The sequence below is a fragment of the Aphelocoma coerulescens genome, chromosome 4 (genome assembly GCF_041296385.1).
Source record: "Aphelocoma coerulescens isolate FSJ_1873_10779 chromosome 4, UR_Acoe_1.0, whole genome shotgun sequence".
Lineage (NCBI taxonomy): Eukaryota > Metazoa > Chordata > Aves > Passeriformes > Corvidae > Aphelocoma > Aphelocoma coerulescens.
In genome coordinates, this window is record NC_091017.1 from 40,513,719 (window position 1) to 40,729,692 (window position 215,974).

The 215,974-nt window shown below is 37.1% G+C and overlaps 1 protein-coding gene and 1 long non-coding RNA gene across 6 annotated transcripts; one reads left to right on the forward strand and one right to left on the reverse strand.

Moving 5' to 3' along the window:
• Positions 1–1,860: 1,860 nt before the first annotated feature.
• LOC138109735 (uncharacterized) lies at positions 1,861–16,040 on the reverse strand. 2 transcript variants are annotated; one of them, XR_011150689.1, is made up of 7 exons: positions 15,807–16,040; positions 13,445–13,484; positions 11,332–11,509; positions 6,601–6,680; positions 5,798–5,899; positions 2,123–2,185; positions 1,861–2,032 (listed from the first exon to the last, which is right to left on the reverse strand). It is a non-coding gene; the product is annotated as an uncharacterized lncRNA (long non-coding RNA). The 2 variants fall into 2 exon arrangements; XR_011150690.1 differs by lacking the exon at positions 15,807–16,040 and adding an exon at positions 13,591–13,687.
• A 3,983-nt stretch (positions 16,041–20,023) lies between these two features.
• PALLD (palladin, cytoskeletal associated protein) lies at positions 20,024–209,387 on the forward strand. Of its 4 annotated transcripts, XM_069013686.1 has the most exons (23): positions 20,024–20,172; positions 23,062–24,108; positions 82,359–82,537; positions 84,843–84,909; positions 85,470–85,575; positions 86,538–86,612; positions 89,195–89,336; positions 90,894–90,917; positions 99,430–99,549; positions 100,319–100,631; positions 170,150–170,845; positions 184,396–184,531; positions 186,900–187,001; positions 187,563–187,613; positions 188,999–189,220; positions 194,113–194,262; positions 198,174–198,268; positions 203,258–203,390; positions 204,372–204,579; positions 205,326–205,491; positions 206,238–206,371; positions 206,485–206,535; positions 207,358–207,445. In XM_069013686.1, the coding sequence occupies exons 2-22, from the start codon at positions 23,063–23,065 to the stop codon at positions 206,496–206,498; spliced, it is 4,179 nt and encodes a 1,392-aa protein (XP_068869787.1). In that variant the 5' UTR covers positions 20,024–20,172; position 23,062; the 3' UTR covers positions 206,499–206,535; positions 207,358–207,445. The 4 variants fall into 4 exon arrangements, with proteins under 4 accessions (XP_068869787.1, XP_068869784.1, XP_068869786.1 ...); XM_069013683.1 differs by lacking the exon at positions 206,485–206,535 and having other exon boundaries at positions 207,358–209,387; XM_069013685.1 differs by lacking the exon at positions 206,485–206,535 and having other exon boundaries at positions 100,373–100,631; positions 207,358–209,387.
• The last annotated feature ends 6,587 nt before the right edge of the window (positions 209,388–215,974 follow it).

Here is a 215,974-nt window from a genome sequence, read left to right on the forward strand (position 1 = left end):
TCTGTCTGCATTACAATAAGGAAGGTAGTGAAAATTCTCTTTATGGTTAGTCTTTTAGTTCTTGATGCTTGTCTCTTAAATCTTACTGTATTTCAGTTTTCTCCTATGATTTTTTTCTGCTGTTATCTCCAGACATTCTTGTCATGTTCTGCATGTGTAGGAGAGAAATGTTAATTCAAATCACTGGAAAACAAAGGCTAAGCAAGATGATAATGGCAGAAAGTGTCACAGGTGGAGGGTGGTCTCACTCTAATAAAAGCAAGAGTAATGGAAGAGTTTGAGAGTCAGATGAGGCACCTGTGAAATTCATTGCCAGAAAATGCAGGGAATTTTTTTTCTTCTACAGTGATAATAAAATTCTTAATGAGCTAGGGTTAATCAGAAACTGTAGAAGTTTCTGTAGCTTACATATTTTCAACCTGTCTTCTGTTCATTTCTGTTATTTCAGGAGAGTTTGATAAACTTTCATGCAGATACTTTGTCTCTTAGTGAGAAGACACCATCATAGAATCATAAAGCAAATAGACTACTATACGCTGTTTTTGAAAGTAGAAGTTGTGGGTGTGGGGGTTCGCTACAGTCCTAGGACTGCTTTTCAAGCATTGTTGTCCCAGTGCCTTATGGCTCAGCATTAAGGTTTGACAGGGCAGGTGAGATTCACACAGGAACCCCCAACAACAGAGATGCTTGCCCATTCCCTTGGCTGCAGTAGGCTGACCCAGAAGGGAGCCCTTCCCCTGTTCCCTGAAAATAATGTGAGGTACAGCACAATCTCAGGGTCCTAGGCATGCCTCCTCCTGACTACTGTAAAAATTAACCCTGTCCTGACTGGAAGCAGGACAGTGATCTTGGATGAACACTAGAGCTGATTCAAAGAAATGAGGTTCAGAGTTGTCCTTAATGCACGTTTTGCTTATTATCCATAGAGAATAACTTACACCACTATCTTGGTCATCATCATAAAATTCTGTGTGGTGACGAGGACTGTAGTCAAAGCCTCCCTTTCCTAGGTTATCTAAACTTAGGTATGTGTGTGTATATATTTTCAGATTACAGGTAAACAAAAAGGCAGTATTAAACTCTGAAGTGTTTGTTTGAAAATACTGCTGAGAACTTTGCCCTTCCCAGAAAAAAGACCAACAAAACAACAACAAAAAAAACCAGAAAAAAACCCAAAACACCAAGGAAATGACATATTTTACTAAACTCAGTAATTTGTATTACACAGTTCTGGATCTTCCTGACTCCTTAAGATACAAGAGGTGAAAAATGGAGCAATTCTACATATGGTTGGAACATTATATTAATCAAACTTTGCTGTACTGGTATGAAGCCCTCTATATATTTCAGATTTTGTAAACTAAATTTGTGGGCCACTTTAAAAGCTTTTATAGTGGTTAATGAAGATACTACTTTATGATTTAATAGAAACCTTGGAAAACAGTTACAACAATTTGTTTGATTATAATTGCCAAAGTATTTGCTGAACATACTTCCCAAAGGAGCTGAAAGTTTCTAGTGCTGTCCTACTGAGAGGCTAATCTTGCCAGCTGTCAGAACTGCGATGTTTGTTCAATATATATCTGAGAGCTATAGTAACATGTATGCCACTGCCTGAAAAAAAAGTGCAACTGAAAGGTAAAGTACAATTACTCAGTTTTGTAACTATTAAAAAAATTAAAATTTATTAAAAACAAGTGTTTAGTTGACATTAGAGCTGTTAAAATGTCAATTTGTAAAGGTGAACTTCCTAAAGTAAACTTTGCATTATTTTGTATTATTGATTTGTTGTTTATTGTATTATTGGTTATTAACTAAAGCTTTATTCTGAAATTATATTTGATAACTCAGATCTAGTAACTTTCTAACTCAAAGACTGCTGATTTGTGTGGTAAGAGTATTATGTACTGCTGCTTTGGTTGGTTTTTGTTCTTTGGGTAACACACTTAGTTTCTCTTCGTAGTCTTCCAACTGTTTAAATGCCAGTAGAACATTCTCATTTGGATTATCACACAGTTCACTCTGACTTGTTCTGGTTAAAAAAAAAAAAAAAAGGCATTGTTCCATTTTAACTTGCTTTAAAAATGAAGTATATATTCTAAAAAGCACAAGTTTATCATACCAAATAGATTTAATAAGGAGTGAAAAATCCTTGAGTGTGTAGTAAGCATCTCCTTCATTTAACCTAAAGAAAGAAAAAAAATCAAATAGATATGCACTGGAACTATTTCATTGTTAATAAACCCTGTTTGTGTAGGTTGAGTAAGGATGCAGAGAGCATTTGGCATGACCTCAGATATTGACACACTGGTTCACTGCAGAACAGCTATAAGCTTAAACTAATAAGGCTGCAGAGGCTCATGTTTCTGTAGTTATACTGAACATGTAAGACTCATGAGTAGTATTAGAAAAGATAATTTATTAATGTTATCTTGAGAACATGGTTTCAACTGTTTGAATAACTAACCTGTTGCAAGCTAAACGGGAACACTACAGACAAATCTGTTGGCTAAATTGAGCAGGAGATTGTGTAAGCTTTCTATCAATGATGAAAACCCTATGTTTTGCCAGCAATGTGCACTCACAGCCCAGAAAGCCAATGAAATTCTGGGCTGCAGTGAAGAGAAGTGTGCCAGCAGGTCCAGGGAGCTGATTCTCCCCTTCAGCTCTGCTCTTGTGAGACCCCACCTACAGCAGAGCATCCAGCTCTAGTGTCCCCAACAGGAGAAGGAAATGGAACTGCTGGAGCAAATCCAGACAAGCGCCATAAAGTTAAGTGGAGTGGATCACCTCTCCTATGAAGACAGGCTGAGAACGTTGGGTCTGTTCAGCCTGGAGAAGAGAAAGTTGCATGGAGACCCCATAGCAACCTTCCAGTATTTGAAGGAGGCTACAGGAAAGCTAGAGTGGGACACTGTCAGGAAATAGTGATGGGACAAAGGGGAATGGCTTCAAACTGCAAGAGTAGGGAGAAATGCTTTACTGTGAGGGTGGTGAGGCACTGGAACAGGGTCTCCAGAGAAGTGGAGGATGCCCAGTCCCTGAAAGTCTTCAAGGCCAGGTTGGATGGGGCTTTGACCAACCTGGTCTAGTTGGACGTGTCCCTGCCCATGGCAGAGGGGTTGAAAAAAGATAAACTTTAAGGTCCCTTTCAAGCTGGGCCATTACAGAATTCTATAGTTTCAACTCCCCCGCTATGGACATGAACATCTTTCACTAGGCTAGGGATGAGGGGTGTCTCTCAGGGCTCTGCCTTGAGACCAGGACTCATCACTGCCTTTATCAATGACACCCAGGGACACTGAGCACATCGTCAGTGCAATTGCAGGGGATGGGAAGCTGAGCGGGGCAGGGATACTATGGAAGGACGGGGCCATCCAGAGGCACCTGGACAAGCCTGAGAAGTGGGATGATGAGAACCTCATGAAGTTCCACAAGGCCAGGTGCCAAGTGCTGCACCTGGGTCAGGGCAATCCCCGAGTCATGGATTGTTCCTGGTTGGAGACCTCCAACTCCCTCAGTTTAGCGCTGCCTCCCTGGCTGCTCCCACCACCTCCAGAACAAGCACTTGGTTGGCCCTTGGGGCTTTCCCGTGCCCTTCCCCACTTCCAGGAGGGCAGGCCAGAGGGGGAGCACACACAGCCTTTGCCTCTCCTCCACAGCCCCTGTGGGCAGCATGTCCAGCTACCATGAGCAGCCTCTGCTGGGGAATTGACACTTTAACGTGCCATAAATCGAATCTCTCCTGATGGGAGAGAATTCGCTGGAAGTCCTTGCAAGGAGTTTAAAAGATAAAGCAAGACATCTTCTGTAGTTTCAATGCTTCCAGATAGTAGTTTATTAAGTCTTATCAGAGGAACTGAGCCACTAGCGTGACCCAGGTACAGCATGGAAAGAGGAAAAGTAGGAGTGAGAGCGAGAAAGACTAATTATCAAGATTTACACAGCCTTTTAAAGACATTTTAACCAATAGTTACTAAAAATGTACGTTATTTTTACTTTCTTACCAATTATTCAGTAACACGACTAGGAACTGTGGAATTTTCTATCCAATCAATTCAAACTACTTTTACTGCATAATATGGAGTGGTAGAAAAAGGAGAAGAAGGTCTAGAGAACAACAACAATCCTCCATTTTGATATTTTTTACTCTTATCTATTTACTATAAAGAGAAGCCCAAAACCTCTAAATTTTCACCCTGTGACAATCTTACATAGTAGTCTATCACCTAATTCACGCCACTGTATTTTCTAGTTGTTGTCTGACTGTTGGTAATTTTTTCCAAGGTTTGAAGCTATACCAGTATTGTCCAGGGGGGTAAAAAAACCCTTAAAAACAGGCAGAGAAATATTCTTGGCACTCTGGGTTCCTACTGGGAATGTCTTTCCAGAACAAAGGAATCAACAGCTGTAGCAATAAGCTTGGCCAGTTTTTCCTGACTTTTAGCATTGTGTAATATAATAAAAGTATTTCTTGTGGTGATAAAACAAGGTCTGAAGGGAAGCCATATTTTCAATCTACTGTTCCAAAGAAAAAACCATGACAACAACTTCTTGGTCTTTGCTCTGACCTGGGTCACTGAACAATACATAGTTAAATATAAGCAGCCAAATGATAGGATTATATTCAGCCTGGATCATGCCAGTATTCCAACCCTACAGTTTTGTACCAATACAAGTATCAGTGCAACTACATTTACGCTTGCAGCTGATGAGCAGCAGAGGGAGGAAGAGCTGCAGTCTATCTTCCCCACTGCACACAATGCATTTGATAGTGAAGTACAAGTTATTGTGACATGTGAGCTGACGACAGTTCATTGCAGCTGCTGGGAATATTTCATTTTTATAATACCTCTACTTCAGTTCATTTATTTGTGTCCAACTCCTGGCCCCATGCAGGACACTCCAAGAATCACACCATGTGCCTGAGAGCATTGTCCAGATGCTTCTTGAACTCAGACTTGGTGCTGTGACCACTTCTCTGGGGACCCTGTTCCAGTGCTCAACCACCCTCTGGGTGAGGAACCTTTTCTTGATACCCAACTTAGACCTCCCCTGACTCAGCTTCATGCTGTTTCCTTAAGTCCTGTCACTGGTGACCACAGAGAAGAGATCAGTGCCTGCCCCTTCACAAGGGAGCTGTATGAGGCAATGAGGTCTCCCCTCATTCTCCTCCAGGCTGAACAGACCAAGGGACCTCAGCTGCTCCTCATATTGCTTCCCTTCAAGGTGCTTCACCATCTTCATTTTGCCCTCTTCTTGACTCTCTGTAACGCCTTAATGTCTTTTTTATATTGTGTCACCCAAAACTGCACACAATGCTCAAGGTGAGGCTGTCCAGTGCAGGACAATCCCCTCCCTTGCCCAGCTGGCAATGCTGTGCCTGACCCAGGACACGGTTGGCTCTCCTGGCTGCAAGGGCACAATGGCTCACATTCAACTTGCCTTTGACCAGGACCCCCAGATCCCTTTCCACAGTGCTGCTCTCCAGACTCTTACTAATCAGTCTGTGTGCACATTCAGGGTGTTTAGAGAGGTTTAAATCTCACAAATACCAGTGCCCCCTCTGTGCCTGATTGGCTGCCAAGGGCTTTCAGGTCCAGATAGGGCTTGGGGCTGCTGTTTGTGTGTCCCTGGGTTTGGGAATCCCTCTGTACATCTTGATATAATCCTCACGCCGAGATTTACCCCAGATTCAAGATTATCTTCGAACTTAATTTCTTGTGATGCCAACATCTTCATGTGCACACCTATAAATATAAATACATTAAGTAAAATTGACAGTGTATAGTATTACCTGCTGTGTATCTGAGTAGAAATTTTGAACCCTGGGATCTCTGTCTTCCTCTCTTCTCAAAACAGGAAATGGCCTTGTCCTTCAGAAGAAATCAAGCTACTCCTACAACAACAGAAAACATGGAGATCTGTTTGAATGTGCTCTGAATTCTGTCCATGCAAAGTACATCCCAGCATGAGAAAACTAACAGCTTATTTGGAGAAATGCCATACAAATTATTCAGACATCAGTGTAAAAAGAGTTAAGAAAAGTTTAAAAAAGCAGCAGCACAAACTGAATGGATAAAAGAACAAGATGTGCCAACAACATAAAACACATATACCAGAAAGTATCTGACATTCAGTTAAGGATTTCAGCACACAAGCTTTGTGCTTTTACCAAACATGGATACAATGCCCTTATTCTTTAGGGAGGTAGACATACAAAACACAAAGTAATTCAAAAGGAGTACAATTTTTGGAACTTCTGAGCAACTCAAAAAGCCATTAGGGGATGTGAAAGATATTTACATACAATTTTGCATCCTTGTAGGGTAAAAGAGACAAGACAAATTTCCCTCTTGAATAAGAACCTCTAATGAAAAATTAGATGGTTTGTCATCTCAAACCTTACCCCAAATAGCTGATTACCAGGGTATTGCATCTCAATTACAATGCAGTACTAGGTGGCATATAATAATCCCATGTGTGTATCTTTATTAATAATGTTTGTCAGTTTACAAGTTTTAAAAGATACAAAAGCCCGGTGGATAAGGTTGCCTTATAACTCCTCATTACTTCAACTAGCAAGGAAAGGAATTTTACCCCTCATTGACTGGAGAAGATTTAATTAGGCAATAGAGTAAGGAAGATCACAGTTGGTCTGGTAAGCAGTATATGCTTTTCTGAAAAGAAAAAGAAGCATAATTTAGAGAGAATATGATTGACATCATAATTTGGAAGTGAATGGGATTGCTGGAGACTAATCTAAATACAAACAAACTGCTGGAGGACACTGAAAAGAAATTGACTATAAAAGCTTACACACTTCACAGGGAAAGTGCTTCTTGAGCACCACTATCTGATATGCACTGAACCCTGCAGTGCTAGGCATTTAAGAACATTTGTAAAAGGCAGCAATGTCACTGAATGATAATATAAAAGCAAGTCTTGAATTGAAAGCTCTCGGTGCACAATATGGCTATATGCACACGTGATACAGTATTTCTATAGTTTTTATAAGGTTAATTAATTAGTATATCTAATAAATATTGTCCAATTAGAAGAGCAGTTGGTTAGGTAATTTCCCCCTGGGTTCTGCCCCATTGGAGCCCCCCCCACCCTGATCTTTTAGCCCTACATTTTATTATGTCTATGATGTATGGTGCAAAAAAAGTGTCCTTGCTAGACTAAAAAGCAAGACTAAACAGAATTCCAAGAAAGTAGCATAATATGTGAAAAAGTGCAACTACTATGCTAAAGTGACAAAGTGTTAGAAACTATACAGCTATATGTTAAAATCTATAAAGCTACAGATATATAAAAAGCAAAAATCTTTAGGCATCAGAAGTATAGGCAATTTAAAACAGTGGATCTCTGAACTTTACAGTTCTTGATTTTGCAATGTAAGCATGTCTCTATCGGGATTTTCAAATAATGTTGTTGCTTTCAGATTTTGAGAAAAACAATTCCAACTATATGCAGCAACAAATACATGTAGGAAAACTGGAAAAATGAAAAAATGTGATCATTATATAGACATAATCTGTGAATAATCCAGGCTGTCACATTCTCAAATCCGAAATATCTAAGGCATTTGCCAATCCTCTGACTACCTGTTGTCTCCAGTAAATCATGCTATTTACTCAGGAGAGAATGGATTCTTCCCATGCTTCAGTAGCTATTCTTAGATCTTTTGTTCTTCTGTCTTGGGGGAAAAAGAACAAACAAAAACCAACAGCCCTAATAATCGCCACATTCATTAATTTTGCTTTTAAGAAACATTCCCCTAATGGAAGAAAAGCTCAAAAATCAGTGATTCTCACAGATGTCCCAATGTGTACAGAAATCAGCATACGTTATAGATGTACTTGAAAATGAAAATGCATGCATATTCTCTCTGCAAAAGTACAGCATGCATTTTCCTATGGTCTCCCCCATCATTCCAGGCCTCCAGTCCTGTAAACCTTAGGCACCTGCTGATCTGGGTGAATAGTTACTGATGCCAGCCCACCCTTAATTCAGTCACTGCTTCAGGTGTAACTAGGTGTAGCTAGGGACCAGGTGCAACTTTCCCAGTTATTCTACACTAACTGATGATATGCTAGACTTTATCTGCTACGTCATCCAGCTTGGAAACAAAACGAAAAGCTGCAGGAAGTTAGTATGCAGAAAAAGGGAAATTACTGGCATGAAAAGGTCAAACCAAAGGCTCCTGCAATCAGTTTATAATTCCCTTTCATTCCTAGACAGTGTATCAGTGGGTTCATTGGAATTGCTCAAATTGAGCAGCTTCAACAGTCTCAAACTGAATGGCCTGTGGGTCTGCGCAACCACAAAACAGCAATGCATCACCTGCACCAGATCCTGCACCAGAGCCCCTGGCTGACACTGCTGAGGGAGATTACTAGGCAGAAGAGAGGCCATCACACCCAGTGGATGCATACCTCAATCACGGGCCTTTTTACACCCCCAGTGGATGCATACCTCAATCATGGGCCTTTTTACACCTTATTGTTCATCCTGTGAAGAATGCATGTTCATCATCATTGCTAGGAATTTAGTAGAAACAGAAATGAACTGAGATGTGCAAGCTTGATATAAGAAGTACACCCTCAAAAAGCACAATATGGGTCTATGGTGTACCTTAGCATGTTGAAGCATATTTTCCTCTTCTGTTACTCAGCTGGCCCAACATAATCTACAATATACCTACTATGAAAAATTACTTATTACAAATCTCAGCTGATGCCAAGCTGATGAACTGCTGTTATGCCTAGAAAACTCCTCAGATACAGAATATGCCTCTTTTCTTGATGTGATCTGACCTGCACACGAAACTCTTAGTATGAAAACACTACCATTACAGTAGGCAAAGTTTATTAGTACATTCTTCTCTAGTCTTCACAGAGTTAATTCCTGCCATCTCTCCAAAGAAACCACAAAAATATGTACACTTACCTTTATCTAGAGATTGTTCTTTCCACACTGGTGAAAACAGACATTCAAACCAGACATTTCTGCAGTCCATTTCACAGTTACTTTGGCATGTTTCCAGGAAAACTTTTACCTTATTTATTCCAGATCTAAAATTGTGTTTAATTTGGTTGTTAATGCAAAGGTTTTTCCATTGTTTGGACTTTTTTCCGTCTTTATCCTTTATCCTTTTCTGATCTCGTTCAATGATTTTTTCTGCATTGGAATTCTATTGATTAACCAAATTACATAGGAAGTATTTATGCAATTTTAGCTAAGAAATGCTAAATGTCTTCCATAAATTTCAACTTCATTGTTTATAAACCTGACTTATGTTTTCCATTTTCTCTCATATAAAATATTTACAAAACAAAATCACAGTCAGTGCATATAGCACCAGTAGTAACCCAGTGGTAATGAAAGATATCCATACACTGTGAAGAAAACTTGTCCAAGGATAAAGTGCTATTAAGGCTTGGAGAACTCTTTGATCTTTGTTCTGAGTAAAAAGACACATATGTACTTTACCATATATATGAGTGGGTTAATAAAAAAGTCACACAAAGCAGCAGTGATATTCAACTGATTACCTCATATATTCAGTCTAAAACCTTTTTTCTATTGTATTATTCAAACTTTTAAAAAAAAAATTATATTTTTTTCACTCCGTATCAGCTACTATAAAAAATATGACATTTAGAAGAAACCATTTTAAAAGAAGACTATTAATTGCTCATTTGCTAATTAAACTGAATAATAATAATAATAATGATACCTAAAGCACTGATTCCCTCGTATGCTTTTGCCACTCCCCTGTCCTGTCCCATTTTCTGAGTATTACCCAAGAAGCAAAATAATTGTTCTACCCATGTAAGTAGTGTGAATGACCCCACTTTTAGACCTCTATTCTCATAAGAAACACTCTGAAAAGATGTGAGGGCTGCAAGCTCAATAAAAGGCCAATGCTGATGCATATCATTATGCATCACTAAACAAACACCAGATTGAAGAGATTTATGATGAGGACTTGTTAACATTTTGAACTGTACTTTTGAGGAAATGTCTGTCTGCGTGTATTAAATAACAATCGTTCAGATGCCAGGGTACGAAGCAGAATGTAAAAACCAAACTGAACTTACACACAGAGATCATATGATGAAACAGTAGTCCATTGAACATGTATCTGTGCAATTCTAAAAGTTAAATTTCAGAGAGTCTTAGCAAACTATCACAAGGATTATGAAATCATGTCCAAGTATCTCTTTAATCCATGATGCAAGGTACGGGAATAATACTGAGGCTGTGCAATCAAACATTCAGAAATCAAATAATGATGAAATGAAAGGCTATGTCATGTAAACCCTATGCAGCCTCTACGAGATCTTAGCAGCGAGGCAGATACCCAGTCTGTACAAGTATGAGTCTGCACAAATGTACAGTCTGCTTTCAAAGCTGTTACATTCAGGAACTTGAAAGACTTGCAAAAGGACTGGAGTGTGGACATGAGAGGAATTAGCTTCTACTCAGCTTACAACTGACCAAAATTTAAGGTGTTTGGTTAAAAACATTTCCAAAGTTACCTATCCATGTAGAATGCTGGCAAAGTATCAAAACAATTATGTCTGCTCTAATAATAGTGAAATACTTAGAAGAAAAGCTCTATAATAAACATTTCCAAAAAAAAAATTAAAGGACCTTCCTCAAACTGTATGAAAGTTTGATACAGACAAAAGAGAGTTATCTTCCTTCCTGGATTTCTGATTGGTTTTTTTTTTTGTGAAACTCACTGACTGTCAATAACTGCTCAATTTCCTTTTCAAGAAAATGTATTAGAAAATTCTCTGCACTTTCATTTTTGCCTAGATCCTCAAAAGTTATTAATTATTCTTACAACTTTAAACTGTGAGATTTTCATTATCATTTCCATTTTGAAAACAAACTGTAGATGCCATCACTGTAACCTCTTAGTTTATACAGGATTATTAGAAGGGTTGTTTTATCTTCACATAGTACATTTTCTGTATATTTGTAAGAAAATAAAACCCTTATAAGCTTTATTAGTTAAATAACTTTAGCTATTATTTAAAGTTTTGCTAAATTATATTTACTAATGTACTTCATAAGGGTTTGAAGTCAATGGACAGAATAACCATAGTCTCTGATATCTCTTCTGTGCAATTCCCAAAACTGCAAACTCACTCTCACTCACACCAGTACAAGTGCACAGAAAAGTGAAGAGCATCAAAACTGGCTATGAAGAAAACCCTCAGGGCTGGAACCCCTTCCCTGCTTGTTGGAATATTACACCATCCATTCAATTTGTAGAACAAAGGTAAGAAGAGAGTCCTTGGTCAAACATACCTAAATGTTTTCAAAGGAGAGGTGGTAACTTCTATGGGCTTTTGAGGTAATTGACTCAGTGTTTAAAAACTCACAGACAGCATGTCCCAAGGCAAACCTTTAAATGCTGATGATTCCTGAGACTCATTTACGAGACTGGTTTCAATTTAGGATTTCAAATGCATACTCCAGGAAAATGCTAGGAAAAATAGAGATAAGAATGATGTATTGGCTTGTTTATATAGATATTAGGTAACAACTGATCATGAAACTGTGCAATATATTCGTATACAGTGACTACAAATATGTCAAAATAATACATTTTTTGTTTGTTAATTCCTCAATACTGTGTATTTACATATTGTAGCTGTATATGTGTTGATATTTTTCGATTATATATCTATAATAACTATATATTTAATGCACGTATTATATAGCAATTATTATTCCAATCCCATATAAAATATATCCAAAACGCCTTCTAGACCTGCTTATATCAACACAAACTTTCTAACTCTCTAGACTTTGGATCTGAGAGTGGCAACAAAGGGAATTAAACAGCTTGTTGTTGAGTTTGTTTTGGTTAAACCACCCTTTCTTCTCTCTTGTTATGTAAAGGAAAACCTAGATTGACTGGTTCTGTTGGATTCTAATCTTGCACACCAGATATGCCTCTATTTCTATCTGTACCACATGTGCAACAGCACAGTTAATGCTTTTACAAAAAGTTTTTCCGTAACAGATTTATTGCCTAAATTCTGTGGGTTATAGCCAGGTTTTACCATTGCCCAAATTTCAAAGCAAATACTGTATGTATTAGATTGCTCATATAGCATCTTACAATTTCAGAGCCTTTTGTGATAGCATTACAAAAACCTCCTCTTTCATCTGCCAGGTTCTTTGGATTTAGTCAGGTTTTGCTGGCAAAGCCAGAAATTGTATTCCAAACAGTCTGAAAGTGGTGTTTCCAGTAATCCATTTAGATGAGTCATTGTTTCAGTGGCTCTCTCAGCTGCCTCACTCATGCTTTTAACTCTCAAATGCATATTGCATCATCATTAAAGGGTGGTTGTCTTGGCTCTCTAGGCTGCTTCCTCCTAGATCTGCATACTTTCTCTGACTTGTTGAATATTTTGCATGATTACTTGTGACATTTCACCTTTTAAAGAGAATTCATTAGTTCACTGATCAATCAACCCGACTCCCTTTTCCAGACTAATACCACCAGGCTCATGTAAGGACCAGAAAATTGCTGTATAAAGTACCACGGAAACTCAAATGACATCTCACTGAACGACTACGAAATACGTGAATTTAAAATTAATTGTTCCTTCTTTGATACAGAAAAACCAATACAAGATGCACACCTGATGCTGGAGAACTTAAAGCATGGAAAAACATATCTTTCAATAACTGCATCCTTTGCCTCTTTATCTTGATTCTAACCAAGATATCAAATAGGACAGAAAAGAGGTGTGCACATCTTATCGTGCATCTTTCATGTTTGATGGCGAGTAGAAACCTATCATGCTTTGTTTGAAATACATTTTTAAACAATTTTTCATCACTGCCCTCTAAATGTACTCAATTTGCCTCAGCAATTTTTTTTCACCAGAAATGATCACTCTTTAGGAAAATGAAAAAGCTGGATCCTGTCTAAATAGAGAACATGTTTAACAGCTTGTTTAACTTTAAAAAAAAATCTGACTGTCAATTTTTCCAATCCATCAACACCAAAGTATCAGGATTGTACCCCAACAATGTTTAGTCATTGGCTCTGAAGCTGTAATGCCGAGACAGACAGATGGACTTAGAAGTACAAGATCAGTACTCTGTCAAAATTCCAATTCTTTCTTCTAATAGAACCAGTGGATTCAATTCCAAGGTCCAGTCTCTAGAAATTTACTCCAAAATGAAGAACTACAAGCGTTCTCAGTGCTGCCACACAAGTTTTCATTGCCACTGAAAAGCTCCTTCTCTCTCACAAGCTCAGAGGCCTACTCTATGTCACTCCTAAAAGCACCTATTTTTAAAAATAGTTTGTTTGCTACATGATTTCTCTCTAAAAGTAAATTATTAATTTATAATGGAATAGTACATTTCTGTTTAAAGGACATAGATGCTTTAAACATACCTATTTATTTGTAGATCAGAAGTATACAGAACTTTTCACCCTGGAAGAAAAAATAGATGGTTTTAGTTTTAAGGCATTAAACATTTGCTATGGTAGAACATGCCACTCCCAAACTCTACATGCAAGAGGTTGTATTTTCAACCAACATGAATCAGTCCTTTGTTGAATCTCTTTTCATTTCACAATGGAAGGAGAGAAAGGGAAAATTCTGTTATATTTTTACATGGTATAGGCTATCATAAAACAAAAAGTAAGTTGCTGTTGCTTGTCTGTGCGATATGCACCACGTCTGCAATATTTCTGCCACCACCTTTTTCAGCACCTGTCTGTTGGCCAATCAGAAAAAAGCAAAAGGCCTGAAGTCTCTCCAACTCCATGGGAACTCTTTCCAAAAATACCCCCAAGCTAAGTGTCTCCCTAATAGGAGCTACTGACTGACAAATCTCTCAGCAGTTCATTCTAAATAGCCAGCTGTGTTTTAACTTTTATTTTTAAATTTAGTTCTACTGAAGGTAACAGCGGAAGTAATCAGCTGTTCCATGTTCCTCCTTCAACATTCATTCCTCTTTCCAGAAGTATGGATGTCACATTCTTGCACATTTGTCTTTGTTAGTGCTATGACTTCTCGCAGCAATACACAGCTGTCTACCCCTATCTGGCATCAGACATGTTTTTAGGTGGCAGGCAGAGTCTTCCTACGAGCCACAGGAATACATTTGGCATTATATCTAAAGACAGCATGCAATAGCTGTTACAAAGGTAAAGCAATGTAAAGCTGTACTATGATAAAAGCAGCAAGAGAAATAAATATTTATTTTCCTACAGATCAGCATCTCACAGTTTGTTGAAAGAGGCACATTCCTTTTTCAAAGTTAATCCCCTTGTAAAGAAAGAAGCTTTTATCTGGTGTTGAACTTCAGTGCTGTCTGTGCCTGCTCAGATCAAACACATTTCACATGCTAAGAAGGAATCCAAATACATGACTGGCTGTGAATATAAACATGTAAAATATGCACCATAGGCTTGCAGCTAAAATTGATCTAATAGAGATCATTTTCCTCATGAAGAGGAAAGTCTTAATCTTAGCACATACAACATTAGAAGATGACATGGGATGCTATAAAGCATTTTTCTCACTGCCCAACTATGGGAATGTTATGCGTAAGTGCAAGTAGTTTTCATATAAAAGAAAAAATAAGCTCTGTTTGAAATATAATCTTCACAGAGGTACAGGTAATATCTAATGTGAACAGGACTGCAGCACTTAAGAGTTAAGCAGTTCCATACTCCACAGGGCGTAGAGGGATGAATAACTTTTCAGATACAGCACATGTAGTTATAACAAGTATAAGTAATTTAAAAATAAAAGAAATGGTAAAGCTGTATGAATACGACTAACATGTACAGCATACAGGACAAAATCAACTGAGAGAAGAGCAACACTTAAAGCATTTAATTTAAACAAAACTAGACAAAATCAGAGCTAAGGTCTTATATATGGACTTCTTAAGAAAACCTTAATTTGAAGAAAGAGGCTAGTTCGCACAGTCAAGACAAAAATTAGCTAACTAACACTAATGGGCTGCTTTTCTTCTTTCAAACAGTTAGCATGTTACTTTTGTGCCATATATTTTCCACTGCGGTGTTTTAACTAATTTTTTTTTTCTTTAGAAAATTATGTAAGACTACAATGAGCTGATGCAGCTTAGATTTCTTAAATTTATCATATAATTTGAAATCTTTACATCCTACACTATACAATCTCGATTATACTGCCATGTGCCACTGCCAAATTCTATCCTTGCTTTCTCTATCCTTATGAGATTGCATCAGTCCTGCCTTCTTTAACTTTCACTTGTTTCCCCCCTTGCTTCTTAATTCAACATGAAATTGATTTCTTAAGTTTTCCTACTTTATCAAAATCAGCTGTAACACGGGCTTGCTTAAATTCTTATTTGCCTACATTTCCAAATGCTAAAATGTAGAATGGCCTTTCTACTTAAACCACAGAAGACTGTCAGTTCAGAGTTTGTTGACACCTCATTTCTTTTTTTTTTGACATCAGTAGATAATATGCCTTAAATATTTTAATAGAATCGGGCAGTGGAAAGGTCTTCAGGCCACCTCAGAGCAGGGAGCCCCGCCGGTGCGGTGTGGCCGCAGCTCCATGGCACGGCTGCGGGTCCCGCCGGTGCGGTGTGGCCGCAGCTCCATGGCACGGCTGCGGGTCCCGCCGGTGCTCCATGGCGCACTGCACAGCAACACATCCCGCAGACCGAGCTCGGCCCGTAGGCACCCCGGGCGCCACAGCCGCCCAGGCCGGCGGGCTCCACGCTCCCTGCCCCTTCCCGCAGAGCCTCACCCTGCCTGCCCCGCCCGAGCAGCCGCTCTCGCCGGGTCTGGCCGGCAACTCTTCAGCACCGTCGCCATTCGCTGGCGCCCACTCGCTTCTCCAAAGCCGGGCCCGCTCCGCGTTTTCCCCTCAGTGCCTCACGCTGGGCCGCCATAGCGTGCGTGGGCCTGTGAGGGAGAGCCTGGACAGAGAGCGAGGCAAACCGAGAAAGCAGCGTGCCATGGTGACATGGCCCTCGAGGAGTCTGATGAACACACGGCCTGGCAAGAGCCAGGCTTAGGCAGCACCGCCCTCCTGCCCAGGGCACTGCCCGCTCTCAGGTAACACGGACAGAGACATCTCTACCCTTGGCACAGTGTTTATTGGCAAAGATCAAACAGCTTTGCCTTGTGTGTCTTTGTGATAAATCCTGTGAGAGTGCAATGTGCTTCTCAGCCCCAGATGCAAAAGTGTATTAATCACAGTGCACAGGGCTGCAAATTCCTGACAAAATTCCTGTGAAATTTTAAGGGATGTTGGGGGCACTCACTGGTCAAGTAGCTGTTTGTCCATGTGTTCCATTATTACCTGTCCAGTTAATAAAAATTAAAGTATATGACATCTTGGGAGAGAATGATATTACAAGTGCTCTAGTAGTGTTGAGCGAAGGGAAGCAGAATGACAGGTTTCTCAGTCTGAGGTAGTTTGCCTCATCAAGACCTTAGATAGACCACGGACCTTGGACTGAGAAGTTTTCATCTCGTTCCCAGTTTAAGAGATGGTATTAGTTCTCTGTGAGTTACTTAGCCTTCCTTTCTGTTTTATGGTTTCCTTTCCCACTCTCAGCTGTGGTAATTCTGGAAAGTCGTACTGTTTTCGTGTTTATTGATGTGTTGTTACTTGCAGCCCCTCAGTCTCTTTGTTGATGAACTATTCTATAAAAGAAGGCTGGGAGGTATTATTATTACTGTTTTGTTAATTTTAACAGTTTAATTTTAACAATTCCTGTGTTAGTTCTAAACCAATTACCGATACAACTGCTAGCAAAAGCTGAAGGTGTATGAGCCTTCCCATTGCACTCCTAAGAAAATCCTCAGAGAAACTTGGAAAAATTGTATTTGAGTACCATTGACATTCCTGGAATATTTCGCTACATTTGACACTTTCATACATATGTGACAGGTAGGTACTTCCAACGCACTCTATGAAAACATAGATTAGCTCTAGCTATGTAAAAAAATCTATTTACAATATATTTACAAGCAAAATTAAATGTTTTTGCAAACCAATGGAAAACAACAAAGCTATGTATGGCATCGAACTACAGCTTGATATTGACCCAGTCTGTTTAAGCACAGGCAACCAGATTATTTTTTGCTCTTTCAGAGGTGGAAAAAAATGTCTGTTAGTAACTCAAAATAACTGGAGGTTTCTGTGGCAACTGGTAAAGGAGGTTGTATCTATCTCTGCTGCTTAAAGTAGAAGCTGTTCTTAGAGATTTCTATTTGAAGTTTGCATACTGGTCTTTGACTTCAGGTCTTGGAAAGAAGAATGCCTATCTACTTGTAATTTATTTTGTTGCTATTTAGAGTAAGATACAAAATAACAGGGACCGTAACAGACGTGTTCTGCTTCCTCAGGTAAGTACATGAATCATTAGGGTAAAGAGCCGTGCTTATTACTGTATTTTGGTTTCATGCAATTAACGATGGAAATCTTTGGCATTATGTAACATCTTCATCAGATGAAATGGAAAACTTGCACAACCGGAATAGTTTTATGATTTTTGACATGAGATTTGGAATGTCTCGAGCTGACTAGTGTTAGAAACTATTGTTAAGGTTCCAGAAAAACTGCAGCTATGTTCCATCAAATCTATTGGTAGTGAAAACTATTATCTCCGTGGAGTTCTGTTCACCAACTGAATTTTCCATAATACTGCAGTAGGGATGGAGTGAGCATATTAGCCATATATTTCTTACCTTGTTTGATGTTATTATTAATTTTAAAATGTTATATGCAAATGCTAAATTATGACATCATTGCATATTAAAGTGTATTTATCTTGCAAAATGTGTAACTGTTCCAAAGTTTTAGTCCGTTTGCCATTTGTTTATAGTGATTTACTGCCTTTACTACTTTTATGAAGGAGAATACACATTATTTTTGCAATAAAAATGGAAGGTCTTGATTCCAAAATATTCAGTACAGATCAAAGGATATAACCATTCCTTAAATCTTAGAAGAACAAGGTTGGGAAAATTTATTCATGGCTTAATACAGCTGTATGAAACCTTGCTCTATTAAGTTTTCAAGTTACGAAGAGTATTTCATTAACAGTTGAAGCCAAGAGGAGTTAATTGAATACAAATCTTTCACTTTCTGGGCAAATGTTTCTATCATGCTGTACAAAACATATTGGGCGTACCTGATTTACACAAAACAATACTGTATCTGTATTCAAAAAGCTAAATTTCTTTAAAAATATCTCTCCAGATATCTCCAGATATATTTTCTTTCCTGAAGTGAAAATTTAAACACACAATTGCAAGAACCAGGATTTCATCCACCCACTCCCTGTAGAAAATGCTGAAGATAGCCCAAGGCAGCTTGTTGCTGTTTATACACAGGCTATTTTTGACTCTCATTCCAAGGTGGCAAAGTCTTAGGCACTTAGTGGAGATGCTGGGTGCCTGACAAAGGACCTTGATTCTACTCTGTGGGGTGACTGCTTAAAAATTATGCATACAGTGGTTAACTCTTGGGTAACCAGCTCTTTCTTTGTGCACTGTTTTCAGCTTGAAATTTTTAGAATGATGATTCTGTTCTTATTTCACATGCTGAAATCACTATAAAATGACCTGAAATAAAATCCTTTTAACAATTTCATTACAATGTGGTAAGGATCTCAAGATGCAAGGACGGGGTTTGTACACATTGTGAAGTATTCCCTGTCCAGCAGTGAATCTGTTCAGGCTGTGATTGGGGACAGTAATTGCCTGTATGAAGATGCCAAGATGGTCTATCAACCACTGAAATACAATGTGTGGTACTAGCACACTTAGTACATAAAGATGGTCTGGGTCCTGTAGGGAGCTCTGAGTGCAATTCCGTCACAACAATGCATCTACTGCACTTGCATTGTTGCCAAGGAACACATTTTAGTGAAAAATGCAAGGCAGTATCTAGAGGACCTTGAGCTAAGAACAAGTGCCAGTCTACAAAATGATTTCAAATCTGAGAGCATATGTAATGGATGCTGGCAGAAGGGACGGAGGTCTGTAACATCTCTTTGCAGCTATAATTTCTTCTATCCCCTCTGCAGCGTGTGACTCCCAGTAGGTTGCAATCTGGCAGAAACCACGTTACCCACACATGGCTTTTATTTCTGGAAACTATGTGATAAAGTCTGTAGATTAAACCAAAAGTCTTCATGTTTACTTCGTCCTTTCACTGAGTTTTAACAGAAATTATGTGCCTGAAAAGGTGCTTTTGACAGATTTTTTTTTTTCCTTGTGACTAAATTCTCACAGGTGTTTTAATGAGGTGAAAGTACTTCCTTAGCAGAGACAGTAAGGGAGAGTCGATTGTGTTACACATTATGCTCTACAACTCTATAGAAACCAAAAATGTATTTTGATTGTTTCAGTATTAATACATGTGTAGGGTTGTGGGGTATTTTTAAAGCATACACGTTTTCCAGGGATTTTTTATGTCTTTTCTGAGGGAGATATTTCTTTTCTGATTATAGTATTATTTCACTTGAGATGTGAAAATTCACATCTCAAGTTAATTTATTTTTACAGTGTAGTATATGGTTACAGATTAATAACTATCAATTATTACAAAAATTACTATTCCTACTCATAACTCCAAAAATGTTAAGGGTCTTTTCCAAACTAAATGATTCTAATTTTTTCTTTCCTACAAGATTTTAAGGTACCAAAGGAAGGTATTAATTTTAACCTATTCTTAGTAGAAAAAGGCAATTATTTCATTTATTATTGTGAAAATAATGTTGTTTAAAAAAATTAAAAATCTATTACCATAAAAAGATGTAGCAAGGGAATGGCTAAGTTCTCTGAATTTCTGAGTAGTAAGTGCACAGGACTTTGTGCCACTTCCAGGCCTAATGTTGCTTCTGCTGGAATTCCAGATAGTGGCAGTCTGCTGAAACATGAGTTCAGTTACCAAATATAGATGAGTGGGGTACGAATTACATAGTCACAGAAGACAGATGTAGCACACAGGCCACAGTCTTCTCGATGCTTACTAAGGACCAAGCAAGCTTTAGTGAAGAGCTGGAGCAACTTTAAGCCTACTTAGATAGAGAAGGAGAAAAACAACTTTACCTACTATTAATTATACTTGAACTCTTCATATTGGCCTGCTCATTGTAAGATCTGTTTTATATTTCTGCTAAACGTTAATTGTTGTATTTGCGGAGTAATTTTGCAGGATTTCAAAATTCAGAGAAAAATTATGTGCCTTTTGTGTTTTAAAAAATCTTACGAGGTACATTTCATCCTTCATGATTCTTTTGAACTGATAGGCTTTGGATCATGTTAAGTAATAATTTCTTACTTGGCAGGTTCTGCAAATTCAGGATGTTCATATTTTTCTTGAAATGTGTCCTTTAATTTTCTATGTTTTTCCACATTTTACTATATATCTCTTCAAAACTTTAATTTGATTAGTTACTCTATTTTTTCCTGAAATTATTGTAGTCCAGTACATTTCAAATTTAATATTTACCATATGATTCTTTAGAGCATCTATATTGGGTTTTGGATAAGTATTTAAACTGCATGATATAAAAATGTGGTTTTACTTGGGAGTAGTTTTTAGATATATATAGGACCCCATAAATAGTCTGTATGGAATAATGTTGAAAGTACAGGTAAACACTGATCTGCATGCAACATTTTATGTTTGTGTCTTTAAATGATACAGTATATGCCTTTGCAGGTTACCTAATGAGTAATGATGATGAAAACTGTTATAAATACATTGTAGTCTAACTTGGAGAAGCTAGAAATAGCATTCAAAATTTCTAATTATGATCTTATAAGCTACTTGATAGGGTTAGTGATACTTCACCTCCAGTTCCCTGTGGTTACAAGTTTCACTAAAAGAATAGTGGGTTTATATATTACAGTATGGCTGAAAAAAAAGCCTTTTTCCTTTCCCATTCAGCTCTCTAAAGCTAGACATATGAATTCATTTTCAGGCACCAGACCCTCCTCCCCAAGAAAGCTTATCAGCATTAGAAATTGCCAGTAAACCACCATGTTTCAACTCATCAACTTTATCTAAATATCCAGGTATAGATTGATTCATCTAAACTTAGATACCAGGCTTTGAAAATTACAATATATGTAGCCATTATATTTTTCTAATGACAAAGCTGAGTATTGGGAAGAAATATGTTAATTCATAATACATTAATTTTAATCATCATGTTAGGTGGCAAACAAGTAAAATTGTCCTGCTACCCATGAAACAGCCCATTGAACCATTAGAGCAGCTCGGTGTTGGAAGTTAGGGAAGTTTATCTGAGTATGTAATGTGTCACTTTGAGACGTGAACAAGCTAGGAACCAGTGTGTATAAGATTTAAATAAAGATATCATTTGAGGTACAGATATTTACAAGTTGTCTAAATAGCACCTCTGTTCATTTGAATACAACATTTTAAAAAATAACTAAGATTAAGGAGAAAGAAACTCTGCAGGTTTAACCCTTGTTTCCCTGGCATTCATCCAGTTTATGCCTTAACAGCTGAGCCTCTAGACCAGCTGTTTGCTGGGCTTCTCAGATTCTTTAAAGCTGCTATGTGGTAGTCAGTTATACTGTATATACTTTTTTAGATTTTGTTGACAAGAGATTGGCATGGTTGCTAAATTTGTTGCCCTGTAAACACAGATAACAGGAAAGGAAGATGTAATCCCAGCCAATAATGAGTTTATCACTTTATTCTATAAAAACATATCAAATCCTAAACACTTTGGGTTTCTTGTACTTCTCTTTTATGCATTGAGTTGTAATCTGTTGGCAAGACAAACAGGCATATCAAGAGATGCATATGCTAAGCCAAGAATTCCAATAATCTATCAGTCATTTAATGACTACATGCTGGGTAAGCCCTGGTTTAGTGACTAAAGGTAATTGGAGCCTGCACAAGCTGATGTAAAATACATCCGAGTGCATCGCATGACTGTCAAGCCATTTCTCCACTATCAGTAGGGAATTAAGGAAAAAAAAATTTAAATCTTATGTAAAATTGTTCTTATCATTAGAAGAAGAGAATTTTCCAGGGTAACTAAAACCACTGATGTTCAACTTAAATAAATGCTTTGCAGAAACAATAATTATGTTTCAGATCAATCAACCACAATCTAGTGACCAGCTAGACAAGTACATTTCAACAAGGAGATTTTCAGGCCAGTCCTTCCCTTGAGGAAAGTGTGGTTTCCCTGATGTCTTGTTTCTTGCTGACTTTAAAGAGAATGCTCATCCTAATTCTGAAGTCATGTTGAGAAACTGGAGAGGTATAGATGCTTCTCTGCTTTGTGAAACTGGTACAAAATATGCATTATACACTTCCATTGTGGAGGATGATATATAGGTTGTGAAATATATTTTTTCAGTGTTTTACTTTTAACATATGATAGCTTCATATTTCATTTTTCAGTGTTGAGGAAAGTGCTACTAAATTGGTAACAAGTTAAAAGTGTTAGCACAATAAGTAAAATAATATTAAACACATTATCAACATTAAACAGAAAGGATAACTTGGAATTTCTAATTCAAATATCCTTGTGTATATCTTCATAATGGTTTCAACTTGAACACTTCTCTCAGAATTTCATGGTTTAGTGTCTGGAAGGCAATGTTATGGGAAAGAGAAGAGTAAATATATTCCCGAAATATTCATAAGGCTAAAACCAGAAAAAAATGAAGTGTAACAGAATTGATGTAAAATAACAAATCAGATGTATAATAGCAGCATACATACATATTGATCCTGTAGAATCGAGATTGTGCTAGGCAATATACAGACAAAGGATGTCTTCATGCTTCTGAGGGAAGATTCAGGAGAAAAATGACTCCTAAGTGCTCTCATTTCCACCTAGACAATTGCAGTCCCGGCCCATTCTAATAGAAACCAAGGTTTATGGTATTTCATGCACCATTAGGTTCTGCTTATCATCCAGTTTTGTGTCTAGCTTATGGGAACTAGGATATAACTTTTTCCATTAAGAAATTGTTTTTGTGTCTTTCAGGATGCAAGACAGAAGCTGTGGCCAGGCATTGCCTCTTTCTTTAATGCTGAGGGAGGCTTACTCTCCAGAGAGAGACACCAGTAAGGGATATCCTGAAAATATGTCAGAAGCTTCATCTTACCATGACTTTTTCTGTGATTCCCTGTCAGACACACAGAATGGTGAATTTTCAAATGAACTTTCTGCCTTCCTTACCCAGGAGGAGATAAGTAAGAGCCTTGACATAGCTCGAGAAGCCATTGCCAATTCCATGGAGGAAGATGAGAACACAGCACCGGACTTAACTCATTATCTCAACACCTCCCTTTCTAGCCCTTCAGATAACCCTTCTTTCACGGACACCAACCTGCATGAACAAGATGCTTTACAGAGGCCTCAAGAAAGCAGTTGGACTTCACCTGCTGCAAGTCATGTTCTCCCAAGGAATCAGAAAGAGCAATCCACTGCACCTCAAACAGAAGATAGTTTTGTCACAGTTTCTAGGAGAGAAGCAAGCACCTCACCTTTTCTGCCTGCTAGTCCCAGCTTCGTCAGAAGCCTGAAATATTCAGAGAAAAGTGGTCCGTGTATGCCTAAGACAAGCCCAAACTCTGAACCAACATCCCAAGGAGAAGCTCCTTTCAGGAACAAGCTGTGTGACAAAGCTGCCACATTCATTGAGGAGTTATCATCTATATTTAGGCAGGCAGCGAAGACAAGAGGCCGTAGTCCTGATGGGGACTCTTCTTCTCCAGACAGTGGGTACCTGTCTCCTAATAAGAAACAACCAGCTTTAAGTACCTTGGTAAACCAGGAGTTTGACAAACCACATCAAGAGACTGAGCCTGACAAAAAATTACCTGGAATTCATCTGAATGGAGAACACTATTCTGGAAGGGGGAGCATCATGGAGAGCAAAATGGTCCTGTGCCGTCCCTTCATCAACATGGAAGAGCATGAATTTTCACCACCTCAATTCACTCAGAAGCTGCGGAGTCAGGAAGTTGCCGAAGGAAACAAAGTATTGCTGGAGTGCAGAGTTGCTGGCAACCCAGTCCCTGATGTCAGGTAAGGGCTAAGTCACCAGATATCAGCAGCTGATTGTGGAAGATACCTAAGGACAGGTATCACAGTGACCTGCTCAGAGGCAGTCACATAAGAGCAGTCAGTCATGCAGTTTTACAAAGCACAAAGAATAACACATTCTAATGTCTTTATTTCACTAGAATGTTTCATTCTTATTTGCCAGGGAAATGAAATTTTGCTTGATTTAAGAGCCACATGGCAAAGTAACAGAATCAGCTCTAGCAACATTCTGTGTGATTGTTACTTCATTAATCTAGGTAAAAGAAGTCACAGGTAAACTTGCCCATGAAGAGCATATCTCAAGAAGATGGTACAGCTTTTACAGCTGATTAATTAGAATGTCTCCAAGATCCATGTAAACTGTTTTTCTGAATCTTAACTTGTGCAGAGTCATAAAATAAGAAGGCAGATCTTAATGACTGAGTAAAATGAATGATGAGAAACACTGCTGACATAATAGTAGGTTATTTTAAAATCAAGCATACTTTTAAGTAATCACATCAGTATAAATTAATTTGTAACGTTTGTCTTATTTCCCTTTTGACACCCATAACTGTGCTATGTTAGCACTTTGTAGATACAGCCATTGCTGAATTGTGCCAAATATGGTTCATGCTAACTTCGCAGGCTCTTGCAAGGCTCCCTGACAGTCAAATTAATACACTTTTGTAGTCCATTCTCAAATTGGTTTTATTTAATAATTATTAATAATTATCCATCTGGAAACTTAAAGAGGACTATTAGTTACTAATAAAAATTACTTTTTCAAAGTTTCCACTAAAAACAAATTTCCCCCTTAGTCTCTATTTCATTATGGATCTTCAAGAGAGGAAAAATACGGCAGCTATACCTCAAAAACTACTCATTTTGGAAGTTGCTGCACTTCAGCCGGCTTGGCTGAAGAGGTCACTCACACACAGCACGGGCGGCACAGAGCCCTCGAGCGAGCGTTGCTGTGGAGCCAAGAGCGCAAAACGTAAGGGTCGCTCAGTGGTTAAGAGACAGCAAACACCTGAGTGATGTTTGGGTGAGACTCCAAAGTCTTTGAATCTTGGGGAAAGGAGGGGGTTCTTTCTTTTAAAAGATGAGAAAACATGCAGAAAAATCTGTGGTGGATTTTTATCTATAATACCATTACTGGGAACTTCTAAACAGTTTCATAGTATCATCTAGGCACATCACTGTCCTTTCTGGATATGGAAAGGAGTTTTATGGTGTATGCTATATATATCCAGTAAATAGTTAATTTGCTGCAGTGGAAAAAGACAAGCCTGTTTAAAACCACCCACATATTGCAGAGCAAGTGAAGAATGTCTGTGCTACTTTCAGAAATATTTTCTGTAAATGGGAGTTTTATATGGTTTAAAAATAAAGCAAAACACCGATGATACAATAATAGTTGACCATTCTCTTGTATTTTGGTTATGAAAATAATCCAGTTTTCTAAATCACGTTACTTAGACAATTGTTTCATTCAACTGGATTTCTGGTTTGTAATATGTATGGAAAACAATCTTCAGACCATAATCATATGAATTCAAAATATTTTCTGTTTTCTGAAGAAACTGGCCAGAAAAAAAAAAAAAAAAAAAGGTGTAAAAGATATTAAACTTTTTGTGAAGATTTCAGAATAGGTAGAAAGTAGAAATGGATAATAGGAACGTACTGTATTGTATGGTATTGCCAAAAGAAAGGCTATGGAACAAGCTGAACAGTTATCTGGTCTCAGAAGTGTAAGAGCGAGCCATTTGGCACATGCAAAACCTGGTGAGCAGGAGGTGCAGACAAGGGCATGAGCCAGGGCTGCCATAGTCTGTACATTTGCATATAGCAATAAAATCTGAAGAAGCCAAGCTTCAGCTCTTCTGATTTTTCCCAGAAAACCCAGTTTCAATAACATAGGCACTGCAAAGACTGTTTTTGGAACTCTGTGTGATAAGCATGATAAAAGTAGAAAGCAACTGGGATTTTTGTGGGGTTTTTTGGTTTGGTGGGGTGGTTTTTTTTTGTCTCAGCTGAGAAAAAAATAACTGGAAGCCATATTTCCTAAAGTCATAAGGAAGTAACAGTAGTTTAATGGTGACAAGAAACTCAGTAAGTTCTTATTTCACCCAGCACTCAAAAAGTTGTCCAGAATAATAATGAATACAGTTGATCTTTAGGCAGCATCAAGCACTGGCAGCCATGAGATCATACAATTGACACCAGAGCAAAAGGCCTTCAAAAGAATCTACATAGGCATTTCTGATCTTTTAGCATGTTACTGCTTTTCTCTGCCTCACATTTTATCCTGGATTCAAGTAATCTAACTGGCTTTCTTCCCTTTTCATAGCTTTTCTTCCCTTTTTTGTACCTAAAGTTTGATAGTCCTCAGCCTGTACGAAGTCGAGCTAGAATCCTTCTTTATCCTGCTACATTTCTTATGAGGATAAATATAACAATGTTGCAGAATCTTAGTATAATTAAAGAAACCATCAAATGTAGTGTAAGGACAAGATGTATATTTGGAGGTTGTTTGACTACAAAAGCCTCTTAGATTTTAAGTTCTTTAGATGTTCATAGCTGTACGCAGTTAAAAGTAAAACAGTAACTGTTATGGTTTGAGTGATGAAACTTGACCAAAGTAGCTTTGTACTACAAGTAGAAAATAAGTAAACTTTGACAGAAAAACTTACAACTAGAATCTTAGTGTTGAAATCCAAAAGAAAATAATCAGTTATGTTTCAAGAATCATTACTGGGTTTTTTCAAAGTTCAACTTATTAGTTCTACCAGCAGAAAATAAGATTTCTTACAATGAATATTTTGTCACTGGTCAGAAGAACTCTTACATTTCTGAGCAACCCAGATTCCAGCCTAAGATCTAGGAAGGCACAGAGTGATTTGAGGGTATCTGCCATCTAAAGAAGGCCTAAAACATGTACAATATAAGTTGAAACAGAGATTTTCTGTGTTATGGTCAAAACCATTTTATCAGCCAGTAGCTCTCCTTCAAAGGATATCAGCAATGCAGCATTTAAAATACTTATATTAGCCTTGAGCTAGCTAAAGCAGATCCCAGCTGGGGGTGACTTAGGCCTCTTCAGCATTTGCCCCACCACCTGAATATTTAATTGCTTCTGAGGTCTGCCAGGAGCTATAAGCCGTGATTAAAGTATTTTCTGAGGTCTGCCCCAAGCTGTAAGCTATGATTAAAGTATTTACATATATTCACCCAGCTTCTGTAGCACAAGAGGTATTGAAATTTTTTTTGAATTTTTTTTTTCCTTTTCCCACAGCAAATTGACACCAAAAAATCCAAATCAAAATTAAAAATAAGGCACTTTACACGTACTACATGACAAGAATGGGTTTTTATTGCTCTAAGAAAACTATTTGCTCTCATAATAATCCTTTTCTTCTCATTAGTGCTGTTTGTCTAGATTTCACTGTAACAAATACCCAAAATCCCCACCTAGAAACATTACTTGCATGTAACCCAGAACTGTTCTTAGAAAATACAGAAGCAAATGCAAAGTACAATAGTTAAATCATAAAAAAACCAAACTACGTTGACTTCTACAGCTTCAAAATCTTACCCAGTTTTACAGCCTTTAAAGACTTTGAAGACCAAAAGCATGCAATAAACTATGCCACCACCATAGTCTTCCCATCAGGCACAGTTGCAAAGAGAATTAAACATCAGATTAAATCACGCTTAGCACAAATCTACACAGCTGCATAAAAACCCAGGTGTACAGGACAACAGTCATTAAACTACCTACACAGCAGTTGGTAGTTTTAAGTCTTGGAAATGTAAGAGGTGTCACAGATGTAGTTTCTGCCTCTTTGCTGGACTTGATTTGAGGTAGGAGATTTGTGGTTTAGAGATAGCATTAGTTTTTGTTTCTTGAAGTCTCTTATGAGGTAAATTTTGTAGTTGTAGTGAAACACCAGTGCCTTAGTGGGAGATAGAGATGTTCTACTGATTCTATAATGGCAAGGCTTTAATACTACTTATTTTTATCAAATATGAATAGTTATTTACATATGTGTGGTAATGGGACATACTTGACCATTCTAGGTGTTCTTAGTTAAAAAAAAAACTGTTTCATGAGGGTGTGCCTTGCTTTCTTGTATAAACTCTTTAATAGTCATCTTCAAAATTGTTGTGTTACTTTTTTATTTGTAGAATCTTAACTATTTAAGTTAGATTTTAGAACCAGGTGGTGCAGGTCCTGCTTTTCAAATATTTTCATAAACTTATATAAATACTTCAAGATGGAAACTTTAGTGAAGATATTTTATTATGAACTTTTTAAAAGAATTTGCTAATTCTATTCTTGTTTGCTTGCCCAAGACCAAAATTTGCTTCTGAACAATGAGAAGCTTAATGTGTCTTAACAACAGAGTTTACTAGACTACAAGCATTATGTTAGCTAGAGTGATTGCAGAAATAATTTGTAAAAGATAAAAAAAATTAGGATGTATTCTGCCTGGGAGGAGAGGTCTCTTGTGACTTGAAAATCAGTAACAGCCACCTATTATTCTTATACAATAAAAAATCAAGTCTTGTATTGAGCTTTGAGGTGATTCTTACCTGATTCCCAAAATGCAATACTTTGTAGTAAGAATTGATCTAAAATACTTCCACAACTTATGCAATTCTTTCTGTTCCATAATTTCAATGTTGTTATAACTGTTTATTAATATTTAGAACAGTGCAACAAGAAATAGCGGTTTTCCTATTATGCAACCTTTTGTAAATAATAACTGTTTCCAGATTATCTTGCATTTATTTCCTAAGCGTGATAATTTATGAAGTCAGTTACCAAATTGCTCACAAATAGAAACATTTTTCTTATATTCTCCCCATAGTTTAGCTGGTTTTCTCTATTAAAATATTTTCCCAATAAACATACTTTTATACAGAATCTCCCATAGTCCTCTCTTAATCTTTTCAGAGTAGAATCCTGCTTATCTGTTTTCTTATTAGCCTTTTGCAAACAGAGGGTGCTTGTTAAGAATGGAAGAATATTGTTGTACATAAGGAGTTCCTTGGGTCAAAAACGTTCTATTTGTAGGTCTGGATGTTTTTCTGTATATGGAGAGAGCATTGATAATCATCTGAAAGTGTAAACAGCACGCTTATTGCTGAGATTAAATACAAAAATGTTGTTAGCCATTTTAATCTGGCAGTACACTCATTTAAGAAATCTACTCAGTAGTAATACGTTGTTATTTAGTATTTTATTTGCACTCAAATGAAGATAAAATATATATAGATATGAAAATTGTTTGTGAGCATCCTCAATATTTTTCTGCCACAACAATAATTTATCAATAATGTCTTCTTTACTTATGTTGGGCTTTTTTCTTCATTTACAAGTCAAAATATTTGCAGTTGATTTCATTATTCTTTTAGCCCTTTTTCCCTTCTCATTTATTTCCTTTTATACTCTTTGTTTATTGGACCATACCATGCCATTCTTGGGTCTTTTGTTTGTTTGCTTTTGCTGATTTTCAGGTAAGGCTTGCCCATCTCCAGGCATCCCTGCAGTTCCAGCTTTCTTTCAGAGCAGATCTGGAATGTAGTGTTGAAAGACACCTCAGTGGCTTGTGAAACTGCTCCTTAATTCTTGTTGTCATAGAACAGTGCTCTGGACTAGCGGGCTTTGTTGGGGAATCAAGGGGTTATACTCCAGCACAAATGGTAAAGCTATTGCAGTGGCTGCCTGTAGGGATTTGTGGCCTGCAGGTATTAGCGAGCATCTTTCAAATATTTCCTTTTCCATTCTCCATTCATTTTGTGGCAATAAGAGTCCACACCCTCAGGATTTTCTGCATATTGGGAAAATACACAGTGGAGTTAAGGCCTCTGTAGGTCATGTACCCACCTGCTTTAAAAAACAGTGTGGCCTACCTAAGCAATGCTAGTAGTGTGTTGATTTTCTTAACTTGTAAGTAACAGTTCTTTTGCCTTAGACCCACTTGGAAAAAAGATTTATCATTGTGCTCCTTACGAACAGCTTTTCGGAGACTCTTGTGATACCTGATTGTCTGGTTGCAGAGGGGGCAGAGCTTAGTGCCGTGTGGGTGTGGCCAGCTTGTTACTTTGTAGGAATGACTGGTTACCACCTTGCTCGATCTGTTCATGGGGGTGCGGTACCTAACCGAGTGTATATACCCATAGGCGCTGCTGGTGAAGAGGTTTTTCAAAGTAGGGAGAGGGATTAGGATCCTTTTGTTGGTGTACTGCATGATATTGGTTTAAGACAGGGTAACATCAAGGGCAGTGAGGGTCATTAGGGATGTGTATTCAGTGTCGTTCACCTGTTCTGGCCTTGGCTGATACCTCTGGGTGTTCATTAATAATCATACCCAGCCTGTAGGAGGAACAGAGGGGGAGGATTTTTCCCAGCCTTCCACCCCCTTCTCTTCCTTCAGGTCCGCTATAACAGCTTTTGAGAAATTTGGATTCTCTTTAGCTGTTACGAAAAGCATCTTTCACTAAATCGTTATCTCAACACATAGCCTCTGCTTTTGTCCCTTCCTCACCAGAAGGGGCAGGGGAAAGGGGAGTGGCTTAGTTGGAGTTTAATTTCCTCCTGGAGTTAAACCACAATAATGATAACCAAATGTTTCGTTTGGATGGGTGGGTTTTTTTCCTTGCTTGCCTGTCTAATACCATAGAGTACAGTATTTAAAACAGATACCTGGAAAGTGCAGCTCTTTCCTATGTGAAATGATCTTTACAACGTTCAGATTGTGATGACAGGATAATTTATATAGGTCTTATAAAATAAACAAATTGCTAGAAAACAGTCAGAGCAATCCACTGATGTTACAAAATGAATATTCAAAGATCTAAAAGAATATGTGGATGTGGTTGGGAAGGTGGCCTGTGGGGACACAAACTCTTTACTTTTTGGATTCTGTAAAAGTCCCAGGGAGGATCTGTGGATTCTGGACACTGGGGTTATTCTTAGTTTCATTTCTTTATTGTCTCTCTAGAATAGTTTAGACTACATGATGTATGCATTTCCTTGTCGTTGTTATACAGGCTCTGTGCATCACCAAGCGCTTTCTTTAGAGCTGTAATTTTTCATGAATGTGGAAATAGCTCTTGTAAATTTGGGAGTTTGAAAGTTTCATATTTTTGTTTTGGTTTTTGTGTGTGTTTTTTTTTCATCCTGAAAATTGGAAGAATAAAGCCTGTTAGGTGCATGAAGATGGGTGCTGTAAGAGGCAGTTGTAAAAACAAAGGGATACTTATTGGAACTAGAATTAAGAAGAGACTTCTAGCTCAGGTACTTGTTTTTTCTCTGTTTGTGAATACCAGTGTCTCTGGTTTGTTTTTTCTGATTGCATTACTGAAAGTTTAAAAATATCTCAGTTCACTTCTTTAGTCTTTTGTTCTTCTTTTTCTGCCTCTCAGGAAAAGAATGCAGATCTAAAGTTCCTTGCTAATGCTCCCAAAATAAATAACGTATGGACTAGTATTTATAAAAAGACCCAAAGATTAGATGAAAATGTTATCAAAATACTTGATGGCTAACATGAAAAGCTTAAAAGTAAATTAATAAAAATTATGCTGCTATCCACATAATGGAAAAAACATAAAGGACTTTTGCCTTGTATTTACACAGGAATTGAATGAGACTTGGATGAACTTTAAAATAATGTGGCACCACATGTCTTCAGAAAGCTCTTTCACTGCACGAGCTTTGTCCATGTTAAACATTTTTAGTTTAAAAACAAAGTTTAATTGAAGTAGTTTTAAAATACAGATTTCCCACAAAAGTGGTGTTGAAACAGTGCCAGAGGCAGAATTCCAAGAGGCTGCTTTTACTTCATGTTTCAGAATTTATTTGTATAAATCTTATAGGCTGTCTCTGGGCCTTTCCAGTATTGTGCAAAGCATCAACAGCCAAGAAGTCTGACAGCGAGGAAATACATCAGCAATCTGCTTGTCATGGACTAATTGAAAGTGATCTGTGAAAATTAAAACTAATGTAGAGGCTAAGTAGAACAGAGGTGGGAAAGAACCTATGTGATTTAGGACTATTTTACTTGTACAGTAAGAGTAGTGAGGCTTTTCACAGAGCAAAGTGTTTGGAGTCAGTAATTCTGGCATCATTACTTCTCAGTGTTCAACAGGTATGAAGTGATATTCCAAATCCCATTTAAAATATCATGCTTAATACACTTTGACATGTTTGCTCATTTGCCTAAAGGCAATACCACATCTTGGATTGTTTTAAGCTTCTTAAGGGCAATTATAGCAGTTTATTAATGTTACTTAAACAGGACATGTCTTTTTAAAACACAATACACTGCTTTATGAATATAAATAAATACAATTATAACTTTGAAACTTGATGCTTTAAAAATTCTTTCTAATAAAAAACTGTCATGTCTGAAATATGCTTTGTAAATGCATTCTTGGCAATGTGAAAGCTACCTTTGAAGATATGCATAATGAAATCGAACAAATAGGACTTCTCTGCAAACATTCCTAGGTGATGGCTGAAAATGGTAAACTTCAGTTTGGGCTGTTCGAGCTGGCAGGGCTTTGAGGGAGATAGGAAAGGCAATGGATTAGAAGCTTATAATAGACCAAACATAGAAGAAACATTGTTAAACAGCAGTGAATAATGACCTTGTTTTATTGGTTCTGGGACCCATCTGGAAAGTGTTTTTTCTAACAAGTGTTAAGAGTTTGATAGGGCCCTTTAAGTGGACTGGAACTTTGGTTCATTTACTGGTACATGGACTTGTCCTTCCAGCTCAGGCAATGGTAAAGAGGAAAATAAACAAGTCACAGAATCATGGAATATCCTGAGTTGGAAGGGACCCACAAGGACCATCCAAGTTTAAGTCCTCTCAGAGTATCCATATTCCCTTTCCTGAGCACAAAGATAAAAAAGAAAGCAGGAAAGTTAAGGAGTTAGCTGTGGAGGTTTTTATGCCTTGTAGTTTTGCTCACATTTTGAGGTGTGTGGTGGAGGAAGAGCATCAATTAGGTTTTATGTTGCCATGAGTTTTCACATTCCACATGCTTTAGAAAAAAAGTGAAGATTAAAACATATTTGGGGTTTTTATACTTTGGGATATTTTAAAACAATCTAGTTATGTAGTGAGGAGATAGAATTTCCTTTAAGATGGCAGAATGAACAAAATTTGGAAGCTTATCTTTGTACAGAGTAAGTCTTTACTAAGGTATTGTCCCTTTAGAGATTTAAGTGTTTTTTAGCTTTTGTCCTCAAGAAAAATTTTCACATGTACTAATCTAAGAAATTTACTTAATTTCTATTTCTATTTTGTGCCCCTGTAAGTTGCCTTATCTGAAGTGACTCACAAAAGGGGAACTGATCAGTAGGAATAGGGAAGAATTGCAAACCACTGAAATGGTGAGGGACTTGTTTAAGTATTGAAAACTTGAATCAATATCCATACGATATCTTTCTATAAATCAGGAAATTAGCATACTTCTTAAATAAGTAGGTAATACGGGTAGAAAAGAGGTGCTATTTTATTAAATAAATCAAGAGGAATAATTCAGCAAGATAATTTCACCTGTATTTACAAAGGTACATTCAAGTTGCAGAAGGGGCAAATGCCTGTACAGAAGTATCTTATCTGACCTACAGAATTACTGGATGTTCAAAGTGTTTATTATTGATCTGTCTCCAAGAACCTTATTGCCTGAAAGTAGTATGCTACCAGTTGGTGTGATACTACTCAGTATAAATGAGTACACAGCTTAAGATAGGGCGTAGTGTGAACTTGAATAGGTCTGACTTCCTGTGGGAAAGGGAAATAAGTTAAAATGCCTGGGGGTTGGAGGTAATTAGCAGGTAGAATAACTCCTAAAATACTGGGGTTCTTTTTCTTCAGCTACCTGCAGGTCAAAACAGAGAATAGGAGGTTTAGGATTAGATTCAGGATAGATTTTAGGAGACTAAAATTTTTATGCAACAAATCTGTTAAGAAGACATATCTTATACTTCTTTTACTCTAATGCTAGCATGCTGCTTCAAATCAAAGTGATTCATTGTTTCATCTTATTAATATTATGTACTTGCAATTCATGCATACATTGACATGATAAAAAAATTTTAGACTTTGCAGTTATGCAGTGCCTTTCATGTGAGCATTTCAGTGCTTTATAAACAGTTTGTATAATGTGAACAGCTTTTGTTTATGTCCTCTTATTTGATAAGGTTGTGCTTTTCAGGTGGCCAAGGGAAAAAGATTGGACAAATAGAATCCATCTCTTATTTACAGTACAGCTGACAGGCACCTATTGCTCACTATGAACTCTTTTAATATCTCAGAGAATGTGAGCACATTGCTCTTAGAGCAAGTTATTCAATCTAGACTGCTGGCTCCCCATTTTAAAGTGAGAGTAAGAGAATTTATACTACTCTTTGTGAAAACCAAATTTAATTCTGTTTTTCAGGCAAGGCCCGTGTTCAGGCAAGTTTTATAGTACATGTTATGAATCTCCCATGAACTTGAGTGAATTCACTTTTCCAACTGAAACACATTGCTTGATAAATCTATTTTTGACTCTGTTTTGTACAGTGCCTTGCCAATTCCCTTCACCCTCTGCCACCAATGAAACTAGCAGTTGCAGTAATCTCAGTAGACCTAAGCATGTTCCTTTTTTTTCTTTAAAAAAAATATATATTAATCTTATTAATCTTAACATTTGCAGCAGGGATTATTACAACCTGAAACCTGACTCAGTGTTGTAATAGGGTTTATACAGCTGCAAGAAGCATAGGGCAAACAAAAGCATAGTAGTCTAGAAACAGAAGTCATCACTTCAGTTAAAGTTCTGTTTGCACCCAGTTTACATGGTGTTCTATTAAGATTGCTTTTCCAGTCCACAAGAGTTTTGTAAAACAAGCTGAAGGCATTACCACTGTCCTGTAAATAGGTTGCCCTTTGCTGCCTTAAGAAGTGTAGGGCTAATGCCAAGGTATGTAGATTAGAACAATTTATTCATTTTACTGCAATTCAAAATGAAATGTCTGCTTTTAATATTTACTGAAATTTGCATAGTGGTGGCTGGCAACACTGTAGCTGCACTTTTGGCAGCTCTATGTGCTTACCCATGCAATAGCTCCATTAGATAAGGAACGTCAGAGATGAAATAAGCAACTTTTGATTCCTTAGAAAGGCTCTCCACACAGCTAATAAAGATTCTTGGAATGCAAATGTCTGACAGTGGGAGATATGAGAAACCACAGACCCTGTGCGTGGCTCTTCCCATATATGACTAAGGCATTCTGTGAATTGGCAGTGCAAGAAAACTACACTGCATGCAAATAAAATGAAAGAACTGAAGAAACAGCCACTACTTAGGAATGCTAGAGAGAGGCCTAAGGCACAGCCTTTACTGGAAATTTTTTTTGCTAGTACAATCTAGTTTTGACATCTCTTTTAGGACTCCCACTGCTATCATCAAAGATCTTACCTCCTGCTCATAAGTGATGAAACTGAGGTGCAGAGCTTACTGGGAGCAGCTTTAGAAGGACTACCACAATCTGACTGCCTTTTGTGCCAGTCACACACTTACATACTGTCTTTCAATAGAAATATCCTTTACTGATTTCTACTAACTAAACTGCAAGTAGAGCATTATAAAGAAAATACATAAATGTAAAACAGAACAGAGGTAGTTCCTAGTGTTTTATTGTATACTTTTTGTCTATATTACTAATGGAGTATTCTGCTTTAGAAATTGATTTTAGTAATTTACAAAAAAAAAAAAAAAGTATACTTTTTTTTGTGAAAGAGCATTTAATACTACTATCTGTGCCTATTCTTTTTTTGCTTTTCCTAAAACCTGTATTTCAAGTAACAGCAATTTCTTTTCTCAGAAGGGCAAGTATCACTGAGGAATGAAGTGCCTTCATAACCCTTTATGTCTGTCTACCAAGAGTCTTCATCTCTCCCTACTTTTTCCATTAGGTATTCAGAAAATTTTCTCTTTCATGGTATAAAATAGTTGCACTCATGCATAGGATCCAGAATCTAAATCTAGGGATATTTTTTCCTTGGATTAGGTCTGGTTTTCAAATACAATGTGGAGATCAAAGCAGGCTATGGAAACTTAGCTGCAGGTGTGTTGGTTAGAACAAGAAGGTTCCATTATGTGTTCCAAGGTATTTTACTAAGATGCTTCTTCTGCTCCCACTAGAATACAGTTAAGACTTTTAAGTAGTTGTACCTCTACTTCACCCTCTTGCTGTCTTTTTTTTCCCTTTTTAACTGCCTCAGCTGAGCTAGTACATTTAGTTACATCTAACGTAGGCTGTCCTCCATTTCCATAGAGTGATGCTGATTTTTCTTGTCTTCCCACAAATAGAACAAGTCCGCCCTCAATCTGAAGTTCTTGATATGTGAAATGTGTTAAGACTTTCATCAAAATGCTGTTCTGTTGTTTTTTAGAATAACTCTGTTTCTTTTAGTTGCTTAGTAAATTTTCAACCTTTGAATTCTCTCTTGACTGCTGTTTTGTGAGTAGTGCACAGGGTATAGTTTCACACCATTTTATTTTTGCCTTCCATATTATATTGGTTCTATTTTCTTGTTTGCTCATTTACTCCTAGTGAGCAACACAAATACAGTTTCTTAGTACCTTTCCCTGTACTTAAAATGGAAACCATCTAGTTAGTTATATAATCTCCCTCAAAATAGTTGGTCATATAGGAGGCATCTAATAATAGTCTTTGAACAGAAATGCTTTTTCCCTCACTGGTCATTAGAAAAACAGTGACTAAATCTAAACTGACTTTAAAAATCAGTAAAGATTAAAAGATCCATGTGGACATTAAGAATGGAAGCATCAAAAACTTTGAATATGTGAAATCAAATCTCAAAGATACTGGGACATGGGAGCTGGTGGGGTTTTTTTTAACGCTATTCCATTACCCATTCCATGTGTATTAGGTGTATCTCTTAGGTGAAAACATGGCATCGAACTTTTCATTAGAGTCTTGAAAAGTAATGATAATTCTTAACACCTGCTATCTGAACTAGAAGGGATCTCAGTGGTGAGTTAACACACATGTAATCTTTGCTGTAAAATAGTTATTTGCGCCTTTGTTTAGAGTGACAGTAGGCTATTTAAAATGTGGAGTTTCTTTTTTGGTTTCTTTGTTCTGCAGTGTATCAAGGGCTAACATAATCTTGTCAGGAGGAAGACACATGACTGTCAATCTGAGGAAAATTCACTTATTTTACCATAAATAACTTTGCTTTTCCTTTCCTTACTTTAATAAAAATAAAAACAACAACAACAAACACCCCAACAATGCCCCCTCACCTTCTCCCCCCCCCCCCCCCCCCCCCCAAAAAAGCCCAACAAAACCCAGCAACAATGAGCAAATTGCACGGTATATTGAAGATTACTGAAATAAACATGCTGGAAAGTTAAATAAAGGAGTAGTGCTTTACCTACATGGGCATATTTCTGATCCATTTTAAGATGTTATTTATTCAGTTTTAAGACTAGATGTTTCTGTGAAGACTTTAATTAGTCATTTTCCATGCTTATTGCACTGAATGTAGGTTTCATATTGTGCTTAGTATATCACCAGTATTACTTGAATTTTATGCCTGCAAAACAAAATGGATGAATAACTGCAAATTAGATTGTCATCTATTTGAAGTGCTATGACTGCCTATCAGGCAGTTTTAAGCACTACTGTGTTTTGTTTTTTTTTAAAGTATTAACACAGTATCAGATATTCAATCTGGCATATATCATCTTGACTCCCAAGAAAACCTTGTATTGTGGGCCAAAGGGAAAAGGAGGAGGAGGATTTCTGAGGCTTCTACAATACTGCAGGCAGCTGGTATTCTAAAATTAATCTTTCTTGCATAAGCTGAAGCAGGATAGCTTCAGCTATAAGATCAATTAAATCAGATGTTCTGATAGGTTTATTTAGTGAATCTTATAGAATAAAACTGAACTTTTTCTTGGCTTGCTGAAGAATGGAATGACAAAAGCTTTGAGATTGACCACTTTGGCTGGAGGGAGATTAATTTCTGACAGATGCAGTACTTCTACATAATAGCTCTGGGAAAGTTTTAAATTATTCCTGATATTGCTAGTTATTCACAGTTTGGCAGGGAGAGGAGGAGAGATCACTATTTTAGTACTGCCTGTAATGCAAGCTCTTGTACTAAAGAGTTCTCTTAAACCCAGGGTCCTGAATAAATAGAAAAGCACAGCATGTAGAAAAGGACTCCATTGCAAAGGGACTTGTTTCAGGCCGATGATAAGTCTGCATCATATTTTGAAATGGCTTGCAAATGTCCAGTTCTCATTTGGTAGTTAAGTAAAGCAAGAGGATGTTGCATGCTAGATTGGTTTTGAAACCCATCAGTGTTTAAAGAGAGCAAGCAAGAGACAGGAAGGCTCCTGAATGTTATTTCAGTATTCTAACAATCTTTCATACTTTAAAGCTTCAACAAAGCAAGCATGTTGCACAATCAGTTCCAATTTCAAAATACCCTTTATCATAAACACAGTGCAGTAAACAGAAAGCTAGGAGACTGATTTCAAGAGTCTGACAGATTAATGTACTTTCCACATATTTCTCAAGTCTTAAACTCTTGTAATGAAATATGGGCATCAGGGAGGGAGAACTGAGGGGCAGGGCAAGCTAGTGAGCAGAAAAGAGCTTTGCCTTCTATCTGATGTAACCAGGTTACAGAACTAAAGAAATCTGTAGAACAGCAGACCTCATGGTCCCTTAGTTACTGACTCTCCTCATAGATCACAAAAGTATGCCATGATGGAAGAAAGGCAAGTATCACTCAGCCATGTAAGCATAAGGCATAGTTGGTTGGATGGAGCTTGAAGTTTGCGACAAATATTATTACTATTATTATTACTACTACTTCTCATCTTGTGAGAGTGTTGCAGTTTTCACTGGACTTGAGTTTTACTGCATTTTTGTAGCTCTACTGTACCCTAACTGTAGCCACTTCTCATTTGGGACATAGAATTTCATGAAGTCACTCTGTTGTAGAGAATGACTATGACAAGGCTGTGGTGGTTGTAACCAGAGCATCATATCCCATTCCAGAGCTACCATTAGAGTTCAGAACTCCTGAGCCCTTTATTCTGCTCCATGTTAACAAATCTGCCTGTACTTGCTGAAGTCTGTTCCATACATACAAACAGACATTATTTATGAAAAGATGATAGTCTACCATGCTTTCACAATACACTCTGTCCCTCATGCAAACCTCTGTATCGGCTACTTGATGATCAAAAACCCTATTTCTTCCAGGAAGACAAATTAGAGATACTCTGTGTAATTTCAGTAAACCCAGCAAGTTCTGTAGAGATTCTCTTGTCTTGCTTTGAAAACAAAACTGCTTTTTGTTGTTGCTTTTCTGCAGGAATCAGGAAAGGAACTTGGTGTGAGAAAAACAAATAACAAGTGTTGCAAGTTTTTTAAATGTATCTGAATGTTTTTTCTTATTTGCATGTGGTTATATTATTTCTATAATTGCCTCTTATAGAGGCCTCATGCTAGAGTATGTCTATTTTGGATTTAGAGAAATAAAACTATCCTTTCACTTAATATTTGAATCCCTTTCACTTTTCTAATTTTATGTTTCATGAAACCTTATAGCCTGAGAACCCTTTGAGAGTAGTCATCATAGATCTAACAGAATACTTTTGATATTTATCACAGCATGAAGGCGAAATGAAGAAATGCTGAGATTTAATGATGTTTTTCTTCAGAGTAGCTACTTAAAAATACCAGTGGAAAAATGTTGATCTGTCTTAGGGCCAAATATTGGCTAGAAAGGAAGTACTTTGATTACATTGTAGTAGTATGAAATATTGCCTAAATAATGAAAGGCAAAAGGCTATGGCCTCTTACTATATAATCTCTTTGGCCATCAGCCAGAGCAGGAAATTTTCTCTGGGAGAGTGAAGGTATCGAGTAACTTGAAAAGTAATATATTTTTAAAGACACTAACTTCATTTCACACTGTTTTCTAGAATTAGATTGTCACCCTAAAGAACAGAGTTTGTGTTTGAAAAGTTGACTGCAGTTTAACTCTTTTTCTGTATTTATTTAAAATATGCTTTAATTGGATTGGGAAGAGGGAGAAAACTACAGAATACCATGGTTGTAGTAAGAACCTTTATTACTAGTGAATAGCAGTATACTGGGAAATATACTAGAGAACAGCACATATTATTCATTACTATAGTACAAATGTGTCACCATGAAGTCAAACACTAAAATACTGTATTTGCAGCATTTCATTTAACAGAACTGACTCTTGGCACAGTCAGTGTCAGCAATAAATCCTGTAAAGTGCAGTGATGGGTCCTGCAATAATATTCTGCTTCTCCTGTTTGTTGTACCAAGTGAGTTTGTTCACTTTTTTAAAAGTCTTTGTGGCAAGTGCATTGCATGAATGAATCTATACAGAACTAAGGCAGAAGAAGGAGAGGGGAATAAGGGGAAAGCTGTAGATGGTTGGAGGGATTTGAAATCAATCTTGAAAGGATTTTGGTTACTGATTGGACCTTTAAAAGAACTGTTATTTATTGTACAGAAAACTGCATGCTACTAAAATTTGAACAGTGAAATAGGGTTTTGCTTAAGACAATTGCAAATTGTTGACTACTATTCTACTTGTGGGGGCAAAGCTGCCACAATATGTTATTATGTACTAAAAAAGTTCTGTTTCAGAAAGTACACTTCAGTTTATAATGCTTTTGAAATGTCACTACCTGTATTACATTTGCCATATGAATTGTGATAGTGATTATTTCTTGTCTCAGTGAATAATTGAACAATCGCAATATTCATGTAACTTAAAAAAGCATGGGTAGGACCTGGTGGAGTGGGGAGAGTTAAGACTTAGACAGAAACATTCTGTTCCACCAAGGCAGCCTGATCCCATCTCTTGCTTGAGTAGGATGGCAACAGAAAGTGTCTTGGAAAGAATGTGAGATTCCTTCTTCTTTGTCAGTCTCATGCAGGAATTCTACCATGGATAGCATGGGAGAATCAACATCAGTCCTGTTAGTGCTGCATGCATTCTGGTTCATAATGCCAGATACTGTAATGACATCACATCATAAATTATTTCTTTGGGGGCATCCACGCCTCCCTTAATTGTTTCTATCCTTTGAAGACCTGCTGATTACAGCTGCGTTATCCCTTAACTTCAAAAGTCCCAACCAATTAAAAGGTTCTGGGAAGGATTTTGTGACTGCTAAGGGTGTGGGATTTTTAGCTTTTTTTCTTTTAAAGAGAGGAATGAGCAGAAAATTAGGTGTTTAGTTTGCCTGAATTAAAAGAAAATGGTGCCCAGTAATATATATCCTATCCTGCCAGTTCTTTAGGGCATATTTTGAAATTTGATACAGGGCAACCTTTGTGCTAGAGATGTGCCTTTTGCCACTCCTATGAAAATCCACTCAGAGCTGGCCAAGTTGCAACCTGCAGTTCTTTCTGCATTTATATGTAGTTCCATGATTGAGGAATTTTGCCCTAAAGCAAAGATTATATATTGTACTGGCTACGTTTATCGCAAAACCCAATCTAAGCAGCTTAAATCCTTTACAGGCTGGTGGATTTCTATGCTTTCCATTAGGCTAAAGAGACTGGGATAGTTTGAAGAGAAGCTTCAGCCAGGAGTGTAGGGTGCACTTAGGATCAGCACTGAATGACATAAGAGGCCACTGTCAGGAGCTGTGAACAAGCTGGGAGCTGACCAGACAAAAGCTCTTGAAGACCAGGGCAGGAGGGAAGGACAGAGTGCCTGGTTTAGAGTGGCTGGAATTGCAGTCCAGTAAGGATAAATGGAAGGAGATGGAAAACAAAGAAAACTAAATGAGAGGTCAGGGGGCTGTGCTAGGAAATGTGAAGTACATGGTTTAGGGCTGCCTGGGCAAAAAGATATAGACATATAAAGGATGGGACCAGGGCAGGGATGATGACAGCATTCAATTCTCACTTGCTGTTTAGTAAGTCAGAATTTCTCACAGTAGACTAAAACATTCTGATGCGATTCCATGCCTTTTTGTAATGTTGTATGATAGAACTTACCTTGTTGGCTTGTTCCAAGAAGCATAAAATGCTTTCAGTTATAAATAATTACTGAAGTTACAAAGTCAAGGACTCAAAATGTAGAAAACCAAGTTTCACTCAACCAGTACACTACATTGTGTAATTATATAATTGCATTTGCCCCCCCCCCATGATCTTATTTGGAAGATACAGTAGAGGGGGGGAATCAAGAAAGGAATTTTGTGGGATTCTTACCTTTTTTTTTTGTTACTGTAGCTGGAAAACTAGGTATTGAATGAATATACCTAGTTATTGAATGAATTCTGAAAATTATACGTTATTCCAGGTACTGAGGTCAGTGTTTTCAGCTGCAACTGAAACTAATAGAAATTCTGCTCTAAATACATAGAGCATTACATACTTTCTGAAAAAAACAGCTCCTAAATATTTCAAATTGAATTTTGCAATCCCATTTGCCAAGCAGTGATAACAGTTTTTATCTCAGTGTTAATTCTGAAAAGTTGCTTATGAATTGTTCATGTAGAGGGAAATAAAAGACAACAAATAGTAATAATTGTTTTAAAAGTAGGTAGACATTATATAGCAAAGAAGTCCAAATGTTGCTTGATGAAACCAAAGTTATGAAGGAGATGGAACAGGAATAGGCACGGATATATAAAGTTAAGGACAAATGGAGAGAGAACAGGTTCCTTTCAGTCTCTCAGATCTTTACTCTTGTCCTTCCTGTGCTATTAGCATATGTTGGAAAAACCTGGTAACAAACAGTCCCATCCTTTCTTCTCCCAAACACCATTATCTGCTTAGCTAATGCTCTCCAGAGTATGTGTTTGCTATTTGGCATTTCCTAACATCTGAGTGCTTAACCTCCTAGCAATGCTTTTTAATGTAGTCGGCTTGTATGCAATGCCTTTTCTTTCCAAATATAATACTGAAAGCTCAGAACCCTCTGTTATTACTCATGAGATGCACAAAATCAGCTTTTCAGATATACGGCTGCTCCAGCTGACTTTAAAAAAAAAAAATCATAAACTGTAAGATTATTTGAGAATGCTTATTTAACCTGTGATTTGAAAAGATTAAAATACACTACAAGTTCTATGTGCCCTTTGAAAAAACATCAGGTATCGTTCCTCCAAATCTGCTAATAAGAAAGGCCAACAATGATGACATGGAAATAAAAGTTTCTGCTAAATGTGTGGTTGCAAGGCATGAGTTTGACATCCTCCAAGCACATAAAAATGATCAGTTTTACCTGTGGGAAGTATTTTATCAACACATTTTATTCAAACAATACCCATTCTTATCAACCAGAACCAGGTTCAGTCTTGTTAATGGGATGAATTGGCAATGACTTCTGTGTACATAGCAACCAGCAAATATTGTTCCAGTGGTCTGGAGCAGCCGGTGAGAGGAGGGGCACTCTGGGGCAGCTTTACTCATGCCCACAGCACTGGGCTGCAATTCCTCCTCCTGACAACCCCCTCCCCATTTCACGGATATGAACAGTTTTGAGTATGATCTCATCTAAAAATTGCAAATACTTGGCACTTTTATGGCAGGAAAGTATTACAAAGTGCTGAGGCTTGCTTCATGAAGAATTTAGGCAGGAAGCATTTTTAATTTTCTGTTATTAAAGACCTACAAACAATTACCAGAAAACATAATTATGCTAACTTATTCCTAATTTGAGTAAAAGTTCATGTGTGCAGTATTTACTGTTTGCAAGTCCTCATTGTCCTTAGGGCCTCTCAGTGGAATTGCACTCAACTGCTTTTTATTGTTCATAAACAGGCAGTGACTGGAAAAAAATCTTTTCACTACTATTGTTTATAAGATTTTAACATCTGCCACCTAGTACCACCTCTTTCATTTTGTTCTGAAATTCCTCATTTTGTTGCTGAAATGCCCTTACTTCACTCTGGATCAAAGAATAAACTGTGAAATACTATATTACCTGCTTTTCCCTTTATCTTTTCTTAATATGGAATATACATCTTTATAAAGGATATACTTAATGTATCCAAAGAGATGAACTGTAAAAATATGTCAGAAAGTATTTGAAACATTTAACATGGGTGGTTTTTATAGGTGTCTATTATTTAATGGTGTTTTCTATATAAATACAGTTTCTATTATAGAGATTTCCATCTTCATTTTAGTTTAAACCCAGTATTTTGAGTTTTTTGAGTTTTTTGAGTAGAAGTTTTAATAGGTGTATATTACACCAGTGAATAGGATAAAGAATAATATCTTGTACTTTTTTTATATACGGTAGGGAATCTAGGTTTAAACTCCTTTAAGGCCAGTAGGGAAAATGATACCTTTACTTTTAGTTTAGTTTTTCTTTTAATATAGTTATTTTATGTTTTAAAGATAGTGTTTCTGACGTGACGAGAGAGGTGAAATTAGATTATATATGCCAATAGTAGAAACAAAGGTCCAAAAATATAAAAAAAAACAAGAGTAGTGTTTCTTCCTGCTTTTAAACTCAAATTTTAAGCAGAGGTATTTTGAATCTAAAGAACTACTTGAAGTTCAATTTTTTTTGCATTAAGTGTAGCTGTCTGACTTCGAATTCATGAAACAAAACATGCCACTTTTCATACATGGATCCAGAACAGTAGGATCATATTTACAAAAGCTGTATGCTGTGGACTACTTTCAATCAGTACTATTGAAATATATGTTATCAGATTTTTTTCCTTGAAGTCAGAAAGAACAGTTGTTTCAATGTGCAGTGTCCATACAAAGATTATTGTTTATGCAAATTTTTAATACAAAATAACTTCTTATGCCGTAAACTGATGCACTGTGTATAGAGTATGTTCTTGCTCTGATTCCTGTTGATTGTGCAGATTTCATAATGATTTCAGTAGGTCACTTAAAAGGATCTGTCAACTTCATTGAAGACCAGGAAGCTCAGTAATATAATGGTTTCTGCTCACAGTCCTTAAAGGTGAGATGCATAGTTAAATTTAAAATTGGTTGGGATCTAAAAGTCTAAAACTCCAATGTCCATGCTGTCCTGCTGACAAAGAATATTAAACAGATTTTTCAGTAGAAAATGTTTGCAAGCATAGGAATACACTGATTTTACTTGAATCTCTTGCTTTGAATACTTCCCTGAAGTTTTATCTTTACACTATATTTTCTGCCTCTGTTGGTTCTACTCCTGAATTTAAAGTGAATTTGTGTTTACCCTATCCAGAAAATGTTTTATTGCAGGGTTTTCCAGCAATATTATGTGCTCTATGTCAGAGAATTTCATCAATTGAAGCATTTTTGGATACTTTTAGAGAAAACAAAACTGGCAGAAAATTTAGGGTGTTTAAGTTCTAACATTTATGAATTCCATCATTAGACATTATTTCTCTATCATAAGTTTCCCCATGATGATCTTGCATTTGTGGAGAAAAATGAGTGAAATGAGTGTTTAAAGACTATAAAAATTAAGAATACATAGAAAATGAATCAGTAAGCTTCCTTGCAGGTAAGAGTAAAAGCACTGGTCACAAAGCATTTTGTTTTCATATTCTTTCCTGGAGTAACTCAGCCCTGTAAGGATGATGATGCTGCAGGTTACTTGTACCAGAATTGCATAAATATGGTCCCTGTAAGACAAATTTTGTTTGAAATACCTCACATTAGGAGACAAAATAGATTTAGTTTCTGTGGTGTCAAGAGAGCAACAGCTTCCTTTCATACAAAATGTGTGTCATCTTACAGCAGTAATTCTCCCCCTCTTCACTGTGGCAACACAAAAATGATGTCATTATATATTGCGTTTATACATGTTTGATCTTGACCTTTCCATAGAACACTTAGAGAAATTCAAGCCCTGAATTATATGGCTTCCTTTGGATCCAAACTGAATTGTGTTATTTTAATTAACATTTGTAGTCTCTGATTTCCACATCTTGATGACAGATTAGCATACCAGCAGAGTGATAAAATAAGATTAAAAGGTAGACAAACTTCTGTTTTTATTAAGCCTGAATGTTACAAAAGAAGAAAGGAATTTGATCATGGAATGTTCCTAGATTAAGAATCTTAATAACAAACTTCCAGGGTATTTCTTTTAAGCTATTATTGTTTACCTCTGTATTTGGATGTATTAGGAATTTAAGATTATTGACTTGTTGTGAACCATTTTAGTTTCATAGCTGCAGAAAGCTCAAGTGCTGCTGAAACTAAAAAAGGCAAGTATCATTGCATACCTAAATATTTCACCTAAAGACTTCTTTCTTTCCTTTTGTTGTTGTTTTTTTTAGTCAAAGCATTCTTATTTGCTTTTTTTTCTGAACTCCAAAGGCATAAATAGAGCTTGCTGGACTGCATCATTAAGAGTTGATTCAGCTTTTAAATGGGTAGTTATCTATTATAAATTAACATCTACCCTAGGCTCAGGAGAAACTAATAACAATTTCAGTCTTGGGAAAGATGTACAAAATGAAGATTCTGTAGTAATCTGTTAGGTCTTTGGCTTTTTTTTTTTTTTTTTACTTTCTGACTACAACTATTTGTATTGTATGCAATATCATCTCAGATTAAATCTTCATAATTTTATAAGCTAATTCAGACAAACTAACTGCAGTAAATAAGATCAGCATACTTGAATTCAACTTGTCTTTTGGAGCTGTGGGCATTTTGATGATTTGAGCATATATCACACTGCCATATTTGAAAATGCAGGGGAAGCAGTTTTTGAGCTTGAAAGAAAATTGGCAGATAGCTGTTATTATTCCTGGATATCCCCTCTAAAATAGAGTAGTAGCAGGTGCTAGTAAGCCCCCACAATCTTATTCCTAGAGGTGCCTACATTCATTGGGAAGAGATGCAATCAACATCAGTAACCTCTACTGAATATTATCTATTTTATATTTAGCTTTTCCAAAGTAGCAGTGTGCACTCCATAAATACATCCCTCTTTTTTTCCAGAGGGTATTGGAAATCCTGGGCCTGAGGGACTGTTTAAAGCTCTGCCTTTAGAAAGCCATCAAGGAGGAAAGGCCAGGTCACGTTCTGTGAGAGTACAGGAAGTAAGGCATAATGTTGATTTGGTAAGCAGGTATTGGGCAGGAGTTACTTACTTTTGCATTACATATTAATAGTGAACTGGATGCTCCTTTGTATGGATCTACATATAGTTAGGTCTGGTAAGCACTTCTATGTGCAGTAAGTCGTCAGGTGGGATATCTGTTATATTCCTGATTCTGCCCTGGCAGTGAAGGCTAGAAGTGTTTTCAAAACATACTGCACAGACTGCTTGGGAAACTTACCAGTCAGCAGTAACCATACCCATAGGATCTTGAAAGCAAATTTTTTGGTTTTTTACAAATCCTACTAGGCAAAGGTCTATGCAATATAGGACTGGGATCTTCTCAAGGGGTAAGAGGTGGTAGGGACTTGTCATTATCAGTAAGGAAATAACTTTTATAGAGACTCATATCAAATTTTAAGATTGCTATGAATGAAGCATGAATAAAAATGTGTATATAAGCACCAGAAGAAACAGCATAAATGTTAAAAGAATGGCCTCAAATGATAGTAAAGAACATGATTCCCAACTGATCATATGAAATGCTAGGTTACTTCTATTATAACCCAAAAGGCCTCAATAGGTCTATAGCATTTGTTCAGTGGAAGACCATGCATTTTGACAACAGAAGGGTGGGAACAAGACTGTAGTATGTGCTTTTTGGTTTTCTGTTAGCCCAAAGAAGAAGGAATCCTATAGCAAAAGACTTTCCATTCCAAAAAACGTTGTTGCTAATCAAGAAGAAACTTCGAGAAAGCACAAGAGCTTCATAGTCAGCATCCTTGTTTTCCACGTTGCATAAGAGTGATCCTGGCCAGACCACTAAATATGTGTTTTGCTTCTTGTAAATATGTGGGTGTGGGAGTGTATGTTCAATCAAGAGTGGATGAAAGCTACAAGGGAATGACTGTGTAGGTAAAATCAAATTACCCAGAGACACTGTAAATGCTAAAAGGGTTTGCATAGAGATTTGATATACCAGTTTTCTACGCATCTACCTAAAAATTATGAGGGAAGCATTTAATTTTAGGTATGCACAGCTGAGAAAATCATACTGAAATTTCATCTCGTGAAAGAGAGAAAGCTGAAAAAAAGTGTTAATTTGATGTACTTTCTTCTGCAGGGATGGTCTTGCAGTAAAGGAAAAAACCCAAACATCTGACTGTACCACCAACTCCATGTTACACACCACTGCAGCCAGGGAAGGCAAATACTATACAATTTTTAGAATTGCCAGTGTTCCAAACACTTGAAGGTGACATCTTAGAGTCTCATTTTACAAAGACTGTTTACATCAGGGACAAATCAGCTTGCTGTAGAATTAGCATTTTTGGTGTAAGAACAGCAGGTGCATGTAGCATTCCGATTTAAATCTAAATAATATGTTAGCCAAGTCTTTCTCAATGGTCACATCTTTGGTTGACTACATATTGATATTAGCAAGCCTCAGATTGCTACTCTTTCCTAGAACACACTAGAGCACCCATTTTAAGGAGCACTTCAAGGATGCTTAAGGAAACTGTTGGTGTTTAGTCCACAAGTTAAACTGAAACTTGTACAATATACTAATTAATACATATAGGTTCCACCACCTTGTACTGGGGGGAAAAAAATTATGTAATGTCACATTTCATGTGACTTTCCTTCTGGCTGGTATGGTATCAGCCTGTCTTCTTTCTGGTGATGACTGAAAACTGATAGTCCAGTCTCTAGGATTATCACTGCCATTAGGTAAGATTATGTAAATTACACATTCTTAGAAAGGAAAGCTGCAAGCAAGTGTATTGAGTGTAGTTCAGTTCTTAGTTTTATCCTCCTGGGTGTTAGTTTGTATTCATTACTAAATGTGCTGGGAAAAATTTTAACTAAAAAAATTGGAAATATCAGATTATATTCTTTTTAGTCAATTGTAGGATGACTCATCTTGGGTACTTAAAAAAAGGATGTCTTTGGCAGAAAAATTGTCAGCCCTTTGCTGATTGCTTATGCTCCTTACAGCCTGGATTTTGTGTTCTGTGTAATATATCTGTAGACATACTGTTGTTTATACCTAATTCCCTTTTTAAATTTCATTGGACTTGCCTTTCAGAGACTTGTTGATACCATTTTGCGAGATTAAAGTACTCGAAGCGTTAACATCTGCATCCCACAATCCTTGTCAGCAGCAGGACAGACGCTCCCTCAGACACCTCTCTACTGCACTCTAGTGTATCATCTGGAGATTTCCCCATGCTATGCCAATACACAGTACTTCCAAAATTCTCATGGCGTTTGGATGCCTAAAAATGTTTTTTCCCCTCTCTTGGTTTTCGATACAAAATAACAAACATTAAAGCAAAATGTAATATTTATTCTGTGTTTTGCTTCCTCCTTTGAGAGTTGCTGTATATTGAAAGGACATTTTAGTGACCTTAACAAATGGAACTTCAAACTGCCAGCTTTCAGTTGTGTGCTGATGCTTCCAGGAATCTAATGCAGCTTTTCAGAATGAGTCACCTGCAAGAAGATTTCAGTATTTGCCTGCTAAACTTTGAGCTAATGTTGCCTGTACTTAGGAGCTTAAAATGATTTGACCTTTGGGTAGCTTATCTTTGCATTTCGTTGACTAGGGAATGGCACCAATGGTGCTAGATATGCTTTGCTGTGACATTGAGCTGGGATATTCAGAACATTTGCATGAGAATCCATATTACACAAGGGGTGCAAAATCTAAAGAAATGTAATCTCTTCTGATGGAGATAGTTTTGTGTATGCCCACAGTCTGTGTCAATCACTCAGGCTCCTATGTACGTAATCAAATTCTCTTTAGAATACAAATAGCTGTTAAAAAAGTAAACTAAATCCTAATTAGACCTGTCTTTTTCTCTAGTGAACACTTCAGAACATACATTTCTGTGTTCTAACTAATTATTTTTTTCAGGTAGCAAAAGGCAGGATTGCAAAAGGCAGGATTGCAAAAGGAAAAAAGCTGAAATTCTCAGCACAAAAATTCTTTAAGCTTTGTTCCTGATAAGCAATTTGAACAGAAAGCAAATAACTTTTATTTCTTAGAAATATTTCAATCTTATGTGTGATTTTAAAATGCATATGTATATCTAAAGGAAAAGTCTTGCCCTCCTTTTAAAAAGCGGTGCAGCATTAACTATGAGCTGCTACCAAGAATTTGCTATAGAAAAGCAAGTTCCTGAACCTCTAACTTCCTGATATGAGTTTGATAATGGATGTGGACTGTTTATCTTACCTATTGGCTGGCATCTGTTCTTGGCTTTTTTCTCTCTTTTCATATTTGATGAGCATGGAAAGGAAGCCAGAAAAGTTTCTTGATTTTGAATGCATATTTACAGGGAAGGTCTTCAATATCTTAGTACAGAGATGATATAATGCTGGCAAAATTGAGACTGTGCAATTTGAGGTTCTTTGCATGAATCATATCATGAGCTCTAAGTAGTTAAAAGTCTTTATAGTCTTGTCCAGTACTTCAGTTGTACAAGTTGGTACTCTCATAATTTTTATGCAATGTTGTATTTTGAAATGCATGCATTTTTAATATAAATATGCTTTTATATATGTACTAACAATTTTAATGAAAATATTGTTCATACTTGTGTTTATTGTCCTTTATATATATTGTCCTTTATATATATTTTATATATATATTGCCCCTTATATTAAAATATTACTTCATATCCGCAGTAACTTGTATTTGGAGCAACATTCAGTTGACTCTGTCATTCAGCAGCTTGCTACTCTTCCAAAGAGCAGTAAAATAAAAGGGAATACAAAGTGGTTGTCTATGAACCGTCTAGAAACAGCCAGGATCACCCCTCTTCCCCAGACTAGAAGGGTGAATGCAATTTAGCATGCTACACGCTTGACAGATTTAGAAATGCCCAGGTTTCCTTCCAAAGACACTTCTGTTGAAAGGCAGTTACTGTGCAAGCTCTCCTACAGACAGCTGCCCTTGGAACAGAAAAGCTGCTGATGAAATTACAGTGGCACAGGCAGACTTAACTTGGTTTATGTGCTTTTTGGCTGTTTTCAAAGTGGGTAAACTGCCTATAGAAAATGAAGCACTATTACTTTAATTTCTTCGTAAGGCTAGAGCATAGCAATATCTTTCTGCCTCCACGAAGTCAAGGGCCCCAGTGTTTGTGATTGTGTAAATATATAAGCAAGTAAGTGTAAATTTATATAGATTCCCCACATGCATGGATCACTGCAACAAGTAGTGAGAAATCAACATTAATGATATCTATGACAGGCATAGTAAGGGGAAAAGAGAAGGAAAAGGAATTAGAAGTTTTGCATGAATTCACTATATGCATAAAAGAAAATGGTTTTCCATTTTAAATGAGAAGCTGGCATTTTCAGTGGTATCCAAAGGGAAGCCTGTGAATATAGAGAAGAGATGATCTATCTCCTGAGAGCTTTGACTGGTATGTGGCAATTATGATGTTACTTCTGACACTGTGTGGGCTTGATCATCTGATGAGTCCCTGGCACAGCAATCTGTGTAGCAAAGATCTGTGAAGACATCAAGGACTTGGCAGCATTGTCTGTATCTTAACAATACAACAAGCCTTGATTTGCCAACAGGTATTGCTGCATGAGTTCATTCACTGAAGGCAGAAACAAAAGCCAGTTTTTCAGTGAGAGGGGAAAGAGAACAGTCTTGCCAGCTGCATTACTCATTTGTCCTTTTAGCCCAGCTTAACCCTTTGGCGTACAGTGAAGCCATGAGAGAGCAACGAGTGTTTGGGAGTGTTCGAATGCTTTGTGGATGCTTTCTGCATTTGTTCATCAGCTGCTACAGAGCAGCTGGCCATCCTGCAAGAGTAAAACTCTAAGAATGTGTTTCCAGAACTGCTTGGGCAGTTTGCCTTCCAGTTAGTGAGGCTATTGTCAAAGGTATGCAAAGATCACTGAAGAGCAGCAGGATATCTGCTGGTTAAGAAATCTGTGATAGTGTATGCATGGAGTATCCATTTTTCACCATAAATCCTATTTGCTGCACAATTAGCTCAGAACTTGCATAGCAGAATGATGTGAAATGTGATCAGGTTCTACCATAAAACACACATGCAGTCTCTTTGCTTTTATTTCTGGGTATTGGTTACTGGTGCTCATGCCATACTGAGATGTTTTTGCATATGGACAGGGTGCGACTGTTAAATAATATTGGACTGAACATGACAGCATGTTGATAGCACTTCCATCTCCAAATGCAAGCTGAAGGGATATAAAGTATGTAGGACAGTTAAAAAGCAGACTGTGGCCTCCTGGAGGGTGGGCTTCTTGCTCTGGCTGCCAGTAGTGCTGTAACATGCTCCCTGATGTACCATGGCTGCTGCGTAATCCTTAGCTAGACAAGGTAGACAGCATTACCCCAGCTTTACTGAAGCCCACCCAAGTGTGGAAGCACTTCACTGGGGAGTTGATTTGTGCAGGCAAGAAGGGCTCTGGGCTCTGTTTTGAAGGGCTGTACCTTCTTTTAGAAAGAGGGCTCCGGAGAGGGGTGGGTGTAAGAGATGTGCTTCAAGCATACTTGAGGCACCCCAGCTTTTCCCATCAAATGATCTCTTGCTTAACCATTACGATGGCTATGACTGATCTATGAGAAGTGACCTTTTGTGGATCAGACTGTCCTCACCTTTAAAAGCTTCCATTCAAAAAGCTCTTCTGATGCACCATGTACATGAATTGGCCAAACACATGTATATTACAATTTCACCTAATCTTTTTCAGGAATCCTGAAACTTCCTTCTGTGCAAAACTTCCTTCTGTGCAAAAGCAAAGTCAGCTTTTCCATAGTGATATTTCACATGGAATGAAGTTAGGAAAATGTACCTCTTAAAGATATAAAATCTATAACAAAGACTAGTCACTGTTCCTGTTTGATTGATTTTGTTTGTGGCAGTGTTCCTTTTTTACCGATTTTTTTGTTGTTCTTGTTAAAAGAACACCTTGTTAAAAGAAACCTTTAACAAAGGTTTTTCTTAAAGTAAGAAACCAGAAGGGCTTTCTTATTGGTGCAAATCATTATGTAGAATTACTATTTTGTTTGCCCAGCTGCCTGTTGAGTCAGCTTGTACATCCCAGGCTAGAAGTATCAATGTCAACACAGCACAGAATTTTTGGTTGCCAAGGGGCTTAGAAGGCACTGCAAGGTACAGGTTTGAGGGTTGACATTGATGCTCTTGTGAGGAAGAGAAATGGATTTGTGTCACACAGTAATGTATTAAGGTGGTTAAAATGTGAATTGTACGTATCTGTAAGAAATCGTCTTTGAAGTCTAGCCTGAGTTTTATTGCTTGTAAAATTAAAAATTTGTATGCATTATGTTGATTGGATAGAGGTAAGAAATCTCTCCTTAAACTGACCCAAACTCCCTGGTAATGTTGCCTATTGCAAAGGGGTACAAACTTCATATTTGGGGGATCTGAAAAGAAAAAAATCTCAAACCAGAGTGATTTAAGAAATAGTCTGATTTCCCAAAACAGCTGAATATTTTAAATATTTTAAAAATACAGTTTTAATGAGCAGAACCTTCTGGGTATTGGTAACATAAAATACCTGAGGGACTACAGAATAAAACCTTAATTTTAAAATGCCATTAAAGATAGCAAAAAGAAAGCCTCTTGAGTACAGCTTTGGCTACTATTGGCTAAAAACACTATCAACATCCAGGTATCAGCATTCGTGTACCAAAAATCCTCTTCTTCAATGTTTAACCAATGCATTAGGGAGGGGAAACAGCATCATGTGTTCAGCATGATTTTTCTGGGGGGGTTTAATTTTATTTTTTAATTTACCTAATGAGTTCATTTCCTGAGCTCATTTTCCTCTGAACTTAGGAATAGAAAGATGTGGTTTACCTCAAGTTACTTTTGAAGAATTACTGCTGCATGGTTAATCCATCTGAATAGCATTTTTAAGATTTTTTCAAATCATGAAAGGGGATTTGTACCAGAAGTAGGTGAAGCAAGCAGTCTGGTAAAACTCAGCTTTCACTCCACAGCTATCCAAACAGCCAAACCAAGCTTGAATCTATATAAAACGTATTGATTGATGTTCAAGTGAGGTCTGTTCCAGGTGATGCATGAACTGGGACCCCCTTATGATCCAGTCAGCAGTCTCTGCTAGGTGATCTATTGGGAGGATTTTCCCCCACCCAACCTAATCGTCAGTGTTTGTGCCATAATATCTATTCTGGAAATCACCCTTTGAGACATTACAGACATTACATAGTTTGTTTAAAAAAAAAAACATGCATTAACTCCAAAGTGAATATGCAAAGAATGAGATTTTATTTTTAAAAATTTTTATGAATAAGGTATACTTTTGACAGATTATTTAAATTTACTTTTAATTTCATTTTCTGCTGATATCATGCTTCCTTTATGCCAAATGTTAATTCCTAAGTTATTTCTAGTCATTATTTTCTATACTCAAATGTAATTTCTGGTTTTTTGGGTTTTTTGGTATGAAAAATATTCTAATCTTCAAGGGAAATATAACTTTTTAATATAATCTCTCTCAAAATTTAATATTATAAAAGTGTGAGGAGGAAAAATTGTGGCCACCTTTGTAACTTGATTTTAAAAGAAAACACCAATAGGGATAGTTCTCTTTTTACATAAGTAGAAATGTATGCTGCTTTTGCCATAGCAGTTTGTCATGGGTTTTTGGCTTACCTAGATTCCTCTCTTGTCTAACAAAGCATTTGTACAAACAATTTATGTTTTCTGTTTATAGTTAACCCAAGAATCATTGGGTTTTTTGAAATCTAAGTCTCAGTATTGCAGCTATAAGAACTCCTCGAGTACTGATAATTTAACATCAGAACCCAATAAAGGGGTTTGTTTCTTCAATTTATCTGCTTTCTTTATTGCAATTTATAAATGCTGGCTAACCATCAAATCTGTTAAATGCTTCTACTGCTTAGTAAACACATCTTGAAAAAATGCAGCATTTTTCACCTGGCTTAAGCTTATCACTGTGTTTCTTTAAAAGGAGGTTGTTCTTCCCCTTTAAAAGCTTTGTGGTTGCTGGTTCTCAACATGCTGTTTGCTGAGAATAGAATGATTTATTATTTTATAGTGAGAAGGGCAGGATGGTAATAATTTCACATGGGTTTGTGGTAAATAATGCAACTTACTTTTTAATAGGTGTTATGTGACTTTCTGGGGATGGCAGATGCCTTGCTGTCAGTTAAAGCCTTGATCACAGTCCAAGAACTGAACCTTTAGGACACGAGAAAAAATAGTGGGGTTCCTTTCCTGCTTCAGCTACACTTTATTTAATTCTATTTTTTACTAAATGTTTGTTGTTTCAATGTTAAATATACTTTTATTTAAATGGAAATGCAGCAGTTGCTGGATTGTTTCATTTAATACTTCTTTCACTAATAGAGGCTGCAGAAATATATTCTTTGAAGGACTGACTAGAATGGCATAAAATGTTTCCTATACTTTTGAAAAGAACTGTGATTTTAAAAATAAGCCAGCAAACAAAAAATTCCACCTTCAGAATATGAGGTATGTGGTGGGTGGAAGGGTTTGGTCCCCACAAACCTCTTGCTGTGTTGCTACATTTTATTATTTAACTCCTGACAGTTACTAGAGCATAAGATAATGATTTTGGCATTGCTCATATTAAAAACAAACAAACAAAAACCACATTAAAAACCCAGAAACTAAGCTAAGAACTAATATAAATAGTTCTCCTTCACAGACTGTTCTTCAAAGATTCTTAGAATTGCAAATAAAAGGGGGGAGGAAAGAGAATCTTGTATTTAGTGATCATTTTGTTACTTTAAGGAAAACACCTTCTCTCAGTTTAAACTCAAATATTTTATGACCTTCTTCTTACTCTGACTTTTTGTTTCTTAGCTAAAATGCATTTGGTGGTCAGGTGGCATCAGCATTATCTGCTGACATCAGTTTGCATAGGGAAGGATGTACTTGTTATGTTGGAAGCCTTGTTTTGAAAACTAATAGCTGTTGCTCAGCTACTACAGAACACAAGAGTTGCATTGGTGTTTCTTGGAGTCTGGTCAGTTGTCCCAACCATTTGCCTTGTCAGCTTGGGAAGAAAGACTGCAGAATGCCTGTGGTTCCAGTTTCTTTAGTAATGTGACCATGGATTTTTTACACTCTGTTCAAGCAATACTTTTTTCTATTATTCTTCCTAGATTTTCATTAGTAAATAGTAGCAGATAATGGCAGAAAATAAAATTAAGGGGGAAAAAAGGGAATAGAATAGGGGCAGAACTTGGGAGCATTCACACACAATTATATTGCAAGATTTGAAAAAAATTTTAGGTGTAGCTCCTTATTCTTTACAACTAAAGCAGACACCTTTTTCTATCTCTATACTGGATTTATAATTTCTTATGAAATGAGGAGTGTAATTTTCTTTAACATCTTTTAAAGTGTTCACTTATTTGTGAAAATCTTCTGTTCTGAGTGAGAGTATGATCCCTATCCAGAGAGATGTATTTGGGTTTTTTACTTTCTGACGGAATATAATAGAGAATCATTACCCATTTCCACACTGTAGGTTTACATTTTCTCTCAATATAAGAATGAAGGTGAACTAAAACTGCAGATAAATAGATGCATCAGAGAAGGCATAAGATTCTCAGACTAGTTAGTAATTAAAATAATAATTCCTATGAGCAATAACCTCAGAAGCAGAATATCCCAATTCTAGGAATCATAGTAAATGACTTGAGTTTTGGAACTGTTTGGTTCCCTCATCTCCACCCAGCCATTACTCTAGTCCATGCATTACATTTAATCACTAAGCAATTAAAATGGAATCTATTTCAGGATTAATTATTATATACTTATCCAGAGATTATAATGGATTCCATAAACAAGGAAAAGAAGTGGATAGTGCTGTGAACAAATACTTCAGCCATTTGACTTGTTTGGGCTTGGGATGCCTGCACATATCCTTTTTAAATGTAAACAAGTTTCCATTGAAATCAGGTACAGCTTCTGATCTGGCAAGTAATAGTTAATGGTTAATAAAACAGTTCTTGTGCATTGTGATCTTTGGGGAATTCCTGTTGTCGTTTAAATGACAGATTCCTAGATTCTTCTCTTGCTCTGAAATATCCTTCATGTTATTTGACTGACATTCAGGCCTAAGTACAGATGAGGAGGATTTTTATTTGTGTAATTGTAGCAAATATGTATTTCTATCAGTTTATGTTATGATGCAACTATAGAACATTTGGAAAACCAAACTTGTCTGATCATATACTGTCAGTATGGTATAGATAAGAAGTTTGAGAGCATTTTGCTTATAGGTACCATTCATTTTAATAGTTATTGAATTTGAAAAGCTTGTGATTTCTTTAAAACTTCAGTTTAGGTATGCTGTTAATTCTGACATTGGATTGTGTGGAAGAAGTCTCATTAATTAACTTATTCTGAGCTACCTGAATACATGCCTTTTTATACATAGCTTATACAGTTGCTTCTAATACCTTGTTCTTCTGCATCTCTACTGCTTCTAAGTGAATTAGCAATGCTTATAAATAGAAACACTGGAGAACACAAAGACAGTATTATGTATATTCTTTTGTCTTTAAAATAAGAAAATATTTGTGCAAGGAAAGCATTATGAAAATTTTATTTTTCTCTAATTTAAATCATATTTTCTGTGAAGGCTTATTGAAAAAAAACTGGGGAAGGAGGGAAGTTATATTTATCTTAAATAAAAACTAACCTAAGTTATATCACTGAGACAAAAGAGACTTTGAAAATACACAGTTAAGTCTAACTTTCAGAAAAGTCTAAATGCTCTTTAGGCCTTTCTCATTTTAGAGAATGAAATTTCAACATTAAATAATTTCAGAACATGCAAATACTTCACACATTATCTTTATAGAGAAACTTCCTCCATAAACCTATACCACAAAACCACTTTCACTTTTTAAAAGAACACAAGTCTTTAGGAGCAGTGGAGAGAGCAAAGGAGAAAATGAAAAAGCAGGCTTTGGGTCAGTAGCCACAGAAACAATGAAAAGAGGGTATGGATAGAAAAAGCAAAACCTTTAAATGTTTTATGATCAAAGATAAATTCAGCATGAGTCATCATTTAAACAATTTAGGTATGTAGATACCAAAAGGAAAATGTTTGGAATTAGGAAAATACAGACTGTCTGACCTCAGTCGTCTATCTTTTTGCATTTTTCACCACCCTTGTCTCTTTTATTAGATTATAGCCTTTGTCTTGCAAGTGCTCCCCACATCCAAACAGGGTGTGATCTTTACTGCTGAATGCCAAATTTGCATAAGCTATATTGGAAACACATTTATTTGTGGGTACAGAATACTGAAGCTGTTAAATTGCCCTACTTATCAGAGTTTGTGTCTAGTAAGGGCCCAAAAGAAGAGAGTAAAATTTGTTGTTTCCTCTTAAGACATGGCTATTATTGTATTTTACTATTATTCTTGGGAGACCAAAAAAATAAAATATGATGGCTTCTTGATGCAAATAGTCCAGGAGGATCTGCCGTCATCTTTCTGAATGGGCCTTCCCTCATAGTATATGAGAAAATCTTGATTTTTAAAAGTTACTGCCAGCAGTCAATTCATACTTTACTTAGAACACAGTGGTCACCCTTAAAGACTCTTAAATCTGTGCTATTTTTTGCTGATTATAATATTCAATGCATTTATCTAATGCTTCAAAAATTGCTATAAGTATCTGGTCTGAGCACCAATCAATTTATGATGGTTATATCTTACCAGTCAAAGCATTACTAACACAAAGTGTCTCATTTCTGTATGTAACAAGAATGACATTTGTAATGTGTATATTTTCTTTTTCCTTCCTTGTTTGACTAGAAATGAGAACAGTTGGAAAACAAGCTGAATTCTGGTAGGTCTTCATCAGAATTTGAAGCTTGCAGTTAAATTGTTTTCAGGCAGAAAATAAGGCATTACTAGGAGCAGATCAGCTGCAAATTAGCAAATATACAGTTATTGTAAGTTTCCTAAATGTCATAGGATTGAGTTAAATAACTTATATTCGAGTTAAATAACAACAATATTAGTGTTGTAATAGTCTATGCAACTGTACCCCCAAAAAATTCAATCTTCTAGTTCACTAGCTACCCAATAACAAATGAATCCAGGGTTTGGGGGGTTTTATGTGTTGCATGTCTTTCATCTATGTAGACATCGGAGAATAACAAGAATGTACGATCTGTGCTAGTAATGACTTTTTTGATAGATGGACATTGTAGAGTATCAGCTACTGAAATACTCAGCCTTAATTTATCATATAATATTGGAATTTTGGGTTGACTGGATTCAAATTCTCCTGAAAACAGCTTTGAGTCTGGTTATGACAACAGACAGAGGAAAAGGAGGTGACAGCTCCCTATTGCTATTTTGTTTGCTTGCTTTTTTTGTCTTTATGTTGTATAATTTTGCTGAATTCATATTCTTTCAGGCCTGTGCTTTTCCATAGTAGCAAAACAAATTCAAATGTCTGGACTAAAACTGGGTTTTGGATTAATCTCTCTTGTCTGAAGACTGGATTGCATAGCGAACTAAATGTGGGCTTATTGTTGTCTACTTCAAGAGTATGTTTTTCAGGTTAGAGCTGTAATTAGCCAATTCAGCAAATTCAATGCAGCTGATGTTCAAGATAGGATGAGGTGATGACTAAAAGGCCTCAGATAATCTTATCTGGTTTTGATTTTACTTACGTGTGAAATTTGTCAGGTTAAATTCTGGCTGGCAAACTTCAAGACAACAAAGGAAGCCAAGCTTTGTAATGCTACCAGGTACCCACAGAAAAATACATCACACAGTAAGACTCTGAACTTCCTGATACAGAACTTGGATTTACTGTAACTTTTATGGCCTTATAATATATTGAAATTCAGTCTCTAGTGAATATGCAGGAAGGCAAACTTAAATCATCATCACTTCCTTACATTCCAGATGGTTTCTATAGGCTTCTGAGATTTACCTTCAACACAGAGTGTATTTGTAGTTTTAAAATTTATCATAAAAATTTTTCTGCTAGTAGCTTTGGAAAAGCACTGTAATTTCTTTAATGTAATGGGAATGAAGGGAAATGTATTATATCTGTTATATAAAACCTAAGCTCCTATCCAAAGCTTCATTATTTTTACTAAAAGACAAAACAAGGGTAGGTCCAGAAGTAGAGCCTGGATATGGAAATCACTAGGTCTGAGCTACCCTGTCTCCCATCTCGAAGAACAAAGTCTTATGTAAGCAGGTGCCTGGTTTATGCTGTCATTGTTGAAACCAGCACACTGAAGTCTATTTTCTAACTAGTTTCTGCCTTCTTTCCCACTTTATTTCTGTTGTGAAAATTGAGTATTTCAAAACTATTCATTGTTGAAGTTGACCAGTTTTGCTTTTCTTAAATACCTCATCAAACATCTCAAAAACATTGGCTAAACTGATCTGCATGAGATTAAATTAAATCCAAAATTGCTTTGACCTTTCTTTATATTGTAATGTTTAAATTAAAACTTAATTAAATGCTTCATGGAGAGTATCATAATTAAAATACAACTTGCATTATGTTATCTTACAGTATTTTGAAGAGAGTTCCTTGAGACTGAAGTCCTACTAGATTGAGTAAAGATTCTTCAGAAATGTTAACTAATCATAGAGACTGTTCCTGGGTTTATAAGGCGTTTTAGAGGGCCTCAATTTGATTTGACAGAAACCAGGTTAAATATAAGTACTGAAAATAATATTGGGGCTATCATGAGATGAGCTCAATTGGTCAGATCACGGTGGTAATGACGCCAAGGTTGTGGACTCAATCCCTCTATGGGCCATTCACTTAATATTTGAACTTGATGATCCTTATGGGTCCCTTCCAACTCAGAAGATTGTGTGATTAATGGGTTATTATTTTTCCTTAAATTTGTTTTTCATTTGTTAATGACTTTTTAAAAGATTTTTAAAAGCCCACAATTATTGAAATCAATATTCTAAGGCTTTTAACAGAATAAGAAAAGAAAATAAATAGTTATATTATAGCTTTCTGATTATTCAGGAAGGATTTTTTTTTTTTTTAGGTGGAGTTTTCTTTTTTGTGTTGTCTCATAGATGTTGATTTTCTTTTTGACACAATACTCTTCTGTATGTGCAACTTGTTTAAAATAATTCTAAAAAACAGAGGAAATTTAAACTATATAAAGATTTTTATATCCCCATTTCTGCATTATATTGTAAATTTGCAACATTTTCTATTTTGGAAATCAACACTAAGCAGTATCTGGAAATACCTAGGACTGGAATTTAGGAACTTCTGGACAGGCAAACATGAGACATTTTTCTGGTGTGTGGTAAACTACGTTAGTAGTTTCTGGTTTTTCTCTCCAATTTGCGAACAAATGCACACAGTGTGAAATACATGCTGCCTGCAGTATCATCAAGTAGATTGCTACTAAATCATGCATTTTGTGACATGCTCTTCTAAGTGTACAGCTCCCCAGTTAAAATTTAAAAGCACAATCATATGAGCTGCAAGTCACAATGGAATTTTTTCTCTACCTACTCTTGAGATCAGAATCTTAGGGTAGAGACACTCTCAGTACATGTGATAAGAGACAGAATGAGGGGAGACGGATCACTACTTGACTTCCTTCATGTTATTTTTGGATATGACTAGCATTCCTCCCCTTACACACACCCTCCTTTCCCCCAGCCCCCATCTCTTACACGCATTACAAGCTCATGCAAACACTCTCACGTACGCTGCAGCAACAGCAAGAGCAACAGTTGGACTGCAGCCAGAGGACTTAAACTCCGCTTCCTCATTGCCAGCAGGCTTTGTTCTTTGGACTCAGTCAGAACTAGGGAGAACGTCTTCATTGCCGACCGCGGTGGTTGGAATTTGGCAGCTCAGCCATCTATTAAATTTTTCTGTACTCCTCTGCGGACTAGGCTGAATTTAGAGCAGCAAAGCTAAGAGCGGGCTAGTCAAGAAGTAAAGGACCCAGGGACCATCAGCTCTCAGCCTCTTGGCGGGGGTGGGGTCCCCCTGTGCCACAACGGTAAGTGCCAACATTAAATGTGTATAAAGGTGCAGGGAGCTACAAGGTGCTTTAGCTTACTACAATAGGAGAGGGGGGGAAAGTACGTGAGTGAATCATACAGTGTGTGCTGTTATAGTGGTCTTGGAACAGTGCCTAGCATTAAAATGTTCCTCATTTCTCCCTTTCCAAAAAACTTTATAAGAATGTATCTATTTTAACAAAATTCCTAAGTGTCTGTACAATTTTGGAAAGCTTTCCAAAATGTCTTTATTATTAGGTTTTCTGAAAACCTGTTTTGTTTTGAACCATGTGTAGTACAGAGTAACTTTAACTGACAGAGTAACTCATTTGTTTTAAGTGCAAGAGTTGAACCTGGGAAGTAAAGGTATTCCATCACAGAGGATATGAGTAGAACTAAAGTTCAGGAAGATGGGGAGTGTAAAGGGATGAGATGCTTCCCAAGACTAGTTTATAGGCACCCAAAATAAGTTTGTTTTAAATGACTGGCATTTATTCAGACCCCCTCCCCCTTCCTTTCCCCGCTATTAGGAGCAAAGTGAATCTCTTTGTAAAAACAAAAAGCTTTGAGAGTCTGCTGTTATAGGGCATGCAAGTGAAAGCTAATGTACAGTGTAAAAGAGTGTAGGCTTGAATAAATGACTCTGAGAGAGGACAGGAGTTGCAAAAAGAGACTTTTCTCCAATATGTAAAATGATTTAGCTGTTCTTGCTTTTTCAAAGTGTTACGCCTGCTGCCTTTTAAGTTTACTAGCAAAATGGTTTGCTTTGTTACAAAGAACTTTTTATTTTTATCTCGCAGTATTGTCTTTAGGAAAAGTTTTATATTGATCAGAACAGAGGCAGGTTAATCCAAATGCTTTGCTTTCACAAATGCCATCTAGCTGTCAAAGGAAGTTCACTGCAGGGACCCATTTGTTTTTAAAGTACTGATAAAGCCCTGCTATCAGCATGCTATTATGTCTTGCTATGTGGGTTATCTTAATAAAGTAATAAATAAGAAACGTTTGAAATCCAGATGGTCAACCGTATAATAAATTTGACAAAGGGGGAAAGACCAGGTGACTGAATGTACTTATGTACTTTCAAAACAAAAAGACCAAGGAAACCTTACTGGGACAATAGACCTGAAAAGGGGAAAGAAATTCCTTTCCCTTCCCTTAACTCTGGCTCCACCAGCTACTTCAAGCAGTTATTCAAATATTTTTTTGTTGACAGAGAGAGCGTTCCCTTCCCTGTACCCAGTTATTAACTGCTGGTGATCAAGTATTTGTGAAGGTGAATCTAGTCACATGAAAAATATGCTGAATGAGCAAATGTGGGATTGTGCAAAGTATAGCAGTCACAGTCAATTAACTGTTTAAGGTCTTTCTTTGTTTTTTCTGATTTAGAACCTCAAAACCAAAGCTTTGTCATTCTGATTTTCACCCTTCATTTGGGAAAATACTCAGCTTGGTGTGGTAACTGTTAAAAATGATCTGCTAACTTATGTTTCTATGGATTGACTGTGAAACAGTGCTCAGCGGCACAGTGTGCAGTTAGTTAGGATGTTGGGGATGTTTACTACACTTTGCTTGCCATTTCTTTCTATAGTAGCATTTCTTTCTATAGTAGTTACTAGCTCTATTTATGGCAAGTTATTCACTGAACAGGAAACGCAGACTAGAACTAGCAAAAATTCTTTTTCAGAGCTAAAAATGGAATATTGTTTTCCTGAGTTGGACCCCCTCTACCAATGGCACCATGTCAGGTTGCCTCAGCAGCTGCTTTCAGTTTCACAATTTACATGGGTGCTATAATGACATTTTTTCTCATTGATGTGGTGGAAAAATCTGACATCTTTATGCTGTTTTTCCTGCTTTGATATGTTAAAGCGTATTTTCTATTGACTGTGAGGTTTGGCAATGAGTGTTGAGTTCAGAGATGGGCCTGTACCAAAATCCCTGGATTCCTACATTCATGAAGTATAAGAAGGTTAATAACTGGATCCAAATGTCTTGGCTCTGGTCTATTCCTGTTTTAAATGCACATCACTTTGGCCACATGTTTAAATTGTTTTTTGGGGTGATTAAGACTGAAAGAAATCTTTCAGGCTCCAGACACAGTTTTAAAGAGGAAATGGCATTTAAGAATCTTACAGTTATTTAAGCAAAGCTTGCTCATTTGCTGTTTAAACGTGACTTTTAGGAGCCCCCAAGGACCTACATTCCCTTTCCTCTCTTATAACTTTAGATGTAAGTAATATTTTGGAACTCCTTCTGAGATGTGCTGAGGAAGCTAAGGTGTTTTTGTGCCTGTCCTTTCTAGTTGCTCAAGGGGACTGGTGAGGAAGGCTAGCAGCATACATTCAGGTAATGCAGATACCTCAAAACGTTTTTTGATCCTAATTGATCTGCCTATAAGCTTTTAAGAAAGTGCTATATATTAAACTGCAAAAAAATGTGGTAGCCTATGGTAAGAAATACTGTAAGGTGGTGTAAGAGGCTGCACAGATTGTTGCTGAAATGGTGTATATTCTGCTTTTTTAATTGATCAGCTTTTCCTACTGGCCAGCTTAATGGATTTAGTGGCTCTGTGAATACAATGACACATGCATCTGCCAGCTGCTTGTGGTATCCCTGCCTCAGCAAGAAAAGCTGTTCTTTGGCTGTGTTGGCTCACTGTGCTTTGTGGCACACAACACTGATTTATTAGGCAGTAGATGCATTTTTTTCTCTTTTTCTTGAATGATTGAACTATGATGTCACTTTCTGTCTTGGCTTTAACCTTTTAGAAGACTTTTTTTTTTTTTCCTGCAGACTATTCTCTTAACACCAGGAAAGTGGGAAATATCTCAGTGTTCATTGCAGAGCAACTCTGTCTACCCTAGCACATTCCAGGGCCACCAAATCATTTGTGGTGAGAGTGATTCAGATCTGGTTAAGATGATTTAAAAGAAAGGTTATGGGCATACTGCAGTTGTGCATTTAAGAAAATAGAGAGAGTTTTTACTGCCTGATTGAGACCACATGGCTCCAACTTAGACTTTTTTTTTAACATGGAAATCATTGGCTGAATGTACTCAAACGATTTATTTTTTTTAATTGCCTAGAGGCTGAGAGTTTGGGTCATAGCATTTAATGGTAAGGTCAGGGTTAAAGCAAATAGTTTTTAGTGTTCCTTTGAATAAATGAAAAATAGCTTTTTTGAATATTTTGCATGGGATACAAACATGCTTCTCTTAAAAGAGAGCAAATGTATCTCAGGAATTCTTCTGACCATTACAGGGTAATTGGTGACCTGATTTGAGAGTGAGAAGGATAGAGATAAGGGAAGATCTCCCTGTCATAAATCATGGTAAATATGTTCCACTCCAAATATATTATGGAAAATATCAAAAGTAAAAAGGAAAGGCCTTTTTTAATTGCATATAATTTAATTGCTTGCCCTCAGCATTTTGAGCTGCTCTTAAGAGGATTGAAAAGTTTATGTAACTAAACTCTTTTTAACTTACTGTAACTATCTACATACAGTAAATCCCTGCTGTGAAGGATGAAGTTGTAATAATCTATATTCTTTCTATGCATATTCTTTATTCTGAAATACTCTTAATAAAATCTTGTTCTCCCCTCAGTGCTCTCAATTCTTTCTTTTCAATTATAACATTTCTCCCATAAACTGGTGCATAGCTTCGATACAAAACTTTCATCCAAATTTCCCTCAAATGAGAGTAGTAGATGATGATGTTATTTTACATGGATTCTTTTGAAATGGGTAAAAAGTCCAAGGTGTTTCAAATATGCAATGCAGATCAAAAGTTATGAGCATTGAAAAACACTGTTTATTCTTGCCTCTGGTTGGAAGATGAAATAATGATGAAAGGCAATTCCTACAATAATTCACTGTAATTTACATAGAAATATTACATAAGTGGTATTCTACAATAGGAAACCCAACAACCAATAGTTATGAGTTTTTGCTATCTTTAAGGATTGGGATGGTAAAGTTAGCTAGGGGATAATGGGGAAAAAAAAAAAAGAAAATGTCAGTCATGTAGCTGTGTACGTCCCTTTCAACTAGTTTCTTGCGTAACATTATGTCTCCCTGTAATTTACAGACCATATATGAACTTTGTTCTTAACTTTAAAAAAAGGCTGAAAACTAAAAAAAAAAAAAAAAACACCCAACCAAAAAAAAACTAACCCGAACATTAACCAGAGTTCATGAATCACTGTTAGTTAATTTCTGCCTCACATAAACTGCAATGTAAACGTTTAAAAGTTATTTGCAGATTTTTGTAACTTCGAAGTGCATAATGCAGGTGGGAAAGCTATATTATTTCTGAATAACTGCTGTGAGAATTAATCAGAGGTCAAAATGTATACTACAGTGCCTTGACATTCCTGCCTGTGGTATGTTAATGTGTTGTGTCAGTGTTCAGTTTTACTGAGTTAATGCATATAAAATATGTAGAATCAACTGGAATTGATTTTATACTAAACTGGTTTTATACTAAACAATCCTAATTGTACTGTGGATAAAACAGTACAGTTTTTCTACAAGTATAAAAGCATGGCCTTTATGATGCCCCGTCGTAAAAGACGTACCTTGTGCCTGAAGTCCTTGACGAATTCCAGAGCCCCTCAGTGCTTTACAGATCAAGTGAAGCAAAGGTGACAAGATTCTGCTGTGTTGTATAGGTGGGAATATTCCTGTGTCTTCACATATATACCAGAATATCCTGTTCTTTGAGACGTTTTTAGGCCAGCTTTTATAGGGTATATACATATAACTGTATACAGTTATTAATCTGCTACTAGATTGAAAGTTGTCACTCTTCCTAAACAGTGACTACTTATTTTTTTTTTTCTGACTGTAATGCTGGTGCAATCTACATTGCACTGTGCATACGTAAAACAGACACCCTCTCTTTAGTCAGTTTTTCAAACAATGGAGAGAGGCACACTGGAGACGGAAATAAGGATCAAGGAATTCCAGGATTTACAGATGTCATAGCAAGCATATATACACTCGAGTCATTGCAAAGAGGAGTAGACCTTAAAGCAGTCTTCAGTTGTTGGATTCCTAGGGATTTTTGATTTTCCACTAAAACCTGCTCTTGGTATTGTTTCATTTTTCAGGTTTCTTAATGGTTGTGAGAAATACACGTAGTATTCTTTGGGGCATGGCTGGCTAGGCCAGTGTATGTCAGTAGGTAGGAAGAATCTTGAAAATTTGAAAAAAATCTTGAAATGAATGTTTGGAGCAAGCAGGCACTAGACATAATTCTGCAAATAGTCACCAAAGCATAAAGCATGGGTACATGCATGCTTTTGGATCATACCATATTGGCAGCTGTCAAACATGGAGGTAAGCTTTCTTGATAAAGCTGTAATTTAGGAGTGAAGTGAGAGCTGTGCTGTTATCTTGCAGCTAGTGAGGTGTGTAAAGGCACTTCAACTGATACCTGAACAGATAGCATAAATTAGTCATTTTTAGAGAAAGGTGGTGGCTAGTCCTCAGACCTGGCTTAGGAAGCAAATGTAATCCTCCCCTAAGGAAGATTGTTTGTGGGTTGTAAAATGCACAGTAATGCAGCAGTTAACCCTAATACCAGGTACCTAATTGTGTAAACTAAGCAAATCCATCAGATTTTGCCTATGGAATGTAATTTCAGTAAAAGGGTGCTGTGTGAAGGATGCTGAGGAAAAGGTGGCATAAGTTTTGGGAGGGTTCAAAGGCAATTTTCCTTCCCCACCCTTTCCTTCCTTTTATCTGCTGTTTAAACTAGTTAAACCCTTTCACACAGCACACTTTAATCTGTCCTAGGACACCACAGATGTTATCCAGGAGACCAAAGTCTTGAATCTTATTTTACCTCCTTTAATGGGTAACTTTTTGCTATATCTGTGATTGTATTTGCCTCTGAGGTAGGATATAAGAAAATAGCATGCCACAGAAAAGTACAGTTAACTTGTAAATATGACAGCTATTACATTGAGATCAAGGCTTTTTTTTTCCACTAGCAACTGCGAAAAATATCTTTGATAATATTACATTATGAATCAGAACAGGCATTATCAGTATTGTTTTACTAGTTAAATGTTGGAAATTAATTCAGAAAGCTTCCAGTTTCATACAGACCAGTAGGCTTAGAAACTAACTAGTTATAAATGGTGATTTTTTTCTATCTGTAAATACATGAAATAAACACAACTGTTGCAATGTCTGTGAATGTAGGACATCCTAATCTTGAATCCTTTGATGATGACAGTTTCCTCCACTGACATCCCAGCCTTCCAAGACCTGTGCCAGTATTGAAAACTGCATAGCCAGTGCAGGACTGAGGCGCTTGTTCTCTACATCCTGTGGCACTCTGCAAAATGATGCCAATCTCTGCAGGCTGAGTCTCCCTGAGTAAATTTGACTGCTGTCATACTTAATGCAAGACACTGACAAAACTGCTGACAGCTTTCTTGCTTTGTTGTTAGTTACTAAGTTGCTGACCCGACCCAAATGAATCAAGTATTTTAGCTTCTGCTCAACTAATTTATATTGACTGTCTTTAGCTTGGAAATAATCGAGAAGTAAGAAAAAGGGAGATGATAGTAGGAATAGTAACCATATAAAACTGGAATAGTTTTGTATTGGCTATGTAGGGTTTCATTTTGCATTTAGTTTGGTCTAGTTCAGCTAATGTTGCAGGTGCCAATTAAAAGTTTATCTATTCAGCTACTATCATGTAGATAACTGTCTTCTATAGGCATCATTTAGTTGTGCCTATAAAAAGCACAGTGATGGCAATATATGTCACAGTTGATGTAACAGCTTTCTACCTTTTCTAACTCCAGCAAGATGTTTGCCAGTTTTCAAGGTAAACCAACAAGTTCCACGGTTACCACTTCCATGTGTTCAGGATGAACAAGGCTATACATCCTGAATGGAGGTTTCCTTTTACTTATTGTTGATTTGCAAGTTATTAATTTCATAATTTAATATTGTTGGTTTATTTTCTGTGGACTAGGGTGGTTGGTCTCACATAGTTTTCATCTTCTTTCTAAGTAATATGGTTTTGAGAAGAAGTATTACTTCATCTGAAATGTGTGTTGTCAGCCTTGAGTTGCCACTAATTCACCACAATCATATTAAATGCAATCTACCTTATGTGTAGAATTCAAATTGCATAAATGCAATTTCATTCTTAGGACTTTACATCTTTTTCCTTACTTTTAACTCTTTACAATCCTTCCCTCAAAGTTCAAAATGTCATTTTACTGGAAGATTATGCCTGGCAGTTCTGTAATAGGTACCCCTCCCCATGAAGACAAAATAATGACAGCATGCTATTTGAAAATCTGTTTCTGGCCAAAGGAGTATAAGGGATAGCTAAGAGCAGCATTTCAGTTATAGGCACTATGCATTCCATTTCAGCTAGACAAGGAATCATGTTAATCCTACAAGCCTCAACAGTTCTTTGTCTGAAAAATGTTCAGCATTTCACACATGCTTATTAAATGCCTTTTTTTTCTTTTTAACCTCCTCTAACAGTTTTCACCGCTTTAAATTTGTTTCTTCCCTTCCATGATCTTCTTAATTTCCTATCAAATACCAGAAGTGGTAACTTGATTTAAGCATAGGTCTACATAAGCCAAGTGATGGTATCTTCAGTTTAAGTGAACAGAGTTACAGCTCTTTACTGCACTTAGGTGCTGGAGTGCCTTCAGACTTCGTGGAAGGTGGCTGCATAAAATCCTTCTGCAATGGGCAAACAGACCCCTAATAATGAAACGCCAGTATTTCATTGGCATGCAGGGCTGTATAACAACACATCCATCTCTTCATGGCAATCTGCTAGCTTTCAAAAAGATGGAATAATTTTATGACTAACAATACATCTGGTAATGCAAGGTCAGAATCTGCTCTTATTTTAGAGACATGGTCAGCACATCGAAGTTGGCCTTTGAGTTAAGATAGTGGAAATTGAGTTCTGCACTGGCTCACCTTTCTTGGGTGACAAAGTGCTTAACCTCAGTTTCTCAGTAGTAAAACATATCTAATTATCTCATGTTCCATTACTATTTCAGTGCTTAAAGATCTATTCATTGAGCTTTTTTTTAGAGAAACATTTTTATTCAGCTACTGCAGACACAAAAAAATTCATTGTGCTGTTAGATTCTGTCCAGACTGTTGTTACCAGCTAGTCCAATGCTTGTATTCAATAAGATGTGCCGTATACTAGACACTGTGGAAAATTAGGGTGAATGTTCTTACTGAAAATACACATAGGGGTATGGCCAACCTAACAGAATGGGAAAAATGTATGGGGGAGGAAATGGTGGAATAAAATGAGGGAGGCCTAGTATGCTGCTCTAGTGGGCTCTTCCAGCATGCTCTGTAACCGAGAACAATCCGAATGAAATCAGGAATGTTATCTCTAATACCATATGTGTGTTTTTTCTGAAGCACTGAACTTTAACTCTGCTCTCATATGCTTTATGCACCACTACTGTACTCTCAGTACAGGGCTGGATGCGTTTGAGGACTACTTTTCAATATGTTTGGGATATCTTTCTGTAACTTTGTTTAAACAAATATTTGAGGATGCTTCATAGAACATAAACCAGGCAGAATTTCCTGGATTAACTTTCAAGTCCATTTTGGAGAGAAAATTTGTATCTGTGTATTTCCATGCATAGCAAAATCCTTTAGCTATAGGGTGAAAAATACAGAGCAGCATCTCTACTTTGGAAATCAAACGTTCTGATTTTTTGGGGAAGAGGTGATAATCTTTGCATGAAACAAAGCAGCAGATAAATCATTTTTTTTTGCTGGCATAGCTACAGACACAAGCAGAAGAGGTCTGCTTGATTTACGGACAAATGAATTAGTGGAACAATCTGAAATGCAGATAATGTCTACCACACTTTGACTTCAGGGTAAGATGTTCCAGGCCCCAGAAGGAAGTTGTACAAAACCAGTCAATTTAATTACCTGTCAGAATGAAGGAAATTATTGCTCAGTGTCTGGCATTTCATGCCCTAAAACTATAGGAGCTCCTGTGCAGTAGCTAGTTGAATGCAAAAGGTGCGTGTTTCAGGTGCTGGTTTTTTTTCTTGTGTTCAGTGCTGAATTCTTCTGTATAACATGTTTCATAGTTCTGTAACAATCCTCTGAAAGTATAAAACTCTCAAAGGGTGGGAAATGAATGGCTTTATCTGGTAATCATTTAAACTTGAATTACATTAAAAAATTAATGAAAGCATCTACAGTAATATTAAGCACAGAACTGCAGAGCCAGCGATTATCAAACTTCTTATGACTGTACTTGCTCATTCATCACATTTATAAACTGTTCTGTCTTTGTGCTCTGACACATGGAAACAGCTTCCAGGTTTATTGGCATTGGAGGCAAGCTATTGCAGCGGAGATCAAAATGTAGAAGATATTTCAAAAGAAAAAACTTCCCATGAAATATGAAACCTAAAAATACAAAATGAGAAAGTTATGTGGAATGTTAAGGTTATAAATGAATTTAAGTTGATCTTTTACTCCAGTTTATTCTTTCTGTCACTTCCTGCTCGTATCACCTACCAACTTTAGTGTAAAGTCTTCTGAAGTACAGGTAAATGTATCACAAACTACTATGTGAGTGTTTTTCTTCTGTATCTTTGTTCTGCTCCTTTGCTTTGCTTTTGTTTTTACTGACTCATAATAGAGACTTGCATTTGTAGATATGTCAGAAGACTAAAGTATTTTCAGTGCATTTTAATTAATTTTACAAACTGTAGACCAGGTTATAATTCCTTAGAACCTGAAGGTCTTAGTTAATGATTTTTTTTTTCATCTGAAACTAATGAAACCCAGAGAGTTTACAGATAGTTTTGCTACTGTATTTATGAAGCAAACAACCATTTTCCAAACATAAATGGCTTTATTTGGGACTGAGAACAAGTGGGAATTTGCAACTATTCAATTATTTTGCCATATCTTGTATTTAATAATACTGAAAAAAAGATATTGTACTATACATTATGAATATATATGTATAAAACTGTTGAGTTATTGTGAATTGGAGGTATTTCCAATGCAATATCTTTTTCCCCCTAATATTTGCAGGCTTTTATATTTAAATGTTGGGATCTTATAGCTGAGGAGAACAATTTTTCAGAGAAAGGAAGAGAATTTAGCCACCTGAAGTTGAAGGTATTTTGTTGTGACACAATATTGGCTTTGTTCTGAAGGAAATTTATTTCAGTTTCAACATGTAATGAGAGCTTGAAAAAAATTAAATATTGTCAAGCGCAGCCATCCAAGTTGTTGAGTGATTGTGTTCATTACTGAAATACAGAATTGTAATTGGAGTGAAGCAAAGAGTTCTTTTGACTCTTCAGCTGTGCCAGAAAGTGTCTATTCTGAATTTTCAGGAGAGTAGCAGTTTTCTCTTTGGTTTTTCTGATTTATCCTTCTTCAGTGTAGCTAACCTGGAAGACAGCAGAGTTATTTCTCCCGCAAAGAGGCTCTAGCTATGTTGGCCCAGACTGCACTGGATCTCAAAACCCCTTCTTAGGAGATTTATCCCAAATGTATGGCTGAGTTGTAAGTGGTGGTAGTATGCATACATGTGCCAGGAACTCAGGTTTAGTCAGATAGATTATATAAAATATTCTTCTATAAAGATTTAGATATCAGGTAAAAAATAGTGCTCCAGAAAATGAAGTGTGAATAAATTGTCCAAGAAGAGCTCATGTAGGAAAACTGATACATTAAATATTCTTAATGACTTGTAATGCAATAAGTTTTCCAAATATTCTGAAGAAAATGACTGATGTAAAGAATCTCACTAAAGTAGCCTGCAGTTATCTAGTGAGTCCAACAGCCCTTGAAAATGTCTTACAAATAGAAGCATTGAAAACTTCATATTTTAATTGCATGTAATTTATTCTTGGAATTTTATTTCATGCTTTTTATTTACATGTATGAAAATGGACACATAGCTTTTAAATTTATATATGTCCAAATTCATTAGTTATAGAAGTTGCCCTATGAAATGAATTATTTTTTAATAACTAGCTGTATATGTGACAAATAATCCATATGCCTGTTGTAAAAGGTGGTTTGCAGTTCACAATACATAAGTGGTCCTTGAATTGCACAGAATTTTTTCTCTTTCTTGATCTGATGATTGCAAAAATATAGAAGAAACTGAAGTATCTATTTACATCTATTTGTCAGTTAAATTGCAGCTTCTGGAAGTGGCGCTTCTATAGCACAGGCTTGTGGCCAAAGAGGGAAAAGAAAGATCTGTGTAAGGTTTCTGAAAATGTGAAATCTGTGGGTTATACCTACACCTGTACAATGCTTTTGTCTTCAGAAAACATATAGTTAAGATCAAGACTATTAAGTACTTTGTGTTTTGCTAATGGACAAAGATATGGAGAAAAAGACAAATCTTTTGTGGCAAAGGGTAAAGATAAAATAGGATGTGAGGTAGGGTTTAGGCTTTGGACTTCAAAAATGAAAAATAAGTTATTCAGCATGCATTTCAGCATTCTGGTATTTCAGAAGGTTGTCTGTAGCATAAACAATATTATTTTAGAAGAAACTTCTTTAAGAGATATTTGTTCATTCTGGTTAGAGAAGTAAGCATACAGATTTCTCCTTTAATACTGACTGCTTTTTGCCAGTTAAAGAAATATGATCTCCCTGCTGTTCTTGTTGAATAAAAACAGCTGCACAGATGTCTTTGATCTGCATGATGAAACAAGATTACCTGAAACGTGGTATCTCATTTGGATACCCTTGATACATTTGCGAAATATCATTTGCACCAACAGTGCAGTCAACGGCAAGAGTCACTTCCCTTCTTTCTTTGCCACATGGCAGAAATGTAGCAATGAGACTTTGCAGCCAGATCAACAACAAAGTTGCTAGATACTTTTCATTGGTTTTCCGTTAAATATTTATGTATCTTCCTTATAATCAGAGTTCTAAAAAAATAGTGACCATATCCAGTTTTATAAAAAGTTACTCCTGCAAGAAATGAATAGAAAGTACTTTACTTTGACCTCTTACACGTCTTGGTATTACAGAAATGTATATTAATCAGAAATAAATAGGTTTGGATTGCATATCTGAGTAAGTCATACAGCAGGTACCTCTTTTCTACATGATAATAGTATCTCTGTGTGCAGACAGAAAAGATTAACATAAAACTTCTGCATTATAGGCATGATGTGTAATTCAGTTTTATTCATTAAATCTCACAATTTTTCCCTTTATATCTGGATATTTCCTTACTGCATCACAGCATGCCTATCTTCCAACTTTTGTAACACTGCATGATGAACACAGAGACATGCTATGTATAGCAGTAAAGTTTTATTAAATTAGAATGTGTTTATTTTATGTACTCATTATTTTCTTTAATTTTTCATAGCACATATTCAAATTATAATTAATATTAAAAAAAAGGTCAGTTTATTTCTTTAAATTACTGTTTGTGCTTCTCTCACACCAAGGCAGCTACTTTTAGACTCTCAAAAAAAACCCAAAAACCAAGTATGAATTTAGATATAGCTGTAAGCATTCCTTTAAAAAGTAAGTAATAAAAAAATACCAATTTGTATTTCAGTTCATATTATAATGCTCACAGTAGTTTTGACTATGATGCTCCTTTAAAAATATAACAGGAAGCTGTGATTAAACAGAAGGACCTTAGGAAACGAGGTAGGAAATTTCTAAGAGTAAATTTCAGTACATTCAGCAACTTCATAAAAATACATTTTGTATCAAAAATTCTTATTGTGCCTAAGAATAGTTTAGCAGTAACACAGTTGAAATCAGCTGCATGTGTTATACCACTACCAGAGAAATGCAGAATAAACAGTGGTAACTGTTGAGCAAATAATTTAAAATTCTCTTCATCCAAAAATAAAAGAAATGTTCTCTAAAAGGTTTGGTATATGGAAAGCTGTACATCTATACATCTTTGTTTTGCTCAGTGTTGTGTTCAATTTTTGTGCTTTCTAGCACTGACGTTGTGTTTTCTTGTGTGAGTATCATTCAGGTAACTAATCCATCAAAAATATTTTCTTTAAAGCTTCTATACTTAACAGCTACAAAGGGAGGCCAACAGTTGCAAAGTCAAGGACAAGATTCAATCTTGAAAAAAAATTAAGAATTTCTAAGCTGATTCTGTGATTTGAAGACAGAACAATTACTTTTTAATCAAGTCTGGCAATGCTGTCTTTCTTTTGTAATTTAGCTGTACACGTCTGTGCAAGGCTGCGGGACATTGCAGCACCCAGAGAGATTGACATGAGCTACAGGCTGTAACTGAGCATCTTGTCTGAAGCTATCAAATCTCAAGCTAATTTTCAGATTATTTCCCCATCTGAAAAACTGAAACAGAGTAGAATCCTTGTTCCATGGGTAAGGTGAACTGAAAGAGGCTTTAAAAACCTGCACAAGAATGTAGGGAAGAAATTTTCCTAATGACAGGAATAAGCTAAAAAAATCATCTTTGGAGTTACTGCAGGTTGCAATCAGTGACAGAGGCCATTGCTCTGTGTTCTTGGAAGCTTTGTCTGGGTCAGCTGGTCACATCTGATACTTCTGTACCCCTCCACTCTGCATCCTTGCAGAAAACATGATGCAAAGCTTCACTTCAGAGGAAGCAGAGTTAACTTGTAGGAAATGGGAGGCTGAAATGTTGATTCATGTCTTGAAAATACAACAGTTTTGGTATTCTCTTGCCATTTCTTTGGCACTTTAGGAGGGCAGGTTTGGTCTCCAAGTACCTAATTGTGCAGCTTACTCAGCTGGATGTGAAGTCCTCATTGAAATTTGTGAGAACTAGGAGAACACTGTGCAACATCTGAAGAATCAGTTAAATCAGTTAAATTTATGTAAACTGTTTGTAATGTAACAGACTTCTTATTATAAAATTTGCTTCTGTGGTTTTCAGTATATAGAGCCATTTTTTAAATTGCTTAGCTGAAGGTTCAGGCAAAGCACCAGCATCTATAGTCAGATTTTTGTTTTGTTTTTAGGATTACAACATATAAATATTTAAAATATGTATGATACTATTGGTAACTCTCTTATGAGTTACCTATACAAATAATGAAATATCTATTGCACAAAAATTGGATAGTGTAGAGAACTATAAGCATCTGAATAATTTGATTCCTGCAGTGTACTCTAAATCTTTTATGATGAAGCTGATTTCTTTTTAAAAATCAGGTTAAGTTCTTTAGGTTGTAACGTTTTATAGTCTGGAAGTTTTTGACTGCTTAGTTTCAACAGAGAAAAACAAAATGGGAGTTACACAGTATCATGATGGAAATGCTGATTCTGCCAGTACAGGAATGTCAGAGTATTTCATTTTGACTTTTCTTGCTGGACATACTTAACACCACTAAGGATAAAATTACTTTTTAATTTACAACTTATCTCTCTGCACTTTCTGTAGTGGTCAGAGTTCCCTATTATAATTTCTCCCTAAGGCTATATCTTAAAGTTACACTTCAGCTGCCATTTTAAATTAACTTTAAGAGTGTGCAGAGAGGAAAACCTCTCTATTCCTCAGTGACTCTCAAAAAACATAAGTTCCAGCAGGATTATGCATTAGAGAGAACCTTGAACTGTTTTTCTTAAGACCCTTGTGCTTACTTAGTCAGTGTACTGTTCAACTCTGTTTATATTTTGTTCAGGGTCATTAAAATCCCAGACACACGTGCTCCTATGTATTTCCATGCATGGAGGATTGTAAGGGCATAAAGAAATGAAGAGTGAATAGAAAGGCATATTGTGTGGAATTCTACTTGATGTCAGTGTGCATAAACTGCTGCTCACCTGGCATCTGACTGTCCTTTTTTGTTTGCTGTTCTAGTTTTGCTGCCATGTAGCCAGTGGAAAAGCAAAGAGGGTTTGAAGCATGAAAAATGAGTACCTAATCATTGTTCCCCTGCTACCAAAATCTTTCTTCCTTGTCTGTTGACTTTCCAGTCTAGTGATTGTTTCACTGTCTGCATTAAATATTTAATTGCTATAATTTTAATATACGGAAGATGCAATGTAGGTGAAAACTAAGCATGATTGAAGAAAAAGGAAGGCAAAGAGTGGTACAGTGGAAATGCACACAAGAAGATAATGGTGGAAAGAGAATGAAGAAAAAAGTAGGAAGGAGCAGAAAAATTCAGTGTAATTTGAAATTTGGCAAGATAGAGAATGACTAATAAAATTTATTATGGTTATGTAAAATGTATGTTCCTTTTTTTTTTTTTGGTCAGCCATTATTTGGCATCTTAAGTAGTTTCTGTTCTTTTTAAAGGGGACAATTCTCTACAAATTTGCATGAATGGTAGCATGACCTGCAGGAATGCACCCACAGTGGAAGCTGGAAGTCTTATTCTGTGGACTGATATGTATACATATCTACAAACCATTTTGTTGGTGCCTCTGCCTGTTTTGTTTCTATTTGCACACTTAATGCAATATTGAGAACCGACAACAAAGGGATAGAGAAATGAGTTGATATTTTTATATTTGGTATCCAGAAGTTGTGAAAGAGGTATCTTTTTAAAACAATGTTCTCTATATAGAAAATTCTCTTTTCCTTAAAGCATCTGCAGTGCGTTTGTTCCTCTGTGTTACTTTCAATGTCTTTTGGGTAGGGTTGGGTTTGGTTTGGGGTGTTTTAACTCTCCAGAAGTATTGTTGCTTTCTCACAGCTAGAAAGTAATCCTCTTATCCCCAAGAGGCTCAGTAGGCTGGAATAGAATGGACATGAGTTAATGCTGCCCTAGTTAGCATAAAACTGGAATTTTCTTGTAAGACTTGCTTTGTGGCTATTTTTGTGTGTCTAGCCATGAGTCCTTCTGGTTTCTTTGGCTCAGTTTTCCTTTGATAGTGATTTGTTGCTTGCTTTCGTGATCCCTCTGCAGAAAGAGGGAACGCTTCAAAGATTTATCTTTGAATCTGTTTCCGTCCTTAGGAGCAGAAAATTCTCTTACCATGATTATTCTAATTGCAATGCAGTAAGTTTGACTGCACAAATCTATATATAAGAGATGAAAAAGTAGAATTCAGTCTGTGTTTGGGAAAAACATGCTTCACTTATTTTTATTTGATGACCCTTTTTTGAATTCACAAACTCCCTTGAACTGAACTGGCGACTGGCAAGTTATTGCCGAATAAGTATTTAAATTGAGTATTTTCTTATTCACCTAATTTTGATGTAATCACCAAAAGAAGTTCATGGCAAGTAATTCTCCTCTTTCATCAACATGTACATAGAAAAAAATACAATTAGAAAAGGAAAGAGAGTACAAAGTCTCTTCCAGTGTTCGTCATTTCAAATATCTGTGCTCTTGCCAATTGTGAAGGTGAATTCTTCTTTCCACAATAAACAGTGAAGTCCCACACCAGGTGTGTTTCCCATGCATCAAACATTGCCTTAATGATAGCTGAGGTAATTTGGTATTGAATTGCTTGCTTATGTGCTTTCCTCTGGGGCAGACAGTGTCTGATCTAGCAGGTCAGGACTCGTTTTCAGTATGACACTGATGTGATGCAACAAGTCTTAATCCAGCTAGTGCTGAGGAATAGCTCCCACTACTTGAGACTGACTGTGCACATGCACAAATCAAGGGACAGTGTAGAACTTGTCCGCCTAAGAAAATAGTTTACTTATTAAATGTTGTCTGACAAAAAAATATAAATGGATTTTTTTACTTTAGGTTCTTATGCTTATGACAATTTCTTCAACATTTTGTGAACATAGAATTTAGGAAACAATAGAAAGCCATACAGCTTACATGAAATTAAAACAGGATCTGTCTGAGAAAATAATTAGGCTTGGAGGAGAGGTTTTCCTTTGCAGGATGTTTCTGGAAAGGAAAGGAAAATAGAACAAATGGTTATGTAGGGCTTCATATTACAGGCTCTTGTCGGTGACTGTCTAGAAATTGAGTTAACCTCTCTCTTGTGCATATTGTTTAAAATGTATCGTAGGAAAGGCTACACAGAGGTTAGGGCTCTGAAGGTCTAATAATCAGAAATAGTAGCAGAAGTCCTCATACTGGTAGAAGGGACGACTTGTGACAAGAGGAAAGGAGGGGAAGAGGGGGAAGAGAAATGTTAATTTTGGCAGTAGACCTGACAGAGTAGATTTGTCTCCAAGGCAAATAGTTGTAAAAGTAGGCCAAAGGGGTGTGCGGAGTAAACAAATGGAAGTTTGTTAGTTCTTTCCCAAAATGATACTTTCTTTGTGCACTATCTAGGCAACAGAAGACAGAAAAGGAACTTGTTAGTATTTTAATTACAGAAGACAATTGCATATTGTGGCTTTCATGCCACTACCAACTGGGGGTTTGCCTTCAGGAATAAAATATATATTATTCATAAACACAGAGTGTTTGCCCACAGTTATGATGTTATTAAGGGAAATTCTGTTATGTGTAAACCCGCTAGGTTTCTTGACTCTGCATTCTGAAATAAGCATGATATTTCAAGTTTTACAATGTAATATTTTCAGAAGGATGTTTTAAAACAGTTTTTATTTATGTTAATTACATGAAGTTTGTAATTAAAAAGAACAATAAAAGTGAGGCAATTCAATTTTATATACTCCTCACTGATTGTTATTTTATAGTATCTGGCATCCTGTAGTGTTGCATGCTTTTTCTGAATAGGTAGGGAGAGTTCTGTAACTCCTTGGGGTTATTTTGGTTTTTGGGGTAAAGGGAAGTCATCTGATAGAGGGAAAATAAAAATTTTAATTCTGAAGTATTAGTGGGATGTAACTGCAGAAATTCTCTCAGAAACATGTACAAATTAAAGGAAAAGAAGAAAAGTTATTTCTTAATTTGTAAAAGAACATACTACAGAAGAAAACTAAAAGTCAGGGGGCCAGGGGAAGATCCCTTTTGAAGCTTGCTGTCAAAAATTGCTCATTTTGTCTTTATTCTCATTAGAGCAAGATTTGAATACAGCGGGAGCAGAGCAAGAAGAGGGTAAGAAGGGAAGGGAGAGGAAATGGAAAAGCACAGATTAGGATTATGGGGTGAGAGGAAAGGAAGAAAGAGTGGTAAAGATCAGAGTGGGTTTGCAGGACTGGAGTGGAAATAACAGCCCTGGCAAGGCTTGGCAAAAATTGTTTTCAGGATATAGGGGCAATTTGAGAACAGAAGGATGGTTGCTCATGAGTGATTTTCCTTTTTTAGTGACTCTCCAATCTACCTCCCCTCCCTGCAAAAATGCACAGCAGACACTATAAACCAAGAATTACACACATCTCATACTTGCTGTGCTGCCGGAGATAGAGAGAAATCAGGACATAGCCTAGGGTAATAGGACTACCTGATATGAGGGAATCAAACAAAAAAAGGTGGGAACTGGTACTTTCATGGCAGCAATATGGGCTGAGAGCATAGACTAGCTTACACTGGAAAATGCTTGATTGACCTGATGTAAACAAAATTACGCTGTGCTTTTACCTACTTATAAATCACCCTAGATAAGATTTGTCTTTACCTAAATCCAGCACTTCGGTTGGGGCATACCTTCTTGGTAGTGGAAGATGTATTACTTACGTACATAAAAATTCAGGCCTCGGAAATCAGTTTCTGTTCTTGATCTAAGGCAAGAGCAAACCTATTTAAAGGTTACCAATATGGAACCTGTGCCATGGGATTGTGTTAGGTTGACTGGGTAAGATGGACAAAAACCACAGAATCACAGAATGGGTCAGGTTGGAAGGGACTACAGTAGGTCATCTGGCACAGCCTCCCTGCTCAAGCAGAGCACTTGGCACAGGATTGTGTCCAGACAGTTCCTTGAGTATCTCCAGTGTGGGACACTCTACAGCCTCTCTATGGAATCTCTTCTGGTGCTCAGTCACCCGCACAGCAAAGAAGTTCTGGTGGAACTTTCTGTGTATCGGTTGCCTGTTGCCTCTTGTCCTATTGCTTGGCACCACTGAGCAGAGCCTGGATCCATCCTTTTGATACCCTCACTTCAGATACTTAGATGCATTCATGAGGTCCCCTCTCAGTTGTCTCTTCTCAAGGCCCATCTCCTGTTCTCATAAGAGAGATGCTCCAGTCCTTTAAGCGTCTTTGTTGCCCTCTCAACAGGAGCTCCAGGAGCTCCATGTCTCTCTTGTCCTGAGGAGCCCAGAACTGGATACAGCACTCCAGATGTGGCCTCACCAGGGCTGAGTAGAGGTGCAGGATCACCTCCCTTGACCTGCTGGAATTTTCTTCCTAATGTACCCCAGGTCTTGGCCACAAGGTCACACTGCTGGCTCATGGACAGCTTGGTGTCCACCAGGACCCCTATGTCCTTCTCCACAAGCTGCTTTCTGGCAGCTCAGCCCCCAGCCTGTACTGGTGCCTGGGGTTATTCCTCCCCAGGACCCTGCATTTGCCTTTGTTGAATTTCAGCTGGTTCCTCTCTACCCATCTCTCCAACCTGCCAAGGTGCCTCTGAAGGGCTGCAGAGCCCTCTGGGCTATTGGCCACTCCTCCCAGCTTTGTGTCATCACTGAACTTGCTGAGGAGGCACTTTCTCATCCAGCCAAGTCATTGATGAATAATACTAGGCCAAATATCAATCCTTGGGGGACACTGCTAGTGACAGGCATCCAACTAGACCCTGTGCCACTGATTACAAATTCAGATATTCTGTGTGCAGGATCAGTGGGATTTAGGTAGATGGGAGTAATAAATTATATTGAAATGGATTAGACTGTGATCAAAACAAGCCAATACACAGGTTACGCAGGAAAAATTCATTTACCAAAACCAGGACAGGAGGTAGTTTTAAGATGTAGGTGTGTTGTGTACAATTTTCGTGGTATTCAGAAATGTCTCCCTACCTTTTAAACAAAGTTTATTCTAGCAAGTCATTTCTTTGTGAATGCCATTAAACACTTCAAAGGACCATGTGCTGATTTCAGTTGCAATTTAGATTTTTGCAGCAGAGTGTAATGTCTTCTTGTGTGCAATGAGCCTGAACCAATCCTTTATATTCTTTTTTTTTGTCTTTCTAAATGTGTGTGGGCTGCAGATGGTTCTGTGAAGGAAAAGAACTTCAGAATTCCCCTGACATTCAGATCCATTCTGAAAGTGGAGGACTTCATTCGCTAATTATAGTAGAAGCCTTTGAAGACGACACTGGACGCTATACATGTCTGGCTTCAAATTCTTTTGGTTCAGATAGCACATCAGCTGAAATATTCATTGAAGGTAAGAGATAAAATAATAACATACTTGATGTATATAGGAAAAGACAACTGAGCTGAAGTTCTCTTTTGGTTCTTTATTTTAAGATTACATTCAATATGGTGGTATTTTTATGGTATTCCTCTGCTTTCCTTTAACACAACACATTTTGAACATCACATCATATTAATTCAGGTATTTCAAGGAGTGTATCAGGAATCACTGAGTAGATTGCTATTTATATAGGGTAGAAAAGAAGTAAAGAATGAAACAGAAGGAACCAACAAAGCCTTTGGCTTATCATTAGCTTTTAAGCAGTACCTCTGTATTTCACTAGTTAAAGATTTGACTAGTGATAGCAAAAATGATTTTCATTATAGCAGTAATCCCCATCTCAGTTTTGAACTGCCTCCCTGTGCAAATAAATGTCGCTGCCCCAAGTGAGTCTTCTTTAGTCATGTGTAAATGTACTATAATCCTTATATCTTTGGTATACTGATTTTAAGTCAGATTAAAGTCAGTCATACTGGTTTTGTCCAGAAACAACTGCTAGTTATTGTCAAAATATTTCCTGACTGCAAAATTAGTCATAATTCAAGTATTATTTTCTCTGAGAAAAGTTAATGATGACCTGAGTAAAATTATTAAGTTATTTTGTAGCGGAGAACTGTATTTCAGGCAAGATTATCTTAATTGAATACTGATTTTTGTTTTAATTCATATGTCTTTCAAAAATTTGGGTAATATGTATTCTTTTACCAGTTTTGTAACTCATTAAAACTAATTTAGATGGTCAATTGAAAGCATAAAATAAATTAACATAAGAAATAGTAATAAGAAATCTGAATAATGACCAAAAAAATTATTAAATAGCTTTTGTTTAACAAAACAATAAACTTTTCACTGTAAATTAGCTAAATCATGAATATGAATAGGATTTCTTTCATTATGCTTTTCATTCTCAGAACTTCTTAATGCCCCATTGGGATATAATAGCAAAATCCCCAAGACTTTTCTGCGTCTTACAGATTCTAGTAAGAGTTTTCTTCACAGAAGTAATCATGATTTCTGAAATACTCAGGTGTAGTACGAATATATAATGCTGTGTGAAGTTACAAGGACAGAAGCATCAGTAAAAGAAGAAACAGCTAGGTAGAGAGATACTGTGAATAAAACAATTTTTTGACGTCTGCCAGTCTTGCTATATGGAACCTGTCTTGAAGTTTTATAATGTGTTACTTTGAAAGAGAGAGATTTGTACAAGTCATTAGGCTCCTCCCCTGTCATTTTTAAGGAAAACAGATTGACACACAAGCATCGCTTTGTACATTAATAGACTTGATGACACTGATGCGTCATACTTTCTTTTGTGCAGCAGGCCCAGCCATGCAAGACCTGGTTGTTCTGTGTTCTTAAAAAATCCTTTCATGTAGACCCACTTTGATGACTGGACATTTGCTTCTCTCTTCTCATCTGTTCTGTGCTACTTATTGCTTTGATTTTTTTATTGCATTAACTTTGTAAATCAGTAGGGTACTTGAGTATTTCAGTCCCAGCATTGTTTCATTGGAATCCATCTATGCTATACTATGCATACGGATTATGAAGTGCTTATGCTTTGTATTAAACATACAGCCACCCATATATATGCACAAATTCTTTCACGAATAATATGTACTGCATAAATGTCTAGAATGAATATGTGAAGTATCTATTTTAGGAAAAACTAGGACAAAGGAAATAAATGGTTTCATAGTTTTTTCTTTAAGTAAGCTCAGGGTATTGCCAAACACATACATTATATCAAGACTTCCACTGGCAAGAAATAGCAGTACATAAATGTTATGTGTAGGTTAATGTAAATAGTCGGAAATGTGGAGATTATGGGCAGCAAGTTTAGTCTGAAAATATCTTGGTATACTGAGTTGCTCTTATTTAAGTTTGAAGATTTGTTATCTGTGTATAAGCTATGTGTTTGCTTAAGCTTCAAATTTAAAATTTAAGTAAATAAAATAACACATTTCCAGTAGAGCAGTAGTAGTCTGCATTTTTTTTTCTGTCTTTGCCATATTTGTTTCAATATGAAGGGAGACAGCTAGGAGCCCAGGGAAAGCAGTGTGCAATTAAATTGGCATGGTTATGATTTCTGTAACTGTCTAAAGTACATAGTTACAATCTTTATCAGATAAAAAAACTGCCATAGTTTGTTACAGAGAGTTCTCAATTCTTGAAGTAAAATGCAAAAGTATCATAGTTTTTTCTTTGGAATTTAAACATTAAATAAATCAGTAAAAAGATATGAGACTATTGAAAAAACTTTCTTTTCCAGGTGCCAGTTCTACAGATTCAGAGAGTGAAAGTTTAATTTTCAAATTAAAATCTGGAGCTATGCCACAGTAAGTGTGTAAAGCAGTACCAATATTGTGTAAATGTTCTTAAAAAGGGATACTGGAAAATCTTCAGTAGTTTTACAATCCAAATAAGCATCTGGGGTACATTTGTGTATGTCTTGACTTTTCTACATCTCTCATGTAATATAAATGTGCAGTATTATAACTGCAGATTGTATTAATATGCTTGTTCTGTCAGAGAAGGCTGGCCTTTTGTCGATACCAACTTTCATATTCAGAAGTAAGTTCAAGTTAACCAAGTTTTCATTTGTAATCACGCAATCCAGTGCCTCCAGAGAAATATGTAGAGGACTACAATTAAAGAAACAAAATACGTTTTAGTTTCATCTTAAATCAGTACTTTTTATTTTATGAGGAAGTGTAAATTAACCAAAGGTTGTGTTCTACTCAAGCTTCATCCATCATGTTGATCTTCATCATTCTTGTTCATCTTTTCAGTTGATGATGACATATTTAAACATGTAGAAAGTACAGGGTGGCTTATGTATTAAAAACTTACACATTTTTATTTCAGATCCTATGCTTGCTGGGTTTTTATTTTTCAGGGCCCAAAAGAAAACCACTTCTGTTTCCTTGACAATAGGATCTTCTACACCAAAATCTGGAGTGACCACAGCTGTAATTCAACCTATCTCTGTGCCCAGTCAGCAGGTATTTTTTAGACACCAATTTTTAAATTAGTAAAAGTGTTTCAAATTTTCTTCCAAAATTTACAACTCCTGAAAAACTCTGTCATTTTGAGGAATTATATTGTTAAACTATAAACTTACATTACTATATTAACAATTATGATTTTAAAAAATTAAGTGTATATCCACTGAATGGGACATAAAAGTAAATATACATATGGATTCTTACACAATGTGTATCCACACAGCATGTGAGCAGCAGGCAAATCTGGTGATGGTGAAAATTACAGAGTTTATCACTTAATAGTGACTTGTTCCAGTCCCAAAAGAATGTACTACAAATGAATGCCTGCAATATTTTTTAGTAAAAGTTGTAAATGTTGTTATTAAATTTAATATTTGTTGTAATTTCTTTGGGCCTTTTAGAGAAAAATAAATTTTACTACCTAGACATTAAATATAGAAAATCGTTGTTCATTCATTTGTACAAGTCTTTAATGCCACTGTGGCTGACTTAGAGTTTGCATATAAATCATAAAATACAAACAAAATAAAAATCTCTGTCAGCCTGTACATGGTAAATTCTTTTTCCTTCCTTAGGCTATCCTTGATAAGCTTTTAGGTCCCTGGATTTATTTATCACTGCGTCAGTGAAGGGATGTAGTAGCAGGAGAAGCAAAAATGCTTCAGTGCAAAGGATTTACTTGAATCATATTAACAGGAGTCAAATTCTCAAAATACTTTTAGGCAAAGACAATTGGATACAAAATTCTCATTGGAAGTATAGAAGCCTTCAAAGCTTGAATTTTGATTTCAGAAATATAACAGACGTGAAATAGTGATGTCTCCCAAGAAGTGTGGTAGAAAGAGAACACCATCGTAAGACTGCACATGTGAGAGTTTGCATTTTTGCATATACATGGAGGCCATATCCTTGAAACTAGTATTCTTTCCATTTTATAGCATTGTTGCATTGCTTTGCAGGTTCAAAGCCCTACTTCATACCTGCACCATCTGGATGGATCCAAGCCTATCTATTCTGCACCTATTTTTACAAAGGTAATTTTATCCATCATGATTTTTATATCATACTTTTGTAGTCCAAAAGAAAATATCAAAATTATATATCCTAATGCAAGAAGGTTTGATCATGTTCAAAGTTTTCAGTGTCAATGACTTCCTAAGAAAATACTTTTCCACTGCAGCAATGAAGTTCTTAGGCATTCTACTACAGATTTATGTGAATATTCTGTATGAGTTTGTCTTACGCCCATGACTGCTCTCCATTGATAAATGTTTGTAAAATATAGCAAGGTAAACACCAATTATGTATCATAGTCTTGACAAAGCCTCATTCACAGTAGTTTATCTACTGACAAGAACAAATAACACAGGCTTTTTAACTCTGATTTAGAAAAAAAAATTGTAAGGTAAAAATCATAGAATCGCTTAGATTGGAAAAGATCTTTAAGATCACTAAGCCCAGCCATTAACCCAGCACTGCCAAGCCCACTACTAAGTAATGTTGATAAGCGCCACATCTACATGTTGTTTAAATACCTCCAGGGATGGTGACTCAACCACTTCCCTGGGCAGCCAGTGCTTGGCAACCATTTCTGTGAAAACAATTTTCCCAATATCCAGTCTAAATCTCCCCTGTCACACCCTGAGGCCATTTCCTCTTGTCCTACTTCGTGTTACTTGTGAGAAGACCCCATCCCCACTTCATTGCAAATTCCTTTCAGGTAGCTGTAGAGAGCGATAACATCCCCCCAAGCCTCAGTTTCTCAGCTAAACAACCCCAGTTCTCTCAGCTGCTCCTCATAGGATTTGTGCTCTAAACCCTTCACTGGCTTTGTTGCTCTTCTTTGGACATGCTCCAGCGTCTTAATGTTTTTCCTGAACTGGCCAAAACTGAGCATGGGATTCGAGGTGCAGCCTCACCAGTGCTGAGTACAAGAGCCAGTCCTTTCTGTAGTCCTGCTGATCATACTATTTCTGATACATGGACTTTTTAGAAGAGAAATTCAATATTTCATAGGTAATTACTTAAGTTAATATTTATCTTCATGTTCATCCCAAATCAAACTTCAGAACTGGGAATGAAGTAGCGGCCAAAAGGAATGATTCCATGCTTCCCTAATCTATAAAATACAACTTCCATTGAAAATATTATTTTATTGCATCTCAAACAATAATTTCTATAGTAGTAATTATTACCTAATCACGATTTGTTGAAGCCAAAATGAAGTATTTCTGGTTATTACTTAAGGAAAACATTTGATTAAAAATTAATATGGAACAGCAAATAGTTTTGCCCGGAGATAAGAGCAAGAGTAAGCAAGGGTAAGCCCTGCCCTCTACAGCTGTCCAGCTTGGCTCCATCATATTCCTGTCTCATGTCAAGAAAGGTCGGATTCTGTCCCTTGTAATCCTACACCCATACTGCATGTGTAACAGGAAGGTGAATAGTGGAGGTGCAAGAGATTAGGGAATGTGGTTACTGAAAGGTTGTGAGGCAGGCAATTTCCAAATAGGAGTGGCAAACAGGAGAAATCTATCCCCCATCCAGAAACTACCAAAGCAATCAAAACTCCAGTGTTTCTTCTCAATGGTCCTATCTCTTGTCCTTGAAATCCATTATTAACTGGCTTAAGCTAGCTGGGACATACCAAACCAAAAAAACTAATTACAGAAGAAACAAACCAGATATGAACAACAAAATACTGTAGTTCAAAACAAAATTCTTAATCCAGATTCCTGGCATAAATTTCTCTGCATACAAAGTTCAGGGAACAGCTCAAAGACTTTTAGGTTTCCATGTAACAAAATTCTTACATATTTGATTAACTAGAGATCTATGAATAAAAACTAGGAATAACTCTGAGCTTAGATCTAACTTCAAGTGCTTTGCTGCATTAAGGTCTAAAACTTTGTCAATAAATTGCAAAGGAAATTAGACACCCACTGCAGAGTAAAAAAGACTCTTTGATTTATAATCTTTAGATAACAAAGGTAAAAATAGTGGCTATCACCTGTCAATTGTGTTACTTAAAATACTATGTTTCTCTCTCGATGCAGCTCTTCCTTAAAGATCTGGATGTTTCCTAAATTTTTCACGTGTATAAGCATTTATTACAGCCAGAGTACTGTGTCAGAAGCTATCCATACACTAGTTAATATAGCCGAATCATATTGATGTCATCTAATTTTGCTTGGTTTGTTACATATGGCTCAGATTAAAAGCAACTCCACTTTCTAGAGCTGGACCCAAAAGCAGCTCAGCTACTGTCTCAGGATTAAGTCAATTGATGTGTAGTTAGTTCCATAATTTTCTTTTCATTTTGTGGAAGAAGAATAAAAACAGAAAGCTCAAACTGTAGCGATCTGCTTGTGTTAATTTGAGGAACTAAATATTTCTACACTTTTCCCATCTTTGGTCTTATTAAGAATGTATTTGTAAGAAACCTATTCAATAATTTTTAACTATATAGGTGTATTAAATTCAATCAGAATGAAAGAAAATGCCTATTGCAAAAATGGAATGACACAATAAAGTTTAATTACGAAGGGAAGAAAAGACTATTTTTAAGAATGTAAAATGCTCTTGGTTTATTTGAATTGCGATGTTTATATTTCAGGAGCTACAAAACGCCACAGCATCTGAAGGACAAGTCGTGGTATTGGAATGCAGGGTCAGAGGACCCCCTCCCATTCATGTTAAGTGGTTTCGACAGGGCATTGAAATTCAAGATTCTCCAGACTTCAGAATTCTCCAAAAAAGTAAGGCAATGTCATGGTTTAACTTCAGCTGGCAACTGAGTGCCACACAGATCCTCATTCTCTCTCCCCCGGTGTGCTGGGGAAGTGAATTGGAGAAGTAAGAAAACTCATGGGGTATAATAGGGAAAGCAAAAGTCTCAGAAGCAAAGCAAAACAAGGAATCTTTTCACCCTTTCCCATGGGCAGGCAGGTGTTTAGCCATACTGAGGAAAAAAGAGGTTCCATCACGTGTAAGTTACTTGGGAAGACAGATGTCCTAACTCTGAATGTCATCCCTTCCTCCTCCTTCACCCAGATCTACATGCTGAGCATGATGTCATATGGTATGGGATATCACTTTCATCAGTGCAGGTTGTTTTTCCTGGCTGTGTCCCCTCCCAATTCCTTGTGCATCCCCAGCCTCCTCACTATCCAGAAGATAGAAGTAGCAGAAAAGGCCTTTATAAAAAAAGTCTCTGTATTGCCAACACTGTTTTAAGCACAGATCTTAAACACAGCCCCATACCAGCTGCTGTGAAGAAAATTAACTCTATCACAGTTAAAACATTTTCCATCCCCTTATTCCATACCATTTATGTCATGCTCAGGTCTCACACTAACCAATAGATGCTCATGAACCACCACCCCACTTCTCATCCTTTGATCTAATACACAGATATCGTTCCCTTAGTCTGTGCATCATCCCTGTAAAATTTCACAAATCATACTTCAAATTCTTTTAGTCCATGGCTTTGGGCTCCATCTGTTATGACGATATTCAGGACAGGAGAGGTGGTGTGTTGCATGGACTTACAGGGCACCAAAGCCAGCCCAGGCCAGGTCACCACTGTCCTTGCACTGTTTCTTGTGGGGGCTTCTCCTCAGTTGTTTCATGTTGTTCCTGGTATAGTAATTCCTATAACATGCAACTCAAATCACAGGTTACAACAATTTAAAGGTATTGCCATTACAATCTTCTCCCTTGGTCCCACTGGCCCAGAGCAGTGGGTCTAACATTGCAATTAACTCCTCCCCTTGTTCCTAGCCTGACTAGCCACAAGAGGTTCTGGCTGGAGTCACCTCAGTCAATTCCGGATGTATTGGACTCCACTCCAAGTGAAAGCCATCTTGGCCTGCACTCTGTTGCCAAAGGGATTGAGAAAAACACATTAGTGACACCAGTTGTGGCATCCCACTTCGCTGCCTTTGACTCCAGTTCATATTGAAGTTCTAGCACATCTGGCACAGCTGCACTCAGCCAAAACCAGCTCAGACAATAATCTGAAGTGGCTGCTTTTAATACAGGATAGAAAAAGATCATGAAATTAGTCTGTCAGGATTCAGTTTTGGACAGAGTCCTTTCCTCTTCCCATTTCACTGCTAATGGCTAGAAGTAATAACTGAACTGCTGCTACTGACAAACAGTTTAAATCTTCTTGCTTTTGTAATGTCTGAACAGGTTCTCTGCTTATTTACAGTATTTCAGTATAAAATGTTCATTCAGTACACTTATATTTATTAACGTAATCTCTAATACAATTTTTTTCTTGTTTGTTTCCCTTATGATGTGATATGCAGAGCCCCGATCCGCAACTGAACCTGGTAAGAATCATACGAAAAAATAATCTCTTGATTTGCTAGCTCTTTGAGTTTGCACTGAAGCCATAAATAGAAAAGTGTTTCTGCTGAACATTGGTAAATTGAAACCCCCTTAAAGACAATGCTACTTTATCACACCTCCCATACTGTACTCTGTCCTTTACATCAGTTCCTTTATTAGTTAAACAGTAAATTCCATTTAGACCAGCAAGGAGAGTCTCACAGCTTTGACACAAACTTCATTCTCAGAAAGTAAATGGTTAGCATGCTACTGAGGGAAAAAGGACAAGTCCCACAAAATTCCATTACCCAAATGGTGCTCATGAGAATTACATAACACCCAACCACTAAACGCTGGTTTCACCAATCCAGCTTGGCAAATGTGATGTGTCTTAAATGCAAGTAAAACCTGATCCTAAAAAAAAAAAACAAACCAAAACACTGAATTTTTCTAACCTATTCACAACATAAAAGTCCGAGATTTCATCAAGTAAAAAGTGTTCTTCCAGCTACAGGTTTTCTCTGACTGCTTCATTTTCACATTATGTATCGTTATATACTGGGGTAGAGTCTTGAATAGTAAGTGGATGCTATAAGACTGAGAATGTTCTTTAATGTTTCTAAGTCAAACATGTAGAAGAGAAGACAGTGATACAGTCTGAACCTTGCTTTAAGAGGGTGGCCAGTTGTACTTGAATATTCTTGAATTTGGAGAGAGTTTTAATTATGACATTGAAAAACCAGAAAAGTTTTCTATCTAGGGATTGGGTATTTCCAAAGAGTGTCTCTGAAGGATGTTAGCAATGGGGGGATGTTTTAAACTCTTAGGGGTTGAATTGACAGGCAGAACATACCTAGCAGCTGAGAGATATTTGTAAAGTAGCACTGTGACCATGAGGTTACAGACAAGGAAAAATGCAACTTTCCTTTGATTTTCATGGAAATGAGAGGAAGGAAAGAAAGAAAAATCTTCTTTTCTTAGTCAGCTATTCACTAATTTTCTTGCTACTTCACAAAATTGTTACATACCTATTTTACCTCATGTCCATTATACATACACATTGCACACACACGTGCATTCTCTATCCTAACAGTTAATACTGTTGATCATGGTGTGCAACATCATCAGCTCTAGTATTAGCTGATTCCCTGAATATGTGTGACTGAATGATTTGATTTGTGGAGGCTTGAAATGTGAGTCATGTGAAGGAAAGAAGAGTATCAGAAAACCAAATTAACCAAATTAATGAGGAATTAAAACATGTCCAACTGCTAACAATGGGCTATTAGTACTTTATAATCATAACACAAACTTTAAGGTTTAAATATTGTAAGTTAGGGTACAAAACAGTTTGAAGAGAGTTTCAGTATCATTTCAGGCCTTTGGATATGAAAATGAATAAAGGACAAAAGGTTTGTGTTGAAATACATTTAATTCTGTATCTTTCTTAGAACATTCTCCTGTAATATGTATTACAGAATAAGTCTCCCAGTTTAGCTGGTTTCTTTGATATCTTAAAAAGAAAAAATAATCTGATCAATAGATTGACTTTTTTTCCCCTTCTCAGAGGAACATTTCTCCTGTCAAAATAGCAAAATCTTTCCTAGATTTGATCTAGGATTCTGATTATCAGAATCGTACCTTGTATATCTGGCTCATTCTTACTGTGAGCTTCTTCTCTACAAAATCCCTTGAACTGTGTTCACTTCATCCTTTAACATGATAGATAATATCTGAATAATATCCTTTAACATGATAGATAATATCTGAAAGGAGTGAAATTTTACACAAAAGTTTCTAAGAAGTATAAATTTACCAGCTGATCTTAGAGATTTTCTTTTTAATATCCAATTTAAGACTCTTCTGTCAAAACTCATAGTCATGAATGTTCGTTTAGTTTTGGTAATTGTTTTTTTACCCTTTCATGCTCTTTAGTAAACCTAATGTGTATAATCCTAGATAAACTAAATATTTTAGAGTAGGAATGCAACATTATCTAGTAGAAAGGAGAAGGACTTTTTTGCTAGAAAGAAAAGGTTTCCTTTGTGTGAATAGTTGAGTACAAAGAAAAGCGTATATTATGCTTCTTGATAGAAGATTTTTTTTCACCAACTAATTTTCATATTGTTAGTTACAAGGTTTGTATAGCCTCTCTGACAGTTATTGCTGTGGAAGAAGTAAGAATGTTGGTATTAGTTCACAAAACTATCAACTTGCTTTCGTAACTGCTACCTGAAATAGGAAGTAGAAGGTGAGATTTTGAGTCCAAAGAGATCATCACTTTGCCAGCCCTCTCCAGACCTGCACTATCATGTTGAAAGTGCTGAATATTCTCCTTCCCATTTCTGGTTAGCTTGCAGACCCTGAGAGAAGATACCTGAAGTCTTCTAAAGGGTACTAGGGAATGCATTCTTACATGAAAGGTGCATTTCTTAACTGCATTTCTTCTCAAGTGCAGAAAAGTTATTTAATGTCAGTGTATCATACCATTCTCAAGGGAGTTGGCAAGACAAGAATAGGAAGACATCTCAAAACAGTTTTGTTATCTGTATTGTTGCAGTTTTATAGACATAACAGTAGTGGATGCCTGACTGCAGTCTGTCTGGTTTGTTGTTGGATTATATCTTTTTTCATGCTTGTAATTATGTTGCAATATATATTTATGAGCACCTTCCTGTACTTTCACTCTGTGAAAGAATTTCAGTTTGGTATTTTGTTCTCCCTGGATTCATTGAGCTAAGTACTATACTATTCCTTAAGATTCATGCACTTTTCTGACTAAGCCCTATTAAATAATGTAGTGTCTTAAATAGTGCAGTGTCTTACTCACTACAAAAATTAATGACAGTACACTTACTGGTCTATATGTGTAGGAATTGACACTGTGCATGCAAAGGGAATGTAAATAAAGTTTGGGCAAAATGTAAATATTTCCTTTTGGCATAAATAATGAGAAATGTTTGGTGTATTAGTAGTACCACTGGTAATAAGTAACAGTGAGTTTTAAGATGTCATGAAGAATCTTAAAAGTTCTGCAACAGGAAGCTGGATGTGGGTATCAGAAACCTAATAGATGCACCACTGGTTTGTGATATAATTCATACTCTTGGAAGCCAGACTAAACAATGCCTTCAGAGGAAATTTTTCATGAGCAAACACATAACTGCTATTCAATGCAGATGGTTAATACAGACGCAAAATTGATAGGGAAACCAATGTGCATATGCTAGATAAGTATTCAAAACTTTGAAAGATGGATGTGTTTTCTAAAAATTTTTCCAAGTTTAAAACATTCATGGAATTTTACATAAATTGTAACAAGTTGTAGTGTGACTTTAATTGCTGGTTGTCAACCCAAATCCAACCATCAATAAACACTTCATAGCACTCGGTAATATTGGTTATCCTTTGATAGGTCAGTACTAATGATTTAAAATAAAAATGTTCCATGAACTCACACAGGTAAGAAATTAAGAAGCAAGGGGGCTTTTTTGGCTACCTTTTTTTTTGTTACATTCTATCTACTCTAATGTGTTTTGCACTCCTTTTTCTGTCTAGACAGAAATCAGTTTGCGTTGCAGATCCCTCCAGACTGCTTTGTGAATTAATAGCTAGTCAGATTACTTAAAGCCAACATCACAGTTTGTCAAATTACCTGTTTTGTACTTCTTTCTTGGACATTTTGACTTTATACTGATTGAATCCTTCAAAAACAGGCTGCCTGAGAATGAAAAATCCCATGGAGTCACTTGCCAGCTGTTGATATTTTGACCATTACTCAGCTGTCTGGAGACAGCCACAAACTGTATTGAATTACATTAGAACGATTGTCTAACAGCATGTAAGAAGAAAACTGTATGAAGTAATTTTGCTTAAATTGCCAGGGAATTGCCACATATACTGCTTTTTTTTCCTAAGCACAATACTGTGTATGTTCACCAAACACATCTCAAAAGATAGTCATCACTTCTCTTGGACTGTGCTTTCTTGTTCCCTGTTTAACTGCTGTGTTTCAGGATTTCCACTCTAGTATGTCCTTTAGAAATTCCCCCCTATTTCTACATTATTTTTGAAACTGAAAATATATGGCAAATGTTACAGAAATCCTTACTGTTTCCCTGCACCAAGAAAATCCTCTTTCTTGTAGCTGATGAAATTCAAAACATAGAAGCTTTGATAGGTTAGAATGCATGCCAGATCCTTGCACTTTTTAGTGAAAACAAAAGAATTACCACTGAGAGTCTGTCTCCTTTCACTGCTGAGAAGCAGAAAAGGGCTTGGAGAGAACAATCTTCTGTGAGCCATATCTCAAGAACCCAGATGAAGCAAAAAACTGAAAATAGGCTAAAATTCTCCTTCATTTAAGGTGGTCTGATCTACTTACATATTATTGTTTGTCAATTACATTTTCAGTTGTACTCTGTGCTCCCAAGGTACCTAAAGCATTCTGTTCCTGTAGTGACCTCATCTTAAGTCTGACTGCTACAACTATCCTTGCTTGTTGATGCTTCCAAATGCAAAGTAAACATTTGATCTGTGTTGTACTATGTCATTTAAAAAAAACCCTGTCATTCCTCTCCAACTGTAAACATTTAAAACTTATTAGAGTACATAATATTCACAGCTATGTTGCTGAATGCATTCATTCAAGCCTTGATGTATATACCTGACATCTGCAAGCTGGGTGGCTTAGGCATCTACAGTATCATAACTGCCTTAGTGTAAGCTTTAGCATAAACTTTTCCTTGACACTGATAAATGTCTTAATTTCTCCTCAAACCTGAACAATGTTTTAGGGGCTAAAATTTTTCTTGCCGTAGCAGAGTTCCCATTTATTGTATTCAATCTGGCTAGATAGCAGACATCTTGGTTATTGATTACATATCGTGTCACCTAGGCTCTCTACCCTAAAACTGCATTTTATTGCTCACGATCCCATTTCCTGTTGTTCAGTTTTCTTATCAGTCTTTTGTAAGTGCTGTTTGAGGTATCTTCAAACATAGTCAGTTTTCTGCATCTTCTAAAAACTTTACTGTTCATTTTTTGAGTGACATAAAGCCTATGTCTGTCTGACTGGGTAGAAGTATATGCAATAGCGATTATCAGAAACAGGCAAACAATACATTTTTTCATTATGTTATTGCAAGCTAAGGCATCTACAGGTCTGCTATACTACCACTTATTATGCTATTCTGCATATTCTTCTCTATTTTCACTGTTCTCTATTCTCTATATAAAATATGCACAGATTCCTAGGTGAGAAGTAACCTGATGGGCCTACTGCTTTAAGTTAAACTGGAGTTAAACACTTGGGGGAAGGCCCCAACAAACACTTGTGGAACATGAGGGAGAATAAGACACAAGTTGTCTGCAAGCTGGCAGAGTTCTGTTTTGTTGGATTTTTACCAGGAAACCACCACTGTGACTTCCCACTGTCTCTGTGTATCAAAAAACTTATGTCTTTGAACCTACATCTATGGAAATTGCTCTGTTCATTGCATCAGAATGAACAACTGCTAGCAAAGGACTGTACTTATTTCCCCAGCTGTGTGCATTACAGTGGAGGAAGCTAATGGCCACATTCAGAGATGAGGTTGCAGATATAAGAACTACTCTACCTTTAATGTAATGCAGAGAAACATTCTGAAGTAAACACATTGCCAGTGATAAAATTTGTTAAAATGCAACAGTTTTCTCTCTTACCAAAGTTTATTCTTCCTAATGGACTCATGAACCATAAAGGGAAAGAATTACTCTGTAAAATGTAATCTTTCTTTCTAAATAACTGACAAAACAATCAAGTACTTGCATGCCTAAGCATTTTACATGTTTCAGTGAACAAAATGCTTTTGTATTCATTTAGTCAAGTGTTAAATATGTTTTAAGGCCCTGAGAACAGCATTTCAGAGTTGCTTTCTGGAACACATTTCTGTGATGAAGTTATTTGTCAGCTGATGATCGCCAGGAAGTAGAACAGACATTATTTCCCTCAAATCTTCAGATTCTGCTTAGCACAGTAACAGAAAGTAAAATAATTACGTAAGTCAGGATGTAAAGTTAGAAAAATACTCAGAACACTGAGTATATCCAGAGTGTGTTATGGAAATCTTGAAAGAACCTTTCTTTTGCCAAATTAGTATTTCATTTCTATGCTTTCCACAGTAGTAAGCCTTTTAGCAAGGGCCTGGAGGTGAGTGATTCTTGGCTTAGAAAAGGAAAATCGATAAAGAAGATGTTCACACATGCTTTTTGGCCATGCTGCCTTTTGATTTGTTCTTAGGACTTACATGTTTTCAGTTTAACCAGTTTTGTTATGATTGATCACAAATGTGTTGCAGTTTGTTCATCTGGCTGAAATGACTAAATTCTAATCTCTGATTATTTTCATCATTAATTTACTTTGAAATTTTTTTACAAAGATTGCTGCAATCTAGCATATGTAATTTTAAAACATACCTCCTCAGTAAACAAAGCACATCATTGTAGAATCCATTAGAATTCTTTTGTCACTGAAGAATGAAGATCAGCTCTTCTCACATGATAATTTTACACACTTTAAAAGCTGGAAGAATGTTACACATTAATTAGCTCTGCTGTTTGGAAAATAGGACTTCTGCTGGTTGCTGTGTTTTATAGCACCTTTGCCCTCATTCAGACAGCAGTTCTCAGCCTTGTGGAGTGATCTTCTTTTGCAGTCCTGAAATGCCCAGCTTTCAGCATTCTGCTGTTAAATGAACAGGAAACTAGAATGCTGTGTGTATAATATTACATCCCCAGGGTCAGTTCAGTCCAGGAGTACGCACGTGTGGTTAACAATACAGCTTCAACTGCTTATGACACACCAAGACTCTAAAAAAAGCTGATCTCAGTAGTTCAAAAACTAGCTTGTGTTACCCATTACTTTCCTGATAAGACCTTTCATGAGTCATTAATCTTCATCTGTGTTAGATAAGATCCAACGTGCTACAGTATTACAGACATGACTCTTGCAGCTACACAGAACAACTGGTTTGCGTTGCCAAAAAAAAAGGCATGTTCTGCTGTCTGAAAACCAACTCTGAGCCAAGTATTTAGTCAGTCATTCATTTTTAGCCCATTTCCAGTACAGGAAGTTTTTGGATACATTGTCATTTATAATTGGAAAAATTTCATAACTTTTTTGTTAACTGTCTAAATGAGACAGTGGTCTGTCATTCCACAGGGAAAAAAAACCCAAACCAATCACTGTTCAAAGATGTTTTCCTTATTTGAACTATAAGAAGTGAAGTTGACCTTACTGAACCTCTTCTACAGAGTAATTTTCATAAGGAAGTTATTAGATTCTAAAGTATTTTTCCTCATTTTACAGTATGCATTTATTAGCTGATTTTGTGATGATGGGATTGTGTGTAAGTGTCCAAATTGCAAAATGCATTTTTCTTTTTATTTTAATTAAACTGAATGTTATAAAATGTCCCCGCTTTGGTTTTGAACTAAAAAATCAGCATAAACAAAAGAAACTCTGTATTAATTAAGAAGACACATGATGCAGCATTGTCCAGGTATAAAAATACATTGGTATGCTGTGTAAATAGTAGGATTATTTAAATTATGTGTACTGTGACATCTTTAAAAAAACAGAGTACCATTACAAGTAGAGATAAAATAAAGTAAGTTCTTTGAAGAAACTGGAACAAATATGCCTGAACAGTTAAAGGTGCCCATTATAAATTGATAGAATTAATTAGAAAAAATTAATGTAAGACCCAACCTAATATCCTTCACACAAGTTTTCTAACAGAAGCCCTGGTATAATCAAAGCATATACCATGGCTTATCAAAATAGAATGAACAAATTTAAAACAGCTATAGAATATGTTTGTCACAGCATTCTGAAGAATTTTTGGGGGTTCTGGTTTTTATTATATTCTTAATGTATCCATTCTCACTGCTGTGCAGACAGAGACAGAAATTATTTTCCCAAACTCTCCATAAGGGGAATAATTATGCATCTGGAGTTTTTTAATACTAGTTAGTATATATGGAAGAGCTAATTGGAAGTGGTGATAAAATGTTTTCTAGTTTTACTGGGAATGGGATTTGATTTGAATGTTGCATTAAATACGGAAAAAAATCCAGAGAAAGAAAGAATTGTGTGACATTTGTACTGATGGTGTTTAATTTAGAGACACAAAAAGAGCTTGCAAAGATTAATTGTTTCTGGAAACCATTACATTCATTCATATTAATTAGTACTCTTCCAGCATTTAAAAAAATATATTGAGTGTGTAAAATGACTGCACAGACTTGTAACTGCAAAATTACTGTTCAAGCCAGTTTTGAAACCTTAGCTTGATGAAGTTACTTCTTTCAGACACAAAGTGATTTTCCTTAAAGCCATTTATTCTGCAGTTCTCCTAGAATTTCTTTGTAAAAGTGCACTTTCTGGTGCTTCCTTTTAACATACAGTGCAAAAAACACTACATGGTACTTTAAATAGTTTATGATGCTCTTTATTCTTCTGTTTATTTGCAGAAGAGATATGTACACTTGTAATAGCAGAAACTTTTCCTGAAGATTCAGGAATTTTCACCTGCACAGCAACAAATGAACATGGTTCAGTAACAAGCAGTGCACAACTAACTGTCTGCTCAGGTATGTGAAAAAGAGAACGAGGAGTTCTGAATCATTAATCTTACATAATTAATTTACCTGTGAAATTGTCAGTCTGATTTCTTTGTGGCAAATGGCTGCTGTAAGACATTGTCAACCTGAGTGCATTCATATAAAGCAAACTGAATGTTTCTTTAGGTTCATTTCCTGGTTTAATATTTTTATTAATGTGAAATACATTTTTAAAGTTCTGCCACAAGCCTGGCATATTTTTAAGCATTAGGGTTCAAGACTAGATGGCAGCAGAGGCAAAATTAAAGAGATTAAACTATGCTACTAATGTTGGCCTTTTGTAAAATAGAACACTGTGACATGGTATGTTTAGTTTTGTGATATGTTTCCATATATATTGTTGTGGGATGCACTAACCCAGCTGCCATTGGAAACTTGCCATGTATACATGCATACTTCCGCATTTTTTAATTATTTGCTCCTAAATGATCCTGAAACCCCAGGAAGTAGTGTTTTAGCTGTTGTCCATACTTGCCAATCTCCATTAGTGCCTTGATTCCTGAAATAGATTTAGAGAGATCAATAAAGTTTCTAGTTGTGCCTTTTGCATGGGGCAAACTAAGAAAATTAATAGCCATCCATGTATCTAATTCAGCATAAATTATCAGTAGGAGGACTAGAAAAATATCTTTACAAAACCAAAGATATTTCACCTTTAAAAAACTGAAAATACACCTTGTATTTACCACATACTTTGTCTGTGACTTGTTGAAGAGACATTCTTTTTGATTTCTTTTAGCCAACTTGGAATGCTCTAGTGATGATTTCCATCATTTCTCACCACTTCCTCCAGTTGAAATTAGCTCTCTTGAGCTTCCTCCTAAGAAACATACAGATACCCACCAAGCAAACAACACTGAGTTGAGACCTGGTGTGACAGACCTTCAACAACAGCTCAGTTCACCTGAGGAAAAAACAAATGGCATTCATCCTCTTCATGGAGTAAATGGAATGATTAACAGCAAGCCAAATGGTGATAAATCCATCCCACCTCCAACTGTCTTGCTTTCACCCACAAAGGAGCCACCACCTGTGCTTGCCAAACCAAAGCTGTGAGTATTTTTGTTTGGGTTTTTTTGTTTCCTATAAACTTGGTATTTGTTGACAGCAAATTTTTGCCTGAAGCGATTTAGCATTAGACAAATGGACAATCACTGTGCCTGTCCCTTGAACGGTCTTCCTGCTGCTGTGATTTATGTGCCAAAGAGGTGAATACAAGAGACACTCGTGTTCTTTACATAGTGCTACGTCAAAGGGAAGTACATTCTATATACCAATGTCTTTAGAGAGTTTTAAGATAAAATCACAAACAGAGAAGTAGTGTAGTGGCTGTTGCTCTGTGCCTTTTTTACCCTAGTCACCCTACCTAAAGATCATAGTGGCCTGAGATTTTTGGATGCTATTTCTGTTTTAACACTGGTTAGGTCTTTTTATTCTGCATATACTTGGGTTTGTGTAGTCAGTGGATATTCAGGTGTATAACATTTTTATTATTTCTTATGTTTATGTATTACACATATCTCGTTCTGCTTTCAGCCAGATTACAATAGCTCTCTTATAGCTAGAAATCTGGGAGAGCAAAGCTGTAGGAAAGGAGAGAGAAATGAGTGGTAAAAAAGTTACAGTACCATTTTTACTTTTTGTTAATGATGATAACTTATGCATAAGCAATCTTATGCTCCCGGGTAACTTAATTGTTTGATTTTAACATTGTGCAGACTCCTCTTTTCCATCTCCCTCAAGAATTTTTGGAGCGTGGTGAACTAAAATGCTACTTTATTTCATTTGCATCAATATTCAGAAGGAATTGTAAATTAATAAAATGTGTTTAAGAAGCAGCATGAAACATGGTCTTCAAACTTAGCAAGGTCATTTGCTTTATTCCATGTTTTCACAGGAAACTTGCAAAGTATAAAAATGCTGTTATGCCAGCAGTCATGTTGAATTTAAACACACAAAAACACATTTGAGGCAGCAAGCCAACATTATTCCCTTTCTACTCTCACCACTTTTTTTCTTTCTGTTGCTCTTTGTCATTCTAAGCAGTCTCTGGAAACTGTAGAAGGGAAGGAGGAGTGGAAGAACTAGAAAGACAGAGAAGTGAAATAGCAGTATATATGGTGGTGGTTGCATGTATTGGGAGGGAGGTTGCTGAGAATGGCAACTTGTAGATGTTATGTGGTAAGGAGTAAGCCAGGTGGTCATGTACCCAGCATATCTGTTACAAGACCCACTCACGAAGAAAGGAGATAGTGGCTCCAGCAGAGAGAAATTTCGCCCCCAAGCTTTCTTTCCCAGAAGCGAGGTTGCCTGAGATAAGGGAAAGAATGTGGTGTAAAGACTTCTCATTGTATAATGTTCACTGCTATGTGTGCAAAATTTGTTTTGTTTTTAAACATAGAGTCAACATAAAATACAATAATGTGAGAGGGATGCTATTGCGAAAGTCCCTTCACTTGCTGATGTCCAAATTGATGACCTTGGAATCCCTGGTGTAATTACACTTGAGTGCTATATTTTGCCATTAACAACACTTGAGGCACAAGAGACTGATCTTGATTGCAGTCAAGAGACATGTTTTGCTTGGCCAAAGGCAGTGTAAGTCTGTGCTGCTGTCAGAAATTGAAATCTTGCCTTCTCCTCAGCCAAGTATTTTGCTCCCAAGCACAGTGATAGCATAAGGAAGGGAAAGAGTGCCAACAAGAGGAGAAAAATAAATGTCTGACTGCAGAGACTTGAAATCAGCTTTCAGCATTTGGAAAACTGCATCCCTAGTAAAAGTGAACAAAATAATGACATTAAAATTAGCTGAGTAGTAAAGTAGCTCTCTCAACCATGAGAATGATCTCTCTTGAAAAGAACTCATCTGTGGAATTGCATCTGTCCATAGCGTATTAGATTATAAAATCAGCATATACTAGCAGTGAATAAGAGCAAGCACTCTTATTATAACCTTTTTCAAAAGTTATTTTAACTTCTAAATTGTTAACTATGGAGAGCGCTTTAAGCTTCTGAAAATCATTAATAAATTTGTTTCTCAGGAAGACTGACTTTGATTTTAAATTTCCTAAAGGATCTTTTGTTTTCAAGTTTATCTTAAATTATAAATTACTTAACAGGTTTATTTATGAACTCTCTGAAAACAGTTTCTTCAGCCAACACTGAAAGTAATTGCAAAGAGTTTGGGAATGATAATCTGGTTTTGGCTTTGTGGTTTTTTATTATTATTTTTAATTTAACAAGAAAGAGAGGCTGAGTACCTTCTTGAAGTATGAAATACATTTACATCTTGGCAACGCAGCTGTAACCAACACCTATAAATAACGATATAATATAAATAATGATTTATCACAATTCAATCTAATGCAAGAGCAGACATGCTATAGTGAATTACTGTAGTTGTTTTCAGGCTTGAAAAGTGTTTTTAAAGTCCTAGAAAACATTCAGGTTGTGGTTACAGACACTTTTATAATACTTAAGGCATCATTAGTTGTTGCCTCCGTCTGGTGCTAAGAATATTTTAAAAAGTTTAATATTATGATATAAAAAAAATTCTGGGAAAAATATGTATAGAATTAATTGGGGAAGTAGTCAATACCAGATATTTTTCTAAAGTGAAATCTAGAAGACAGTAAATGCTAAATATGGTTACAAGGCACAATATTTCATGATGTTTTGTTTGCAACATGAGTTTCTGTAGAGTGGAAGGACCATTAAATTGAGACAAAAAAACCCCCTGATTTTTGTGATTATGGTTTCTCCTGCTGTGATGTATTTGAAGATGTTGAGCTGTTACTGTGCCTTGGACTTTTCTGGTCAATACTGGTGTAGTGCACAGATAAGGTTTCAGAAGATCCCCAGCAATGTATGTTATCTTAAGATATTTTGCATCTCTCAAAATTAGGCAAATGGTGTTGATATTAATTTCAGTGTGAAGTCTATGTATGAAGGTTCTGCCTTAAACCCCTTATAATCCTCAGTGTGAATGTTTGCAAAAAAGACACAACACTGTCCTGTAGAACTCTGTAGAACATGTCCATGGTTTCAAATGAAGAGCTTCCATTCAGGTGGCTTAGTATTACTGTTATTTTACCATGTGTCTGCTAAAACAGTAACAGAAAGAAAGATGGTGTTTGTATGCTTACTGGATGTACTTGTGTGATGTTTGTTGGCTTTTTAACAAGCCATCATATTAAAGTTCATAGACTCAGAGTAACTACAATGTGGTGCCAGAGCTTCCTGACCAGAGGGCTTCTCTGCAGGTGTCTTATGTTTAGCCTCTTTGTGTTGGAGTGTTATCCAAGTCTGTCATACGCAGTGACCAGAAAGAGTATAAGCTTAAAGGGAGTTATTATCTTCCAGGCTTCTCCCTTGGAGATGCAGAGATCAACTATAGGTAGTTCTCTCTATAGTTAATTCATTAAAATAAACTCAAGCCAGTAGGAAGTGCTATGTTTGACAGCTTTAAAATTAGCACAGCAATACCTACCCCTGTAGAATGATCAACATTTTATTCATTGCATTAAGTATTCTGCATAGGCATGTACCACACATGCTGTGAAGATGAATTGTCGGAATTCCTGAATTCCATCTCACCCAGTTCTCTTTGACAATATTATTTTTGCAGTGAAAATAAAAGATGCATTAATTTTGTAAAAAGAATGTCTGTTGAAAGTGAAAGCCAGTGAGATATAATTTCTTGCCTTTTATGAAGCTTTGATATTCAGTATTTCCTTCTACACACATGGCTATATTTTTTCCTGTTTTTCCTGGAAATTTGGGGGCTTTTTAATCGTGTATTCAAAAGTCTTTGTTTTTATAACAATATGAAGAAGAAATTAACCATGAACATAATTAAAGGGATATCAAGCAGTGTATATGTAACATCAGTAAGGAAAAGGTGAGATTATAATTAAAATTATTCCTAAAGATAAGGAGCTAATTTGGTTGATGTAAATCATGGTCACTCCTGTGTGAGATGATAGAACTTCAACTAAAAACACTTCTGTTCATTCTGGTTGAGAAGTGTACTGTTTCTTGAGCTGAATCATTTGTTGCTTCAGTCTCCAACCTTAGCAGATGAGTTTTCTTTCATGGTTTGTTGTGTGTTCTAATTAATGCCTCAGATGTTTTTGCCAAGGTGCTAGTTCAGTCATTTCTGGAATGTGTCTTATGCCCCTTATTGAAATGTTTATTTTACTATTTTTTACTCACTCGTCACTGAAATTATTCTTACCTTGATCTTTCTGCTAGCATTTCTCTTAATACTGAGTTCACTTCCAAGTTCTTTTGTCCTGACAGGCCTTGTGTTTTAAAGATACTGGAAGGAATTATTTCCATAATAACTGTATTTGATATCTGCAAGCAGTAAGAGACTGCTTAGAGTATATTGAGAAGAGCTGGATAGAAAAAGAATATGTGAGAATAGGCAACAACAGTTCAATGATTCATGTAACTTTACATTCATGACCAAAGGTTCATCCATATCCATTTCTTTTGTTTCATCTGCTGTGCTCTTTCAAGGTTGGTAAGGACCTTTGGATCTTTATCTTGCTGTTAAAGTCTCCCTCAATAAAACCTTGATCTACACATATTTTCTACTGTAGTAGAAACAACTAATGCTAACTAAATTTGCTAAAATGTAAAGCAGGATAACTGCCCACAAAGTTAATCCCTTGATAAAATTACAAGTCCAGAGAATTTTCTGCATCTGTTTTCACAATTAATATATGGATGGTTCATTTGTAATGCTTTTTTTCTTTCATTTTATAGCAATACTTTTTTAAACAAGATTGGAGTTAAAACAAGGAAAAGTTTTGTGAAACATTTCCATTTCAGTGATCAACAGGCACTTGTACTAGGGTTTATAATTTACTAATAACAAATAAAATATTAAAATAGAGGAGGCTTGATGGAAGAATATACTAAGAAATGGGATTTTCCCTCATTTTCTCAGACTCATTTCTTATGCAAAAAGTTGCAAATCCTGAAAATTCCTGAAAATTTTATTCCTGAAAAGGAATAAAAAGTGTTATAATGCCTCCTGGAATAAAAGTGTTATAATTACCCATGGACTGAATGCAGTAGATACAGTAAGTTTAAAACAAGATATTAGTTGTCTTCCTTAGTGATCTTGGATCACTGTGAAAATCTCTGAGACCACTGGAAGACAGAAGAAATAGGAAGTGTTATGAAATATAGGTTGAAAGTCACATTTCATTGCATATTTCAGACCAAACAATAGCATGATCCAAAAGCAGTGGCAGTTACTGCTGAGAAATTTCCTCTTTAGTGGTGTCTTTGCTAACATAGTGTCAAAGGGTAATCACAAGTGAACTTTAAGCCTTTTAAAATCTGCAGCAATAGAAGTCTGGATCTCTTTGTAACAATAGATGTGAAAAACAAGAGAGGTTAAAGTCGATATATTTATTTTTTAGGTTTTTTCTCCTTTTGGCACTGATGTTTTCTGACCTAAGTGTACATCCTGCCTACACAAAAGCTAATCAGTATTTTAACTGGAAAAGTCAAATATCCTTGAAACAGTCATGAAATAGGTGTACTGTGTGTGCCACCATCATGGTGTGCACACAGGATTTTGGTATTTTTTCAGATTTTTATTTTAACACTGAAAGTAATCCAGTTCATAGGATGAGTAGGGACATGAGGGAAAATTAATAAAATCATAGAATGGTTTCAGTTGAAAGGACCCTTAAGGCTTATCTAGTTCCAAAACCCCTTCAATGGACAGGGACACCTTCCACTATACCAGGCTGTTCAAAGCTCCATCCAGCCTGGCCCTGAATGGTTCAAGGGATCGTGCATGCAACAGCTTCTCTGGGCAACCTTTTCCAGTGCTTCACCACCCTCACAGTAAAGAATTTCTTCCTAATATCTAAACCTACCCTCTTTCAGTTTAAAGCCATTACTCCTTGTCCTATCACTGTATGTCCTATCTGCTCCAGCTTTTCTGGTGGCCTCCTTGAGGTACTGGAAGGGCTGCTCTGAGGTCTCCCCAGAGCCTTTTCTTCTCCAGGCTAAACAACCCTGGCTCTCTCAGCCTGTCTTCATAGGAGAGGTGCTCCATCCCTCTGAGCATCTTTGTGGCCTTCTCTGGACTTGTTCAAACAGGTCCATGTCTTTCTTATGTTGGGGACTCCAGAGCTGGATGCAGCACTGCAGGTGGGGGCTCACAAGAGTGGAATAGCAGGGGAAGAATAAACTTCTCAAGCTGTTGTCATGCTTCTTTTTGTGCTGCCTAGGATATGGTTGGTCTTCTGGGCTACAAGTTCGCAAGTTCAGCCACTTGCTTGAGCCTGTGCATTTTTAGTTAAACACATGCTTTAAACTTGTAAAAATCTTTAGTGCCTCCTAGAGTGTTCTCCTGCTCTTTTCTGCCTGAGTGTTGCTTTATGGCTCTGTTGCCTCTCTCATACCTTTGTTACCAATTGTCACTGCCCATTCTTCAAGGTACCAAGAGTGGGCTTTTTTTCTAAGAAAAGGATAGCAAAGGTTGGGGATGGGGGGTGGATTGTGGGTTTAAGGCAATTTGTTTTTTTCTGTAACCAAGTTGAGTAGAACACTATGCCAACAGTTTATGATGCACCTTTGAACCAGAAAATATAGCAGGAAATGTTGTACCTATCCCTCTACAAACAGCTTATGGATAGTTCTCTGGTAATCATGAACTAAAAGCACTGAAATGAAACATTCTGATTTTTTAAACATTTCTGTTGATTTCTCTTTTTTTTTGTTTCTTCCCTTCTTGCCTAAAAAACTGGGTGGATTTAATACTTGGAAATTATCAAGCAAAGGAAATCCAAATGGTCAGTTCTTCTAAAATGCAGCATTTTCTGAGAGATTCTCAGTGTGATTTTGGATAGGGAGTTCCTGCAGAAATATTCAAGGATTCTCTTGGTATCACAGCATAGAGTTCTCAAACAAACTGATTAAAATGGTAATCCTTGCAGCTTAATCATCATATGTGCTTCATATTTACGTGGCTTTGAATATGGCATGCAAACACATTTCCCTTGGTATTCTTTCATCCCTGACCACATAAATATCCAGTCTACACATAATTTTGATATTGTAAATATATCATCTTATGCTGGTTATGAGGAGGAAAGTAGGTGAGAAGGGATATAGTTTTTATTTTGAACCACCTTTGTTCGCTCTGTCTCGATACAACTAAACCCATTTTCCAGGACTGCTCACATCAGTTGTAGAAGGTAGAAGATGAAGCTGAAAAACTGAAACAGATGGTGTTCATAATTTTGTGTATGGTTTGCAGGAAAGAGGAAAACTAAATTTTAAAGTCTCAATAATAATATGTATATGTCTTTTTTGCCTTCTCAGTGACTTCCTAGAGAAAGGTCCCATCTGATTCAGGCTAAGAGTTTTTAAATAATACAACAGAAGATTGCACTGTCGCTTCTTTTGGCACGCAGGTCTGTTGAGAAATTAAAAAAAAACCTTCTTCATAAAGCAGTTAGTATTCTAATCCGAAATGAGAGACTGGAAATCCTTACTTAACTGAGATATGACATGGAAATAGATTAGTGTTGAAAAATACAATATTTATTTTAGCAAATCTGCTTGTCCCTTTTGTACAGGTTTTGACAGTACTTCTTATCATGTTCTTTGCTGAATAAAAAAATTAGTCAAAAAATTCAAATAAAAGATCAACCAATATCAGTTTATGAGACAGAGAGAGGTACTAGCCAAAGCTTGGTCTGCAAATCCTCATTTTCTTTGGAAAATGTGTTTGGTAGAGTCTGAATAGATAAAGTTCCTTTTGATAATATGAACCTCAGAGTATTATGGACACTACAGTTCTCTATGATAGACAAGCATAATTACGTGAATGGTAGTTGGGTTAAACAGTTACTATGTTTGAATGGGATTTCATAGCTACATGACTGGCTTGAAATCTGCAACAATATGAGGACTGATTAGTAATTGTTTTATTATTCTTTCCTTCAAGAAATAAAAAAGAAAAGATAATTTGAGGATGTATTTAACAAGGATAACTTCTGATTAGTTAATTTACTGCATGCTTTTTAATATATAGCCCAAAAAAGTAGCTAAAATATCTAAGTACAAGCTAAACTTGTTTAACGGAAGTTCAGGTGCTGGCTACCCTCAAACTCACAGTGCCTACTCTTTAATAAACTTGTTCTTGGAACCTACCTTATCGTAGAACCCACCTGCAATTAGTCCTATCCATCTACCTGCAGTTGGTCAATGCCCATGCTTTAAAAAATGCTCTGGAGGAGTATGAACTCATACTTGAGTAAGGAGTCTTGCTGGACAGGGACAGCTCATGAAGTTTAATCATAAACTCACATAGTTATATAGGTACTTTATTTCATTATTCTTCTGTTCCCTCCTGACATATGCCAGATTATTTTTCTTTTATTAAAGCAATGCAACTGTCTGGTGGTTTCCATGCTTCTTTCAATTGTTATTATACTACTGTTTCTTGTATGTCGTTTCAAGTTTTCATCCTTGTTCTCAGGTATATCTGCCATTATCTGTTGCAATTACTTATATTAACTGTGTTTAAATTTTCTTCCCCCTATTAAGAAATGTTTTCTGGTGACAAAAACAAGAGGTTGGAACTCAGTGGCATTTACTTTTGTCTGGTTCAATGTGCATGCTATGAAACTTAGCTACAGAATTTCCATATGCTATTTTTTTTCATAAACAGAATCAATAGAGGCAACTAAACATATCAGAGAAGACCTAAGAACTGAGCAAGTGCTTCAGGTCCTGCTCTGTCAGCCTTGGTCTTGTCCTAAGGAGCCTTATTGCTCCCTCAGAGGTTTTCTGAGGGTAAGAACAGAAAAAAAGCTTATCCAGTGGAGGGAGCTGTGTTCCTTGAGTAGATGTCTGTCAAGGAAACAAATTGATACTTTCTAGAACACTGACAGAGCCATGTAAGAGACAGGGGCTGGACACTTTGTGAGGCCTTGTTAATATCCTAGAAGGAATACCAGATTGGAAGCATAGGTCTAGAATTTGGCTGCAGAGGAGAAGTTCGGTATTTGGTTTGAAATTAGTGGTAGAAAAGACCCCAAAGCTAAAGGCCAGGATAGCTGTATTTACACACAGTAGTTCCACCACTAATACAGAAAATATCTCCAGGGGATGGTGAAGGGTTGGCCTTAGTATCAAGTAGAACAGTTGTTTACTAGAAATATAATCACCCTCTTATCTTTTGGGAGACTTGATAATATATACTATATATCTAGTGTCTGTCTAAAAAAAAAAAAACTCATGAAAACCTAATTTAGTTGATATCTGGAATGTTCTAGAATTCCTGCCTGTTACCTTGTTTCAGGCCTTTAGGTATCCTTGCCAAACTCTGCAGTGTATTAAGTAAGAAAAATAATTAGCATATATGAAGCTAATGGAATTAGACACCTAGTAAACACTGAGAATTTTGCTTCCAGGGTGAGATCTTGGCAACCCTCTTATAACCTCTCAAAGGAACTGCATTTTTGTTTCTTTTGACTAATTGTTATTGCTCATCACAGAGTTATTAAAGCAGATCTTTGTGATGTTTGGTAGTATACACTGTATAAAATATCCTTAGTTTTCAAGAATGTGAAGCATCAACTCAGTACAAGTGGAATTCTGTGTGTTTATCTGTATTACCCAGTATGTGACACACTACACATAAAATTACACAGGCAAAGTATTAGTTTCTTGCATGTTCTTTGAATTTTTTTTCCCTTATCTCCGGATTCTGGAATTCATCTGTATTTTATAGACTTATCCTTGAAAACATTTTTCATGTCCTCCTACATGTATTTGAAAGACACAGTTGCCAATTTTCTTTTTTCCCTCCTTCTCCCTTTCCTTCTCCCTCCTCCTAACTGTTTTGACCACTGTAGTGTTTCTACTTGTATCTTCTTTCTGTTTCTGTAAACTTTTTAAGAAACATATATAGACTGTGTTTTTTCATGTTTTACTGAAGTGCAAGAGTTTGTCAATCAAGATTTTTCTTGCCGCCCCCCTGTCTCACCTTCTCACCTCTCTGTGGTAAATCCTGTAAGTAACAGACGTAGCATTGTTCAGTTCAATTATTTTATAGTACCTGAGCTTTTTTTTTTTTTTTTAATTGCAGTTAGATAACTAAGTGGTATGTGAATTTAATTAAATGATGTGTTTTGGACAAAGTGAGTTTTCTGTAAAACAACTGGCAGCTGTAATTGTATGTCAGAAAATAATTTTAAGTAAATTTATTGGGGGTTTTAACTAACTGTCAGGATTCCTCAGAAGTCTGATGATTGTCTATAATTTTACAACCTAGGAAATAAAATGAAATACAATAAGGAAAATAAAAGAAGTCAGATGAGAAAAGCATGTTTGCAAACAGAAAGTACAATTAAAATAACCTTTGATTTGTTGACTTTTAATCCCCAGTTCTCTATGGGACGGTGTCTGTATTTTTATCTGTTTTATAGAGCTGATAAATGTGAGTCCATGATAAGCTGATTTGACATGCAGAGAATGATGGTGGTAGCTGAAAAATCTGTTTAGGAAAATGGATAGAATGACATTAAAGCCTATTTAACATTTTCTGTTACATGTGTTTTACACCTGTATCACAGAGTTTTCCAAATCCATAAAATAATTGAAGGATAAAAACTATATTTAGAAAAAAACAGAAACATTTTAGACTGCGTGAAAAAAGCTTAAACAGTTAAAATTGTTTGGTAATGTTCACAATGATTGAAAGTCTTACCATTTTCAGTGTTATGGTACTGAAAATTTACAAATATTTTCTATTTTCTTGCTGTTATTCATTTCATTAAAGTCAGTTCATTACAATAGGTAGTAGCTTATTCAAATCCTGTTGCAGTTGTCGATATATTTCTGCAGTGAAAAATGGAAATGGGAGATACTAATAACAATTCAGAGGAAAAATTTCTCTTCCTTGGATTTGAAAAGTGCAGTTAAAGGAAAGACTTTGCTAAAATTTCTCTTTTCCAAAAGCTTTTGTTAAAATAATTGTAATAGAAAAAACAAAGTTAAAGTAACTAGAGCTTGAAGTAGCTTTTCCCTCATTTCCTTTCCCTCACTTGCTGTTGGTCATGCATTCTCTCATTCTCACCTCTCTCTCTCTCTCTCTCCCCCTCTCTCTTCTTTCATTCTGATGGAAAGTCTTCACAATTAAAAGTCTTCACAGTTCAGACAGATGAACCACTGTTAGCATAAACTTCACCAATTCAGGATCAGGACTGTTTAGCATTTATTGCACTATCATGTCTTTTTGAGGCCTCAGAGGGTTCTTAGCAGAGTCAGAGGAAAAACTCATATTTTCCATTTCAAATACAATACTGTCAGTTACTGTAGAAATTCCTTTTCTGTGAGTTTTGTTGAGTTGTTGCACTCATTTCCCTTCTTGGAGGAATTAAATACTTGCATGGTCCTGACAGATGTATAAAATGCAGATCAAATTGCTTAAGTTCTCAGTGGATGAGAGAGGCAGGGTAGAAGCCTAAATTTTTAATGTGAAAATTGTGATTAAAGAGAATTCATTAAAGACACTATGGAAAATGATTCTAGAGAACTGGTAAGTTCTTCTTTGTAACATTAAATGTTTTTAGTGGTCTGCTTTAATAGTACTGACATTACAAGGCCCTGTATTCAGTTTTCTAGAAATGACTGTGTTAACAGTATGTGCTTAGAGTTTGAATAATTAAGTAATTTTCTTACCTATTTGAGTGAAAAATCCATTATGTTTCTCTGTTAATCTCCCCTATGGTGTTCTTCCAACTCACAGTCTGATTTGTTGTTCTGATGTTCTCAGTTTGTGCAAATGCTTGTAATTTCTTTATGTCTTAATAATACATGTTTAATATACGCCTGTGAAATGGTTGATGTGTTGATCGTCTGAAAAAAAATCTGTACGTGCAGCTGTGGAATTGTTTATAATCTGTTACAGTTTCCTAATATAAAAAACATCATATCACCTACAAACTACTGCCTTCTTGGAACTGACATACAGTGATTAAGATTTTGGTAAAAGCAGAACTCCCTCTCCACTGCATGCAGAAATGGATTGATCTCAATGTACATGCACAAAAGTATACCTGCAGTTCCTATTTCATCGATTACTAGGCAAGATATTCTCTTATTGATAAACTAGCTGTTTTACCCAAGAACCTGCCATGCAAATTATAAGCTAATAATAATTTGTGAATGTGGCAGATGTGAGTTTAACGTGCCAGACCATGGTTTTAGTTTCAAATATATCTAAATAAAGTAGAAAAATATTAGAAACATAACTGAACCTGCAAGTGCTTTGTGGGATAATGTTTTACATTTCTCACTGATTGCAGAATAATACATTCTTATTATATACTTTTCTGCTTATTCTGTTGATGTTAGAGACTGACATAGAACCTGGAAGTAAATGCTCTTCAGTAGTGTTGTATGTGTGCAGTATACGTGCCAAACATTAACAGGTACTGATCTTATGACAATTTATCTAAGTTTATCTCCTGGACTTGCATGAAGTACCTTGCCAGTAAATGCATTGTGCAAATCCTTTGGCATTTTTTCACCTTTCCTATCTGTACCTATTTCCTTTTCAATTTCCACCTGTAACTGATTTCTTAAACTAAGGATTTATTTGTTTTTTATTTGTGCTGGCAAGTACAGTGCAATTTTTTTTTTTTTTTCATTTGGAAGAGAATGAGGTAAGTAAGCTTAACTAAGCTTAAAGCCTGTAGAGTCCTAATGAGAGCCTGCATTCAGAGTACTTGAATGCCACCTCTTGCTAGTTCAGCTTCTGTAATAGGAATTGTGTAAGCAAACCTTTTATCTCTGCAGAATCTGTTCAGGTTTCAAGAACAGCAATAGGTATGCAATTTTGTGGTTCAGTAGCAGTGTATTCTCCCTGACAGGTGAATAAATTGAAGCATCAACAGCACATTCCAAAAGGTAAGGCATAATGGAATGGATTGCTGCTGTTGTAGTTTAGGGGAAGTTTGATGTCTGCTAGATAGCACCCTTCCTTTGAGAAAATGACCTGTTAATACTCACAGAGAGAAAGCTCAAGCAGTCCCAATTGACAACAGCTTTATTGCAGCAGTTTGCTTCTCATTTTACCTAAAGGATGGAGGCATCTTTGTTTTCCAGCTTTCAGAATTCACTAGTAACATTTTCTGTTGTGGCACTTTTGAAAAAAATACTTTTTATTTTATAATTAAATATTCAAAATATATAAAATGGGAGACATTACTGTAAATGTCTGATTTTATTTTCTGACAGCTAATTGCTCCAACATGCATATTAATTACATCTTTAAAATTCATACATTTTCATAACTGTTCACAGGATAAAATTGTCATTGGAGATTATACAGAAGTGAGAAGCCCTCTGAAGTGCTTCATTTTGTCTTTTTTTTTATTATTATTAATATCTGTAGTATTTTAAATACTTAGCGAAATAGTTGTCATATTGGCTTAGATGTTATTCAGTTCCTGAAATTGCTTAGAATTTTGAGTTTTGGATACACTTCAACTTTTGTTTACTTTTATAATGCTCACTGGGAATTAACTCTTCCTCCCTAAAGTAATGTAAGATAAGCAGTGTTTACTGTCAGAAACAGAAATTCACATTCATTCCATTTGGTCCCCTTACTAATCATGTTTACTTACCTCTCAACACAGTCTAAAATGGACTTTAGTGATATTTCCAGACTTTATCTAGTAAATTCTTGTCTGAGCAAAGTTGCCAAGTCAGCCCCTGAAGGCAGAGCTGTGTGCCTTCAGCTTCCACTAAAACACATAACATGATGCTGGTTATCAGCAAACACCCTAGAAATATGTGCAAAATACTCAGTGTGCATAATCATCCTTTCAGCATCCATAGCCACTGGGATTATGTGATGAGCCTTCTCCTTGCTTTAATAAAGTCACAGAAGAATTTCATGGCATGCCACAGCAGAGGACTGTATGTCCTGCATACAGAACCCCTGACTCAAAACAAAATATTTGGGGTGGTAGGGCAGAAAAAAACTTTATAAATGTCCAGAATTACAAACAGCCAACCTGAAATTTGCTGTAGTATAGGTAAATATTATGTTCTTTTTTTTTCCTTCTTTGTGTTTGTGTAAATGAGAGACAAAGAATTGTTAACTTAAAGTCAGCATGGTACAGATGTGAGGGTCCCTAAGGCAGGACTGCAGTTCTGATGTTGATGGGTGTACTTTTGCTCTGTCCAGTTTATTTTTCCTATGTGAATCCCTGTCCCTTGCAGTAGAAAGACAAGAGGCACAAGAGAATTTGGGTTTTTCTGTCACTACCTCATAGGGCTTCATAAAAATTACTGTAGTTGCAGTAATGTTTTTTTATTGCAGAAGGTTACAGGTAAGAATTTTTGAATTTTATGTTCCCCAAACATATTTTATAATTTTATTACATCATGAAGTGCTAAATGCTATTTTCACAATATTCTGAGATTGAGGAAAATTGGAGAGAAAAAAACCTTCTCTTCTTGGTAAGTGTTGAAACAGATAAAACAGGTTATTAGAGATACTGCTGAATTATCATCACTTACTTAAGTCATTCCATGGTATTCTCACGGCTAAGGTGATTATTTCAATTTTAATGATTCTGTGTTTTGGTAAGGAAAAAAACTGTAAAACAATGAATAGTCCAGACTCTACTTTCACTCAGAATATTGCATATCCATCTCCCATGGCATTTATAAACAAGCAATTTTTTCTTCAAATTTCCATGTTTACCATCACATTGTTGTAGGCAGTGTCTGTCAGTGGATTCCATTTTTTATCAGAATCCTCTTATAGTGGGGCTATTAACACCTCATTTAAGACTCTCTGCTTCTCTCTGTGGAGGGAAGACTGTTGTGAAGAAATGTAGGACCATTATAGGACAATTGTTTTATCCTTGATCCACATGAATTTCTAACAAGTTATCAGCATACGAATGACGGGATGATTTCATGAGAAAAAAAATCACGTGAATTTCAGGAAAGCATTTCAGTTTAACCTGAGTCAGGGATAGAAGTTACCCAAAACAGGATAATCCTCTGTGCTGATTGGTAAAGAGGTATTTTAAACATACCTCCCAATTCTCTGTAAGTATTAAAAAGAAGACATTGGAGGAGTCCCTAAAATAGCCTTGCTGTGTGTTGTTCTAGTGCCAGAATGAGAAGTGAGTTATTACTAGAAAGTTACTGACACAAAATTGTGAAAGACAGAATTCAGTTATCTTCGTTTAGAGGATCTAGCTGCTTTCCATAAATTTGTCAAACTGAAACTCAGAATGTTTGAAACTTTGGATTTAAGCTTTTGAATATGAGCACGGGAACTTAGAGAAAATACAGATACATAGGTGTTTTGCTTGATAACTAACTGAACAGTCTGCAAGACATGCTATGGGACATAAAGTATAGTTCATCAAAAGTAGCCAAAGGACAAAGAAGAGAGGTTTGATTTGGTTTTGTTTTTAGAGTAAACTAAATATATAAGTGGATGAGCTTCCAAGGCTTTGATGTAGCTGGCTTTTTACATGAGGTTTGTTCTGCCAGTTCTGACCAGGACAGAGCATGCATGTCAAATCCTTTTCTAAACAAGCCTCTCTGATTTCTTCCAGAGAACCAGCCTTACTAAAGGCAAGGTTAACCCTTATTTAAGAAAAATATAATGTTACCTAAGTTGAGAGAAAGAAAGAGATTGTAGCTCACTGAAATGGTGCTTCTAACAATAGACATCTATTTAAGCCATTAAATAAATGATGGCATTGTTTCCAAAATGAGATAAGGACAATTCAGAATAAGTAGCGAACTTTCAAGTCACTAGAACACATGGTAATTTCACAAAACATCCTTTAGTTTTTCTGAAAAAGCATTGAAAATAATCATTCAGCAATTCATAAGATTTTACAGCTGAAGAAAAGCCACATTTTCTGGTAAAACGTGAGGTATGTAAATGTGCTCCTTTTTATCTTTTGCTACAACCATACAATTAATAATGGTGTCAGTAACAGCATAAAAGTAAAAACTTAGAAAATATTTACCTCTCTGTAATAAATCTCGGTATAGTATGTCCTTTATGACAAACAAAAATCAGGACAAAATAACAGCTTTGAAAGATTAAATCTAATTCTTCTATGAGGGTATGCACATGGTAAGAACTCCTGCTGAAGCCACATCTAAATCCCATTTTATACTCAAACAGTGAAAGAGCAAGCACTGGATTGCCAAGCCTGATGAGGCAATATTTGGACTGAAAACTCTAGAGACAGTGCTATGGATTATGATGCTCTGTAAAGCTTTCAGATAGAGGTTGATATGTAATAACAGGTAAGTATGAGTATGATTTTAGTGAAAACATTGTGACATCAATGACTGGGGATTTGGACAACATAAATGTAACTTATTAAAGGAAATATTAAGGGTAGGAAATAGCTGTTTATACTCAATTTGTTGCATACCACTTGTATATTTCATGTTACTCATCCATGGAATGTTTCAGCAAAAACATTGGGAAACTATATCAACTTTTTGCCAACAGAAAATGCAGTACAGCATTATTTAAGGACAGAATAACATTTTTAGGAGTCCAGATTTCAGACAGTAAGTCTGTCAGCTTTGGATGTTGGTGGTTGGTTGTTGACCTTGTTGCACATAAACACAAATTCTGTGAATTCTCTGTACCCATTTGCTCTTATTTGTATGGGAATCCATATACTTTTAAACATTGTAACCAGTTCTAGTTATTGCTTTATACCACCTAGTATGCTCCATAAATTAGAACCTATTTCTAGCTAGATATGGTCAAAAGATTTCTCATAAGCTGTCAGAAAGCAGTTGATTGTCAGCCCAAATATTTTACAGCTTTAATTTGTTGTTAGAAGGAAGGTTATTCACTTAAACTTCAGAAAAAGTGAATGAGAGAGCAATATTCTCTCTAAAATGAGAAAGTAGTATTATAAACATAAAACATAAATGCCCAAACAATTTTGAGAAGACAAAGGTATTTTTGTAAATCTTGTTTTAGTAATCAATGTCAAACTAAAAGTATCAAAACCATAAACTTTCAGACCCCCATTTTAATTTGCAATGACTTGACTCTGATTTTCTTTGACTTTACTGGAGTATCTACTTAATCCCCTATGTGTATGGAGATTCTTGGAAAGAGATTTTAAAACCCATTAATATTGTAGCTTATTTTAGTCAGAAATTCAGATGGATTTTGTTCTTGTTTGATACCAGTAAATAATTTTTTTTTTTTTTTTGGAAAGTTACAGACTTCTACAAAACCCTTTGAAATGAGCTATTTATATTAACATGGAAGTAAGGAGAATGGGTTTTTCAGATACTAATAATTTCATCTCTTCTGAACGGTTTGCCAACTGTTGTAAGTTTCTGTAAGTTCTAAGTTCCCAAAAGAGGCTTTAGTCTTGCGCTGCTTAGAATAGCATCCAGCTATACTCCTTACCAGTCCTCAGAGCAATGATGTTACACACATCTTGTAGAACGTGGAAATAATAGGGTTATCAGATCCTCCCTTCTATGAACAAAAATTACCTAAATTGTAATTGAATAGGTCTTGGGTTATGATCTTGGGTAATAGTGTATGTGTGTGTGTATGTGAATGGGTTTCTATGATAATCCTTTTTAAATATTCCTTTACTTAAAAATATTTTCCACTCAAGAGGAAACCTCAGTCTCACCAATTTAGAAATTGTGTATGATAGCCATTGCACTAGCCATGAAGTCTGCTAAATGTGAGTTCACTTCTGATTTTATTGTGTTTACCTGGAAAGTTTGACTTTTACGGTCATTTTGGTTTGTTAAGGGTTTTTTGGCTGTTGCTCTTGTTTTTTCCTTTTTTGACAGTTGTGCTGAATATGCATCCTTCAAGCTAGTTCCATGTTTGTTGATGGAATAGATAAAGCATCTTGCTACTCCAAGAGTATTAGGACGTTGTATGCTTCTAATTCTTCACAGATTCAAACTTACTAAGACTGGACCTTTCTCTCTTGGCTTTGATGGCCAAGAACTGTGTCTACAACTACCTTCTCTACATCACTGTGTTTCAGGAGCGAATCTGAAGAACCCACTATCTCTCCAATGGGGTAGACTAGGTGCCAATTTGGCTATATAGCTGATAGATCAGGAGACCTACTAAGCTAAGGCCCAGCCAGCCTTGTTCCATTGAACTATCAAAAATGGCTGTATTTTTCCTCCTTTGCTCCAGTACACAAAAACACTGTTTCCAGATTGAGAAACTGTCTGTTGCTAGATTAATTGCATGGGTTAGTTTCATCCTTTATGCAGGAGGAAACTTGAGCATCACTCAGAAGCCTGACACTTTTTTTGACATTTTGCATGAGATTTTCACAATTCACTTGGTCAATTAAGCATTGTCATTTGTTTATCTTCAGTATGTCTTGAATATGAGCCTCACTAGTGAGGCTCTTTTCACATGGTAATTTAGAGGTCGGTCTTCCCGCAGAGATCAGACAATTGTTAGAAGTCAGGTTGTAGGTATCTTATCTAAGCTAACTGGAGCTGGCGTCATCTTCATATGTAAGTCAACTTATATATGTAGATAAGCATTATTGATAACAAAATAAGGCTGCTAAACAAGCACAGAAAATATAGAACTGTGATAGTGCCTTTACAATTTCTGCAGTGAACCTACCATCATATGTTGAGTTTCTTGGCAGTACATAGTTGCAAGGTTGTATTTATATGTAACTATTCTTAAATGAAACAAAAAATCTGTAGCTCTAAATGCAAACTACATTTGGTACGCTCTTGTTTTGCCATAATGGCTGAAGATGTTGCAGGTAGAGTAAAGCTGACTCTTTAGAACTGGTTTGTTCAGCTCAGTCAGAGACAGCCTGCCAAAACAAGGCAGGTAACCAAATCACTGCAAACATGCTCTGGGAAGGAGGAAAGACCGCAGTTGTTTCTAGACTAATTCATTACACACTTTAGGTTACTGTTTTTTGTGGGTGGTTGTAATAACCAAATGACCCCCAAATACTCCATGGAAACCTTAGAAAAATATTCTGTTTGAAGAATGTTTTTACTGTGCTGTTGGGGTCCCTCCCCCTGCCATGGAGCCCTGGGAGATGGGCCCTGGGGGGGAGACACGGGGTTTCCCTGCCCCTGGTCAGCCTCATTCGAGATTGGTTGGTTTGTGTTCCCCGGTGGGGGAAGGACCCTCAGGTCCCCTGACTGTGTGAATTCCTGAGCAGAGCCCCAGCCATGCGGCTGGAGAAATAAACATCTCTGAAACATCTACCAAGAATCCGTCCATATATATTTCCTTTCCACAGGACTCCTGGTTTGATATATGCTTGTTACAGTAATCCCCTCTGTAACACTGGGCACTGTACAGCTTTGATCTTTCATGGAACTTTTAATGCTGAGAAGCATTTCAGAGCAAGTCATGGTCGTAGCATCTGAAGGAGGTGTTTTAAACTAGCTGTAGCAAACATAATTTTCTTAAGTGGATGGAAGTCTGAAACATTTCCAGTCTTCTGTACCTTATATTGGTTTTTCTTTCATTGTTTGTTGTTTTTTTTTTATGGATCCTCAGTAATAGGTAATATTAGTGATACACATTCCAGGAGGCCTCTTCTGCTTTGGCCTACTTTCAACATGCCAGTACAGAAAGATGTGAGAGGATTAGTTTAGGCTATAGTCTCATGTATGCACTTTCAACAAGCATAAGTCAAAGCTGCAGTCACCTTGTTCTGTCTTTCCCGCTACCAGGCTAGTTCTATGGATCTTCTTTGCTTGGATCACACAAAGAATAGCCCAGGATGCCATCCCATGTGAAAAGCAGTAAATGCAGCAGATGCCTACATAAATGCTTGTCCTGGCACTAGGGTGGAAGTAGTGGGCAGTGGGTTCTGAATGACAATGACACCTTTAAACATCTCAGTGTGAAGTTGTGACTTCAGAACTCCTGCCATTCCAGTAATGATGCTCTCCTGCTCAGTAATTCTACTGGAAGAAATGTTATTGTTGTTTTTCTGTTTTGTTGTTTTTATTTTTTTGTTTCATGACAGTGCAGTATATATGGGTTTTAATTTAACAATAAGGATTTCTGGCCCAGGATTTTTATCCATGAGTTCATCTGCTCCTTAGGTTGTTGTTTTTTTGTTTCTCATTGAGGATTTACAGTCCCTTGAGGTTTGGTAACTGAAAAGATAAAGCTGCATTAAGACCTATCCTAGAAAATCAGACTCCAAAGAAACACCTGCAACTGATTTATACTCTGTTAGTGAGTTTCACCCTAGGCTTCAGAAAGGTATGAGGGAATGCTTGCTCATTTGGAGAGTTGTAGAAACTTCGATAGGGACAGACCAGTGTAGAGCACTGTTCCTTTCTACCTATTTTTCCTTTTCCTGCCCACCCCCGGTCCTGTCTCCCACCCCTCAGTTCTTGTCTCCTCAAACATAGTAGTCTCTCTCCAAATTCCTTCAATTTTTCTCTGGCCAGACAAGCACCCTAACTATGGAAATTACCAAATGCAGGTCCTCTTCAGGGTAAGCTTATCTTTCCTTCTGATGTATTGTGATAGTGCTACTGGGAATCTTGCATCTTGTACTCTTGCTAACAGTTATTTTTTTCCAAATTTATGCAATGGAGCTGTGAATTTTGCTTCATAGGTCAACTAGTAATTGATTTGAGAGAGAAGAATAATAAAGTGTGTGTCTCTGAGGTGACAGAAATAAATCATAATCATTTATTAGAAATGTTTATGTTACATGACAGTCAAGCTGCACAAGCAATTGTATTAGCAGAGAGGTGGGAAACTGTAGCAATGATGCCTAGAGGGATGATGAAGTGACTAAATTAGAGGGGAAAACTCAAATTCCTGAAGTTACTGATGGAAAATGTTTCTGTTCCACTGAACATTTCCCTTCTTTGTCCCCATCTACATGTTGGTCTCCATCAAATTGTGTCAAGACCAACTGTGTGTGTCTGAGACACTGAAACCTCTTTACAATGTGATGAAAACATTTATCTTCTGTGAAAAAGCTATATTCTATATTCTTCATATAGAATTATGATGATTTTAGAGCCACAGAGACATGTAAAGCATCAGACTATAAAGCAAAAATTGCATCAAACAGTACAAACTGAGGAAAATAGTTAAAGTAGTCAGAAAACACAGCAAATTTTATTTCCTGACAAGTAGATAATTTGTGGTTTATGGTCACAGTTCTTTTTCTACAACTGGTATTTGCAGTTGAGTGTTTCTCTCAGAATTAGAGAAAAGTAAACTAGAACAGATAAATTAGGACACAGTCATGCCAGCTTCTTATCTAAAGCCTGGTTCATGTGCAAAAATGTTTGGAGCTTTTTTTAGTTAGCTGTCAAAATTCCATCACCAAAGGATTTTTTGCCTTTAATGTCAAACAGCAGTATGCAATATTTTGAGCTTTTGAGGCCAGTGTTGAAAATGGATGTGTCTATGTTTTTCTGTTCATAGCTCTGCTTTTGGGAAAAAAAAAAGAAGGCAACAAATTAAAAAAAAATTAAATGTACAATTGCGTGTAGAGTTTATAGTAGCACTTAGTCTAAATATCCATAAAAATGGTTGCAGGGTATCTGTGTTTGGATATTTGTGGGTGGCTGCAGCATGGACCCATGTGCATTGATACGAACTGCATACTGCAGCTGGCTTTTCTCATTTTAAAGATATGACTCTAAAACTATTTACACAAATCAAAAAAAGTATAACTAATTATGCTTCTACAATGGCTTTCTTTTGCTGAAGAGGCTATGTAAAAAAAGGATTTTCCTGGGCAGATTAAAAACACTGGGTGCTCCAAACAGAACAATTGAGCATTTCAGAATGAATTATACTAACGTACTGAACCAGACTCTTCTCCCTGTGGGCATGTATTTGTTTGCATATATTTATCAGTCTGCTTGGAAACAGAATGAGAAACACTCATGCATTGCCTTTTAGAGAAGAATCTGAATGGAACTTTTTTTAATTATATTAGGGGGAAAAAAGCATCCTAAGGAAGATTGTAGCCACTTACTGTAAACTAGAAAGAGTCTGTAAAGGCACTTCTTCCCACTGATTTTCACACAGTGTGAGTTGTTAGTTCATCTTTCCTTTAGATAATTCCAAGCTCCAGTTTACAGTGAAGCATACTATAACTCCCTGTCTCCTAGTTTAAGCTCCCTAAGGGAGGTATTTCAGGAAGCCCTTACTTGCTTGTAGTTTCTTGACTGTCATGCTATTATACTTCTTTATTTTCACTCATGACCACACATGAAGCACTTCAGACTTAATCTGATTGCTAGGACTTTAGCAACAAATTCAAGTGCTTCCAGAATTAAAAGTTCTTAAAATAACCACTCACTTACTACGTTTAAAATTTTAATAGCTAATTTCCCATGAAAGGACTTACTGGTTTGTTAAAGGTGTGAGCTTGTGGCCTCAAAATCAGGTTAGTTCTGATATTAACTGTGGTGCTTCACAGAGTACGGGTCTATCTAGCAAGCACACAGAGCAATTACAGCTACTGACAAACTGCTGGAATTCTCTTGTGACAGGAAAAACTGTTCCAGCATTTGACATAAAGCAAATGCTTACCAGTCACTGTGTAAGAGGTTGCTTGCAAAGGCGTATGGGTTGTTTACACTGCTCAGTGCACACAAAGCTATATTAGGAGCCTGGTCACACATCATTGATGATGTTTGTAAGGAGGCAAGCTCTTAGAGTGCTTGTTTTGATTATTGGTCTGCAGAGCCCATGAGCACTTCAATGTCCAGGTGCCCCATCAATCCATGTTACAATTTTATCTCGTGGAAAGACTCAGGGTGCTCCATTCACTCTTCTCAAATTTGATTTTACCATCTAAGAGGACTGATTTTCTTGGCTTTCTTCTACTTTTTATGTCCTTGCAAATCAATGCTGTTGGTCATTTGCTAATTTCTAGGCTAGGATTCTTATAGCTCCCACTACTAGAACTCTGAATTGAAAACCAAAATACCAATACAGACAACTTTAGCATAGTTTATACATAATCTCCTTCATGTCAAAAGCCAAAAATATTGCTGAAAATAATGAATATGTCACCACATTTTCCATAATGAGGTAAATTTCATACTGTATGTTCTTTCAAGAGTATACTGAGGATTTAGGAATATACCCTCTTCACTTAAAGGTCTATTATGTGAAAAATGTATTTCCTATTCCTGTATTCCTATTATGTGAAAAATGTATTAGGCAACTAGAACGACAGTTCCACTGTTTTTACTTATTTATTTTTACTTTCTTTTTAATCTGACTTACACATTCAAAGGGAAGCTGGTGCCTATCTTGGTTAATTGTGGATGTCTTCTTGTATCTTTGATGCTTAAAGATTTAAAGCAAGGCTGTTTGCTTTCTATGGCTATCAAAATATATTGGTAGGAGTCTGAAAATCTTGGGGAGAATTTGACCAATATCTTCTCAGTAAAAGCAGTAATAGAATCATAGTCATTCACTTTTACACACTATCTAGTAGATTATAAAAGCTGGTAGAAGTTTTTAATGAGGAACAATGCCAAAATACTGATTGGTGGAATTCAGTGAATAGGGAACTAGGGAATAACACAGTTTTTAATGACGTCCACATTTTGATTTTTTAACACTTTACACAGAAACTGTAGACTTTTATTACAAATGGCAGTCGTAACCATAATATGTCATGAGGATTTTCTTCTCTATGCGTTGGCTGTTCATTTTCTGGGCCACAGCAGTCTAACTAACATAACCTGTGTAACATTGGATTCATTTTCATGTACTTCCCTTTTACTTTTTACCCAAACTTGTTCTCTATCCTAGGGATCAAGAAATGGTTCAGATGGAAAATTATTAATCCAGGCCCATTTTCAGCCATATATAGTCATTACTAAATCTTCTTCAGTTCCTTTTTATTGTTTAAAAAAAAACCCAAACCAACAAACATTTTGGAATTATGTACCTCAACCACAAGGTGAGAGGAGAGGAGAGCTTTAGCTTTCATCAGACAGACAAATCAAAGTCAAGAGTTGAACCTCCCAAAGGAAGGATCTAAACAAGGCAACTGTTTGACAGTGTCCTGCAGAATATCAGGACCAATATCACAACAATCTGTGTTCTGGACCAAGTATGAAGCATTATTCCTGAAATTTATTTGTGGTCAGAATTACCCTCACGAACTGGGCCAGCATCGCAGTTTAGTCTTAGTATATCCTGAAGGGTTAGTTGCCAAGTAGCTGCAAAGGCTTAGAGAAGTTCTTGAAATCCTTTCAAGATAGCTTCCCTTCCCCCCTTCCCTTGCAGTGAGACATAACCTGTCTCATGGAAGTTTAGCCAGACAGACTGCCCTACAGATCTCTTGGTCTAGTGAGCTGAAGCTGAAGTAAGTGTGGTTTAGATTTAAGGCCACTGCGCACAAATGTATTTAGTTACATGACTGAGTAATATTTTTTCGAGTTGAGATGAACACTTTCAGACACAATCGGATGTTTTCATTCACTACTGTATCCAGTAAAGATGAATTATAGATGCCAGACCCTCAATAGTGACTCTTTTTAGGTGGAATCTGTGGTTGCCTTATGCAGCTGGCATTGCCAGACCTTTCAGTGGGACTTCAGAGGGACAGAGCTGGTGATGCTGGTGGATAGAATAGCAAGCATGTATGTTGGCAGGTTTTTCTGTGCCAGTATAGTTCCTCACTGACAATGACATTCCCAAGGTGAATGTCATTGTCAGTGAGGAAAGTTTGCTTGAGTAGATAGGGTAGTGTAAATTACCTCTTCCTCCAGCAACAGAAATGCAGAAACCAAGCTGTTTGGCAAGTAGGAATCTACTACTGCTAGTTGCAGGATTAAAGAGGGAATGGGGCTTTTGTGCTGCCCACATTTCTAATATCCCACAGATGTCTTGGAGAAACAACAACAGAGAAGTAATATTTGTTAATATCATGGTGCTTTTTTTTTTATCCATAAAAAGAATTGGAAATGTACTGCTTACTGTTGTTAAAGAATGACAGTCACCCATATTAATTCATGTGAGAAGCAGTTTATAGGAAACAGTATTGCTTAAATTCACGTCTGGGTTCAAATATTGTTCATATGTCTCCCAAGTGTTAAATGTGTGCTGTTGTAATCTTGATGTGCTCTGTTGTTTGCACAAGTTCTTCTGAATTCTCACCAACATCAACATTCATGTAAGTATCCAAAAAAGATTATCTACCTCTCCAGTTTTGATCTGAGAGGTATGTTTAGTAACCTCTAATGTTTATTTAGTAAACCATTCTGCACCATATCAGGTGGGACTGCAAGATGTAATGGAGCATGTGTGCCATTGCTGTCAGATGGGCTTTTTTTAACTTTGCAAAGTAGGATCAGAAGGAGTTTGTCTCAATACAGAGACAAAAAGGGGTAATAAAAGTATACTCTGGTTCAGAAATGACCTGACATTCTTAAGTAGGTGGAGCTCCTCTCAGTGAAATACCTGTAACCTGCTTCTCAGTCAACTTGCTATCCTTTGAGTTTCATAGTTTTCTCTAAGAAGTATTTTATACATTCTTTATTCATTGTTTTTCTAGTCTCTAAGTGAAAAGGTTTACGGTTTTTTATTCTCTTAATCTCCAGTCTCAGATGCCACATATGCCTTAAGGAGATACATGACAGAATTTAGTGTCTTCATGTTGTTTTCAGTGGGTAGTTTTCTGTCTGGCTTATGCTGCACCAAGGGCCATACTTTACCACAAAAAAAGGATAAACCTGTATTCCTCAACCCCCACCTTACAACTTCTCCCCCTGCAAAAACACCAGCAATCATGCATACACATGACTACATCAATTAAGTAGCTGATATGGTTGAAAAGTAAGCCAAAAAAAAAGGTTCATTTTTTGGCCAGATCCACTACCTTTTCACTATTGGCCCAAAATAACAGTGAAACTGCATCTTTCTTTAGTGTGTAAGGTGGCTTCAGTACACCCTTAACAAAAATCTTTTAAATGTTACTCTTGGTAGAGTATTTTAGAACAGGGGTTGTTGAAATACAAAACTTACAAGGTATGACTGACTGTCCTGTGCAGTGGTACATTGGGAAACTTTCTCGAACAATGACTCACTAGCAATACTGGGTGGTAACATTTATTGTGTTGATTCTGACATGACTCCCTGCAGAATAAAAATCTTGACATGGATGAATGTCTTGAAGAGTTTCCAGGAATTCTTTAAAGCTGCAAAATACCTGAGAATTTAACCAGAATATCTATTAGAAGAAAATCAAAGGGGAAAAAAACTACTTAGAATTTCCCATTTTATTTTGTGCAGTTGTCTTCTGTCCAGTTCAGGGATTTTTTCATACACGTTATATTATCATGTGAAGGATTTATTGATCTTCGTTAGCAAGTCTGTTTGGACTGATGTGAAAGGTAATATTATTAAACTGATCAGAAATATTATGCCAGACATTCAGAGTAGAATGTTCTGTTTTCTGTAGTATGACTATGTCTAAGTTGTTTGTTTTGTAAAGCACTTTCATACTTGGAGAATATTTTTCAAAGTTACACCATCAGTATAGATCCATAGAATTCTTTCTTTGCATTTCCAGCTGCTCTACAATAAATTCCATCTGTGTTTTAACTGTATTGATTTTTCAGCTATGCTAGCTTATGTCTGTCCTCTGCCTTACTGACCCTAAAGTCAACCAAAGGGGTGGGCATACAGCCAATTTCAGAAGGCATTTGGTTAGTTTACTCCCTTTTAAAGTAGTTTAGGAAATGTTACTCAAATATTTCTCTTTTTGACAAGACTGTTTAACTTCCACAGTTTCATCCCCTTTACTCTGAATTACCTCCTCAATATTTTCCAGTTCTAGAGGAAGGGATTAGAAATATACCTCACCTCTGGCTATTTTCATTGTAGTTTTCTTTCCAAATTTCTAGGGGATTTTTTTTGTCTAGCTGTGGGGGTTTTTTTCCTAATCCTGGGTTTGTGTATAATTTTGCTTTGTGCTACTTTACATTTGTCTTTTAAGACATAGTTATATAATCCCAACACCTATCCTAAACTCATAACTTTAAAGGGAATTAGGGCGTACAAGGAGTGCAAGATCAGGCATTTGGAAAGTGGTCCAGTGGAATTGCTTTTTTTTCCGTGTACAATGAGTATTTGTCTTAAGCAACTTCCATGGCTCTTGGAAACTTATTTCACTTCTTCTTAGGTAATCTATGTTCCATTAGCATTTTTTGGTCTGAAGCCAGTTGATTCCTATAGGCTTTACTGAAGTGTGGGTTGTTCTTTTTTCCTTCTGTTTGGGTTTGTTGTTTTGTTGGTTTTTTTTTCCCTTTTACCATTCTCTGAAATGATTCATCTTTTACTTAGTGGCTCTTGGGTTTTGGTGGCTTTTAGTTGCCCAGACCAGTGACCAGAATTGCAGCTTCTTGTTTCAAAAATCCAGACTTTACTTACATGTTGTTTTATTGCAGAATGTATGGGATGCTGTCCAAGCAATATCTGATTAAAGTATGATAAGAAAGTATATTTAGTGATTAGACTTATCAGACTTATTTCATTTTTTGAGAATTACATCCCAGATCATGTATCAAACCATACTATTCATAATGCCATTCTGCTGGCAGTATTATTTAGGACCTGTTTTTTCTCATAGCTTATTGGGAAATGAGAAAAGAAATAAAAATACTGTATTGCTTTTTACATACACGTGGGGCTGTTTCCTCACTTCACTGTGTGTTGTGTTCTCTGGAATGCGTACTCAAGTAAAGGAAGCTATACAGTATTTTGTAGAAGAACAAGCCAGGAAATAGAGATGCAAATAAATCAGTCAGAGAGGCATATTTTTGAAGAGTGAGCTAGTGTGGTTACCTAGCTCACTGTATCCAAAATCAAAAAAAGAATTGCAGTTCTTTAAGGTGAGCTGAGGGGGACAAAAGATCCTTAGAACATAAGACAGAAGGTTCAAGGAAGAGCAAGTAATTTAGGATCCTAATGAGATACTGACTTCCTTGTGTGCCAGTGGAAAGGCCTGCCAGAAATAAGGGGAGTTTGTGTGCAGCAAATAGTTCAGAGGTCTGTGCTCAGCTTTGCTCCTTTAGTCATTAAAAAGACAAGACTCATTTTGGTGTGGTTTCTGTTTCTGGAGTTGTTTAAACATAGTTTCTTTTGTTGTTTGTACCTATTGATATCAGTAGAATGTGAATATGTAAATAATTATTCACCAGCATAGCTGTGATACCATGAATTGTATTTGCTGCCTAAGAATAACTGCTGCAGTTGCACTTGCCCTCACAATGGGTACTTGTAGAAGTTCATGGAACTCTTGGCATCTCAAGGCTCTGGCCTGCAGTACTCCTTTCAGGGTATATCTTCTCAAAGGAACTTGGACCTTTAAGAACTGTGGTTGAGGTACAGCATCCCTGACCATGAAGCACTCCTCAGTCAAACCTCACATCAGTCTTTGTCATGTTCTGAAATACAGCTGTTGTGTGTTGTTTAGCTTTGGCAAAAAGAGGTCTCTCTCATGGCCTAACACTGTAAAAAGGAAAATATCAAAGCACCTTAGTACCTGTATGTCATCAGTTAACTGATGTTGTCTACTCCATTCCACTTATTAGTCTACTGTAATTTTAAAGCCTAGTAAAAAGTTGAAGTAGGATCTTAAAAACTAGTAAAACCATGTGAAAGCAAAATGTCATTCAGAACAACTCATATAAGACAAAAGAAAAACAAAAAAACACCAAAATTGTGATTTTTCTTTTTTTACAGAGCATGGTCTTTTTAAGCCATGGAAACCGCATACTTGCAAAGTTGTTGTACCTGACGAAAATTTTTTTACCATTTCTGGTCATGGTAAAAAAAGAAATGGGAAAAAAATGCCCAGCATCCACTGGAAATTAGATAGTAAAAATGAAGTGATTAATGTGAAGTAATTTAGATTAAGAAGTCATATACATCTTAGGGAGGCATCAAAACCTGCAGGCTTATGTCACACTTCACAGATTTTGCAAAACTGTTCCAATAATCTTGGTTGAATGAAACGTAGCATTTTAATACTCAGGCTTACTGCAATATAAACACATTTGTCTTACAGTACTTTCTTGAAATCAAGTTTTATGGTACTATATCCCTTTGCAGTTTATTTTCATCTCAGCTGAATAGCTGATGTATGCAAAACTTGATGCTTCCCAAATATACTAGTAAGAAGCCCAGAAAGAGATGTATGGTGCAAACTCTCTCAAAGGATTTCTGTGGAAGATGAACATGTAAGACTGGGTCAAAACCAAAGTCAAAACTAATTTGGACAAGTTTGTTCATCCATTTCTACCCAAACTTATCTCATGAAATTACATGAAAGTCAGGTACAAGAAGTTACTTTTATAGCCTCCCATGATTTCCTTTAATCTCTGTTCTCTCACCATAGAGCATCTTACCAAGTTGCCTTGTCATGTTGAGCAAGCATTGGGAATGAAGGCAAGATAAACTCCTTGCTTTCAGTTCTGAAAGCTTTTTATCTGTGGGTCAGGACAAGATTTCTAGAAATGTCCTGCTAAGCCACTAACAGTCCAGAGATCTCACATAGGCCACTCTGTGTGCATGATTCATGGACTTCTGACCCAACAGAAAAAAATCTGGCTGAAATGATGATGTCATGCTGAACATGTGCAAGGCTGATTTTTTGATAGCAAGGGGTTTTGCTTTCTTTATTTTTAAATAAAAGAGCTTGTGATCAAGCCAAATATAGGCATAGTTTAGTGTAGAGAAAAGGTCTTATTTCTGGCACTATTCAGATCATCTGCCAAATAAATTAATTCTCTACAGAAGCGCTCCCATGCTATAGTGTCCTTAAGATGTAATAAGCACTTTCCCTTTAATTAATTTCAACTTCTAAACTTTAATTTCAAAGGCACCTGATTCCCACAAATGGAAATTTTACAAAGCGGTGAGAAGCTGGTTGCAGGTTCTTCTATCAATGTGCTGTGGACATCTTTCATAAAAGATGATGTTATACTTCCAAGAACATATTACTGCTTACCAACAGACTGAATGCTTTCTCCATAGAAACCATGGTAAATGTCCTGGTGGGTTTCCCACCAACACATTTGGCATAGATGAGGGTTGTGCTGGCTTAGTGTCTCTTTGGTTGCCATACAGAGAGGAATTGCTGATGCAAGATATTTTGGTTTCTAAACAAAGTATCATGCAATGGTGAAAGAGCTCTCTTAAAAAGCATTTTGTTGCAGTGTACAGTGTTGGAGTGGTTCATGATCCACTAAGTAAGGAGAAACACTAGTCAACAGATTTTCTGTGTATTTTAGAACAATTGCATTCCTTTTTCTAAGCCAGAATATAGCCATCACCATTATATAAACGTAAATCTTTCTTGAGAAGTCTGGTTGTCTTCCTTCATTTCCTGTAGCATGTTAGCTGCAGCTTATTTCAGGCTGTTTTTTCTTAAGCTTCCAGGAAATGTAAACAGGGCATTAAAATCTTGTCCACAAATCTTCTAAGTCATTCTGAACTCCCACGAGGAGTACATTACCCATAAAATCAGTTACTGCAAATTACTATTGAAGTTTTTCTGGGGTCGATTTGTTGGTTTTGGGGTTTTTTTTAATAATATGTTTTAATGTCTAGGAAGAAGAAACCTGGTTTCTAAAGGACAAAATTAAGTCTTTAGCATGTTGTGCTTTGACAGCCCCAGTATTCACGATGCATGTCTTTTTGTTATACATTATGGTGGATTTTGATTCCTCAAAGTTCTGTTCAGCCTGTGAGCATCTAACAAACATGACTTGATAAAGGAAGAAGATCTCACTAGAACACTGCACCAAGAGAGCTAAACTTATTTAGTATTGCTGAGTTAATTTTGTTACAGTGCTGCTTTATTCTCTGTTTAACACTGTCTGATCTCTGGATCTTCTACTTTGCCCAACAGACTGAGATGAGTCAAACTATGGAATAATACTGAGAAGTTTTCCATTTATAGTCAGCTTCAGTTTTTCATTTAGTCATTTCATTCTGCTGCTCCTCACAGCAGTCAGTACTTATTTACTATTTACCACTTGCAGGTATCACTAGTCATCATTTAACAAAGGCATGCATCATATATGTCTTTCTAAAACCAGACTGGAAAATGGTCATCTACTTGCAGTTGACAGTGATTTCTGCTGCTGTTCTGTGTATTTCCTCCATTTTGATGAAAACACGTAGGCAATTTTTTTCCAGATCTACATGCAATGGGACTTGCCAGCTATGCATATGGAGAATAGTACTTCCTCTTCCCATTAATTTTTGACCAACTCTCTCAGACATGTGCCTTGTCCTTGACTGCTGCAGTAAATATAAGTCAGTGCATGGCTTTTGACCTCTCATAACTACCTTACATTTCCGAGTAGCTTTCATGCAGGTCTCTCCCAGGATAAGTTTTAGTACTTCTGCACTGAAAATTCTGATAATTTTGATATGAATACACATGGATTTCATATCTAATTAATGTTGCTCACATGGGTCTATGATTAGAAAAACATGCATTAAGATTAAATGATAATTCAGTTGAAACTATAAACTGATGTGTAGTAATTACTTATTGTTGAGCAGTTGTGCTAGTGAACAAACTGGCTAGTGTACAGCAGGCCTGTTTTATCAGTTAAGTCAATGCACAGTCTCATACTTGGCAGAGGATTTTTTGAAGATATGTATGAAAATGTGTTATTATCAGTGTGTGTATCTATACATTCAGAATATGTTAAGATGTTTAGTCTGAGAAATACGATTACGTGTTATTGAATATGTTGTACAATATCACTAAGTGTTTTAGTTCTTAGGCTACAATGCCAGTAGGTTTCATTACAAGGCTGAACGTTAGCATAGAAAATCAGTTTTATTTTATTGATAAAATGCTGAGATTTTTTTCATTGTTTTCGTGATTCCTTTAATAATAGTAAAGATTTTGTAATTTTTGAATTCAGTGTTTCCAAGCAGCAGGTTGAAACAGTTGTTGCCAGTACTCTAACCTTGGTAAGTAGTTGTGTGCTGGTACCAAATACTTTCATATTCAGATGATAAAACTACTCAGGTCCGTTGGGTTAATAATGTGGTCTTTTATGGCACATTTCTGTTCTACTGCTCCTGCAGAGCTTTGTAGTTTTTGACTACATGAAACTGCCATAACGTGGATGTGGGGCTGGACAGCATGAGGGCACCCTCTGGCAGAAGCAAAGGAGGGACAAGATATGGTGTGGTTCTCTGAGGGCAATGCTTCAAGCCTATGAGAAAGAGGCTGCCATGGCTCAGTCTAGTTGCACCTGTAGATTTAATGTGAGCACTGGAGTAGTTGGAGTGAGTGGGTTCACTGGGCGAGGTAAAGGAAGTACAAACTGGCAGGTACCAAAATGAGATGATGGCATGGGGCAGCAGATATGCTCTACCTACATAGAAATATACTTGCACATGAAAGATTGCCACTGGGGTCAATGGCAGCAATTTAGCTATCTGGAGTATTTAGAGAGACAAACCTTTTCTTTGAAACCTGTTTGACCATGCAGAGAGAGGACTGGAACTTTTACTGAAAGTCAGTTGGGTAGTAGCTTCCAGACTTCTGGGAGGTCACCCTTTCTGCAAGGGTAGAAACCTAACCTTTCATATGCATTTATCTTAGGTTTTTAGATAGCTTTCTTGAGAGCATTGTCAGTTTCTCATGCAGCAGAGACTACTCCTACTTGCAGAAGAGCAAATGTAGAACAGCATATCAAAGGTCGAAGGATATGTCCTCCTACCCTGAACATATCCCTTGTGATGTCATTTGTTCCATTCAGATCAACTGATGTCAGATGACAGGGCCTGGACAATAAATTGCTTGCAGAATCAGCAGTGAGTTATTTGTCAGTAGCCTGAACACCTGCTGAAGATGATGGAGTAGTTCTGAAATAAACTGGTACTTCTGCAGCCTTTAGCAGTAGAGAGGATGAGCTCCATAAGATAATGGCATTTTGTTTTAATTACTATTCGACAATGCTATATCATTGTGACCTTAGTTTCATTTATCCTTAAAGCATTTCTGTATTTTGGTTTTTTATTTTAGCATTTTCTTTGTCAGTTAGGAATATTTTACTTACATTAATCTTGAAACAGACAACTTGAAACCTGATCTTTCTGGGCATAAATTCTCCTAAATCGTTCCTATATGTTTCTTATTTTGCTGAAATTGTTTGGTTTGTTTGGGTTTTTCCTGAGGTGAATTTTAGCATGCTAATTTAAATGTGTAATGTAATTATGATGTGGTCAATATATTTATTCTTCTGTTATTTGATTAAGCTGTTTCCTTACATTTTTCTAGTTTGAGGGTTTCTCACAAGTAAACAGACTTGTTCAGGCCTCTCTTGAGGGCAAGAATGCGATATAAAAATACCAGAGCCGGTTTTCTGTTGAGCTGAAAATACAACTGACTTGGGTGCAGCTGGAATCTTATAGGAAGGTGGTTATAAATGCACCTTTGTATTCTCCATAATTATTTTTTTCATGTACTTGTGCCTGGGAGCATTCACTATTGCCCTGTATAGCAGTGACTTAAAGCAGTGCTCTCTGTTCCAGTCTACTACTTGTTTTCTGCTTCACCCAAACATCCACAGGAACTTGCAATAATGGAAGGAGTTTTGGTATTTAAGAACTTGTTTTCATAACTTAATACTAAGGAACCATATTGAGAAATACAGGAATGCTTCCGGATTCCTGAACAGAATTAGAAAGTTTGAAGATTAGCTATACCTTCTTTAATTTTTTCGAAATGTTGTTTCTTGTCACGCTGCATGAGAGGACTGTCTCAGAACACTTTTACTAATTTTAAATCTCTACTTTGTTAAGGGTATTCCTTTTAAGGAGTAACAGCTCAATAAGCTCCTTAGTCAGCTAGATCTCTGTGGATTAACTTTTGTTTCATCTGTCCGTGTGGACATATTCAGTATATATTCTCCTGAACTGTTGTCATTTTCTCATTTAAATTTAAAGAAAGAAATCACTTCCTACAGGATGCCCTGATCTTTGTATAAAAAAAAAAAAAAAAAAAAAAAAAAAAAAAAAAAAAAAAAAAAAAAAAAAAAGGCAGCTATCACATAAATCCAAAAGACTAAATCTAAAAGATGTGAACAACAAAATATGGTGACCAGCAGGACTGGATTGTAGTTGGTTTTTTAAATTTTTTTTATTTAACTGTTCTTCCTTGCTTGTTGTGGCTCTTATATAGACGCGTACGGCTTGACTGACAGTTCTTTCTCAGGAAGTACCTCAAGTGCTGCTAAAACTAAGTAGCAACAATAGCAACAGTAGGGAGTGTTCCCCTAGCAAATTTCACTGTCTCTCAGCAGGTAAGCTGCTCCTTATAAACGCTACCTTAAAAAGTTTTGGGATATTTCGAGAGTAAAACTAGTCTCGCTTTCTTTCTTCATGTAGCATAACACAATAGTAACTTTTTAAAAAGTAGGTAGCACTGTTGAGGGGTTCCTTTTTCTCTGCGGAAAGCACCAGTGAAATCCCCAAAGGACACGCTGTAACCTGTTCTAAAGAACAATGGAAAATATGACAGGAATCTGTGAGTTTTTACACTGAAACTTCATATCTTCATTTTCCTTTGTCTTGTTGCCAGTGGTTTGCAGACGCAGCTGGGGCGGCTTGGGGAGCGCTGCTGCTCGGGAAGCCCGCGGCGGCCGTGCGGTGGGAGCCGAGGCTGCTGCAGGGGTGAGCGGAGGGAGCCGGAGCGCTCCCGGCCGGGACCCGCGGCCCGCCCGGCCCGGGGAAGCTGCTCCTTAGATGGGCATGGCCGCGGCTCGCCCGGGGCCCGGGCGGGGTGGCCCGCTGGAGCCGGGCCGGGCCGAGCCGGGGGCGGCGTGGCCCGGGGGGCTCAGCCAGACAAAGAACAGTCCCGGCAACCAAATAAGGAAGTTGGAGCTGGAGGATTTCAGAATAGGAGCAGAGGGGGAGATGCCAAGGAAGCCGGGGAAGCAGTCTATGTGCAGTGAGCTGCTCTCTGTTGTTACCAGCAGAGTGGTAAATGCAGGGGATCGAGGCTGGCGGACTTGTCCATATCCTCCTGTGATCTTCTGCCAGCTAAGTTAAGAACTCAAGCTGTGTTTGTCATATTTTCTCATGTTTCTGAAAGCTCTCTACAGATTTTTGTTTAGAAAGGAGGGGTCTTTGGCAGCCCCTTTGGTTAGCAGACTGAAGATAAATGAGTCACCCTTTGCCAGGGGGAAAGAATCCCATTGCAGATAATTTCAAGCACTACAAAAACACATGATAAGTTTTTGTCTCCTGTAGTGTTCTAATGAAAACTTAGAAATTCATCTAGAAAGGGTACACATGCACCCCTGAGAAACAGAGGTGTCTTTGCAGTTAAGAACAGTGCAGAGAAAGAGAGAAAAGAAAGAAAATGAGTACTAGAAAACCCTAATACTGTCCCGACAATTCGGATAGAAAAGCATTTTGTAACAGCATAAAATATGGAAAATATAATGGGATATCAGAAATGCAGGTACTGGTTTAAACATAAGTGTAAAATTCATGCACTGTGATCCTAATCTGCAGTGTCTTGGGACATTGTTTTACCTACTTGTTAAAAGGTCTTATTCCTGGTGGAAAAACCCATGGAACACTATCCACTTTTTCTCTTCAGAAGAATCAACACAACAAATATTCAGAAGGAAGAGCTGTAATCTTTGCTGACTGTGTGAAACCTAGAATAGAGAAAACTAAATAGCTGTGGGCACAAACTTGAGCAGTAACATTTAACATACTGGCCTGGTTTGCTCTGGTTTCAAAACGTTAGCAACAGAACATGTCCTAAAGTCACAGCCTTTATAGCAAACAATTACATGCACTGTGAGCTTGACGTCCTGATGAAAGGAAGTAAGTTATGCCTTGATCTTGAAATTGTGTCAAGATCAGCTCATAAACAGCTACTGAAAAAGATTTTAAATATGGTGGGGAAGCCTGACTCAGAAGAAACAGCTTCTTTATCTTGCCTGACAGGCCTCACAATTACAGCAGCTGTAAGTTACTGAAGTGTAGCTAATTGAAAAATACAACACACTAACTATTGCCATATCGGGCTATTAAAGAAGAGAATGTAGTGTTGAGATTTGAGTTCAGAACTGGGAAGCACTTACAGGTGACATTCAAATTGCTGTAATCATCTGTGACTTTTTATAAGCCTTCTAACAATTTTAGCATCTGAAGTGCAGGTAGACCTCTCATAAATCCATGGCAATGCTTGTAAAAGGGAATTTCAGTATCACAGCTGAAAAGTGTTATGTCGGGTTTACTATGAAGTAAAGCCTGAGGAGTGAATGGTTTTCTAGGTTATATTTTGTTATATTTAATTTCCAGAGCTCTTATACATTGCTGTATCAGTAGTTGTGCAGGTCAGGAAATCTCATGGATTACTCATGGATGAAACAGACCAATCATGTGGGTACTGAGGTAACTAGGAACTTTAGGAAATCATTGGGATACTTCTCCATATGGTTGTTGCTCAACCATCACTGTTCCAGTTCCTTGTTAGAAAATGCCTACATAGTAGACCCACAGTTTTTTCTGTGCCATCATAGGGGTTGCACAGTAAGTTTGATCAACACAATTTAATTTTTTACCCTGAAGACCTTTGCTATTCTAGTCTGAAAGGTGAAATAGTGGTATAACAAAGAAGACTTAAGCGTCAGTCACTTCGTCACCATGTATGTACACTCACACATGCGAGTATACATATATTTCCACAAAAATAGTAACTGCTGCCTTATGAAAATTGTCTCAGCAATAGAAACTTCCAATTTTTGTTTTTCTGTAGATATTATTAGAAGTTTGGAAAAAGTTCGTTTGTTGTCATTATTGTTGTTGTTGAATCATGTTTTCATAGATCAGAGACTGCAGTATGATTTCCTATCAACTGTTCACCCTAGCTGTGTTTTCCTTTTTGTAAAACACGTAAGTTTAATGGTGTGTATTTGCAGAATTGGAAGTGATGGGAAATGCTTGCTTAAATAATCTTTCTTGCAACAAACGTAAACTTTTATTTTCCAGAAGTGCTAAGCCACAAAAGCCACAAACAGCTTGGTACTTCTAGTTCAGACATTGTGATCTTCACCAAACCGAACCAAACAAAGCAATTTACAGTTACGACCTCAGTGTTAGCCAACACCAGCCAAGTTAGGTGTACAGGATACTTGAAAGAGTGCTAAATGCTTTGGACTGACACATGTTTGGGAACTTTGATTGGTAGTTGGTACCATTTCAGAGGTACAGTCAGTCACTTTTGGTTTTGGGAAATCCTAACTTTGCATTCTGGCCTTCTAAAGAAATCTCAAACTCTCACACCTTCCAAGAAAATCAGTGTCCTTAGGACACTGGCTTAGGAATTCCTGGCTTAGGAATCCACACTGAAAGCTATGCAGAAAGGCTTTGAATTTTTTGTCAAGTAAAGTATGGGAGGTGATGTAGTTTTATGGAGATAGTTTTTTTTGTTTTAAATAAAAAATTTAAAATCCGCAATGGTTGGCATACCAAAGCTTATTTTGCACAGCTAGTGTAAATGGGATGCATTTCCCTTATGTAGGAAAAACAGGGAGATTGCTGAACTGGGCTCCATAGATCATTGAATTCCATCAATTGCATATGAATCAGTTTGGAAGCTTGTAAATTCTTTCAATTCCCTCTTCTGGTCAATCCTTCAGGGTCTATTTTACTGACATTTCCATCTGAGTTTAATGATGTTTGAAGTGTAATATGATGCAAAGCTGCATTGTGGCTAGCTGAAATCTATTTGGGTTGATTTACAGGCATGCCTATATCCTTGAATTAATTTCCAGTTTTTAGGACCAAAAGAATCTCATGTCATGTGTCTCCCCCATTAGAAAACACCATTTGAATCTCAATCACAACTTCTTCCTAGACCTCAGAATTTTTAAAGTTTCATTTGCTGGATTCTTTTCTTTTGTCAAACCATCCTGTTTTGATTTTAAAAATTTGAGAGGTCTGGTCTTAACTAGTGTGATCAGAATTGCACACTCCAGTATAGCTTTAAATGTCTTTGTAAAGTCAGCAGTTACAATGCTAACTTTTTGCATCTCATAATGAAGAAAAATCAAGGAGGCAAAGAGAAGAAAGGAAATAGAAGTGTGTAGTTTTTTGTAGTATAGTAGCACCTGGAAAACAGCTGTTGTAAATGAAAATATATGTATACTATTAAAATACACTTCCTTCACTGAAGGTACACTGCAGGCAAAAAGGTCATATTTAAATACTACAAATTATTCTGTAGTAGTTTAAGAATTTGACAGACTCCTTCATGAAGTCCATTGAGTTTTTTCACTTATTTTCACTCATTGCTGAGGATATGATTACTTTGTGTAACATTTTCTCTCTTCATTTTCAGCTTTTCTTTTCTGAAGTCATCCTTTTTAGTTTTTGCACTTCAAACAATACTAATTTCATTTTATTTACAGGGTGGTTTGAAAAGTAAATCTTAATTTTGTGAAGCTTCTCAAAGTTTGAATGAATGCTAGCAAAAAAACTTCAAGCAGTTTTGTGTTTGCCTGCTTTACTAGTGACATCTACCATTATCTTCCCTGGTCCACAGAAATGAATTGTTGAGATCTTTTACTGCTTTTTTCCAAAAGCTGTTTGTTAGCATTATAATTATGTTTTAATTATTTCTTTTAAATATTAGGACTTTAATTAGAGTTGTAGGCAACTGTCTTCTTATGTGTAAATTAGTCTCCCTCATTTCAGTTTGCCAGCCATGCTGTAGATATAGTTGGAAACTCCTTAAACTAGAAACAAATGCTCCTAGGACTGGAATTATAGGCAAAGTTGTTTACAAGAAAGAATCACAGATCATATTAAGTTTTAAGTTAAGCATATGGTTTTACTTCTTTTCTCTTTGGATCTTTATCTTACATTATGCCTCAAGCTTGTTTCCCAGTAAGCTTCATTTCCACTTTCCATGCCCAAATATGCTGTGGAGTCAGAGAAAAGCAAGTGTCTTGAACTAAGCTGATGTGCACAAGCTGTCTCTGTTTTCATCTTCCATCCCTGTGAACTGAACATATTCATACACATAAAGTTCTTACATGCAAAAATTTTAAGAGCTGTGACATAAGAAATGTTGGAGAACTCCTTAATGCATGTCTTTAATGCAGTATTATCTTAATTTGTTATAATCAAATACAAAGGAGAAGTTGCAGTTTAGAGATGTGAAGTCCAGGTACTGTTTTTCTGTCACTGACTTTTCCTACTGTGTTGTGTTGTGTTTGTGTTACATTATCTGCACCTATTAATGGCTGTAATAGAACTGTATTCTGTTTTTTAGATAAAATAATGTTCTCAACAAGCATACCTACAAAAAAATCATAGAGAGACCTGATCAGCCATGAGTGATACTCCTTTTATCTTTGTGCTATCTTAATACTGTGTGTATGAGCTACCATGCTTCTTCCCTAGGGTCCTGTACCAGAACTGCAAACAGAGTGCTCCTGCAGTGCCAGCCTTCTCACTGCCAGGTTCTGGCATGCCACTCTCTGATCTAGCAGTGGGGAGATACTTTATTTTCCCCACCCTTTTTCCAAATTGGCAGCATTCCTCTGTTCTTCCTGTTATATTCTGGAGTGATGTGGAGTGAGTTCTGAGTCTTAAAGAAGGCTTAATGGTGAAAAAGTGTGAAAGGGGTTGAGAAATTTTCAGTGCTACCCGGTTCTGCATTGTCCATTGTGGAATGAAATTTCTCAGGTAGAGGTCTTGCTCATGTTAGAGGTTCATACCAGTTGGGGGAAAATAGTTATGGTGATGTTCTTGTAAACCAAACAGATTTTTAGGCATCCAGAGCTGAACTATAATACACAATGACTGGAAACTGGAGCTCAAAAAAGAAAGAGGATCACCCTTGCTTTCATCCATCCCTAAAATCTTTTAACCATTGTCCAGGATGCTGAACAGTGAGATAAAAGTCAGCATGTTCATACAGCTCATTTGCTGCTCATGATGTAGAAAATGGAAGTGATACCACTGATCACCTCCATGGGCTAAGCATGAGAATAGAGATTCTATAGATGTATCTTTTGAGATAGATTATCTTGTTTTAAGCAGATGTTTAAGTAGATGTTACTAGTGATTAGTTGCATTCTATGATTACTTGCAAAACTGATGTTAGCATGTAACCTGTAAGAAACACTGGATCTCAGCCAAGGGGCTTTTAGTAAGAAGGGTATGAACCAACAACAGAAATCTGGCACTCTTTACCTTTTTGTAGAAAAAAGGAAGAAAAAAGAAGAGGAAAAAGAAAAGAATTTTCTACCTTCAAATGAAGGCCTTAGTGGAATAAGTAGTAGTAATTAATGTCTTTAGAGTGCGTGTTTGACGCTCTGGAAGGTTTTGCATAATTAGACCACAAAACAGCTAGATTTTTACATCATATGGTAAATTTTTTCTGATCACTGATGCTATTCTTCGGCAGATGAGGAAGACACGGGAGACTCTTTGTAACACAGATGACTACAGTGCAATAGCATGATACATTTTTTTCTGAAAAAAGTTTTAAATTCAGTTTAATCTGAACACTTGGGGACTTCGTAGTGATGAGTAGTGGCATAAGTGTTACTGTAAAAGAATGCAGAAGTATTAAAGGGCTTAGCAGAACAACTTAAGACATTGCTTCCACAGTTTTACATTAAACGTGTAGCCATCCCAACCCATTCTGTCATGCAGACAAAAATGATGTGGAAATCGTGCAAACTTCTGCCTCGCAGAAAAGCTGATGTAAATTTTGGTAGCAACACTTTCGTGCAGTTGTATGACAATATGGAAGAGCCTGGGATGTTTCCTCTACTCACTAGGCTGTTGCAGCCTTCTCGAGTTTTTCTGCTGGCTATGGATGTTCCTGGATGGAAAAAAAGTGAACTTCCAGCCTGGAACCCGAGCATTTTTTGGCAAAAAGCGTATCGCCAAGTCACCGTTCTTGCAGCTCCGAGGCAGACTTAGGCTTAGACTGCGGCAGCGGGTAGAAACATCCCGATGGCGACTCGCTGCGGGAAACGCACGTCTCCCTGCCCTTCCCGGCAGCCTGGTAACGCCTCCCGCACGCATCGGGGCGCCCGGGGCAGCCGCGGGACTCTTAACGTGAAGCTGCCGGAGTGGGACGCGCCGGCGGCGGCGGCTCCTCTGTGAGTCACGGCGCGGTGCCTGCGCCCCGGGCCCGCCCTATATAGCGCCGGGTACCTGCGGGCGCCGCTCCGCTCCGCGCCGCTCCGCGCCGCCGCCGCGTCCCCGGGAACTTGCGCTGGGGTATGTGAGAACTGCCCGCTACGCGTCGCCGAGGTAAGATGGCAGGGTACTTTCAGAAGTTCCTAGTGACGTCTTTCTTCAGATGAGGTGAACGCACGGCAGAAGCGGTGATGAGAGGCGAAAGGTCAGGGCACATGAAATCATGCTGTAATCGGACCGGGCTGACCGCCTATCTTTCGAGTACTTCTATTTTTGATCGACTCTTTCTTGCTCTTTTAGTTTGCCACATCGTGTGTAGTCGCATTCGAGTTTGGCTGATGCACTTTATTTGCCGACCCCGGCCGTCCCCTTGGTGTTTCCAAACGGAGAAAGGATGCTTTTGTGGCGGCAGCGGCTCTGTGCATCTCTGTAGCCCAAGACTCACTAAATCAGTCCTTAATAAATATGATAGAGCAGTGAGTTATGAGTGCCTTCCCAGCCTTCTTTGTACGAGACTTCTGTAGGAACCCAGTGATAGTTCTGAAGAGAGTTGGTAAGGGGTAGGAGACTTGATCTTTTAGATGATTTACTACAGCTTCTTACCAAAATTAAACCAAAATAAAACAAAACATTGGCGTTTTGGGTTGTTCTGTGGGATTCATATGTCTATAAGGAAGACATATTTGGTGATCTAGTACTTAGTGTACTCTTGTAGCTAAATTTTTTTGTCTGTTTATCACTGGGTGTTGAAGGGAATTTGGTGTTAGTAACTTTGTAACTTATCACAGTAACAGCTTTGGATTTTTTTTTCTTCTTTTCGAACTCTACCGCATACATCAGACATTTGTTTAAATTTTAGTAGTGAAGACAAGAAAAAAGAAAAAAAAAAAGGCAAGTTTCCTGGCAGCAGGCACATAATTAGAAAGAAGGCTGGGAAAAGTAAGACTGGCCTTCTTTATAATGATGTGTTTACAGAAACTTGGAAAGCAGAGATATGCATTGGCTATCAAAGAGAAACCAACGTCTGCTATTGGAACATTTGGGTCAGCTTTATATTAAGGAATATGGCACTGCAGAGCACACATCTAAAAATAGGAGTGGACACAGTCAATGTTTCATTAGGCTTTGAGGTCAAGAAACTGTTTTTCCATGTTATTCTGTGGCTGTATTGAATTGTTCACATGATTCCTGTGAACAAACCTTATATTTCTGAAATTAACTTCATGAGAGGTATTACATATTGTGCAGAAAGTTTTATGTTCACTCACAAGTTTGTGTGCACATAAATACCCTGGCGTTCTGGGGCGGGAAAAGTTATGATGATGTTCTTTAAGAAAGCCCAGCAGTTTCCAGACATCCAGGGCTAGTCTGTGATTCACAACGCATACCAGACATAAAAGGATTAAGATATAGAATTGATAACAAGAGGATGGAAAAAAAACATAGAAAAAGTTAAATGGCTCTCAGCATATGTCCACTGATTGTATCTAAACCACTTCACTATGAAAATGGGGCAAATACTTGTGAGAACAAGATTCTGAGAGAGACTGTATTGCATCCTGCTTTTGACTGGGGAATAAAACCTGAAAGAACTGTATGTGGAACGAGGTTCTTGTACTAATTTTTCTGGCCAGAAGGAAAAACCCTGTGGGAAAAGGTGGGGGCAGAGGGATAAGAGTCTGAATAAAAGAAACTGGAATTATGGGGTAGGAGGTATACAGATGTTCTTGCAAGTTTTGAAACACGTAGGAATATGCAGGTAGGATATTGTTGGAATTAGGAGTGTCTCATTTGGATAAAAACATTTCTTTCATCTTTGAGATAGTAGAAACCTGATAATCACAAAGTCAGAATTTACCAATTGTCACACACTACAATCTGACAGAGCAGTTTTCCTAAAATTGCAATGGTGGCTATGTGGTAAAGGTTTGTTAGCAGTTGATGGATATATGTCACATAACTTTTCTTGCAGCTTTCTGAGTCAAGAACATTTTTTTCAGTGAAAAACTGTTCTGAAAATTTGAAGTGTGTTTTAACTAACAATTAAAAAGCATGGATGTAAAATAAATGCTTTTATGCAGTTATACTTAATGAAGTCCTAGAAAATATCTTCAAAGTGTTCTTAAGTTTCTTTCTTCTTATCTTTCTGGTTTTTTACTGGCAAAGCTCATTTTGCTGGACACTCATGCACCAAATATTGTGGGCCTGTTGAGTAGCCTGAGTCTACTGTTTTCTCTTTGCAGACACTGTGTGATGATCGCAACATATAAAACTTTGCAAACTGTTGTGCTAAGGTAATTACTGTATTTGTGCAATTACAATTATTGTAAAGTAAGTACTGAGAGCTATGGTTCCAGGTAACAGAAAGCAACTCACTACTCTCTGCTTTGCACTGCAGAATTTTTTGAGCTAATATGATGATTGTGGAGGGTATGATAGGCCAACTGTTCCACAAATAGGAGTGTGATTGCAGTTTTGTTATCCACTTTGTGGTCTGTGTGACTGCAGCAGCCATTTCTAATAGCTATGTTAGAACACCATGACTCCTTTTTTGTGAGGACAGAGTGGTAAATCTGATGAGTAATGTTCAGCTGTTGGGCTTTAGGCATTGGAAGACCAAGGAACTGGTCTGGCTGTGGGATGCTGGTCAGCCTGCTTACATGGAGAATTTCTTCTTTCTTTCCTCTACAGAATTTCTGTTACTCTCTTTCAAAATTATCCATGAGAGACTTACCTTTCTGAACTTACCTGGTTCTCAGCTGGGAAGAGTAAACCAATCTTACTTGTTAAATCATGTGTCTGATGGAAAATATTATATTCCTCAAACAGCAACTTAATTTCTTATCCAGTTCTACTTAAATTAGCTGCTTTGCAATTTTACTCGTGCCAACTTTCATGTGGATCCATGTGCCTGGGAGCAGAGTAGACTACCAGTCATGTGATGTCATATATGTAGGTTTTCTCTGTGTGTATAACATAATTTCCTGTAGATTATGAACATTTGTAGACACTGCACCTGAAAGACATGAAGACCTTTGGTTTTAAAAAGCTGAGTTTCTAATTCAAAAATGTGTAGATAAGTGTATAGGGTGCAGTGCAAAGAAACTGTCTGAAAGATGAAGATAAGCATATGCAATGTTAGTTGCATAATTTCAATATACAATGTTTTATGTTACTGCTATGGGTTTTTTCATTTGCTATTTACTGTCCAAGAAAGGAGTCTTCAAGTATCTGGGGGGTGTACTGGACCTTTACTGATCTGCAAAGAGTTAGTGGCCCTAAGGTTTTGTTTTCCTAATAAAAATTTCAGGGTTATGTAGAACATATTAATTGACTGATAGTCCCAGATATATTCTTGAGAACATAATAATTGACGGGAAACCTTTTATCCTGGGAATATTAGTTAATCAAAACAAGCCTATGGAATTTTGTATTCATGTATCATTTTCCATCTTGGAAACATTCCTGCTTTCTTAACAGATAGCATTTCAGTGCTAGATTAAGTAATAAAGTTCCCTTTGGAGTGAAGTGCCCACTCAGTAATAGCAATACTCAGCAATGATTTCATAGCAATAGTAGATGCACTTGGAAGAATTGGGAAGAATAGTTACAGAGTAATCACTAACCAAATTATAGTATGCCTAGAAGACTAATTTTAACTTCTTACTCTGCAAAAGGTGAAGAGTCTTGTAGTCACAAGTGTCAGAACTTACTGGAGCATTATAGATTATTTAACATTTTGGTGTTCATATAATTAAAAATATAATTATCATAGAAGGAGAACCAATAATTAAGGCAGTTCTTTTTACATGTGTAGTCTACTTTCTGGATTAGCACACGAATAGAAATTTTAAGAAATACTTTTCCTCCACATTTCTGTCTAGGCACTTACATGGTCCTTTTCTCACCTGCTTGAGACATTCTAACCTTTGCCAAGGCAGGAAGTTTGTATTTCCTTTATTGAAGTAGAAAGTGATTGTAATTAGTGTATTGTGTATGGCACTCCCCAGCACTTCCCCCTTCCACAAAGGGAAGGAATTTTAAGATAAACAGCACTTATTTTTATATAAATAAATAAATATAGTGGGCTCAATTTCTTGCTGGCCTTTTTCTGCCTTATGCACCTGTGTGAGGTGAGCCAAGAAGCAGCTGAATTTGCTTTCCCTAGTTTTCATGGTGGGTCTGTCTCTCCAGTGATAATTTGAGTAAGAAATCTTTGATTACCTTAGATTATCTTAAACCATTGTTTGGTAGCAGTTACTCAGAATTCTTTCCAGTCCTTCCCAGGACATTCATCTGAGGCTGGGAAATTGTATTCATTTGCATCACCAAAATATGTTCCTATTGAAATTTCTCCTTGAAACGGGCTCCAGATTTTGTTCGTTACCAGTTTCAGAAGATGGTCTACATTATATATATATACTAGTATATAACATAGGATGAGAAAAAACAATTCTTCTAATTATTCTCTTTGAGAAACCAATCTTATATCACAGTTCACTGTAGTATATTTCAAGCAGAAAGTGGTAATGTGGGGTTGAGTTCCTACCTCTGCCTTAAAAGAGGAGGAATTATTTAGTTGAAGAGTTGAGTCTATACATTATGAGCTTCTATACTGCATTGCCAAAACGTCAAAGTTCTGGTAAATGTTCATAAGATGGCATATATATTATTTTTTCTTTTCGTATTGTGTAAAGTAAAGATTTTTTACAAAAAGACTGTTATTTGCAGACATGATGTGTCAGCCAGCAGAAATGTACAGGGAAATTTTTTTTGGTTTTCATTGGCAACATGGTTACATTTTTTTTCCAGGCTTAAATGTAAAAATAGATTAGCACTCAAAAAAACTGTTTTCTTGGTGTTAATATTTATACCAACCAAATTACCCCACTGAATTCACAGCAGAGACTCATACTTGTCTTGTATGCTACTGTATGCATTAAGACAACACAGAACCTGAGCTTTGAGTATAAATAACAGGAAAACACAGTGTATTACATTTACAACATTAATATTTAGCTTTTACAATCTCAAGTGGATTTGTTTCAATCTTTACATTTACAAGAAAATGATTGAACTTTGTTCTAACACAGAAGGCTGAGAAGGCCAATGGCATCCTGGCCTGTATCAGCAATAGTGCTGCAGCAGGACCAGGGCAGGGATTGTGCCCCTGTACTCAGCACTGCTGAGGCCTCACCTTGAGTATTGCATTCAGTTTTGGGCCACTCACTTTAAAAATGACATTTTGGTGCTGCAGTGTGTCCAGAGAAAGGCAGCAAGGCTCGTGAAGGGACTGGAGAACATGAGCACTGGCTGACGGAGCTGGGGATGTTTAGCCTGGAGAAGAGGAGGCTCAGGGGGGACCTCGTTGCTCTCTACAATTGCCTGAAATGAGGTCATGTTGAGGTGGGGGCCAGTCTCTTCTACCATACCTGCAATGAGAGGATCAGAGATAATGGCCTCAAACTGAGAAGGGGGAGATTCTGATTAGATATCAGGAAAAAAATTTTTTATATTGCTTAGTGGTTTAGAAGTTACAGCGGTAGTGCTGGGTTGATGGTTGGACTTGATGATCTTAAAGGTCTCTTCCAAAATATTGAATTGAGATAAAGATTCAGTCAGCTGAATTTAATTTTTAAATTGCAAATTTAAATGAATTCCTCTCCTATGATGAAAGCAAATGTACATCAGAGAGCAAGAAATGCATGCAGGCAGTGTCTGGTGGAGTAGACAAACTTCATTAGGGGGTCCTGCCTGGGTTCTAGTGAATAGGAAAAGAGAATGGAATATTTAGATTTTTTTGTACTCCTTCTGCTGCAGATTCATTTAAAAAGTATGACCCCAGTTCTCCAGCCACAATGAATACAGAAATCTGGTTTAAATCAAGACCCACGTGTTATAGCAACTTTTCTCAGGAGAGCAAACCTGCTGGGTTAGGCCAGGCTTTGAGCTGAGCTTGTTCCTACCCATTTTTGCACCTTACTCACAACTTGGAAGACTTACCCTTAAAATAGCATAATTATGTTTCTGTAGTTGGATTTTGAAGTATTTTTAAATTTTTACTCTATGGCTGAATTTATTCTTATGAATAGGCTGAATCACAGTATGAAAGCACTCAGTAGAAACACAATTGTTTCTTTCAGTTTTAAGTGCCATGTGTGTATGTACATCCAGATGTGTGTAAAATGTTTCTCACTTCAAAGAACAGATTATGCAGAACTTTTTTATGAGAGAAGATAATGCAAGTCTGTTTCTGTGTGCATATGAATCTAATGGTGTGTGAATATATAAATGTGTGTGTGTGTGTCCTTACACAACATAAAATCTCTATCTGACTTATGGGGGTGCTTTGTTTAAAGCAGCTATTAAAGTGAAAAACAATTTTAATAGCCAACTTTGGCCAGCAAGGAGATTCACCAAGGCAACATTAGAAAGTTTTGCACAAATGAAAGGAAAGTTTCCTTGCTCAGAAACCCAGTGGTGCTGTATTTCTTTTAGCCCACCTCACTCTACTTCTTTTGGCTCTGAAATATAAAGCCTTGATTTGCTGTGTTTGAAGGTTTCAGGAGGGCAACCTAATTTATGGCTATTTTTGTTTTGACCCAAGATCTAGTGAAATTTTTAGTACAGGTGAGGCTTTGAAAATCCCAGAGGTTATCATGGTATTTTTTGGATGGGGTATTTTCATGCAGTCTGTGTGTGTGATTTGTGTTTCCTGTTGAAACTTTTAGGGAATTAAACGAAGGCATGAGTTACTTGATATTGCGTTACTGATGGTGACCCTGTTGCAAGATGATGCCATTTATTTCTGTGCAAATCTGAAGTGCCTAAAACCAGAATTACATAAAGAATATTTAAAGGGAATATTGATATCCACACATACAGAGGTGTTGGTACATATCAACAAATGTCTTTCAGACATTTTCATTAAAAGACTGCCTAGGTTTCAGAAGTGTTCATCAGTATTGCTCAGCTGACAAGCTACCAGACTGTGTATTTTTCTTTATAAACTGCTCATTATTTTCTTTTCCACAACACTCATCTTCTTCATCTGGCATGGCCAAATTCTATTCTTTTTCTGTTTCTAATGCTACCTGATCATTTTCATATATCCATAGCAACTCTCACATGCCTGAGTTCAGTGTCCGTGCCAAATAATGCTTATTTTTTCACATATAACATTTGTAGGCATTTTTTTCAGGCAGTAAATAGATTGCCATAAGGCTTGGCTGTGCTCTAGGATAAAGTCTTGATTTCCTTTAAAACTTCATAGTTTTTCTATCTTTCTAAAGATCTGGAGATCTGTATGTAATGTAAAAAAGAGAGACACCTCTTCTGTCAGTGTCTGTAGGCATATGAAATCCAATTTATAAGGTGAGACTATGGAAGTTCACACTGTATTGAAAGTACATTATATTGTCTTATGAGTCTCTAGGATGTTACATGTGGTTTCCATTCTTTTATCTTAGTGACTTGTGGAGTTTCTGCTAGAGATTTTGCAGTTATTAACTATTTAATATTTTCTTAAGTGGTTCATCAGGAACTTCTGGAAAATGATTGCTTCTGTTTTCTGCTTTGTATTAAAATACCTAAGCCTCTTCTTTCTTTTTCTTTTCTTTTTTCTTTTTTTTTCTTTTTTTTTTTTTTTTTTTTTTTTTGTTTTTAAGAAAGAAAGAAAATTTCCTATCATTTGTATTTCAGAAATACTTATGCTTAGACACTGCTTTCATAGATATGCAACTGAATTAGGTGACTGTTGCATGCACATTTTCCACATAGATGGAGAGAAAAAAGGAGTGTCTGTGAAGATAAAATCAAAATGGTATGTCAACATTTTCTTAAACAAAGGATGAACTTCCAGCTATTGACTCTGAGGTTACATCTATAGTTGTCTCTGATCCATAAACCACAGTAACTTTAAGTGTTTCTGTGATTTCAGAAATAAAAATTATACACTGATTCTAAAACTCTAGGTTCCCATGTCCCCCATCCTTTCAAAAGTTAGTGGTCTTGTTGATGGATAGATAAAAAAGAGACAATTAATATAAATAATGAAAATTATCAAAATCGCATGAAATACCCAGAAAAAGGAGCAGGAGGCCCAGAATCAGGATCTCTGCCATGTTTCCCTTGCTCTCCTACCAACTGTATGGCTACCATCAGCAAGCAGCTGCAAGCAACACGTCAGCCTTCTCTGCAGCCCTAGCTGGAACATATTGCACCAATCTAGTCTTGATGTCAAAGGCACGTCATGTGGTGTGCGGACCAGCACGCAGTGGAACCATGCCCAGCATGGTGAGGCTCAGCACTGACCACATGCATTGCACTTAACCCAAGATCAAGGACTTGCTTTCAACTCTGAGGAATCTTTTAAGGAGGGAAGAAGTTTGCTTTTTGGAGCACTGATACTTTAAAGGAGCAGAGGTTTGTGATTGTCTAAGCTTCAGCATATTGAGATGGTGTGTGATATCTCACTGGAGGTTTTCTTCAGCAAACAATCCCAGGGATTCTGTAGGATCACAGAAGTATCAAGAGATTTAGACCTCAGAAACACACACACAAGTTGTGGATGTTCTGTTTTTTACAGGCTGCAGTAATAAATTAGGGTATTAACATGTGAGCACAAATGTTATGAATTAGTTTCAGGTTCTTTTGCTATCCAGGTCTTGAGATGAAGTAAGCCGTTTGTGCACTTCTTAAACAGATCTGATTACTATCTGTGGGCATGGCTCTGTGTGGTGAAACATTTGGTTCGGAAAAAGTATTGATACATTTAATGTTAGATTTAACGTGTTTTACTAAAAGGCAATAAAGTATCTCTGATTTCATCCTCTTCTGGCTGCAGTTTTCTCCTTCTGCAAGCTGCCCGACCGGGCTATTGCATCCTCACTTTTAACAGTCTTTGAAACTGTTTTGTAACTTTGTAAAGTTAACATTCCTGTTGGGTACAAACTTTGGACTTTTTTTGTGGTAGACTTTAACTAGAAAAGAGGAGTGACCTAGGGACAGTTAATTATAATAAATTACAAGAAAGCTCTGTTGACCACCGAGGCTAATGGTCGGTTTGTAACTAAAACACAGCACTCACATTATGTCCTTTTTTGGATTAAGAAGACAGATGTTTGTGCTTCAAGCATTACTGTCTACAAATGCAAGAGACAGGCCCTGTTTACTGAGTGAATTCTTGCAAGAGTACTGAATTAGAGGAACTGTTTGCAATGCTAATATTTGAAGGAACACGCTCATTGATAAAGAGCAGAACAGAATAGAAGTGGAATGCTTTTAAGCAGGAAGCTGATCAGCAGTAGATGAACGCTGGAGGAGTTGAGTGAATTCGTATGAACATACAGAGCTCTGAGATCCCCAATATTTTTGCTAAATAACCTCTCTTCAAAAAGATTTATTATGTCTGTCAGAATTTCCAATACTGGCAGATCAAAGTTGATTTTGAGGATAAGTAGAGGATTGACTAATCAGAGTGCAACTGGGATGTTTGGGAGAGATTTGTAAAACATGTGAATAGTACCTTTCTAATTAATGGAAATGCCAGGGCCCCATATACAGAGTGATAGAAGACAGAAGCTCTTGTTGGAGAGATTAAAATTTTCACAAATTCATAATTAAATAATACTTACTTTGCTTCTGAGTTACGTAAATTCTCTCTGTCATCATTGATGGTCTTTTTGACAGAGGTAGAATCATGGAAATTTACTGTCAAGCTCCCGAGTTACCAATGTTAATCTCTGTGATTGGTTTTTGAAATTATTCTCAAATGCTTCCTCTGTTTAATTACCTCAGATTCCTCAAAAGCTGTTATAGGTTGTTCACTGTTCTACGTGAATTTGAAAATGTCTTTGTCAAGAGTCACTTACAAAGGAAGGAAGATACTAATATGATTAGTTTCTCAATTAATTGCCCTTCATTTTGAAAATTTTAGGATTTGCTAAAATCACTGAGCACCGGTGAAGTTTGTGGAATAATTTAAGCTAAGTAACTGCAAGATGCTGCATTAAGAACAGCAAAGAGGTAGTGAAATAGTTTTTTGGATGCTGGGGGACATGAAAAATGTATTTTCCTTACTGAGAAGCAGTTTAATGTTTCAGAGCTTTCCTTGGACACTCTTAGATGTATCCATTCAGGTCTAAATTAATTGTTTTCCTGTAAATTGCTGAGTGTGCCTAATATTCTTATTATCTGTTATCAGGTCTTGCATTGCACAGACTCCTGTCGTGAGAATTGCACGATTGGCATGTTGTGTGGACAGGAACGTGTTTAAACTAAACTCATGCTTTTGGCTTAATGAAACCATTTCTGTGCCTTTTTTCAGAAAGTATTATTAGTTTTGCTATTATAATAGTAGATATTTTCCAGTGGTTTTGAATAATTGTCTTTCTACTCAAATTCTCATTGAGGTGCTAACTCTTAAGATTTATCTGTGGCATGTTTGGATTTTTTGTTCCCCAGTAAAATAAGGCTTACATTTACTGTTGATGAATTTACACACTGGCCTAAATACTGAAAGGTATGTAAGTCATCAGAAATAATAGTGTTGTACATCATATTCAGGGTAAGTCAGGCAATGGCTGGGGATGACTCAAAGTTATAAAATCTTTAGGAAGTGTCAGGTTTACTTAGTTGTGTTTCATTACCCTAAACTTTGCTGTTTCTCTTCTGTAATATGTGCACCAAAGTAGTTTGAAACACCTGTTGTGGTAGGAGTATTTTTCTGATATGATTTGACCTCTATAATTTCACCAGCCCAACTGCTTCCTTCAGCTCTAGTTTCATGTATCCTAGCCAAAACAGAGGGAAGAGCAACATTTCTAAACTGCAGGTGAAAAGTACAGCATAGAATTAGTACAACTGGTTGCTAAGCCAAAGTTAACTAAGTGATCATTAGGTGGTATTGAAGGAGATAGTTTCTGATTTATACATTTCTAGACATTTTAAACTGTTACGCAACTGATGTTTCTTCTGAGACTTTATTGTGTGAGCTTTCTTAATATTGCATAGAAAAGACCTTTAAGATCATCAAATCCAACCATTAACCCAGCACCACACCACCATGTTCACCATTAAACCATGTCCTCAGGTGTCATATCCACACATTTTTTGAACACTTCCAGGGATGGTGCCTCCACAACTTCTCTGGGCAGCCTATTCCAATTTACAGCTTGTAAGAGTGATATATTATTGCCTTTACCTTGGTCATTTAACAAAAAAGTTCTCCTGAGCTCGTGAGAAATTCTGCCATACCACGTAGTAGGAAGGTTTTTCTGTTCCAATTTTTGAAGCAGATGTTGTCATTAATCACTGTTATTTAGATTACCTGGATTTGTATGCCATGGTAAGGCTTCTCTGTGATCTGACTATTTAATTAACACTTGTAAAAAAATCCAGAGTGACACCAGAGACACGGAGTTAATATCTACCAAAAAATACTCATGCTCCTTTATATATCTATATCTATATCTATATCTATATCTATATCTATATCTAATCTATATCTCTATCTATATCTATATATCTATCTTCTCTATGGACATCTTCCAGACACAAAAGAAAGATTTCTGCATTTTCACTGTTTAAATATGCTAATAAAGGTTGATGCAAAAGGTAGCATATTCAGACTTTGTAACAGGTTTTCTGGGAAAAGCATGGAGATTGATTCACTTCAGTCACACTACCAAATGCTGATCAGGTGCTTTCCATTTCTGTTACTACTGATAGGACTTAACCTGGGACCTGGGTATGAAACCTTCACATCTCCCAAGAATTTCTCTGCCATTTAAGTAACAGCAAATTACTGAGATACTTAATTCTATTAAAAAAAAAAAAAATTACTCCTAGAGAAAAAACTGATTGTTTTTAACAATGTATTTCAATACATGGTTAAATATTTAAACATAAATTTTCAAATTTGCTTGAATTAAGTTAAATTCATATGAAAGTTACCTGATTTTCAGAGTTAATAATTACTGTTGCTCCTGTTGGTTTCAAAGGTATGTCTGTGTGCCTGAACACACAGGCTACTGGTCTGAATTCCTGAATTAATTTACACATGTTTGGAAAGCAGTTGTAGCTTGATTTTTCTGTGATAAAACAAAAAGATGATGGATTCAACATGTATGTGGCCAGCTAGCATATCAGTTGTGGTTGCTGTATATATTAGGATAACTTGCATAATAATAGTGATGGGATGGATGAGTGAGAGACTTGCAGTTGATTTTTTTCCATTACAGCTAATTTTAGCAGATGTTTTCTCTGATTCTAAAATGACACAGCAACACTATATGACAGTTGAAACCTAACATGTTGAGTTACAACAACTTACTTAGCAGGAACTCTGTTGTCCAGTCAGCAGGTTTTGGTGAAGTTTTATTGTAATAAGATTCAATTAATGTTAGATAAATATAGGAGCCACATTATTTTCAATTTTGTTTTGAGTTTAACTTCATTCATCTGCTTTTCCTGATGTCTTCTCAAAATTAGGCATTAGTTGAAATTACTGCTAAAATCATAGTTTAGAAAATGAACATTGGCTGATGCTAATATTTCTAATATTGTTTTAGAAAAAAGAAAACCTAATTATGGAGTAGGTAGCCAATTCATGGGTCAACAAAAATACACAAAGATGAAACTGGTCAAGTGAATATCTTTGTCATTCATGCAATCAAGTCTTAAGATACATGTCCACCTTTTTGGGCCTGTATTGTATTCTTGGTAAGAGTGTGTTAATATTGCACAAATACCCCTATTTGAAATCTTTAGATAGTTCTAGCAATGGAGGTGACATTTTCTCGAATTATTCTTTGGGCACACTAACCAGTTAGAAATTACTTTTCTCTTGTTGTAAACTAAACTTCGGCTTTACCTCCATTAAAGACTTCATTCATTTCTGGGGCTGTTGAATTAAAAATACTTACATGAAATAAAACTTCAACATCTTATTTGGTCATTGCCATTCAGAAGTAAACAGCAAAGTCATCCATAGAAGAATGGATATGGAAGTTTGTTCTAGTCCTTCACAATTACCAACTAAAGATATGGCTTTGCAAATCCTGCCTTGGCAGTGTGAGCTATGAGATGTCCAGCTTTCAGATGCTTGTTCCTGGACAAGCAGCACTTTTCTGTTGCACCAGCAGAACCCTTCAGGTGGCTGCTCTTTAGTCTGAAGGAGTGAACAGACTCAGGATTTTTAAAAAGCCAAACAAACAAACAAAAGAACCCATCACCCAAAACCAAGACACAAAAAACCCAACCAACAAACAAAACCATCAATTTACCCAATGCTACATTGACTTTCAACTTTTAATTTACTTGCCCTTTCTGCTAGGGTCCTGAGCTGTTATGCCATCACAACTGGAAGTGAAAGAACAGTGTCAAGCATAAGAAGTATTTAGGGATGTCTTACTGACTAAGGGCGACAGGGAATTCATGGTATTGTAAGACCAGGTCGTTAAGTGAGAGCAATCACAGTGATACTCAGTGTAGTCCAGCTTGCATTTATTTTTTACATACCTTTACTAGATTAGTATTTTCTTTACTGAGAGCCACTGATGTAAACATGGCAACAATTACTGTAAATTTTTAAAGATTGCTGCACAGCTGCAACTAAAAGCAGTAGGAGCCACTCAGCGAACTTCTCTCAAACTTTTTTGGAAAAGCAGAGGACAAAATGACCTACCATGACTTTTTGTACTGTGGTAAATAGAGTTTTGTGTTTATGTGTGTCTGTGTGACAGTGCCGAAATAAATTATGTTCTCAATAAAATTCCATGCCAGCAAATACGGCATGCAGACTTGAAGGGGGAGTTGGATTACTGCTCGGCAATATGCACATTAGAAATACAATAACCAGAATTTATGTTTACATTAATTACAACATGAATATAAATTTCTCTGGGCTCTTTTCTTCTTCATGTACTCTATGGATTGCTTTTCGTCTCCAATAAAGACTAGCAGTCTCAGTAATGGATGAGAAAATTTGAGTGCAAGTACTTTTATTTTTCTCAGAGGAACCTTGTAGGTCCACTGGGTTTTGCTGCACATATAATTTATTTTCATTGTGTAGAGTCAAGAAGTTCTATTGTTTTTGGTGAAAAGCTCAACCTATGTGGGTGGCAACATCTGTCTCTTAGTAAATAAGTATCATATAATATTTTACAATAATTAACTAATTTCTTCAAAATAAAGTCATACTGAAGATGAGGGACTGTACTGATGGTACCACAAAATAGGAGGTTCTGTCTTTTTGAGGAACACAAAGAGTAAGTAGCAAATGAAACTGTAATAGATGCTTGTGTCTCTATCCAATTTATATCTCCTGGATTAGGCCTCTGTTTTTAGTCTGTTGGTTTCTAGAGGATCTCCTGAATCTACAGAAGTAGCATCATAGGAATTAGAAGGTTATCCTTTGCTTTTTACTGGAATTATGTACATTTTGCACATCTCTTTTCTTAGACATTATGCAACTCCCTTGCTCTGTGGTTGGTGACATTTAAAAGGTGGTTTTCACTAGAGAGTTTCTTTTCCATGTTGTTCCGGGAGATCCAGCTCTATGTTCTAGTCCTTTGCCGCTAACTGCTGGCCTTATATGATGATCCTCACTGAAGGGTTTGTGGACACTTCTGAGTGTTTAAAGCAAGATGTTAAGTTGCAGAGAGGTTTCCTATTAAGGAAAAGTGATGTAATGTCAGTGGAACACTGCCAACTTCTGTCTGCTCATTTTATTTATATTAGCTGCATACCAAAGAAAATGCTCCATAAAACACGAGTGCTCCTTGCTATATTTAGCCAAGCTAATATACTAATACCAGGAGATTATGTTTATATGCAATTGAAAGAATTATAAAAAGATTTGGGGACGTCTTACAGAAATAAAAGAAGTTTAACTTGGGAAGAGTAAATGCTATATTTGTTCCAGGTGCATAAAAAGATTCTAGGGTATTTTTTTTAACATTTATATTTGCAAGATATGTATTTCTCTGCTGAAAAACATTGTTTAACATTTTAATTGAACTATTTTTCCAATTGTTTAGGGAACATAAAGCGAAAGGAAGTTAATTACATTGATCTGAGCTTTTTTAGCCTAAGAAATTCAGATGTCTCACCAATTAACCAATTGGCAAGATTGGCGTGATTAAAACCAGTATTGCCGTTCCTGTTCCAGTCTGATCTTCTGGTCTGAAATGTTCACATACATCTTTATACAGAATATGGTGCATTACTGTGCTTTTTTGGCAGTGTTTAAAATCAGTTTGGCATATCTTTGTTCATCACCTTCTCTGACTTTCTTTAGGACTACTTTTTAAGTGAGTAAATGAGTCTCCTTTTAAATTAGTAGATTTTTTTTCCCCCCTGGCTTGTATTCAACTCTTTGTTCTACAGCTGATGGTGTTGATAAATAATCACAAGATTTCTTCCTGACTCTAACAATGTTACTTCATAATACTGTTAAACCATTTGACCTTTTCTATTAATTCTACTCCTACATGGTGACACTAGCTGGGTGTGGTAGTGTTGGAACTATGGATCCTCCCTGATACTAATTCCACCTAAAAGAATATTCCCCATTGATAGTAGCTGAGTACATTTGTTAACTGATAAATAAGAGCTGTCATACTAGTTAACTAACTCATAATGTAAATGAAAAAAAAAAAAAGATACTTTAATTAAATGCTAAGTCTAGTGTGACTGTGAAACCATGTGATGTATTATGAGTTCTTCAGTTATCTCATGAGCTACTAAGTTGTGGGCAGGGGAAAGAATTTTGGGTAGTGTTATTCTAATCTGCATTACTGAGGATGAGTTGAACATTTTATGTGTTTTCTGCTCAAATCTGAGTTGCTTGTCTTCATTTTGAAGCCTGTGGTTTATTGGGATGACTCCTAAAGATGCTCTTTAAGAGAGTCTTCATACAGTCTGACGTTTAGCATCAAATTTACACACTCTGAACTGCACTCTGGAGGTTTCACTGACTCTCTAGGAGGCTGTACTACTAGTAATGTAAGTGAGATGCCAAAGAGGAGTGATGAGAACATTTGCCTATGTATCTCCTTTTGACTAGAAGAATTAGAGCAACATGATATCAAACTGAAGTGCTGTAAGGCCAGTAGAAAAAGGCAAAGGATCTTTTAGTCATATCACAAATCAAGTATTACCGTTTTACACATCTGGAGCTTGTTTTGGAATATAAAGCTATGTCATATATAGAAGATTTGAAAATGATTGCGAGATTCTGTTACTATTTCCAAGTATGCAGTTCTTTTCTCATTCAATCTGAGTGATTCATTGGGGAAGTAGATCATGCTGCTAAAAATCATGAGAAAAAATTTTGAGTCAACCAAGGGTCAAAAAACATTTCCTGCAATTATGAATTATGTGAAACTAGGACTTTTGCCTTACTGATTCCTCTTAATTTCAAATGTAAGATTTTAAACAGTAGACAAATTTAAACCAAACAAAAAAATCTTGAATACTAGAAATATGCCATTTCTAGTATTAGGCTCATGAGGGCAAATGTTCTCCCTAGTGTAGAAGATCAGACATAACTCATCTGTGAAGTATTGCCTGGACAGTGTACAGCAAGAATTATGTGCTATCAATTCTTGCTTAGCAAAGTTTGTTTCCCCATTTTTTAAACTAAGGCCTGGTGGATTGCTGATTATTTAAGTAACTTTAATATTGAAGTCTTGAAATTAATTTGGAAAACGGCAGTCTCTGAAGGTTTATGAAATGACCAAAAAATGGACAGCTTCAAACAACATTGCCTTTAGGGCGTGAGAATGTAATTAGTGTGGTAAGTCTGAGTGCATGGACTTGTTACAGTTTTGGCATGAGAAAAAGGATGACTGTAGGGGAATGTACTTGTTTTCCTGCAAACAAAAATACTAAGCAGCAAAGTCATTCTGCAAATCACAGTGCTCACTTTCCCTGGTATATACCACAACTAGTTGGAGAACTTAAATGTCCTTGCCTTATTTTGTACCTTTATGATGAAAACTACTATATTTTTAAATGCTTTCTGGTTTCTCTAGCTTTTTGGCTTTTTAATTATTCATTTTTCTGCAGTAAGTGATTATCATATTTTATATGAATTGTCTAATCAACTAGCTGACCTCAAATCATCCTAATGCTTTTGTTATTGTGTACACTTTTGTTCAGTGCTGTGCTAGAGGTTTCTACCTGAAATAGAATAAGAATAGGAGGATCCTTCAAGTGAGAAATAGGATCAATATACTGTGTAAATTTTATTTGTGGCTACGGAGTAGCTTAAGTAAACTGGCCCAGAGACACAAGGATCGTGCAGGTTCTAACACCTGGAATAACTTTCCTTGAGTTCACAGTAGAAAACTGTAGTATATGAGGTTATTTTACACCTGTGTTTTCCAGAGCATGAAGCATGGTTTTCCAGAGAAGCTAGCATATGTAGTGGGGTAGAAGGTAAAGTCATGAATTTTGGTATACGTACACCCTAGGCAGGTCTTCTGAAGCTCCCAGGGGGTGGTGGAAACGTGCTGGTAGCCCAAGGGATGAGGCAGGGAGACAGATGAGAAGGCAGACCAGCATTATACCACAATCTGAGTACTGCTGAGAGGAACAGCTCAACTGCTGAGTGGAAACTCATAGTGAATACAGGAAGAACAGTATGATCCACGCTGATGCTGACTTTAGTGCTACCAATTTTGGTACTGTCAATATCCCTCTGTCTTTGAAGTAACCTGGAAGTCCAAAATTACATATTTTATATGGAACTATTGGTTGTTTATCAAAGCACAGCCTGATTTTTCTTTTTCTCTATCTCAGCTGTTTTTTGAGGTAAATGATACTTGGTGTCCAAGCTGCTGTGATACTTGTAGAGGTTTACACTCAATTAGTGTTGACTTCATTGTGAAAGATATGTATTGCTACTTTCACATCTTGTTAGCACTTAGAGTGATGGAAACAAAGCATGGATTATTTTTTTAATTTCAGTTTACTAACAGTGATTTACCAATAGTTTCCAAATGTAATTTAAGTACTCTAGCTATGTTAAGGGAACAATTTATATATAGACTCATGTAACAGTTTGGGTTGGCGGGGACCTTAAAGAACATCTAGTTTGAACCTTCCTCCTGTGGGCAAGGAACATGGGCAGGAATAAAGTGCACATACAATTCAATGTAAAAACCTTTTTCAATGGGGACAATAAGGACAAAACAAACCACTGTTGGTCAAGATAAACCAAATTGCTTTATAAATATTTATTGCTTTATAAATATTCCTTTACTGTAGGAATAGGTAAACCACTCTTCTTGTCAACCATTGTGGAATGTTCATTTTAACATAAATCTTACCTTAATAAATACGGAAAAATATGAACCCTTATATCAGACAAGAGCTGTTTCTAATATTATTTCTTTGAGAGTGTCCAGCTCCAGGCTAAGAAGGTGCATGAGTCATCAAAATAATGAGTTCGTAAAGAGAGAATCTTCATAATTGTCAGACAAAATTGTTTTAAATCCTGAGAAATACACTTTGTAACTAGCTTTTCACAAACTACTCTGTGATCACACTGAAGACAAAAAAAAAAGACATGTTTGTTCTGTCTGGGAGGTTATTACTGCGAGGCAGATGGGAGGAGTGGAATTAATTGATTTCTGGAGGTCAGCTGCAGGCAATCAAATAGGAAAATCTGTACTACAACACAGAAATAGTAAAAATGCTGACTAGGGTAGGTCAGTACATTGTCTCTGAATATGTAAATGTTAAATAATATGCAAGATACCCTATTTTACATATATATATATTACACATCAGTTTGTTGTACACTTCGAAAGTGTAAAGAAGTCCTATAAAGAAATTTCCATAAATCAAATAAATTAATTTTCAGCATATTGTTTAGAAAGAGATGTGTCTGACTTAACCAGAAATTGACACACAAAATATAAAGCCAGAACCTCTTGTGATATACACACTTTCAAAAGCCTCTTAGATTGTATGGTTTGCCCAGATGGTAATTTATGCATCTACTCTGTGTCTATGGCCTACATTAGCAAATGGTACACAGAAATAAGGGTGGCTCCATAGAGTGAAGAAACATGCTGAGGGCATGGTATCTACACATTTCAGGGTCACTGAGTTTGGGGTTTTGGTTTTTCATTTTGAACTAGCTCTAGTATGTTCCATGGACTGATGCTCATTAGTGGCTTAGCTCATTTCATCTGATAGGAAAGCAGTTCATGTTCTCAAGAAGCTTCTCATGGATGCAAACTGGAGAAAGAGGAAGTGGGAAGCTGTTGGAAATTTGCTTTAAAAGCACATTTCTGACCCAAGTGAAAATCCAAATGCAGATGTGTCCTTACTGTTCCCTTAGAAGTGCAGGTTCCTTGGTTTTGGCTAGTCATCATGTTGCTCTCAATTTTATTTGGGAAAAAATGAAACTTAGTCCTTCCTTTTGTTTTCTCTGTATGAGAAGGCTGACTGCTTTCACTGAGAGCTAAGCAAGACTCAAAACAGTTTTAGAGAAGGGACCAGCCACTCATACTCATTGCACAGTGTTTGTCTATAACAAGTGTTTATCATTGCATGTTTGCCTGTAAAATTCCTTCTTTTTTATGTGATTATATATCACTTAAGGTGCAGCTTAATTCAGAGAAGAAGTCCTTACTATACATCTCCCATACTCAAGGTTGTGTGCTATACTAAAAAACAAATAGTACTTGAAGTGAATCATCTTTCTGGAATGTATTTTCACTCAAAAGTACAAAAGAAATTATTTGCTCTGTCATTTATACATAAGGTATTCCATTTAAGCTTTCCAGAGCAATATATTGTAAACTCAGCTAGCAGTTAAAGAGAAATAAATTCTCACCATTGCATCACTATATCTATTCACAAGGAAAATGCTATTTAAAATTATGTGTTGCCATTGCAAGAAGCTCATTCAGGTTGTATGTCAGTGTCCAAATTTGTGTAACACCAGTATACATTGTTTCTCTTTGTGATGACAAATGGGGATGTCGTTAGTACTGGTCAGATCTGTTTCAATTGTTCAGGAGCATAGTATATTCTGACTACTTAAAAGGAGGTTTTGACTGCAGTGATCTCAGTGTACTGTACGTGGATTTTGCCTTTGCTTAGTAATCCTGCTGAAAGGTTTCAATTTATTTTTTCTGTTTTAACCAAGCAATGGGGAAATTATATTTATAATGCCCTTGTAATAAGTAGCAGCTCTTCATATCTGAGGGTGCTTTAGCAACATTTTGGCTATCATAATTTTTGTTTTCTCTTTTCTACATCAGGGAAGATGACTTCTAAAAACAAACAAACAAACAAACAAATTCAACCTCCAAACTCACACTTCTGACGTACATGTCTGGCTAGATAAGCAGTGACAGTGCCCTGTAAACTATTTATTTTTGGGGATATAGCATCTTCTCCTGTATCAAGCCTAGGATATAATTATGTTAGGATTGTATTGGTTGAATAAATGTCACAAAAGTTGTGAGCAATGCTGCAATGTTATTTTCAGTTTCCAGTGCTCCTGACAACTAGGCTGAAAGATTATTACTGTCTTTAGCAGTTGATCTTGCTTCCTGATGCTCCTCCTCCTTCCATAAAAGTCAGTGTATGTTGTTGAGGGGGTTATTTTTGTGTGCACAGAAGGACTTCAGGAAGAATGGTATAGCACTAAACCTTTATGGCATTAAGATGGAGCTGACACCTAAAGTAAGTCTGTCTTATTGTTGTAATAGAAGAATTGCAAAAGTACATACCCATTCTTATGTATTTATTTCCTTTTCAGTTGTTCCTTTTCATGTGGTGGTTTAAGAATAGGTACCTCCACTGAGTTTCAGTAACATAAACTACTGATGTGTCAGCTGGTAATATCCCAGCTTTACACAAGGCATCTACCTGCTCGAATGTCAGAACTGTTTGTGAATACAGAATAGCTAATGAAAGGCCCTAGAATTTAGGTTTTAAAGCTACCTTAGTTTTTTTGAGTATTTTTAATAGAGAGTTGAAATTTTAATTTTCTTTAAAAACACATTGAGAGCAACTGTGTATTCCCTTCAATGTCGACATCCAGTAGCTACTCAATTTTTTCCCTTTTTAATATATTATCCATTCTTCCTCACAAAAGTATCTGTTTTGATAGTACAAAGCAGTCATCTTTATATGTAATGGAAAGAACACACTTGACAGATACTGGAATGTTAATAAGCCCACTGTAACAGTTGTGGAGTAGGCATAAAAAAAAGCAAACCTAACTTTGGTCAGTGGTAGATGAAATGTGATGATTTGTAGAGCATCTTGTTAATCAAATATATTAAATTTAGAATAAATAGGTAATTTTAAAAAAATACATTTGTGCATGTGCTGTTTCAATGAGAAAATGTATTGTACTACATCTTTTTCTTCTGTTCACTTTTGATTTTAGTCTAGCACAGTTTTTCATACTTTGATTTCTTTTTTTTTTCTCCCCATATTTTCTTTGAATATATACCAGTCAGCACAGAACATAACCTTCTACATAGAATAGCATAACCAGAGGCAGAAGACCTATTTTTCTGTTTGCAGGCCAGTTCATTCCTGCATTCCAAGCAGTGATTTCCTACTTGGGCCAATTCAGCTGTTGATTGGAACCTGTATTGTAATTAATGTCTCACTACAATTTACCTCTTAATAACATGACACTTTTAGCTTCCTTTATCAGTAAAACCTGTTACCTGTGTAATATTTTAGCTGTTATATCCATCACTGGATAGCCCGTGCACCAGTTGTGCAACACAATTGAATTCCCAAGCCAGACAGATTTTTGCCTACCAGACCAATTCCTATGATCTAACCCTACCAGAGGTATGACGTTTAGCATTTTTGCTAAAGCTGTATTGTATCTTTATGACTTCTGGGAATAATGAATGTGCACAAGAGCACCATTTCCTCTCTTTCTGTACCAAAGCTAAATGTGTTATCTCACTGATGCATGTTTTGAAAAATGTCCCTGCAGTGGTATTGAGGGGTAAAAAATGGTTCCTGTCTCTAAAAGAATGGCTTGTGTTTACTGAATACTGGCACTATCTCTACTGTTGGTTTCCTTAGCACAGAAATGATCTTGATGTGTTTGACAGATAATCAAACCAGAGTGGAAAATGGGCACAGCTACAACTGCCATTTTTTAGGATAGATAGAAAAGTTTTTAACAGCCAAATTACAGCAGGGCTTCCTTACAAGAGAGTTCACAAACAATGCAGATGGTTTATACCTCTCATCAGTGTGTATGAAGTTCCTTAAATGAAAAGTTAAGCTAAGCTTCACAGTGTGCTCATAACACAGACCCTGTGTTAGTTCTTACACAGTACTTCTTCTTCTAGGAGTGTGTTAGGTTACAGTGAAACTAATTATAAATGCTCCTGTGTATTAACCTGAAATATGGAAAATATTTGTGTGAATCTGCATTTTCAGATTGTTAAGCTTTGAAGGGAAAGTAATAAAAATGTTAAAGGGTTGCAGCTGCTGGAGATTCTAGTTATAGTTCTCCAGTTATTCAGCATGAGGTTTAAATTGTAATGACAACCTGCATACTCTCAGTAATGTGTCACTGTAGACAAAATATACCTCTGAATATTTTCAGGCTAGAACCCAAACGGATGCTGGTTTCTGCATGTTGTTGTTGTTGTCATTCCCCCTATCCTGTCCCCTCCATCACCTGCCTAGCCCCCATTTTTATTTTAACTGATAATTCTAGTCTTACATAAATATGAATCCTTGCAGCATTTAAAACAGTCCACAATTTTTTTTTTCACAATATAAGGGACTGTTCAGCCTCAGAAAACCTGAAGCTTGTCTAAATGTATTTGTATTGATACAGCCTGGAGGCTGTCTGTGTGTTGGATACATAGTAGTTTTTGTTAAAAGAGGCAGCTATTCACCCTTTACTTCACATTCTTGCCTTGACATATGTGTACGTTTTTAACGTTTCTAAAACTAAGCAAACATTTCTTCAGTGGATAGTTCAGTTGGAATTACTTTTGTATTCTCAGCATTTCTTTTCAGTACAGCTGTTAATTAATTCACTGGTAGATTAAGTTAGGTTTGGGGTTGGTTTTTTTTTTCATTTTTAACAACTCTCAATCATTGATAAGTTTGGTGGAAAACCTTAAATTATATTAGGAATTTTGTCAAGAGCAGAATTCCAGATATCAGTGATTACTGTCACAGTACCATTTATATCAGTAAAATACAAATGTTGTGGTTGTAGAAAGCAAATTAAGTGTCTTGAAGAGCTATCTTAAGAGCTACCTGGCAAGTCTGTCCTGCCAGCTGCTGGGAGCCATAGATGCAGAAGCAGGTATTCAGCTGGGCTGCCCAGGAGCTAGAGAGATGTAAATATATGTGATACACTCCAATTTTAATAAATTAACAAATTATTTTTTAAAAAATCATCCTGGATTTTATTGTATGAATACCTAAGTTTAGAGATAAATACATCTTAATGTACACATATAAAAATACCTCTATACAGAGAGAGCTGCTGACATGGAACTCAGTAAGAGGAGCCCTTGCCATTTAATATAGCATAATAGTGACTGTTTCCCTTTCGGTAGAGCTCTGGCTTAATTCCAAAGCAATAGTATTGAGTTAGAAGCTTGGTCTTCATTGGAAAGTAGAGTTCATGGAGGTGAGCAGTTGTTACCCCAAATATACAGAGATTTTCTGGTATTGTTTTTGAGTCTTCATTTAGAAAAATAGCTCAACCTTTTAAAGTTGTGCTCAATCCTGATTCTTTTTCATTTAAAATATTCCTGTACCTTCATTCCAGTGGTATGTTTTGTATCTTGCTGTAGAACTATACCATCTGTTTCTCCAAGAGCAGGTCACTGGTAGGATTGTGAAGGGGCCAGTCTGCTTTTGCTCAGGAATGACTTGAGACAGAAGGGAGCTCATTATTCTTCCATACCTGAGATAAATAGGACTCTTTCTTTCAAACAGAATTGCTTTTCTTTGTCTGCTTTCCATTTGCTCCTTTTCTTTTATTAAGATCAAGAGGGACAAAATTGGGAATTTTAGAAAGTTATAGAAAACATCACTTAATCTTGGTTCTTTACCTGTGGTCATTTATTTCAATTTACTTTGTATAATGTGTTGTAAAACACTGATTAAATTTCAATGCCCTTGCATACTTTTTTTGTAAACACTAACTTGGTAGAGTTCATTTTGTGTATGAAGGCTTCAAGGCTCGAACAGCATTTCTCTACCTTTGGAGAACTTCCCCTTCCAAGAGAGGTAGTTTGGATAGAAGGGCTTCCATATGAACTTTGTATTTAAAAGGTACACAGAGTTGATGCTTAAACTGCAAATAGTAAGATACTTCCCAGAACAGGGGCATTGTTTCTCTAAATAAGTTTTGTAATGTAGGATAAAAGTAAAGTAGGTACATATCCTAATATTGGAAATATGTTATTGAGCCTAGGAGAGAACTTAAGTAGGAGGGACTTATTGCATCCCTGAAAATGCCATCTGCTGTAATGTTCACTGCAATCCAGTAGCCAGTTCTTGTTGAGACTTGGAGGGATATACAGCCCCCTCCTTGACTCCACTGTGTCCAGGCATTTGGAGTTACAGCTCCTGATGGGGAACCAGTTTAACTCTCAGTCACAGAATGCTCTATCTATTTTCAAAACAGTGTGATACAAAGAGGGTATCAGGAAAAAAAGCATTATGAAAATGGGATAAAAAATATAAACCAGCCTATTTAAACCAAGTGCATACCTCCAAATACGATTTCTCTAGTTGCTGTTAAATGGTGGCGTATGTATTGGCACCCATAGTTGTCCACCAAGAAACCTGATGTCTCATGTCTCTAGTCTTCCCTTTAAACATCTGTTTTCAAATGTTGCTTCTATCTCTTAGCTCTGAAAGTCATCACCTTCCTGAGCACGTTCCGAGTACCCAATACCAAACCTGCACAGCATGAAGCTGCTCTTACAGGCAACGTGTCAGAAACCTTGCCTCTGTTGTAACTAATGTCTGCTTTCCTTAAAATGTTACTGCCTTATTGCTTGCATTTTTGTACAGTTTTAGCATACCTGTTAGATCATCTGAAAATGTATTTAAATATCTTGGTTAAGAATATCTGGAATTGGAAAAATATCACAAATTCTAAAGCAGAACTTTTGAACATTATTTATGTACTGCTAGGCCTGCTTTTCAGTGGGTTGATGAAATTTCTCAATATTCATTTTACCCTAGCAATGATTTTTTTTTATCACTTACCTTTACCATTTACTGATTGAATTTGCTAAAAAATTACTTTTAAATGCTCATTCTTGTATTGTTATAATTAATTATTTGGCAAAACAAAAAATTCCACATGAGAAAATAAGTTTATGCTCTATTGTTTAGACAAGCTTGATGCGTTCCCTGAAAGCATGTGCCCTTTAAAATTACAAAACATATTTCAGCTAATTGGAAAGAGGATGTAATTACAATTAAACTAGTTTTTCTTGTAATCTCATCCAAAAACTAAACTCTTTTAATTCCCTTCTTTGTTCCCCTACTGATGAGGGCTGATGCCCTCTCATAATTTTGGCAGCTGGGCTCTCCCTATCTTTGTCACACAGTGTTATCTTTCAGGGACCTACCTGTGTAGAACTTCCACCACTGATGGTGTCATTCCAAAGGAACACTAGCAAATTGATATTCTTTCCTCTTCTTTCCTTCTTCATTATTACACATACCTAGGATACCTCTCCTCAACAAAATAATACGGCAACGTCTGATTTTAAAAGAATAGCTCTGAGGTAGAGAACATTCCTTGGCAGACAAGGATTGTGCACTTTTACAGCTCGCATGGAAATTTGCTCTAAGATGGTCTTTGTGGTTTTTTGCCACATGGACTGATGTGATAATGATTGTGCTTGCATGTTATTTTTCAAGCAAACAAGCACTCAATTTATGCAGATTCTAGGCTGACCAAAAGCTGTTCAACTGGAATCAATACTGTCCTGAGCTAATAAACCCTGATCTACAGGCATGCATATCCCTGCAGCCTCAAGTCAAGCGTGTGAGAGCAGAGCAGCCTTGGCAATATTTTGTAGCCATACTCTGAATCTGGTCTCTGCTTCTTCCTGGCAGGGTCAGCAGCAGTGCAGCAGCAGTGCTGCAGTGCTGCACTTGCATTGACAGGGCCATAGATGGGCATTTGTGGGATGCTGCTGGCCAGGCACAGCACCATGTGATTTGGCAAATGCAAATATAAAGGTCTTAAGACATGACACTCCTACTTGCTTTCAGCACATGTTGGATAAACATAGGAGTGTTGGAGACAGCTAAGTTTCTTCTATATTCAACACATCATTTACAGTGCTGAATTTTCCCCTTTTTTACCTTAGACTGTCTGTAAAAAATAAAAAAAAATTGAGGGTGATTATGATGAAAAATAAAATAACTATTATTTTTAAATAATTTTAGAGGTATTGGACAGTAGGTGTGCAAGTATTCAGGCTAAAGATGAAGAATGAGGTGAAAGTAGTAATCTTACAGGATTTTCTCTGTTCGGTCAGACCCGTTTCTGTCATCAGCTAAGAGAGTTGAATGATGATGGGAACTAAAATTGTGTTGTTTTAACCTATTTAAATAAAGGAGAATTTAAAGTAATTTCAGAAAAATATAAGTTTCAGCCTGTGTTCTGTGGAGTGAAAAGTTGAACTGATAGGGATTTAGAGTCTCTATTGTCAACATTAAAAAATTAATTATAAAATTTACAAAGTGAACTGTAACATTCAGATGTTCCTGCTGCTAATTTATTTAAAAAGAAAAAATTAGTCTCCTTTTAAGTGCTGAAATTTATATTGTTAGTGAGACATTGCTAGATTTGAACCATCTTTACAACAACAATGAATAAAAGCAACTGTTAAGTTACTGATTTTTCAGTTTTCTGCCCTAAAACAGCTTGCTCCCCTTTTTCTTATCTAAGCAATCTCCTTTGGTCTGAGATCATAAGCAGAATTATTGTCAGAAAACATTTTCTGGGAAATGTAGATGGTTGGAATATCAAAATTAATCTTCAAGTGGAAAACATGATGTTATTACCATTTCTAATTTTGTTGCTATCAACAAAAGTATGTTGTTGTGCCAGAATCATACATTCATATGCCATGCATTTGGCAGACTGCTTCTAAAATTTCTGCTTAGATGACCTAAATTATATATAAACAATTACATGCTTGTATACAATGAAGTATTTATATATTAAATGTACAGAAAAGGTATATGTGCATATGCTGAAACTTTGTGGCTATCTGGAGTATTGAGGCATTTTCCAGCTGAAAAACAACAATTTTTAAGCAAGTCAGTCTGATGTACTGTCAAATGATAGACCACGCAGTTAATTTTGAACTTAAGTGTCTTTCAAACAACTGTATTGAGACAAAAAAACCCAGTTCTGATTTGCTTCACTGCTGAACATTTTACTTTTTTCTTTTTTTTTCTTAATTAAGAGTTTTGAGTGCTTCTGCATATTAGCATTTTTAGTCTCTATTCTTCTTCCAGTGAATTTCTGCATTTCTAAATTAAATTCTTATTTCCATTTGAGCTGATAGTACTGCAATGCCTCAGAACCATATTAGTATCTACTAAGATTTGTCTCAGGACCTACAGTTGAAAATAAAACTGGGGAGAAAAAGTGGGACTAAAGACCTGGGGAAGCTCAGTTCATGGCTTTCCTAGGTTACAGATGTTTCTCAGAAGTCTTTGCTCATCTGCAGGTACATGGATGGTTCTAACACAGAAATTGGTCCCTTGTCTCCAAGTACCTTATTGAAAGTATGGCTGTAATTAGGTCTGTCTGATTGGCCCACAGAGGCTACAGCAGAAATTCAGCTATGGCTGAAGTTGTCACTGGGTAAATATTCCAGCCTTATTATTGAAACAGGGCCATTGAATAAAAAGTACCAGAAAGAAAAAGAAACCTTGTTAAGAATTTCAGTACTTTTACTGTTAATTCCATTATCTGGATTGTTCCTTTAAAATACCCTAAGCGCTTCAAATTGCCATGTAATTTACCTTTTTGAAAATTGATGGTTCTGTTAAATTCTATGCTGCATACCCTTTTTCCTTCATCCTGAGGATAAAAAAATGGACTTTCTTAGCAATATGTTAGCTCTGAAGAAATGGAGCTATTCAACATATCTAAACACTTTGAACTTTCCCTGTATTTTGATTTTCCTGGACCATAGATGAGTGGAACTTTTACCTCCTCCCCAGTCATCACTGCATGTTGATCATCTTTTTGTCTATTTTTCCTTCCCACAGGGACCCCAAAAAAATACAGCAGCTGCAGAACCAAATTCGTCTGGAGCAAGAAAGTGGACAGTGGTATCGTCACCAACAGCAACCTGATCATCATCAGCACTCTCCCTCTTCTCCTTCCTTTCCTCCTCCCCCCTCCTTCCAGGAGCTTGAGTCCAGCCAATCTGCCACCTCTCCTGTGCCAATGAGTATTCTTAACTCTCATACTTCCCCAACCATGCAGTCTTCCAGCTCCTTCAATTATGCTCGGCCTAAGCAGTTCATTGCTGCCCAGAACATCAGCCCTGCTTCAGGTTATGTGACTCCATCTTCTGGGTCATCTACATCTAGTCTTCCTTCTCCTATGTCTCCAACTGCTTCTCAGAAACAGTTTGGTAGAGTGCCAGTTCCTCCCTTCTCTCAGCAGTTTGCTCCAGAAGGGGAATATGCCTGGTCTCCTTCTTCTCCATCCCCTCCGCCCCCCCCTCCACCTGTCTTTAGTCCAACAGCGACATATCCAGTATGTGATTCCTTTCCACTTCCACCTCCTCCACCCCCTCCTCTTCCTTCACTTTCTTCACCTTCCCACAGCCTGTCTCCAACTCCAAGATTTCCTAATTCCAGCCAGTCTCCAGCAGCTTTTCTCAGCTCCATGCTGCCATCCCAGCCACCACCCATTTCTGTCAACGCATTAGGCCTCCCGAAAGGAGTGACGCCTCCGTAAGTATCAGCTGATGAGCTCCTTGATGTACTGAAGATTGTAGTGAAGATTATTTGACTTGCTTCATTTGTACTTTTCTAGGGTCCTTTGCTGTTAGCTGCTATCTGAGAGGGAGAGATGTGTGAATAAATTGCAGATACTTCTGTACTAGAGATGTGAGATAGTTTTTTAACCCTCACAGGAGTGAGGTTCTGAAAGAGCCCTACAGTAGTAACACAAAACATGAAAAGCTAAAGCTTTAGACTGGAGTTGAAGAAAATATGAAAGCAGCTGCAAAAGGCTCTGCAGGCCCAGGGCAGTGGAAGGAGATCCAAGAAAGCCCTTCTCATGGCCCAGTTCTTTTAAAGTCACATATTCAGTGATACTTGCAGTTTGTGTTCCTATTATATCTCCAGGTAGAGAAAAACCAAGAGAGTATCTTTCAGAAGTCCCTATAGCTTTGTGATACTGAAAATACAAGGTATTATACATCTGATAACAAAGTGGTCATCATTCATTGGTTTTGGCTAGAGATTTTGCTCTGAGGAAGTTTGGGAAAGTTTTTAGGAAGGGATTTAGAATATCAGAGCATAAAAACAAACTGAATCCCTATCCCTAACAACTCTGCATACTTATTTTCCCCTATTGTGTTCTCTAAAGGCCAAAATAGTATTTTGGAGTGTGTTAGCTCCCATCATAGATCAGTTTGTCTTTCTGCTGGCACTAGACTCTCATTCCATCCTTAGAGAACAAAGAGAGATGCTGAAGAACAAAAATGAGAATAGCTGTATCCAAGGCTTATTTATAACTTTGTCCAGAAGTTTGTCTAAACATATCTACAGTATCTAGGTGACTTGCTCCGCTACATACTGTTGCAGTGGGAACTTCTGTTATTTCAGTCCAACATATGAAAAGGAAGAGAAGGAAGAAAGAGGACAGATACAAAAGTAATTAGTCATGTGTATGCTTTAAAAAGCATTTCTTTATCTTGATTTGTGTCATACAGTTCATTATGGAGTCTAGCCATGAAACTTTTTTAGGAGAAAAATTAATAAATAGTGCAGTTTGCCCTTGCAGTCATAATAGTTGTGATTTTCTGTCTTACTGTCCTTTGCACTGGCTGAGTTTCACTATTGATACTGAACACTGAAAATTGCATGGTTAATTTACTGATGGCTTGACTAGTAAGCACAGCCCACCAAAGCCTGCTAATGCCCCTGATTTTCCAAGGAAAGGCTCTAGTCCAGGTATACAGTTCTGACAAGAACTGGATTCTTTTTTGAGTTCACTTCTGTGTGCTGTGAGAGTGATAGCAGCAGCTTGAGCCTCTGCTGTGTCCCTCTTTCCCTGTTAGGCTGTGTTTATGGATACATGTTTTCACTTGAAGCATTAGCTGTGTTCTTCCTCGTTCCCTTTGATCCTTGGACAGAGAGACAATTCTGCAAAGATTCTTCACCCTTCCCCACGCCCTTCCCCAAGCACAGCAGCCAGTCTGGGTGTGCACGTGATGGTGTGTCTATCCATATTCCTCCCTCCCCTACCCTGACAAGCGAGCAACCTTGGGGTCTGAGCTGAGGATGAGGTAGCTGTCTGTTTTTCTGCACTCCCTCAGGAAATATAGTCCAGATGGGAGCTGGATCATGTTAACTATACTGAATGTACGTGTGTATAATTTATATGTATATATATGTGTGTGTGTGTGTGTATATACACACACAGTGAGCATTTGTCATCTGAATTATAACATCAAAACATGGTAAAATTCAATTTTAAAAAAGCGATAATCTATTGTTATGTATCTTTGATGCCAGTTTTTCCCTGGCTTCTCCTTTTTCATGTTACTGTGTAGGTTAATGTATGGTGTGTCTTGCTGAGTAAATCACTCTGTTTCCCATAATTCTCATACCACTCTTGAGCAGTTCTTCCCCTGGTCTCCATTCCCCCCTCAGCTTTAGGTCTCTTCTGCTTTGTGCTATAGTCTCAGTTCTTTTTTTGGACCCTTTCACTTTTTGGTTCTTTTCCTTTGTCTTTGCTCCATCCTCACAAGTCCTCTTCAGCGGATTTATCTTTCCGAGGCTAGATTCTGAGCTATTCCATAATCTTGGCCTATAGTCTCACCATTTTGCCATGATCTCCAAGATCTATTGGTTGAAAATGATGATACTGTTTCCTGACAGTGTGTTGTACAGACTTGGTGCAAGTAATAAATTGCAGCATTCAGAGTTTTGCTCAGCAGCTGAATTCCTCATCAAACCATTTATCTTCAAAGACTTTGTCATTACTAAATCTTGGCACAACTACAGATCTACTTCTCAAAAGCAGAACTTGGTAGGCATCATTTTTTTCAGTTTCATGTTGTGGTAGGAGCAGAATAAAGGTAAAGTAATAAACACTGCAGGTGGAGGCAGTTATTTTTGGAAATGGTCAAAGGCAGCACCAGTAAAGTTCTCTGTGGCTGTATACAAACCAATAATCTTCGTTACTCCTCACAGAGTCAAACCTTCCCTTCGTCAGCTTTCTTTGGGCATTTGTCATATTTGTTCTTCTTAAAAGAGAAATCAACCCAAGGAAATCCAGGACAAACCAAGAGGAGCTCAAGGCTTTGGTCCAGTCCCAGAGACAGGACATCATTGGCATAAGTGAAAACTGGTGCAGTGAGTCCTGGGACTGGTGTGCCATGAAGCATGGTTACAAGCTGGGCAGGAGAGGCAGGGAGGTTGGCATTGTATGTAACGGAGGGTCTGGAATATATGGTACTTACAGTTGACAATGGCATGGTCAAAAGCCTCTGGGTAAGCATTAAGGAATGAACAAATAATGCAGATGTCATCATGGGAGTCTACTATAGACCTCCTAGTGAGGATGATGATGATGATGAATTATTCTTTAAGGAACTAAGGGACAGCCCTAAGTTAACCACTCTTGTCCTTACAGGGGACTTCAACTTGACAAATGTTAACTGGGAATACTATACAGCTAATACAAACAGGTCCAGAAGGTTCTTGAGCACCTGGAGGAGCACTACATGGTGCAGACACTAAGGGAGCCAACTCAGAAAGATGCCCTCCTTGATCTGCTGCTCATTAACAGAGAGGATCTTGTGACTGAAGTGGAAATTGGTGATTGTCTTGGCCACAGTGACCACAAAGCAATTGAGTTTAAAACTTCAATCTGCTCAGGGAACTAATGAGTAAGGTCCCCTGGGAAAATGTTTTTGATGGTGCTAGGGTCCATCAATCCTGGTGGCTTTTTAAGCACCACCTCCTAGGGCCACAGGAGCAGGCAATTCCAAAATGTTGGAAGAGCAGGCGAGGCAGAAGGCCAACTTGGCTAGGCAGGGATCTTCTTCTAGAGGTAAGGCAAAAAAAGTAAATGTTTGACCAGCAGAAGCAAGGTTAGATGACATGGGAGGACTACAGAGATGCTGCTTGCCACCATAGGGAGAAAACTGGTGAGGCCAAAGCTCAGTTAGAACTGAAGCCAGCCAGTACTGTGTAGCACAGTAAAAAGGACTTTTAAAAATATGCTAGTAGCAAAAGGCAGTCCAGAAATAACAGTGATCTGTTAAATTATGAGGGTGTTCACCATACAATCAGGGACATCCACAAGGTGGAGGTGGTTAATGCTCTCTTCAGTCTTCAGCACCAGTCATGGACTGTGGGGGTCCCAGTGCCCTGAGCTGAAGGACCAGGACTCTGAGAATGATAAACTCAGAGTCAACTCTGAATTTGTGTGGGATTCGCTGCTCCAGCTGGATCCCTGTGGGGATCTATGGGGCCTGATGGGATTCATCCAGGAATCCTCAAAGAGCTGGCTGATGTCATTGCAAGACTCCTCTCAATGATTTTTGAGCAGTTTTGGGAATCTGGAGAGGTCCCACTAGACCAGACGCTGGCTAATGTCCCAGTTTTCAAGAAGAGCAGGAAGGAAACTACAGGCCTGTCAGTCTCATTTCAGGAGAGGGTGGAGAAACCCTACAGAGAGATCTCGACAAATTAGAGGGTTGGGCAATCACCAACTGTATGAAGTTTAAAGAAGGCAAGTGCCAGATTTTGCATCTGGGATGGGGCAACCCTGAATATACAAGAGGCCTGTGGGATGAGGGGCTGGAGAGCAGCCCTTTGGAAAGGGACCCGGGGGTCCTGGTCAACACAAAGTTGAATGTGAGTCATTGTGCCCTGGCAGCCAGGAGGGTCAGCTGTGTCCTGGGGGGCACCAGGCACAGCATCACCAGCTGGGCAAGGGAGGGGATTGTCCTGCTCTGCTCTGCACTTGGGGTGGCCTCACCTTGAGTCCTGTGGGCACTTTTGAACCTCACAATATAAAACAGATATTAAGGCATTAGAGTGAGTCAAGAGGAGGGCAATGAAGATGGTGAAGGGCCTTGAGGGGAAGCTGTATGAAGAGCAGCTGAGGTCACTTGTTCTGTTCAGCCTGGAGAAGAGGAGATTGAGGGGAGACCTCATTGCAGTTACAACTTCCTTGTGAGGAGAAGAGGAGGGGCAGGGACTGATCTCTGTGGTGACAGTGACAGGATCAAAGGGAATGGCCTGAAGTTGTGTCAGGGCAGGTTTAGGTTGGATACTAGAAGGTTCTTCACCCAGAGGATGGTTGGGTGCTGGAACAGGCTCCACAGGGAAGTCAGCACCAAGCCTGACAGAGTTCAAGAAGCGTTTGGACAATGCTCTCAGGCTCATGGTGTGATTCTTGGGGTGTCCTGTGCAGGGCCAGGAGTTGGACTCAGTGGTCCTTGTGAGTCCCTTCCAACTCAGGATATTTTATGATTTTGTAAAAATAGTTCTAACCCTCTCTTCAATTCCTGTATTCTGTGGGCTCATGAGCAGTAAATACCATGCTAATGTTTCAACATTTTCCTTGGTTTTGGACCCTGAGACTCTGTGGAAGTGACTGCATTAGCTAAACAAGTTTGAACCAATGAATGTTCTTTCCAGTTAATTGTGGATAGATTTGGAAACACTGCACTGGGAATTGTTTTTTTGTTTGGAATGGAGTTTTTTGTGGTTTGGTTGGTTTGGTTTTTTTTAAACAGCATATGGTCTTACAGTCTTGCTTGTATTATGAGAATACCTACTTGTGAATTTACTGCATTTTATTTGGACAGCTGAAAAAACAGAAGGCGGCTTTGTATCATTTATACCTACTAATTCACCTTTAAACATATTAAGCATTTATTTTTAACAATATGGGGAATGTTTCCCTTGAATAAATTATATCTCAATTTTCCAGTAAGCTTCCAACCAGCATTTTCAAGCTGTGGCTGTGGTGGTGTTAGCTGAACAAGATTTGGGAATAACCTTTTTTTGTTAATGGGGTAGATTTGGTAGACTGTCTTGTCATAGCATTGTGTTATTAAGCAGAAGAGAAGTGCTGGGGGAACTGTGTAGCTAATTAAGTACTTAGTGGAATTATGAGCACTTGTCAGTAATTTCTGAGGTAAAGCTTAGCTGGACTAAGTTGGTTGGATACTGGTCTTAAAAATCTCAGTTCTTTCCTTCTTTACCTAATGAAAACTCTAGAGTGGGTGGATCTGTTGTATTCAGGTTAGCTTTTGGTTACAAAAGACTTGCAGGGAGCAGAGTTAATGTGACAGAAACATAGGATTGAGGGAGGTTTGTTCACAGTTAAGTCTGTCAAAGCTAGAAACTGATCCTCACTGCTCCTAGAAAAACCCTCAACATGTTACAAGTGAAAGAACAGAAATAAGTATACTTTAAAATTCTAGGTAAGAGCATACATTGTATGTTTACACGAACATTTGTGAAAGCACAAATAATCCCATGAGAAGGATTTGGTGACTATTTAGGGACTATTTGATTTTAAAAAGTATAAAACCTGCCACTAAAGGATGTGGAATTATCCAGCCTGGAGAAATGGGATCTCTTTCTAAGTATAAAAAATACATATTGTTAGCTATACATATATTCTTTTGAAGGCAACTTTAAAAATTAATTATTTTACTTAAAGCAGACCTTTTCTTAAGTAGATATCTTCAGTAATACTACCTTAGTTAAAAACAGGAAAAAATCTGACTGTACAGAATTGATGAAAGAACATGAATATTGATTTAGTACTTTCTGGAAAAGGATGAAAAATAGAAAAGAAGGCATTATTTTAATACAAGATTGTCTAAATTATCTTATAAAATGTAATTAAATAAGCTGCTTTTATCATTCTACACAAAATTTAACTAATGTTTCAGTGACTTTTAGAATATTAAATCCAAATCTTAAAGGAGATTCTTTGGCTATCATGAAAATAGCAATACCAGAAGGAGATTTGCACTTTTTTCCCCTTTGAATCAGAGCTGCTGGTCTGTTCTTGCTGCTGTGTACTGTGACTTGTCCATTGCATTCTGTCTCGAATTGAAACAAATATTTTAGTAATCATCATGTTCCTTTAGTCAACTGGTAATGATGGTGACCACTCTGAGGAAAAAATACACTTCTCCATGTTTTTATCTTACAGCCTTCAACACTCTCCCAGCACAAATGCAAGATTTCATTTTAGAGTAAACTGCATTGCTATCCTATGTAGATGGGACTTATACTTTCCCTGTTTCTGTAAGTTATGCCTATCACAACTGTAAAAAATGGAGTTTATCTACAGTATGATTGATGTGAAAATAGCGATACGTAGGAGGAGGTACCTTTATTAAGAACTCCAACATCAAACTGAGAAAAAAGGTCAGGGTGTTTCCTTGCTTCTGAGAGAGCGAGACTTCATCTCTCTTTGCTACTTATTCAGTCATACCTGGAGGTATTCCTGGATCTCGGGAAAACATATCTAAAGACAAGTATAGCTGTAACTGGAAAAATTCCAGAAAATATCGGGGTTTGCATACATCCTCAACCTCCAATTTTCTTGAACTATTGCCCTGCCCATTAAACCGTTTTTTAAATATTCTTTAAAAATTTCTTTTGCCATAGCTTGGTTACTACTTGTGGCTGTTACACCAACACGTGCGGTTCAGCTGTGATATTAGACCAATTTCTGTCGGTTGTGCTAAGACAGCTCATACTGGGGGCTTTGATTTGCCACAGTTTTTGCACCTTTTGATTAGGCACGTGCACATGATTATCATAAAATACATGTCCATATCAGCCTTTCTGAAATATCATGAATGTGTTTGTTCCGCTTGAACTTAGAAATCCAGGTTGTGCCCCAGATCTAATCAGTTAAAGCTGTGCAGAGGTAGAGATCAAGGATGTAAGGTGAAGACACACAGACATTAGCCAAAATAACAGTATCCTGACAATCATTGCATCTGAAAGTATTAATTTTCAAGATATTTTTATCCAGTTCTTTTTCAAAATGGTATTTGCAGATACTTAAGAGTATTGAAGATGACAGTGAATTTACCTAAGAGAATTAGTACACGTATTTCCCTGTTGAAAAGACAGAGAGGCTGTTCACACCATGGCTTTGACGCTTGTTTTTGTCTGCAGATTGTTCTTTTCAGAGGACTTTATAACTTCCTTATTTTAAACAGATCTAAATGCCATAAAAATATCTGTGAACGTGAAAGCCAGGTACAATGCTTGATAGTTGCAGAGACCTTAACCAGTAACACTACATCAACTGGAATTGCTTAATATTTTGGATATAATACCTTTTCCCAGTCCAGTGTAGCTTCTTCTTCACATGCTTCTCGCAGTTACCTGTTCTTCTCAAGATTTCAGGACTTTGAGGATTGTGCCAGCCTTTTCTACATTCAGGAGCAGTTGGTGCTTTAGTTATTTCTTCTTGACCATCAGTTCTAGCATACTGCTGGTAACAATCAGAAATTCAGGTAAGATCACAGATTACAAAATAGGCATTTGATTTGATATCGAAATATATGCACATCTTTTGAAAGGCAAATGGCACTTATGGTAACCAGTGCAGCGTGAGGCAGAGAGATAACTTTCTCAGGAGGGGAAGGAACTGAATAGGGGAATGAAAAAGTAGTAATTCTTCTTTTAATGAGTAAAAATGCATTTTTAAACATAAGTTTTAGAGAAAAAAAATTGGTGGTAGTCATGCAGTTTGTATGGGAGTTGTACTCTTTGTTATCTAATGATTAAGAGGAATCAAACATGTTCAGAAATACATATTATTCATGTCAGTCTTAACCCTATCCAATGCTGAGACATGATTTATTTTTTTCAATTACAGTTTCAGAACATTGGGTGGTAGAAATAATTGAACTTTTGTTACATTTGTTCCGTTTACTGGAAGTCATCCTTAGGTCAGTTCCTCAGGCATTCCCTTAATTCAGATACATGTAACATCACATTACTGGACAGAGCTGAAGCTCCTGGTCTCCACAGCATGTATGACAAGATCAGACTAAACCAATTTTATTATGCAGCTGCAGCTTCAAAGTTTGTGATCTGTTACAGTGCTTGTAGTAACTTTGCTTTTACAGTAAGTGAAAAATGTGTGAAGTGAGCAGGAATTAGCTGCATTTTTGGAAGGCTTTAGTTTAAAAGGGAAAAAAATCAGGTTACTGTTCATTACCTCAGTACCAGAGAATTAATTTGGATTTCTGTGAAACTAAGCCATATTGGCTGCAAACAGGAATTTGTTCTTGGAAGGATAACAACAGCCAGCCTGTTGCCCTTGTTTACACTGCAAAAGGTACATAGGAAAAGAGAGAATTGCATCCAGCATGCACTCTGTGTAATTAAAACATGAAAAGTACTGCTGGTTTGGCTCTGTTTCTAAACAAATGTCAGGGCAAATATTCAAAACTAAGAAGAGCCAAGCCAAGGCTGCAAAAATTTTTGCTGTCAAAAATCTCTGTGTGAATTAAGATGACAGTTTTGGCAATTTCATTGCACCCTTTCTGACCAAAAGAATTGAGACATTTGTGCTTTTATCTATGCCTGGATTCGGACCCCCACTGAATCGTCACTTAGGTGATGTGTATTTCAGAGGTGCTTAAAATCCATATGAGTTGCAGCCTACTTCTCAAGGCTGTTAGTTTGTCTGCACATTTCTGGTGGTGGTTGTGTGCTCGAGACTGATGCTGTTGATATCCTGAAATATGCTTTCTCCTGCTAGCTTAATGCAGTAAATCTGAAATTTGCATTGGGCAAAGAATGAACATACAAATACATAAATGAATTGGCAGATTTTTTTGTTTGATGTTATCCCTGAGAGAAGACAGAAGGAAAGCTCATGCGTCACTGAGAACACAAATCTTTGGAGCTAAATGCATCCAGATAAGGGCATGTAAGGATGGTGGAAAATATTTGCAAAAGCAGCTGAAGAAAGTTTGCTGCCAGGCTGTCTTGCCATGTAAACCATTACTCAGGCTGAAAGGATCTGTGCTTTGGAAGATAGATTTACTAAAGTCCTTCTATTTGTTATCATTGCTTTGTAGACATTTTGAAATTCATCCCAAGAATGTATGTCTTAAGAGTTAACTTGCTGTGGGGGTATGTATACATAGATCTACTGAAATATGTGTGTGTGTGTATATATATATATATATATATATATATATATATATATAGGTATTTGGACAGTTTTTAAAGTGTATATGTATTTAGAGAAAGAGATTCTGAAGAGGGGGTGGAAACAGAGCATCTGCAGGAAGAGCTATGTTCACTTATGCACCACTTTGAGGTTTTTGTCCCAATTTAAAATAGTACCGAAAGAGGAAGAGAGAAGGAGAAATTTTGACTGGTGCTCATTTTTATAGTTACATTTTGGAACCAATTACTTCCTTGCTTAAATACTTAATAAAGGGAAGATAATCTACTTTTCAGGCAAGTTGCCTTGACTAGGTCTTGGATGACACTTCCACACTGACTGTGCAAAGCTCAGGATCATCTTGCACAAAACCAGAGACCAGAGATCTGGAAGGTTGTTAAGGAGTCTGCCTCTCCTGTTAAAAGTTACCCAGGGATCCCCAGGCCATTGCTGTCATATTTGCATACCTTGTTCTTAAATAAAATTCCTATGTAGCTTCACTACATAACTTGCTCCAGGGTTTAAATGTCACCGTTGAAAGGTGGTGAAAGGAGAGTTCTACATTGTTTGTGTCTAAGCTAGGCCTGTAATTCTTCAAGTTATTGTGACTTATCATCCTGAATGGGCATGGAGAATCATTAAATACCAGCTATTTTCTGATGTCAGTTATTGTCTGATTTCTGACATTTTGTTTGATTTGCCTGTCTATCTTCATTCTCCTAATTTCCCGACTAAATAAACAAGAATTTTTCCCTCTGTATGTGTGACATAGTTTGTCACAAAAGCTATGCTTTTAAAACCATGTGGCAGTTTTCTTGTTCTAACATCTTCCAGTTTGCTGTATTTTTCTTGAAGTGCAGTGGTAAAACTGGATTCAGCATCTAATAGCAAGGAATAAAGGAAAACAGCTAAATTTCATGTCTTATGCTGACATGCCCTGGAATTATATTTCTTTCCCTTTTGAAATAATAGTGTTATTTTCCCAGTTTTAATCGCATAGATTCTTAAGAGATGCTTAACATTTTAATGCTAGTTTTCCATTAGCACTGCTATCATGCTTTAAGCATTTTCCCCAGTTTCATCATTAGAACACCTCTAGGCAAATTATGAAGATTATTGCAAATGGAAGTTGTTACCTGCAAATGAATTGCAGCCTCTGCAATTTCACTGTCATCAGCCAATTTCAGAAATGTGTTTTTTTATTTCACTTTTCCAGTTGTTAAGGCCAAAATCCTAAGTACTGAACTTAGTATACAGAGCCTTTTGAAAGACCTCATTGGACTATATTATTTCAGTTTGATAGAAAAAGAAATCACTGGTTCTCTCTGAATAGCTTTTTCAGACTGAATGGCTTTATGCAGCCAAATAATAAATTTCAGCCAGACTCTGTTTCCCTGATTTACTAGGGAACTTACTGCAGCTCCCGAAGGCTAGCTCAGAAGCCATAACTGAAGTGCATCAAAGCTACTTCTTGTTCCCTATCTGCATGCCCTTCAGCCTGACAGAGAGATAAACACGAGGTTTGATAGGATTAAATTTTCATTTTCCTATTATACTACATTGTTTAGAAATGGACTGTGATATTGTTTTCCTGTGTTTAGTATGGATGTCGAACTTACTAACTTGTAACTCTCTTGGTATTCATTGCCCTGTGAAAAATGTGTATGTTTGCTTAGGGGTTTTTTGCTTTCAGAGATAATCAATAATGCTTCAGAAAATCCTTTACTTGAAATCCACTCTCAAGCACGTGGCTCATCCTTCTTTTCATACACTGTTGTGACTTACTTGGGTGACCTGTGCATTTCACCTTTACAGCCTATTGGGTCCCAAGCCTAAGCAGACCTTTTTCTGGTAAAACTCTTGTTTATCAGTCAAGTACAAAATTTGTGAGAATGAGAAATGAAAGCTGTTTCTTAATGGATCGCTTGGAATTTTCAAGGGAGGATACTTGTCTCCATTAAAAGCTGGCACGGGGTAAAGCCAAAGGTGAAGCCAAACTTGAAATTTGCTGCCTTGAAGTTGGCCAATTTTTGGGTTGGGTTTGCTTTGGGATATTTTTGTTTTGTTTTGTTTGGGTGTTGGTGGTGGTGTTGTTTGTTTGGGGTTTTTAAATTTTTGGGGGGGAGAGGTTAGTCTAAAAAGTGACCAAATTTGGCAATGTTGGCCTAGATAATTAAGGGCTGGGAGGTGAAGGGAAAATCTGTAAAGGAAGAAACAGATGCCACCTGTCCACTAGCCTTCCAGCAGATGGTTGAGCCTTCCTGAGGGACATTCCCTCCTGATCCCCTCTTCCCACCTTCTCCTGTCCATTTTCCTTCCATATCTTCCTTTGCATTTACTGTACCAAATTTCCAGAGTTGCAAAAGCACTCTTTCTTGAAGAGACCTTATTCCTTCCTCAGCACTCTCTTGTTTCCCTGTAGATGGGATAGATTTTCTATCTCTTTCCCCAGACAGAGTGGAGACTTGCTTTATTTGTGACTGAGAAGACTCCCAGCTGAAAGCTGAGGGAATTATTCTACTTGGTGATCACCAGCTAACAGATTAATATGTCTAGGGCAAGGGATGCAGTTCTCTGTCTCTATGTGAAATTATGCAAATGTTTGCTCTTCTGCTGTGATTTAATGCAAAAATGCAGTTCTTTTTACAAGAACTTCACAGTTTTCACATTTTGCATTTGCTTACAGCAGCAGAATATGAAATGTTTTAGGAATGTTTACAGCTATTGTCTTCTCTGTCTATTCACTTAATTGCTTTTTGGCTTTTGACAGTATATGTGTATTTTTTTCTAATGCTAGAAATTACCATTGAAAACACTTGCTGAAGGATGAAGTTTCTCTAACCATAGAAACATAGAATTAAATAACACCCAGGAAAATTCGTTATCTCTGTATGATTCTTGTTTAGAATTTTGGTACTGGTAATTAAATTATTAAGTTGTGTATTGGGAATAAATTTACCAATTACATGCTGGTCTGATTTTTTTTTCCATCTCTGTCATCTGAGTTTGTCTATTTATCTGATTCAATTCCATGTTTTCCATGTCATTCCCATGTAATGGGCTGAGCCCTATTTACTTAACGAAGGTATAAAAACCCTGTAAAATAATATTGAACCAGTATGAGTGTTTTAAACGGTCATGTGGGACTTAACTGGAGAAATGGGGTGTGCTACAAGTTTCAAATATGATAGCAATGCTGATTTCTTCACAATTCTGTTAAAAACAGCTGATCTCCAGTAGAAACCACTCGTGCTGGGCATTTCCAGCAATAAAACCATCATAACGTTACTGAAAAGTGTTAAATATTAGTGCAGTCTAGAAAAATATAATTTCCGGTACCGTTTAAGAAAACGGGAGTGAGAGTTGCTGAAAGTGCAATCCTAACTTGTAGGCTGGTAAGAGGAATAAATTAGCCCTGTGAATGTGAACTGCTAAACGGTTGCTATTCCACTGGGAAATCTTGCTACTGAAAATTGCTTAACAGGGATGATTTTTCTTTTTCCAGTGTAACCCAGACTCTGTGAATGGCTCTTCTCTGAGCAACAACATTGACATGTTGCCTTATGGGTATATGTTCACAGAGATATGAAGAATAAACATGAAGTTATGCAGTGTGTATTCCAAAGTTGTTACAAGGAATTAGTTAATAAATAACATAAGAAATTAATAATTAACTGCCTTGTCTTACATCTTCCTGATCTTTATTCATCTGGTACTTCATAGGAACCTAGCTTATCTTCCATCCCCGTTTATCTAGTCATGCTTTCTCTTTCATGTTTCCTCTCATTTTGCTTTATTGCCACTGCTCATCAGTTTCATCTCTGAGTGTATGGTGTTTACAGCCATTGCCAAGTGATCCTGAGGGCTATTTTAACTAAAGCACAAAAAAAGCATAGTTTCAACTTTGTCCCTAAACTAACCATTTAATCAGTGGCGTGAGTTAGTAGGGACAGCATAGTAAGAAAGATGTCAGACCTCTAGTTTCAAAGAAGCAGTGTTGTTCTCTTCATTAATGGCAGTGATTCCAGGTAAATTCCTAAATGCTAATTACTTCAGGAAAGCTCATGATTTTTTTTGAACTATTTTGCAGGGGATTTCCCAAGAAAACAGGCAGAACTGCTAGGATAGCATCAGATGAAGAGATTCAAGGGTCAAAAGATGCTGTAATTCAGGATCTGGAGAGAAAACTTCGCTTCAAAGAAGACCTTTTGAACAACGGGCAACCGGTATAAAAACATAAAATACCCTGGGGAATGGGAGTGAGTGGGAGTGGGCATCTCAGGTAGTTTCTGAGATACGCTGCATATAAAATAATTGTTGTAGATTGCTTTTTGTGTATTTATAATTTTTAATTGAATTTTCAAAACTGCATTTCCAAAAGGAATGATAGTGTACATTTTGTTCTATCATGCCTTCTCCTGTTTGACAACTTTACTAGGACTTAACAAAGCCATGGAGGTCTCAAAAGTGGTGAATTTGCATAAGAAGCCTGCACAGTCTGTACCTCCAGGACTTTTTGAGCCTTAAGGGCCATTTGCTTTCGACTGTTCATCACTGAGTGGATGAATATGCATAGCTCTTGTTCAGCCCAGGCTCATTCTACCTTGTGCCCAGCCACTGGACAATGGGGGAAGCAATAGGTGGTAACTGGACATCGGAGGATGACAAGGCAGTTCATCGTGAGAAACAACCCAGCAGGAATCAGGCATCATTAGATTCTGCAGTTGGGGGGCTTCTTTTGACCAACACAATTTTGCCCAGTAGAATAGAAATAACCCATAGTACTAACTTGCAGACTCAAAAGTTAGTGACCTGCTTGAGGAGTCAAGAAATGAGGTAAAATGAGCATATCAAACAGTGTAGATGCACAGCCACAAAGATCTCTGTGCATTTTTGTGTACTTAAGATACACTTAAAAGATAAAATACCAAATTCTTCCTGCTCAGAGTTGATGAGAAGCAACTTTCCTAAGAATTTTTTTGCAGTTATTAAGACACTATCTTTGAAGTAGGAATTTCTTGTAAGAGGAAAGTAATTTTAAAAATGTAAACTGTCATCCCCCTTTTGCCAATAAAATGTTTTAAGAAACATCTGAATACCTTGGGATGCCTTTGTGTCACTTTGAAAGGAAGTGAAATTTTACATTTCTCAGGACGATGCCCAGAAGTTTACTAAGTTTGCTACTAGGTCTGAGCTGTGAGCTGTGGTGGTGTAGTTCAAGAAAGCCCATGGAGTCCAACTATCAATCAGCAGTTGCTCGATTTTGGTTCTTAGTAAGGTCAATAGAGTGAAGTAGGGAGAATGTTCAGAGTGACTGCTGCTTCTGTTACCTTTCTCCACTGACTACACAGTGTTTGGCAGTTTTCTGTAGCAGTTGAGCAAAATCACTGTCATAGTGTATTAGTTCCTATTTTTTCCAAGGAGGTGGGCTGCAAATGACTGTCAATGCCTATTTTGGAAAGTGAGGGAGATGTTTGGCCTGGGCAAATGAATGGAATGTCCTGAGAATGCCCACATGGCCCAAGGTAAAAAAAAAAAAAAAAAAAAAAAAAAAAAAGACCAACTGTGATCAGATGATGTGGGAGCTTGAACTAAATAAATTCTGATTTGGTGCTTGCCTTGAGGCTTTTCCTTGCAGATTCCTATCTTGGGCAAATTCTGTATGTGTAATCATGGCTGTGGGCACTTGGAGTGACTGCAGAAGAAATATAAGTGAAGAAAAGTTCATGATTTTCTTAGATGCTTGTAACTGGTACCTAGTTGTCATGAGTTTCAGCCTGCTGGTTTAGCTGCAATATGACATATTAAAAAAAAAAAATTGAATGAGCTTTTTTAAAAATGCAAGCATGAAGTAGATGTAATGTTTACAATTTCCATTCTTCATTCATTTTTCTCTTTAAATGAGGTGTTTCACCATGAAATGAGTTTTTCTTGCATAAACTTGGATGTTTTTGCAATGTTGATTTGTAAGAAAGTGTCTGAAATGCATTCTTGAACGCAGGCAGAAAACTAATAATGAAATAATTTAATTATACATTAAGGTTTTCCTCTACCTCGTTTTATCTTCTGAGTGTAAATTGTCTTTTATAAGCTGTCTCTTCAATTTCAGAAAGAGTAACAAGAAATGGAAATTTTAAAATCTTAAAGAATACATTTTTCTGTATTTTTGACAAAATCTTCAAGTAGAGTAAAATCTCCTTATCATTTTTGGCAGAGTTTTCTGCCTTGTGCTTCTAATGTAAAAACTGAGCAGAATGACTAGGAGTAAGATTTGGGATGATTTGATATGCCCTCTTCTGATGGCCATGCTGATTTAAGCAGTTCCTATTGCTCATTCCTACCCAAGTTCCTGGCACGAGGATGGAAACAAATGGCAGAGTCAGAGCAAGGGTTGCTTAATCCAAAAGAGCCACTTGTAATACTAAAAAAATGCATTACAAACTGTGGTAGAAAATTGCTGTTAGGAACGTATCCCTGCTCTCTTTTATTAACATTACTTTAAGCATTGTTGACTGTGTACTGCACTGTAGTTGGAGAAATAATAATTTTTCTTTCTTTTCTCTCCCCCTCATCTCCTTTTTTATTTCTTTTCAGAGATTAACATATGAGGAAAAAATGGCTCGTCGATTGCTGGGAGCAGACAGCGCTGCAACTGTCTTCAATATACAGGAACCAGAAGAAGATCCTGCTATACAGGTGTCACATAACTCTACAATTTCATAGGAAAAAAATTTATTTTTTCTTTTTTACAGACTATGATTGTCATTAAAATAAAGTCCTACAGAAGACAATAAATACACACAAGATAGGATGATTATTGATTACAGAAGTCATATATTAGTGAAGTAAACTGGAGGATCACATGCCAAATGCTCAGTTTTTCCATAAGGTTGAGACTTCTCAAATGTCTGCTCTCTGCTTTAAACTCTTCCGTTTATCCTATTCTGTCCTGACCTTTAAGTCTCTCAAGGCAAGAATACATCTACTATCTTGAAACCATCTTCTTGTTATTTGTGTAATAGGCACTCCTTGGGTGCAGACCAAAACCACAACAGAAAGTCAGCTTGAAAAGCCAGGTACCTCTCCATGGTATGCTCTCCATTGTTCAGATGCCAGAGCTGCTATTCAGAAATGTGTAGCATTCGTTTGCTTATGGTGCCACACAAAGTACATGCTCTTGATAAAAACTCTGAGGAACTGTCGTGGACATTTCTTGGTCTTCTTTCTGCCTCTTGATCTTTTTTTCTACCCTTGCAGGAAGCTCGCTCTGTTGGTGCTTCTGTAGTGAGTCCTGTGGATATTCAAAAGGTTAACATTTCCACCTTTTTCTGTCTTGTTTTTTTGTCTGATTTTTTCATTACTTTTTCCATTCTGCTGTTCTTGGTTGATAACAAGAGATCCTCTAGCATTAGTAACTGTGGAGAATTGGGCTGTACTCCCTTTATGAGGATGTTCAAGTTGTTCTAGAAGCCTGTGTGAGTGCAGTTTAACAGCAATCATCGTGTGCTCCACTATCTTTGTGCTGTAACATTAACATCCACTGAAATGATACTAACTGTGTCATGTACTTCATGGTTTACTTTTATGGTACACTTCAGGAAACAAAGAAATTTTAAAACTATCTGCAGTTTACAAGGTATTTCTCTGCTCTTCCATTTTTTACAATTATCGAGGGTTATGATTATTATGTAACCAATGGTAGAAAGATGTCACATCATTCTCAGACCAGAGGGAGTGACAGAGGATGGGGATGTGAAAGGATGGCTTTGCATGAGGTGCATGTTCTGTCTTAAATACAATAAGGGTCAGAGACAATGGCCAAAGGTAATTTGAAAGAGTGTCTGAATTTCTGCTGGCTGAGAAGAGCATTGACTAATTTTTTTTTCTTCCTGCATCTGAGCTACTTTACATTCTGACATTATCACTGTCACCTCTAGGATTCCAAGCAGGAATTCTGTACTGCAAAGTAGACAGTTCAAGAAAGCAAATTCAAGTGTGTATCAGGAAATCATAACAAATTCAAATAAGTGGTAGTGTTTCTGCTCTTCTTGCTGTATTTTCAATACTGTTACAATAAATTTTGTTTTTAAAGAAGGGTCCCACACAAAGGGGACCATAGCAACAGCAGTAAAAGGAAACAACTATCATAGACTACCACTGTTGGCATTTTCCCTTACTTTTTCCCCTCACTTTTACAGGCAACTGTAAACAAAATAATTTTATCCTTCTGGTTCAGCCTCTGGTACAGTTCTATGCAAATAGCAGATGTAAACCATATGGTCTTCTAGCCATCTGGAAACAAAACCCACCCTAAATCTGTCTGTACCCTCAAGGAAATATTAGTGTGTTTCTTTTGTCTTTATGAACTGCCTCAGAATACTTTTATTCTTACAGGATTTTTTAAAAAATGGAAAGAAAGCAACCAATGACTTTTTTTCCCCTTATAAATTAGACCTTAAGACAACATGAAATACAGTTTTTGCCTCATACCAGATGTCTTGATTGTTTCATAGGGAAGTTATTGGAGACATGGATTATAGTGTTTTTCTTCAACAAGATACAGTTTCCTTTTATATGTAAAAACTTAATGGATTGTTAAAGATCAATAAAATAAAAAAATCCAAACATTAAGAACATATCTTCCTGAACAATGTGTTGAAGCTGGACACTAATATCTACCTTTCCTTTGGCAGGAATATAAAGTCTCCAGCTTTGAGCAAAGGTTGATCAGTGAAATTGAATACAGGCTGGAGAGATCTCCTGTGGAAGAATCAGATGACGAAGTGCAACATGGAGATGAACCCATTGATAACAGTATGTCACCGTATTTTGAGATAAAGCTGAAGCACTACAAAATCTTTGAGGGAATGCCAGTCACATTTATGTGCAAAGTGGCAGGAAATCCAAAGCCAAAGGTAAGAAAAGATGGTAAATGTTTCTAGAATTTCTCTGAAGAGTTCTGTGTTGGTACTATACCATCAGGTTCTGGACTCTATGGGCTGTATCTTACAGGAACAGGAGATACTCACACTTGACAAGAAAGACTCCTATCTGGCATAAACTGCCTAATCTTTTGGCATAACTGGAGTTACTTAGTCAAAATCTAGTAAAAAATGCTAGTATGAGGCTTCTGCTCTCAGTTACTCCCTCCTGAGACTTCTCAATTATTTTACCTGGAAGTAATGCTTCTTCATTTTCAAAGTTACCTCCAGGGTACATTTGTAGCACAGAATGCAGTGCAACGCTAGAAAGCGCCATGTGAGCTGGCACAGGAGTCCCAAAAGCCACTTCATCTTGTTGGCATGGGTAATTAGTTCAGGCATGGCAACATGCTAATGTAAAAATATGTGGGTTCTAGTTCAGAAGCCAGCATGGTATCTCTCATTCTTCAGCATCTACACACACTAACAAGACTAGATTTTACTGGAATTTAAAAGAAGGCATAATAAAATACCATAAGCTCCCATATATGCCAACAGCAAGATGGGACATGATGGTGAGGTTTTAATGATGAACTTCAGAGGGAGGGTTGGGCTTGGGAAGCATTTCCTTGTAGCGAATATAAAAGTACCAGTTGCGTGATGTCAGTAGTCTGGAACAGTGCCTTCCTTGGGTAGGTTGCATACAACCATTTCAAAAATTGCTTGGCAATCAACTGACTCATTATGCAGCCAGCAAACGGCAGCAGCTTCTTCACCTCCCTTGCCAAAGCCAGTGTCTTCCCTGTGAGGTCCTCGCAGCTCTTACAGAGACCTCTCGTGGATAGGGGCTCTTGTCTTCTTCGACAAGGTCAGAGATGCTCTATCTGTTATATAAGATCTGCACGGAAGCACTCACATCCAAATCTCTCATCTAGTGTAAGTTTTACAGGTACTTAGGATTTCAAACAGAAATAAATGCAAATGACTTTACATGCCCAGTGGTATACATGTATGATACTGTACAAGCTGTTAATTAAAAATAAAAGGACTTTATGAGGTAGCAGAGAAAGAACAACAGAGAACTAGGGTTACATTTACATCGGCAAGGAGTGCAGACCCGAAGAAAAGAATCTCTAGAATGAGAATCTATCCCTGCATACATTACAGAAGGTTTTACTCCAGGCTAGCTCTAATCTCGTCCCACAGACTGAAGCAGATGCAGCACATTAGATGAGTTCTTGGAGCACATTTTCTGGCTTAGTTTCATCTGAAAGGAATCCAGTTCTATGCTCCAAGAGCACAACATGATGTGAACCACTGCAAAGTAAGTGGGGTTGATCAGTATACTGATATCAAAAAAGCACTCCTGCTTCAAACAGAGGACACACAGTGAGAAGATAAGCCCAGTCTGACTGAAACCAAACTTTTCATGTCTAGCATTCCTTCTGAGATGACCGTAGGTAAGAGTCTGTTGTGCTGAACAAGGGTGGAAGACAAATGGGTCTGTTGCTGACAGAAGTGCAGTGTGTGCAGAGATACTCTTTCTGCCTGAGGCTTATGACTACGTTGCTAGGTGACCTATTATGAGTCAGCCTTAGTCAACTTCACCATTCCCTAATTTCCAGTTTCCAATTAAGGTGTAGTTTCTCTGTCTGATTTAAGACAGATGAAAGAGGATGTCTCCTTTCCCTCACTGGGGCAATAAGGATTGCACAGCCAATAAACTGCATTCTTAATACTTCCCATAAAGCATGCCCTTACAGAGGAGCATCTGATGGGAGTGCCCTGTGATTCACAGCCGATGGTCTGTTTTCCTGCAGTGTCGAAGTGTGCACATTAAGAAGTGATTTTCTCTTGCACCTGGAACTATGGCCTTTTGTTCCATTCACTCGCAGATGCTTTGTGTAATTTGTTAAGTTGCTTGGGATGGAATCAATATCAGTCCTGTTGCATGGCTACTTGTTAGCTGGGCTTCGCAAATGTCCGAGGCTGTATCTCCCCCTCATCTGCCAGAGCATGCCGAGACAGCAATTTTGAAAAGCTCAGTGGCTGAGAGCTGCCCTTCCGCTGTCATTTGTTGAAGCTGGAAGTGTTGCTCGTGAATAAATTTTTTACTTTGGCAAATGAAAAGCTGGAAATAATTTACTAACTTGAAGCTCCTCCCTTTTAAGTATTCTGTCAGGTCTGCCAAGGAATGGCTTTGTAAAGGACTGTAGTGTTTCTTAAATCTGGCATTCATTACAAGGGATTTTTCTGAGCGGGGTTATTGGCTTGATTATTTTTTCCCCTGAACATGCCATGTAAATTGAATACTGATGTGCAAATTCTGTCTTCATATATATGACTTTTTAAATCTGAGTCTACTTTTTGTTATAACCTTTGGTGTAATGTAAAACTATTTTCTCATCAAAATGAGAAACCTGTGGTGCTACAGGAGGGACTAAGGAATACTTATTTTTAAGGGATTATTTCTCCTCAGAATTAGGACAATGCCATACAAGAGGTTAATTGAGACACAAATGTTACATAAATCTCATACTCCTCACTCTTCACATGGCTGAATATAATTCTTGGTGATTAAAAATGCCTGTGCTGCCCAAGATCAAACCCCTCTTTGTACTGTGTATCCCATTGTATTCCTAGTCATTACACACTGGTTTCTGAAAATCTGGTGCAAATAAAAGCAATCCACATGCAGTGTTCAGTGCTTACGTAGTTTAATGGTACATTTATTAAAAGTTATCCTAGAAAGAAAATACTTCACTGCAAGGGCCATTGTCTCCTGCAGTGGTAGTGTTTTACTTATTAACTCCATGTCAGATAAAGGTAATATTAAGAATTTACTGCTCATATGGGATGCCAGTGCTTTTAAACTTAGTTGAAATAAGTTTTAGACAACATATACATGATGTTTGGATAGCTGGTTCAGTTAATATTTGTGTGTATTTCCATGCATGTCTCCTGATATTTCTGATAAGTGTACTGTTATTAAATAGTTACTACTTAATGCAGTAGATTTCCAAGCAACATTATGACACATGTAAAGCATGCAAGTTAAAACTCATTTTTTGCAGCTATGTTGTTTTAGCACCCATTAGCATGTGTATATAAGTGATCAAATATCTCTTGCATCTCCAGTAAGTGCTCTGTCAGCAGACAAGAAGACATGACTAAATCTTTTGTTAGGACCACAGAGTCTCTGCAAGGCTGCTGACAGACAAAATGGGAAACAAGCATAACCAGCTATTGAGGAAATGAAATCATTTCAACTTACACATAATGCTTGTTAATATAAAAATCATACGCAGTAATAAATTTTTAAGGAAAATTTCCACTCATTTTCTCAAAAAAAATCTCCATTGCTTTTTGTGAAATTCAAAAGTATACCCTTAACTTTCCCCCAAGTGAGTGAATTTCAAGCTTTGAAATGTTGGCACATATGAAGAACCCAGCAGAATAAACTCCATCAGGAATGGAATTGCACTTTGCTTTGTCACTTCATTTTTTGCTAGAGAGCCAGCACCCTTTCCTGACTCTTAAGACCTAAATTCCCACTCCAAGAATGAGACTGAGCAAAATGTGTGTGTTTTCCTCATGCTAAATAGTCCCAGCAGGACCAGGACAAATACAGTTATACTTTGAATGAGTTGGCCTTGTGCAAATGGTGTAGGTATCTGCACAAGTGTCTCAAATGCTGAACACAACTGATGTTATGGTGTAGTACACATTTCAAAAATGACAAGTAAATAATGTTCTACTTAAATATGGGTTTGGGCAGCTGAGTAGAGCCTTCCTAGTATAACATTTTTCAGATATTCCTCTGTGTGTGTTCATGCATACACAATATTTACTTTTGATTCCAGCAGATATCAATTTGGGATTTTACATTATTATTATAATATTTTAAAAAAATCCTAAAAGCTAGGTCATTTTTTTTCCCCTTCAAGTTTGAGGCACTAAAAATACATTTTTTTATTGTGTAATTCATGGATTACTATAAGATATTATCCTGCATAGATCATTTTTTTGGCTTACTGAAAGTATATCTTGGGTCAGCCAGAGAATAAAACTATGTATCAAAAGGACTGGAAAAGCCCTGTGTTTGATAGCCAGTGTAACTGTTCTGTGCAGCTTGGAGTTAACTGTGCTGGTGTTGGCATGCAGTTATTAACGGATGTCGATGTGCTGGTTTGCTTTGAAGTATTTCCTATTACTTTGCAAAGCTGTCCACTTGTGTAGCTAGCCTGTCACACCAGGGTGACATTGTTAGTTTCAATCATGTCATTACACTGAGCTGGCCCCTCCACACACTGAGCTGCTCACTGCCAGCGGGAGCAGCTCTATCCCCTCTGACATTTTGGTCCAGTCCAGTCAGCATAATGGATATGAGACAAAAATGGGTGCTTCAACAGTGAGATCACGGCCTCATTTTATTCATCATTGAATTAATTAAGCCTATCATTATCTTGTTTTTTTAATTTGTGTTTTTATTTTCTGAAAAGAGAGCAAAAGCATTCTCGAGTTCTTTCTGCATCTTCTTCAGATTTAAGCAAAATAAATGTAAAATTAGTAATCTCTGAGATTAGTAATCTTTTCTTTGTAATGACCTTTAGTTTCAGTTCTTGAAATGTTCAGCCCTTATGCACCTGTACATTTTGTTGGAAAATGTTCAGGCTGTTGTTTCTCTTTGGTCCACTGATCATCTTGTAACTGTTAGTGAAAATGGCTCATGGAATGAGGAGTTGATCAAAGCAGTTTTCTTTTACTACTTACCAGAGAGTTTTTCAGCAGTTCTAAATTCTAAAATTCTTTAGTGCTATTAATTGAGAAATTGTGACAATGAGCACCCACCTCTTACCAGCTGTGCTTTGTGTTTTTTCCTACAGATTTATTGGTTTAAAGATGGGAAGCAAATTTCTAAACGAAGTGATCACTACCGAATTCAAAGAGAACCTGATGGAACTTGCTCACTGCATACTGCAGCCTCCACCCTGGATGATGATGGGAATTACACTATTATGGCTGCTAACCCACAGGTAAATGAAGGTTTGGCTCCAGAGCAAACATCCTTCTGGACATAAATCTTCAGAAAACTATCTCATCTCGCATATGCATGATTTAATTAAATGATGAAGTCACCGTAAGGTATGCAAGTTAGATTTCTGTTTTCATCTTGCATCAGTAGGGTGGGACCCTTCTATCTCCAAGAGATTAGCAACTCAACAGCAGTTTTTTTCCTATGGTTTGAGGTTTCAGGGGGGAGGGGTGTCATTTTTTAATTACTCTTCCACTAGTTGTTTCAGCTGATAACATCTCAGTATTCTAACTGAGCATGGATAACACATATATATAAAGGGAGAAAAAAATCCAGTTTACCAGCAGAAGTAACCCAGTCCAGTGATTTAACTTTCTTTTGTTGACCCTACTCACTGACTGAGGCCAATTTTTTGAAGTGAGTGGGAGTATATCACACCTCAACATGCTTACATTAGGCAGATTGCAAGTCTGTAAGGCAAAATACATCTAGCACTATTATGTAGCAGAATGGTGTCCTGTGTTGATCTGAAACAGTGCTTTTCTGAAACACAGAGTGTTACTGATTTAGCAATGCCATTTTTCCTTTGCAGATTTAATCCAAGAGCTGAGGTAAACAGCAGAACCCACTAGTTCATTAGACATAGCCAAACTTACAGGTCACTCATCCTATTGAAGGAGCTTTTTCAATCCACTTTTTCTACACCACAGCAAATTAAGGGGAAAGAGTTGCATGTGAGAAACCAAAGCAGTAACATAACTTTTGGGATGTAATGAATTATTTTCCTCTGTAGTTTGAAATATCTTGCCAAGACTAGGCCTGCAGGCAGAATCACACTGCAGAATAACAAACTGTATCACTGAGACAGAGTTTAATCTAAGCAGGAGTGTTGTGCTCTGTTATGCACGTTGCTAGGTTACTTAGCATGACGCTGCCATTTTTGTCTCACTCTGCAGCTTGTCAGTCCTGCTCATACTGCAAAGGGCTTGTGAATATAAGGTATTGTACACACAGGCAACACACAGAGAGCAGCTTTTGGGTAGATTCTACAAAATGCAGTGCTTTAATATAGGTGGTTTAATTATTATTTCTACATATGTAAGTAAAAAAAATACTAATGCAATAGCATAAGGCCATGGAATTGTTCAAGCTGGGAGCTTTTACACATAGATGACATTGTTACAATACTTGGTACCATATAAATTGTGAAATTTCACAACAGGTTTAAAAATATATGCGTGCTCAAGGTAAGAAGTGGTTCCTGTTCATCTTCCTCTAAGTGTTGTCTCAGGGCATGCACAGAGTTTCACTGTGTAGTGTTACTGTGTGATCCAAAGTCTTGGAGAACTTGGTGAACAAACTGCTTTTGTGTTTGGGCACTGTACTCTGTCCCTGAATATTTATGGCCTACTTTTGAGCATTTGTTGTTCTGGATAATGCTCATTCAATGACACAACAGTGACCCAGGTTACCAGTTCTGGTCATTGATGGCGCTACTTTGTTAGTGGATTTTGGATGTACTAAAATGAGCTGGGTTTGTATGCTTCCCAGCTTGGGGCTTGAAAAAGCAACTTTGTTAAATGACAAAATTCTGTGCTTGTGCTTTTTTCCCGTCTTTGGAGAAGAACCAGAAGCATCCTTCTCTGGCTCCCCTAAACAAAACATCTGTGTTTCACCAAGCCCATTCTATTCTTTTTTTTACAGTGTAATTCCCAAGCAAACATACTTATCTCTTCCACTATTTGCTTGCTTTTTACTATGCATTTAACAGTACAATGGAGGCAAGAAAGGGCTGTGAGTTAATGTACTGGCCTTTCACACTCAAAGATCTGGATTCCAATTCTTTTAAGTCATCCTGAGTGGAAATAATTTTGGCAAAGCCTTCTCAATTCTAATGGAAAGTTGTCCATGTCTCAAAGCTATCACAGACTTAGGCAAATTTGGCAACCTTTCCTTAAGAAAGCGAAGTACGTAAATGTAAGGGAGCTCACATCAGAACTCTGATGGACTGGTAGATATTTGCTAAGCTGTTGCTGTGTTTTGGTCATTGCTATTGGAATCACCAAACTCTAAAGCAAAAGACGTGTTCTCAGCTGATAGAAATGGGTTTTATTAAAGCAAAGGATTCAGTTCATTGAAGCTCTGCCAGTTCATGCCATCTCATGACCTGGACTAACATAATAGGATTTATGTGTGTAAAATGCCTTGTTGACAGACCCTGGAGATCGTCCATGGTAGTTAACACAGCAGGCCCCATTGCCCACAGCATAAAGTGCAGTGAGCTGGAATTAAAGTTCTGACACACCACTGGGGTTTGTTGTCAAATTTGCCGTAGAAGTTAATCCAGAGCAAATGGACCCTGGGCCTAGACAAACATAAAACCTTGCCTGGTTTAGGCCTTTAGTTAGAGGTCATATCCCTTAACTGAGCTTTTTCCATGAACTGTATGGCTTGCACAGAGCTCTTATTTTCACCTTCTTTCTTTTTATCCCACTCTGCTTCTTTGCACTACACACCCACAGTCCTCAGGCTGGAGTTCCCTTAGTTTCTAGGACATCTTCCCATTAATTATTTTCCCACTCATTGTTTCCTTCCTCTTCATCCTTGGACTTTTCCAAAATCTTTGGCTTACTGCTTAATCTTCCCTATCCAAATTCCTTATTGCCCTTTGTGTTTCCATTTGTGACACCATCTTGTATTGAGATATGCAGAAATTATCCCAAACTATGTGTATTCATCACCTGCCAGAAGAATATTAATATGTAGTGGTGCCCAAAATAGAAATTCATTTGTTCCAGATGTCTTTAATAGTCTTATAAGGGGGAAAATAAGGCTTTTACATAAGGAATTGCTGTGGGTCTTGCACAATGGCTTATTTTAATGCGGGGATTTTTCTTGCGGACTAAATGGGTCATGGGAATAGAAATGGGACACAGACTTCATTTCTAACAGTTCAGAAGTGACACAAAAGTTGTTGCTATTTGAAGGCTGCTTGTAAGCCTGGTGAAATTGTTTTTTTGATGGGCTTTGGACAGTTCTTAAAGAACTGCTATCTGCAACCCTGCAATTACTGTGATAAAAATATTTGTCACTTTTATGCTGACAGACTTGAGTGTGGAGCTCACAGCTTAGAGCTGAAATACACTGCAAAGCTGATGTGGATGTGGCCTTACTGCTACCAGCCCAGGGGGCAGAGCTGTTATTTATTAGGACCACCAGATGCTTTTACACTTACAGGGTGAATTCCAATGAGCCCTGAAATCGGCAGTTCTGGCTCCAGGCAGTCCCATCCCAAATCTGTTAGGACTAGTGCTTGAGGTGGACAACCTGTCTTCTAAAAACAAAGTAAAAGAAAAAAGGGGACCAAATACACCAGAGCCATGTTTTATTTATCATTCACTGAAAATAACCTGAATTATCACCAATGTCCATGAGCACAGCTGTGTCTTTCAGTGCAATTCCTCAAACCAGGTTCACTCTGCAGAGAGGACCTGTTAAGTACTTGTCAAATTCTTTTGGCTTTTACATTAATGAGGGGTTTTTTGAGTTGTGGGCCCACCAGATCAAGTAGATCAATCCCCTTTGGAGGCAGCAACTCTGTTGTTAACTGCCAACACTCACCATGGGCCATTCTCAGGACCTTGAACTTTTCTTGCTGTTCTTCCCACTTTCCATACACAGAGAAACCTCTCACCCACATCAGTAACAGTCAATAAGGACTCGACTGCCAGTGGTACTAACAGTCTTTTTCAATTAACCATGAATGTATTATAGTCACAGTCATTCCAGTCTGTTCCCTGTTACATTGGAACCTGATAAAACAGGCAGGCAAAAAAAGAACAGATCAGGTTGAACATTTATTATTACATATTTTAAGTCTTTTAATGTTGCTCCTCTCCATCACTCTAACAGGGCAGAGTAAGTTGCACGGGCAGGCTGATGGTTCAAGCTGTAAATCAAAGAGGCCGCAGTGCTTGGTCACCTTCAAGTCAGCCTCACATAAGAAGGTATTTGATGCTTTTTTTTTTTCTTTTAATAATATGGATTTTGCAAAATATCTGTGGTAAGGTAGAGAATGTGTTAAAAGCATGGCATTCAGGAAGAAATGTGACCTCTGCTGTCTGAAAATTGCTGCAGAGCAGCAAGCTCAGAAGCAGCATGCTCAGAAGTATAAGCAACCTCTGAAATGACATGACTTTTAAATATCTTTAATTTTCCCTGTCTCCTCTTCCTTTCTTTGTGGTATTCACTAGTTACTCTGTATCTCAAATTACACTATCAGCTGATGGGAAGGCTCTTGTCACTTAGGCTTTTTTAAAGTATTTTACCTGATTAGAATTCTACCAGGAACCTCTATCTTCTGCAGCTTCTAGTAAGTATTCATTTAAAGAAACAGCAGAAATAACTGCATGTCAAAGAGGCTTATTAGATTTACATTAGAAATATTTTAGTATTTCATATTTCAGTTCAGGTTCTTATAAGGAATTATGAGTCATAAATAAAGTATTAAACTTATCTTTGGTGAGTTTACAATTATTCATATACGAAGCTTTGGGTTATGTTTTTGTATGATTAGAAGGGAATTTTCCCTTCAAATATTTTTTTTTTCTTTATCCAAAGCATTTATGATGCTGTTTAGCACAGCTTAGATAGCTTTAGATGATACAAAAAAATTCATTTTGGTTACCAGAACTGCTTTCAAGGGAGTATGAGGGCTCTGGTTTCTGGATTCTGCTGTAATGAGGTGTGTGCTTTGCCTAATGGTTACAGCAGCCATAGAATCTCAATATTGCCCAACTAATATACAAAGTACGTGTAATTACACAGTCAGTGTACAACCAGGAAAGGATTTCTGTAACAGTTAGTAGTGGTACTAGTATGTACTGTAGAACTGCTGCATGCAAAACAGGCTCTCTTTCCCCCTCTGGTAGCTATAAAGTATTAGAACATGAGGCTGGTTGTTTAAAAGATCTTGTCAGTCTTATTCCTGTGTGGAACAAACTGCAGCCCCAAAAGCATTTCCCAGCATTTCTCCGAGGTGGCCACCAGCTCCCTCTGCAATGTGTCACCCTTAGGCCTGTTAAGCCCAAAGCTCAGAGTGCCTCTGGAGGGGAATATCCTGCCAGGTCTGCACTGTGAGAACAGCATAGAAAAGGCTGGGGCCATCTGGTGTAGCCTGTCCAGTCACTAATGCACTTGGCACCTGCAGATAATGGGTAAAAATGGAAAGTCCATGTTAACCCGTGAAGGGAGAAGCTGCCATGAAGAATCAGGTTTCAACTGAGTCAGTGCACATGGGTGATGAAGGGGAAAGACCTTTAAAAGCGAAGATGACAGGAAGGTAGGTAGGGGTGAAAGCATCAAGCAGCTGCCACTCCTGCAGCTTCCTGAAGGACAAAATTTGTGTGTTTCTCTTTCTGTGATGGACAGAACCCTCAGGTAATAATGGAGGAGGCTCTTTTCAATCTCTCCAAATGCATTCAAAGTCCAAGGCAGTTTCTGGCTGGTATTCTATTTTCTAATGGAGACAGGCCCTCAAGCAGCCAATATTGCTTTGGGTTGGGTGTCCAGTGAGTAATGAATTATAAATAAAGGATTTCCATAGACTAGTTTAATTCAAATTAGGGCAATTATTGGGGATTCTTATATCCTGTAAAATTACCATGTGAAGGGCTTATCCCATTATCTTTGCCCTGGAGGAGCAGTTTCTGTAAGCATTCAGCACAGAATCTCTGTTTAGTGACAGTTCTCACTACTCCCACTGGAGGCTTCACCCAAGACTGATGAAATGGGAGCACATAAAACCTTCCTAAGACAGAGTCCTGCCATTGGCTTTTCTAATGTAATATCCCAAATTACTGTGTTCCCCCTTATACTGTGATACTTGTCACATCTATTGCCATAGACTTGTGATAAGTAATATTCCTATGGCATTACAATATTATTTCTATAAGCTTTTCTGCTTGAGAGCAACAAAACCTTTTGTTTGCTTGTTTTATTACAAGTGTAATTATTAGCTTAATGAACTTTATGACTTGTGCTGTTGACAGGCTTTCTCTTGAAGTATACTTAATCTCTTAGAGAATGTGTTCTGGCAGAACTCTGGGGTTTTATTTCGCTCCTGTCATATTTTTCTGAAATTTGCTTAGCTGACAAACATCACTTTCTTAGCATCACTTGATGTGGCTGGCCACTTTGGAATTTTCTGATGTGCACAAAGCTTGAACTCAGTCCCTTAGATGACAAGGTGCTCAACAAACTGTGTCACCTAAGCATGGCAGACAGAGTCCCAAATAAATCTTAAAATGCATGAGAAAGTAATCTTAAAATGCATGAGATTTAAACAATATTTATAAACTAAACATTCCTAGCATCCTGCTCTCAATTAGGGGATTAATTTGAATTTAATCTCCTTTATTCCAAATTAGTGATCATTACCATATGGTCAGTCATAAAGTCTTTTTCAGCTTCTTGCTCACTGAAATTCCCAGTGCGTTGTGCCGTACCAACCCGTGGAGTCTCCCTGGACACATTTAGTATATGATGTCAGTTTGCTGAAACTAATCTGTGCAATGTGATGTCCACATTGCAACTCTGAAGAGCCCACAATGAATCCAAGAGTATTCCAGTCTGTTGCAATTTGTCATTCCTAGACATCTGAAGCACTTGGCTCTAGTCATTTCATTATTTGTTTAAAACCACAAAATGTTTTAGAATTAAAATGACCCTAGTTTCACCTCTCAAGGCAAAGGCTTAAAAAAAGTCTGTGATTTTAGGGTAAACTTACAAAGAGGTAAAAAGAAATGCAACATCTGTAGTCAGATGTTCTTTGTTTTCCATTTTATTTAGCATAAATACCACACACACACACACCTCCCAGTTTTGACCAGTGCTGCCTTTTCCTGCAGCTGCAGCAATGAGATGGCAGCTTTCACACTCCTGTGGTGCCAGTTCACCTGTTTGGCTCAGCCTCACAAGACCTTACGAAGCACCAGTTACTTGTACTTTGTTGGATGCTTATCAATAATATGGAGGCAGATTTTGCACAAGTTGCTTGCACTGTGCAACACTCACTTGACTAGATACATTCACATTTCTAGTTGGTCTTGCAGAACTCATTACCAAGCAATATCAGTGTAGTTTTTCCTTGTTGCTCTCCATCTTCCATCCCATCTACCTGCATGAGGCATCTATGTCTGCAAAACTGATTAGGAGCTCACCAACTAAAGCTCAGAGTTGCTTATGAGCTGCAGTGTTGGAGCTACTGAAGGAGCTTTTGACATGTTCAAGTGGCAAACACTGTGAGGTGCTTCAGACGTGGATTTAGGCACCTGAAGAGTTACATAAGCTCTTAGTGTGTGCAGGGATGTCAGTCTGTGTTTCCCATTTCAGTATCCAGCCCTACATTATTAAGCAGTATGGACCAGATATCTAGACAACCCCCCCAGCCCCTCCATTTGCCTTTAGTTATAGCTGTGGGAAAACTGTGGTGATCATTAAAAAGTCAACATTTAACTATTAATAAGAGAGAATACTGTAGCACAGGTGATGCCTGGCCAATTCAAACAGAGCAATAGCAGAGAAAAGGGCAACAACAGAGCAGGACAAAATAAATCAAACTCGAGCAACTCTAATTAACCACAGCCTCAGCGGAGCAGAGTGTGCAGCTGGAGTGTTTATCTTCCATGCAGTAGTACAGCATCTTGTTTTCCAAGTGTAACCATTGAGGGTTTTAAGCTCTTTTGTTGTGAATTATTTTAACCTAGAGAAATGCCCTTGGGCAGTAGAAAACGCATATAGGCACCTTTACTGCAGCATGGACACTGCAAACAGCTGCCAAAAGAGAAACACTGGCAAGAGTTAACAGAATATGGGATTCAGAAAAGAGAATTTCACTGTAATGTGTCATTGATAAAAGTGGTCTTTGGAGGATATTTGAGTAGCTCCTCTTCCTTTACACAGGACGTTACTGTAGGCAGCAGCTGGCTCCAGAATGGAACCCACTGGAGCTGATTAGGCAAGGACAAAAATGGATATAAAATTTTGTTTCAAGATTCTTTGATTACTAAATCACACAAATGGAATAATCTAATTTCAATGGAAACAAAAATCTAGTTAAATGAGGAACCCCTTAGAAAAAGACTTGATGGATTAAATTAATGGGCAAGAATAGCCAATGCTGAAAATTGATTAAATGATACTGTGTATGGGGATAGGAGTTATTTTTCTTTCCTTTTTTTTACTTATCAAACTGTTTATGGTACCTTTATAAAAAAGAATTAGCAACCAAAGTTATTCTTCCTATTGCTCACAATTGAAATTCTCATTGTTTCAACTCCACAGTTTGGTGGAGTTGAAAATATTCAAGAGTATCTCATAAAAAAAACACGTTGACTGAGGAATAAATATATCCACAGCAATTCAATACACAGAATTTTCTGTACAGTCTTCACTAGTGCAGAACAAGAGAAGATAAGTCTGATATGAGAAGTCTCTTCTCAATAGAGATGAGTTAGGTTTTAGCTGCTGTTATTTTCTGAAAGGTAACCGTGATTAATGAACAGTCCATGTACTTTCTGGTGTAATCAGCAGCAGTGAAGGGATTAAATACACAGGACACTAGAAATGGGGAACTGAAGCTACATGCCAAGGCCTGCCAACTTGTTTTATTTGTATTTAAGTGATTTAAAGACTAAACAAAATACTATAATTTATAAAATGAATTAATATTACAAGCAATTTTTCTGTAGCAATATTGTCTTGTAGGTCATAGTTTGTCACAACATGTCAATTAAATGAAATTACTTAAATAACTGCGGTGTCATAATTAACTCAGACTGGGCCAAATGCTACCAGCGCACTTGTGTAAATATGGGGTGATTATGGTACAGGTCAAAGAAGTGGTTTAAAATTCAAATCAGTCTTATAAGTGGTTATGGTTCTTCTGATTTAGCAGAGAAAAAAAATAATTTACCTTTATTTCATGTTATTTTAAGACCACGATCTCGATCAAGGGACAGTGGTGATGAAAATGAACCAATTCAGGAACGATTCTTCCGGCCTCATTTTCTGCAGGCTCCTGGAGACCTGACTGTTCAAGAAGGAAAACTATGCAGGATGGACTGCAAGGCAAGTGTCATGCAAAGGGTAGCAGCAGCCTTTTGATAACATCAGCTGACTCAAAAACCACACTGGTTTCTTTTCAAAGCTATTTTGCCTATTGGCAGTTTCGGCCCTGTTAGTAGGGTAATTAATCTCATTGCTTATGAGTGAGTAAGTGGACAATAAAAGTTTGCCTCCCCTCCAATGAAAGTGCTTCGGGCAAATCTTAAGAGCTCACAGTAAACTGATTTATAGAATGCAGCTTTGCTGGGGTGTGGAGGGAAGCAGCACACACTATAAAGACAATGTGTTTCTACATTTTAAGTCCTTTTACTACTTGAGTTTTGAACCCCCATTAAAAGTTTCAAACAGTATAAACCTGATTTATTACTCTGCTGAGCAGAAATAATTCACGCTTAGGTGACTTCTGTTTACTTTATGCTGACCTATTTGGGAGAAGCCTTTTGCTCTAAAGCAGTCCCCACAGCAAGTGGCACGGCTTTCAAAAGTACAAGACTTGTTCACACAGACCAAGCATTAACTAGTGCAGGTGGTGCTGTCACTGGGGCACACACCTCAGTGGAATGGAACTTCGGAGGCCAGTAGTTAGTCAGCTAATGTCTTTTTGTCTGCAAGTTTTCCAACAAGAAGTTAATCTAGAAAGGAGTATCTTCTCATTCCACCTGAAGAACAAACAATAAAAAAGACAAAAGGTGTCACCCTGCCTTTTGTTTTGCAGTGTATTGTTATTTAGCTTCTAGCCTATCTAAACACTGATCTTTTTTCAGTCGCACCCGTAAGACATCATGGAATTCAGGGAGTTGGCCAGAAAGTAAGTAAATGACTACAACTGACTCAGTGTGTAAATCAGGACAGAATTAGATCTTTAAATCTTTTCGTACACTTGCAGTAGCAAACCAAACCAAACTTCCCTGAAGTAACAAGTCAGGACTCCTCCAGTGTTTCATGTGGCTGAAACAATTTCCCACTACTCTCTTTACACTCAAGGTTAGTGGATTACCAACTCCAGACTTAAGCTGGCAACTTAATGGCAGACCAATTCGCCCTGACAGCTCTCACAAAATGTTGGTGCGGGAGAATGGGGTGCACTCCTTGATCATAGAACCGGTCACATCCAGAGATGCTGGAATCTACACGTGCATTGCCAGCAATCGAGCTGGTGAAAATTCATTCAGCCTGGAGCTCACTGTTGCAGGTAACATCTTCATGCTAAGCTTTCAGACTGAGCATTGCCAGGATAGCATGGAAAAAGAAAACATGAGTGATGTCAAATGACACGTTGAGGGGTGGGAGGTAAGAAAAAGAAACCTGGCAGTAACAGAAGTATGGTATATTTATAGGTGACCTATTCACGTTGTGTTGTGGCATAAGTGGACTGGTGTGTAATGTCTGTGCACACAGTTAATAAAAGGGGGCTGCTGTCCTTGAGGCCACAAACCAGACTATTTCCCTGGATGTTTCTTTGTAATGACAATCTGTGCAGACCCACACCTACCACTGGGCAACCAGTGGGATACGGTTTGTGCATTTCACGGCACATCAGACTAATGCCTTCTGGTAGACTTCAGACTTCTGGTAGAGCAGTTTCTTCAGTTCTTCAGTTCTTCAGTTAACCTTCTTCAGTTAAAAGTTCATGCTTTTGTGGAATATGAAGGAGCACGTTTTACCAAGCATAGTGCAGCCAGTTTATCTAGTTGTCATGCTCTACATTTCAATTGTTTTAGAGAAGAATCAGCTTTTTAGCACTCACTTTTCCCCCTATTAAAATAATGATGGGACTGTTCTCTTCAGAGGAACCAGGACTGAACTTTGTGATTAATGAAGACAGTGCTTAGGTTTCCTGCCACTTAGGTCTTTCGTGATTCTTTTTAGCACACTGCTGAAAGAAAGGCTATGTTTTCATAGAAAATGTCAACATAACTGCAATCTTTATTTTCACAGCTAAGGAAGTACAAAAAGCACCTGTGTTTATAGAGAAGCTACAAAACACAGGTGTGACTGAGGGATTCCCAGTGCGACTGGAGTGTCGAATCTCAGGGGAGCCATCTCCTCAGATATTTTGGAAGAAAGAGAATGAGTCACTCACATACAACACTGACCGAGTGAGGTTAGACTGACTTAGAATAATCTCCCCATGTGCAATTTCAATGATGATTTATCCTGTAAAACAAATAAAAACCTAAAAGGTCACATGAACACTTTGTGTAAAGGGCATCTCATAAATATTAACTAGTGATTGTAATAATTTATGACATTTACTCAAACTTGCAGCCAGCCTGGTGGCTGAACCAGAAATAAAACATTACTTGTTTTCCATCATTAGACTTACACAACTACCTTTGCACTCTAAGCGAGAGAAGTAGTTTTGCTCTTCCAGAACCAAGACCACAGAAATTTGCTAGTGAAAATCAAGGTTCCAAAGGAATGCTATGTGCTTTTCAGCACAAACTGCTTCATAATTCTGCTGCACAGTTAAGCAACTAAGATTCGATATTTTATATTTTAAGATCTTCCTCGAGTTTCTTTATCCTTTCCACAAAAAGTCTGGGTAAGATCTGGTGTTCCTGCTACTCCAGATGTCTTAATCCATAATTATGAAAGAAAAGTTACTTCATATATTTTTTCTTCTTAGTTTTCAATACAGGATATTAAACTGCCAAACTCTCAAGCATATGCAAGGCTTTATTTTCTACTTGCTAATTTCAGAGGAAGTTCCATTTTAATTAAAATTTTAATTAAAATTGGACTATAATCAATCTGTAACTAAGATTGGGTCTGTTTATAATGCCATTTTAAGATAGTCTACACTGGTTTGTGATTTAAACAGTAATTTTCTACTTTTCTTTTGATTAGCATGCACCAGGATAACTACGGCTACATTTGCCTGCTTATTCAGGGAGCTACAAAGGAGGATGCTGGCTGGTACACTGTTTCAGCTAAGAATGAGGCTGGGATTGTGTCTTGCACTGCCAGGTTGGATGTTTATAGTAAGTGGCTTCAAATTTCGTGATCATATTAATCCCCCCAAAAGCAACAGTTCTATAAGTTTTGGGTTGTTCACAGAATGGTTTACATTGGTCTCTCTTTCTTTTGTTTATAGTTTCTCCTCAATAGTAAACATCCACTTCAAGACAACAAATGCTCTGTCAAAGTATATTTTACCATCTTTCAGACACCTAAAGCAAAACAAGCTTGCATGCTTTCTGGTTTTGCTTAGTACATTAAATATAGCTAATTAACAACAGATAACGGCATGATTATATGATTTTTGTGGATCATTATTACTGTTGTTTTGCTGGCACTTCCCTAACCTTTTGTATTCTTTTGTACATTAGTCTGTAATACACCTGTGACAGCTACCAAAAGTACAGTAGATGTTTTTATGGCTTTCTGCTTAATTACTCAGTTTGTTCCAAAGCAGTGCCTTACATAGTGAGTGTTTTCTTAAAGAAGTATCTCTTACCAGTCTTCTCATAGCAAAGATTAAGGGGGAGGGGGAAGGGGAGAGACTGATAAAGGATGGTTTCTGGGCTTGTGGTGGAAGTGGGAATTGTGAATTAGAGACTCGGCTCAGCATTCTTCAACTTACAAGGGGTGGCAACAGCAACCAGATAATTTCCTTTTATATGCAACAACTAAACCTGGAACAGGCCTGTTACTGTAATGTGAGTACACAAGAACAACCTCCTTGCTGTCACCCTTCCCAGTGGCACAAGGAAATGTAGAAAACAATGCCAAAAAGTAACACAGACTGTTGTATTTACTTACCACATTTGAAGGTGGAACTAGATGCTGAGAAAAAACCAAAACAAAACAACAATGCCAAGAAATTAAACAAAATTACCTTTGATATAATGGTTTTCTACTTCTCAGAAATTAGTATCTCCTTCACAAAGGGTTGACTGAGCATCTGGCACACTTTGGTGCACGGCTCAGGAGGGCTAACACTTTTTCTTTCCTTTTTAATCTATAGCTCAGTGGCAACAACCCCCTCAGCAGACCAAGCCAAAGAAGGTGCGGCCCTCAGCCAGCCGATACGCTGCTCTCTGTGACCAAGGACTAGACATCAAAGCAGCTTTCCAGCCAGAAGCAAATCCAGTCCACCTGACAATGCAGCCTGGCCTGGTAGAGAGCGATGATCTGTAGATTCAACTGCCGCTTCCATCATTTTCTTTCAAAGCAGAAACACTGAAAGCCATTGCCTTGACCAATGATACTCCGATGTCACTTTATGCAAGGGCAGACACCTTCATGTACAAAAGATAAACAACAAACACAGTAACCATATATTCCTTATTCATTATACCAAATTAGAAGAATAGATAGATTATTAATAGAAATGTACACATTGCACAACAAATCACACTCACCAGTTCCTTAACCTATGTTGCTTCATAAGCCTTTTCATAGAGGCCAAAATGCATCAGAGAGAAAGATTTTTCACTACATACCTTCATAAGCAGTAAGGAGATGCGACACAATCTTAATGGTGCAAGATGTTTTCTTCAAGGCTTATCAACAGTTCTAAAATGGCTACATATTCTGACAGCTACGATGAACAAGTGCAATATTATAAAACAGGAAGGGACAAGGAAAAGAAATGCAAGCAAATGCTGTATCTCTGCAAACTGCTTTCTATACAACAATGAAAAAAAAATCTTTCTTTCAATGCTGTTAGTTTGGACATCAACACCCTAACTTTCAATTCCTTTGTGTTTTTCCTTTTTACCATCTAGGAGGAGGCTTATTTACAAACGTACAGCAATGGCAGTCTAAGCAGAAGTAATTTCTGCGGAACAAAGAAGAGCTGACACATAGTAACAATCTACTCCAGATTAGAAATTGGTAACTAGATGGGGAAAAAATGCTGACAGTTTGAACCAGTGCAGTGAGTTACTGCAAAGGGGTGGGAGGGGGACTGGGCAAAAGGTTGAAACTCTCTGGATTTTCTGACAGCAGTCTGTAACCTTGTAATGCTGCCATTCAAGATTCTGAAATTCTAAGGTGAGCTGAAAACTAGGGAGAGTATGTATGGGATGTTTGACTGTTTAAAGCTTGTGTAATATGTATGAGGATTTTAGAAATGTATAGTAAGTGAAAAATGGGTTGAAACTGCAATACAGATTTAAGTGACGAGTATACACCACAGGTGATAGGTTTGCAAATCTGAGGAAGTAGAAAATGAAGATAGGCAAAAAAATCCAATTTGCTCCTTTTTGTTTTTTCTTCTTAACATAACATGTCTCTGGTAGATTTTATTTTTCCTTCTCCTGACTGCAGGCAAATGACAACTCTTTTTAAGGGGTAGACTCTGTGCACCATAGGTGAAAAGCCTGAAGGCTACTTTCAGGATGCAAGGCAAATCCACATGGAAGTGGAGCCCCACTTAAGTCACACCTGACTAGGTAGTTTTAAATTAGAACCAAATGAATTTAAGTTGAAAGGGAGGGAGAGAGAATGGATGGAAGAATTACTAGGCCTGACAAGGAAAATGAGTGTTTGATGGTACGAGCTACGATACTTTGCTAGGAAAGGAAAACACTGTATTCCTTATATGAAGCACATATATGGTATCTTTCATTATTTATAATAAAAGTGTTGAAATCTTTTATCTCAGCTCATTTATTCAGAAGTCCTGTACTTAGGGTTTTGTTTGTTGTTTTTTTTTAAATTTTGTAATTGTGTACACCATATATTGCATTATTGCTATACGTGTATTGCTTTGTAAGTACACAAAGTTTGTTTCGTTTTTTAGTGACTAATAAACTTTAGCACACAAGGTAGTACTATTCTGGTGCAAGATATGACTGGTAATGGGGATGGTTAATCTAGATTAATGTCATAGTCTGTCAGGTGGGAATAATCTGGTTTTATTCTAGAAGTATGTCATATCTTTTGCCAAATTTTCCTCGACTGTGACATGCTAATTTACTTTTTAGTTTAGCTTCACTAGCATTATTTTGCCACCTTTTATTTGTATTTATAAAAAATGTATTATCATTACTTTGGACTGTTGTGCTGATATAATGTGGGTTTAACATCAATAAATATTACACAAATAGAATTTTTTCTTTCTGGTAAAGATTAATAACTTACAGTACAAGCATGCAAATGTAAGATTTTAAATATTATTTAAATTTTAAATATTATGAATACAGATTAAATGAGGCCTATATGCAGCATCTAAAAACTACAGAGTTTATCAGAATAGTCTGCTTGTGACCTCGAATCTTGTTTGAACAGAACAGAGGAACATTACTCATGAATTCTGAGAAACTTTTGCCAAATAGAAGAACTGGAAGATACATTTTTTTTAATATGTTAGAAAATATGCATGTCTGTTTTGTGTTTCTAATAATTCCAATATGTCATCACTTACACCTGATTCTAAGTAAAGGGCATGGTTTAAGCACTATTAAATTCATTTAAGAGCCTGATAACAAGACAATATCAAAATTTAAAAAAAAATTACTTATAAAATCCTGACTATTAACTAGTTTCTCCTTTTTTCAATGTGAAGATACCAGGAAAGATGCAAGATGATCCGTTTTTTCTTTTGGGTTTACATTTCAAGCACTGATCACTACAAACAGGCTTTTGTCAGCAATTAAGTGAGCACTGACATTAATGGCAATACTGCAGCTGAAGTCACTGGAGTTGTGTCTGCTCACAGTACGTTTGGCTTGGGGACTAAAATACTGAGACTGCTTTTTGAGCTTGTTGAAGATGAGGTCATCATCACTTTTTGCCTCTGTATATATGTAGAGACACACTTAAGTAGTAAATCACATCTCTAAGCAGCAACACTGTTTTTATGAAAACATTCAGCTGTTCTGTTACTTAGTTACTGGGACTGTTTGGCCTTACAAAGTCAGAGATAGAAGCGTGGCATAAGCAAATGAACTTCTCAAGCCAAAAAAACAAAAATTCTTGGAAGCATCAAAGTAACTTTCAAAGTTTAATCTCCTTCCACATAGTCCAAAGATAGATTGTATGACCTGTGAGAGTGTATTTTTGTCATTTTTTAAGACTAAAAAAAGGAGCCTTGACTTTTTACAAGACTTCCAGTTTAGGTATGGGAAGACTTCAAATTATTTAGGAAGCTGATCAGTCCAAGCATATTCATAGCAATCAAAGACTCAATGCAACGATGAGCAGGATGACGACAGAAACCTCTATCAAGAGTATCAGCAGTGAGGTGCAAAATTCCACATGTATTAAGGTTTTTCCAGCTGGTGGTGCACCTTAGCACACAGTGCCTTTATCCTGCCGCTTGGAGGCAACAGCAACAATTAGTTAACACACACAATTTTCTTCCACCACAGCCAACTGGTGGTTGGGGGGTCAAAACCAGTCCAGCTTGAAACCCCAGCTAATAAATCATTGTTTCTTTCTTTATCACCACTTTCTATTTTAATTCACTTAAGGTGTATGCTAAGAAATGCCTTGATCCCCCACATCTGGACAGGTACATCCTCACCTCTGCAAGTAGCCCAAACAGATTTCATATGTAAGTACTTCATGAGCTTACATTATCCAACATGCCATGATACTGAGGGGATCAGCTGCATGCTGTGGCTGCATGACCCAGCTGCCAAACCCACACCATGCACTACAAACTAATGCAGGACTAGAAATGCCTGCTTTGATTATGCATGTTGGCTAATTCACTCCCTCACAATTCAAATGTACATGCAAGGGGTAGAATTTACTGACATTTATCTCATTCTCCTGAACTGACTAAAAGAAATGGCCTTCCCTCTGCACAGATTTTCTATTTGAACAGAAATATGAGCATGTAAAACACATCAGGCAGATGGAAACACAATTCCTGCCCCAAGGAATTTACAATGTATTCCAGACAGCACACAGTATTCTTTGACTTGTCTTAAAGCTTGCAAATCTAACTCAAAATTAAGCCAGTTTGCATCCTTTAACAGAAGTGATTAAAGCATAAAATTATCTAATACTGCACAGTATCTCTACTAAAAATGTGTTTGGAACATAATGCTCAGTCACGTCTAGAGCAAGAAAGCCAGACTACGAGCAGCAGTACCTGTACAGCAGTAATTTCAGCAGCCATACAGATGGAGACAAATGAACTTCAGTTCAACACCACCTAGAAGGAGAAATGTTGTGCTTTATAAAACAACTGCAGTGCAACAGGTAACCCTGGGGACTGGCCAAGTATGTAACTGCTATCACTTTCTAGTTCTGTAGTAGCATAAATCGTCCAGAAACAGCTGCAGAACAAGAAAGCAGAAAAAAATAACAGTACATGGCAACTGCACAGAATGATTACAACACTTGAAGAAGGAGCTCTACAAATCTCATCACACGGGATTATGGTAGGACTTTTTCCCTATGTATTTAACAACATGGTTTCAGAGAAACATATTGTCAAGCTTTTTTGGACAATTCTTAGCCCAGACATCACAGAGTATTTCTAGAGAACTGAGGGTACAAAACCCAGATTGCCAAACACAGGACCTATCTGAGCTACTAGAAAGGTGCTGAAAATATGAGAAGACTTTCTATACACCAGGCAACACACCTGTAATCTGCTGCAAATTAAGGACATCTCCATGTTGGTGTCCTGAAAATTATGGTGAGCTATAAAATTACAGGTGCTCTCTGTTCTGTATATGCCTTCCAACAACAGGGTTACAAGAGCCTGCAGAGAATGGATGCAGTTCCAGGCTGATGCTGGCAGGGACATCTTACCATCAAAAATCATACATGCACACTAAATGACATCTAAAAAAACCATGAGAAATTACTGTATTCCTTCTTTTCTCTGAAGTTGCAGGAAGTTTTCAGTAGAAATTTACCAACTATCTGAAAAAGCAGGATAAAAGGTCATATTGAGAGGAGAATTAAAACACTGCAACTGAGAGCTTCTAACAGGTCATGGGCATACAGGTGTTGAGAGTACAGCCTCCAGCACAGACCTGGAACATATAGTTTAGTGCATTCAGCATTAGAAATACCAAGCTGGGAGATCTGCAAGTTAGAATTCACAAAACACCAAACTGCTTCACTAACAAGCTTCAGCAATACCATATAATCAGTTTGCAGTTATTCTTAAACAATTTCTTTTAAATCATGCCTCGATTTCAAACCCATCAGCATGCTACACATGCAAGGGGCACTTCAGTACCAGCAGCCTGGGAAATGTTGAGGAACATCCACACAACTCCATTTGCTCCGTGACATCTGCCCCCCATGCTCCCACTGCCCTAACGTGTGTGTAATGATACCAAGTTAAGATTTGATGGCTTTTACTTGGATGATGTCTCACTGCATTTGATACCGACAAACTCAAACTGGCAATTTTGTTATATACAATGAACAAAAAATAGCCCAGACTTTAACAGATAGGAGCTGTTAACATAAAAAAATAAAACCATAAAAACACCAGAACAGTTGTGATTATAGTCATGCTGACCCAAAGATGTCTGGCAAGGTACAGGCAGCATTTTTTACTAAGAGACATATCTACAGCAAAAAGGAGCCTTTAGCATATGATCTGAAATTGAACACAATGTGTGTGTGAAAATCAAATATGACTTGGGACTTAGAGTTCTTACTTCTTCAGGCACTAAGCACACACAATGACTTCTCTCCACAACTACACTTGACCAGTCTTTCCAAATATTGATGAACTGAATCAAGTGGGTGCACCTGACCTTGAAGAGTTCATTTTGCTTTACTTAAATGAACTACACTGTGCCTCCGGAAAAAAAAGTCACATAACTTCAATGGGCAATATATCTTTCAGTGTCATGCAAGACAACCTCTCTCTCACACTGTGCAACACATCAGAGTAGGAAAATTTGTCCTACAGCAATAAATAATCATTACAATGTATGTTTTAACTGTAGTTAATAATGTAACAAAGAGATTTTGCAAGCTGGGATTAAGATATCCAGTTTCTATCCAAATTTTACTGATCTCAGTTTGAAATCCATTCCATCTTTAAAAGTCATGCAACCTCCAGCAGCTCAACTGGGTTTTACAAAACAAGTAACAGGGATGCCAGCCATCAGCTTTGCATCTACACAGGCAACTCCACTCCCCTAAAACAATACAGCTTTACTCACCAAGACATTGCTAATACAATAATGCCTTAGGATAGACTGCCCTCAGGAGGCCACAATGAAATCTCTTCACGGCAAACAACCCTAACTCACTCAGCATGCACCAACTCAGCCGAATTATATACTTCCATTACCTTAGTCTGCAAAAGCTGTTCTTCACCAGAGCTCCTCCTTACAGCTGCAATATTTTTAAAAAATCCCAAACCAAAACCACCTCATGAATAGTTTATGTGTCCTGCTACAAACTTTTACTGACAGTAATCACAGAATCACAGATGGCTTGGGCTAGAAGGAACCCTAAAGATTATCTAGTTCCAAGCCCCCTGCCGTGGGCAGGGACACCTCCCACTAGAGGAGGTTGCTCAGAGCCCCGTCCAGCCCATCAACTGCAACAGATGCCTGAAGAGCAAGAGGAGACTGTGTTAGACAGTGAGTTCACTACAGCAAGTTCTAAGTTACAAACATATTTCTTTAGAGACAAGCAGAAGTAAGGCTCCAATGACCTACCCAGGACAAAAGATGAACAAGAGTAATCCATCATTTTCCCAAATATTAGAAAAATGCAGAGAAGACATACAAAACAATTAACTTTCTAGGTCTACAATATGCTTCAACTAAACCCCAGAACATGCAAATCTCACTACCTATGAACTTTGAACTGAATCAAACTCAAAAGCCAACAGAAGAACAATTTTAGGTTTCCTAACTTGGCAATGACAAGGCAGGTCACAGAAATGAGTAAATACTGCAGTACATAACCTTCTTTTAGCAAGGATATCCTCTCTGAAGCAGGAACCCCGCTGAGTAAAAGCTCAAAGCAATAATTATGGGTGAGTCAGAAAGGGGGTTGCTGTGTAAGAGGACTGCATGCTGAATTATATGACAGCTGCAAAAGCAGCCACCCTCAAAACATGCCTTGATGGTCTCTTTAGAAATTCTGTGGTAGTACTGAAAAGCCATGTAGAAACCAGTGACATGGGGTGGGGCAGGAGAACAGATCTGGAATAAAACATAAAGACCAGACTTGCACTGCAGCCTTCTTGAAATGCTCCCACAACTAGGTGGATGAGGTGAAATTTCAATGCATGTCTGAAAAAACAATTGTAGTAAAAGGACTACAGATTCTTTAGAAACTGCAGAAACATGGAGCAGTGGGAATCCACCAAATACTCTGTTAAAGAGAAAAAAAAAGCAAAAAGATATTGGTACTTAAGAGATTATAGGAGAGTTTTAAGCAACATAGCAGGTGAAGAAACATCAGATGGGTAAGAGCACATTCTCTCACTTCCATTAGGAATGGAATCACAGAAACTATGTATGTCTGATAAGATAGTGGACTGAAGTTTTCAGAATTCAATTAAGAAGTCACTGTAAGTCAGTCAAGTGCACAGTCTGACTCGCAAACACCCATATGCAAAAACCCCCCAAACATTTATATACAGCTTGGCATAAATGCCAGCAGCACAAGATATAAAGCCTGAATGTCTGCTTTTAATCAAGGACGGTGACAAAACAGACATACCAGAAATATGATGGAAGGAAGATATTGATACAAAATATATAGGAGAGTCATAAAACTAAATACTAACACATTAAATAATCCAATCAAATAGGGATTGAATTTCCAAAACTAGCAAGGTAAACTCTGTTATTAGACAATATCAGTACCAACACCATTACAATGGTGGCCACAGCTATGACATCTGAGGTGTGTAAGGCCAGCAATGTAACTGTGATGACAGACAGCAGTTATGAGTATGTTGGATAAATATCCCACTGAAGAGGCCAAGATCACTTTTTTAATATATTCTTTTTCATGCAGCTGATCAAGGCCACCCAGCTCTGGCTGTGGTCCCCAGGACCATACAAGGCCTGAGCCAAAATGCTGTTTTCAAATACTGGTTTTTTTTAATGGTGACTTTTATTTCTGCAAGTCTATTGACCAAGTTCATTAATAAAGACAGCAGTCCACTACCACAGACTTCCATAAAAAAGAAGCAACATACAATAAGAAAATATTAAAGTGAAGCCAAAAAGACAAGTCAAAATTAAGATTCAGTGCCCAATGACAACATTAAGATTGAATGTACTGAACTTCAGTACAACAACTTTAAATACGCACCTCAAATTAAACTTATTTTTGTGGGCAGGTGGAAGCTCCTAGCATTTAAACACCAACCTTCGTAAAACCAGCAGTCTAGCTTTAGGAGTCAAATGGAATCAGTCACTGAATGTAACATTTACAGACAGATCAGAACGCAGAGGAAAAATCTGCAAAAGTGCATTGACACTGACCAGCACCTCAGGAACAGGAACTGTGCCCAAAGGCAAGCAGATGGTCAAAGTAAAAAGCAAAGTGATCAGGAAAGGAAAGAACACTGAGGAAAAAAATCCCCAGACTCTGAACAAAACCCTACAATCAGTTTTTGATACCATGCAGGAACTTGAAAACCTTTACAGGCAACTTGTTGAAGCTTTTACTCCTCAGAG

Coding starts and splice junctions, on each gene's coding strand:
- PALLD (XM_069013683.1), top strand. CDS start 23,063: ATGCAAGACAGAAGCTGTGGCCAGGCATTGCCTCTTTCTTTAATGCTG. Junction 90,918..99,429: donor CCGATCCGCAACTGAACCTG/GTAAGAATCATA, acceptor GTTTATTTGCAG/AAGAGATATGTACACTTGTA. Junction 194,263..198,173: donor TTATGGCTGCTAACCCACAG/GTAAATGAAGGT, acceptor TCACTCTAACAG/GGCAGAGTAAGTTGCACGGG.